Source organism: Amphibalanus amphitrite, unplaced genomic scaffold (assembly GCF_019059575.1).
Source record: "Amphibalanus amphitrite isolate SeventyFive unplaced genomic scaffold, NRLGWU_Aamphi_draft 000274F_arrow, whole genome shotgun sequence".
Taxonomy (NCBI): Eukaryota; Metazoa; Arthropoda; class Thecostraca; order Balanomorpha; family Balanidae; genus Amphibalanus; species Amphibalanus amphitrite.
The window spans coordinates 356,940-643,942 of record NW_024881769.1 but is presented as its reverse complement, the minus strand read 5'-3'; the positions used below and the strand labels follow the sequence as shown (position 1 = coordinate 643,942).

Genomic DNA, 287,003 nt, shown 5'->3' with positions numbered 1-287,003 from the left:
CGTCATAAATGACGTCACGCAAGGTGAACAATGCAAAAGTGAAGCATTAGACCTTGCCAAGAATGTATTAAGTCACGATTTGAAGTGCTTGAGAGTTGAGGTATAATTTTAGATCATTTCCGACGCCAAGATTAAGTGACCTGACCTGAAAACGTGGTTGATGTCAAATGATCCGGCTTGAATCAAATGCATGGCATATGAAATGTCAGCCTTCTATCATCAGTGTGCTTTGAGCTACCGCAAAAAAAAAATACATGGTGGCGGCATTCACCCCTTCTTCTCGGCCGGCGAGGGTTAAACCTCGCTTCGAATTATTGCAGATAATGATGCGACCGAAAACAAAGCATTTATCTGTGTCTAGAACGGCCGCTGACTTGTTGGACAAGATCCCCAGTCTTCATTTGCTAGATGGGAATAAAATACTCGGTATGTGATACATATATAGTATATACCCCTCGATTTGCCCTCGCGCTAAGTCTATTTTAAACATCACTGTCGCTTTTTTTATCCGATATGATGTCGCCATTAAACGGGTTGTTTTGTGTGCTTGTTTGCGTTGAATGGTCATTACGAAGGATTATTGAAGGATCGTGATAAAATAGGAATGGGGCGAGGGAGGATATGCACTGTGTCTGCAGGTGTTTAATTTAGATCACAAAGGCATCATTTCCGGCATAGTGCAGAGTCACTATCTTCCCCCTCCTCTGCACTGCGGCATCTCTGCGCCCCACACACGGCGTCCTCACTCCACGGCCGGCCGCCGCCAACTGACCCACTCGCCGGGCGCCGCGACCTGACCCGTGTCGCTGCCGCGGCCTGCGCAATAGAGTCGGGGCTGGCATCCGGGGGTTCGGCCGGCCGGCCGCCTCTGGAGCGGGGGACTTTTTTAGTAGACCTACTGTACACATATACGCTGCTATATGCTTCGCCCAATTCTGGGGCGATGGGAGGGCGAGCGCAGGTGTTCACTTGGAACCAGCTGCGCGGAAAAGAAAGTAATGAAACTTTGTGCCTGATAATGAGTGGGATTCATATAATGTACTTACTTACATATATCTATTCAAGCAGTTGAAACGTACCGACACTAATGAAAAAAGAGTGAAGTGTAGGAGAGGTAAGTAAATAATGTAAGATACAGTGTGTATGCAGTATGCACATAGTGTATGCCTATTGCCTAGCCATGTTGCTAGTTCGTGATTAGTTTACTACTCAAGGAGTTACATAACATCACTATTTTCAGCACGGCTTGGTGCTCATTTTCAGCGCTCCGAATAATTGCTAACCGTAATAAGGTAAGCCTAGCCTAATTTGTAAACTATATTACACACAGATATAAAGGTCACGTATATTGTATATGACCGGTCTATTGCCTTAGAAATTGCATTGCAGGCAGCTCAATGCTGTTATTCCAAGCTCAGGAATGAGTAACATTTACTACACACATCACATGTGTCGTTTATGTTCCGTGCGTAAAGACATGACTGCAGCAAGCATGGATCGATTTCCGTCAGGCACTAGCGACATTTGCTGAATGCTGCTCGACGGTGAACGAAGATGTAAGTGAACGGTGTACGAATATCCAATGGGTGCCATTTGTCGTGGTTTGCACCATTAGCTGTGACAGGTTTAGACAGTGCTAGGTGTCGCGTGTGACGTTACGCTGTACGGGCTCTGTGACGCTCGCGTGTGACGAACGATCCGTGACGGGTGTGTCTGGTCTCGGTCTGTCGTTGTGCGCGACACAGCCGCCTTTATACGACTGTGTTGTGTTGGGGAGGACTAGCCAAACGGTGGTGGTGGGGGGATAGGGATGAACCAAGTCAAACCGAGGTGTTTTGGGACAGGGGACCTCACAGGTGACGGTGGGCGGTGAGCAATCATGGAACGGTGTCGCCGTCGGTCTCAAGGGATGTGTCGTGATGGTGAGGAGACACGGGGACAGGCCGTGGTTGGTTTCACGGGGACGGTGTCGTGGTCAGTGTCACGGTGACCGGACGGTGTCGGCCTACCCGAACTGACACGCCGACTCGATGAAATCGTCACTGACGGTGGAGAGCTCGGTGTCACACTCCTCGGAGACCTCCCACTCACCGAGACTGCTCTCACTGAAACGCCCAGGGCACCGCCGCGCGGCCCACACGTCAACACGACACGGGGGTCCGGGGTCGTCTGATAAATGGTCGGGAATGGGATGTTGCCGGACATAAGACAGCAGCTCAGGGCTGCCATGAGTGACATGGGACCAGATGTGCCTTTTGGATAGTGAATGATGAATAGCAGAGCTGTGAGACTATGGTATTACTTTAAACAAGTGTGCAGCATGTCACTGACCAAGGTTCCATGTTTTGAACGACTGCATCGTGATTTTTTTTGTTAAACAGCTTCAGTCTTACCGCTTAGCGAGTCAGACAACGTTCCATGATATTTAGGAAATCGTCAACTCGTTGGGTGCTGGTTCGATGAAAATGGCAATGTATTGGCACTGCAATCTAAATAAAATATCACAAGCTCCTCTTTATTATTAAATCAAATGAGTGCGTTGAAGAAGTTGATTGAGTAAGATGGGATAAGACAAGCATTATCATGCAGTAAAGGAGCGAAATAAATTCGTTTTTACAGAACAACACTTTCACACTAATTGTGATGCTTGCAATGTTCCCTTCCTTTCCGCAGTACACAGCAATACTGTCTTAATGTCACCTTAGTTGAACAGTTGCTCGCACACAAAGAATGGCAATTAACCCGCGCCCCACTGGGGGGGGGGGCTATTTATAGCCCCCCCCTCCCGTTTTTCTGCAATAACTTCCAAACCGCTTGACGAATCGACGCCAAACTTTCAGTACCTTCGGCTGTATCAATTTGACACCTTGTGTCAAAATTTGAACTTCGTAGCTACCATAGGTCGGCCGGAAATGACGTCAGAGTGACGTCATGTTCGTCCGATTTCGACGCAAAACATTGAACCACGGCAATCGCTCCCAAGAGCTCACTTTTTAAGCTAGATCCAATTTCTTTGCATGAAAGGACTCAGAATTGACCGCGCTATCAAACTGCTATCTCGGATTTTCAAAATTTTGAAAATTTTGAAAATTTTATATAATAATATTCAAAATTTATATTTTTATATTTTTTTCAAAAAGTTTTTGATTTTTCGAAAAAACCGGAATATATGTGACAGAACGCATGATTATGACTAACTCTAGCAAGTTTTAGCTGAATATCTTCAAAAATGGCCAAGTTATACGCATTATTGCAAAAAAATTCACAATTATTAATTTTTCAAATCAATTTTTCAGTACGTATTTGGCATCGGACACCAATATAAATGGCACCATCGTGTTCCTGAGCTCAAACTGCATCCAATAGACACCTTTTTTGTTGAAAAATTTCAACTTCAAAATTTGACCTTTTTTGACCTGAAAGTGACCTGACCTAAGCTAATTTCGACTCAAAATGACCTTGAATGGCACAGACGACATCAAATTCGAAATCTATGGCCTAAATGGACCATAAAACATGTGTCACGTGACCGACGCATGATATAATATTTTCGTGACCTGTGATGACCTGACCCTGACCTGAAAATCAAAGTACAAGTTTGGTACCCTCAAGGTATCTAGAGCATCTGTTCACGAGTGTGGAAACAAAAAATGAGCCTGATCTGACTTGTAAGACGGCGGCCAGAGCCCAAAATGTGAACAAGCCAAAGTGCTAATAATTTTTACTTTGACCTGACCTGTGACGTCATCGGTGACCTCGAGGTCAATGAAATTAGGTTTCGCTCGACAGTTTTTCCGGGGCTATCAGACGCCGTTTGAATTTTGACGATCGGCCCAGTAGTTTCGGAGTTAGGAGGGGGGGCTATGAATAGCCCCCCCCCCCCCCCCAGTAGGGCGTGTTATACACAGACCCCAGTGGGGCGCGGGTTAATCACAAGAGATGACATAAATCGACATGAATGATGAAATATGCGTAGTGCGTATGTTGCCGCAGATGAATTTATTGGTAGTGCGAACACCTCCTCGAACGTGACAACAGTGACAATGACGCAGCCTCTTGGTGACCAGCCCGGCTGAGTTTATTTCGGGAAAATATAGTCCGTATTACTAAGCCCCCAGCTTTTCTATGACGCTCGGCACGTGCTATACTTCAGGCCACTTTATGCGGGGTCACGAGTGCCCTGCATGAGACCGGGCTAGTGTAGATATTGGATGCAGAGGATGTTTCGATTACAAACTTTGACCTATAGTTGATTATAAAGTTGGTCGCCTTTAATACCATTTCATGGAGAATGTCCCCATGATCTGGAACTGTGCTATGCACCATAATACAGTATTATCGCCATCGTCATGACATTTCAACCAACAACCACCACCAGGGGTCATAGAATGAATCTGAAATTTAAAATTGATCTGAGATCTGTCTTAAATTTACCAGCGCCGTTCGTCTTATACATGCACTCATGCATTGCACACATCACCTCAATGACAGTTTTTTCCCTAACATATGGAACAAGTAAACAAGTGGAACACAGTAGCGTTTTAATCACAAAACAGCTTATTGTTGGTGTTCTGTCTAATATAAAACCGGAAGTGTCAGGGTCGGATCCGATGCATCCGGCCTGTAGCGTCTTTATCTCATCCTTGTGCTGTGCCAAGGGACATACATTTTCTCCACTGGGAACACATAGGTGCACCCAATATGCACAAGTTCATGTATAACAAGGGCGGACCTGTACCAGCATGACACGAAAGGATACAGCTGATATGTACGCTTGTAGTGTTGGCAAGGATTATATCCCGGGGCGTTGTGCGCTCCGACAGAGCTGTGACATGAATGCATACTTAAGACAAAATAGCATGCAATGCAGTAACAGTCTGAGGCGTTCTTGAGTATCGTGTGCAGAATGTTGCAAAGAATGATCCACGCAATAAAATAGCACGTTGAAATGCAGCTGTTGCACCCTAAAAAATGGAAACAATGGTACTTACTTTGTTCTTTGCATTATGGCATGTTTTCGCCTTACAGCGTCCTTATCTGGAAATAAAGGACATGTATGTCAACCTTCTTTGCTTTGATGTATAAAAGTACATTATCAAGGTCAGCGTCCATGTAGCTTGCATAGAAATACAGAATTCAGAGTTCAGAGTAAAACGACAAAATTGAAATGTTAATAAGACATTGAAGCGTTTCATCATGTGCACGTTAATAGCATCTCAGGCAGCTTATCACGTATCACAAAGACGGAAGGAGAGAGATTACTGGATTAGAGGGGAGGGAAAGGTAGAGGGAGGGAGAGTGAGCTGAAACTACAGAGTGACATATCGGTGAGTGCAGACAGGGTGGGCAGATGTTGACGGGGTAGAGCAGGGAGAGCGGAGAGAGTAGAGAGAGGAATCAAAGGAGATCATACCGCCGGATTACCTGGGGATATCACAGACGCCATAATGCTATGATATGAGGACACCGATATAATAAAGAACTTTCACTATCTATTCTGGGCGACGGCGGTGCTGCAGCCTGCTGCGTGTGCTTTGCAATGAGTTGGGATGTTCCTGAGCAATGTATATAAAAGATGTGTCTAATATGTAGATGGCAGCCGACTATAGCCCGAATGATAGCGATACCGAACTGGTAATGAACCGAGTCTTAGCTAACCGGTCGGTACCTATATATATTCGGCTAGATCTTTTGGGTCATAGAACGCTGAAGGTCGCTTTTATTATCCATTATTGGCTGGTAATTCCCTAAATATGGCCATAGGTGTAATTTATATCTCGCTGGCCAATATGCACGTGTGCCTTCATATATGAAAAACACGTGTTCCTTCAACGCATTCCAAACCCCGATCTTCGCCGCAAGACTAGAGACTGTATATAGTTAGTACCTCTCTGCGCTACCTTCAATTGTATCAGCTCGATATGTGAAGCAGGCTTGGGTCGAAAGTGCACGACCTGGCTAGTCGGCCCCGCCCGGACTCGCACTGTCTCCCGGCCCCAGGCCATGCGGTGCAGCGTGCTTCCAGGCGTAACCACTGGCGCCATCTATGATCAGCAAGCGAAGTCACTCATTGACAGGGCTGGAGGGACGAGATCCATTTACGTTATAAAGCTTTCAGTGAAAATATTGTGTCACAATAAACACATTTTTTTTGTGAACGAGGGAATGTTTACGAGTGTATGTTTCGTATATGTAAGTTTACGTGTCCAAAAGCGAAGAAGTAGCAATGGCCACGTCTACACTATACACATACCTACCTACCTACCGTTTATACCGTTACCAGAATTCGAGAAAATAGCTTCGTTAAAAGCCATATCTGTCAAGAAGTCAAGCACCAACCGAACTATTACCCTCACTCGTCAGACTGAAACGAAAACGTCTTATAGGATTAGGTACGAGCACTGGCGGTCGCAGCCGCTAGCAAAAGGGGGGGCCAAACTCACACTCGCGGGGCATAACATTTATCCGTCACCGGAGGGTGATCGGCTCATTTTTTACGTCCACGAGGCGCCGCGCAGTTGGCCATACTTATGCTTCATCCATCTCGTTCTTGCGTGGAATCTTTAAGCTCAATCTAAGGCAAAATCACCAGTTCCATTTCTCGTCCCACGGTGTTTCCACCGGTCGGGCCACTGCACCATGGCGACGGATCGGTGTAGCATATACTGGAAGGTCGGGCACGCGGATTCATGACCTTACCACTATAAAACAATTCGGAAAAGTACGTACAGATACTTACCTCTTGCTTTGAACAAGCATGTGAAACCCAGAGAGCATTTTCAGACTATGACATTTACCCATATACGAGTAGTTGTGTGGCGGCGGGGGAGAGTGGGTACACCGACCTCTAGAGACCAAAGGTTCCTGGCTTTCAAAATTGGCATCTGAGGGCCGCGCGCGACTCCTGCGGGCTTCGCAACGGCTCTATTGGGGCTCACTCAAATGCCTAGTCCTCATGCTAAAAAGACTAGCCCTGAGCCCTGAGGACTTCGTCAGTCTCTGCCAGCCCCAGGACCCACAACGGATCATGGGGTCCCGACGTCGAAATATGAGGGAATCTACGCGGGACCATCAGGACGTAAAGTGATCTCGATCAGGACCAACGTAAGGCTGTGCAGGAGTCTGCGTAAGCCCTCTGAGCTTCAGAAGCCCACCCATGTATGTTTTCACTTAGAGGCCAGTTTAAGGCCCTCAGAGACCAGTACAGGGCCTGCAAACTGCAAAGGCCAGTAGTTTGAGACCATCAGAGACCGAGTTGGGCTCTCAGAGGCTAATGTGGGTCCTTACTCATTACAGGCCAACATGGGGCCCTCAGAGGTCAGCGTGGGGCTCTAAAAGACCGGCATGAGCCGTCGTTGGACCCCAGAGGCCAGCAGAGGGCCCTCAAAGGCCAAGATGGGCCTTCCTCAGAGGCCAATGCAGGCCCTTAGAGGCCGGCATCAGGTCTTTAGCAGCCAGTGCGGGGCCCTCATTGGCACCTAAAGGTTCGTCTTGGGACACCAGAGACAGAAATAAGGCCACGAGAGACCGGTGTGGAGACGCTCAGACGCCGGTTGGGGCCCCTGAGGCCGGTTAGGGGCCCTCATAGGCCAGATGTGGGGCTTCAGAGGTCGATGTGGGCTCTTGGCGGCCAACATGGGCGCTTGACCGCCACTGAAGTTCCCTCAGAGGTCAGTGTAGGACACTCAAAGACCGGTGTGGGAGCTATATTAATAGCCGGGAGTGGTTTTTTTAGGCCTCGTGGCGATCGAATAAGGGCCAGGGCCCCATACACCTATGGGGGCCCATCGGTTGTTTGAGGGGGGGGCAATAATATGATAGCCCTCTTTATTGGCCTTTGGGGGGCATGACCCTGATGTCCCCCCCCCCCGCGACCGCCACTGTGTACACATTACACACAGGCCTCTGAGATTGCATACCTAATAGCTCATGCAAACTCTATGCAGGCCCCGGAGGTCCCACGCTAATCTTTAAGAAACCAAGCCAGCATACGGCGTCACCACCGGGCTTCTGAGGTGCGCAGCATTAACCCATGAGGTCTTACTTTAGCATGTCGAAGAGCCACGCTCATTTGGCAGGGCCCACCCGGCACTGCCGAAGAGGGTTTCATGCCAGCCATTGCTGGGCATACGAGAGCCTCAAGTAAATCCACGCTGATATTCCATATAAGATCCGGCCATACTCGTGAATCGGTGCCAGGACGCTGACCGCAAAATTGACAGAATGCGAAACTGAGCCCACTCCATGAGTGAAATTTACGTCCTTTGATGGCGCAAGAAAGAAAATGAAACATACAAAAAGCTTTCTAGGACCTTTGTTCGATCTGAAAGGTGGGGCCAAAAGATAGTATGGCCCCACCTTTCAGCACCAAAGGGGGGGCCATGGCCCCCGTGGCCCCCCCCCCCCCTGGGACCGCCAGTGGGTACGAGCACGGTCTTCCGACGTGCCGAGCTCGGAGATTGGCAGGATTTGGAGCATGAATGCCAGCCTGATACATTACAAATCCGACAGCAGAGTGGCCGCACCGTGATCTGGGAGCTTCGCTAGGTTTGATTTAAAATGTTACGGCACCTGAAACGAGTAGAAAGGCCCGCGCCAAAATGTGGTCGATATCAATTACCGTAATGCAATTTCATCACATAGAAAGCATAACATTCCGTTAAAGTGCGGTATGAAGTAGCTACTATGGACGTCAAACCGCTTGAGACCCCACTTTTTTGCGATTATTTTAAAATGCGTCAACTCTCGTTGACAATATTCTGGCAATGTGTGTTTCAGACCCTGCCGAAACTTTTATTACTAAGGTATTTTGACGCCAAACGATTATGAAAGGTACTTCTCATTCACTCGTAATGTTAAATTTCACGGAACGAATCTGCTGTTTGGGTAGAGGCTACGCGCTCATGGGGCGGAGCCACGTAATGACGTCAGCCCTAAGCTCCGCCCTACCCCTCCGGCGCTCCTTGCCCGGCGACCGGTCACTCGCGTCCCTCGCTCCATTCAGGCTTGATGGTGGTCGGTAGCTGGTAGCGGCAGCGGGCGCTGGTAGATGGCATTTAGAGCAGATGGCGCTGGTGGCGGGGCTCGAGTGTGGCCGAGCGCAAGCCTCTGCCCGGGCCTGAATTGACCTTAGCATTACGAGTGAATGAGAGGTACCTTCCATAATCGTTTGGCGTCAAAATACCTTAGTAATAAAAGTTTCGGCAGGTTCTGAAACATACATTGCCAGAATATTGTCAACGAAAGTTGACGCATTTAAAAATTATCGCAAAAAAGTGGGGTCTCAAGCGGTTTGACGTTCATAGTAGTAGTGTTTCAAATTGTATCTAAATGCTTGTAGATGGTAGTGCCGCTGCACTTTGTAGCTTCCATGACCAGGTGGTGTCAGTTTTTGCTGACCGGAAACGTCATGATTATGTAGAAACAGATTGCCTGTAAGGCTGTAAGTATTTTCCGCAGCTCACCAAGGATAGAAACAAAATAAACGGGCTTGGGCACCATGTTTACCTTGAGCTACATTCATAAAATAGAGATTTGAAAATATTTATAATTCTATTAATCTATCTGCAAGCCCTTTAACATCAAAATTACGCCGCAGTACGGTATGTTGACATTCCTGTTGTTATGCCTGTTCTGCTAAGATATTACAAAAACACGACATCGAGGTGTCCTAATGAGTATATTCGACTGCGACTTATCTTCTAGCGTCGTAACTGCGTCATGTGCCTGAAATAGTGTGGCGGCTCGGGCCGCGGTCTCCTTCACACATATGGATGACGTCATCTGATGGTATTATCTCAGCATTATGTGGCGATGTAAGCTTGTACTAAGTCAAGAGGAGACAGAGTTGGTAAGGCCTCAATAGCGAGCTCTGCTAGATCCTGAACATATATGAACATAGACAGGGATGCGGAGCCGTGGAAATTTCAAACGGCTCCGGCTCCGGCTCCGGCTCCGGAGAAAAAAATCGGCTCCGGCTCCGGCTCCGGCTCCGGGTGAAATGTTATGGCGGCTCCGGCTCCGGCTCCGGCTCCGAGTAAAATGGTCCGGCTCCGGCGGCTCCGGCTCCGACTTAGTACATCCCCTATGCAATCAATTAAATACGGGTGGAAGAAAAATTGGATTGGTTATACGCGTTACCTACTCTTGCCATGACCGGCTCACCGCACTCCCCGCGCAAACGCACCTCGGAGAGCACTGGCAGAACAAAGGACTAGGAAGCGATGGCATTGGAAACGCAGTCGCCGCGAATCGGAGTTCACTGAACCATCGTAAGCTGACACCCATCTCGGCTGCATTGGGGGGGGGGTGGGGGTGAGGGGTGGGGGTGGGGGTGGGGGTGGGGGGTGGGTGGGAAGAGACGGCGCTGGGAGTCGCAGTCCACTGCACTGGCTTCAAAACAATGGCCGTCACCTGATGACCGGTCCTCATGTTCTGGGGATGCAGTAGACGTGAGGGGGGAGGAGCAGACAGGAAGCTGAATGCGTACTGTGGGATACTGGGGATATTCGGCTTTTCATTCAATTGATGGCCCATGACGTACTATTGGTCTCAAGATAAGGGCCCAGGCGACCTGTAGTTTTGATGCGGTGAATACCCTTACCCTCGCCACAACTCGGGCCGAGTGCACCCCTCCTCCCAGCCAGCGCCACCCCCACTCGCATTGTGGCGAGGGTGAGGGTATTCACCGCATCAAAACTACAGGTCGCCTGGGCACTTATATTGAGACCAATAGTACGATATGTTTTACTGCCTTGTACTGTCAAACCGAACTAGGTCAATTATTTTTTCCTCTTCAAAAAATAAAAAGGAGCCGGAGTCGCCCCCTTTTTTGGCGGCTCCGGCTCCGGCTCCGGCTCCGGGCTATATTGTTTCACGGCTCCGGCTCCGGCTCCGGCTCCGGGCAAAATATGACGGCTCCGGCGGCTCCGGCTCCGACTCCGGCTCCGGCTCCGCATCCCTGAACATAGACCTATGTATCTAATATGCATACTTATAGAGGCTTGTGATCTGAAATATGTGTAGGGGAGAATGGGGTAAGATGCCCAGGGTGGGAAAGACGCCCCACCCCCTCTAGCGGCGAAACAAAGAATCGGACCTGGAAATTAATGTTCTTAGCGTTTAGCGGAAGCCTGCCTTGTTAACTGCACAAAAAATTGCGAAGCTTAGTTGGGCAACGGCTGGCTGATGATTGCATGTTTTTTATTTGCTGCTTTCAAAAAATATTTTGGTGTCAGAACATTGTAAATATCAAAGAAGGTAAATAATATTTGCGTCCCTTGCTATAGTCGCGATATATTAGCATGCGTGTACTGTGTCCCAAACAGTTTGTTTCAGGGTGTAGTTTTATGGCTAACAAATTGTACTGATTTAATGTTACTTCGGTACCTTGGGGTAAGATGCCCCCTGTCCTGATGGGGAAAGACGCCCCCCTAAATCCGTAGGCTGTCCTTCAAACAGTCCGTCAAATCATTTATTACATACTTGTGATGTAGACGAAAGCCGATCTGGGACTATTGAGAGTCCAGTACGGTCGGGTGCTCCCCATGCCGGTCTCTCGGCCCACATAGCGACTTTTTGGGCGGCATCTGACTCTGAAAGCCCTCACGACGGCCTCTGTGGGTCCCATTATTGGCTCCAGGGCCCCTCACAACATCCTTTGAGGGCTCCCACGTTGGCCCCACGGGCCGCGCTGACATCGGAGGTCCCCACGATGGGCTCGAGGGCCCTCAAGCATCATGATGACCTATAAGAGCCCCACAGTGGTCTCCGAACGCCACCACGGAGGCTTGTTTGGCCGCGCTGGACTATGATGGCCCTAACGATGACCTCTGAAGCCCCTTACGACTACTTCTGAGGGCCCTTATGATGACGTTTGGTGTCTACTGCAGGCTCGAAGGGACTACTCATTCGTTCAGGCGGTTCACGTGCCCATTTATGTCACTTATAGTGCAGGGGGCATCTTTCCCAACGTCAGGGGGCGTCTTTCCCACCCTGTGGGGTAAGATGCCCCCTTTAACTTCTTCAGGAAAATGCTTAATAGCAAAAAAAGTTATAATATTTCAGGCACGAAAGTGTGATATTTTTGGAGAAAAATGATGTCGGCTTCCGTTGAAACTCCAAGTTTTTGCTTTCCCATCGTCATTTTCGAATAATATATGACATAGCAAAACCCTGGGCATCTTTCCCCACTCTCCCCTATCATTTCATTCTATTTCATTCTATGTATGTGTATCAATTTCTATTCATTACATTTTAATACAATTTCATCAATTTAATACAATTACATTACATCAATTACATCAATTTAATACAATTACATTACATCAATTACATCAATTTAAACAATTACATAATACAATTTCATTTCATGCTCTTAGCGCACTGCCCGTCAGGAAATAGAAATATAGCCATGCGCACGCATGATTATATTCGTCACGATAGGAACTGAGACTTCCCGTGACTCTCGTAACATTCAATAATTGTTTTGCCAACGCAACAATCATGTGTCTCCGGTGGCGGTCACGTGTCTCCGCCGGAAAATTATTGCAGGCGGACTATGCTCGCACCCCAAACATTGCCCGACTTTGGTGCAATCTCCTATTTCAGATGAAGGTAGGTAAAAAACTGTCAAGCTACCTGAGAGGAATCGTAGTAGTAGCGGCAATACTACTTTTCACTGTTCCGAGCACAGTATGTCTAATGTATACCTATTCACTTCATACGTAGAAGGAATGATACATTTTTCAGCAATTATACAATTTCTAATACAGCTTTGAATGTTAGTAGGTATTGCTTCTGGTTCATGTTTCATGTTGGGTCAACTACGTTTTTCATGTCACAATAGGAGAGAGTCACGGGTCTATTATTTAATAGCCCCTGTTACCTATACAGTTACACCTGTAAATCACCCTCGCACGACCAGGCCATTTCTCATAACACGAACGACCAGGGGGGGGGGGGGTTGTTACGACCCCCCCCCTGGCGTTTCGAAACGGAAGGTCGTAGAGCTTAGCGGAAAAAACCAACGGATTGCTCTCAACGAGATCTCGCGATTGGTGGTATATTTTTTGGTCCTAGATCAACATTTGACCTACTTATGACCGGTCAAAGGTCAAACTTTCCGAAAAAATCAAACCTTTTCAACTTTCCGCGGCGATTGCGGCAAAATGGTGGGAGATATCGACTTGAAACCTTCACTATCGTGTTCCTTCATCAATTCTCTATCGTTTGGTATGTATTTCGTTTCCCTAGCTCTAAAAATGGCGCGTTGGGAGCGCCGGAAGTCGGCAAGGTCACAGTCGGCGGCAGAAATTCGAAAAATCAAAATTTAAAGTTTTGAAATCTGATTGTATTTTTGGATTTGGGAGGTCCATTTCCTCCCTATAGAAGCTAATATTGCTGCATATTCCCATTGAGGTGACAAGAATTAGCAAAATAGTGGTTCGGGCGCTTTTCAAAAATAGTACCGGACGCTGTTCCTCTTGTGACGTCATAGCTCCGTGACCTGACCTGACCCGGTCAATTTTCTTGCACCACACGATAGCCAATGCTTGCCCCAACATGCATGGGAAGTTTCATCATGATCCATCAAACAATGTGGGTATCACCGGCAGAAAACCTAGGGATTCGGCGCACACGTTTGGTAACTGTCGGCCGGAGGCTGTACCTCATATGACGTCATAACTCCGTGACCTGACATGACCCGATCAATTTTTTTCGGCAAAAGATGCGCAAAGGTTGCCCCAGAGGGTATTGAAAATTTCAGCCCGCTACGACAAGCCGTTTAGCGTGCACTTCGAAAAAACCTCAGGGGGGGGGGGTTGATACAACCCCCCCCCCCAGGCGTTCTAAGGTTAAAGGAAAATCAAATGAACTGCTAAGTCATCTTCTAAAACGAAAATTATACCTACATGCACATCAGCTGTGTACTCAGCGTGACGTGTGCACCGTGCAGGCTCGTATGGGCGCGAAGAGAGCTCAATCCATGGTCACGCCAATATCGCGATTTGGGATAGTGAAATTAAAAGCCATGCGACTTGCAAATTAACTTTCCTGCAGCTGTACCTAACTGGGAAAAGCATTATAAACGTTATCAGACAGTCTGAATGCACCATACCCATGCAGGGGGAGCTGGTAAAGCCGTTATTAAATGCTCCATGAGAGGAGGCACTTTGCATGAATTTGAGATTGCAATCACCAAGTCTCATAATTGCCAGCGGAGCCTCTCAGTGCCACTGAGACGAGGGCAGAGGGGCTGTAAGCTCCGGTGACCGCGGTGATAAAGCGTCCGTCGGTCATCAGCCCTCTGCTGTCATCAGTTTTACGGGCCGGTGGGCAAACACACGGCCGATATATTCGGTAATTTGCCAAAGGCAAGGCCCTATATGCCAAAGGTGAGGATTGCATCTAATCGAGCACGGGCATCGTTCCAACACCACTGAACACTGAATTGCTCGGAATTGGGAACAGATATATCTATACTTACAGTGTGCCTTTCCGTCTCAAGTTTGGCAGTTGGAAGTTCAGCGGCACGCGCATTGGGTCACACATTTCGTTCCAAATGTTCCCTTTTGTAACTAAGGGGTACAGAAGTTACAGTAGTTGTCGCTACAGGCCCCAACATCTTGCTGGCCTTCAATTCGAGCCAGTGCCGCACTGATTCACAATCACCGCCACTAGTCGTCAAGATGTGTTCAGTGTTCACGCACCCTCGCCTCAGAGCTTCCCCTGTCACTGACCCGACTCCTCAAAGAGCCAACTTCCCGATATGTCGCTCTGGCCTCACGCCCGGGTCCAGCCCAACCGCGTCGGTCCGTCTCCCGACCGGTCCTCGCCGCCAGCCACCCGGCACCCCCGTGTCCGTCCCTGTCGACGGCGACGGCTCGAGTGCCTTGTCGGGAGCGACGCGGGCCGGCGCGCTCGCGTGGCGCGCGCTGCGTCGGCCGTCGAGACCGTCGGTGGCGGTTCCACAGGGTACCGACGGAAGGGTGACCCAGGAAAGCAACAGGTTGTGGACAGCCGGCGTCGTGGCGCACTGATGGGGACACGCTGGTCTAGGACGGACAGGTCGGGACCTAGAAGGATTCTCTAAAGCACGAGTGACGATGAGCTGCAAGTGCGCGTTTGAAATAAGCAGCCGGCTATAACATATTCTTCATAAAGTTCAAAGGAAATTTACCATACCAACACAACACCCACACATCATGCGTAAAATATCCACTCTCGCACGCAGTCAAAATTATAGGTATGGTGAAAGCTGCACACATCAGAAATATTTTTGTTTGCAGTTTGAACGTGAGTCACTGTCTCATAATGACAAGTAGAGAAGTTGGAAATTAATAAATTTTTGATTAATAAATTTTCGTTTTGAATTAACCCTCGCCCTGGCAGGGCATTTTTCATAACACGGCCTGGCAGGGGGGGGGTCGATGCGACCCCCCCCCCTCGCGATTGGCTCCTATGGCACCTAGAAACACCAAATTTGGTAGGTAGGTGGGCCCCCCGGAGTTCTCGCCCCTGTGCAAATTTGGTTGCTCTAGGTCAATATTTAGGGGGGTTTTGGGGGGTATAAATGTAAAAATTTCGCTAAAAACAGGTCAAAAGTTTTTCGCTTATAACTTTTGATCTAATTAAGATAGAGCAAAAAGAAAAGCACCAGTGAACTCAGCACGTCAAGGCGCGTCGAATGATATACTTTTTAGCTTGCTTAAGTGTACTTAAAGTTTTTCTTAATTTTTAAGTAAACTTTAATTAATCAATTAAGTTCAAGTTAACCAAATTGCATCATATCGCATATCATTCGATTCGGCTGATCACCAGGAACACAATGACACCATTTTTTAACCCTCGCCCATGTAGGGGGGGGGTTGGTGCAACCCCCCCCCCCTGAGGTTTTTCGGAAATAGTGCAAAAACGGCGGCGCGCAGCGCCGCCAAATTTTGGGTACCTTATGGGGCAAACCTTGCGCATCTTTTGATAAAAAAAATTTGACCGGGTCATGTCAGGTCACGGAGTTATGACGTCACAAAGGGAACAGCCTCCGGCCGGATTTTCACAAACTGAGTGCCAACGCCCGAGGTTTCCTGCCGGTGGTACGGACATCGGTTGATGGATCGTGATGAAACTTCCCATGCATGTTGGGGCAAGTATTGGCTATCATATGGTATAAGAAACTTGACCGGGTCAGGTCAGGTCACGGAGCTATGACGTCACAAGAGGAACAGCGTCCGGTACTATTTTTGAAAAGCGCCCGAACCACTATTTTGCTAATTCTTGTCACCTCAATGGGAATATGCAGCAATATTAGCTTCTATAGGGAGCAAATGGACCTTCCAAATCCAAAAATACAACCAGATTTCAAAAATTTAAATTTTGATTTTTCGAATTTCTGCCGCCGACTGTGACCTTGCCGACTTCCGGCGCTCCCAACGCGCCATTTTTAGAGCTAGGGAAACGAAATACATACCAAACGATAGAGAATTGATCAAGGAACACGATAGTGAAGGTTTCAAGTCGATATCTCCCACCGTTTTGCCGCAATCGCCGCGGAAAGTTGAAAAAAGTCTATTTTTCCGAAAATTTGACCTTTGACCGGTCAAAAGTAGGTCAAATGTTGACCTAGGACCAAAAAATATACCACCAATCGCGAGATCTCGGCGAGAGCAATCCGTTGGTCTTTTCCGCTAAGCTCTACGACGCTCCGTTTTCAAACGCCAAGGGGGGGGGGTCGCACCAACCCCCCCCCTGCATGGGCGAAGGTGGCAGATCGCCGTTTACGGGCGAGGGTTAAGCTCTAGCGTCATTATGTGCCAAGTTATTGGCAAAAACGTCATTTGACCTCAGTTGACCTCATTTGACCTGACCCATGGATAAGTACACCAAACAAAGAAGCACCAAGTGACCTGCTGTTAAGTACTGTGGTTTTAAAGCACAAAAGTGATAGAACGAAGCGGATATCTCCAGTATTTTCCGAATTTAGTATTTTCCCATAGGCTTAACATTACGACGTAATGACCTCTAACTGACCTCAGGTCAGTGACCTCAAAAAAACCCGAACTATATGTTATACAACTCGGTGAACTTAGCACACCCTGAAAGTTTGAAGGAAATCAGTCCAAAACTGTGAGCTGGACAGGTGCAAAAAGAAAATTGAAATTTGACCATGACCTTGTACCGGTTTTTCTGACCTGGTGACCTGACCCAAGGTCACCCGGACCTGAACTTTTCAGGTCATATGTAAAAAGGTTGCCCCATAGGCTGTGCCAAATTTGGCGGCGCTGCGCGCCGCCGTTTTTACGCTATCTTCGAAAAACCTTAGGGGGGGTCGCATCGACCCCCCCCCCCCTGCCAGGGCGAGGGTTAATAAACGTTTGTTCCGTGGTTCGGTCAGGCTGAAAAGCTCAACATTACAACGTCGACAAGCCAAGAAAGAAATCAACATACTGCATACCCAAGGCTGATTATTTTTACCGCCGGATTGTGGGCAAGATTATTTGTCGCTAAGTCTGGTGAAAACTAAAATATTTTTTGTTAGCGTAACGCTGATACGCTTCCATTATATTCGGGCAGATACTCTCAGAACAGTGAGAACGGAAATAACTAAAAATCAAACATACTATACATCTGTAATATTGTCAGTTTCTGTAATATCCAAGGAAGAAGTTATAAGCTGACAGGTTCCCATGCGAATTCTTCTTATAACATCTCTGAAAATAATCGGTTTGCGCCGGTTTACGTCACGCTGAGATCCTGCTGAGCGAGCGCCTGTTCGTGTCCGAGCCAGGTGTCCATAGTTCGCCGAACGAACACCTTCTCAATGTCAGTCCTGGCAGCTTTGCATCACACTCGGCCGCTTATCCTGGCTTTGAAGCACACGCTATTGTTTGAAACATTTATCCTTGAAAGTGTGTAAACAATGCAGAGTGCTGCACTGCTGCAACAACATCTAGCTGAAGGAAATAAGTCTAAAATTAACATTTAACGGTCTTTCCGGTATCCACCGGGCACCCAACATGACAACTGACATGCTTATTGTTCCCTATTTAAAAAACACTGAATGACGCACGACAGGATGACTCAACCCCATGGACCCATATCGTTGGAGAAACATGCTTGTTTAATGTTTACCCACTTGAAATTCAATGCCAGCGCTCGCTAACTCCAACTCGTGCTTGTTCTGTAACATATACCTACCTAACCGTTGCGCTCTCGAAAACATGTGAGCTATTTAGAGAATATCTTGTTCATCGGGTAAGAAGCTGGAATAAGCTAGCCTCAACGCCAAGTGTGTTATGGAACACCGTGCTTCTACGAGAATTAAAAGACGAGGTTTCCAGATAAAGCAGTGTTGAGTTCAATTTCAAATCAGACACCACAGATTGAGTCGGCCATTTCGTCTCTCAGTTTTCTGGTTAGCTCGATAATGGCCCGTTAATTCCACTCGTCAATCCTGTTGGATCCGTCTCATCTCCCGGCAGTTTGGGACGCGGAGAACCCGTTTTGCAGCGCGCCCTCGGCACCGCCCCCGGTCTCGTCGGGCGGCGAGATTGTCGGCCCGTCTCTCCCGCCTTCCTTCAGCGGCGTCAACAGCTCGGCGCCGTGCCGCCCATCTCGGCGACAAACAGGGACGCCGAGCCAGCGGCTCCCTGCGACCGGCAAATGAAATTGGCTCAATGGCGACAACACGGCTGGTGAATGGGACGGCTTTGAGAAGACGTCAACCGTGCTACTCGCACCTCGGAAGAATGAAAGGAAGCGCGCTGCTCTGTTTTTCCCAATTCAGCTGGATGGATATGTAGGCTACATCTAAAACGTATTATCATAGTGTAATAAATAGCACTATGGTATTATGGTTATTTAACACTATGGTTATTTATTACACTATGGTATTATCTTATCTTATCTCTTGCTTCATATCGATAGCATCGACTTTAAAGTTATTTATGAAACTTAATGCATAATTTTAGAGTGAGCGTTGCTACGTAAAATAGGTATAAACGCAAAACACTCAACCGTTTTCAAGATAAAATACCCATATTCCTATATCAGAAACAAGAATTTGCAACTTACATTTCCGTCCTTACCTTGTAATCAAGTTTAATTTTAACTCAGTGCAAATGAAAGACGGCGGATCATAACCATGAGTCGGGTGGTCGATTAGTCAGGCGATCAATGATCATCCATCAAAGTACCGTGACTTGGGGGCTAAGGGGACGTTTGATGACGATTTGAGGTGTCATTAGTTGCAGTCACTCGCAATTCGCCGTGCAAAACTCAGTGACTGAATCGCCGTATTGATTGGTTTCACATGATTGATTGTGTTGCTAGTTTGCAAACACTGTTCTGAGGTTTAAGCGTTGTCATTCCCAGCCTATTCAGCGAACATAATTAGAAATTAAATTAAATGAGCGATCAAAGAGAGATTTTCTAATATGAGTGTCGTAACATTGTCACGCAGGAAGAAGCACATACGAATGTGGCGAGAATTAAATCGGCGAACAGCTTGAAAGGCAGGTGCAATTTATTACCTTACATAATAGGATCACATAAGGCATTATATTTTACAAAACATAAAGCAAATGAGGAAATTAGGGCAAGTTTTGTGCTAAAAGGTGTCGATCTGAGCCGCGACCCTCTGGCGAACCCAGACCTGGCTTCATACCTCAGGCGCGGCGTTACCGGCTAAGCATTTAGCTCATCGCTTGTCAAGATTACCTTGCTACTATAATAGTGTTCACCCGGGCTTCTCTTCCGCGTCGTGCGTCTAAATTCTACTTATAATGACCTCCGGGAGGTCGCGTGCGTCCATTTAGTTGAATATGAAGTAATTGTGGGCGTTCCCTTTCGGTGACATGTTACGCATAAGATCCGTGTGAATTTAACACCTTATTTGCGGTACGATGACATCCAGGCCGACGAATGCCTAACCTCTCCGAGGTAAGCAACTCCTGAACGAACTGAAAACACGGTAACCGTCCCAAAAAATAGCCCACCAGCCTCCAAAATCTTTAAATGGATGATACCATCAATGACCTCATGTCTAAGTCCGGCTCGATTTCAGCAATAAACATGCATTGTCTGATACAAATGCATGTTATAACCCTACTTCACTACCAATCAACTTCAACTTCAACCTCGTCTCATTAAATTGCATTCCTCAGTCCTCATCCCATCCTCCTACTGAGAACCACCGCAGTCCGCAGCCCCCTCCGCACCCGACCGGCCTCCCAACTACCCCGTTAGGCGCCGTGTTGGGATGTCGCCTGGCCGGAGCGCGACACCCTCGTCCTCGGCACGCGGTCAGCCGGGCTATAAGTGTCAGTGAGACACCCTGCGGTACCTGTCACACAGAATCAACATGCATGGGTGCATGCACTAACGGCGTGACGCCGCCGGTTCCAAGGGACCGGCCCGTCGTGCATTTCTCGTTGACAGACCATCCGAGTCTGAGCGTGAGTTCTGCTCATGGTGTCCCAGCCCGGCCCAGCCGGTCCAGGGCCAACCTGGTAAGGCTATCTCTACCAGCTCGGCTGACAACTAGTTGGGTGTGATTTGTGGTGTTATATGGCGGTTGTGCAAGTATTTATAGGGGTGGATCTAGAGGAAACGAAATTATAGCCCTCCTGACGGATTATCAGGAGTGTCGTGGAACAGCAGTGACATACCTATACCTACTGTTGTACATGATACATTGATGTCGTACAAACTTCGTGTCAAAGGTTATTGAATGGTTTGAAACGTTTTTTTTAGCATGATTACCTATGATTTTAATAGAAATCAGATGGAATAGTGACCTTTTGCTCATAACTAAAGTAAGCTAAAAACAAATCCAAAATACCTAGGTACAGGTATTTTCTGTGCTGGACCTTCTTCAGTAAAATAAAGTATTTTTTATTTGTTTTTAGGTTACTTTAGTTCGTGCAAAATGTTACTATTCCACCTGATTTCTATTATAATCAAAAGGTTCTGCATAAAAACGTTTTCCACGTAAGCGTCTTTTAGGATGGGTTTTGTTCTCTGGAGTTCATAATCATTAAGTTCAAATACGAGAACCCACTGGCAAATGAGCGTTAAAAGCACGCGAATTAATGCGAGATGGACGGTTGATTAGGTCGGTCAGTGAAACAGTGACCATGGAAATATTCAGCATTAACCCTATTAGTGGCAGGGGGGGGTTGTTTTTATCCACCCCTCAGGTTTTTCGGGAATATCTCCGAAACCGCTGAAGCTACGATGCTGAAATTTTCTGACTTTTCCTAAAACTAAATTGGGCACATTCCCTGAAAATTTCAAGTTCATAACTTTACCAGGGGCGACTCCAGAGCACTGGGAATCGGGGGTCCTATTCGTGAAGCGAGTCATTTGGGTGAAGATCACGATGCTGCACCAGTTTTACGAACAGTGAATGAAAGGTATCATGTGATAACAAATACAAGTTATTGTGCATCCTCTTTTGACACGTTTTTGCTATAATAGGCGGATCCAGGCGTCCAAAAAGGGGGGTTATGTTTTACCTCCCAACATAGGTGCCCTGACACCGCCTATGCATGACCAATACAATTGTAGTCGTTCTCTCATAAGAAAATTGTAACATAACAAGACCATTACCACCATTTTTAGAAACAGTACCAACAAAAACCTTATTTACTATACTTTTTGTGTACCCCCAATCTCAATGATCTGTATCCGCCTATGATTTTTGAAAATGCATATTTTTGGGATCCATGTGAATTCCTGGTTCATTCTCTATCGATCGGCAAAAGTTGCGTTAAGATTGGTTCAGAAACCTGGCCGTGATAAACAGTCTAAAATGTATCTGCAATTTGCCCGTTTTTACCCCCCTCTACCCCCCCCCCCCCCTATTGACATTTTTTAATTTTCATTTTTTTAGAAATGTAGATCACGTTGAGCGAAATCGAATGCCGTTTGAATTTTGAAAATCGGCCCGTTAGATCTCGAGATATCAAGGGGGGTCGTAAACAGCCCCCCCCCCCTGCCACTAATAGGGGGTAGCCAGGAGCCTGCCACTAATAGGGTTAAATGGGCCATTGAATGCCTTTCTTGCTATTCTTAAGCTCTGTTAGTTCAAGAGTTAGGGAAGAGCGGGGCAATGGCGGACGGTGGGTAATGCCGGCCACCCATCTCTAGTGAGTACTTTGTCCATCACTTATCAGCTGATGTTGTTTACATTTCAGTTGAGCGCCATTCTAGCACGTGGTGCAAGTTTGTCACGGTAGCTCCATTATTTTCATTTTTATAGCGTTAAATGTGTTTTTCGTATCTGATTTTTAATTTTTGTTGAATCTTTTTGCTGACTGTGAAATGTGTTAACGCATTTTCAGAAGTGCTGCTTTGCAATGACCTTCAATTAAGCCTTCCTTAGGCGACTGCTGGATGTGAGGCGTTTGCGACGCAATGCCTTTGACTGCTGCCTGCTTTCTTAAAATAAAGCTGACCTCGGGGTTATACCGGACACGTGTCCGGAATGACTCCACGCGGTTTCGTTTTCGACTTCTGTCGTTAAAGCTCAACGTTTCGGGTTGCTGTGTTTACGGCTGTGTTAGTTTGCTTGCTGTTTACGGTTGTGTTAGTTTGCTGCTCTGTTGGCGCCGCGCTGTTGTGTTGCAGCGAGTGCAGTGTTGTGTTGCAGTGCAGTGCACTGTTAACTGCTGAATACAGTTGTCGTTTCTTAATTCTCACTTAAATTTCCATCGAAAGAACGGTTTAAGGATGAATACCAGTGACGATATTTCGACTTTTTGTGCTATTGCACTTAGTGGCCGGCATTACCCCTCACTTTTTTGCACCTCCATTTTTCACCACATTTTTGCGTAGGCTCTGAATCTGTCATCAGTGATCTGAGATACCAGGGCCTCCTCTAAGGATTTTTCACTGGGTGGGCAAAATTTTTCGCCGCTCCCCTGCCCAAGGGCAGATCCAGTCACTTGTTTTGGGGTGCAACCATTTTCACCTGCGACTGGGGGGGGGGGGCGGGTTAAGGCCTATGTCACTTTCACAGTCAACCAACTGTGCCATTTATAGTTTAACGTTTGTCGTGTGTGATATGGTATTTCGTGTGTATTTCACCTTATAGGTATGCCTATTGTTTACATTAGTGATATCAATAACGGAAAATCAGGATACCGATAGAGCTTCACGGAAAAAACGAGCGTGTTGCCCGTTACGAGAGGAAGCCGATGATACCCAATTTTAAGGTCCTAGGTCATCGGGTGACCTTCCAGGTCAGGTCAATGATCCGAAAACCGGGAAAATCGGGACCTGTTAGAAAGTCGTAAAGTGTGGCTGCTATGTGGTTTTCCGGGGTGCTGATCACGAATATCGTGTTAGTTTTGATCAGAGATGATGTTTTAAGCATGCCATTTAGACCGGGTCGGGTCAGGTCAGGTCAGGTCAACCGGTAGGGGTTGTGACGGGTATTCGTATTACGTGTCAACCGCCTCTGACAGCTTCGTAACATGTTACGAAGGCACCAAAACTACTTCGTAAATGTTCAAATGGTTGCTAAATTCGAATTCAGCTAAAAAACTAGCCTAGAATATGAAAAAAACTCGAAAAAGTGAACCAAGGTCACCAAAGGTCAATGACGTGACCTGACCTTCAGGTGACCTTGACACCCACCCTTATGTATGGGAGCAACATCAAATCACATGTTTGAACGTTTGAAATCACGAAAAGCTTGCAAACGCGCGGCTAATGCGAGCCGACATACGCCGAATCGCGATTTCGGCCAAACATGGTCACGGAAAAGAGGTCACAGGTCGCGAGTTATTCGCAAAAAATCGAGGGGGGTCCGTTCGACTCCCCCCTATACGGGCGAGGGTTACCCCCCTGTTGCTGGGGGGGGGCGTTAAACGCCCCCACTTTTTTCGCTGGGCCATAGCAAAAAAAACGGCTCGCCGCAGGCACGCCAAATTTTGGGTGCCTCTAGGGAATTGTTTGACGTTTATTGTGACAATATTTCAAAAAAATCGGCCGGAAATTTTTTGAGATATCGACTATCGAGGTTTCAGTGACGTCATGATTTCTTGGTTTTCGACCAAAAACGTTATATGTTCAAAAAATCATATAAAATCACAGAATAGACATACAGACATGCCGTAAACGGCATTACACTGCCAATACCATGAACAATCAAATGGCAATCTTCGATTATTGATTATCGTTCCGCATTTTCCAAAATCTTGAACTGAATCTTTGCAATTTCTCATGACTACTTCACGACCATGATACATGTATTTCTTAATTTGAACTTTTTGACCCAAACACGTACACATATGATAAAATGAATGTCACCATCGTGTTCTATGCCCCAAATTACCCATAAAACATGTGTCACAGGCTGCGAATATCAGTTTTGATTTTCGGGGATATGTGTCTACCCGGTTGACCTGACCTTGACCCTGACCTATGCTTGACTGACCCCTACATGGAGCTGACACTCTTGTAGGCCTTATATGATGGATTGTGCAAATCTACTACAGAGTTTATGACGGGAGGCGCCCATTGTGAAGTCCTGAATTCCATGCTACTGAAAGTCCGATTTCAGGTGTTTGACCTGACCTTGACCCAACCTGTGACCTCAAAATTCAACTTTAAAGTACTCATCTGAAGCGTCTCGTCGCGTTCTTTCGTTTGCCGCCTCGTGCGTTTCGCTGCGCCTATTGGTTCTCAAGTTATCGGCTGGGGGCGTTTAACGCCCCCCCCCCCCCCCCAGCAAACGGTGGGTGGCGAAATACCCCAGCAACTGCCGGGTTAAGGACCTGCATCGGCTCTGAGGGCTCAACTTGGCCTTTTCTGGACTCTGGGGTCCAACACCAGCCCAAGCCTGTCTTTTAGGGTGCCACACTGACCCCTGAGGGTCCCATTCTTGCCTCAAGGACCCGCATTAGCCTTTGAGAGCCTAAGTCGGCCTCTGATGGCCTCAAACTGCCATTTTCAGGCCCTGTACCGGTCTCTGAGGGCCTTAAACTGGCCTCTGAGGGCACAAACCGACCTCTAAAGGTCCCACACCGGTTGCTGATGGCCCATTTTCTGCCTCTGAGATCCAAGACTGACCCTTTTGTGCCTCTGAGGGCCCCGTACTGGCTTCTGAAGGATCGATGCCGGTCTCTGAGGACCAATGTCAGTCTTATAAGGGCCTCACACTGATATCTGAGGCCCACATTTGCCTCTGATGGCTCCAACTTGAGGCCCTATTTAGTCCCCAATCAGCCTATAAGGTCTCTGATGGCCCTATTTTGTTGTCTGGCTGAGGACCCATGGCTTACACCTTTAGGCGTCACGCACTGGCCTCTGAGAGCCCATATCGGCCTCTGGGGTTCCATACGGGCCTTTGAGGCCGCTATGGCCATGGGCCCCTGTAAGCTAGCACCGCCCCCCCCCCCCCCCCCTCCGAGGGTTGGCAAAGTTGCCAAGTTGCCCCCACCCCCAAACGCCAAGTCTGCTACCGCCCCTGCATTCAGATGCATCCATTGTAAAAAAAAAATATAAAAATCAAGTATTTCTTTATTGTCATGACCTTTCCTCCTTTTCAAAAATATGCTGAGCCAAAATTATATTGTTTTAGCGTTTTCAAATATATCGGCCACAGGCCTTCATCAGTGAAATATCCAAAAGAACACTTTTGCATCTTTTTCTGATTGCCGCATTTTAAAATATCTTTTTAAAGGTCGTTCGTGCTACGTTGCCTGATCATACCACTATGGCCAGACACAGTTCACAAATGTAACATTGGCGATAAATCGCAGCGGTTCCTATATACGCACATTGCACATCACAATCTGTAAATGTATCACTGTCTATCAATAACATTGAGCGTGTGGTACCTGGCAAATATCGTTCGAGATAGTGGACATTATCCATACAAAATACAAGAAACCTATATACTATCGAGCGGATTTTGAAACGGCTCTGAAATTGTTTCCAATCGTAAACTTAAACATATCATAGTATAAATGCAGATAAGAACTTTTTCAGCATAGAATACGTTTCAATGTCTAAGTTCCCTGCCTCGGCTCTATCTCCCTCTTTTTCGCTTTTATCTCTCTCTCTCTCCCTCTCTCTCTCTCTCTTTCTCTCTCTCTCTCTCTCTCTCTCTCTCTCTCTCTCTCTCTCTCTCTCTCTCTCTCTCTCTCTCTCTCTCTCTCTCTCTCTTTCTCTCACCCCCTCCATAACTCTCACTTTCTCTCACTACCTCGCTTTTCTCCTCTCTCTGGATATCATACAAATGCTCCCACATGCACTCACACCACCAGACATATATACCCCCCCCCCCCGGCGCCATACCCCCACACCCACATCCACACATCCCTACCGTACATGCACCTTCCCTCACACACCTATCAATAGTCCAATACGTAGGCTCATAAGATTGGCCAGGAAGTGCTGTTGCTATTCAGCTGCGGACGTCTCTTCTTGATAAACACTGATTCGGCTATTTTACGGTCGGGGTGATCCTTGGCTCTATACAAGACTTGGATGTTTAGGGGAATGCTAGAATTTTGAGAGTGTGACGTATGGTGCTCTAAAAAATGGTCGCCCATGGGGGTTTCTGGCGTACGGTTGGCTGCGTCCCTGATATGCTCGTTGAACCTAAGTCGTAAGGGGCGTTTTGTCTCTCCAATGTAGATGTTTTCCTCTCCTTTCTCCTGGCAAAGTTTGCACGAAATTTTGTACACAACGTTCTTTTGTGAGCAGTCGCCTTTGAATCCAGAGTTGCAAGTATGACATCTTTGTCCGCCCGGGCATTTGGGCTTCGAGAATGAAGAGTGCACTAACATATTCTTAAGTTTGCTTTTGTTTTGCCATGCTACATTGATATTCAAACCTGACTTGGCTACTTTTCCCTTGACTTTGCATAACAAGTGATCATCGATGAAAGGGAGACAGAGGAAACCATCTACATCTTTCTGTTTTGGGTGCTTTTTGGTGTTCTTTGGCGCCTTGGCCTCTCTTAAAACTCGAGATAGGACATGTTTTGGGTAACCATTTTGTAAGAGAAGTTTCCGAACTTTTTCGATGCTCTTTTTCTCTTTGTTTGAGGTAGAAGAGTTTCTAATAGCTCTCTTGAACTGTTCCCTAGCTACGTTGTGCTTGGTCATTTTCGGGTGTGCTGAATCGTAGTGCAGGATGATGCCGGAATTCGTAGGTTTAATGTACAGCTCTGTTTCTATGCTCTTCCTACCATTGCTTTCTTCGATTGTGACTAGAGTGTCTAAAAATGGAACCCCTGATCCCTCTTTGGAAACCTCAAGGGTGAACTTGACTGTCTCGTGTACCGTGTTCATATGAGCCACAAAATCTAGTAAAGCTTGCTCACCATGGGTCCAGATACCCGCGTAGTCATCGACATATCTGACTAAGAAGTCTGGCTTTTTCGAGACTTTTTCTAGATGTTGTCTTTCGAACCGGTCTAAGAATAGAATGGCCACTGGTGGTGCACAGGGATTGCCCATCGCTATTCCCAATTTTTGTCGATAGTATTTGGAGTCAAACCTGAACACGTTGTTGTTCAGGCACTGTTCCAGTAAGACTTTGACATCATCTGGTGACAAACCGAACGTATCTACGTCTTTTAGATGAGTTTGAAGTTTATCTGATACGGCCGAGATGGCCTCGTCTAAGGGTATGCTACCATATAAGTTCACGACGTCTATGCTGAAAAAAGATTGCGTGTTCTGGCACTCCATTACTGCTTTCATACGCACGTATCCTATTTAAGAAGTCCTGCGTGTTCCACAGATGAGTTGGAACGAATTTCAGAAGCTGTTTCAAAATCCGCTCTAACAAACATGAGGTCTTCTGTGTGGGCCCGTCACATCCAGATATCACTGGTCGAAGAGGGACTGACGGTTTATGGTCTTTTGGGAGACCGTAGAAAACTGGTGTCCTACTGTGGTTGGGTGTGAGCTCTTTTACTAGCGATTCTGTCATTTTGTCTTTGGATACAGATTTGAAGATTCGTTTCGTTTGAGCCTCGACCTTTGCTACAGGATTTTTATCCATAGTTTCATAACTGTCTGTGTCTCCTAGGATACTGTGAGCCTTTTCTACATACGCAGTGCGATCCATCACAACAAAGCCTTTACACTTATCACTTTGCTTTACGATGACATCATCATTTTTCTGTAGTTCTTTTAAGAACTGTCGTTCTTGTGACGTTACGTTACATTCACTTGTCCTATGATTCTTGTATGTTCTAACAATGTCCTCTTTCAGTTTTTTTAACTTTAGCTCTACCTCAACATTACTGGGAGGAGGGTACCTTTTGTCAGTGTCTGCAAACCTGAACGACAGTCCAGGGTTGTTTGTCTTCCCCCGGGTCGCCTCTGTCGGTATCGGCGCCGTCCCTCCACTGGTCGACCTGGCAGATGTAGCCGCGACGTTGGCCTGTGTAGTCTCCGCCGCCGCCCGTTGCCGTGTTGTTGCCTCGCTTGCATCGTTGTCCGCAGTGTTGTTCGCTGCTGGTGTGACACCGTCATCTGCGTTGCTGGTGTCGCCGGTCGTTTTCTTCGTGTTCTTCGTGTTCGGAGCCAGCGTCTGTTCGTTGCTTGCTTGTATGACCCCTCCCATCACAGCAGTGGGAGGGGCTGGCTGATCGAAGTCTTCGGTACTGTCGTCCCTCGTTGGTGTATTTGTCGTCAAAGGTGCGGGTTGGAATCTTCTGATCGCGTCTTTCCATCTTTTGGCGTATGCGAACCTTTCAACACCCTTTTCCACTTCGAGTAGAACTGTCTCTGAAATCTCTTGATTCATTGCATAGTTTGGTCCTCTTGAGAGTAGCTTTAATTTCTGACCATCTATGTCGAGAGACGACAAGTTGTTGACTCTTCTTCCTAGAGAAGGATCAACCTCGTTTGCTTCAGGAGAAACCCGCTCATCTTTTTTCATAAGCGAGTGGTATTTCTTTACTAATCGCGGACGGTTTGTGCATATCGTTTCGTTGAAGATGCGATCGCACATAAAGTGGATGTGGCGCCGTCGATCATCATCCAGAAAGTCACTGGTTATGGAAGCCAGTTGATCACGCTGCCTCAGCAGGAATGCTTTTGTTTTGAAAGACTCAGATATAGCATCATTTAGAATCGAGCTCGATAAGTTAGAGCATCTTGACTGGATAGAAGCATTGCTTTGAAAAACTTTCCTTAGCGGATTAAGAGCGTCTTCTATGAAACGTGGGCTCACCTTGTTTCTACGGCAGACAGTCAGAAATTCAATGCGTAGAAGTGTTTTTGCAAGTTTTTCAGGATTCTTAAACGTTTTGACAAGCACTTGTTGACGGTCAATATTCTTCTCCGTGAGTTGTATCTGTTTTAGTGCTTGTTGGAGGATCATTATTAATGTAAAAATCAAGTATTTCTTTATTGTCATGACCTTTCCTCCTTTTCAAAAATATGCTGAGCCAAAATTATATTGTTTTAGCGTTTTCAAATATATCGGCCACAGGCCTTCATCAGTGAAATATCCAAAAGAACACTTTTGCATCTTTTTCTGATTGCCATTTTTTAGAGCACCATACGTCACACTCTCAAAATTCTAGCATTCCCCTAAACATCCAAGTCTTGTATAGAGCCAAGGATCACCCCGACCGTAAAATAGCCGAATCAGTGTTTATCAAGAAGAGACGTCCGCAGCTAACAGCACTTCCTGGCCAATCTTATGAGCCTACGTATTGGACTATTGATAGGTGTGTGAGGGAAGGTGCATGTACGGTAGGGATGTGTGGATGTGGGTGTGGGGGTATGGCGCCGGGGGGGGGGGGGTATATATGTCTGGTGGTGTGAGTGCATGTGGGAGCATTTGTATGATATCCAGAGAGAGGAGAAAAGCGAGGTAGTGAGAGAAAGTGAGAGTTATGGAGGGGGTGAGAGAAAGAGAGAGAGAGAGAGAGAGAGAGAGAGAGAGAGAGAGAGAGAGAGAGAGAGAGAGAGAGAGAGAGAGAGAGAGGGAGAGAGAGAGAGAGATAAAAGCGAAAAAGAGGGAGATAGAGCCGAGGCAGGGAACTTAGACATTGAAACGTATTCTATGCTGAAAAAGTTCTTATCTGCATTTATACTATGATATGTTTAAGTTTACGATTGGAAACAATTTCAGAGCCGTTTCAAAATCCGCTCGATAGTATATAGGTTTCTTGTATTTTGTATGGATAATGTCCACTATCTCGAACGATATTTGCCAGGTACCACACGCTCAATGTTATTGATAGACAGTGATACATTTACAGATTGTGATGTGCAATGTGCGTATATAGGAACCGCTGCGATTTATCGCCAATGTTACATTTGTGAACTGTGTCTGGCCATAGTGGTATGATCAGGCAACGTAGCACGAACGACCTTTAAAAAGATATTTTAAAATGCGGCAATCAGAAAAAGATGCAAAAGTGTTCTTTTGGATATTTCACTGATGAAGGCCTGTGGCCGATATATTTGAAAACGCTAAAACAATATAATTTTGGCTCAGCATATTTTTGAAAAGGAGGAAAGGTCATGACAATAAAGAAATACTTGATTTTTACATTAATAATGATCCTCCAACAAGCACTAAAACAGATACAACTCACGGAGAAGAATATTGACCGTCAACAAGTGCTTGTCAAAACGTTTAAGAATCCTGAAAAACTTGCAAAAACACTTCTACGCATTGAATTTCTGACTGTCTGCCGTAGAAACAAGGTGAGCCCACGTTTCATAGAAGACGCTCTTAATCCGCTAAGGAAAGTTTTTCAAAGCAATGCTTCTATCCAGTCAAGATGCTCTAACTTATCGAGCTCGATTCTAAATGATGCTATATCTGAGTCTTTCAAAACAAAAGCATTCCTGCTGAGGCAGCGTGATCAACTGGCTTCCATAACCAGTGACTTTCTGGATGATGATCGACGGCGCCACATCCACTTTATGTGCGATCGCATCTTCAACGAAACGATATGCACAAACCGTCCGCGATTAGTAAAGAAATACCACTCGCTTATGAAAAAAGATGAGCGGGTTTCTCCTGAAGCAAACGAGGTTGATCCTTCTCTAGGAAGAAGAGTCAACAACTTGTCGTCTCTCGACATAGATGGTCAGAAATTAAAGCTACTCTCAAGAGGACCAAACTATGCAATGAATCAAGAGATTTCAGAGACAGTTCTACTCGAAGTGGAAAAGGGTGTTGAAAGGTTCGCATACGCCAAAAGATGGAAAGACGCGATCAGAAGATTCCAACCCGCACCTTTGACGACAAATACACCAACGAGGGACGACAGTACCGAAGACTTCGATCAGCCAGCCCCTCCCACTGCTGTGATGGGAGGGGTCATACAAGCAAGCAACGAACAGACGCTGGCTCCGAACACGAAGAACACGAAGAAAACGACCGGCGACACCAGCAACGCAGATGACGGTGTCACACCAGCAGCGAACAACACTGCGGACAACGATGCAAGCGAGGCAACAACACGGCAACGGGCGGCGGCGGAGACTACACAGGCCAACGTCGCGGCTACATCTGCCAGGTCGACCAGTGGAGGGACGGCGCCGATACCGACAGAGGCGACCCGGGGGAAGACAAACAACCCTGGACTGTCGTTCAGGTTTGCAGACACTGACAAAAGGTACCCTCCTCCCAGTAATGTTGAGGTAGAGCTAAAGTTAAAAAAACTGAAAGAGGACATTGTTAGAACATACAAGAATCATAGGACAAGTGAATGTAACGTAACGTCACAAGAACGACAGTTCTTAAAAGAACTACAGAAAAATGATGATGTCATCGTAAAGCAAAGTGATAAGTGTAAAGGCTTTGTTGTGATGGATCGCACTGCGTATGTAGAAAAGGCTCACACAGGGGCGGCGCCACGGGTTTTCGATAGGGGGGGACGGGGACTGTAGCTGTCCGAAAATCCCAAAAGTAGATACTGATCGTGTATGCAAAAAAAAAAAAAAACGAGGCACGTAACGCCGCGAAACTTGGCAAAGCCCAAAACACATCGAATGGTGCATCCCGTTTCCAAACTTATCCTAGGACACCTAAGATCGATCACCTTTTCAAGCATCCTTGCCTCTAAATCAAAATTTGCAGTCTTGCCAACTCAAAGCTGGTTTCCTACAAGCTGCGAATTGCTTAGGGATACTGGCCGCGTGGCCGAGTGAACTGGGTGTCCGGCTGGAAATCCGGAGGCGGGAAGTTCGCGACCGGTCGGTCAGTGTCGAGTAGCAGTGCCAACTATTCTTACGTTTCGTACTTTCAAATTTTCGATCTTACGTCTGGTCAGCTTCATGGCTTCACCCCCATATAGTCATGGAGGAAAAGTGGGAATGTCTTCTGCTCTGACAAGTGCGCCAAAACTGCAATATACTTTCAGAATCATGACATCACCACCTGATCCATATGCAACGGGCAGGGTGCAGCTAATGGCTAGCCGTCAGTGGTCATGTCATTGGTGGTCACTCAAAAGGTCATGCTAGGTCATGGAAGGTCACCAGCCGTTATTTGATCACACTTTCTTATGGATTTTACTTACCAAGAGCTTCGCGGGAAAAACGAGCGCATGCCGCATGCACCGTTGAAAAAAAATTGAGTGAAAGGGTCTCAGGTCCGGCGGCCTCTGCAGGTGAAATGCCCCAGGGTAGGATTCCGGTCCTTGTTGATTAACTTCGTCAAAAATGGCAGTAGAGCTGTGATGTCGGCACCATTGTGTTCGTCATGATCGAGCTGGCACGACCTGCATCGTTCTCATATTCACCCTCCAATCGTAACAACACAGCATGGGGATTGGCAAATGGCGGGGCACCCCCTTTGGGAGGTAATGAAGGTCTCTGGAAACCTCATCCCTCATCTCTTTAGACTTTAGCATTAGTGGCTCTCCTTATGGAACAGGTTTCTTGACTGGTCTGTTTCACCCCAGAATTCAAAGACTAGTCAAGGTAAAACCGAGCGTACCACAGTGAGCACAATTTGATAAGCTGGTGTATCTCAGTTTCCATGTAGAACCTTTCACGTATCACGTACCTAAAACACTTTCGTGCACTCATGCAAAAGCAACTGCCATGTTTCAACAGCTGGTAATGGCATTTTCACAGCCGCTGACGTAAGAAGGGGAGGGGGCTCGATTAGACCCCCAGCCGTTCGGCCGCCGACCGAACTTAGTTTTGCAGAAAAAAAAAACGAGTGCTATCGAACCCCTTGACGAGAGGGAGCCGATGCTACCCAATTATAAGGTCTTGGGCTACTGCGTGCTTTTTTGGTCCTGCCTATGATCTATCCGAACACTTCTCCCCACAAGTGCTGGGGTTAAATGGCATAGATTTGAAATGGTTCCTGTGGTAGAACTGCCATGCTTGAATTTGACTAATTAGGAATGGAAAATATCCATATAGTAACGGAAATCTATGGAATTTCAGTTAACTTGGTTTTGTCGGCAATGGGGTCTGGCAGTGGGGTGGGGAGGTAATAACCCTGCCTGGCGCCCCAAAAAAGGGGGGCACGATCCCCGAGGCCCTGCCGATCACCTTATAGGCATCACAGCTCCACACCTTTTGCAGATGGCCAGGACCCCCTGCGATACATCCCAACAGCAATCTTTATTCAGAACCTGCCTTGATTAACCAACGATGCATTAAATGCGACGGATAACTTTACAATGCATTATTATCAACTATTGAACGGGCCTCGCCGATAGGGGGGTACTGTACCCCCCTAACTTTCGATAGCGGGGGACCTGTCCCCCCCGTCCCCCCCGGTGGCGCCGCCCATGGGCTCACAGTATCCTAGGAGACACAGACAGTTATGAAACTATGGATAAAAATCCTGTAGCAAAGGTCGAGGCTCAAACGAAACGAATCTTCAAATCTGTATCCAAAGACAAAATGACAGAATCGCTAGTAAAAGAGCTCACACCCAACCACAGTAGGACACCAGTTTTCTACGGTCTCCCAAAAGACCATAAACCGTCAGTCCCTCTTCGACCAGTGATATCTGGATGTGACGGGCCCACACAGAAGACCTCATGTTTGTTAGAGCGGATTTTGAAACAGCTTCTGAAATTCGTTCCAACTCATCTGTGGAACACGCAGGACTTCTTAAATAGGATACGTGCGTATGAAAGCAGTAATGGAGTGCCAGAACACGCAATCTTTTTTCAGCATAGACGTCGTGAACTTATATGGTAGCATACCCTTAGACGAGGCCATCTCGGCCGTATCAGATAAACTTCAAACTCATCTAAAAGACGTAGATACGTTCGGTTTGTCACCAGATGATGTCAAAGTCTTACTGGAACAGTGCCTGAACAACAACGTGTTCAGGTTTGACTCCAAATACTATCGACAAAAATTGGGAATAGCGATGGGCAATCCCTGTGCACCACCAGTGGCCATTCTATTCTTAGACCGGTTCGAAAGACAACATCTAGAAAAAGTCTCGAAAAAGCCAGACTTCTTAGTCAGATATGTCGATGACTACGCGGGTATCTGGACCCATGGTGAGCAAGCTTTACTAGATTTTGTGGCTCATATGAACACGGTACACGAGACAGTCAAGTTCACCCTTGAGGTTTCCAAAGAGGGATCAGGGGTTCCATTTTTAGACACTCTAGTCACAATCGAAGAAAGCAATGGTAGGAAGAGCATAGAAACAGAGCTGTACATTAAACCTACGAATTCCGGCATCATCCTGCACTACGATTCAGCACACCCGAAAATGACCAAGCACAACGTAGCTAGGGAACAGTTCAAGAGAGCTATTAGAAACTCTTCTACCTCAAACAAAGAGAAAAAGAGCATCGAAAAAGTTCGGAAACTTCTCTTACAAAATGGTTACCCAAAACATGTCCTATCTCGAGTTTTAAGAGAGGCCAAGGCGCCAAAGAACACCAAAAAGCACCCAAAACAGAAAGATGTAGATGGTTTCCTCTGTCTCCCTTTCATCGATGATCACTTGTTATGCAAAGTCAAGGGAAAAGTAGCCAAGTCAGGTTTGAATATCAATGTAGCATGGCAAAACAAAAGCAAACTTAAGAATATGTTAGTGCACTCTTCATTCTCGAAGCCCAAATGCCCGGGCGGACAAAGATGTCATACTTGCAACTCTGGATTCAAAGGCGACTGCTCACAAAAGAACGTTGTGTACAAAATTTCGTGCAAACTTTGCCAGGAGAAAGGAGAGGAAAACATCTACATTGGAGAGACAAAACGCCCCTTACGACTTAGGTTCAACGAGCATATCAGGGACGCAGCCAACCGTACGCCAGAAACCCCCATGGGCGACCATTTTTTAGAGCACCATACGTCACACTCTCAAAATTCTAGCATTCCCCTAAACATCCAAGTCTTGTATAGAGCCAAGGATCACCCCGACCGTAAAATAGCCGAATCAGTGTTTATCAAGAAGAGACGTCCGCAGCTGAATAGCAACAGCACTTCCTGGCCAATCTTATGAGCCTACGTATTGGACTATTGATAGGTGTGTGAGGGAAGGTGCATGTACGGTAGGGATGTGTGGATGTGGGTGTGGGGGTATGGCGCCGGGGGGGGGGGGGGTATATATGTCTGGTGGTGTGAGTGCATGTGGGAGCATTTGTATGATATCCAGAGAGAGGAGAAAAGCGAGGTAGTGAGAGAAAGTGAGAGTTATGGAGGGGGTGAGAGAAAGAGAGAGAGAGAGAGAGAGAGAGAGAGAGGGAGAGAGAGAGAGAGAGATAAAAGCGAAAAAGAGGGAGATAGAGCCGAGGCAGGGAACTTAGACATTGAAACGTATTCTATGCTGAAAAAGTTCTTATCTGCATTTATACTATGATATGTTTAAGTTTACGATTGGAAACAATTTCAGAGCCGTTTCAAAATCCGCTCGATAGTATATAGGTTTCTTGTATTTTGTATGGATAATGTCCACTATCTCGAACGATATTTGCCAGGTACCACACGCTCAATGTTATTGATAGACAGTGATACATTTACAGATTGTGATGTGCAATGTGCGTATATAGGAACCGCTGCGATTTATCGCCAATGTTACATTTGTGAACTGTGTCTGGCCATAGTGGTATGATCAGGCAACGTAGCACGAACGACCTTTAAAAAGATATTTTAAAATGCGGCAATCAGAAAAAGATGCAAAAGTGTTCTTTTGGATATTTCACTGATGAAGGCCTGTGGCCGATATATTTGAAAACGCTAAAACAATATAATTTTGGCTCAGCATATTTTTGAAAAGGAGGAAAGGTCATGACAATAAAGAAATACTTGATTTTTACATTAATAATGATCCTCCAACAAGCACTAAAACAGATATAAAAAAAAATAACTTGCACTGCAGTGATTGCTCGGGGTTACATGAGCAGAGTTAATACGCATTACAAACGGACTACAATGGTGAGCGAATAGGAAAATCCGTTCCTGATACGCATTTACTTGCTCATGTAACCCCGGTAATTGGGGGCTGGGGCACTGGCTGCTAGCAAGTTTTTTTTCCCGGGAAACCGAAGTGGTAGTTCCTACCGGACGTCTGGCAGGACCTTTATTTTTGCATTTGCTTCTGGGTGGGCAAATCGACGCCACTGGGTGGGCAATTGTGGTGACTGGGTAGGCATTTGCCCACCCAGTGGGTATGTTAGAGGAGGCCCTGTGAGATACTAAAACTGGGTGTTATCTGAAAGCCTATTCCTTTGGCTATAACCACAGTCAAAATCACCATAAAATAGCTTCAAATAGCTAAGCTATTGAGCAAAATGCTTATGGTGTCGCCATTGCCCCACTCTCCCCTATTTGACCAGTTTGTCTAATCTCTTACAAATCGAGAACATTTGACCTTTGCTGAATCCTTGTGACCTGCCTTTGGACCTGTCACAACAAATAAAAATAGTTATTTTTATGAGCTTACACACGTCGTTTAACCGGTTGTCTTACATAGCCTAGGAGACATGTTTACGGCAAGGTAGCTATAAGCCGAGTTGAAATTATAAATAGTTTCTATCAAAGCTCTGGTCTGTATATGCCGATTTAGGTACACACAAAACAGGTTAACAATGATTGATTTTCTGGGTCAACCTGTTACGCTGCAGTCTCTTTACGCAACGCTTGGGACTTTGGATTTATCACTACGTGAGTACAGGTAACATTTCCATGACCGGTGACCTCGGAAGGGCAATAATGGCCCGTCTCTGAGCTCTGAGCGCCACAACTCACCTGGTTCCGGCGCCGGCGCCGTTGGCAGGGGAGATGGTGGCCCTCGAGACGACTCTTCCGTCTCTGTGGCTGTCGTACCTTCGATTGCAGCATCCTTCCGCTGCACCAGGTCACGGCAGGAACTATCCGAGCAGTCCTTGAACTGGGTCATTTCGGTGACAGTTTCGCTGTACGGTACTGTTCACCGTTTTCCCTGTCTCGTGACAGTGATCCTGGAACCGGGTGAACTCAGCCCACCGCGAGGCGAGCACGCCACCCCTGTTTGACACAGCACGGGGCGCTCTCTTACACTGAAAAACGCCGCCACAGCATCGCGTCACGTCTTTCGAATGTCACGTCACTTCGCGTCACGTATCCAGGGTCACGTACTCGTCACGTCGGCAGTGTATGGACCACGGTTCGTTTGCAGCGTAACGTCTAAGTCCTTGCCACGTCTTCAATGAGCAGCGTAACGTCGCCGTCCACGGCCCGTCCTCACTCCTCAGTGAGCCGAGTCCAGCTCTCCGGCGCCGAATGGACGGAAGCTCTGCAGCTCTGTCCCCGCTGAGCTGCCGAGCCGAGCTGACGAGCCCCGGTGCCGAGCCGCGCCGGTCGTCGGTCCGGTCCGACGACGACTAACTCGGCGTCAGACGGCGATCAGCGCCCACCGACCGCGGCCGGCGCTAATCCGCGCGCCGGCCGCACACCTGCGCTCGGGACGGAGGAGCGCCCGCCGTGCGCCACCGGAGGAGCTGGCCGGCCATGGGGTGGGACGCCTGCACGGGAATCCTGGGTGCGCTGGACACCACGGGGTGAGCTTGACAGGACGGGATGGGCTGTGCGGGACGGACGGGCCAGGGATGGGGCGGGAGGGACGCTGGGGGATTAGGAGGGACGCTTGCAGGTCGCGGGGGATTAGCGATGGGGCTTGATCCGGCTAACCGCAACACGCAGAAATTAAAGCTTCCAAACAAGATAAGAATGTCCAGTTTGTTCTGACTGATCCCAGCTTGTTTTTAGTGTAAGTTTGTACATGTGCGTGTCCGTTTGACGGTAAGACAAGCTGTCCTTGCCAGCGACCCCGCTGCTATTGTACGGTATTTTCCAGTTTCGGACTTATCCCGACAAGTATTTAGGTATTCGCGTGGACTCTCAGCTTGACACTTCTAACCTAGGCATGCAATGAGTTATAGCACACGGCACATTTGGTTACGTTATTTCGCGGATATAATACAGCATAGTAAGAGCGGGATAGAGAATGATTCTCCTCATTCCCCTGGTAATCAACCTAATGATCTCGTATGGTCTCGTTACTCGATACCCGTCCAGACCATGGGCCTCAGCTGTGGGACTGGACAGGAAATGGAGCTAATGGGTCCAGCGGAAACCATCTGTGGCCAGCAGCAGCGGAGGCAGCCGGGCCATGCAGCGGCCACTCGACCTGTGTGGACGGCTTCCTTATGGATCAGCACCTTCCGCCTAGCAGCGAGTCCAGACTCACTAACGACCTGATTTCTGTGGCCCAGTGCCCCGCGAGACACAGACGTTCACTCCACAGCGCGTCACTCATTTGTCTTTAGTTCCAGCGCCAACACGACCTACACTTACGACCACCACTGCTGCATATCCTGGAAAGTGAGAGCGTCCCAAGTCCGTGATTCCGTCACCGTGGCCCACAGAGTTCCCCGGCACCGGTCACGGCACACACTGCCACCCGTTCGGTAGGTCGGCGCCGACTGCGCCGGCCTGTGCTAAGCTCTGCTCGGCTCGGCTCGAATCTAGCGGGAATCTAATGTGTTTCTCATTGCTCGATAAGCGCTTATCGAGCCAGGTGGTTACGGTTGTTCAGGACTGAGTCGACTGGGACTGACGGAGATGACTGAGAGCGGTCTGATCAGAGGACTGAGACGACCGGGGACTGACTGAAGCGACTGAGTGCGGTCAACGCACCAGTCCACTGCAGACTGAGACGCCGGTAGTCGGTTACTGATTGTGTCCATCCGTGAGGGCCCCGGGAGCGATCTCTGCACGCACCAGTCCTTCTCCGCGGCCCTCCAACACAGTATGCCTCTCACTGGCCACCACAGCCACCACTGCCACCTCCGACCTGAGCCGGTCACAGCACTCGCACGGCGCCTGGCGCCGGCTCTGCGCCTGTCCCCAGGTCCTTTACCCAGTGCCCGCCGCTCCGTCCGTGCCCAAACCCGACCAGTACGACCACCGAGCTGCCAGGTAGTCTCCCGATCGGAGAATTAGCGGTCACGGACTCACGTCATGCGAGGCCCGACAGGCGGCTCCCTCCTTTACAGCAGGCGGTTCTTGGTTGATGACGCATGGGACCGGTCCGATAGGCGCCTGCACTAGCTGATTGCATCAGACGATTCAACCGCTATATGCTAAAATGATTCATGGGAACAGCCGACAACTGTGTTCAGCGCCGTAAGACGACACAAAGCGATAAATCGTGCCCAGTACATTCATGAATTTTGCAGCGGTCAAATGCAACGATACGAGTATCGAGTTAATTAGGGAAAATGGACGATCATATGCATCCATCAGCCAGGCTTTGCTGTCCATAAAAGTGAATTTTAGAGCACTGCCTAACTGGCCTCATTTGTCCGTGCCCGGTAAAGGCAGAAGTTGTTGAGCAACTCATGGCCATCTGCCATTAGGCCGGGAACTCCCAGTCCGCTGATGGCAGCATGCAGGAACATAAGTTTTACATTGCCCTCTGCATTCTGGCGTGAACTGCGATATCCATCCTTATTGCTGGGAATTTGAGAAAGCTGAAAGATGATCTTGTACTACTTTTGAGTACTTGAACAAATAAGTCTCGTTTGACGGTGTAACGCAAGATTGTAGTATTATCATTTTTCATCCAATATGAGATCAGAGGAAAGCACAGACATTGACACTGGCTATTCGATTCTCTCCTCTCCTTTTTCCATAGGACTTCAGGTTTGAACAGCCTCACCACTTTTCCAACTATACCTGCCGTGATTTTCATAATAAGTAGTACGCTAATAAAACGCGTAGCGAATCACCGTACATTTTCCCGGATGCGCAGTAACTAAGCTCGGAGGATAGCGGACCTTTGATATTCGGTTACAGGCAGCCCGAGCCCGCATACTATTGTTTGCCGTGCTATTATTGAGCCAGTTCCGCCACCGATGCGATATGCCATTACTGAAATAGATACTGCAATAGTCGCCGGCCGTGTGGGCGCCCGAGGCATCATGCGGGCCGTGTGTATTCTGAGAGATGGGTTCCAACGCTGCGCGCTGACGAAATCCGCTACAAACGGGTGAGAGGAGGGGTCTGTGGAGTATCCAGCCGTACTACAAAGGCTAGTATGGATCAGAGTTCACAAATCATAATGAAACTTCATCGCATTCTATAAACCACACGTATACCAGTTTCGGATTAGTCAAGTCGGGTAATAAAAATCGTCATCTGTCCGTGTCTGCTCGGTCTGGTCGATCAGCCTCCCGTGCCGTCTATTTTCGGCCGCCGCCCACCGGTCACCGGGAGTCCGCGACACGGCACCAGACGCGTCACCTGGCGAATTACGTGGTTTATTGGGCGGAACATTAATAATGAGTGGCAATTACAATCAAAGGCGCGAACGGTGTACACGCAGCCGTCGCTGCAGTCCAGAGACCATTAGTGCTGCGCGCGGCGGGGGGCGGGGCGTGAGCGGTGACGTCAGCGGAGAGCGAGTTAGTGACGTCACTGCTCGGGCACGCCGGCGGGCGCGCCGCCGGCCCCGCCGGCGCCGTCTCCCTTCTTCTTCAGGCCGGAGACGATGTCGTCGATGCGGAGAAGCAGGATGGCCGTCTGCAAAAGACAAAATACAATGGATTGGTAAAAAGTACCTACCTAAACAGCACTGCGTTGGTCAAATGATTAGATTCACTGTCAGCTCCTCGGTACTGCACTATCCAATAGGACTGATTGATTCTTCTACCTTACCTTCATGATTATAATAACCAAGTAACCATGTCTTACGGAATCAATGGGACAGATATCGCCTGCCTCCTCTCGGTGGTATTACTCTTTTTCACATTGCTCCTAAGGCGTTGCAAGGACAAAATCGACTTAAATTGGCGTTATATCAAAGCCGCCAAGGCGAGCCGGAGCTTCTCCTCGTGACTGTCATCATATAGGATAACTTTACTGCGTTAGACTCTCAGAGTTACGAGTCCGACCCCGGAGCTACAAACCTCAATCCACCGAATGCTGAGTAGGACTGACGAAGGGTTGGAAACTACACAGACGTATGATAAAGCCGTAACACTTACCACCGAGACCACGATTACAGCACGCGATAGAGCCCGCTAATCCGATGACAAACATCTCCGCCACAGAGTACGTAATGCGACAGAAATCTCGGAGGAATTTACTATACCCCGATACTTCCCCGAACCAGAGTGCCGCGAACGATCCGAAGAGCTAACGGGGTGACGGCAGTTCCCCGAACAGATAACGAGTCAGTGATGGGGCGACTGACAACCATGGGTACGTGGCCCGCACAATGACGCTCCCAGTCAGACCCGCGCCGCATGCATTATGGACTGATGCTATTGCATGACGGGTGATCTGTCTCTGCGGTGCTCGCAGCGTCGGTCTTCACTGCCGCCAAGATAGCACGGCCCGGCGGCCCAGTGTGTAGTGGGAGTGCACATGTTTCAGCACCTTGCTGCTCCCTGACGTTCACCAGACTTTTAACCTTCTCTCGCCCCTTCCAGGCCCTCCACGAGATGTCCCCACTCGCCATTGACCCGACCCTCTCTGATCCCATTCTTACTCATCCCTATCACTCACTCCCATCCGACAGCCCGCGTCCAGACATCCCTCCCCTGAGCAGCCCTCTGCTTACCTCCACGGCCGTTTTGACTGTCTGCAGTTTGACGGCCAGCGGCTCCCACACCTTGAGCTCCTTCATGTCGACCAGCTCGCCCGTCTCGCCGTTCACGCCCCACGTGGCGTTACCCTCTGCCGGAGAACGGAGACACTCAGCGGCGGGGGAGGTAAGGCGAGTCTGGGAGGAGGCGGACTCACCGCATCTGTAGTCATGATCCATACGACAGAACATTATAACTGAGAGTAGGTAGATCATTGGATTTGGGCAATATTCATACATGAGCTCAACTAGCTCAGGCAGCAGTTATTCCGAAAACGACACGGATTCATCAACCAACAAAACAAACGTAGTGGACATACCAGCTGTCACCACAACCAAACTCCACTCCCACTACCCTCTGCCTCCCCCCCCCCCCCCCGCCGCGTCACTGACCGGTCGAGTGTTTGGCGCGCAGGGCGGTCAGCGTGCGGATCGTGCTGGCGCCGCAGTTCTGCGCCAGGGTGCGCGGGATCACCTCCAGCGCCTGCGCCAGCGCCCGGTACGGCCACTGCTGCACGCCCTTGATACCGGTGGCCTGGCGGGTGAGCAGCGTGGCGGCGGCCATCTCCGCCGCGCCGCCGCCCGGCACCAGGCGCGGCTTGGAGAGCACGTTGCGCGCCACGTGCATGGCGTCCTGCAGGTTACGCTCCACCTCGTTGAGGATGTCTTTGCTGGCGCCGCGCAGCATGATGGTACACGCCTTGGGGTCCTTGCACTCGGTGATGAACGTGTAGTACTCGTCGCCGATCTGGGGAGAAGGGGTGGGTTAGCGGCGGCCACGGCCGTGAGAGGGACGCAGATTATATCGCAAATATGCTGTATAATTAGCTGGCATCATGTCAGAAGAATTCGCCCTTTTTACACCAATGACCAAACCTGTGGGACAAATGGAAATTGGAAGCACACACAAAATGGACACTTAACTGATGAAAAGAGAGCTTTGTGCGCACGACTTTTGCCTCAACGTACTCAGCGACAGTTGGAAAGGTCGTCTCCCATTTAGCGTCCGTTCAATGTAACGTTAATTATTTCACTATGCCGTGAAGCCGGCACAATTTAAGGCACGACGACCCACTCTGTCCACAATTCCGCTCCAACTCCAACTTATTATAGAACCGGAAACACAATCTCAGCCTTCGCTGAGTCAATCACGCTCCCAATACTGGGACGCAGATGGTCCGCGTTTTCCAGTCTATTTACAGGGAATCGCTGGTTGATTCGCCGCTCCATTTCGGGCTCTAACTTCTCCTCCCCCGCAGATATGTTGCAAGAGGATTCACACGATATCCCCTTCTGACGTTAATAGTTCTAAACCACAAGTTATCATGCCAGATAACTTACCGTTCCCTGTTTATCAGGTAAGATACGTAAAAAAGAATGGTTCAGGGAAAAGGAGAAAAAGATCCCTGTCCAGTGTCAAAGTACTTAACGCTGTTGCAATTGATTACGTGAAGTAAATCTGCCAATCACATAAGTACTTCGCTGCAACATTTTTGCTCAGAACAGGAAGTATTTGAACATTCATTTCTTCGTCCAAGAGTCAAACGCCTACGCCGACACTTCTGAATAATAAATAATCAGAAATAACATGGATGAGATAGGGTCAAGCCTGTGGGATAGGCCCACACTTACACTCACACCTTCACCAGCCATTCATCCCTCCCACTCCCACCGCCTCCCCTCCCCATCCCCCTGCGTTACCTTTTTGATCTCGAACAGTCCGGCGCCAGTGCCGATGTCGTCCTCTCGCAGCTCGTCGGTCCGGTTCACCACGGTGGCGCCGCACGCCCGGCCGATCCGGTTGTTGTCCGACTTCCGCACGCGACGGATGGCCGTGATGCCCGCCTGACGGTTTGAAGGGGGAGGGGTAGTTGGAAATTCGCGGGCCACGGAATGAGAAATATATACACTGGAGATATTGCACGAATGCCACAATTTCGAAATAACAGTATGTTCCTGTGCGATGCATATTATGTAGTTGTGGAAAGAATTAAGAAACGACATACTGCGTGGTCAGGAAAAGCTGTTACGAGGTAGTTATTCATATTTCTTATAGATTAACATAGCCGCATCGTGAAAGCAAATAATTAACAATAAATATAGAAAGATAAATTTCAACATGTAACTTCCACCAACAGTTCGCCGATAGTACTGAGTAACGATGAAATACATTGAGATGGTAACACATAATCCATGTCAGCCCATATACCACCACTGCACACCGATGGCAAGTGATACCCACCTTGACTAGGTAGTGCTGGGCGAGGTCGGAGATGCCCTTCTCGGTGAAAATCACATCCGGCTTCAGTTTGATGATTTCGTTGCACAGCTTCTGAATGTACTGCTCCTCCAGCTCGAGGATCTTTGTGAAGTCCTCCTCCTTCATCATTTCGATGTTAGTCTGAGAAAATGAAAACAACATTCGAGATCCTCATTCCCAGCCGCTGTGAATTAATTAGCCTGCGGTCGTCGGCTGGCCGGCTGGTTAATTGCATTGTCGCTGGCCAGGTTTTCGTGGCTTTGATCAGTAACTAAGTGCATCGCCTTTGATCTTTAAAACGGAGGTTACGTGTATCCTGGTTCCACAAAATGATGGATGCCTTGTGGATACGAGCACCCGTCCCAAGCAGGCTGATTTAATACCCGTCAGGTGGCTGGAAGAAAATTGCCTAAGCATCAATAACAGCAACCACAAAGCCGTTAATCTGATGAACATGACGGCCACTAAAACATTACATAACACATACCTACCCAATAATTAATCAATATTCTCAACAGACTAATTTCCAACATAATTTTGCTTCTGGAAAATGGACGACAAATTTCGTCAATGTGACATCTTCTTTATCATCTCAGTCTTTCACTGTTTCGTGTTCTTCGATGAATCACATGCGATATTGTCCAAAAAGGTGAATGAAACACAAAAGCAAATTCATCGTGACAGCAGCGACACGATGTTTTCATCACACATTAGACGCTCGAAACATAAAATGGTCTAATCTGACCCTACAGCGCCGCTAAAGTCCTTACAATGGGACACAAAATGCATCGTTCCTCGTTCAATCTCCCAACCATTCACTCGCTGCCTTAACGATAGCCATTTAAGTTGGCCACTGTCGGTCTCACTAAACCATCCGTGACGCTGCAGGAAAAGTGGTAAACATCTTTCGATAATTAAGCGCCGATCCTTATCTGCGCCTCTCTGCGTTAGCGCACCCACCTGGCTCTCGCCCTTTTTGTACTCGAGCGTGCAGTCGAGCAGCATGATGCGCGGGTTCTCGATGCGCCGCCGCATCTTGGGGTGGGTGACGTCCTTGTTGACCTAGCACGCCGCGCAGCACCTGCGACTCCTCGATGGTGCCGCCCGGGATCTGCGCGAGCCGAACGGGGGCGCGGTGTTAGAGACAGCGCACAGGGGCGTCATATCAGCACATAGTGACGCGGTAATTGAAACACCCCGCCTCAAAGCATCCTGAAAACATATGAATGGACATTTACCTTCTCTAACGACGCTTGTCACATTATTGACTTAGCACTTCACTGCTTTAATCAGTAATCACTTCAGCATGCTAATATCAGTCAACTCCGCAGCACCGTCGCGCCCACACCATTCCACTCAGACCCCTCTAGGCTCTACCGTTCCGCACCTTTTCGACCTTGGCGTAGCGCTTGATGTCGATCTCACTGCGGCCGTCCTCGTCCAGCTTGACCGTCTGCACGGCGTCGAGAGCCATGTTGCAGGCCATGTCTGCCCACTTGCCGAGGAACTTTGTTCCCAGACACGAGTTGATGATGGCCAGCACTGCGCTCCGGTCCGTGGTGTCCACCTCCACACTGGCGGAGCCGGGAGGGGAGGGCAGGTGGTTAGAAAAGCCTGGCGATGACGGCCAGACTCAGAAAGTAGAAGAAACATCAGCTGAAAACCATTCAGTGCCAGTCCAATACAGCGAGACTCTAAACGGAGTAAAGTGTATATGAAGAGCATTCATTGAGAGAACAACATGATTAGGTACTGATTGTGCAGTACACATTGCAAATACAAAAAAGTCAAATCGTGGGCACCGATTTCCGCTGTGACTTGTGAACGCTGGACGGAGCATTGACTTCATCATGATCACCCAGCAGCGGCCGCGTGCTCACCTAATTTTGTCCTCGAGTATGTGAACGAGGTCCTCTAGGGCGCGCCGGTAGGCCTTAATGATGACGGTGGGGTGCATCTGCTGCGCCAGGAACGGCTCGGCCACGGCCAGCATCTCGCCGGTCAGCACGATCACCGACGTCGTGCCGTCGCCGACCTGCCGGCGGGAGGAAGGGCAGGTCAGAGCGGGGTCAGAGGGTCGGTCAGTCGGCCGCCGGTCCGGTCAGACGCGTCCACGCCACGGTCCGATGGCAGTCTGACGCAGTTAGTAGTTACGACAGCGGCAGAGTACAACTTCACGGTCACACAACCAGTCAGAGGGAGGGCCGTGGGTCCGGGTAAGACATACCGATGGTTCGACGGCAGACAGTCGCAAACAATACAGCGGCGGAGTACAACTAAACGGTCACACGACCGCCGATTACACGGTCAGACACTGAAAAACGCGACACTGCTGCATGAAACATGTCAGCCATCTCACCTCCAATCTCACATAAATCAGAAAGGAGCAGAGAAGAAACAAACACAGGAGACAGTGTCAGGAGGGAGACGACTGGTGACCGGACCGACCTCCTCGTCCTGTGTGCGCGCGATCTCGATGAGCGACTTGGCCGCCGGGTGCTGCACCGTAATCTCGCGCAGAATGGCGTTGCCGTCGTTGGTCATGACGATGCCGCCCATCGGGTCCATCAGCATCTTGAGCATGGCCCGCGGGCCCAGGCACGTGCGGATCACATCGGCGATGGTCTGCCAAAGAGTACGCGACAGCGTCAGAGACGGCGCCATCACGCAGGGCAAGACAGTAGACACCATTGCAAACAAAGGCAAAGGCTCCAAAGATGATTACAGCCATTGGTAATTAATGTAAAACAGAATGGGTAATAAAGCATTTTTTAAATTCACTTTACATATTTTGAGCAAATGAGTTCCATATTTGACCTGGATAACTAACATCATTTACAGAGACATTGGTCTGAAAGATGGAAGAGCAAAAACTCAGATAATAAACTAAATTCAATATCCAACTGACAACAACACAAGCAGCTGCAATGCATAACAAACTTGGCAGGACCACTGTTAATTGGTGTTATCCTATATGGCCTTTAAAATAGCTGAAATGGGGAGTGCTAAATCAGGCTTACCTTTGCTGCAGATATGTTTTCTAGCTGAACCTTCTTCCCACTTTCCCTCTTTGTGTTCTGACCTGAAGCAGATGACATCACAGTTATATAAATGTCACTTTGGCACAAGCTGACCTTATACACTATTTGGCAAAGCAATATGCTGGAGGAATTTAGGAATATACAGCAATGTGCTCCTATTTTAGCAGGATATTAATAGCTATTCAGTTCCTTGGCCTATTGTATTTCCTCAGATATCGACACACTTTTCAAAGATAGCTTTTACACATTCTTCCATTTATAGACATCCTAAATCAAGATATGATACCTACATGTCACCAAAAATATAAAGTCTCACAATAGCTAGACAAAACGCAGCCATCTCACTACACGTTGCGTAATATACACTAGAGATATTGCACAAATGTGACAATTACGAAATAAACAATGTCTTTGAGCCGTTGCCATTTAAGAAAAAATGTGTGCATGTTCAATTTGATGAAAATGACATCATAATACCAAACACCTACCTACCTGAGCCTACCTGAGGATAAGGAAAAAGTGACTTGCATGAATAGATTGCAAGCAATGGTACCTAAATTAGCCTTAAGCCTGATGCACAACCGCCTAACCTAAAAATATTTGAATTACCATGGCCTGTAATCTCTCCTGCCTGTGATTTAGAGCCGCCAGTGCAATGTGCACCGAGTGAGTGTAGGCCTTGTGTGGTTGAAAAACATTCTAATGTGTTATTTTTTTCATTTGAATGCTAGGATGCATGGAATAGATGAAGTTTTCTGATTTTATGACCATATATGGTCATTGCCCCGCCCACTCCGGCCGTTGATTGGCTGATAAATTTTTATCTTCGCCTCGTAATTTCCCCAACTGATATGCTTTTGACCATCACTTGGGCTTTGCAACAAAAGAAAGGCTCAGGCTGTGGGTCCTAAGGTAAATAAACATGTACCAAAACTCTTAGATCTTGATACGGAGAGACTGATGTGGAAACCTGAGCACTGTTCGGCGGCCGGCTAGCGCGCTAGCCCGCGCACACATATGTGCACGTTGCCCCGGCAACGGGCTATTGACCAATGAGAAGCGCGCTACGGGGGGCACAGGTATATGAGAAATCGCAGTGACGTTGCACTTTCCTGGCTTCTCATTGGTCAATAGCCCGTTGCCGGGGCAACCAGCACGTATGTGAGCGCCAGCAAAAAGTACTAGCCGGCCGCCGATCAGGGCCCTGGTCTGATTGCAGTTCATGGAGGCTGGTGCGGATTTAGTTATTTGCCCTAACCCAAACCAGTGATGCTCACTGACTTTGCTGTCTGTCTTGCTGCCATTGTAGCATTTAATTGTTCCCGAACCAATCATTCGAAACTACCCAGTACTTACTCAGCACAAGAATGGGCTGTTGTCTTGAAGCTCCAAACATGTTTGCGAAAAATGTGAATTGCTTTGCGACGAAGATTAATATCAATTAATATATATCCTAGCCCCACCCAGCAAACCACGAGGTCAAAACTCACAAAGCCCCCAGCAAGGCAGAGAGCAGCAGACCGGTGACAAGAGATTTGATAGCATGAAATATTTTGAGCATCGCCCTATCCAGAACTATCACAAAGGCCTGAAATTACTCATGCTATAAAAAAAGACTGGGCGCCACTAAACATAGCAGATGCGTAGCTTTTGGAATTATTAAAAGCTTCCATATTCTCGAAACGTCCAAAAAGCTACCAAATCTCTTCACGTGATCACCCCTGAGCAAAAATCCAGATTTCTTGCTTTTTTACTAATGTCAAGTTCAATTCGGTTTGTACGACTAAAAATAAAAAATGTATTCGAATTAGTTTATTTACTTAAGTTTTTGGCACTCAAGAAAGCTGTCCAATTTATTTTGATAGAATTATCACTTTAAATTTTCCGGATTCCTTTATTTTCCTTCAAAAACTTCAAAACTTTTTGTAGGGTCAAAGCTCAGCTAGATCAAGATCCATGATCAAGACGAGAACGACAAGAACCGATCTTGAACCGATCTCTATGTAGGGCCTTGGAACCGATCTTGGACTTGTCACTTGATACTTGACTTCAGAGGGGCCTTGCTTCAGAGTATATAGATCACCTTGACCTGATCTGATCCCTTGACTTGACTTGATCCCTTGATCCGTTGATCACAGAGCCTGGGTTCAAGGCAAGGCCGATTCAAAACAAGATTCATAAGGGATTGTAGCTTTACATTTATGGCCTTTGCCTTGGCTTGCGAATTGTGTGCTTGTTGGACTTGGAGTGCTTGGATCAAGACGTTATAGGTACCTATTTATAGGGCGTTGCAATTGATTCATACCGTAAACCGGGGTGACAATGATACCCGGGGTGACTTTGATCATAGACCAATTTTGGGCCTCAAATGAGCAATTAGCTGCTGTGAACTGTATTTTCTATGCCAATAGTTAAATAAAGCAATGAAGCATTATATTGGACACTTTGGGTCCCAGTTAGAATAATCATGTTCATGTCACAGCTTGTTTTTTTGTTGTCATTGGGCCCACGATGCCCTTGTGAACTACAAATGTTTGTCATGGCTTTGCGATGCATGCAAAAAGCAGGGGCCTGGAACGGGGAACAGGACCGATCCCACTCAGTCACCAATCGGTAAGGCAGACGCACTGCAAAAACTAGAAACAAAAGTCCAACAGATGGCTGACTCAGTGCGCGAGCACATGAAGGTCATCGTTCAGTCCATCAAAGAACAGGAGAAAACTACCATGGATCACTCACACCTTCTTGAAAGAGTCTGTAAAGAGCAAAATGCCCAGAGGGAGTCTTACGCTGACATCGTTCGTGGAACATGCGAGAAGGTGGTGAAGGATGTGGGTGCAAAAATTGACATCCTTCCAACCCAGCCCAAGACTGACCACAATGGTCTATCTGAAACCACCAATGCTATGTCACGAGTGTTTGACAGCTTCATGGACAAAGAGAGAAGAAAACTAAATGTAGTGGTACATAACCTGCCAGAACAGGAAGGGGAGACGCTGTCTGAGAGAATGGAAAAGGACCTTCACCTCTTCAAAGAAGTAATCAAAGAAGGCATGAGCCTAGTCATCAGGCCAACTAAGGCATTCAGAGCTGGCAAAAGGAGCGACGAAAGGCCCCGGCTTCTCATTGTTTCTCTAGACAGCATTGATGCAAAAGCAGAGGTACTGAGGATGGCTCCACAACTCAGACACCTCTCAACATGGAAGAGGATCTATGTCACCCCTGATCTCTCAAAGAAAGACAGGGAAGAAGGAAAACGGCTCAGGGAGGAGTTGGCTGCTCGAAAGCTGGCAGGGGAGGAGCACCTGACTATCAGGAAGGGGAAGATAGTGAGGATGAACAACAATGAGGCTACTCATTCTCACCCAAACTCTTCGACTCACCCAGCACCCAACCCCAACCCCAGCTCAAGCACTTTGAAACAGGCTGACAGACCTGCGAACGCCCAGCCTAACCGAACAGAGTCAGCACGGCCACATGCTGACAGCAACCAAAATTGACTATATGGGTCGGGTATTAGTGATCAAGCAAAGCAAATCAAAGTCATTTATACTAATGCCGATCAGTTAATCAACAAGAGGGACGACCTGTCTATGGTAATTGCACAGAATGAGCCTGATGTCATTCTCATCACAGAAGTTGTTCCTAAGGCCCAGATTCTTCCTATTCACCCTGCTCTACTGGCCCTCCCCAAGTACAACATTTATGTAAATGTGGACCTGTCAAGACCCAATCTCGGGGCGAGTGGACAACGAGGTGTGTGCATATATGTAAAGGAGCACCTGCCATCTCATGAAGTAACTCTTCAAACGAACCCACCCACATCCATGGAGCAGATATGGATTATGATTGACCTTCGCAATGGGGACAAACTCTTGATTGGGTGTATTTACCTGAGTCCGTCCGGAGACAGACATCTGGGCATAACTGAGCTGGATAGAAGTCTGTCACTGGCTGGAAATTTGAGTCCTTCTCACATTCTGGTAGTCGGAGACTTCAACGTTCCACAGATTGACTGGGCGTCCTATTTCTCAGACGAGCCCCCTGGACATCATTCTCATGCACTGCTCTCATGTGTGCAAGACCATTTTCTTACCCAGCATGTCACTGCACCAACAAGGTATCGTTTAGGTCAAATCCCAAGTATGCTTGACCTCATCTTCACCAACGAGGAAGGGATGGTACAGGACTTGCAGCACTCACCAGGTCTTGGCCTCAGTGACCATGTCATTCTGGAGTTCAGTCTGAAATGTTACACTACGAAAGGGATCCCAATCGGTCCCCATCTGAACTACAACAGAGCCAACTACAATCTACTGAGGAGTGTGCTCCAAGATGTGGACTGGACTGTGATGCATGATAGCAACGTGCATCGCGCCTACCACTATTTTGTGAGCTCCCTCAGAGAGGCAGTTGCTCGCACAGTGCCGGTGACGCACCACAGACCTAACAAGAACCTGTACATTGATAACCGAGCGCAGAGGCTCAGGCGTGAGAAAAGCCTGCTTTGGAATATGTATGCTCACACCAGGGACCCTGTTGACTACGCCAGGTACTGCCGATGCAGGAACAGACTGAGAAAGCTTACCAGAGAGCTGAGACGTACCTTTGAGTTCAGACTGTCAAAAGAGCTAAAGGACAACCCAAAGGCCTTCTGGAAATACTCCAACTCGAGACTCAAAACCAAGGTTGGCATTGACGCCTTGAGAGATGAGAACGGATTGGTAATCAGAGATGACGTCACAAAGGCTAGCATCCTGAACAAGTACTTTTCTTCGGTATTCACCAACGAGGATGCCTCTGTTATACCATCTCTTGCTCCACCTGGCCAGTCACTGAACCTTCGCGACCTGACGGTCACGGCCGACATGGTTAAACACAAGTTGATGCGACTCAAGAGCTCTAGCTCCCCAGGGCCAGACAGAATCCACCCTAGGGTCTTGATCGAGGCGGCTGCTCAGCTGGCGGTCCCACTATCCATCATCTACAACAAGTCCATTCAGTCTGGCTGTCTTCCAGACGACTGGAAGCTTGGCACCGTAGTACCCATTCTGAAGAAGGGGACAGGCTGGACCCAGGCAATTATCGCCCAGTGAGCTTGACTGCAATTCCTTGCAAGGTACTTGAATCCCTGATCCGAGATCATCTCATGACTCACCTGGAAGAAGCCAACCTCCTATCGAACCACCAGCACGGCTTCAGACCACAGCGATCCTGCATGACCCAGCTTCTTGAAGTGCTGGATGAGTGGATCAAGTGCATAGAGAATGGCGAACCAGTTGATGCGGTGTATCTCGACTTCAGAAAGGCTTTTGACTCTGTGCCACACCTGAGACTCCTGAATAAACTCGAGGGATACGGTATCACAGGAAGGTTAAAGGGCTGGATTGCCTCCTTCCTATCGGACCGGCGTCAACAGGTGGTGATCAGAGGACACTGCTCGCCTTGGGTGCCTGTGACCAGTGGGGTTCCTCAAGGGTCAGTCCTCGGGCCAATGCTGTTCATCATATTTATCAATGACTTACCCGAATCCGTGCAGAGCTCCATCAAGGTCTTTGCAGATGATACCAAAATCTTCGGAACACCATCGTCCACTGGAACAAGCTCAATCCAGCGAGACATTGAAGAAGTGGCCAAGTGGTCGGAGAAGTGGCAACTGCCGTTCAATGAATCAAAGTGCAAGGTCCTTCATCTCGGCCCTAGGAATCCTGGGCACTCATACACCATGAATGGTCTCCAGCTGAATACGGTTGAAGTAGAGAAGGACCTGGGGGTTCAGCTGGATTCTGACCTGAAGTTTCGTAAGCAGGCCGCGTCTGCAGCTGCAAAGGGCAACCAAATGCTCGCACTGATAAAAAGATCGTTCATTTGCATTGATGCGACTACCCTGCCGATTCTCTTCAAAACGCTGGTACGACCCCATCTAGAATATGGGAACCTCATCTGGGGGCCCTTCAACCGAGCTGATCAGAGGCTGATTGAACGAGTGCAGCGGAGAGCAACCAAACTGGTCCGTGAGCTAAGACACTTGCCCTACCAGGAACGCCTCCGGCGACTCAAGCTGCCATCACTATATCACCGAAGACGGAGAGGAGACGTAATCGCCATCTTCCAGATTTTGACGGGAGGAGTCAACGTTCGGCCGGACCAGTTTTTCGAGCAGGCAGTCTCATCTGTCACCAGAGGACATGCTCTGAAGCTGCTGAAGCCTCAAGCTGCTTCAAGACCCAGGAGACACACTCTGTCGGTCCGCGCCATCAACGACTGGAATGCGCTTCCTGCCTCTGTGGTCCTCTCTACGTCTGTCAATATCTTCAAAGCCCGTCTCGACTCTCACTGGGGTGATGCATCCTTTGACATCCCAGCCCAAGATTCATGACTGTCTCTAGTAAGGAGCTCGATGAGATCAGATCCCTACAGGCCTTATAGGCCTCAAAATTCTGTATTGGTAAGGTAAGGTAAGGTATGAAGTATAAATTCGCTAGCATCTCCAGCAAAAATAATGGTAAAGATGAGAAAGACCCAGATAAAGAAAGAGAAAGGAAAGGCTTAGATACTGATGATGGAGGATGAGCATTGAGCTGCTCTATCTCAGTGGTAATTGGAGCGTCAATGGGAAGTGAAAAAGACAATCAGCTGGGAGGGGCATGAACAGTGTGGCAAGTGGTCCCACAGCCACCAGCAGACAAAGTGTGATGTAGAACAGGTAGCCTGTGGCTTAGGACATCTGTGACTGTTACTTAATCTTGAAGTCAGAGGTTAAAGTAGCTAATTTTGCTGCTTATAGCTCTGTAATGTCAGTTTAGACCCAGAGCATGCAACTTTATTTTAATACCTCAATGATTCATAGTTTTACTGTAAAATGTGCGAGTTTTTGTCAAGCAAAGCCTTTGATTTTATTCAAAACATGTAATTTTATCACACAAGCCCCTTCTGAGGGCTCCTATGGCACACATAAGGTGATTTTAATGTAGTGATCATAGTCACCCCGACGTCTGGGTGAGAATGATCAATTTTTTGGTAAAAAAATAAAATATTTTTGATAAATTTCAAGGCATTTATTGTACTCAGTTAGATAGAGAATTGTCCAATTGGTATGATGAAACAGTTTCCAGAGTGAAATCTCAAGTGATATACAAGATATTGTACCAAACTGGTCAAAAGTGATACAAAGTCACCCCGGTTTACGGTATTCGGTACGTACCTGCCTATCTCATCTAGGAAGGTAGGTAATGTGGATACAATCAAGGCAGTATAGGTATCGATAACCCTGGCGTCACCGGTAGCGTTTTCGTTCAAGGTTAAGGTTTCCTGTATTAGGCTGCCGTGCCAAGCCAAAGTATGCTGTAACGTCACTGGGTAAGAGAAGATAACGTAGCAGGCTATCGGTATCGACTGAGGCTATAGACTCAGACCGACTCAGGCAGACTCAAACTGACTTGACCGACTCAGGCAGACTCAGACCGATTCAGATCGACTCAGACTGACTCAGAACGACTCAAACTGACTCAGACCGACTCAACAGACTCAAATCGAGTACGATCAACTCAGACAGACTCAGAACGACACAAACTGACTCAGGCAAACCCAGAATGACTCGATGGACTCAAAACGATTAAGATCGACTCAGACCAACTCAGATAGACTCAGAACGACTCAAACTGACTCAGACCGACTCAAATCGATTCTGATCGACTCAACAGACTCAGCATGACTCAAACCGACTCAGGCAGACTCTAACTGACTCGACCGACTCAAACTGATTCAGATCAACTCAGACCGACTCAGATGGACTCAGACCGACTCTACCAACTCAAATCGATTCCGGTCAACTCAGACAGACTTAGAACAACTCAGACATACTCAGGCAGACTCAAACCGACTCAACCGACTCAAAACCGATTTAGTCCGACTCAGACAGACCCATCGGTTTGACCTGAATCATCAGACCTGAATCGGTTTGAGTCAGTTGAGTCAGTTTGAGTCTGCCTGAGTCGGTTTGAGTCTACCGGAGTCTGTCTGAGTCGATCGGAATCGATTTGAGTCGGTTGGGTCGGCCTGAGTCATTTTGAGTCGTTCTGAATCTATCTGAGTCGGCCTGAGTCGATCTTAATCGTTCTGAGTCTGCCTGAGTTGGTTTGAGTCTGCCTGAGTCTGTCGTCTGAGTCATTCTGAGTGTCTGAGTCGATCAGAATCGATTTGAGTCGGTTGAGTCGGTCTGAGTCAATTTGAGTCGTTCTGAGTCTATCTGAGTCGGTCTGAGTCGATCTGAATTGGTCTGAGTCTGCCCTAGTCGGTTTGAGTCTGCCTGGTCGGTTTGAGTCTGCCTGAGTTGTTTTGAGTCTGCCTGAGTCTGTGTGAGTCGTTCTGAGTCTGTCTGAGTCCATCGGAACGATTTGAGTCGGCTGAGTCGTTCTGAGACTTATCTGAGTCGGTCTGAGTCGATCTGAATCTGCCTGAATCTATCCGCCTGAGTCTGTCTGAGTCATTCTGAGTCTGTCTGAGTCGATTGGAATCAATTTGAGTCGATCGGAATCGATTTGAGTCGGTTGAGTCGGTCTGAGTTAGTTTGAGTAGGTCTGAGTCGATCTGAATCGATTTGAGTCGGTCGAGTCAGTTTGAGTCTACCTGAGTCGGTTTGAGTCTGCCTGAGTCTTTCTGAGTCTGTCCGAGTCGATCAGAAACGATTTGAGTCGGTTGAGTTTGTCTGAGTCAGTTTGAGCCGGTCGAGTCAGTTTGAGTCTGCCTGAGTCGGTCTGAGTCTATAGTCTCAGTCGATACTGATAGTGTGGTACGTTATCTTCTCTTACCCAGTGACGTCACAGCATGCTTCGGCTTGGCACGGCGGCGTACTACAGTAAACGCTACCGTTGTACGAAAACGCTACCGGTGACGCCAGGGTTACCGATACCGGCAGTATATACCATGCGATTTTAACTCGAGCTAATTCATCATGATTGGGTTGATGATAATTGATAGGTTTGGTTATTGCAAGGGCGCACTCAAAGGAGTCAGGGACAAGGAGGAGCCGTGGCGCGGGACCTGCAGCTGCAGCACGACCCTGTCACAGTAAGGAGAAAGCTGGGTCAGCACATGTCCAACGGCCTGGGAGTCCATAGCCTTTGGTCTTTGTTTGGGGTGATGATCCCCTCCAAGCCAAATAATTAGGCTCAAGCCCTGCTGGCAGCTGGGGCACCTCCTGTCCCACACTTTGAAGTGGTCCACATAAATTCCCATACAGTTAGTTAGGTTGGGTAGCTGGTGTCCTGACTTCAGGGAAGGTCTGAGCAGCAGCAATACATAGAGTCTCAAACAAGGTGGAGAATGTCCTCCCCCCCAGGAAGGTTGGACTTGTCTGCCGGGTCGGGCGTCCACAGGCATCCATTCGGTGGCGTTTGGGAGTGGATTGGAACGCTGACTTCCCCGGGGGCGTCTGTTCATTGCTGTAGCAGCCAGCAGCTCCTCTAGGACGTCCGCAGCTCGGTCGAGGGGCGACTCTGCTGCGTCCCCAGCTGGGTTTGACTGTGGGGACAATAGCACAGAACATGTCGTGATCAGCTCCCTGATGCAGGCGCCATGTGATGGAACCCCCCCCCCCCCCATTCAAATCCTTAGAATTCCTGGTATTTTAGGTCAGCACAACTTGTAAACGCTCCATTCTGTGAGTTCCTAGGCCCACACTACTTGGGTATGGCGACGTCGACCCCATCGAAACATCCAGTGGCTGGTTTCCCCATGTTTTCAAAGCAGATCAAACTCCCCACGCCCTGTCAGCTAATATGTAATCAATTGGAGAGTCGGCACCCCGCCATCGACATATCAACTGGTTTTGGAGCATTATGAGGGCTGTCGCGAGCCTTCAGTACCTATTGCGACAAGCGAAATGTCCGTATCTTTGCTATGTACTATGGTTGAATATATTTGACAGTGTGTGTTTTATCTCTACTCGACCGGTTCCGAAACCGAGTCCCCGTACCCTGCCCCTCCGGTCACCGCTGGCTGAGCTCTGTGTGCCTCCCCCAGGCCATGTCGCTGTTCACCAATCTGGTGACGGACTTTCTGCGGGACGTGCTGGGCGCCAACAACGACCCCAACTCCGTGTACGAGGTGAAGGCGGACGCGCACCACCGATGGCCTGTTAGCCGGCGCGAGGAGTGCCTCTGCCTCTACGGGCCCGAGAAGCTCTCCGATGGCCACTCGGTGTACGACCTGGTGCTGCAGCGGCCGCTGGCCGACACCGTCCACAAGGAGTTTGTCCTGTGGCGCACCGGCTCGCACCAGCAGGCCGTGGCGCTCCTGGAGCGGCTGGCGCGCTTTGTGCCGCTGCTGGTGCGCCTCTGGCCGCGCGAGACGCTGGCGCGCGACACGCTACAGCGCGTGTGTGACGCGGCGCGTCAGCACGCCGGCTGGCACGGCGCGCACGTGTGCGCCTGGCTGCAGTGGGCCGAGCCGCTGGCGCACGCCGAGCTGTCGGCGCTGGTGTCGGAGCCGGATCCGGAGACGGGCGTCACGGTGCTGCACCTGGCCGCCGCCGGCGGGCAGCTCAAGTTCGTGCAGCGGCTGATGGCGCGCGAGCCGCCGCCGGCTGTGGACGTCACAGACGCCGACGGCAACTCGCCGCTGCACATGGCCGCGCGCGGGCCGCGAGACGTGCTCGCCCTCCTGCTGGAGTCGGCGACGCCAGAGGCGGTCAACGCGCGCAACAAGAAGAACCTGACGCCGCTGCACATCGCCTGCATGGAGGACAAGCCAGATAACGTGAAGACGCTGCTGAAGGCTGGGGCAGACGTCAATGTGGCCGGGAGGTGAGCGCATGATAGGGTCTGGCCGGATTGTGTATAGAATATTTATCTGGCATGGTCAGCTAAGTTACATGAATTTTCGTCCTCTAATCCGACAATTGTTTTTTTCCACATCCTTTTGCATGTCGTGTGCATGAACTGCATGAACATTAGAAGGCTTTATGCGCGTCTAATAATTTTACGCTTTTTCTTCTCCAGTGCGATGGACCTTATCATTTCGCATGCATGCAATTTTATTATTATTTTGCCACTGTTTTTTTATGTAAAGGCGAGAGTTTAGATACTTTAGAAGTCCCACTGATTTAGCTTCATATTATCTGTTACAGCAGCTCATTGACGATTTTGTGGATGGTGCAGGGAGGATTTCTCGACGCAGCTAGCGCTGCGATGAGTCGTTTGGTGCGACGTTTACTGCATGAAAGGGGCTTGGAAACTGACGACCTCTTATCTTGGTAGGTTCGACGAATATAAAAAATATGAGCTTTTTAGCACAATGAGCGGTTTCAAAAGGCGTTTCAGCTGTTCAATGCCCTGCGTTTGAATGTATTATTACTGGCTTACTTGCGTATATATCTTTCCTCTAATCATGTTGTACATGTTTTTCATCCTCATCGGCCAAGGCATTTTTGTTTTTATGTCAAAAATGTGACTGATATATCTTGCGGCGGCACCCTGAATATAAACGGCATCTGTCTTTGCACCGTCGATTGTGCATTCCACAAGTTACCTTGGTAGTTCTCCGCACGTCATCATCCTGTGAGCCGGCCTGAGCAGCGTCTGACAACTGCAGGGCGGATCAGAGTCGCTCGCGGTACTGTCACCCGTCCCCCGTCTGACGACTGCCGGGCGGATGAGAGCATTGTTCTAAAATTGGATTTTGGTTGGGTGTGGCGATGAAGAAAGAAAATTCCTAGGATGAGAAAAAAGAAGTAAATACCAATAGTATGTATTCTCGCAGAAGGGCGTAACGCCCTTTTACGCCATTTGATGAAGCAGGATTTCATGTCAGGGTTTTGACAGGATCTAAAAGAAAAGTATGTGGGTGCATCGACTGCCAAGTGATATGTAACCTGGCTGTTTGAATGCATGAAACATTTTCCAAAGATGTCATAGTGTCACTTTATCTGATTTTTGGGATGAAAATATTGTCTCCATTAGGTGTGATTTTCCACCCAAAATTCTGAAAAACTGAACACTGGATCAGAGTCGCTCCCGGTGCTGTCACCCGTCCCCCGTCTGACGAGCACCGGGCGGAGGGTCGCTCGCTGTGCTGACGCCCGTCCCCCGTCTGCCGCAGTGCCGAGGAGCTACCCATCCACACGGCCATGTCTCTGTCGAGCTCTCTGTGCGCCAAGGAGATCATCGAGACGTACCCTAACCAGCTGAACGCCAAGGACATGAAACAGGGCGGCACGCCGCTGCACTGGGCCAAGGGCGCCGACGTCATGGTCGCCCTGCTCGAGCTCGGCTGCAACGTGAACGCGCAAAACTTCCACGGCGACACGGCGCTGCACGTGATGACGCGGAACAAGCTGCTGGACAACGTGGTGCTGCTGCTGTCTCACGGCGCCGAGGTGGACCCGGTGGACCGGGACGGCAACACGCCGCTCCACCTGGCCGTGGCGCAAGCTGACGTCCACCTGACGCGCGCGCTCATCGTGTTCGGCGCCGACCTGAGCGCCACCAACACTGCCGGCGAGACGCCGCGACACCGCGCCGCCACGCTGCGCAAAAACGCCGACCTGCTGGTGTACACGCTGCACGCGGTGGGCGCGCCGCGCTGCGTCAGCGCCATGCGTGGCTGCCGCGAGGGCTGCATCTCGGGCGGCGAGGGTATCGGCGTGCCGCCGTTCGGGCCGGCCAAGCAGCGCGCCCGCCACCACCTGGACGAGGTGCTGGCGGCCAACACACTGAGCCGCTCGGCGGCCGAGCTGCGCCGCCAGCCTCCCGAGAGGCCGTGCCGCGTGCTCTGTCTGGACGGCGGCGGCATCCGCGGCATCCTGCTCGTGCAGGCGCTGCACGAGATCCAGCGGCTGGCCGGCAAACCAGTCATCGAGTGTTTCGACTGGATCGGCGGCACCAGCGTCGGCGGCATCCTGGCGATGGCGCTGGCCATCGGCAAGTCGCTGCAGGAGTGTCACCAGCTCTTCTTCCGGCTCAAAGACAAAGTGTTTGTCGGCTCCCGGCCGTACAGCAATGAGAAGCTGGAGAGCTTCCTGAAGGCCGAGTTCGGCGAGAGCACCACCATGGGCGACATCAAGAAGCCGCGGGTGATCGTGACGGGCGTGCTGGGCGACCGGCACCCGGCCGACCTGCACCTCTTCAGAAACTACGACGACACCGCGTCCATGATGAACGTCGTCGAGGCGAGCACGTTCACGGTGAGACGGCTGGGGAATGATGGTTAAAGTATCGTGAGGTGAGGCTGTGCGCGGTTATTAGGTACTTGTGTGGAGTGACGGTGTGCCGTGACGATTACTCCTAAAACTGCCAGATGCTACCCTGTTAATGATTTTTCGTGTAATATCGTCAAAGCTGCCTTTGCTTTGTTTCATTTACCAGGCAGAGACAGTTCATTACCTCTCGCAATCGCTCACGCACTAACAACTTACCTAGCCCCTTGAATATGACAGGGGAAGTCACACCTGTGAATATATCTTATTTAAATTTGCAGTGCATATCCCTTATAAATCGCCTGTGAATCATCCGAGGCTCGTGTCTAACCCTGCTGCTGGCGTGTGCTGCTTGCGCAGCCGCCGCCGCCGCCCTCCGAGCAGCTGCTCTGGAGGGCCGCCCGCTCCTCAGGCGCAGCACCCACCTTCTTCCGCGCGTCGGGCCGCTTCGTGGACGGCGGTCTGATCGCCAACAACCCGACCCTGGACGTGCTGACGGAGATCTTCGAGCACAACCTGGCGCTGAGCACGGTGGGCCGCGCCGCCGAGGTCGCCGCGCCCACCGCCGTGCTCTCCGTGGGCTGTGGACGGCCGCCCGTTGTCGAGGTGAGACCGTCACTGCCGCCCGTTGTCGGGGTGAGGCTGGAACTGCGGCCGGCCGCCCGTTGTAGAGGTGAGAATGGAACTGCCGACTGTCGGTAGATAGAGGTGAGACTGGAACTGCCTACTGTCGGTAGAGATGAGACGAACTGCCGACTGTCGGTAGAGGTGAGGCTGTTACGACCGACTGTCGGTAGAGGTGAGACTGGAACTGCCTACTGTCGGTAGAGATGAGACGAACTGCAGACTGTCGGTAGAGGTGAGGGTGCTACGACCGACTGTCGGTAGAGGTGAGGCTGGAACTGCTGACTGTCGGTAGAGATGAGACGAACTGCAGACTGTCGGTAGAGGTGAGGGTGCTACGACCGACTGTCGGTAGAGGTGAGACTGGAACTGCCTACTGTCGGTAGAGATGAGACGAACTGCAGACTGTCGGTAGAGGTGAGGGTGCTACGACCGACTGTCGGTAGAGGTGAGGCTGGAACTGCTGACTGTCGGTAGAGATGAGACGAACTGCAGACTGTCGGTAGAGGTGAGGGTGCTACGACCGACTGTCGGTAGAGGTGAGGGTGCTACGACCGACTGTCGGTAGAGGTGAGGGTGCTACGACCGACTGTCGGTAGAGGTGAGACTTCGGCGGACCGACTGTCTGTAGAGATGAGACGAACTGCAGACTGTCGGTAGAGGTGAGGGTGCTACGACCGACTGTCGGTAGAGGTGAGGCTGGAACTGCTGACTGTCGATAGAGATGAGACGCACACCGGGGGCTGTGAACGTGAGCTGTGGAGAATCGGAGGGTCGTTTGTATGCTGTATTATACCTAATTCGTGCCTGCAGGTAATATCAACTGTGGTGCACGTGATGTGCGTCATTGTGGTTGTTTTGTTCTGCTTTGTTTTCCCATGTGGAGGAGGTCTTTGTGTGTCAGCATATGTCATATGCAACGTCATTATTTAGGATATGGGAATAGAGTATCCCCATGGTGTGTAATTATTCTCGTTTCTATTGTATACCTTTGTATGACATTGTTCTTTCCATTACCTGAAACCTGAGTCGATGACACCTCAGACCTCAATAAACACCCCCGAGCTTGCATAACACCTGACACCCCCGATCTGACACCTCTGACACCTGACACACCCCGGCGCGTTTCAGGTGAGCAGCGTGGACTGCTACACGCCGGACAGCATCTGGGACCTGACCAAGGTGTCCTCGGGCGTGCAGGCGCTCTTCCAGATGGTGGTGGAACAGGTGAGCCGACGGCGCGCCGTAAAAAGGGCGGGAATGTTCCAGACAGGAGACTTGTTGGCGATGAGGAGCATCGGTTTAACTTAATGTTCACAACTGAACACCTGAGCGTTGACCGATTCTTTTATTTTCTGTCGCAACATGTTCTGTCGAAAGTCAAGTCGAACGACACCATGTGTGTCGAAATGAGGGTGACACCTCACACCAGACTAGGTAATAGGCACCTGTCACTCTATTTCGTGAACCCTGTCCAAATTCATACTGAGCACACCCAGTCGTGACATGTCGTGTCATACCATGGGCGTCCACCGTGACCGGATCTAACGGAGCTCCGTGTGTCTCCCCTGTTACAGGCGACCTCTGTGGAGAACCGGGTGGTGGACCGGGCGCGCGCCTGGTGCGGCTCCCTCTCGATCCCGTACCTGCGCTGCAGCCCGCAGCTGACGCTCGACCTGCCGCTCGACGAGACGCGCAACGAGCAGCTGCTGCAGATCCTCTGGGAGAGCCGCGTCTACCTGGAGACCAAGCGCGACACGCTGCGAGAGTTCGTCAAACTGCTCCAGTAGGCCGGCCGGCCGGTCGCACTGCCGCCTGGCGGTCGGGACACGTGCTGCCGCCTGGCGGCCGGGGCGCGCACTGCCGCCTGGCGGTCGGGACACGCACTACCGCCTGGCGGTCGGGGCACGCACTGCTGCCTGTCGGTCGGGACACGTGCTGACTCGGCAGGTGGTGAGCGCCCTGTTCCGAGACTATAGAATTACTGTCCGGAGGTAATGGCCAAATCAAGTGGGATCCTTTCAATGGCTGTGCGAGCTGCAGCTTTTCAATGCACTGCTTCCCGATGCACAGTTAAAGGAAACAGTTCACTTTCCTGAAATTAGTATTTTGCTATTGATTTATGATTTTTTATGCTCAAAATGATCATGAAATAAAATAAAACCTCTTTGTAAAAACAATAATTTTCTGTATTTTAATATAGGACGAACTATATTCTATGTAAAATAATGTTTGACGCGGAAGCTTATTACGCGTTGACCAATCATATCGCGTAGTTCAAACCTACGCATACTGCATTGGCTGTAAGCAGCATGCTGATTGGCTGACGATGACGTGGCTGCATTCCTGTGCAAGGCACACATTCCTCTGCAAGGCACTCTTTTCGGAACGAGAAATGGAATATCTTCGTCTAGGGTGATCATTGAGCCGTAAAAGCTCCTGATTTGTGCTAGTGTCAGCTCAAGCTACGAAACTGCTATTCCAGTTCAAAACCCCATGTTAAAAGTGAACTATTTCCTTTAATGTCAGCGCACCGTAATTGATGAGTTCATCGAAATGTGGAAACATTTCTGAACCATCGTATTGCTACAAGAGAGCCTGTACCAAAATATCGGTGCTGTTGCGGTGTACGCACCGAAATGCGATACCAACTTGATCCAAAGTTTGAGGCGATATTGGGATGTATGTGTGTGTGTGTACAAGTCATTTATGTGCATGGGGTAGGATGCTCAAAGCACGCCTAGCATCTAAGTTGCATGTTGCGGGGGTAGAAGCTTCTCCGCTAATGTGCTTTATGTTATCTTGATTTATGGGGGTATTGTTAACGTGGCATTAGGTTGGGTGGTCAATTGGGCTTTATTATCGAGAGGCAAGGTTATTGATTATAGTCATATATAATTAACATTAGCCAGTATGTCTTCAAATGGGCAGTGGGTTAAATGATGCCTTTGAACATGTTCGAAGAATACTTTTCTTTAATCGCAACAATAGTTAAATCTGACGTAGAAGAGCAGTTATTGGCCCGGCTTGTCTTCAAATGAATTTTGTTTGGATTTTGCCCCTTCTGTTTAAACAACTTCTAGTCTTTTATTGGCCCCAGATAGGCAAGTTTCTAAAACTTCTCTGTTCTTCAGGTAGACGAGTTAACACTTGTTTACCAGGTTACGATACTTGCGTAACGATACGATAGTCTGCGAGATTAACGATATGTTATTGTTGCGTGGCCTCTTTTTACTGGGGATACTCTAACAGCATGTTTACATAGTACCTAAGGGCTGCAAACTTGCTTCTAAAGCAATGTTTGTAACATAAATGAAACATTCAGGCCATTCAGAAGCATTGCCCAGAAAACTATTGGTCGTTTTACCCGTACATATGATTTGATGAAACCACTTAGTGGTGTCTGAAAGCACAGCATATGTCGCCCAGTCCTGCAGTGAGGCTTATAATTGTCCGGCGTTTTGTAAAAGCATTCGCTTTAACCGTATTCGTGTCACTTGTCCTAACCTTATCATACCCGCTTTCTGTTCATTCAAGTGAAATGCCTAAGACTTGTTGCTGTTCAAGCTTTACTGACATCTTATGTGTTTCTTAGTCTCAGTTTTTACCCTTGTCACCCTGTTTGTGTTACCGTAGTCAGCACCTCCGCCTGCACCTGCCACCTACTCGTGCCAGTTTTCTCTATATTTACTGCCGGGTGCGACGACACCCACGGGTCCAGCTAGTCGAACCGGCTTGTCCCCAGGACGGCCCCACCACAGACGCACTGCACCGGTTTAGTCCCATGGCCGATTGTAGGTTAGTCCCGCCGCGCTGATCGCGTCTCGCCGGGGTTAGGGTATAGACAGTGGAGTTCTCGCATCACGTGTTCACCCGTCGGCGCTATATCAGCAGCCCGCGTCTGCCGCCGGTGGCAGTGATGTGTCGACGATGGCTCACCGGTTACGGTTTTACAGCAATTCCGAATATGTGCAGGGAATACTCGTAGTGTTGGCGGTAGTCACCATGGATAATAGACGGGATACCACCAGAACATGCTGAGACGATTTGGTAAAAATGATTAGGTAATTGGTCGATTGTTGTACTTATGCTCGTATATCAACAATAAACCGAAAAACGTGGTTCTGTTTCGACTCCAAGTTTGGTTTACCGCCGGGCTGGACCGATTCATAGGCTTCTCTAAACCTCTCAACATGAGCTAATAGAGTGAGTCAGGGTATGGCACTCTGTTCCCCACCAGAGGATGCTGTCAGGTCCCTGTGTGCGCCTCTGCGCCGCTCCGCTGTCCGGTCCCTGTGTGCGCCTCTGCGCCACTGTGCCGGCCGGCGCAGAGGGTCAGGTCACGGAAATACAGTTCGGTACTGGCGACCGCGGTGTTTGGATCGCCGTGCCGTGGCGGAGTGGTATCGGGCCAAATCGAGTCACATTGTGACAGATGCCCAGTTCGCGCTGCAATGACGTAACAGTCAACATTATATTCAAGGAACGCAACGGAACATGATTTAATCGCCTAATGGCCCAGTCCAATCAATATGACGGCCAACAGGAGGGGAACACGATGACCTCAGTAAACAAATACACCACAACATGGCTCTGGCAATAGAGATGGGTGAGCTCATGTCAGCTGACTGGACGAATGGCTCTCTAGTCTCATTCAATAGATTACCGCTGGCGATGAAAGCCCGCACGACCGGTAACATGAGATGACATTGTACGGTTAGCGACTTGGAAAACAATACGTCACTACCTGCTTCGATAACACACATGTTGAGCTACGAGACATACACGAGAAACGTTTAAAATGCCACGATTCCCACCAGTCGGTCGTGCCTCGCACTTGAATTACACCATGCACATCAACTCATCATAATCGGCGCACGGAGGCCCGCGCGTGAGCCGCGCCTAGACGTCCATCTCCTCGCCCTCCGACCCGCTCGAGTCCGACGCCACCATTATGATGCAGTCCTGGTGCCGCCTGGGCGACGCCGCGGCCGCCACGCTCGGCGTCGGCGCCTTTCGCACTGTGCGCCCCTTCTTTGTCCGGTAGGCCAGCGTCTTCTCGGCGACCAACTGCTCGTACAGCTGGCGGGTCTCCTCGCTCGTCTTGAGTGCCTTGTTGCGCAGCTTCAGGGAGGGCAGCGGCACGTGCAGCACGTCCGTGATGTAGCGGTACTGGCGGCGCGAGAGCACCCGGCGCGCGGCGATGGCGCGCCGCACGTCCTCGGCCGCCCAGACGCCGCGTATCTTGCCGCCCGTCAGCCGGTCCACCTGGGCGCTGGTGAACTTTCTGCGCAGCTGCGCACGCTCCTTGTTGAGCTGCGCCGCCACCTCGTTCTTCTCGTAGGCTGTCCGCAGCGAGCAGGCGCGCAGCTCCAGCACCTCGCAGCGCAGCCGGTGGATGAGCGCCAGCGCGTCGGGCAGGTCGGGCGGCGTGAGGCACATGTCGGCCGGGCCGCAGCAGCCGTGCTCGCGCAGCACCAGCAGCGTGTCGGCGGCGGTGGTGGGCGGCAGCGGCGCCGGCGGCTCCACCGACCGGTCGTACTGGCCGCGCCGCTGGGCGTCGGCGGCCGCCTCCTGGCGCCGCGCCTCCTCGCACATCTCGTAGGTCTGCTGGCGCAGCTGGCGCTGCAGCTGGTCGACGGCGGCCTGCCGCTGCAGCAGCTCGCCGAACCGGTCCGTGATGCTGCGCCCCGAGCCGCCGCGGCGCACCCGCAGCCGGTAGTCCTCAATGTCGTCGGGGAAAATGGACCGGCCGCCGGGGTCGCCCAGCGGGGACGGTGACCGGGAGCGGTGCACGAGCGGCGACGGCGGCGAGCACGGCTGGGTGGCCGCCTCGCTCAGGCAGATGGTGACCGGCTCCTTGGGCGCCGGCTGGCTCGCGCCGTCGGCGCCCGAGCTTATCTGTGCCAGCATGTCGGCCCGAATGAGCTCAAGCGCCTCCGCCACCGGGTCGACGTCGGGCGGCGCGCAGCGGGCCGCCTTGGCCCGCAGGATGGTGGACGGCGCGACCGTGTTGCGCCGCTGATCAGTCATGATAACCATCTCCGTGGTGGGCGACTGTGACGGCACTGCATTGTGGGGAGAGTGTTGTTCCTTTACAGGCTTAACAACCTTGCTCTTCTGTGGCGTCTCCCAACTCTTCCAACGCGCTGCTTGACTCTCCAGATGTGTCTCCTGACTCTCCAGAGGTGTCACCCAGCTTTTGCGAGATGTCTCCCGACTATTCAGAGATGTCTTACGACTCTTCAGAGATGTTTTTCGGCTCCTCATAGGTGTCGCCTGGCTCTTCATAGGTGTCGCCTGGCTCTTCATAGGTGTCGCCTGGCTCTTCATGGGTGTCGCCTGGCTCTTCAGAGGTGTCCCAAGGACCTTCACACGGCCCTTCATCTCCAGAATCTTCACAGGTGCCGCCCCACTCTCCGAAGGAGATGTTGGGAATGGGGATCTGGTAACAACATATGTTCTGACAGACTTCATGGCTAAATGAAAGTTTAAGATCTTCACATCACCTCTGGCTGTCCCACTGTAAAAAGATAGCATTGTTAGCTCACAAGGACTCTTTGGAATGCACCTAGTTTGTTTATTAGGGCTATGGGCATGCCAATCGCTTTAATGACTGAATTCATTTTGCATTTAATATCCAGTTTGAATAGCATCAATGTCATACTTCCAAGCAATTATCAAGTCATTTGCACATTTACATCACCATTGTGCACCCTACCCCAACTTCACCTTGATGCACTGAAATATGGCTCAAAGGATTTGTTTAAAATATTTCAAATTCACAATCAAATCAAATAAGTTGAACATCTGCATTGCCATCTTTGTACACAAGTATAAGGATTGTCATTCAATGCTAAATATCATGTAAGCATACATATAATTTCATTGACCATGCCCATTTTGATTTTCTAATTGCAACTCACATTCGATCAACCCTGATGCTGATCGCCCCTACTGATACTGGCATAAGTAGGTAGTAGCAAGGGTAGTAATTGGTGCTATCACACTTCGCGAGCTGACATCACAGATTGTGGCAGTGTTGGAGATAGGAATTTGTTGATGTCTCCATGGAAACCCAACGTGATGCATGAGCTGGCAGCTATCTAGCAGGGACTGTGAAACAGGGCCAATAAATTAATATTTTGATGAGATGCAATCACTGAACTGTTTCTCGACCGCTGCTAGCATGCTGCCAGAACATGTGTCCAATTGGGATTCCATGGAGACATCAACAAACTTGTATCTCCCACTCCAACACCACCTCAATCTATCTATCAGCTCGCAAAACGCTACTAGCGGCCGTGAAACAGGGCCATGGCCTGATAGGTAGATACCTCCTATAAGTGGTATCGGTAAAGCTGGCATCACCGTCTGAGGTAGGTAGGTACTTGGGTAGGTAGGTAAGGTTGTAGGTTGGTAGGCTGCAAGTTAGTAGGTAAGGTTAGGTCTGGTTAGATTGTTTTTAACTCTAACAGTAACTTCATCTACAGACTACACATATACTGGTTAGCGGAGACAGTGACGTCACTAGCTTTGCCGATACCTACCTCAGAAAAGGTCGCTTAAACAAAATAAAACCGGGAGCACTACGTTGCATCCAAACACCCACGACGCCGGCGCGAAATGGCGGGAACCGGAAATCGTGGCTAGATACAAAGAAAAAGAATATTTCTTATAAATGAATTATACAACTAAATAACGCATTTTTTATTTTCTTTTAGACCAAATTATGAAAAAATTACAAAGGTTCGTCGTTAATGATAAACAGAGCAAGTTTTAACAGCACGTTTTAGTTGAATTATGGCGGCGAAATCTTTATGCCATCCGTAAAGGTACGCGCGACAAACGGCTGATAGCCATGCAGCGAAAAATTGAAGCGGGGAAGTTTTTTGAATTGACTTGTCGAAAAATCTCGCCGTCATGGGGGTTATTTCCGCCGTAACGGGTCGTCTGAAGGTGGGAACGTCCCAAATTGAATCAAAATATTGATTCTATGCCCATATATGGTCAAAGCTCCGCCCACTAGAATCAATATTTTGATGCCTCCATATTTTGATTCACGCCGCCTAGTTTGCCCAACTGACCTAGTACTTAGTAGGGTTAGGTCAGGTTAGATTATTTTTACTCTAACTTTATCTTCACATTTACCGGCTAGCAGCGACAGTGATGCCAATTTTACCGATAACCTATAAGTAACATATCCCCCCCTACTTTAATCCCAGGGAATAGATGGCAGAGATTAATCATTAAATTGAACTGGCATTAATTAAAAATGAACTTACATAAATAGATGCCCTCTACCTTGTTTGGTTCAATGGTGAATGGTCTGTGCCAAATTTGAATTTGTGCCAAGTTTACTTTACCTAATTTATATACACCCTCCCTTACTTACTTGGATATTTATATACAAATGACACTTTCCTAAAGCGCGTGTTTGTGGAACGCTTTGTGTCAAGTTTGTGCGGTTTGTGTGCAGGGTTTGTGTTTTTTTTTTGGTGGCCCTAACTTACGTTACCGGCCTTGCGAGGAGGGCGGCGACCTAACTACGCCGCGCAAAACAAACCGGCCGTCCTAACTAAGACCGGTGGCCACTTTTACAGCAAAACAACATGGGAAAACCCATATCCATGTACTATGCCATGAATATAGGAAAAAACCATGAATTTACGTTAAGACACATAAATGACAGTGAAACTTACCGGTAAATTGATGTTTGTGAAGGGAGGGAAGGAGGGAGTTTGTGAATGGTAAGGTTACAACGAGAGTTGGATGACAGGAATGGTTTGAAGAGTGGGGGATATGTCGCTGGGAGGGATGGGGTCTTGTCACGAATACGATGAAAGGAATGGTTTGGAGGATGGGGAATCTGTCGCTGCTGCAGTTGGCGGCCGACGGTTGTCTGTGGTACGGAACGGTTTCGAGTCTCTGACGCCGTCTTTCTGCTAGTGTTCTGGGCAGTCACTCGCTGGCTATTCTCGACCTCTAATTGGTGCACAAAACACAACCGACGTGAATTCCACCAATGAGAAGCCGTAACACGCCTGCGGGTCGGCAGCAGTTGAGATTTCCGAATAGGTGAGCTTATTTGACGCATCTGCTGCAAAATATGCGCAATTAAAATGCTGACATTTTTATGTTTTACATTATTTTCAAGTTGTTTTTAGACCTTCGTATAATTGTAAATATTGTTACTTACCTTCGTACTATTTAGATTGAAGTCAAAATTATATTGAATATTAACTCAGTCCAATGTTTGTTTTACAAGATTGGGACTCCACAGTCATTCCAGAGTCCAGGGTCTCGAGTCACTTTCTTCATCTTGAGTTTTTTATTTAATTTCTTCGAATGAGCACCGCAAGTGACTTGCCTCATTTGAGTATCTTTTGGCTCATTTCCTCTTTACGTCCATGTGACTTTCCTCAGAAGCGATCAATACCACGAATACTGTTACTGCCCTTAGGATGTAAATAAATGCTTATGCATCGAACTAACACCATGACCAGTCTCACGTCAGAAAAATGAGGATGGAGATTCGTACGTTTATGCTTGTGGCTGTCGGTCGTTCTATTTAAAATGCTTTAGTAAATGGAGGAACGTATCTAAATTATCTATAGGAACCTTGGGAACGACGACGGCCATAGTTTGAATCAAGTTTGAATAAATTGTGATGTCAGTTATGTGGTTAGCAGAAATTACTTGAATGATACTGTATTTGCAATTTTGAACAGATATTCAGTCATATTAGATGCTTTTCTGTTAAGTCCTAATTTATTGAGCAGACAATAGCGTCATGAAAGGAAAACTATTAACCTTCTTTATGTTTATTCTATCAATTTTTTTTTTCTCAAACGAATATGACTTACAATTAATTTTCTTTGGTAACATAAGTGCACTGAACTCTATAAGTGGAATTATTTTAAACATCCTTCACAAATATTGATCCCGGCAGCGACGCCAAAAGGGTCGGTGTCAGGCCGCCGCCATCTTTGTTTTCCGGGCTGCAAATTACTTGGCATAAGTCTTGAGCCGAAATTTCTGTAAGTATTGCTTATCTTCACTGTGTTTTGGATCTCTTTGCTTTTTGTAATATTGCTTCTTTCATCGGTCATCTTTGCCTCTCAATGCTTAGCCGATTTTGTTCTTAATTCGTGTTTTTGGGTAGGTAGGTGCCCACGTGGCCCGGCGGCATTTCAAGTCCCACGTTGCATCGCAATGGGCCAGGGCTGTAATGCGCGGCGTCAGTGATACGAATTTCATTTTGGCAACGGATGACAATTATGATTGTCATACTGATGTTATTGGTCTTAGAGTGACCATCCCACCTTTGCTAGTATTGAGTATAAATCAAGGCTATATAAACCAGGTAGAACGCTCCGGGAAAAAAGTTGGAAACAATAAATTAGTTGCGGCATTCCCTGATGACGCGAATGTGGGTCAGCGGCCGGCGGCCGGCGGCCGCTAACACTGTATGAGGATGAATGCACGGAACTTTTGCTTGTTGTAGATTGCGCTAGGCAGTTAAATGTTAATGTTAGGATATGTTTCGAAAGTAAATTGAACGACGCTTCGAACGCCGTCAATGAATTTGCGATACGACGACTATTTGTTTAGTTAGAGCCGGCGAACTTTTACCTTCCGACCGCGCGGGAAGGCGATATGGTGCCACACTGACGGTTTTTACGATAGCTCAAAATTCTTTTGAGCTAAAGAGCTGAAATTTGACATGTCCAATCTTTTGATCAAGCTGGATCTTCTGGTACAAGTCGCATATTTAAGGTACATCAGGTTGTTGACCTATACTGTCGCTCGTGAGCCTCTACACAGTCCAAAAACAACGCAATTTCTGAACACTCAGTGTCAAGAAATCCTTCACAGAAAGATGACACTTGGCAGAAAGAAGAGCTGTTGGTTTCTTACCGTTCGTATGTGTTGTGTTTTCACAAGAGTTAAGTAAGGTCAGGCCCCTCACGTGATCTCCCCTCATAACTCAATAGGACTAGGTTTACTATCATAGAAGCGTTTATCAATCGCCGGAAATCTTAGCCGATCCCACTGGACACTGGATCCATACCCACATGCATGTGGGTATGGAGGGCCAGGAGGGCCCCATGGGGCCCTCCTGACTGGCCACTCCCTCTGAAATCCACAATAACAGCGGGCTGCGGCCACGGTTATGTATTTATGCTTTTCACTAACAGAAATACAACAACTTCAACCAGCACAGTGCACGCCGCCACAACAGTCCGACCCACGTCCCTGATATCGACTAGCACCCGGCCGGATGCACATACGCGGAGCCAATCAGTCCGAATGTGACCTGCATCTTACAATCGCTGTGTCGCATAGCGCATGGCACAGGACGATTCCTAGCAGCTGTCGGCTGGAGTGGAGAAACAGCACGTTGCGACACACCGCGCCGGCGACAGAGCTCAGCACTCAGCAGGGCTGGTTGGAGGCTGGAGCCGGAGGTAAGGGCGGACACAGGCACAGACATTGCAGGACAAATAACAGGATGTCAGTTAGGGATATAATTCAAGACCAATGATTCAAGACGGACTGAAATAATGCAAATTTTGCTCGCTTGGATACCAACTTCAAACTTGACGTTTATAACACTACGGAAAGAATGGGCGCACAGGAAAGAAACAAAAGATCAGGTGTTTCTAACAACTCAAGAAAGTAAATAGAAGTTGCATATGATGGAACAGCCCGAAGTGCAGACAAGCACATATTTTTGGTAATAGCTATCAGCTGTCCTACTCCTCTCCTTCCTTCATCAACTACTGGACACATCTGAAGCATCATATATAGGTAGCACCAATGTCCATAACAAAAGCTTGCAAGTAGTTTTATGAAGCCAGGGGAACCATGCCTACATCATGCGTGTAAACTCAAAATTACACATGCATGACAAAGGAAGCGTATGTAAAGAGAAGAGTTGGCAAAAGCATTTCATAGTTAAAATTATTCAAAACTGCACACAGGGCAAACATAAAAAGCAGCAAGTGTGCTGTTCTGTTATGCTAAGAAATAGTCCAAAACAAAATACATCTTTTCATGTTTGAACTGGTTGTTCTTCCATTCCACTTCATCCATATCTTGATTACAGGTGGGCTGTTGCTGTAGACTGATGAAGTGACACTTGATTGCCTTTGTGAGAGTTTCAGTTGCAGCCTCCTAGGTACTGCACTGGAAAGCAGATTGAATTGAATGCCTCTGAAAGATAGGAATATAGGCAAAGTTAGCTGTAGTAGTGTCAATGATAATAGACATGACATTTTTGTCCTTTCACATACATTTGTTGAAGTACAAAAAGGTACAAAATAAATTGGTTTGTTTCAAGACACGCACACTGCACAAAGCTGCACAGACATTACACAGGCATATGAAATTGGTACCAATAAAACTTGATGATTAAAAAGGTCAAAACTAGCAATAATAATTAAAGTAAAAGTTACAATCACAATCATTAAATGACTTGACATAAGTCACAAGACGCAACGTTCCTATTCACTTAAGAAAAGTTTTTCTGCTTTCATTATCCTCCACATATCAATCAGCTTGATACCAGGCTGTGCAATAGTGGGTACATAACCCCATGTTGCCATTTTATTAGAGCAAGTGGGGTTACAACAACAATGCTAATGTCAAACCCACATCTGCAACCCGTACTGCAGTTTCAATCACCTTACAAGCACACCTTCTGGCAGTTTGAGAGGCAGAATGGTCATTACTACTTTCTCCTCATATTCAACACATATTCCCTTTATACACATAGTTTAGACCTGGTTATGGCAAGCATTTTCGAGAAAAGATATGATAAAAGTCCAAGACAAAGGTCAAGAGAAACAACACCAACATAAAACACCGACTATGTAGCACTAATACTGTCAAATTCATAAAAAATATATACATGAGTCGATCAGAAATTCACTGTAGATTTCGAAAATGGTGTCAAATACCACTCAAATACCCCCATTCGCATGTACGAAGCAATAAAACACTGACCTTCAATTCCGCGTGCCATTCTCCATAGGCCACTGTGTATTAAATAACGCGTTCACTGATCGCAAAAAATGAGACCCACATATGACGCGTTTGCTACCAGCCAATCAGCGCTCGAGGTGCCGAACGCTGATTGGTGGAGAGGGCCGTCGTCAGCAGTCCATTACACGTTGTTTTCCTTGAACATGTGCGTGAGCGCTGATGCTGCTCACGGGTTGTTTCCATTTTTCGTAATGCTGAAGGCACGGGAGCGAACCCCCCTGGTATAAATATAGGGTTTGCTCCCGTCGCTCCTCTAACCTCCTTCAAGCTCCTCTAACCTCCTCTCGTTTCAAAAAATTGTTCCCGTCGCTCCTCCAAGCTCCTCCAAGCTCATCTTGATTTCACATCTCACCATCACTATTTGCCTCCTCCCTCATCCCAAACGAAAGTTGGTTTTTTGGAGGAGGCTCTTGCGTAGACATATTTGGCGCACCTAATACAAATGTGAATTGTTTATAAATGAGATTTGAGGGAAGTGGAAATGATTTTAGTGATTGATGACGATTGGATATCTTTAGATAGTAATGCTTAATATTAATCTTAGGTTATTTTATTAGAAAGCGATTGTTATCTCTTGATTTATGTTTGCGCGCCATAAATCACCTACTGTTACAGCCCTCAAACAGCTGATTTCCTCGCGAAAATGTTCCCATGGCTCCTCTGAAACGGCTCTCCTCCAAGCTCATCCAACCTCATCCAAGATTTTTTGGGAGGAGCGACGGGAACAGACCCATAGCCAAGTTGGGATCCCTGGTTCCTGGTTCACAATCACTGGTTTCGGGCAGTTAGGGTACTAACAATGACAACATCGAGAGACACTTAAATTGGAAGTATAAGATCTCAAGGTTTGTTACTCTGGGGTTCATAGGGGCTAGTGTATTTCAATGCCCCTGACTGATGTGACACAGATCAACAAATTTGTAAATCTTATCCAAAGCAGGTATATGAGGGCTGTTCACTGGTCCTGTGTGCGGTAGGACCATACTCAGGCTCCAAGCTCTGCCCACTGCAGCCTTACTTCACCCTTCCATTACCTCACACAGCCGGTCAGTCGGGACTGGCCACAGCGATGGCTGTTTTGTGTGCTGTCCACCACACCCAGTCTTGTGATGTCATATTGTACGGTGCCCGTGAACAGCCCTCAGTATGCAGATGTAGCAACAGGGGGTACCTATATGTTTTGGTCTGGATAGTCGCTAGAGGCTTGAGACCTTTTCTAGAAACATTCTGAAGCCTGGGGAGGTCTCCAGAGGTAAACCAGGCACCATGCTAGGTCTGCCCTACTATTACCCTAAAATCTTGGTAATAAGAATTGTCACTGTGATGTGGTGGTATATATTGCCTTGCATGAAACGTCTGTCGCAATTATAAGATAACAAAATGATTGCCCTCAAATACACCACAGGAGTGGCAGAGTCCCCCAAAATTAAATGGTGGTATCAGTAGCTTTGGCTTACACCTTCTCAATTGGGACCGAGGTTTAAGGTTATATCTCAATCTTAACCTACTACCTACATTCTACTACCTACAGAATTTCCCTGACATTTGCCTTCCAATGCTGCCATATTAAGTCCCAACAATAAATTTAACCCTTGATAAACCTTAACCCTGGTATCAATGGGGGCCTTACTAGCAACTGGAAAAAGTCAGCTGGCTGACCAGCTGGTGAGTGGTGATGTACGATAGCTATGTTATTTGTTGATATAAACATGGTAAAAGATGGACATGAGCATGTAAATTGGCACTCATAGAAAAGTTAAAAGATAGATATTAAGTTATTTGTATCTGGCATTGATTATAACAAGCTTTGCTAGTGCCACCATTCAGCTCCAGCTGGCAAATTGTCCAGAAAATAGTATTGCCCCCAATGGGGAATGTGTAAGCTAGTGCTACCATTGCCAAGTAAACAAAAATAAGAGATATCTCAAAACCAGTGAATATCTATTTATGTAATTTTGTTGATATTCATGTTAACCCTTTCTGAACCATAGATCATCACTTCTACACTGAGAAAAAAATTATTTCCCTGGAACACCTTTAAGGGTGTGTACCAAACTGCACCTCGCTGGGGTGTCAGACGGGTGTCACTTTTGACACCAATACAGGTGTCATTGGGAATGAAACACTGGGTGTCTGACACCCTTTTAGGTGTCTGACACCCTTTTAGGTGTCTGACACCCTTTTAGGTGTCTGACACCCTTTTGGTGCATACCCAACAGTGTTCTAAAATTGGATTTTGGTTGGATGTGCCAATGAAGAATAAAATCCTAGGATGAGAAAAAGGAAATAAATAACCGAAGTATATTTGCAAAATGGTGTAATGCCAATTTGTATGCCAACTGATAAACCAGGATTTCATGTCAGAATCTTGACAGGGTGTGAAACAAAAGGATATGGATGCATCAACTGTCAAGTGACATGTAAACTGGCTGTTGGGAATACATGAAACTTTTTTTCAGAGATGAAGTAAAGTTGGTCATTCATGTTTTAGGGATGAAAGTATTTTCCCCATTAGGTGTGATTTGCCACCAAAAAGTCTGAAAAATGGAACACTGATACCCAAAAGGGTGTCAGACACCCGGTGTTTGATTCCCAATGACACCTGTATTGGTGTCAAAAGTGACACCCGTCTGACACCCCAGCGAGGTGCAGTTTGGTACACACCCTTAAAGGTGTTACGAGAGTGTCCATTGGATGCCAAAAAAGGTGTCGACACATTCTTACATGTATTGCAAAACAGGCATATCGCATACATACATGGCATTCCTATCTTGTATACAGCAACAAACTATAAAGTACAAAAAATATGGGCTCTATATTTATGGAGAAATCCAATGAAAACTCATCGAAACACATCGAGTCCATTCACAGTGAGAAGTTGCTCGCATTTCAACAATGATAATTAACCGTCGATTATCTCCAACCAGATGTTATTCCGCAGTTCACTTGCTTTCGTTTCCATGGTGCAATGCTGTGTTGTCATCCTCACTCCAGACTTCAAATTTCACCGAGTACCGCCCGCCTTGTCATTTGAATAAACACGGAGCAAGCTACAAATAAAAGCTAAACATTATCATTAACGCACAATCACTTGAAGAAGTACACTGCGAACAACGTTCGGCGCCACTATATCCACATAAATTCAAAAAAGCCCTGCCATCACTCACACCGCACATGCACCACGTGGCCACGCCGCCGCCAACTGAAATCTAACGGCTTTCCTGCAAAGTGGCGCTTTTTATCTTCGCATGGTTGACGCCGTGACCAGCACACAAATGACGTCACACAATGCAGCTTGCTGATTGGGTAATGATTCAAACCACTGGACCTGCTGTGGTTTCTAGCAGTGCTACGGAGTCAGAGTCGGAGTCTGATAAAGTTGGCAGTTCTGGCCGGAATAGGAGTCCATTTTGGAAGACAGAGCGGGAGTCCGAGTCACTGAAAATCCGTTAGACACTGCATCCTTGGTTCCTAACACAAGTGACGTCAGAACAATTTATGTAATGATTTGGGTTTGAATACTTGACAGCTTTCGAACATTTCATGACTCTGGAATGTTCCTCAACAAATGACAACACACGTGAAGGTATCACAGGGGTATCAGATCCCTTTTAAGGAACATTTTTTACACCTTTTGAAGTGTTGATGGTTTAGGGTGTTTGACACCCGAATGGATGTCGGTGTAGGACATCCATTAATGTGTCTTTCTGAATCCCATCATGGTGTGTTTAAAAGCGCGTTGCACTTGAAGGTTATCATCGTGGTGTTGTACACTTCCATGATTCCCAAAACAACATTTTTGACACCAATCAGGGCGTTATAACCAGTAAAATGCCTTTTGGGCGAAGAACGAGCGAGCGAGATAGTGAGCCCTGCACGTGCGGAAGGGCGAGAGGGTGCTTCCAACGGGCTTGCGCAAAGCACCCTTCTAACTGGTCGCTAGTGGTGTGCCAGATTTGAACGCAATCGGCCCAGCCGTTCCTGCGATCTGGAAGCGGCATTCTGCACGTGCGCACGTGCAATCAGGGTCCAAAATGACTTTTGCACTGCACCCTACTAACTGGTCCCCAACCGTGTACCAAATTTGAGCGCAATCGGCCCAGCCGTTCTCGAGATCTGGAAACGCCCCCTGCACGTGCGCACGTGCAGTAGCACCCTAACCGCAACACATGAGAATGCATTGCCTGGTGGGTGCCTACCTGTATGCCAAGTTTCAGAAAAATCGCCCCAGTAATTACCGAGTTACTGAAATGGGAACAAATTTGGCACCTCTTATTGTTGTATTTTGCACGTGCACTGGGGGTGACCCACATGCATCGAGAGTATCCTATTTTGGGTAGAAGGGATGCTGCTACCCTACAAAAATTACCGCAAGTTAATCATCCAAGCGGCTGCTGAGATATGAGCCTCTCAAAATCACTACTTTTGCAAAACAGCTTGAACACCCTTGACTTTTCACGTGGCACGTGCCACGACGGTCACTAAGATGTATCAAAAGTAGTCAATTACGGGGTAGAAGGGATGGGGCTACCCAACAAAAAGACCGCAGGCCAATCGGTCCAGCGGTTGCTGAGATATAAGCCTCTCAAAAGCGTTACAGGCCGGGCCGGGCCGCTCATACTGAGATTTTTCCGTTACATTGAAAAGACTCAAATCGCTCGCTGCGCTCGCTCGCTCGTAATGACACTGCAATGATGTCCGACACCCGTGAGACACCCCATGGGAATATTTTTCTTCATTTTTTCATGCTGTTTTTGGTGTCAGATCCTTTTGCAAGTGTCAATGTGACACCTCTAGCAGTGTCGGGACACTTTAAACATTCCATCTCAATAAATGGCAACACTTGTGAAGGCATCATAAGGGTGTCAGATGCTTTTAAAAGAACATTTTTGACACCTTTTAGGGTGTTTGATACCTTAGAGTGTTTGATACCCGGATGGGTGTGGGTGTCGGACACCTATTAAGGTGTCATGCTGAATCCCATTCAGGTATATCTAAACGCTCGCATGCGAACGAACACTTGAAAGGGTGTCATCGTGGTGTTGTACACCTGAATGATTCCCTAAACAGCATTTTTCAACACCAATCTGGGTGTTCGATGACACCTCCAATGGTGTCTGACACCCGTAAAACCCCCCTGGGCAATATTTTTTTTCTCAGTGTATGTGAATTCAAATTCTGACATCAGCTCACAAAAGGCTAACTTTCTAACTTAGGCTTTGGCATGTGGTATATACCAAGCTAGCCAACAACTATATCTTGGCATTTTGATATCATTGACCTAAGGTGAGGTTACTTCAGCAATCTTTCCATTATTATGTACTGGGAGAACATTAAGCTGGTGCTCAAACCATCTCAATTTTTGTTTTTGTTATGTGATATTTTCATGCTGTTAGGATGCACTGGATGCATCTGATTCTTTATTAAGCTAGGGACCCTGATTACTAGTGTGCTGATTCTTGCCAACATTGTGTTGATAATCATGATCGATTATATGCATTTCAGGACATAGTGCCATGGCAGAAGGAAATGGAGATGCTGTTGTCAAGAAAGAGGAGCCAGAGAGTACTGAGGGAAGATCTCCAGACTTCCAAAAATTAATTGACCTGGGTCTGAGTGAAAAAGTTGCAGTGAAGCTTGATGAGATCTACAAGACAGGTGAGCTCTTAGCACCTTGAGTTTGCAGTTCTAGATACCCTCCCCCCTAAAAAAAAACTTGTCTGAGCGAGCTGTGCAATCAGCAAAGTTGAACTACCTGGCTGCTTGTTTATGTACAAAGTATTAATTATGTTGGCATTTCTGCCTGTTGCATGTTTTGTCTATTTTCTACCCATTGGCTTACAGAGGTATTTGTATGCATTGCATGTGCCCATTTTTTTTTTCTTCTATAAATTTAGTCATTTTGAACATTTTGAACGGATACAGAGTCCCCGCTAAGCAAAGCTTCTTACGTTGATCCTGCCCTCTGCCCTCCGATCGCGTAATTCAGTTCTATGGCAGAATTTGGAGTCCAAAGTTTAACGTGCTCGCATAGCCACGCACGGCTGGTCCCCTCACTGACCTCGCCTGGCTACGGCCTGCCACCAACCGCCACCATACCTGTCAGGAGGCTTACAAACGTCAAGCGCCCTTTGCGGTCGCGCTTCGAACCCGGGTTGTCATTACCGGGAAGGCGTGCTCTCACCACGCGGAGTCCAACGCTCTACCGAGTCACCGACTGAGTTACGGGACCAGTTTTGAGCTGCGTTTGGACTGACCGTTTTTTTTTTCTCCGTCGGGAAATATTCCTCGGACCGTTCGGGTAGGCTTTCCGCGGAAAGTGCGTAAAAACTGGCGCCCCATATCATACTGCGCGTTTACATGTTCCAAATTAAATATTAATTTGTCAGTTACAATTTATTTTTTATGTACTTATGATTTAAAAAACAATTTATTTTGCGTCCACTTATATCATAGCAAAACGAAAACCATGTAAAATTACTCATCAGTTGTTAACAGCTTATAATAGAACCTAATAAAAGTTTGACAAGAAAAAACGCATATTGTTTATCATATACATAAATATAACATGTAACAACATACATAGATATAATTTCCATGACGGCCGCCATCTTGAAAAACGGGCGCGACATGCTCGCAGCTTTTCTCATCGTTTCGCGGGATTCCACGTGTTTCGCGCCACGCACCCGAACGCCGTTTCCGCGAGGAATTCCTGAGCGTGGAAAATTCACGCGGAAAACGGCCTGTCCGAACGCACACTTGGTTATAGCTTCCACCTTATTGTGTTTGCAAGTACCTACCTATTGTTTTTGAAAGTACCCACCTTTTGTGTGATGTTTCATTCAATAATTTGTTTTCAGAAAAGCTACTCCATGCTGATCTGGACGAGCGTGCGCTGGATGCTCTCAAGGAGTTCCCTGTGGATGGGGCGCTCACAGTTCTGAAGCAGTTCATGGAATCGAATCTAGAGCATGTTTCAAACAAGTCAGCCTACCTGTGTGGTGTCATGAAGACATATCGTCAAAAGAGCAAAGCGCAAGGTAAGCAACACTCGCCCTCGGGGTATCTTGACAGTAGCTATCGTATAGAGGTTATGGTGAGCTGGAGCTTCGTATTTCCCGTGACGAAGAGAAGTCAGATGGTATCCAATTGTAGGTATAGTCGCACTTCAGAGTATCGGTACATGCAGAAAGGAAGTACCGGTGAACCAATGACAAAAAAAAAACTATTCGGCACACTTATTTCTCACCTTGCAATCCTCATCCATCCCCAGTTTCATGAATCTCAGTGACTGAAGAGGGCTGTTCGGCTGCGCAGCCAAAATGAAATATGCTGCAGCACGCATGCGCAGTGGGAGCTACGGCTCCCGTTAGTCCCGCCCACACCACTGCGTCACCGCCTGTGTGACGTCACCTACTGAAGCATACTTCGTTTTCCTGCAGCAGTAAATTCGGAGCTGCAGGAGGCGAAAGTGGCGCGGATTAAAGTTTACCGTCCGATATTTCTTATTGTAAGCAGTTTGTATGCTGTTTTTTTTTTTGTATAATTATCACTTTTCTGTGGCACATTGCAGCTATTAACCACATTTGAACGCAATTTGAACGTTATTTGAGCGACAATCACCAGTCCACCCGCGCAACGGTTCGCCGCGTTTGAAATAGGCTGCAGCGACGCTCGGCCGCGGCGTGCCGGCGGAGAGTGGGCGGAGCCAGGCGGTTGACGTCACCCAAGTATGGCGCACGCAGCACAGATCTATGCTGCAGGGACCCGAACAGCCCTAAGCTTAGCAGCCCTCCCTCTGTCGGGTTCAATGACAACGTCGTACCGACCGTGTATCGGTGCGGTCGGCTGGCCTTTATCAGGCTTCTGAAAGGCTTATATCTCGGCATCACTGTGACTGACTGGACCATACATAGACATAGACCGATTGGGTTGCAGCCTTTTGTTGGGTGTACCTTATCCCTTCTACCAAATATATGACAGTTTAGTTTCCTATGTATGTGGGTGACTCCTGCTGCACCTACCACGTCGTGCAAAACGAAGAGGTCCGTTTCGTCGCAATTACAACTCTGCAACTACTCATGGGCCTGTTGCGCTAAAACTTGGCATGTATGTAAGCACCCACTGGGCAATGTAACCATTTTCATATGTTAGGGTTAGGGTGCTACTGCACATGCCCACAAGCAGGGGTCGTTTCCAGGTATCGACTGGGTCGATTGCGCTCAAATTCGGTATGCGGTTAGGGACCGGCGGGTAAAGTGTCGTGCAGTGCAGGTCAGTCAGGACCCAGTTTGCAGTTTTGCACGTGCGCACGTACCGCGTGTCGCTTCCACATCTGAAGAATGGCTAGGCCGATTACGCTTGAAATTTGGCACACCGCTAGAGACCCGTTGTTTGGGTGCCGTGCACAAGTCAATTGAAATTACCCCTATTAAAGTTCACACGTGCAGGGCTCACTATGGCCTCTTTAGGGACTGTGATTCAAACTCTCCTTCCAAGACCCTAACTTCCTTCCTAATTTATGAGAGTCAGGAAAGACATTTATGAACTCTGGTTGAGCTACCGAATCAAGTAGTGTGCTACATGACCTTTGCTAAGTTACATTAGATTAACAACTACCTAACCTGAGCTGCTTTGACCTGACCTTGACCTGATGCCATAGCGAAGTTAAGTACTCAGTGAGCAACAACCCCAACACCCCGCCCTGTAGCCGAGTCGTTTTCACGTCCGCAAGCTCCTGTGTTTTCTGTCGAATTCCCAAAACGTGCTATGCTATGGCTTTTTTTAGCTCACTTTGTAATGCTTCGCAGGTCGTAACGGGTCACTTCACGTCATGCTACATGCCGGCTCAAATGCTTATTTTGAGCAGGTTTTTTATCAATTCAGTCCGAACCTTTTGAATGGAATGATTCACAATGGCAGAGCCTCGCCAAGCAGAGCTTGTCGCGTTGGTGCTGCGCTCCACCCTCCGGTCGCGCAGTCGGGTCCACAGTTCATCATCATCATCATTTATTTCGTGTGATCTCCGCATGTCCACGGCTTTTCGGGTCAAGTGTCAAGTTTACAGTAAGAGCATAAAAACACGGCAGTTACACAAAAAATTTAAAGAAATGCTAAATGACACAGAATAAAAACAGTGGCGACCCCCTCTCCCCCCCCCCCCCCACCCGGTGGGGGGAGTTGAATTTAAGAGTCCGGAGTTAACCGTACGCACAAAGCTGCGCACCTCCGACGGTCTCATCACTGACTTTAGCTGGCTACGCATGAACACCGAACGCCCGTCGCGCCTCAAACCCCGGACTTTTTGCCCGGGACGCATGCTCTCACCACACGGAGTCCAATCAGCTCTACCGACTGAGTTACGGGATCCGCTAAATGACCGAGCACTGTGTATAAGGTCAAAAATTGGGATAGCTTTTAGACCCTATTCCTAGCCGCAGCCAACTCTGTCATATCTACTTTTAACGATGCATTCTCACTTGCCTCAAAACTGGGTCGAACTCATTTACGATTGTCACTCTTGTAACTGTGGGCGCGATATGACCTCTGCCGTCGACGCGAATTGTGGGAGACAATTAAAAATTCACTTTCATTTAACGGTAGACATTCCTCCCAAAAGTCCAGATCAAATGGAAACCATGATCGAACTCGCGTCTGTATCCTACTCGAACTGGGTTCAACACGGCGGCTATTTTGGTCTGCGTCCTGCGATCACTCATGCCGTGCTGTGTTGCAGGTCCGGCACACCAGTCGGGCCATGGGCCGAACGAAGAGAAGATCAAGGCGATTCTGGACCGGACCGGGTTCTCGCTGGACGTGACCACCGGCCAGAGGAAGTACGGCGGCCCGCCGCCCAACTGGGAGGGCAAACAGCCCGGCTCCGGCTGCGAGGCCTTCGTCGGCAAAATCCCCAAGGAGCTGTTCGAAGATGAGCTGATTCCTCTGTTTGAGAAATGCGGCGACATCTGGGACCTGCGCCTGATGATGGACCCCATGAGCGGCCAGAACAGGGGCTACGCCTTCGTCACCTTTACCAACGAGGAGGGTGCCAGAGAGGCAGTCAAACAGGTATTACACAAGTTATTACATATAAACCGGTTCAAGAGAACGAAAGATGAAATATTTCGTTGTCATGTAGATATTTGTCTAAATTTGATTGTTGAATTTCCGAGTTTGTCTAAATTTAATTGCTGATTTTCCGAGTTAATGGGTTTACACGTGATGCTGACAGCCCCATTCGAAAATGACCGGTTTTGCTGGGTTTGATTTTCCCGTGCCGGATCTTCTCTTTGCCGGCGTCGGCTGACATATTCTCCCTGCAGGTGACCGGTCGGAAGGAACGGGGCAAAATGGGCGGATCGTAAATACTCTGTGAACATTTCTGTGTGTTTCATTGATTCTTTGGCATGTCTCATTCCACAGCTCGACAATTACGAGATCAAAAAGGGGAAGACACTGAAAGTAAATATCAGTGTTCCCAATCTGCGCCTTTTTGTCGGAAACATTCCAAAATCTAAGGGCAAAGAGGAGATCCTGGAAGAGTTTGGCAAACATACAGGTAAATTTATCATTGTGGACAGTGCCACTAAAATTGGTATGTCAGTGACTGATGTCTGGTCATCAAAAAGCCTTGTGGTTTGGCTGTGGTGGCGGCAGCTGTCCCTTGCCCCTAATCAACTGCTCCTGTTTATTGTGCCGGCGGTGTTTTAAGGCCATGAACCGTCGGCTGCTTTTTGCTTGTGAGAGGCGCGCATAGTATAAATTTTTGTCAAAATACTTGTCAAATATTGTCATGATTGTCAGCAAATGTGGTCGACTGCCGAGTGTGATGTCAATCATACAGTGTATGCGGTTTGTTTTTGTACAATTTGAATTATATTACGGTCTTGCGGGATGCAAACTATATTAATTTCATGAAGGCCTAATTTGTGTGAAAGACGCGGGAGTCTCATCCGATGCTGGTTTGCCAATGTACCGCCGTTTGTCTGTATGTTTTTCTGGTTCGGACCCGTGCCGCCGAGCGGCAGCTCCTGGCTAACCTGCTGCGCTGCCGCAGAGGGTCTGGTGGATGTCATCATCTACAGCTCTCCCGATGACAAGAAGAAGAACCGCGGCTTCTGCTTCCTCGAGTACGAGACGCACAAGGCGGCCTCGCTGGCCAAGCGGCGCCTGGGCAGCGGCCGCGTCAAGGTCTGGAGCTGTGACGTCATCGTCGACTGGGCCGACCCGCAGGAGGAGCCCGACAAGGAGACCATGGCCAAGGTACGGTGTGCTGACTGAGCCGCGCGCCATCGTGACGTTGAAGGCCCGGATTTCCGATCAGATGTAGACTGCAGCTATCGCCGGCCTGAGCTCGTCCCTCAGCTGCATCGTGGCTGTGGCATGCTTACCTGTAAATTCATATTTTTAACTGTGCCAATACGAACAAACCTAGGATAGGGTGGTTTTATGTTACCGTTATTTACCATTTTTGTTCACTCCAGGTCAAGGTTCTCTACGCCCGCAACCTCACCTCGGACTGCACCGAGGAGAAACTCAAAGAGGCTTTCGAGGTCCACGGCAAAATCGAGAGGGTGAAGAAGATCAAGGACTACGCGTTCATCCACTTCGAGGAGAGGGAAAACGCCTTGAAGGTGGGTGTGGGCGGGAGACAGGCTGTGTCACCAAAGGCTACTAATTTTCCTCCATGCTTATTGTGCATTCTCCTCATTGTCGCTTTATCCACCGGCGGCAAAGACGTGGAACCTGTGCTAAGTTTCTGGTCTTTTAATACTGATATCACGTTTGGTATTTGTTTGGGGTATGGTGTCAGTTTTTCCCCCTGTGTGTTCGCGGCGGTCTGTTTTCCTTCCGTGTGTCGAGTGAACAGTGGCCCGATTTCGGCTGTTGACTGGCCGGTGTGTCTGCTCTCAGGCCATGGAGGCTCTCAATCAGACGGAGCTCTGCGGCTCCAAGATCGACGTGTCGCTGGCCAAGCCGCCCTCGGACAAGAAGAAGAAGGAGGAGATGCTCAGGAACCGGGAGAAGAGGATGATGGGCATGATGTCCCAGCGAGGGTGAGCCGATCGAGGGTGCACGCTCAGTCATTGTTAGGATGGAATCTTGGCTAAAGTGGAAATAAAGATCGAGCTGATCGTCCTGACACTGCTAAATTAGGCCACATTTACTATTTCTCATTAAAGGCGACTCACGAGACGTGTGATCTAGTGTTAAATTGCCCTACTGGTAATCGATGCCATGTTCTAAGTTAGCTCTTTTTTTCTTTTTTTTTCTTGCTTTCATCGATTCATTACGTGTGGCGGTTGTTGCAGGTTCCCGGCGTTCTCTCCGGGTTTCAGTGGCCAGCGCGGCTACGGCCGTGGCGGCGGTATGGGTGGCGGCCGGCCGCCGATGGGCCGTGGCGACTATGGTAAGTTCCCCGGGTACGAGTACTTCACTGACGGCCTCCTCTATTACTAGACGCCGCTGTGACCTGTGTGATATGTGTGTGTATGAGCCGACCCAATATGCCTCTATCGATCTCCCGTGAATCGACATTGTGATCACAATGTGTCGTCAGCTGTGCGCTCGTTGGACTGTTGTAATCTGATGGTTCGTCACGTAATTCTGCACTGAATGACAGGAAACAGGCGGTGCGGGCCGCTGTGAATAGCCGTCTGCCATTACTGCATGCGAACGTCTGTGCCTTGTTCAAAATGATTGACAACTGTTAAGCATTTGTGCCGATTCCAAGTTCAAGTGATGAAATACATGTAGCATCGTATCTGCCTGTTCCTCTCCTGCTCCTGAGATCCACCAGCGTCGGTCCTACCTGAACCTCGCGGACACTTTCTTCCAGATGCACCACCGCCGTCCGCGGCCGCCGCCAGCTACGGTGAGAGCCGCCCTCCTTCCAACTCCTGCTCCTCACTATCGAGCACACACTATGACTGGCTTTTCTGGCCCCTCTTTGTCCTTTTCCAAATCTCGGATAACATGCGCTCCTACTTTGTCAAACAAAATTGGTGTCCGTCTCGCCTCACAGACTTCTGGTGACGTTTGGTCTTGATCTTTCTAGATGTCGATTACGATTACGATTACGACATGTACGGATACGGAGATTATCGCGGTGGCTACAGCGACCCCTATTACGACGAGTACTCTAACGACGATTATTATTACGATTATCCGGCCAGCGCTCCAGCTCCCAGAGGAAGGGGCAAGCCTCCAATGGTGGGTGTCTCTACTTTTTGGCCTGCTACCAAATTAATCCTAAATTCTAGCGAGCTGTGTAGTTTTAGACAAATTGTGATGTTCTGTCCTAGTTCAGTTTCAACTTCTTGGTCGGCATCCTAATTACTTTTGCATCAATGAAAGCATGTTATTGTTCGTTTAATTATTGTTTTGTCACTCTGGATGGGTAATTGTGAGCCTGGCGCCGTTGGCATGTATCGAAATTGGCATCGCCAGTCATGGTGCCGCTGTCCGTTCCCCGGTCCTCGGCCCCACCAGCAGAGGCTCATGTGACGGGTGTGCGCGCGCGCGGCGCTCCCCGAGACACGGACCTGACCGAGGTGCTGGTGCCGCGCTGTTGCAGGCTGGCCGGTCGCGTGGGGCTACGGCCATGCGTGGCCGCGGCGGTGGCCCGCCGGCGGCGCGTGGGAGCCCTTCGGCGAGGGGTATGGCGGCTGGGCGTGGAGCGGCCAGGGGTATGCGCAGCCGTGGGGCGCCCAGAGGGGCCGCCAGGGGAGCCGGCTTACCAGGTGGGTGACGACGCCATACGGTCCCGTCTCTGCAGCCAGTGACCATTGTTTGAACTGCTATTCGTTTAGTTATAATTCAACGTACGACTTAATTGACACAGGCATTAAAAGTTAGCACTAAGTTCGTTTTGCATCAAAATGGTGACATTTTTTAGTGTTTTGTATTTTATAGCCATCCGCCAATAACAGCTGAATGGTTTTTTGTTGCCGCCGTTGCCGGAAGCTGACTGTCATGTATCTCCGTGTTTCAGGTAAGAGGAAGTTCGACGGCGGACATCAGAACCAGGGGGAATATAAGCGGCGCCAGCCAAACGGCAACTGGGGCACCAACCCCATACCGCAGCAGCCACTGCACAATAACGGCTACCGGGGCCGGGCGAGCCACGACTTCTACTCGGACTCGTACGGCGAGCAGTGGTAGCCGGGCGGCCGCGCCACCACCAGTGCGGAGCCGGCGGCCGCCAGCGACCAGCGACACCGGGCTCGCCAGTGGCGCCGCCAGCTGATCTCACCGCAGGAGCAGGGAGCGACGCCAGAGACGGGTCGACACGTCCACACCCAGCGACCCCGGACGCGGCAGTAAGACTGCCCCAGGGCGGGCCATTCCATCTGAGCCCAGATCATATTAGCTTTCACTTTTGGTATAAATCATACAACATTACCATCCTTCAAAAACGAGTATTAGAAAAAGTCCCTTGTATTGGGTTAATGGTTTGGAGCAGTGAAATCCCCCTAGTTCTGAATAGCGCAGTTGCAAAAACGAGGGGCTTTCTGTTCTCGTTGGTTCCCATTACGATTCAGCTGCGACAGTGTCTCATGTGTGTGTGTGTGTGCTGTGTTCGGTGCGCGCTGTCCGGTGGTCGGACGCGAATTGCTGTACATATTGGTGTATGAGTGCCGCCTGCCTCTCTGTAAGTCATCTCCGCGACGTTGTCCCGTTTTACGCCCGCCGACTTCATCGAGCCGGCAGTTTCTGTTCCGCTGTATTCCCACTCGCCGCTTCGTCTGTAGGAGTGGGTGGCAATTTTATCCCGCAACGCATCAGCTAGGCTGGTAACCGCATTCACTTCATGTCTGCGACAATACATCGGACACACGGACGCCAGCTGTTTCAGTTTTTGGCCAGGGCGACGGGTGGTGGGTTGATGTGGTGGAAATCGAACCATAACAATCGGGCCTCATCGGAGCTCGTCTTCTTCCTGACAGGAACACTACCACTGCCTGTGATCGGCACATCATTTTATCAGTAGGAAAGGGACCCCCGAAACAGCTCGAACCTTTCCCATGCTGCTGCACCGGTCGGCACAGGACACGAACACATAAAAAAAAAATAGATCTGATAGTTCCACTTTCTAAGTTCTGGCATTCGGACTGGTCACTCACCCGTTTCACACTCATCCGCCCTGCTGGGCCCCTGCGCTCGCGCGCGGTCGACTGATTGGAAAAGGGTAGGATCAGTTCGTTCGCCGGCTGTTTGACAACTTGCTGGTAGGAGCCGGCGGTCGACAGCCCCTTTCGCCCAAAACACACAGGCTCGAAGGTTTGTGGGCAAGTTTGGAGCACAATGCGTCCAGGGAACATTAATTGGGTAGGGGAGAGTGGGGTAATTTGGCCGGTAGTGTAAATTGGCCGCCCCCACCTGTACGAAAGCTGATAAAAGTAAATGAAATAACTTTAGTCTCTATTCATTTGTCATCGGCAGAACTAATTCGAGAACAAATGTCAAAACGTTGCACCTCGCAGTTTTATTCAAAATTAATAAAACGTTAATTTCATTAGAAAACGGTAACTTTTGCTTCTATTTACAAAGTTGTATAACATGTAGTATTTGGGCTAAAAACGAATTCAGACATTATAGCGCCATTCTTGAGCGTGTTCAGCGGTTCCAAGAGCAATTTCATCTAGTTCTGTACAGGCATGACGACTTTATAGACAAAAAAATTCAGAATGGCAATGTGGGGTTATTTGGCCGGGACTAGCGGGGCAACTTGGCCGGTGCGCTCAGAGTCACTATGCTGGGACGGCCGAGTTGTCATGGTCAATTTTACCATAAAGAACATAATTCATGGCCAACTTTGACTACCTTGATGCCATATTTCCTATTGAACAGCTGTAAGGGCATGTGACGTCATCAAAGGTTACCTAACGCTTTTTTGCTAATAACTACTTACAGAAAAAAGATACAGCCGCGCAAATGGTCTCATTGTGTTCAGCTCGTCAAGGCGCATCGAATGATATACATGATGACCTTGAACTCACGCAACCTTGAGGTCAAGCGACCTGAGGTAACGTGACCTGAAGCCAACCTTTGACCTTGACCTCTTGAGGTCAACACATACATGTTTCGATGCGGAATGACAAGAGAATTACGATGGTACTTTTAGTTTTGGCCTAGCTTGATTACTTCAAAAGCTATTCGTAGAAAACTGTCATCGCATCTAGAGCCGCTATTTTGACTATTTTCGACCTCTGTGACGGCTGAGTCAACCTCCAAAATGCTTCAAATGCGTCGTAGGACATGCGTCATTGCTGGATGTGAAGCTGACTCGCCTATAACAAAAATCATGGCCTCAAACTAACACCGGCCAAATTGCCCCACACCCCCGGCCAAATAACCCTGCTAGTGGGGCAATTTGGCCGCTTTGCAGACCTTTGTAATACGTCACAATTTCAATATAAGTAGTTACTCTATCATTTCAAGTTTACTGTCCAGGAAAGTAAAATGTATGCCACACCTGTCAGCGTTGAGAAAATGCAGAAATGTGTTGTCGATTTTTAGTTACATCGGTTTCTAAAAAAAGCGGCCAAATTACCCCACTCTCCCCTACGCTGCATGTATATTGACAACAAATTGTGTATCCGCTGAGGTATAAGTATAGCAGCGCACTGGAGTTTTATTGAATTGCATACAGCATTTATAGACCAACCTGGGGACTAGGACGTTATATAAATCAATATGAACGAAACAACACGCATTGGAAAACGGCACACTTCATGGCACAAACGCCCCAACCCCATCTCGCCATAACACTGGACCTAATATCAGCTAATCAGAGCTCATCTCGATATTGGCTATTCAGCAGCGGCATTCGCCAGTTCTCTCGGATATCCAGCTGTTTCCAGAACTGAACTCGCTTACTGAACAGGTTCTGGCCCACGCTGGGCGCGTCGTTTAGCCGCATGTGTTCCCGTTGGCTCTTGGTGTAGAGGGGCCACTTCGGCATCGGCAGCACGTCACTGGCCGGGTGCCCCTGGCGGGCGAAGCTGGTCCAGATGGACACCATGAAGCGGATCATCTTGTGCTCCTCCGAGTCGGGCGCCACGGGAGGTCCGAACGCCTGTCGGAAGAGGTAGAGCAGGTCCTCGGCGTGCGGCACGCCCAGGTCGCGGTAGGAGGACGGCTTGCCGCTGACGCGGGCCAGTACCTGGAGCACCCGCTGCCGGCCGGCGCCCGTGTAGTCCAGCAGGTACATGTAGACGGGGGTGTGCGCGGCGGCCAGGTCCGCCTCAGAGATGACGCTGCTGGTGAAGAACCGGTCGCCGAGCAGGTCGCCCAGCAGCGGCAGGTTCTCCTCGCCGCAGTCGGCGCCGTCAAAGTAGAACCGGTGCACCCGCTCGGCCATGGCGGCCGGCTCGGCGGTGACGCCGCCGACCTGGATGATGGAGGAGGCCCAGCGGTCCCAGTCGCGGCCCGTGTACACTTGGACGCCGTCCGGCTTGTTCCGCAGCGCGAACGAGTAGAAGGCGCCCTCGTCCTGGTTCAGACCCATCATCCACGGCACCGCGTTGAAGTCGCCGCTCTCCAGTGCCGAGTAGGGATCGTTGGGGAGGAACGGCAGTCGCGACTCGCGGTCCACCCGCGGCTTGTAGAGGATTGGCAACACTGCGACATTGTCCTCCTTCAGCAGCGTGCCCATGGTGTTGAAAATCTCCTTGGCGGACTTCTGACGAACGCAGCCGACCAGCTCTCGGCTGTCGCCCGTGGGACACTGGAGCAGCTCGGCGTGCTTCCTGGCGTTCTGCCCCTGAGGCTCGCCGCTGGCCGCGAACGCGCTGAACGCGGCGCCCGACTGGCTAATGGCGCGCGCGAACAGGCCGCGGGAGCGCGGGCTGAGCACGTGCAGGCCGACACTGGCCCCTCCGGCCGACTCGCCGAAGACGGTGACCTGGTCAGGGTCGCCGCCGAACGCGGCGATGTTGGCCTGTACCCACTCGAGCGCCAGCACCTGGTCGAGCAGGCCGTAGTTGCCCGGCGCCGCCGCGTCTCCGGTGGTGAGGAACCCGAGCGGTCCGAGCCGGTAGTTGAGCGTCACCAGTACCACCTCCTCATCCATGATGTAGTCGGGTCCGTGCACCTCAAAGTCGCCCGAGCCGGTGACGAAGCCGCCGCCGTGGATCCACACCATCACCGGCAGGGGCGTGTCGGGCCCGTCCCCGGGCAGGCGCGGCGTGTACACGTTCAGGAACAGACAGTCCTCGGCGCCCTCCAGCAGGCCCGGCGAGAACAGCGAGAACTGCAGGCACTTGTTGCCGTGCATCTTGGCCTTTCGCACGCCCGACCAGCCGCGGTGCGGCTGCGGCGCGCGGAACCGCATCTCGCCCAGAGGCGGCTCGGCGTACGGAATGCCTGTCAAGAAAGTAAACCAGAATTTATGTAAGTCGTCGAGAGTTTCCATCGTTTCATAATACTGATTAGTGATCATGAGCCATCGTTCATGAAAGGCATTGATCTGAGCTCGACGTAGAATGAACTCGGACGTATACATGAGTAGCAGCAGTGGCGATTGGCGAAGCATTTTAACCGTTGCCCTTACCTCTGAAGGACGAGAAGGGTTTGCCGAGGAACGACTTGAGCGTGGCTCCGCTGAGCTCGCCGGAGTGGGTGGTGACCTGAGGGTCGGTGCCCACCGCGCAGACCACGGCGCACAGCGCGGCCAGCCGTGCGGTGACGCGTCCCATGACGGTGCCCTGAAACAGGCGCGTACTCGCGTCAAGCAAGCCACCTCACTTGTTTTCTGTTGAAAGCTACGAAACTCAGCGGTACAAAGGCTGGCGACGTGAGACGCTCCTCCAGTCAACACGTCATCAGATACGCTACTGTCGTGCAGCGAAGGCGCGTGCCTGTGCAATGATCGCGCCTGCGTGATTGTGATTATGAGCGTTTCCCTGTGCGTGTTTTGAGTGCGACAGGTGTTGTTACATGCATGCGCGTGACATTTGGCTCGAGCGGTTCCGCCATGACGTTACAACTTATAAGTGCCTGAGGTAGCATTGTGGAATGCTGAGATTAGGCCCTTACGTGATCGTTGAACGTACTGTTGGACTGCTGGAGCAAATTAAGTGGGTCGTGTTAGGTCAACCGAGCTCATCCTGACCTCGGTATCAGCGCTACCGTAAACCAAAACAAACAGTACAGTCGCTCCCTCACGGGTCCACCAGTGTTGGCCGGGAATGGCTCGATTCGCTCAGTAGGTATACAATATCCAATCTAGCTCAGTCTCCTGTGTAATTAATGGTGAAGGGGATGCAGCTCAGCAAAAAGGCTGTGTTTGCGCCCTGCGACACCAAAGGTCAGCCTTTTTATTAGCTGATCTGTGCAATGTCCACAGACGACACTGGCCGGCCCGGGAACAGTCGCGGCTTCCTAACAGTATTTGCTGCTGCAGGAGCGCGGAGCTGTGCATTTCAGTGGCGGTGGAATCGTTCGAATGTTTAAACACGACTGCAGTCGAACACCATCCGCGGACACCGCCCTCAGCCAGCCAACCCGTCTACACTGCTTATGTTACGAATTACGATCCTAGCGGAGCTGCCAGAAGCCAACTTTTGGTAACGGCCCTAGCAACGAACTCGGGAACAAATTTAGACGGACTCGGACATAGCATACCGAACCGAAAGGTATAGGAATAAAAGGGGGAAACGCTGCACAGTGGGAACAAAACTGTCTGTGTATATCACCTGAATTAGCAATAATTAGGCTGAAGTGGGCACTAAAAGGATGACGTTGTCCCTCCCCGCCGTGTTGCTCTCACCTGTGTGCGGTCGCCGTCTGTCCAGTGACCGTCCCTGACCTGGCTGCTGCCCGGGCCGCGGTGTCGTCTCTCCCAGCTCGCGCCACGCAGACCCCCGGGCCCCGTCTGCGGCCCCCGTGCTTACACAGCCCGGCGGCGGACCGGCCGGGCGCGATACACTGGCGCAGAGGCGCGTCCAGCCCTCCTCACTTGGGAGGCGGGCAGACCTGCCGGAGAAGAGACGGTGGGGAGAGATAGAGCGTCAGAATAATCGCTGAGGAGCTGAGTCAGCATCTCTGTATGTGTTTGTACGGAGACAGATAAGGAAAAAGCACGCACGGTACTCACGCAGCGGGTCTGTGCGGGGCTGCGTTCCCTCGCCCTGTCGCTGCTCCGTAGAGCGCCGTGCCCCCCCCCCCCCGTCCGTTTATCCAGCTGGGAGCCCGGCTGGCCGACGTACCGCAATCCGGCGCTGCAGTTGGGCGGAAGTGGCCCTATATCGGCAGTACAGGGGCCAGACAGACGCACTGAACGGAAGCGCCGCGAGCCCGATCGGACGGGGGGGGGGGGGAGGGCGCGTCAGATGGTACTGTCGGAGAGCAGACGTGGCTGACGGCGTCTGCGCACGGCCCTGGCAAGCTCAAATGATAAACCTGTTCCGGGCGGCGTCTCCGCAAAATCCGGTTATCAAAAGTGCAGTGGATGCTGCTTTTCAGTGTGTGGCTTTAGTCTGAAAGCACGTTGGGTGGCTCACGGCTGTAATCTTGGCGTCACGAGAGGTGATTTGGGGCTAACGAGGGGAGGGTTTCCGGGAGGCACGCGACCATTGTTACAACCAAGAAATTGACCAGTTCACTGTTCATTGCGACTTGATTAGCTATTTCAGATAAAGTTTCAGGCTCGATTGGGATTGGTTCAAAAATGAATCGCTTTAGCCAAAGTCGTGGCGAGCAAAGCTTATTGCAAGCCTTCCAAGATATCTTGTACTCGTCTGATGATCGCGTTATATAAGAAAGGCAGTCGTCATTGTGTAATGGATAAAGTGGTCGTTTCATTTAGGTACCTGGCTCCTTTCCAGCTGCCTCGGCTGACGGCGTGAAGCCCGACCTGAGCTCATTAACGTCAAACATGAAGCCATACATACATCGCAAACTCTGCTCCTTTCTGCTGTCAATGTAACACTCACAGTTTGGCACGCTATGTTTGTGCACACTGGTCATGGGTCCAGTGTGTGGGGGGGGGGGGGGGTCCTTAGCCACGCCTCCCTCGACAGGTCCTGATGGCTTCCCCCTCTGAAAACCAGATTTGTCGAAAGCCACGTCCTACTCCTCGTCCGCTAATTCACACTAATGAATGACAAACTTTTGTCCGTTTAAGCTGGTTATGCTCTAGAAGTCTAAGTGTTCACTGAGTCAATCAATTTCAGGCCTGGGACTTTGGTTTTGCAGGCGCACCGGTGCAGTGTCCAGCTAGACAGTGCTGGCCGGGTAGTGCTGCCACCTGCGGCCTATGTGAGAACCTGTGCTTCGAGTTTTCCCCTCCTGGGTGCAGTAGTGTACTGAAAAGCGTGTCAGATGTCGTTTCTAGCAAGTTTTATTCCCGCCGAAGAGGCGAAGAGTGGCTGTTGATTACGCTGTTTTGACCCCTCGCAGCTGTCATGTTTTCAAAATCACATCATCGGGATCAGTGCTGCGTGGCATCGTGAAACCCTTTATCCATCCTGATGACCTCAGGCCTGCCGTCTTATTGTTTTATTTCTGCCGTTTTATCCGTCTCTTTATGCGTTTCATACGGACAATCATTAAACCGTCGGCGACGGATGAGCCGACCGTCGCGGTTGGGACGGTCGCTAGCCGTGCAGCAGCGGTGTCGGCAGGCCGTGTTGACTTGTGTACGGGGATGCCTGCCGAGCGGGAACGCTGTCCAAACAGCAGCATTAGTGCGGCCCGGCTGCGCAGGCTCTCCGTGAGGAGAGGAGAGAGAGAGAGAGAGAGAGAGAGAGAGAGAGAGAGAGAGAGAGAGAGAGAGAGAGAGAGAGAGAGAGAGAGAGAGAGAGAGAGAGAAGGGAGAGCTCGGTGCTCTCTGTGTCGGGAGGGGCCCTGTGCCGCCCTGTTACGTGTTATCCGCGACGCTAGGGCTGGCTTGGCGCTCTCTTAGAAGAAAGGATGGGTTGCTCGGTGCTCTCCGTGATGCGAGGATGGGCCTGCTCGGTGGTCTGGTGGTGACAGGATAGTGACTCAAGAGACCCACGAGCCCCGGTGTCCACTGTCTACCGCAGGTACCCTCGTACACCTCTTACCTACGATCCTCTTCCCATTACCCCTGACACGGCGCAACTGAATGAGCGTGGGCGGAGCCGCAGGGGCGAGTCCATACTGGCAGAACGGGAGGGAAATAGCTGCGGCGCTACAGATCGGCCGCGTATGTACAGCGTATACCTACCTATCCTACGGGTATGCCAGTCTCGGTCAGCTACATGTCACGTGGTTGTCTGCGTTATATAGGTACAACCAGGGGCGCACCCAGGATTTTCCAGGGGAGGGGGCCCGGGCTCAAAGGGGCCTCCGTGTTCCGCTTGCCAGGGGGCCTTTTCTCTATCGAGGGGGCCTCCAAATGGCTTACTTTTTGACGGCCTCTGTATGTTTGGTGACGTTCTTAGCGTTATTAGTAAAGCTTAACCCTCACCCTGGCAGGGGGGTCGATGCGACCCCCCCCCCCCCTAAGGTTTTTCAAAGATAGCGTAAAATTGGCGGCGCGCAACGCCGCTAAATTTGGCACAACCTATGGGGCAACCTTTTTTCATGTGATCTGCAAATTTCAGGTCCGGTCGACCTTGGGTCAGGCCACCATGTCAGAAAAACGGGTACAAGGTTATGGTCAAATTTAATTTTTTATGTACCTGTCCAACGCACAGTTTTGGACTGATTTCCTTCAAACTATCAGGATGTGCTAAGTTCACCGAGCTGTATAATATGTAGTTCGTTTTTTATGTCAATGACCTGAGGTCAGTTAGGGGTCATTACGTCGTAATGTTAAGCCTATGGGAAAATATTCAAATAACTCCTATTCGGAAAATATAGAGATGTCCGCTTCGTTGTATCCCTTTTGTTCTTTGATACCACAGTACTTAACATAATGTCACTCGGTGTTTCTTTGTTTGGTGTACTTATCTAAGGTTCAGGTCAAATGAGGTCAACTCAGGTCAAATGACGTTTGTGCCGATAACTTGTCACATAATAGAACAGGTTTCAAAATGGTATCATTCTGTTCCTCTTGAACAGCTGAGTCGAATGATATGCAACATTAAGCATTTCAACCATTCCTAAGACTTAAGTTTTACTTAAGTTGTGCACTTAAGTACACTTTAATACCTACACTTTTAAGTACACTTAAGCAAACAAAAAAAGTATATCATTCGACACGCCTTGACGTGCTGAGTTCACTGGTGCTTTTGTTTTGCTCTATCTTAACCCGCGCCGGGCCGGGGGGTGTTTGAACACCCCCCCCCCCCCCCGGCGGCTTTTCGCAGCTCCGCGCCGCCGTTTTTAACACACCTGTTCGTGCATCTTTTCCGCACATGCTGTGAAAATTTCAGACCCAGGTCTCTCAAGGTCAGGTCAGAAACAAATTAGAATGTTCGTCATGGCTACACCGACCGCACGATTGCCTTGAAACTTTCAGCGATTGATGAGAGTAACAGTGTATCTCGTGTATCCTATAAAAGCGTGTATAAAAACCTATTAAACGTGTATCTCGGAATTTCGATATCGGTGACCTAAGGTCAGGTCAATTTTGCGGCCTCTCTATTATAATTCAATGGGAGAAAATTGAAAGGCGTCTGTTTTGCACGAACGCCATTCTAGACACTCTCAAACATCGGGATGTAGGTAAAATGGACACACTGAACCCGAAAATTGCACCTGTGACCCGGAGTGTGACCCCTCGTTCTGAGATGTCCCCGAGGTCATCTCAGGTCACGAATAGTATCTAACAGTTTTTTGCTAATAACTTCTGATAGAGGCATGATAGAGCGATGAAAACGCCGTGTTCGGCTCGACGATGCGGATCGACTGATATGCAACATGACCTTTTCCGGTCAGGTCCTGAGGTCAAATTTTTAAGTTGACTTTTCAAGGTCAACTTATAGTTCATTCGACGCGTTTTGACAAGAGGAACACGATTCTGGCAAAAGTAATGTCGTGGCTTTTTTGAGTCAGAAGTTATTGCCGAAAAACACTGTTCGTAAAAAACGGCTATTTTTGGAGTTTTTGCCCTCTGGAGGCTAAACCGTTGACCTGAGGTCAAATCTGAGGACATATTGGCGAAAGAGCGTCAAAAGAGCTATCGAATGCGCTTTTCCGCGGCGCTGTAGCTCTATCGGTTCCCGAGTTAGCCGTTGGCAGTTTCCAAAATGTTGAAATAGCCAACATTTTACCTTTGGTGACCTCTGGTAACCTGACCTTTGACCTGACCCAAAAAATGACTGAAGTGTTTTCGTACTTATTTTGGACGCTCTTTTGAATGCCGCTTACCGCGTGTCGCTACGTGACCCAGGAGCCGAGTTAGAAGGGGGGTTTTCAGACACCCCCCCCGGCCCGGCGCGGAAGTCGCGGAGCACCTGCCCGGCGCGGGTTAATTAAATCAAAAGTTATCAGCGAAAACTTTTGACCTGTTTTAGCAAATTTTTTTACAATTATACCTCCCAAAAAACCCCTAAATATTGACCTAGAGCAACCAAATTTGCACAGGGACGAGGATTTAAAGAGGGCCACCTACCTACCAAATTTGGTATTTCTAGGTGCCATAGGATCCAATCGCGAGGGGGGTCGCATCGACCCCCCCCCCTCTGCCAGGCCGCGTTATGAAAAATGCCCTGCCAGGGCGAGGCGCTGCCCGGATAGGACCTCTTGTGAAGAGGGGCCTCCTATCCAGAGATGGCCTCTTTCCCAGAGACGGTCTCCTTCCAGAGGGGATCCAGAGAGAGTCCTGCCAGAAGGGGCCTCTTGTGCAGAGGGAGCCTTCCATCAGGAGAGGGCATAAAGGGTCTCGTTCAAGAGGCCAGAGGGGCCTCCTGACTCCTGCCCAGAAAGGGCCCCTGTGCAGAGGAAGCCTCGGGGTCTCCTGCCCATAAAGGAGCTCCTGCCAGATGGGGCCTCCTGGCTCCTGCCTAGATAGGGCCCTCTGTGCAGAAGGGAGCGTCCCATCCAGAAGGGGCCTCCTAAGCATAAAAGGTCCTCTGCCAGAGGGGACTCCTGCCCATAAAGGGTCTCCTGCCAGAGGGGGCCTCCTGGCTCCTGCCCACAAAGGGCCTCCTGTGCAGAGGGAGTCTCGGGGCCTCCTGCCCATATAGGATCTCCTGCCAGAGGGGGCCTCCTGGCTCCTACCCAGATAGGACATTTTGTGCAGAGGGGGCCTCCTGACTGCTGCCAAGATATGTCCTCTTATGCAGAGAGAGACTCCCATCCAGAGAGGGCCTCCTGCCCAGAAAGGGTCTCCTGCAAGAGGCCAGAGGGGCCCCCTGACTCCGGCCCAGAAAGGGCCCCTAAGTAGAGGAAACCTCGGGGCCTCCTGCCCAGTATAAGATTTCCTGCCAGAGGGGGCCTCCTGCCCAGTATAAGATTTCCTGCCAGAGGGGGCCTCCTGGCTCCCACCCAGATAGGGCCATCTGTGCAGAAGGGAGCCTCCCATGCAGAAGGGGCCTACTAAGCAGAAAAGGTGTCCTGCCAGAGGGGCCTCCTGCCTATAAAGGCTTTCCTGCCAGAGGGGGCCTCCTGCTCCTGTCCAGAAAGGGCCTCCTGTGAAGAGCGAGCCTCGGGAGCCTCCTGCTCATGAATGATCTCCTGCCAGAGGGGGCCTCTTGATTCCTGCCCAGATAGGGCCTCTTGTGAGAGGTGCCTCAAATCCAGAAGGGGCCTCCTGTGCATAAAAGGTCCCCTGCCAGACGGGGCCTCCTGCCCATCAAGGGTCGCTTACCAGAGGGGGCCTCCTGTGCAGAGGGAGCCTCGGGGGCCTCCTGCCCATGAAGGATCTCCTGCCAGAGGGGGCCTCTTGATTCCTGCCCAGATAGGGCCTCCTGTGAGAAGGTGCCTCACATCCAGAAGGGGCCTCCTGCCCATCAAGGGTCGCCTACCAGAGGGGGCCTCCTGGCCTCTGCCCAGATAGTGCATCTTGTGCAGAATTATAGTAGGTTAGGCAGGAAAGTCAAGTGTAAAAGTACCCTAAGCGGTGCTCAGGGGGCCTCCTAATTATGACCGAGCGGGGGGGGGGCCCGGGCCCCAAGGCCCCCCCCCTTGGGTGCGCCACTGGGTACAACCTGAACCGGAAAAGGATGGGGAAATCCCACGACTCGGGGCAGCCGTGAGTCGTTACCGAGCCTCACTCAATGAAGAGGGCAGTTGCTACGATGACATGCGCGTTCTGGTTGCGTGCCGGCCGGCGTCAAGTAGAGCACGCTGCAGCGTCATGTAGTCGGCGGGCGCTTCGTGCTGGAAATGGTGGGCTGGCCGAGCGGACCGGTGATGATTATGTCTCGGAGTCACTGTCACCGGTCACACTGTATTACATGCTCCTATTGGACGGCAGGTGCTTGGTAACAGTGACGGCGCCTCTCGCGCCGCTCCCAGCTGAAAGGGCTCTGCACTGCTCAAACGCTGCTGTGGAACCGATCACTCGTTATCGAACATAGCCCTTCAAGAATTCGGGAAGTGCAATATTCATGTCAGACTGCCGCTACTGGCCGTCCTCGGTCATGTGATGGCGCCCGCAGTCTCCCTGTACCTCACTTCCAACAATGGGATAGTGGATAGACCGTGCTGGCCGATGGCTGCCCTGGCCCCTGGGGGTCTCTCAGTGCCTTCCTCCGAACACTGGAGGGACGTGAGGCGGCCTTTCCCCAATGGTGCCCTCTCCGGCCACCGGGAGAGGGAGGGATGTTGGCCGTCCTGCAGTGGCGCCCACGGTCTCCCGGTACCCGCCTTTGATCTGCACGACGTATGGCTGGATCAAACAGCCTGACGGGACCCGTCCGTCGCCGTCGGCACGGGCAGTAACTGCGATGGAACGACTGCTTAATGAGGATGGAGAGCGGTTCCTTGTCGACGGCGGTGTAAAACCTTTGGCAACCTGTCCATATAAATGGGCCTTTATTCATGCCAGCACAACAGTCGAAAATTCGGCCAGTCGCTACCTTTCCTCACACTCAGTTACCTTCCTACCTTCCTATCTATGCGATCTATAGTTACATAGCACATAGTGCGCTATTCTAATAGCTGTCAAATTATCCTACCACAAAACTGTAGATAGTGACCTTACTTCCCGTCCCTATAAGGCCTAAACGGTTCCATCAGCCGCCCGGCCACTCGGTATACGTCGTGTCCCACGGTCTGCTCCGGGCCTCCCCGGAACTCGTTCGCCACTCTCACGCACACGCTGTCCACAGGAGCACAAAAACACACACTAATTGCTACGCACGCGCCCCGAGTTGGCCGACGAGTGTCAACCGGACGAAAAACGCCCGGAAAGTCGCATGGGCTGTGCCGACGTCATTCAGGACGTCAGGTGGGCAGCTGAATAATTATGCTGGAGAACTCTCGATGACAGTGTTGGTTATTCAAACGTGAATCGCTACTAAGCTGTGGAGGATGGATACGCTGTTTTCTTGCGTTTATTTATACGTGTGCCCATGCATTTTGTAAGCATATGGTATGTCTAGGTAAGCTGATGTATTTTGTTGGTTGAGTTTTCCACTTTGTGAACCTATTTGCGTTTTATCTCCAATACACTTGCTCAGAAGCCGAAACCAAAGGCTTATCGAAAGTTTCCGCTGCCGATCTGCAGGATCGCACACTACGAGGTGCCTGTAGGATACGCCGCCGCCGGCCCCTCTGCCCTCGCGCATATTTACGTCTGGACAACGAGTTGCGGGGAAAAGTGCTGATTGTGTTGCAGTTTTAGGAGCCGGTGATTAGGCTGGATTTTTTGGTTACTTTTTCGTACCGATTCATGTATTTCATAGTGTTTGGCTTTTGAATATTTTAGTTCTTTCAGATAAATATTACTTGCCTTACAACTTTTGTAAAAACGTTTCATTTTTTTATAAGCCGACGTTCAGAGTCCTAAAAATACATCAGCACTACAATCATTGTAAACAAACAAATGGAGCACCACTTGGCTCTGTTCCAAGGCCATTTTTTAGTTTATCTGGTGGTTTTCTTGCTCTTGTACGTCGTTTTGTTGGATAACGAGGCTTGAAATGATCTCACGCATGTCAAAGTGTTTTTATTTTAGGCAAAATAAATATCTAAAACAGTAAAACAAGCTTTCGGCTTGTTTTACTGTTTCATTTCAGTTCATGTTGTTTTCATCAGTACTGTTTCAGTTCATGTTGTAGCGTACGTAATGATACATTGTTCTACATTATTTACTTGCCATGTGCAATGTACCACACTATTTGCAACGTATTGCAATACGTTTAAAAAAGTGAGCTGCTATGAGGATGCCTGGAACAATATGATTGTGCTCTAGCTTTTGAAAATCAAAAACATGTTAATTTATTCAAACTTGATGATGGCGTAATGCCGAAAGCTTGTTTTACTGTTTTAGATATTTATTTTGCCTAAAATAAAAACACTTTGACATGCGTGAGATCATTTCAAGCCTCGTTATATTAATAATAATCATGTCATCCATCCTCGCCCACATAAAAAGTTTTGTTGGATGTTTTGAATCCCTTAAGATTGACTTATATCATAATTAAGAAGCATGTTGATTGAAAACAATCTGAAGTATCCAGGAGGCTGACAGAGGTCCTGACTACTGAGCAATATCAATATCAAGTTGAACAAGTTATGAAATTTTGGTTGATAAACGCAAGTTGATCGGGCTCATATATCAGCAAGAAAAGGTAAAATTAAAAGAGCTTATTGTCCAAAAACAAGCTATAATATTGCAGACCTTGGAGCCATACTGAAGAGCACACTGAGCAGGATCATGCCAGAAAATGTTGACTGATGAGCGCATATTGATGTATTGGTATGAATATTGAATAATAACTTACAACAGCAAGATAAATTAGTGCTAACTATCAAGTTAAAATCTAGAATGAATGGACTTGGGCAGTTTTACTATGCTTAGATGCTATGCAGATTGTAATGTGCATCAGGTACTCAGTGTCTGGCAAATGAAACATGTGATCATTCCATTGCTACTGGAGGAGAAAGCTTGGATCACTAAATCCACTTTATGTTGATTTTGATGTTAATCATCATCACTGTATTTCTTGAAAAAAGGATTGTAGTAAAATTGTCAATGTGACAATCCATGCAGCGATGTGATCATATTATGTGTTCATAGTCATTCGTGATAGCCATTATTGGTCCAATATACAATGGCAAAGCTCTCAGTCTCAGCGTTTCTTCCTGTGGATGGCCAGCAGTGACTCCGAGCTTAGAAGTATTAGTTTTCTTCACAGGGCTGGGATAAAAAGTACTGAGGGTAATCTTCCACCAAGGAACTCTACTTTGACATGGTATGAGATGTAGGCACAAGTAGGTAGGTGCTCAGTTCCTTTCCTATAGTCAGTAGTTATGTATGTTTAGTTGGGTTAGCTTAGATCAGATTGCTAGTTTTTTAATTTGCCAAATGTCCAGAAAAATGTGACCTGAGCAATGAGCATACCCGAACCTGACTAACCTGACAAGTGACAGCTGACCTAACCTCAATCATCACACATATTTGCAGCCTACCCAAGACCTGAGGGTAATCTTCCACCAAGGAACTCTACTCACCAAGATGTACTCACCAACAGGTGAGTTAAACCTGCATGGCAGTAGCACCCAGTTATAGGTAGGTACTCACCCTAACTCAATCTTACCTGCTAACCTTCAACTTGCCAAAAGTTAGCTCACATTGCCAAGCTGTGTCCAGGGAAACAGAATGAGGACAGAGGAACTGGCTCATTGGGTGGCTGGTGTGAGTCTGTGCATTTTAAGTGTTTCTTCTCTGAAGCTACTCTGCACTGCTGTATGTCATGTTAGATGCTCAGAAAATGTGGGAAATGATTACTAAGCTACTTAAGTGCTTTATTAATGCTCGAGACATGAACAAGTACAGATCCTGCAGGGTACAGCTATGAGTTAGGTGCTAGGTGAGTATGTTATGTGAATGTGCTGTTCCCTGTTTGACCGTAAGTATACAAACAAGCACAGGGTCACAGTTATATTCAATCTCCACATAAACATACAACAAAAACGGCCATATAGCCTAACTCCGAACACACCACAGATAACTTAAGCCTTTGAAGGCACAAAAATGTTTTGATTAACAGGACAGGTTTACAATATATCCTCTGTCCTTGGGGGATCTTGCTGCCAAGTTGAGGTATGATGACTGAACTTCAGGATTGATCAACCTTTTCTTAGCCACTGCTTATACATATACGAGAAAGACCAAATGCTTGTTTGTTTTGATTTACAGGACATGTATACAATATATCCTCTGTCCTTGGGGGATCTTGCTGCCAAGTTGAGGTACGATGACTGAACTTCAGGATTGATCCACCTTTTCTTAGCCACTGCTTATAAACGAGAAAGACCAAATGCTTGTTTGTAAACTGCGTTGAAAATTTAATGATCCACCTTCAATTCTGACATGAAGGCACAAATGAAATAGTTCCCTCTCCTTTTGGAATACACAAAGCAAAATATTTAATAAATTTTAGTGGATGGACAAGAGCAATTAGCACAGCTTTCCCTCAAGTTAACTTCTGGCACTGTTGATGAATTACACTGACGCTTATTCGCTTCATATTTTGTAACAAACGCGCTAAAACTGCAACATAACAGCACTATATGCTTCTTGACAAAATGCAATAGTATTAAAAATTTAGCCCTGATGGCATTCATTCTTGGTGGAAACGTAACTACAAAATATTTTGTAGTAACATTTAAATTCTGGCCGAAAACAGTGCACGGTTTAAAAAAGAATCATTCCAATGACGGTCCATTCTTGCGGTCCTGAAATCGCCACTATTTCCGGCCTCTCCAACGCAACTCGTTGTCCAGACGTAAATATGCTGCCCTCGCCGCCGTCGCGTCACTGCCGTCCAGTGCCGGCGGCGTGAGCCTCGGCTGCAGCCTCCGGCGCCGACTGGCCACCGGAAAGGAGCCGTTCCAGGGCCATAAATACCGGCCACTCTCCAATCGACTTGGGCCGCCGCTACGCAGCAGGGACACGGGTAGGGGATGTACCGGCCACATTCGGTCTCTTCGGCAGTGGAGCGGGCTGGAACGGACTAAGGGTGTCGTGGATGGTCGGCAGTGGCATGACTGGCCGAAACTGGGAGGACAGGATGTACTGATTAGTGATTACTGTTGGATAGTCACCGAGGTAAGGAAGGATGCACAGCACTCCGCCAAATGCGGCAGGCTCGCTCACTGGGGACTCCCCTTGCCCTCTGCGACCCTCTCCGTCGCAAGACTGACCCAGTCCGACCCCGGTGGGCGGTCTGTCCGCGGAACTGCGTCGGTACCGCTGGAGCGGCGCACGCTCCCGTCCTAACTGATTGGGTTTGTCTCCGGCTGCGGGCCGGGTAACGCTGTTAGCCGCCAGTGCGGGACGCCAACCTTGCCGCCCAGCCGTACTCGGCTCGTTCGGTGCGCTTTCGTCATTTGCCTGTCGGTCCAGTCGCTCCTTTTAGATATGCCTATTAAGTTATTTAATATTCTTTACTTCCGATGTTATTTCCTTCAGTGAATTGGGAGTTCAAGATTAGATCGAGTATTTTTGGCCTAGCTGACATCGTGCTGGTGCCTTTGTGCCAACTTACCAGCTGTTTAGAAGTGCTGAGGGAAATGACCAGCGTCCAGCAGCTCAGACCTCTCAGCCTCGCCGTCGCCTGTCCTCGTGCTGCACGGGATCCACAGCTCCAGAGCGGTCTCAGCCATCAGATTTGGGCGGCGGCGGCGGCACAGCGCGGTTTATTACAGAGCGGAGCCGTCAATGGGGTGCTAACGGCTACCGCTTCGTTAGCCCGGGCCCGCGAGGTGGCCGACAAACTGCCAGAGGTGTCGGTCCGTCCCAGAGCTGACCGTCCGGCCGGCCGGCCCACCCCGTCTGAGAGTGTCAACACTCAACAGCGTGGCTTGCAGAGGATATGGCCGGCTCTGCACTGGTGCAAAGACCGGTGATCCGTACTGAGACTAGGCCGGGACATGCTGTAACGTTGTCAGAAAGCCAGCGGAATTGGAGTCGGACGTTGTGTTGTAACAATCTTGCAGTGACGATTCTCGGAGCAGAGGAGCGTGCTGAAAGGAAATTCGAGTCGCGAATGTTACGCGAATTGTACAGAGTATCTTCGAGACTCGAGTACCTTCATCCATTTGCCTTCAAATTCCTTTATTTCCTCGCTTTCCAGGACGGTTTTAGGTATTTTTACATTGTCCTTATCAATCCTTTTGTTTCTGTTTTTTTTTCTTGCTGCTTTTAGTGAATGACGCCGGGTAACATTCCAACTCTCGGTGTCTCAGACGGCGAGACCGAGCCTCCCACACCGCCTTTTACCTCTCATTAGAACGGTCCTGGAAGTCGGTCCGTTCACCACTCCGGCAAAATCCATACATGTACTTAGAAATTTTAGGCTAGACATTGGACATTGGACAATCACCAGACGTATGTTCAAACTGAACATGAATTCTGTCTTAGCAGTTGCCTTTAGGGGTAATTAATGCATTTCGGGCTGAACTCACAGTCCGATGCCTATTTTTTGCTTTATTCCACAGTCTCAGACCCATGACCACGCATCAATGACTGATGTTGCGAAACACATCTTCCGAGTCACGTGTACCGGCCTGCTGTTTCCCTTTTTACCAGGACATCATAAAGTGGCTATCCGGAACAAGCTCGTCTTACGCTTATCTCGAGTCATCATGGGCCGGCCATTGGCTACTGAAACGAAAACGAAAACCACTCATCTCCGCTGCGGAATACCTATCTACGCACTGCGCCGCGACGGGCGAAAGGAACACCTCTAGTAAATGAAGCTTGTCGCACTGCGCGCCGGTGCCAGGAGGGCCGTATAACCAGCCATCTCCGGTCACGATAGTCCCATCAGACGGGCTGATTGCCGTCGTAAATGATGACTCGCATGGAGCTCCGACGCGTCCAGCTCTTTGTATGAGACCGCTGCCGTCAAGGCCATAGCTTCGTTAACAAACTTGCGGAAGAGGCTGTAATCAGTCTGGGCATCACGCACGGACGGTGTGAGCAGAGCACGGCTGCACGGCAGCTCGGTAGCTCGGCAGCACACCGGCCACGGCAGCACGGTATCTCGGTAGCACGGTAGCACGGCTGCACGGCAGCACGCCGGCCACGGTGGCACGGCAGCACACCGGCCACGGCAGCCCGGTAGCACGGCAGCACACCGGTCACGGCAGCTCGGTAGCACGGCAGCACGGTATCTCGGCAGCCCGGCAGCACACCGGCCACGGTATCTCGGCAGCCCGGCAGCACACCGGCCACGGCAGCTCGGCAGCACACCGGCCACGGCAGCCCGGTAGCACGGCAGCACACCGGTCACGGTGGCACGGCAGCTCGGCGGTCAGGGCAGGTCGGGTCGGGGGCTGACCTGCCCCAAGGGACCGCCGTCGGCTGTTAGGTTGATTATCGTCACATTCGGAACTACAAAGCGAACGGAGCCACTGAGAGTGTGCGCCGACTGCTGCCCTGGTGACTGAACGGCTGTTCGTCGCCATCGAGCTTCTCGCTCATCTGGGTGGCACTCGAAGTTCAGTCTTTAATTCATTCAGTGATTTTTCCCTCGGCGACCCAACCCGAGTCAGCATGTCAGCAGAATGCCCCCGACATAACCCCTGACACAGCGCCACAGACTCGGACAAGACCCACAGCCCTATCGGTGTCCAATCAGCGCTGTCGACGGCAGGGGGCGCGGTCGGGGCGAGCAAGGTCGTCAGGTCAACCGCCGTACCCCCCCCCCCCTCCAAACACCGCTGACAGACGCCGGCGAGCAGTGTGCACCACACCGCCCTAGTGCACAGTGCACGTGGCGACTCACCGTCTCGATAGGCCCCAATCGGCGCCGAGCCCACAAAGCACGCCTGTGATGTCATGTACGGTGTGATGTAAACACTGATGTAAGTCGCGATAGCAGTCCGGGGACTGGTCGCCACTGCAGTGATGACGCCCAAAACAAACGGTCACTTCTGTAAAGGAGTTGGGTGGCGCTGTGCTGTGTGATTGGTTTGCAGGTAGATGGATTGGCATAGAATGCAGCAGAGATGCGCGAGCCTGGTCATGTAGGTCGATGTATATAGCAGGTCGGGCACGGGAGTTAGTATGATGCGAGAATTATATAATGTAAATTGCTTAATTCTGATACAGGAAAGGGAGCGTCTTGCTGATTGCCGACGACAAGTTCAACAAGCTCAGCGAGTCTGAACCGCATGTCTGGTGACATCCGGTGGTTTTGTTCTGTGGCGGTGACGCCACAAACTGCATTGAAATGGCTGAGCCGTGGTGATTTAACATTATTTGCGCCTTGCAGGGTACTTTGGCTCAACTTTACGACACAATCACCTCGAATTTAGAAATTGTACGAGTTTCTATAGTTATGTACGAGTTGTATTCGGATTAGGTGATGCTTGTGTTTTTGTCTTGTCATCATGGCCTAACAGATTTTATGGTGACCTCTAACTGCGGCTTGCATTCGTAGTACGTCTCTACGTTAATACGTTTTAGTTGTATTATGGCCTTACGGCATGTCACATGACGTTTAAGGCCCGAAAACACGCTCAGGTGTTCGGCCATAACCCACGAGCCGCTCCATATTAGATATTCTATTTTGAGAGGATCACATGCTATTGTAAGTTATGAACATTGAACGTTGTCTGCCATACAATAATCCTAAAATGCCTAACCAAATTTCGTTTCGTGTGCCTAATAAACAAAATATGTAATCAAGGAAAAAAGTAGGTAGGTACATACCTATGTAAATTTGGATGCACGTATCATTTGCTTACACCCGTATATAAACTGCATTTGCATGTATCACTTGAAATTTCATATCATAGGTATTGATTAGATAGGTAGGTAGGTTGCTAGCCTAGCTATGTAATCAATCTTCTAGCCTAGCTATCTTGGTTGCTAGCCTCCCGTGTCCGAAAATTGAGGCCTGCCCTTTAGGTCATTCTGTTGTCGAGTAAATGCATCTCAAACATGTCCGATACCTACATGTCACGTTTTTATTCCGTATAGTTTATGTATAATTGAATATGCCTCACCCGTCTCGCCTTCCTGTAGAAAGTCTATATCAGATATAGGTATATGAAAAAAGGCAAAAGTGGGCGCATCGTACCTTTCGTTTGCACTGATCTTCTGTTCAACACCGTTTTACCTTTTGCAGTAGTTAGCCAAAATTTAACTATACCGCCTATCGAACGCAGCTTTAGCCACCGATTTATCCGGCCGTCTCGCGGTCCGGCCCGCGGCGCCGCCCTGCGCGGCGGGGCTAACTCCCCCGTCACGCGGCGCGGCGTCGGTCAGCCGCGCTGCCGTGTGTGCCGCCCCTAGCTGCGGATCCGCCCAGGCCGGGCACATGTTGCGGTCGGGGAGCCGGTCGCCGACCCCTCGCTCCGATGCCATCAGTAGCGGGGCTGGCCACCGCAAAAGGCCGCACGGGAGCTGCAGGCCCGCTGCAACTGGAACTCCATTGAGCTCGGTGGGGCGGTGGGTGCGCCGATCGCGACCGGCTCGTGAAACGTGTTTATAGGCTATCGGAAGCAGTAAAGATTGGTGCGAAACATACAAAAATACCTGTACGGTGTATTCAATAAAATGAAGAGATGGGAACGCGAGTCTTGGGTGCCTTTGGCGGCCAAAGGCATTTGGCCCCCTCAGCGAAATGTATTACAGGCCATGATGTGTCTAATTTTCATGCTGGCTCCTCACGCGATCGTGATGGTCACGAATTTGCTGGCGTTCTAGGCTCGACAGGAAGGGTACCCTCATGTCAGACCGTTCTGGAAACCGCCACAGCTCGTGGTGGCGCGGCCCTCCGCCTCCGCCGCCACCGTCTGGCCCTTACTCGGTATACCCAAGCTCCAGCGAACGTTGCACCACTGCCCTCAATCCTCATCATCCCAATCTATCCCACCGGTCCCCGCCCCCGCATCTCACCGTCGCAACCACCATCGTACCTCGGCCTCACACTCACAGCAGGCGGGACAAAATGACCCGAGGTAACAGTCAACCGCATCCAAAACTACGCGCAGTGATGCCGAAGTGTTAGAACTGGAATATGTGCCGAATATATTTCGCGACTTCAGTGAGCTATAATTTATACACCACAAGCAAAAGATATAATAACAAAAACGCACACCTACCTTTCACGGCTATAAAATTGCACCGTGCCTTTACATATGGGTGCCGTCTGTATACCTACATAGTTAGACAGGGATGAGTGCAACCTCAAAGCTTATCATATAATCGTAAAATATCCGGGCTAAGTCGACCGCATCCACACCGAAGTAAGTTATTTTCAACACAGCAACGTTGTATTAAAACGTTTCATAGTTTGGTAAATAAATACGCGTCTTGCGATATGAAGAATTTCTATATACTTCAACCACCGGCTCAATACATTCAGCGAGGCAAGGGTACATTGAAAGACCGGCGAGGGTATCTTGTTATGGGTGCACACGTCTTCGTTTTCAAATCAGTAACTCGGTTGTTTTTTCGCTGAATTCTGACTCGTCGCTTCTTTTCATTGCTTTTTTTTTATTTACATAATTCGCATAAAAACACCGGCATGAAACATTGTTGTGGTCACCATCGGCGACCCGCCTGGCCAGGCCGGGACGGTGCCGTCCACGGCCCTGGGGAGAGCTGGGGGATGCTTCCCCAGCCGGGGAGATCTGATGGCTACCTCCCCGGCGCTCCAGGCGGGCCGCCAGCCCCCGCCCGCACCGCCCGGCAAGCAACCCCGGGCGGTGCCCCCTAACCGCCGACCGGGCGAGCGAAACGTCGACCCGTCTAGGTCGGCGCTCCGCACGCCCGGCCGGCCGACCGGCCCCTCACAGTAGGGGCCAGTCCCGGGTTGGCCCGGATGGGTCATAGGGGCGGGGGCTTGTTTCGCGCACATCGTTTTCCACTGATACAGACACATCATTGAGCGCTTCTTCACGATCGCCCAGACAGCACTCCAATGGTTTTTGCCGTAGCACACCAGAGTGTGCTAAACTCTTCGGCTTTATCGTTTAGTCTATGTACCTACACCTACCTGCACATTAAAAAACGTCTGCAAATGAATCAAGAACAACCGCACCGTTACATCACTTCCTTTTTTACTTTGCTTCCATATAAAAGATTTGGCCAGTAATAGCAATAGGTTTAAACCATAATGTTTGTTTGAATCAACACCAAACAATATCTTACGAGGAGTTAGCTCCATATTGTTATATGACCGGTTTCCTCTTTTAAACGCTCTCCATACTTCATCCCAAAAAGCCTCAACTTTTGGGCAATGTACAAATAAATGTGATGCTGTTTCTACAGCTCGTTTACAAAACACGCACTGGTCATCTTCGACCATTCCGAACATCTTTAACATTTTTCTCGTTGGCAATATTCTGTGCAAGATGCGAAATTGCAGCCATCTTAGATCAATATTCTTTGTACTTTCGGTTAGATATTTCGTTATCTGTCTCCAGTCCGGAGCCAAACCAAGTTCTGCTACCCATTTACGTTCGCATGAACACGTTTCATTTAGTTTAGGTTTTACTAAAATTATATAAGCCCATTTCGTAGTACTTTCTACGTTGAATAACCTTTCCAATGTTATGTGAGCATCTGACGCAGGTTCAGAGCATCGTTGCACCGATCCAAGCACCGATCGCCATTCCGATGGTATCTTGCTGACCAGTGAGTTACACGTCATTATGTCCAAACCACTCCATTTCTGTTTTAGTTCTAGTGCAGTAAACCACTTCTTTGACGGAAAGTTATACAAATGTTTTACATGTGTGATCTGCAATGCCTTCATTACTCGCAATTGATAGTTCGTAAATGATGATTCAATGTTTAAGTTCCGATTTAAAAACAAAACCTGTGTCATACCCCGCGTTCGATGTCTCTCGGACGACGAAGATTCTACGTCGTCCGGCCAATCCCGTCCAAGGTCAGCGGGGGCTCGGCTACGGTTATGGAACGTGATTGGCCGGACGGCGTAGAATCTTCGCCGTCCGGGAGACATCGAACGCGGGGATAATCTCGTCTGTTTCACCACTGCTCTGTAGTATCTGGGCCCATGCTGACAGTGCCTGGTCCCAGAACATCGGGAGATGTCTCCGTCGGATTTGCAGGACGCCAATGTTACATTGAAAGATATTTAACCTGTCGCTGACCTGAAGGTACTCATTTACAAATAATTTCCAGCTCGATTCTTTCGGGTCCAACCAACGTTTGATCCATGCTACTTTAAGTGCGTTTGCGAACGATTCAACGTCTGGCGCCCCAATGCCACCTTCTAAGAACTGTCTCTTTGCTATTCCACGTTTTATCTTATCCTTCTTTCCCCATATGAATTTAAATAACAACGATTCCAACTTTCTTATGTAGGCCTTATCAGGATTCTCAATTACAGCGAAAACGTGGACAAATTTAGAGAGCAAGAGTGATTTCACCAGAATTACTCTGCCAAGTGGCGTTAGACTCCTTTGTACCCATGGGGACATGGCCTTGTCTATTTCTTCAAGCTTACAACTATAGTTTATATCTCTTGTACTTTGACTATCGGGAAGTATTTTGACACCGAGCAGTTCTAAAGGCTCTCCTATTTTTAACCATTTCAGATTTAACTCTTGACAAATCGGGGCACCCCGATGCCTTGTAACACCCATCCATGAACAGATCGTCTTTCCCATATTAAGCTGTAGACCTGAGACCACTCTGAATTCATTCAACACATTTACTGCATGCCTTAAGGAGCTTTCCGATCCATCCAAGATCAGAGTTAGATCGTCTGCATATGCCGACAATTTTATTTCTCTTCCGGGAGTTGTTATCCCTTTAATCCGCTCAGCTGCACGGATTTTTCTCAAAAGCGGTTCGATGCACAACAACCATATCAAGCAGCTCAAAGGGCATCCTTGTCTTATACCGCGCTCTATTTGAAAATTCGATGATAGAAAGTTGTTCACGTTTACTCTACTGTTACTATACGAAGTGGTTGGATAAATCATAGCTATCCATCTTTGAAAAGTTTCTCCAAATCCATACGCTCGAATTACTTCATTCAAATAGTCCCAGCTTATAGAATCATAGGCCTTCAAAAAATCACATTGCATTAGCAACGCTTTAATTTTCTTTCTTTTTGCATATTCCATTAAATCCATAATCAGTCTTATGTTTTCTCCGATATAGCGTCCTTTCATGAACCCAGTCTGGTCAGAGTGGATCAAGTCACCTATTACTTTCTTTAAGCGTAGCGCCATAGCTTTTGCAAGAATTTTGTACGGTACTGGCAGTAAGCTTATTGGCCTTAAGTTTTCCACACACCTTTTATCTTTGCCTTTCTTTGGGATTAGCGTTATTATACTTCCGGAAAAAGAGTCTGGTAATGTACCGCGTTCATAAATTTCAGCTATCAGCGCGAGCAGCAACGGACAGAAAATGTCCCAAATTTTTTTTAAAAAATTCAACTGTCCAACCGCAAGGACCAGGCGCTGTATTTAACTTCATAGAGGAGAGCGCAGCCGTCAACTCCGCCTCTGTAAACCGCATGTCACATTCCTCTCTTTGTGCTTCCGTAATTGCATCGATCGACTCTAAAAAAGAAACGGTTTCTCTTTCTGGCCTCGGCACACGTTTATAAAGCTTGCCATAAAAGGCGGTGCATTCGCTCAACATCTGATCTGCGCTGTCAGACAGTTCTCCAGTATCTCTTACATGATGTAAGAACAAGGATGGTATAGAGCGTGACCTCGCTTTACGTTGTTCTAGTGAAAAGAAATAAGCCGAGCTCTTTTCGGCATACGCTGCCCAATTGACTTTGCATCTGAACATGTTCGCTTTTGTTCTAAGCTCTATTATCTCGTTTCTCTCTTCTATAGCTCCTTGCAGTTGCTCATCATTTTCGTTTGCATCACTTTTAACAGAAATTATATTTTCTAGCCTTTTCAGCCGTTCCTCTCTTAGTCGTTTCTTCCGTGACGCGTACTGAATTACCTTACCACGTGTCATGCAAAGCACTGTATCAAAAAGAAGCGTACGGGATATTTCATTTGTATCGTTCTCTCTTAAGGCTTCTCGAATGAAAACGCTTGTCTCGTCGACAAAAGCTTCGTCTGTCAGTAACGAATTATTAAATTTCCAATACCCTGGACCTCTGGTTTGACTCATGGGGCAAACTGTCAGCTGCACAGCCCGATGATCAGCTAGGAAAGGTGGCAATATGCTGCATTTAACATGCGCTTCTGGCAAACATAAATTTTCTGATATAAAAAAGTAATCTAATCGAGATCTAGAAGACCCCCTTGAAAATGTAAATTGCGCGGCAGTAGGATGCAGTTTGCGCCATATATCAACAAGACTGAACTCATCTAAAGTCTCTCTCAGAGCTCTACTTCTTAGCCGACAGTAGTCTCGGACCGTTCTCTGATTTTGCCCATCTCGGTCCAGATTCGGATCTAACGTTACATTGAAATCTCCTGCAATAACTATATTATCCACCTGCATTTCAGTCAACCAGTTGTTCGCGAGCATGATTGATTCGATCTCGTCTGTGTTTGGACAATAAATATTTCCGATCAAAATCGATTTGCCTTCAAATATCCCTTTAATGAATAGGGCTCTGCCCTGATCATCTCTTCGAATTTCTTTTATCTCAAGATCAAGACCTCGCCGCATGAGTATGCAAACACCCCTACTGTTACTAGTACCGTTAGAGAAGTAACTATCTCCACCCCATTCATGCGACAGAATGTGCTGCATCGAATCAGAACAGTGCGTCTCCTGTAATAAAGCCACATCGCAACGCTGAGCCTTCAGCCAAGTGAATACTTTACGCCTTTTGGGCACCATTGCATCGTTACTGGCCAAACCGTTAACGTTAAATGTTATAACGTTTAGCATCTTAGTTTTTTCTTTCTTTTTTAGTTTTTTGTTACCACCGCTCCTCTCCTACCTATACATAAACTTTTTCTCTTGGTATAAACACTCCTACCCACGCCATACATGCCACCATACATTTGCACTTTTCTAATGTTCACTCGTATACACAATCTTGACACTACATCATAGCTAACGCGCGCACTTATGCACACGCAACACACGTTTACTGCGCTGAGTACCTTATATCTAAAGCGCGGCCCATCGTGGCATACAGTTGTTTGGTCAGTGACACTACATGCCATATCGCCACTGGTTCCCTCCTTAGTCGGTATGTACACCTGCATAACTGCGACTTTTGCACGTTTACCTCTACTCGCTCCCCCTCTAGTCTATTTTACTGTGTCCCCCTCGCACGAATTTGCGAATATCGCCACCGAAGCGGTGACGTGCCCCAGACGCCGACGCCATCACATCGCGGCTACCTCCCACCCGACCCGCCGAAGTCCCCCCGCCAGCGGCCGCTCGACCTCTACCTTTGCCCGGTGCAGAAGTTGCGCTGTCACCGGTACCGCAGCCGCCGTCACTCTCGGAAACACCAGGCTGAGGACCGGTCCCCGCCGCGGCGTCGGAGCCAGCTCCCGTGGCGGTGGAGCCGATCGCCGCCGGATCCGGGCCGGTCTCCGCGGCGGCGGAAACCGCCGGGAGAGTCGCCGCGGCCGGGAGACCACGGTCCAACGGAGCAGAAACGACTTGCGTCCAGGTCCGCTCTTCTCCGATTTCTCTGCTGCCACCGTCTGCGTACAGGTGCTGCCGCCGCTCTGTGTTGACATCCTGCGGGCTGCGGCTCAGCGTTCGCCGCCGTGCCGCTGATCGCGGGGCTGAGTCTCCGAGACGCGCCACTGCCGCTCCCCCCGGGTCAGCCGAGTTTCCACCTTCCACCGCAGGTGTCGCCTCAGCCGCTCCCGGTGAGACCCGCGGAGACTGACGTGGTGAATGTGATGCTTCGATCCTCTGGTTGGCAGACTGTTCGGCCAGGTGCCTCCACAGCCGCTCCAGCGCCGCCTCCGACCTCACCGGACGCGGCCGGTCGTGCTGGCTGGTGACCACGAACACGGTGCCCTCCCTGGTGAACACCGTGCTAATCAGGCTGTTCCGCTTCAGCTTCATCAGCTCGTTGAACAGCCACTGCCTGAATGGGGTGAGGCGCTCCCTGATGTAGAGGCCCGTGCCTCTCAGTCTCGTCTTGTTGCGCACTAGGAAGAATCTGTCCGAACCAGCTGCCACTGTGGTGAAGTGCACCCGGATCTGACGTTCATCGCGCTGCACCTCTCCGATCTGACTCATGTCCAGGTCATAGTTCATGAGGCTCTGGATCAAGTCTCGGAGTTGGCGGGCTGTGTCCTCGCCTCTGCTGGAGCGTGGTACTCGGGTGGTCGCCGGTCCGCTGAACACCAGCCAGCCGTGCATCTCCCTCTGCTGCAGCTGATCCAGCTGCTCCTCCATCACCGCCAGGCGCTCGGCTTGGTGGCGGTAGTTTTTATCTGCCTGCTGGGCTCGCTGCTCCACCTCTCCAAGTCTTTTCGCCAGAGTTTCGTTCGTGGTGAGCGCGAAGCTGAGAGAGGTTTCTAGGGCAGTCATCCGCTCATCGTTGTGGCGCCGTATCTCCTCCGCTAATGACTTGCTGTTGCGAGCGTTCTCCGAGCGGATGAACTCTTTCAGGTCCGTGATGACATCCACATCACCGTCTCCGTCCTGCCCCGCCTGGCTGCTGCCATCATCGTCCACATCGGCGGTGCGAGGGTTTTTTCCACCGTCCTTGTGGAGTGGGCTGACGGTTTTCCGCTTGTTTCTTCCCATGGTGGCGCGGTGAAGAAACTCAGCTTCTCGGACTGGCCGGAAGGTGTCACTACCGTCACCCCGGCTCTGCCAGGGCCTATTTTAACATGTTAACTGGGGGGGGCAAATGCCCCCGCACTCAACAGAATTGCCCCCCTAGTCGTCGAGATTTGCCCACTATAAAAATGGGCATAAAGGAACAGGGTGACAAACATACTACGTAACTACTGTGACTTGTTTTGCAATGGATGTCAAATGAGTCAGTCTGTAAGTAATGACCAGTGGTGTATCTAAGGGTGGGTCATATGGGTCATGACCCCCACCCTCTTGGGGCCCGGGGACACCACCGGCCTGTCAGGGGCACCACAGGCCTGTTGGGAGCACCATCAACCTAGCAAGAGCACCATAGGTCTGCCAGGGGCACCACAGACCTGCCAGGGGCCCCACCGGCCTCGCAGGGGCACCACCTTGGGCCTGTCAGGGGTACCACCACAGGCCCGCCAGGGGCACCATAGGCCTGCCAGAGGCACCATAGGCCTAGCAAGGGCGCCACGGACCTGTCAGGGGCACCAGAGGCCTAGTATGGACACCACATGCCTGGCAGGGACACCACCGGCCTCGCAGGGACTGGGACACCTTGGGCCTGTTAGTGGCACCACGTGCCTGTCGGGGACACTCCAGGCTTGTCAGGAGCACCACAGTCCTGTCAGGGCCCAGGGGCACCACCGGCCTCATGTGGACACCACCGGCCTCGCAAAGGCATCATGGGCCTGTCAGGGGCACCACGGGCCTGTCGTTGGAACTTCAGGCTTGTCAGGGGCACCACAGTTCTTTCAGATGCACCGGCGGCCTAGCACCATGGCACCATGTTTGGCCGAGGTCGCGATTCGGCGTATGTCGCCTCGCATTAGCCGCGCGTTTGCAGTCTTTTCGTGGTTTCAAACGTTCAAACATGGGATGTTGCTCCCATGCATTAGGGTGGGTGTCAAGATCACCGGAAGGTCAGGTCAGATCATTTACCTTTGATGACCTCGGTTCACATTTTCGAGTTTTATATGTTTCTAGGCTAGTTTTTGGAGCTGAATTCGAATTAAGCAACCATTTGACCATTTACGAAGTAGTTTTGGTGCCTTCGTAACATGTTACGAAGCTGTCAGAGGCGGTTGCCACCTACTACGAATACCCGGCAAAACCCTTACTGGTTGACCTGACCTGACCTGGCCTGGCCTAAATGCATGAAGACATCATCTATGATCATAACTAACATGATATTCGTGATCAGCACCCCGAAAAACCATAGCAGCCACTCTTTACGACGCTCTAACAGGTCTCGATTTTCCCGACTTTTGGGTCAATGACCTGACCTGGAAGGTCAACCGATGACCTAGGACCTTAAAATTGGGTATAATCGGCTTCCTTTCATCACGGGCAACACGGTCGTTTTTTTCCGCGAAGCTCTAGCTCGATCAGGGGCGAAACGGCAAGGGGGAGGGTCCAACGGACCCCCCCCCCCCCTATACGCTCGCTACTGGAAACACCAATACGGGCGAGGGTTAATGGATTATTAAAGACAATTTTCCAGGTTGCCCCCCCAGTCAAATTCCCTTAAAATAGGCTCTGGGCTCTGCTGACGTGACCGGGCGGCTTGATGGCGAGGTCCAGCTTGAGTGGGTGTTCGCTAGATGTCACCACCGTCGCCCTTGTCTGTCGTGACCTCCGGGCTGCCAGACGTGTCAGACGAGACAAAACCGGCGCACCCAGTGAGAATAATCACGGTGATTTTTAATCAATGCCTTTCAAATTCACAACTTGAAAATGATATCCACGCCGGTGTTAGGGCGTTAAGTACCTCTTGAAGATACTTTCGCTCCGGTACTCACGCTACTTCCGCTGGAATAGCTAAAAAACAGACGGAGCTCACACCACCAGCTGACCGTGAATATGGCAGCACTCTCTTTTCATTGCTTTTTGATTTATGCCTGTATGTCATCATCATCATCAGGGCATATACCTAGTCGATGGATTTTCGGTGACTCTTACTCCGGCTCCGACTCCGACACCGAGCAGAACTGTCGACTCCGACCGACTCCAACTCCGACTCCCCAGCACTGCCAGGTCTGCGGAGTCGATAGATTTTTGGTGACTCCAACTCCGACTCCGGCTCCGGTTTTCAGAATCGACTCCGATTCCGACTCCGGTCAGAAATGTTGACTCCAACCGACTCTGACTCTGACTCCTCAGCCCTGATTATCATCATCATTATCATCATCATCAAATCAGCAGCAGCATCAGCCGCTGAGCAGCCTCAGCCGGCGGATCGTCTGGCGGTGCACCGGGCACTGCAGTTACCCACACCCACCGCGTCATCAGAGGTCGAAGAGGGCTCGCTCTGTAAATCCCGCTCCAGCCGGGCCGGCCCAACAGGCGGCGAGGGCTGAAGAGCCGGCGACGAGCCCGCAGGTCATCAGTGCATGGCCTGACCGGTCAATGGGCGGCGTAGGGGGCCGAAATAGACGGGAGATGGGTGGCAGGCTCCGGAATTGCGCCGTAGATCACCAGTGAGAGGGTGAATGGAATCAGAGATGTTTGACGGCTGTAATGACGGTAACGGCTGGGGAACCTAATTGGGAAGCGAATATTACCTATATGAAATTAATGGATGGAACTAAGTTGAGTGGTTGCTAGTTGTATGCAGAAACCATTCAATCAACTAAGAGGCAAAAAGCTCCAAAAAAAGATCCCAGCAAACCCCAGCCTAGGCCGAAGAGCTCTTAAAATGAGTTTAAAGGGACCCTCCCACCTTCAAAAAAGTTAATGAATTGGCACGAAAGTGATGTCGCTCGGTTCAGAAAAAGCGAAAACGAATATCTACCAAATTTCATCGAAAAATATTCACCGGTTTCCAAGATATTAGACTTTTACTTTTGTTTACTTTTTGGGATCTCCGCTGTTCCTAGCGACTTTATTTGAAAGTGCGGCATTTGTTGCGCGCAAAGCAGCATATACCACCGCGTGCTACCAAACGTTTTAGTAAAAGATTTAAAAATCGTTAGATCTCCGCTGACGTCACAAATTCTAAGGGGGCATACCAATGCACTAGCCCCTTAGAATCCGAAAACTGCAAGTTTGAAATTCCATATCTCCGAATTAAAGCATTTGTCGATGTTGTGAGTGCCCAAACCGGTATTTGCAGGCCATGGCCACCAATTTGGCTATCTCAACTCAAAACTAATGTTAAGGTGGGAGTGTCCCTTTAATTAAGATAGGTGTCAGCTTCTCTGCAATAACCAACGATGATTTTGATTACTTTGCAAATAACTTTTTTACCACAACGTTTTTTAAGCATTTACGTTGCATGCATTGGATTCACTTGCACTTAATCTATTGTAAGTGTAATGCACTCTATGACTCTCCTCATTAGCTCGATATATAAAAGGTTCGCGGTAACGATAAAAAAAATTATTAACTTCTCACTCCGCTATTAAATGGGTAATACGTAGGTATAACGATCATAAAACAGTTGGGCTCTTATGTCCCTGATTCATTATAGTTATTCATCTACTCAAATTTGTGCTTATTTACATTTTACAGTTAAAATTCTCGAAAGAAAATTATTGTGATTTTAGCTTTCAAATGCTGACATCCAACTATTTCCCAACTAACTATATCGTCAGATGTCAACACCATTCCACTCTTACGGACGCCTTCTTTAGAATACTTCCTTACTGAGGCGAACGTCGGCGGGCCTGGTTCTGTAGGACTCTCGGACCGGGTGCCACAACAGGTGCGCGGTAAATGATGGCCTGGAGCTGGCTCGCGGGAATAACAGCGGGGGCGGCACGGCCGGAAGGTGGCGATTACTGGACCGGCAATCAGCGCCCGGCGCGGATCCCGCCCCCTCGCTCAGCGCCAGGCATGGATCCCGCCTCGTCGCCCAGCGCCAGGCGTGGATCCCGCCTTCTCGCTCAGTGTCCGGCGTGGATCCCGCCTCCTCGCTTAGTGCCCGGCACGGATCCCGCCCCTCACTCAGCGCCAGGCGTGGATCCCGCCTTCTCGCTCAGTGTCCAGCGTGGATCCCGCCTCCTCGCTCAGTGCCCGGCACGGATCCCACCCCCTCACTCAGCGCCAGGCGTGGATCCCCCCCCCCGCTCAGCTCCAGGCGTGGATCCCGCCTCCCCGCTCAGTGCCAGTCGGCTCACACGCGTGCCGTGTAGGCTGTAACTTACCGGGATCGTGGCACCGGCAATCACGGGAGCCCCATTATTGTGTGGTACCCATTGTTTCATTACATAAATTGTATAGCAGAATACATATGTAGATAACATGAATCATGTTATCTATGCAGAATACTATAACACGGCCCAATATGAGCAAAGTTGCCTGTGGAAATCAACTGACCCGTATACGACGTAAGAAGAAATGCAGCCATTGCTTTAAAATCATCGCATAAAACTAGGTATGCTTGTGGACACATTTTCTCATCATTTTCTCATCTCGTGCATGCATTTTCTCATCTTATAACTATGAAGTTTTGTGAGCCGTTTCACCCAGGTAGGCTCGTATATAGCACCGCTCCGCTTTGCGGTAGCAGCTCTGCTTTACTCATACGCTGCACACCGAACCCGGTCACTTGTTGACCTGAGGACATCGTGTTCGTTACCAAGCTGACCTCACCGCTGTCACACCGCGAGCAGCCTCCGGGTCCTGGTCAGCGCGCGCGGGTTGTTTGGGGCCACCCCCCGACTCGGCGCCGCGGCGGCCAACTCCGTGAGATGAGCGCCAGCAGCGTCTCAGAGGTCTCGATCAGGGTGAAGTACGAGCAGCCGGTGATGAGGCCGATGAACCCGCCAAGGTTGGCCAGCAGGGTGCTGTAGGTGAACAGCAGGGACTCCTGGAGCTCCTCAGAAGCCAAGTCGATCTTAAGCACTACTGCTGCCAAACAGCGGTCAGCATCATCCAGATCGTCGTTCTTGGTTATCTGCAGGTGATAATCCACCTGACGGCAGGCAGGCAGACAGGCGCAGTCTGTGACATTAGTCAGCAGATCCAGGGATACGCGCTCCTCAGCCGTGTCGAGGAGTGGACACATTGAGCCCACAACGCTGCCACGTCGCACTGGGGGCCATTCGCCATGCGTCAGCTCAGCCCCGCAGATCCAGGGCTGAATGAGTTTGCAGGATTTTTTCAAGCAACTCTGAGCGAATTCATCCTGGCGTTCACGAAATTTCATGAGGCAAATAGTTGATGATGGCAAGAATCCGATTCTTTGCACGGGTACCTTGCACATGGGCAGGTGGTCGACGGGTCCGCGGATCTCCGGCAGGTAGGCGTCTGCCGCCACCATGTGGGGCAGCCGGCAGCCGATGTGTGCCGCCAGCCGCCGCCACAGACACTCCTTGAGACACTGGGTGAGCGAGTAGCCCGGCTCCGAGCGGCACGGACGGCGGCGCAGGTTGGCCAGCTGCCGGAGACGCGCCGTGACACGGTACGTGGCCATACGGTCGCCGGGCTGCAGCTCGTGGAAGATCGTTGACGGTACCTCTACTCCGTGCTGCGTGGGATCCAAATCGAGGACGTTCGGAACCTCTGGCCCGTGCACGAACAGCCGGTGAGAGACTTTCTTTAGGCTGGTGAACAGAGAAGAGGCAATAAGAAGCATTTTCATTTCCAGCTCATTGCTGCTAAGTTCCTCCAAATAGGAACTGGCCTCAAAAGTCAGGCATCTTGTTGGACGAAGACCGTTCTCTTTCTCCAAGAACAGGTAAAAGCGTTGTTTCCAAACTCCAAGATTGCTTTCAAATGGCATGAATGCAATGTGATTAGCCAAAATCACGAGTCCGGCGTATGTTTCGACGATCTCCGGCGTGGTGAGGTTGTAGTAGTCGAGCAGCGAGATGGAGTCGTTGACCAGCTGCTGCTGCCGCTCCAGCAGCAGGCTGTAGTCGGTCAGGCTGGCCGCCGGACACACGGTCAGACGGGGAAACGGCGCCTTCTTGCGCACCACGGTCGAGCTGACCGGCTGGGCGCGGAACTCGAGCAGCTGCTGGCCGGCCAGCGTCAGCAGCACCAGCAGGCCGGCTGCACGGGCCGTCCAGCGCAGCAGCGAGCGGACCAGCGGCACGGCGCGTGCCCGCCGGTCTCCTGGTGTTCCGGCCATCGTGTCCGCTCCCGTCCGCCCGGTCTGCCGTCCAGTCGGGAGCTCGCATCTGATATACTCTGTGCGGACAATGGACAGTTTCCACCGGCTACTTCAGCCAGCGGGAGTGCTGCTGCGCTGTGACCGGCCATCGCTCATGTCCAGCCGCAGGTCTTTTCACGGAGGCTGTTTGGTGTTGACGCTTGCCGACCGAAGACGGCTCGGAAGGGGACAAAGTATAACCAGTTGATGGCCTGCCGCTGGAACAGAGAGTACCGTAATGTGCCAGCTGCAGAGCCGCAGAACAGCATTGTGATCATCGAACGCAGAATGTGGACAAGCACATCATGGCCAAACAGTATTGCAAGTTGAAAATATTGCAAGTTGACGTGCATTGTAAATTCAGGCCTCATTGCATACCTGGATGGGCCTGAGCAATGAGCATCGTACAAGAAATGAACGCATTAGGTAGGCCTACGCTGATGAAATGCATTATACCTACCTACCGTCAAATGTACAGACAACTATGAAAACACATTTTCCAGGACCTGGCGCTCCCAACATGTGCTGCGACCCCTGTGGTTCGTTAAAAGTCACCTCTCAAGGACTTGGTCGTCGGTTCTTGCAGGTTTTTTGTGAAGTATAGATCAATGTCTTTTCATGCAGCGGATGCATGAAAAGCCGTCCCTAACCCCCTACAGTCCTGAAAAATAGGCTTTTATGTCGTCTGTGCCGAGTTCGACCGTTTATCCGATGCTTGAAAGGGATCACAAGCCCTTCTTGAGCACCTACAATGCGGAAGCATTGCTTAGCTAAACTTTATTTCATATTATTTATCTATTCTTTTATTAATTCATTTTAAGTTTATTCATTTATCTATGTATTTATTTCTTTATTTATTTATTAACCCTCGCCGGCACAGGGGGGGTTGATGCAACCCCCCCCCCCCTAAGGTTTTTCGCGAATAACTCGCGTAAAAAGCGGCCGATCGCGACGAAACTTTCAGTACCCTCGCATTGATCAATTTTACACCTACCCTGAAAATTTCATGACCCTGACCCCAATGACTTTTGACCTGTGACCTCTTTTCTGTGACCATGTTTGGCCGAAATCGCGGTTCGGCGCATGTCGGCTCGCATTAGCCGCGCGTTTGCAAGCTTTTCGTGGTTTCAAACGTTCAAACATGTGATTTGATGTTGCTCCCATGCATTAGGGTGGGTGTCAAGGTCACCTGAAGGTCAGGTCAGGTCATTGACCTTTGGTGACCTCGGGTGACCTCGGTTCACTTTTTCGAGTTTTACATGTTTCTAGGCTAGTTTTTGGAGCTGAATTCGAATTTAGCAACCATTTGAACATTTACGAAGTAGTTTTGGTGCCTTCGTAACATGTTACGAAGCTATCCGAGGCGGTTGACACGTATTACGAATACCCGTCACAACCCCTACCGGTTGACCTGACCTGACCTGACCTGACCTGGTCTAAATGCTTAAAGACATCATCTCTGATCAAAACTAACACGATATTCGTGATCAGCACCCCGGAAAACCACATAGCAGCCACACTTTACGACTTTCTAACAGGTCCCGATTTTCCCGGTTTTCGGGTCATTGACCTGACCTGGAAGGTCACCCGATGACCTAGGACCTTAAAATTGGGTATCATCGGCTTCCTCTTGTGACGGGCAACACGCTCGTTTTTTCCGCGAAGCTCTAGCTCAATCAGGGGCCAAACGCGAGGGGGGGGGGGGGGTCGTACCAACCCCCCCCCCCCTTGTGCCGTCGAAGGACTCAAAATGGCCTGTGCCGGCGAGGGTTAAGGTGCATGAGATCGGCGGTGGTAGATCGTCAGGTACTCTCCATGGTTCCGGCGACCTGCATACTGCCAAGTGAAAATGCTCGCCGACTTGCACGAGAATCGAGCGCCCACAGCACTCTGCAGCACACCACGTAAGCCGCCCTAATTGTTTGAATCAGTAGCGGCGGAACACCCTCAATTAAGGGGGGGGGGCACTGCCGACTTTTGGTCCCATTGTTTCCATGCAACGCCCATTGAGCTTATGTTAAAATGCACAAATCAAAGGGGGGCACGGTGCCCCGGTGCCCTCCCCGTTCCGCCGCCTGTGGTTTGAATAAGCGAATTTGAAACTATGCCTCGGGAGAGGCGCCAAAAATGTCTTCTCACAAATGTTCACTGCAACATGTTCATCATCAGCCATCTATTTCACATAGATCAACCTTCCCGTTCCCTGCGCCCTGCGGGTGCGCCGACCTGCCTTATTAGTCGCCTCTCTGTCTTCCTGCCTACATAAACCTTCTCCTCAGTCAGCTGTATATAACCCTGAAGACGTAACGATCGTCACAGCGTCACGATAACAGGGAGCAGTTACGCCATTCTTGAGCCATTCCGATATATACCTACGGGCCGGGCCGATAGTGCGACCCCGCCCCCGAGTGTCCCCACCCCCCCCCCCCACACACACACACGCGCGGGTGGCCCGCGGGCCGGAGGCGAGGGCCGAAACAGCCGACAGAGAGGCAGATGGGACGGCAGAGCTGAGTCAGGGAGGCACCGGTTCTGACGTCACACGAAAATATCAGTCGGCTGGTTGTGGCACTGCCCCCTGCCGGCGCGACTGTGCTGCCACCTAGCTAAGCCTAGTCAGCCTAGGACGGGACGGTTTTACTTTTTCTCGTCGAGTGGGGCAGCCTGCGACGACACTCGGTCGACATAGCTGTGCTGCAACATACCCCAGGTTCGGAGTCTCTCGGACGGCCAATCCTGTTCCATAACTACAGCTAACTCCCCGCTGACCTTAACCAGGATTGGCCGGACGACGTTGAATCTTCGTAGTTCGAGAGACACCGAACCCGCGGATAGTCTGTCGAAGCCTTGGCGGCTGAAGAAAGGCTAGACATATCTCACTTGATTTTGGCGTGGCCAGCCTCACTTCTATAGTTTTGCTTCACAGCATTCCACGTCCTATTGAGTTTCCGGTTGCGTAGTACACGACCACGTTCAGAAACTTGATGTCTTTTAGATACATCACGCAATGACAAACTTTTGGCAGCATTTACATTTGTTGCCTGCATATTTTGGTGAGGAAAAATCACTATCGCAGTAGTACAATCAAGACATACCACAAAGGATCAGAGCTAAAGCAGCATTATTAACCAAAAGTGTATTGCATTGATCACCAGCATGTTCGTAAAATAAAATAGGTACATCACGAATAAAGATGACAACCAAGCCGGACCAGGACACTTATAACAAACATGAACGCTAAAGTGGCAACACAAATGAAAGAGAGAAGATGAATCTGCCCTTCGCAATCGTCAACCTAAAATAAAACTTCAAATATACAACAGACTTCTGTGCATTAAAAGAACATGAATATACTCGTTTTGTCGTCGACACATAATGGGAACATCCTGCCGGTCCAGCCAAACAGCGCGCCCGCCTTCGAGTAGGAAATAGCAGCGGCCGCAGAAGTGGCCAACAGATACATTGTTCGCACGCCACCTGCACTGGAACGTACCAGCTATTTAATCGTGAAATGTAGCTAGCCATCCAAAAATGTTGCACTACACCAGCACTACCGCACAGTTAGCAGATAGGTACGGACCGCAGGTCCTGGTCTCTGTCTCTTCAGAGTACGGTCTCCGGACCGGTGACCAGCGCCACCATCTCCGCGCGGTAGCTATAGCACAGCTCTCCGGCCGGGGCCCGCAGTTCCTCGATCTCTTCGTCCAGCCAGACCAGCACGGCTCCCGCCCAGCGCCTGAAGACTCCGCCCTCCACAGATCCGTCCGTCCAAAGCCGGACAGCACACAGGGGCAGGAACGCGAGGTGCAGCGTAGTCACGCTTTTCCTTTCCGCCGCCGTGGCCCCAGCCCGGATCGGGCACACGTCCAACCGGAAGATGACGCCAGCCGGCTGTTGCCACGGTGGGATTCTCGCTCTCGCCCAGGCCTGGCAGCCTCGCAATCTCCAGCCTCGGACCGAAGGCAGGCGCGCCGGTGCCGAGGCCTCGGCGGTCGCGCGCAGGGGGTCCCCTGATGGCAGACCCAGCGCCCTCCCCAGCAGCCTGGCAGCCAGCGTCCAGCTTCTCTCCTCCATCCGATTAAGTCGGGCTCCCGCCATTAGTGCGTGGCACGGTGTTGAGCGCGGACACAGGTGATGATGCGGCCGCCTCCCGCAGTCCTCGCTCCAGGAGATTCACGTGCGAGGGGGCGGCCGCCGGCAGCCACGCGACGGCAGCGTGTTCGAGCGCCCCTCGGAAGTAACCGATTGACCACCGTACTAAGGGCACCCTCGTCCAGGCCCCAGCTATTCAACCAGGTCGACGGCGCCGTAGCCGTCAGAACCTGGTGATCACTCGAGCCACGCCACAGAGCTCACGCCTCAAAGCGGTTGGCTCTCCGGTCCTCGGCATCCGGCATCCGCAGTGATTTGGCGTAGCCAGGACACGTGAGATGCTGGCCTCAGTCATAACCGGAAAGCCTGTAAAAAAAAACAATATGTGATTGACAAATGGAAATATATTGTATGCATAGAGTTGAGAAATCATGACACACACTGCATTGTGACAGTAGATAGTTTAGCGTGATTGGCAGAGGAGGGACTTATTGTAATAAAACAATAAACAATTGAGGCATTGATTTGATTTTGTAGGTAGCTACCTACCCTTCTCATATGAATCTGGATGATTTGTACCATTAAGAAAAAAAAACATAGGCCTAGGATCGGGCGGGGGATGTCCCCACTTTTCAGCTATGCTAATTTTTAAAGTAAAATATTTATTTTTCATTTAAATTCAAAACTAAGAGCAAGAAATTGTTCGGCAAGGTGAGATGAGCACGAAACTACAAAGAATTTGTTCATAGGGGTATTGGGGTTCCCACAAAGTGACATTGAAGTTCTCTGCCACCCCCCCCCCCCCCCCACACACACACTTTACGTGAGGTTCCTGCGCCCATGGAAAAAAACACATTGCATTATGTGCATCAACACTTAACCCTTGCACTTAGAGAGGGCCACAAAGCCCACTATAAAGCCCACAAGACACCACCTGAAATCAAAGCATGACAAATGATAGCATGTAGGCACCTGACCTACTATAACCTACTGAACCAAACATACCCCATATATCAATATGTATGTGTAGATAAAGTATGAATGGTAGGTTGATACCAAGGCTGTTTAGTAGGTTGTAGGCATGCTGAAAGGATGAATGATGGGTATTTGTTCAAAAAATATCTGATCTACAGTTCATATGAATATGCAACATGGGGTCCAGACTGGAAAAAATACACATATGCCGAATATGTCCGGCGTAGTGGCGGGATTGCGCCGAAAATTTAAGCGCACGTCCGGCGTAACTTCGCATGCGCCGAATTCAGCGCATGGCGGCGGACGAATTTTTCGGTGCAGGGCGGTCGCATAATTTTTTGGCGAAAGACAGTCACCGAATTTATGCGGTACGCTGGTCAATCTAGCAGCAGATTCGCCCCGTGGGCAGCTCTGGAGAGGTTGCAGGACGAAACGTCCCCGCCCCGGTCGTCGCGTGCTCGAACTGGCGAGCCGCCCTGAGTCTACTCAGCGGAGGAACGGCCGCCCAGGTGAGGCCTCAACCTTCGGCGTAGAGATTGGCATGGAAAACCTTGTTGAACGTCGCCAAGCGTCGTTAAGCAATAGCAGTGGGTTCCTGCCCACTGCAGTATCGAGGGGAATGATAGCGTGGACGATCTGGCAAAACTGGCGGCCGCCCTGCCCTCAAACGCCCGATCGCTGACCAGGGCGGTTCATTGTGCGGCCTCGCATCAGTGGCGCGACAACTGCTCAGAATCACTATTCAAGCCACTCCTCGGGAGCACGCCGCCGCTCCCTCTCCCCGGAGAGGACCGAGAGGATGCCGTTTCGGTGCACCAGATGAGGGCGGGCCACCGGGGCCGCTTGCTCCAATACGGCACCGAATCGGCTGTCTCCACTCCGCCGCGTGCCAGCAGTGCCCAGACAAGCGGTGCCCAGCGGCGCTCTGCACCGTGAGCCGAGAAGAGGCTGATGTGCCGGAGCACGTGCTGCTCCGCTGCCGGGCCCTCGCTGGCTCCCGCCGAGGTATTGGGTTTACGTGGAAATAAAAACTAATTCGGACGCTCAAACATGGGATAGCGTACAAAGCCCCGAAACACTCTGCCTGGTTGATATAGCCTTGATCAGTATATGTGCACATGTGCTTTATATGAAAAGGGCTTAATTTTTGCACAAATAGACACCTAATTCTTGGGCTTAATTTTTGCACAAATAGACACCTAATTCTTGGCGCAAATCACTCAGAAATTTCGGTGCAAAATCGCTTGCGCCGAATTTCGGCGCAAGATGGTCTCACGGGCATCCGGCGTAGTGTATGGATGTTTTCCAGTCTGGCATGGGGTTAGGTAAGGTTTGATTTTTGTTTTGTATTTGTATCACATGTAAAGATCATATCTGGATTCAGGATGTCAAATAGTGCAAGAATGTACAAAATGTATGCCTGAAAAATGAATCACTCTTTCTGAACATTTACCAAAAGTGGTAGTTTAGTACGCAAAGGTTAGGCTAGGGTAGATAATGTTTTTCATATTCGCCATAGTTTATCTACACAATAACCGAGAAACCCTCGTCCAGACATACCTACGTAGAGGCATGGCAAATCGTCAAAAAGTTAATATTTTTCTGCTCATCAGCATTTGACCAAAATAAGGGTTCTAGCATATCTGGTTATTTCAGGTTATGTTAGGTTATATGTAGGTGAGGTTAAAACTTTAACAAGCTCTAAGACATTAGACATATATACGGGCTTCATCTGAGATTAATATTGAGCTAGGGGTCTGGGTACCCACCTTCCTGTCAGGCTATGATACAATTGACACACCATCCTGCTATCTGAGGCGGCCCAGGAACCAGCTCAAGCAATTACAATGAAAGTCAACAGTCGTGCGGGCATTACACCACTCCCCATTAAAATATATCAAGTAATTAGTAATTACGATCATCCCGCCACCACAAATCTTATGAAACACATTTCCGAAAAGAAATATCCATAAAAGCGAACGTGTTCTTACGCAGCTGTGACATAAGCTGCGCATGCGAAAAACACCGGCTAGACCAATTGATGGCGAATAAACCTGTTGATGAAGAAATACTTGTCTCCCATTGGTCTGTGAACACAATCTGCAGGAAACGCAGCTTAAACTACAGTAAAATTTTGCAGGAAAATCTGCAGAAAGTAAGAAAAATGCAATTTAAACATATTTAGCCAATGAGTCTGGCCAATCTGTTGATATATTCCGATAGATATTGAGCACGATCAGTCATTTGGAAAGAATTACGGTCCGACTCTCCTTATTTTTAAAGCAATGACGCATAATATGATTATTGAAAAATTGACAAATATATTTTCTTGGAGGGAAAAGTGGGACTAGCGTTACATTAAAAATCAAAATTAATATACTGATCGAGACCTCGCTTCCAAAAGTATTTATCAGTGCATTTTCGCATCGAATCTCTCTCAATCATGAACAAACTTGGACAAAAACAGCAAGATTGCCTGTTTTGTCAATTCACACATTTTCATATTTGGGGGCAATTTTAAAGTTGATGGCCAATGTTTTCAAAGTCAACATTTCCACAGGAAAAAATACAGCTATTTTTCTTCCAAATTCATTCATTTGTAGAGTCCGACTCTCTCTTGTTTTCTCGCAGTTTCCGTTGTGCTCTGAGAGAAACGATCATGTGTATCATAAGCGTTTGGCTCACTTCAAGACGGCAGAATTTGCACTTGCATTTTCTGCCGTGTGGAAGACCAGAGGGAGTCAGCTAATTTATGACAGAATGTGCTTAAAAAATGACTAGTGAATAATATCTTTTGTCAGTGTCTGACAAATATTTATATTTTAAATCACGCTCTTCAGCTGTCAAGTGAGCTCCAAATGGCCTAAATTGTCAGCTGTTTATCATCCTAGGTCAGCTCAAGGTCACAGACGTCAGCTGAAGAAAGTGGTGATCATTGGCCCTGTGTTGAGCGGACAAACCGGTGTTACCTAGTATTCTATGTACCGTGAGCTGAGTGTGGAGCTGATACGTTGGAGGAAGACTGACTCGGTCCCCAGGACGCTGCTGAGATTAGAAAGAATTTACCGAATACCTAAGGCGATGCATTGTGATTACGAGAGAGAGAGAGAGAGAGAGAGAGAGAGAGAGAGAGAGAGAGAGAGAGAGAGAGAGAGGAGAGAGAGAGAGAGAGAGAGAGAGAGAGAGAGAGAGAGAGAGAGAGAGAGAGAGAGAGAGAGAGAGAGAGAGAGAGAGAAGGAGGAGGAGGAGGAGGAGGAGGAGGAGGAGGGCTGTTGCGTCGACATCGACAGTGAGCGAGACACGTGAGATGCTGCGCTCCCTTTTAGTTGCGTTTAATTAACGAGCATTTGAAACGAGCATCATCAGCTCTCCTATGACGCTCGCGGGCCGGCCGATGACCACCCATAGATGATAACCCCGGCGGCGACTCGACTGCAGTGGATATAGGCCTATCGGTCTGCGAAAAATGACCGGTCTCGCCAGAGATAATGAGGAGAACCAATGTCTGATCAGTGTCTGATCACCTATCCTCTTTCACCGCTCACGTGATATCGTTTACTGATGACTCGCACTTTGTGGAACTTAACGAAGAGAATGGGTGTTCGTGTGCGGAAATGACATGTAGTCTTACGTTACTGAAATGTGCATGGGTTTTTACGTAACAATTAATGGCTCTTGTCAGTGTTATGTTTCATCGAAGGCGACAAATGGTCGTGGGTAGGTAAAGTAATTGACAACGAACCGCCAGACGTTGCTGCGGCCTGCGAAGCTCGCAGAAAACCCTTCGGGGGCAGCATTGCCCGAGAAAAAGAGATTGACATACGTGCTCAGAAAAAAAAATACTATTGCATAAGAAATGTACGCGCATACTCAATACCAAACCTCCATGAGTCATTGGTTTTACCTATGGGCTATCATTTTGTCATCCTAACTCCGCAGTTGGCCCTGTGCAAGGCCCTGTGGATGTCCTGTTAGGAACTCTCGGCCCTCGGGCCAATCGCAACGGGAAACATTTGAATTGCAGTACACAATTTAATAAGCCGTGACCTCAGGTCAACTCAGTGACATCAGTGACTCAGTGAGGTCAGTTTGACGTTTCCACTTATGGCATGCATCCTATAGGTAGGTTTGTACCTAACTCGTAACTTCCTGGTTGACCGAGACAAAAATGCAACCATTAAAATCGCATGATGCGATTTCGTGGGCCGTTCCCAGTATGGTGACCTCGAAGTGACGTCGAATGTCATTGACCTTGGGATGTCAATAAACGAGTTGGCATATCGCAGCTTTTCTATAACTTAGCAACTAACGGGCCGAACCGAAAAGGCCACCCTTCGATTCGCCTAAATTAAAACAAGGGCTCCGCCACAGGGTGGTACGCGGGGGTTCGGACCTCCAATAATTTACCTGAGGGATACAGTAGCTGTACCCCCCCCCCCCAATATTCCGAATACCTATAAGCTTGTTTTCGCGTAAGAATGGCTAAAACATTGATCATTTACAAAATGTGTTGAATAATTTAGAATGTGTTGACAGTCGCAAAGCTAAGGAATTTCAGATATAAAAATGTAGGAAATCCTTAAAATGTTGTGAGTTGTGACACACGAAATGCTCAACACTCGCCGACCTAGGTACCTATATAGGGGAGACCCGGGAGGTATGGGCGGGTTTTGTGTAAAGGCAATTTTCTTCCAGAAAATTGTCAATTTTTGTCAATTTAATTGTTTAACAGTTCGAATCAAATTTGTAGTTAAATGTTCGACCTTGCGCGGCAAAAATAAAACTTATTGAAGAGGACATTCAATATGTGCATAACATCTCAGCTCATAATCTTGCAGCAAAGCTTCAAATTGTCTATCCAGGAGTCCTAAATTTGCATGCTTTAAACTTAATGTTAGAGTTGGTCTGACATATATGAGCCTGGTTCAAATTGAAATTTACCACGAATTTTTTGTATGTACATACCTACCGTATTCTACTCGAAGAGGGCAAAAACGCTTTATCACCGCCCATTGCCAAAGAAGACTGAGGAAGATTTCGGAAATCACGTGGGTTGTATAACGGAATTTCTGCTACCAGTTTACGCGGTCAAATGTGTACCTAAAAATACGCAACACTTCTTCAAAATTGAGATGGCTCATACCTCCGGGGGGGCCCATACCTCTCGGGTCTCCCCTATGTACGGTGCGGGAGTGTCATTATTCTACCATTTTATTATTACGAGAGGGTACTTCCAACGGGCTTGTGCAAAGCACCCTTCTAACCGGTCGCTAGCGGTGTACCAAATTTGAACGCAATCGGCCCAGCCGTTCCTGAGATCTGGAAGCGGGATTCTGCACGTGCGCACGTGCAAACGGGGTCCAAAATGACTTTTGCACGGCACCCTACTAACCGGTCCCCAACCGTGTACCAAATTTGAGCGCAATCGGCCCAGCCGTTCTCGAGATCTGGAAACGCCCCCTGCACGTGCGCACGTGCAGTAGCACCCTAACCGCAACACATGGGAATGCATTGCCTGGTGGGTGCCTACCTGTATGCCAAGTTTCAGCGAAATCGCCCCAGTAATTACCGAGTTACTGAAATGGGAACAAATTTGGCACCTCTTATTGTTGTATTTTGCACGTGCAGTGGGGGTCACTCACATAGATGAAGAGTATCCGACCTTTGGTAGAAGGGATGCAGCTACCCTATAAAAATGACCGCAAGACAATCGCTCAAGCCACTGCTGAGATATGGGCCTCTCAAAATCATTACTTTTGCAAAACTGCTTGAACACCCTTGACTTTTCACGTGGCACGTGCCACGGCGGTCACTGAGATGTATCAAAAGTAGTCAATTACGGGGTAGAAGGGATGGGGCTACCCAGCAAAAAAAGACCGCAGGCCATTCGGTCCAGCGGTTGCTGAGATATAAGCCTCTCAAAAGCGTTACAGGCCGGGCCGGGCCGGGCCGGGCCGGGCCGCTCATACTGAGATTTTTCCGTGATATTGAAAAGACTTCGCTTCGCTCGCTGCGCTCGCTCGCTCGTAATAACCTTATGCTCATACCTATTAGTAATTATATTCAAAAGAAAAATACCGATTAATTAATCTGTATTTTTCAATATACTACAATAACTAAATGCCTACTAATATGAGCATAAGGTTATTAATAACATACCTAATAATTACATTCATAATGCTCAAAAGTGCCATAGCAAGATTTTATTATTACTATGAATGCGTTTAACCCGCGCGGGGCTGGGGTCTCCAGCCGAACGCGCGGGGCTGGGGGGGGTAAATTTTACCCCCCTGTTATCTCCCGAACTAATGGTCCCATTTAGAAAATTCAAACGCCAATCGAAAGCTCTCATCACGAACTACTAAAAACATGTACTTAATGTAAAGTTTGAGGTCAAGGTCAAGGTCAGGTCAAGGGTACAAATTGCAAGTTTCTACAGTATCGGCCTTGCACCGTAGTTGCCGAAGAATGGAGTCATGGACTGAGACTGATCGCCCAAAACGTGTTCTTAGGCTACCAAGACAATATTCGTTGCATACAATATCATTCAGAGGTCAAGGTCAAGGTCAGGTCAGGTCAGGTCAGGTCACCAAAAAACAAAATATAGAAAAGGGCATGTGCGACACGTTTTATGGGTCATTTTACTCATAGAATTCAATAGGCACACTCAATAAGTGATATGGACCACCTCTGGATGAATTTCAGGTCGAGGTCAGGTCAAGGTCAGGTCAAGTGAGGTCAAATTTTGAAGTTGGTTGTTAAGGCCTAAAAAGGTGTCTATCTGATGCAGTTTTTCACGGCAAATCGAATGGTGCTATTTTTGTTTCCGTACGAGGTCTAGAACTTCCAAAAAAGTCATTTTTCAAAAAAAAATTGTGTCTCGTGACGTCATAAAATTTTGAATAACTCCCACATTTTTGAACTGATTCTTCTAAAATTTGGTATGTAGGTGCACATAGACCACTTCTCTGACATGTATTCTGTTTTTTTCGATAGACTCAAAATTTTGGATTTTATAATGATTTTCCCAAAAAAGTATGTTTTTTGAAAAAATTTAGGCCAAAATCCAAAATTTTCAAAAAACCGAGATAGCCATTTGATAGACAAAGTAAAATTACGTATAACCTTTTTTGTTACGTCTTGATTCCTTTAAAAATGAAGATGTTAGCGGCGTTTGAACTTTTGCCGTTTTTGAGGCGAAAATGGCGAACATGACGTCACTAAAACGTCAATTTCTCAAAAAATTTTCCGACGGATTTCGCTCAAATTTTCAGGGAACGTGTCAAATTGATGTAAGAAAAGGTACTGAAAGTTTGGCGGCGCTGCGCGCCGCCGTTTTTGAGATATCGCAAAAATTCGCGAGGGGGGGTAAAATTTACCCCCCCCCCCAGCCCCGCGGGACCCTCCCACCTTAACATTAGATTTGAGTTGAGATAGCCAAAATGGGGTCCCTGGCTCACAATTACCGGTTTCGGCACTCACAACACCGAGAAATGCCTTAAATCAGAAATATTGAATTTCAAAATTGCAGCATTTTGATTCAGAGGGGCTAATGCTTAGGAATACCCCTCTGAATGTGTGACGTCAGCGCAGATATCTAACGATTTTAAATGTTTGACTAAAACGTTTTGTAGCACGCGGTGGTATATGCTGCTTTGCGCGCAACAAGTGCCGCACTTTCAGCTGCCAAACTATTGCTTCCAAATAAAGTCGCTATAGGAACAGCGGAGATCCCAAAAAGTAAACAAAAGTAAAAGTCTAATATCTTGAAAACGGCGGTGAATATTTTTCGGTGAAATTTGGTAGATATTCGTTTTCGCTCTTTCTGGACCGAGCGACATCACTTTCATGCCAATTCATAAACTTTTTTGAAGGTGGAAGGGTCCCTTTAAGGTACTGATTAGCTCTGGACATCTTAAAGCTTATGTCACTACTGGTATTTTAGCTAGCGTCTACCACATATGTCATATACACTAGTACAGGTCGATGAAAATCGTAATGCAAAATTGACAAAAAATGTGTATTTCAAAATTCCTTGAATTTTTTCTTTTTATTAACCTAAATGCATCATATTGCATTTCATTCGACTCGGCTGATGGAGAAGAACACGACACCATTTTTGAAGCTCTAGCTTCATTGTCTGTCGTGTTATCTGCAAAAACGTAGTTTGACCCTAGTTGACCTCAAGTGACATGACTGTTCCTCTTGCATACAAACATAAACTTAGTCACTTTTGATATAAACTGATGGAGGGTAACTAAAAACCGTTAAAATGGAGCGAATATGTCCCATATTTTTCAGTAAAAACCAGGCAAGCAATCGCCCTTCATCCATACCTGATATTTATAGGCACTGGAATAGAGCGACAGGCCGAATAGGCTTTGTCTATGATAACATGTTTATTTTCGAAATTTATCTTTGATCTAGTTGTAAACCAAACCTATTCAGTACTTATTATCTCATGGAAAACAGTGGTTTATTGGCATTGCTCTCGGTTGGGGGTAAGCTTGGCCATTCGCCCGGGGTTACCCCAATATGCTAATTTTTTTATTTTAGAACAGCGATGTTCGAAAAAATTGTCATACTTAAGCCAGCCTGCCTCGTCACCCCTCACTACAAACCGACTTAAACGGTCCTTACATAACATTTGTATAAATATAAGAACTGTATGGTATGACAATAACAGTGCAACATATCTCACTTTTTAGCTAAAAACCCTTTAAATATCATTTTTGCTCTAGGTATAACTTAAACAATGCACAATTTTTGTTAGCCTTTACTTTTTTGCTGGCGTTACCTTAGCTGCCACGCTGAAAGGACAAACAGTTGAGAATTTTATTGTGAATAATTTAGCCGGAAACGGGATGGCCGTTTCCGCCCGGGCTTCCCCCGGCTTCCCCTAAGTGAAATTTCAATTGAAGTCTGAGTCATCTGAAAAATAAAATGAAAAGAGGGTTCATCCATCCCTCTTTCCTGTAAGCGCGAGAGTGAAAAAGGCTGTTTGGTTCTGACTGGTTCTGACATTGTTTTGGACGCCAATGACCATAGCTGTCCGAGATGGAAGTTACAGGACGCATACACGGTGTCCTCAAGAGGTCTCACAACTTGAATATCTGGGAATTTTGTAAGGTCACATGAGGTCAGGTCGGGCACGTGACATCATTGTTATAAGTCAATGGGGAAATATAAAAACTGTTATTTTGGCGCCGAGAATGATCTGAAACTATCTCACGTACATGTTATCGTGATTTCATGCACTCCTTGCAAAGTCCAATGCTTTACTTTAACCTTGCGTGACGTCATTTATGACGTCACTAGGGTCGTACGAGTTTTTCGTCAATAATTCCCGATCAAATTGAGCTAGTGAGTCGGGAAAGCCACCAATGGACTCGGGAAGACCTTCCGAATCGAATGACATGCCATATGATTAATGATACCCTTTGCCCAGCTTCCTGACCTGAGGGGCTCTGACCTGACCTTGACCCGAGGTCAACTACTTAAGTTGACCTCGCCCTAACAAAAAGTATACCATTCGACGCACCTGAGCTAGGCAAACACAATGATGCCAAAATCGCGGCTCTGCGGCCATTTCTTGCGAAGTTATTTACTAAAAACCGAGCCCGTAACTTCAGTCACTTGACCTGACCTCAGACGCTACCGGTTAACCTGAGACCTTAAAATTGGGTACCAATCGCTGCGACTTGTAACGGCACACACGCTCGTTTTTTCCGCAAGGCTCTAGCCTATTAGAAGCGAAACGGCGTGCTGGGGTTGTATCAACCCCTCCGAAACCCATTTTGTTTGCGGGAAAATGAGGGACTTATAAAAAGAAAACCTTTCTAATTTTTTGCATGTCAATTTGCAATGACATGAAGTTTATTTTGAAAAATAAAATGTGAAGTCCCAAAAGTCATTAGAGGCAAATGAAAAAAGGTTAAGGTTTTTGTTGAACAATAAAAATTTTTCTTTGAAATTTTTAAAAAGTAATATTAATTTTTGATTTATCGCAATCTTAGTGTTGTTTACGGTTTGATGGTTGCTTAACCCTCGCCGGCCGAGGGGGGGGGCGGGTGCCGCCCCCCCCCCATAGGGTTTTTTTCGCGATAGCTCCGAACACGCTGGCGATAGAGAGCTGAAACTTGGCATACCTGACCTTTGATCCAAGCTGGATCTTTTGACACCAACCGCATTTTTGGGTCAGGTCAGGTCACTGACCTATGACGTCATAAGTGAACCTCTGCACGGTCTTCAGATGTCGCAACTTCGCAACGCCCTCACTGCCAGAGGAGATGTCACAGGGAAATGAAACTTGCAGGATCTAGTATCCATTATGAGTCCCACAACTTGTATATCTCGGATTTTTCCTAAGGGTCATATGAGGTCAGGTCATTTTCGTGACCTCACCATTATAAGTCAATGGGGGAAAATTCAAACTGCTATTCTGGCGCCGGGAACGATCTCCAACTATCTCAAGCACACCGAATCGTGATTAGATGCACTCCTTGCAAGGTTAGATGCGTCACTTTTGCAATGTTGACCTTGCGTGACGTCATTTATGACGTCATCAAGGTCATATTAGTTTTTCGTCAATAACTCTTGATCAAATTGAGCTAGCGAGTCGGGAAAGCCACCAATGGACTCAGGAAGACCTGCCGAATCGAATGATATGCGACATGACCTCTTTCGACCAACTTCGTGACCTGGGGGTGCTGACCTGACCTTGACCTGAGGTCAACACCCCAAGTTGACCTGACCCGGACAAAAAGTATATCATTCGACGCGCCTGAGCGAGACGAACACGATGCTGCCAAAATCGGCGCTCTGCGGCCGTTTTTTTGCGAAGTTATTCACCAAAAACTGAACCGTACCTTGGGGCACTTGACCTGACCTCAGAGGTCACCGGTTGACCTAGGACCTTAAAATCGGGTACCAATCTCTGCGTCTCGTAACGGCGCACACGCTCGTTTTTTCCGCGACGCGCTAGCTCCACCAGGGGCGAAACGGCGAGGGGGGGGTCGTACCCGCCCCCCCCCCCCTCGGCCGGCGCGTATGTAGAAAACCAATAGGTCCGGCGAGGGTTAACCTGTTCTTGAGTTATAGGCCATCAAACTCAGCGTTACAAACCGAAGTTAAAAAATGTAATGCAATATAGGTACCTAAACTCAAAAAGTTTTGATCTGAGAAGTCTGCCAGGCGTCTTTGGGGCCTAGATTTTCATTAAAATCTGAGAGATGAGGGTGATGGGCCTGGTGCGATCTATCGTGGAATGCCCCAGCTGTTCCACGGAGGCGTTGACTTGGCTCCTGAAGACTTCTTTACTGCTGCCACGGACGGCCGAGCTCGAGGTCACTCGCAGAAGGTCCAGAAGCCCATGGAGGCGACACCAGACTAAGGAGGAAATCGTTCAGTGCTAGTGTCATCAATGATTGGAACGGCTTGCCTCAAACGGTCGTGGACGCTGCTTCTATTGAGCAGTTCAAATCAAGACTGGATGCCCACTGGGCAAACATCAGGTACAACTCATACAAGATAGGTACCTGATAGGGGAAAGTGGGGTAAGACGGGCGGGGTAGGAAAGACGGGCACCGGCCCTCTAGCCCAAACCGTTGGCGCTAGCAACCTCTTGTTGTGGTTGGTAATCGGCCGTGTGGTTCTTTGCTGTGAGGTGAAGGCAGAGGTACGCATCTTAAATAGTTTTTGAAAAATTGTGGAAAAGCTAAAAACGTGCCTTGCACTCTAAGCAGAACTATCGTGTTTCGTAGTGTTTTCTGACCTCGCTGTTTCATATTTTGTTTTGGAAATTTGATGAGAGTTTCGTCTTAGGGTGTCATCCAAATGTGTATGCTGGCGAATGAATCCTTTAATTTGGTGCCCGGAGGCGGTGTGATATCCTTATTGGCAGCCGAATGGGGTAAGACGGGCAACAATGATGAAAGGAATGCAAACCATCTGATATTGTTATTTTAAGCTAACTTACGCTGTTCTACATCATTTGCAACGCATTTCCATCGAAATTATTTAAATAGACAGCTTTGAATTTGTTTAATTTTTTCATTACATCGATCAATACCATTACGCCTATAAGTAGCCGTGCGATGCTACGAACCTTACAATATTGACTGTAAGATCAAAAGCCAGATGTGTAAGATGTATTAGCATAATTATTCGGCAGTAAATATGTAAAGAAGTTCAAACTAACGTTGTGCCCGTCTTGCCCCAACATCAGTGCCCGTCTTACCCTCCCCGGTGGGGTAAGACGGGTTTTTGCAGGGTCTTGCTAAAAACACTCTCAATTGAAAAGTATTGGATTTAGACCTTAGGTGTCAAAGGGGCACTGAAAGAAAAATGCCTGAAGATGGTTGTGCTAAATTGGTGAAGCAATCGAAGAAAAGACTTCAGAGGTACAGACCCGCAAAACTAACATGCCCGTCATACCCCACTTTCCCCTTTGACCTTTCAGGAGTTACTGAAAGGTCAAATATGTCAAGAGCTCGATGAGAACGGTTCCCTACAGGCCAAGTGGCCTCTAAATTCCGATCAAACGCCCAGCGCCAAATCACCAAATCACCATCTAAATTCTGATGAAACGCCCAGCGCGCGCTCCAGCCATACGCGCCCTGCTGGGGGGCAGATTCTGCCCCCCTGTCTAACTTCCGAACCGATGGTCGTAGAAAGACGGGGAAAACGGCAATCGAAAGCTCTCAACAAGGCAGATCTTAAGAGCCCAAATGTTTTTGCTTTAGTAGGTCAGAGGTCAGGTCAAGGTCAGGTCAAGGGTACAAAATGCAAGTTTCTACAGTAGGTATCGGCCTTGCACCGTAGTTGCCAAAGAATGGACTGAGACTGATTGCCCAAAACGTGTTCTTAGGCTACCAAGACAATATTCGTTGCATACAATATCATTCAAAGGTCAAGATCAAGGTCAGGTCAGGTCAGGTCAGGTCGCCAAAAACAAAATATAGAAAAGGGCATGTGCGACACATGTTTTATGGGTCATTTTATTCATAGAATTCAATAGGCTACTCGATAAGTGATATGGACCACCTCTGGATGAATTTCACGTCGAGGTCAGGTCGAGGTCAGTTCAAGTGAGGTCAAATTTTGAAGTTGGTTGCTAAGGCCTGAAAAGGTGTCTATCTGATGCCGTTTTTCACGGCGAACCGAATGCCGAATGGTGCTATTTTTGTTTCCGTACGAGGTCTAGAACTTCCAAAAAATTATTTTTCAAAAATGTTGTGTGGAAAAATGCATAAAATTTTGAACAACTCCCACATTTTTGAACCGATTCTTCTAAAACAGGGGTCGGCAAATGGTGGGGCATGCCCCCTTTGGGGGTAATGGAACCCTTTCGGTGGGGGTAATGAGGGATTCTGAGAAAGCCTATCTTTTTAGAGTTTGTAGCTCCAGTGATGGAGCCATCGTGACTGTTGCATCCCAGGGTTCAAAGATTAGCCCAGGCCAAAGGCACAGCAGTCAGCACACATTGATTAGATACCAATTTTCACGTACCTGCTCGCCTCACCATCTCACCCCTCCGTACAGTCGTACAAAAGCAGCTGCAACTTTTGACCGTCGCCCGTCTGTTGGCGATTCAACAGCCGCTAACGTAAGGGGGAGGAGTCGATCGGACCCCCGCGGCCTCTCGGACTATGATATGGAGCTGTGCATAAAAAAGACGAGCGTGCTACCCATGACAATAGGAAGCCGCTGCTGCCCATTTTTAAGGTCCTTGGTCATTCCGTCTCATTCAAGAGGGCAATGACAAGTGTCGAGAAAATCGGGACCCGCTATAACTCCTTGAAGTGAGAGTTTATGGCTCAAGATGATCTCCAGAAAAAGCTCATAAGCCAACGGTCATTATGGGTCCAGAGGCCAGTTTTACCAACAGAAAAATAGCCGCCTGCCGGAATTTTTGCCTAAAGATCGTTTCACATATGGAGCGTAAACGGTACAGCCCTATCCGCTTACGAGCCCATCGCGTTTACGCTCCGTATGTGAAGCGGTCTTGAGGCAAAAATTCCGGCAGGCGGTTATTTTTCTGTTAGTAAAACTGGTCTCAGGTCATGGTATTTTCCGGGCTGGTAAAAAAAAATATGATGGGCTCGAGGGTACAATTTGGTCGAGATCCAATGCCTTTTACGTGAGCTTTTAACGAAAAACCACCCGCCGCCCCTAAACGTACAAGGGTTAAATGGGATATAGCATAGGCGGCGGAACGGGGAGGGCGCCGGGGCACCGTGCACCCTTTGATTTTTGCATTTTAACATTAGCCCTATGGGCGTTGCATGGAAAGAATGGGACCAAAAGTCAGCAGTGCCCCCCCCCCTTCCCCTCCCCCTTAATTGAAGGTGTTCCCCCGCTACTGGGATATAGGCATTAAATGTTTTGTGGAGGAAGTGTCATGTTTTAAACTTGATGCATTGGAGATGCACAAATACCCAAAGAGTTCCAGGACGGTATGGAATTTCAGTAAACTTGGTTGTGTCAGCAATGGGGTCTGGTAGGTGGGAGTAATGGCCCTGCCTGGCGCCCAAAAAGGGGGCACGACCCCGAATGACCTGCCGACCACTGTTCTAAAAATTGGTAGGTAGGTGCACATAGACCACATTTCTGACATATATTCCGTTTTTTTCTCGATACACTCAAGATTTTGAATTTTGTAATTATTTTCCAAAAAAAAGTCAGCTTTTGAAGAAAAAATGGTCCAAAATCCAAAATTTTCAAAAACCGAGATAGCCATTTGATAGACAAAGTATAGAATCACGTATAACCTTATTGTTACGTCTTGATTCCTTTAAAAATGAAGATGTTAGCGGCGTTTGAAATTTTGCCGTTTTTGTGGCGAACATGGCGAACATGACGTCACTAAAACGTCATTTTCTCCAATATTTTTCAATTTATTTCGCTCAAATTTTCAGGGAACGTCTTACATTGATGTATGATAAGGTACTGAAAGTTTGACGTCCCTGGCGTAACGCGTTTAGATTAAGTTATTGGCGAAAAATGGGAGGGGGCAGATTCTATTTCTGCCTCCCCCCAGCGGGGCGCGGGCTAAGTTAAGGTGACTCTTTCGGTAAGGTAAGGTAAGGTAAAGAGTAGCTAGCCGTCTTTATGCTAGCCTAAAATAATTTGATAGCCTGTTTCGATTTTTTTCTTCAAATTTTCTTGCAAATTTTTTTTTTTAAAAATTATCTCTAGCATCATAGCATTATAAAGACATTTTATGATAAAGTCGCATTCTTTCGACGAAAGCTCTAAAACAAACGCATTTGGTAGCAATTCCAGGGCTACCCCATTTGGCGCACTTGGCAATGAACGACGAATGGAAGTCACTGTGTTAGTGGGCAAGGCCCTATATACCAGGTAGGGTCGTCCGGCGATTCTACCTTTTCGTGACGTCAGCTCGTGACGTCATTTGGAGTCAAGTCTCGAAGCCCCGTTCAATCCTCATGTAAATGAGCGATTTTCGAAGCACTGTAGAATGAAGTCTGCACAAGATATATCAAACTTAAGTATCTTATCTGAAAGAGCAGACAATTTTCTGCAAGTTATCTATTACGTGTTTTTCGCTAAATCTTTTGCTTTTTTCATAAAAGCGTAAAATGTCCCCCCATGTCTCCGCAGCCTCCCTGCCGCCGGCCGCCGCGCGGTCGCGGTAGTGTAGTGGTTAGCGTGCCCGCGCAGTATTCCAAAGGTCCCGAGTTCGAATCTATGCGGTGTGGAACTTTAATTGCAATTCCAAGCTGAACATACGCACATCCATAATAAATTATTATTCGTATAGCTAAACTGTCACCAAGCTATCCATATAAATTGACTTCACCCAAAATATCGGCAAGATTCTATTAAAATATAAATTCAAATATGGCGGCTTGGACTGCCGCGTGCGTTAGGCTCCGCCCATAGCTCCGCCCACATGCGTGACGTCATTCGTGTTAGTGGACACGCAGAGAGATAGGGGACGACATGGGCCTGTTAGTGGGTTATTTCGTTAGTTTATTTGTTATTTTGGGTTGTTTGGGTTATTTGTAAGCGAACTCTTATAAGAGTTATTGTAGAGTAATGTCGTACTCTTGATCAGATTGATTTGAGAAGAAGAGAAAAACGAGTCATCGTCAAAAGGTGAGCCTTATCATTTTGTGTGTTATGCGATCAACTTTTCATTTTGCTTGGCTGTTCATTATTTCCTTGATAATTTGATTGGGTTGTTTGTTAGGAAACACAAAGAAGTTGAAGTAGCTTATGTTTTACTCTGGTTTGAAAGCAGGAGACAAGGATAGGATAGTCATGTGCCATCACCATGTGAGCTTCATTATGCAATGCATATGCGATTGACATTTTAGTTTGCTGGCGTGATGATAAACATCAACATACTGAGGTATATTTCTCGAACTCCTTGCGGCTTGCACTGCCTTATTATTATTTTTGTGTGTAGAGAATGAGCTAGGTCACTCATAAATGTGTCTGATGTATGCTGACAGATGTTGCATGAGAATGTGGTGTTGATGCTAATTTCAAAATGAAACCCAAAGTAAAACAATGCTGTTGATATGTCTCAGAACTATGCTTATGCTGTATGACAGACCCATGAGTTAGGTGTGGGCCTGCCCTAACTAGGTATGGCATGAGTAGGCTGTGAGCGCCGCACGGATATGTGTGCACGTTAAACTTAGTACTCTAAATTCTGCTGTAGAACTGGAATTGCGTGATCGGAGGGTAGAGGGCAGAGTCGCCATAACAAGTTTGGCTTAGTGGTGGCTCTGTCCTTGTGGATCCTTCCTATCAAAAGGTTCGGACTAAATTTATTAAAAAGCGTATACAGAAATATGTACGCTTTCCAGTAACATTGAGAGCATTTCTCAGTTAATTTAAATATTGTGAAAAGTGAATACCTAAGGATGCAATTAGCACTTTGCAGCTGTGATAATTATATGTTAAGCAACTATTCAAAATTGGCAACCCTTTTGGGTCAGGTGCAAACACTCTGCTGCCAGAGCTATTAGTGTGAGGTATGGTAGGCAATTTAAACACTTGTCTAGTCATAGTCTTCCTTTGAATGCATGTTTACTACTTCATCTTGCTTCTGTTCATACGAGGTTAATGGTGGCAGCTATTTATGGTTATCAGCATGTGTGAACAATCTCTTTTTCCATGCTTTTGGCTTATTTATCAGTTTTCTAATTAATGGACTGGCCATTGGTGCCAATAGGTCCTTTGGCCTTCAAGTCAATACAAGGGTCTGGGAGGGTTAACTCAAAGCTAAATAAAAAGAGAACAGCCCACCACCTCAGAGTCAAGTTCTTTTGAGAAGCAGACCACCCTGTAAGTATGAGCTAACTCCATGTTGTATTTTCTTTCTGCCTCCTCAGTAATATCATTGAAGAAGAGACTTGACTGATAGGTAGTTACTGGGCTACAAACCTTTCTAATCTAGTCGACATTCATTGATCCTACCCTGAAGTTTTACCGTCTTAGTTGGTGTGTGGGTGAGGTGCCTACTAAAAGACATACCAGGTCTACCCTAGCTCATCAACCTTAACCTTACCTGAAAGTTGACAAAACTGGCCTGTTGTAATAAATGGGTATTTAAGAAACATGATCATCAGTCAAACTATTTCCTGCAAGACTTGGGTATTGAAAGTATCTCTGAAACCTTAGTTCTAATGGGGACAAGATATTAGATATATTATGTAGTCACTTATCTATTCTCATTTCTGAATCATATATAGCTGCCTTATTGGCATTTATTGAGTTGAACTTTTAACATTTTACAATAATTTAAATGTTTTACTTTTACAATGGCTGCAGTCAATCACTGTAGTGTCAGTGATTAACACCAATGGCTTCCATTATTGATGCTACCTTACTCTTCATGTGCTGGTGTCTGTACATCTATGCATAATTGTGGGTTAATCACTTGTCTATAAGTCCTGTCATTGATCAGTATCACTACCTGCTCATTGCGGCGCCACTAAATACGATCGTTAGACGTCATGGCTCGCAATTTACCATTCCTTACGGTAGAATGCTTTTTATCTTTCGTTCTTCTTAGCACAAGAACAACAGGCAGTAGGCAACCCCCTGTATTTGCATTTGTGTAGATTCTGCGCCGCATGGGACCGCTTACCATCTCAGTTGGGGGCGTATAGCGTACGCCGATGTGTCTGTAACTGGGATCTTACATCGGTCGACGCCCGCAGCCGCAGCAGGAGAACGCTGTAACTCATTATATCTGCTGTGTGCGAATCTAATTATGTCTGGGTGATAAATGCTTATCACGAAACAAGTGTTGAATTTTCTCCAACAAACAATACGGTGCATCCGAATGGTGATCCGAAGTACGATGCTGCACTAGTGCCTACTATTGAATCACGCTGACTCTAGTCTTATGTCTCAAAGCATAAGTTAAAACTACTCTGACACGCGATGTTCCGTGTCACGGTTGAGGCTATATTTATTGATGAAGGGTTCGCTGGTCGCTTACTTGCGGAATTGTTTTAGCTCTAGACTGGTTTGATATCGCATTTAGACATTTCGCCATGTTTGAGTCATATTCGTTAGTTTTGAGGACCCTCTCCAGTGAATGACTTTCTTCTCAGACTCGCCTCCCATCGTATTGCCGAGTGACCGGCTCCTTTTGAGGCATGAACCTATGAGCCGGATAATCACTTTCACTCGTATATCTTTAGGGGGCTCGGGGCATTGATCCAATTTTATTTCAGCAGTGACCGATTTATTTGATCGTCTCTGTTGAACCGATCCAATTTGATTGTTTGATAGTGACATGGGACGTTACGGGGAGTCGGCCGGCAGCTGCTGCAGAGAATCTGTCGGTCCGGCCGCGGCGGATACGGGGCTCTCAGAGCCTGCCGACAGTCTCTGCCCTTACAGAGGTTCTCCTCGGTATTACGGACCGGCGTGACTGAGAGATACAGACGGCTCGGGCCCACACGCTGCCCAAATTCAGACCCGGCCGGTGGCGCCGCGTCCGAGCCCGTCCAGCTCGGATCTGAGACGGCCAACCCGTACCTCAGGGGTCGCGTGGGCTGGGTGGAAGATTTCAGTGTAAGATGTGTGGTGCGGTGCATTGTGCTGTATGCTTAGGGCCTTTGGACATTTCACCTTTGATCATTTGTGGAGGCATCAGGCACTAAGCATGAGGCACAGTGAAGACAAGTTCTTTTCTTGACCTTCAGACGATCGGATCGGAACTTGGAAGAGAGTGCGAGGCATTACCGCGTAACGCGTACTGAGCTCAGGGATGAATATCATCGCTTTCATTTCTGAAGCAGAGTAAGCTCACCGTCTGTAGACGAGTGGTGATAAATGAACACATCTATTGGTTTTAATTCCGCGACTGTTGTCGGCTTCCTCGATTCAAGGGCGAGGCTGTTTGGCCCGGAGCTCGCCATGCAGTTTGGTGGGACGATTCTGCACGAGAAGTGGTGGCCTTGACAGTCGGGGAGTCGGAGAGTTCACACGTACCAGACGGGCTGCTGCTGCCATGGCGGGCTGGCGGAGATTGGCTGCGAAGCTCTGCCGAAGCCTGAAGACTATTCATTACGGCGGCGATTCAAGTAGTTTCTGGTAGTCTGTTCCCTAGAGGACGCAAGTCATTGCTTGATTGGTAATTCACGCCGCATCCGATAACTATTGTTTGGCTGGAATCGGCATTGCATTGATCATTGGCGCGTTGGCAACATGCACGCTGCCTGCCGCCTGCTGCTAGTCATATCCCCGCAATGTGCTGTTTTTTCGGAATTATTTAAGAGTCACATTAGTGTTCCTCCGTAAAAACACTCGGGAATGTCAAGCTCTCGGGGCGTCTTCACTACATGACACTGACTCCGCTGTTGTGCAGTGTGTACCGCGGTCGGTGTTGACGCCGTCGGGCGGTGTCCTGACGCCCCCAGAGTGGACTCCCTCGTCGGCACGGACCGGTCCCTTGGACCGCCTCTGGGACCGGCCGGCAGGGTGCGCCGCCGTCTGTCGCCGTCCCCGGCCGCGGACCCGCCCTGTGTGCCGCCGTGTCACCAGGTCGGCGGCTGGAGACGGGTCACCAGTGGCCCCGCCCGGCCTCACTGACGTCATGCCCTCAGAACCCGCGGGAAGTGCAGTGGACAGGTGAAAGCTGGTGAAGGCAATTTGCGCCCTTGTTTCAGCCATATACAATTGCACAGCGAAGCTTTAATCTTGCGGGAGCCATGTCATGAAACCGCTGCATACCTCCTGAACAGCGCCATCCGGCGCTTGCACATTGCACAAGCCTGAGAACTGGACGCGGCGCCGGCGGGGGCCCGCCGTGCCGTGCCGTGCCGCCTCCCTCGGCCGACCGCGCGGTGCTGCCCTCTGCCGGCAGCCGACCAGTGACGTCATATGACCGTCCCAGTGACGTCACTGGCCGTCCGCCGTCAGCTGACGCGGGCCGTGTTGCAGCTCTGTGACGTAACCGGCGGCCGCGGGACGCACCGTTAGCGGCTCGGCGGCCGCCAGCCAGCGGGGCTGCCAGCCCACTTTCGCCGCAGCCGAGGCGGACATGGCGCGCGCCCGGCGCGGCGGAAATGGCCGGCCAGCGCGCCGTAATCGTCCCCTGGGCGGCGACGCCATACTCGCGCCACGTTCGCCGCACGGTTCACATGAGGCATCGTCCAGCCCTTGGTCCAGCCTGACAGCGTGGCCCGACTAAAGCCAACTGGCTGGTCTGGAGCGGTGCTCCTATCCATGTTCAGCCGGCTGATATGTTCTCAACACATTCAGCCGCCCACGCTTGAGTCCATTTTCGTGAGCGGACCTCCTGGCTCCAGTAATCACCGGTGGGCGTTGGTGGATCCAATTATGACACATCTGTCACTGGCGGTGCGTCGCTTCGGCCAGCCAGACGTGGCGCAGGACTTTTCGCTCGGCGTCAGTGTAAGCTCCAGCTGAACGTTGAAACCTGATCATCGATCTCTCGGTGTTTGAGTCCGTTGTATTTCTTTTTCTTTGAAGACGAGTTAAAATGAAAGAAACGGAAGCGGTACTCGTAAGTCCATCGAAATTGAATCTAAATCTCGGCAAAGTGACAGCAATTAGCGAGCAGGGCGCTGGGCGCTCCCAGCTTGTCAGTTTGTGAGCCCGTTTGTGGTTCACCGAGGTGAACTTTTACCGCCGGGGTGTGCGCCTCGCGTCCTCGCGGGCCGTCAGAAAGAGCAGACGCTACTCAGAGCGGGGCGAAGCATACCGACAGGGGCGTGCCGAGTGAGGGTTCCAGTCGGGCACACAGCTAGGTGCTCCTGTCGGATACCTGCGACCAGCAGGCTGATGAAGGAGTTCGTATATGTAGGTGAACATGTTTTCTTCAGACATCGTCTTTGTACTGCGCTTGGCTATTGGAGAGAACGAAAGCATTGAAAACATTTGGGTATCTTCGAACATCATTGTGATTCCTCCATCATTTCGTGTTGCTCTGTCCGCTTCCAGGCTCGTGCCGATCTGGTTGGCTTGCGAAATAGACGACATCGAGCATGTTGTGTGCCACCAAATGCTGTGTTGTGACATATTCTGAGTTGACTCCGCAACACGCTGTCAAGGTGTGCTCTGACTCGACGACTAGCTGTGGAACACTGCAAGCCTGCATATTGTTTTGTTCCCCTGTAGATTCTACTGACTCAGTGACACGTCGACTCTAGCCGACTAGCTCGGCACTGTGCTATGACTCGTTGACCTGCCGGCCCGCCGCGTCTCCCACGGCACTGCGCCCTGACTCTGCGACCGTATGGAGCTTTGTACGCCGGCGTGCGGCCCGGTGTTTGTCCGTCGAGGGCGGCGGCCGATTCCGTAATCAGTCTGGACAGCCGGCGGCCGGACCTATGGCCGCTGGACGTGGACGTAGGCACGTCACGTCTGGGATGCTCACGGCGCTGACCTCGGTCCGCGACCCACGCTCCGCCCGCGGGCGAGGCCGGCGGCGACCGACGCCGCGCGCCTCACCGCTGCCGCTCGGGAGGACGAGAGTGATTATGCATGATGACACGATTATGTATTCATGCTGGAGAGATTGCTGCTGGTCACCCCCTCGGGTCTAGGTACAGTCTTGGAGTCGGTAGCGAGAAAGGTTCGTGGAGGACGCTGAGGGGCTCGAGAGTCACGAGCCCCTCAGGGCCGATACGTTTGGTCGCATGGGCTAAACCCCTGCTGAGCTTGCCCCCCGGTGTGCGTTTTGAAGACCGCAAGTTGGCGTCATTCCCAACCACATGACCACCGTCAGGTAATTTGTCGCCAAAGTCGCACGTTACTCATGTGCAGCCTGGCCGTGGGCTCTGATGAATGTGGTGGGCGGCCTAACGCACGAATTCTGAACCGCTCGACGCTCGACTTTGATTTACCGAGTAATGCAGTGAATCGGCGAGCTTAATTGTACTGGATCGCCGACCATCTGCGATATGCAGCGCTGCATTCTCTTCATTTCACCACAACTTTCTTTTAATCAGGTGAATGTTGCCGTTCTTTCAAGTTTCAACCAAGGCTAGAATGATAGCTGAACTTGAAATCAAACTTCGAACATTTTTAGGTGTATTTTTCTTTTTGGACTTGGATGGCATCAGATCCATTGTTCTTACGTGTTATGTTCCTGTGGCTCCATGTAGCTTGGAGTGACGAAACTTGTTCGGTATCTGAGTGGTGCGTTCCTGGCCGACGTGCCGCAGGAGAACAGCTTCTGAGAAACTCGTGTGTCCCTTTCTCTTTTGTCCTGTGTTCCGCACGTTTGACCACCTGCCCCGCTCCGGCCAGTGAGGCGGGGGTCCCTCCTGTCAGCTGTGTTCGAGCTGGGACAAGATAAGGTGTTGGGTTGCCATTCTGCCAGCTTAGATTGGTAGATGTGTCGCTGGACTTTTTTCGCACTAGGGAGTGGCTCATTGGAGACATGACCTGATGTGGGACTCTCACGTGCGATGCTTGTATAATAAGCTGGTAATCAGAAACCGTTATGCGTCACTGGCTGTCGAGCCTCTTGGTTGATGTGCGGAGCTCCCCTCCTGGATAAAACATTATTACGACTGACGGGGTTGCTTATTTTGCAATCCAGTGGGCCCCATCAGGATATGTATCAGAAGGTGACACCAGCAGATCGCGGTAGCAGACACAATGATGCGGGCAAGACCCGACTTTTAACGTCAATTAATGCATTACATAACGTATGATCACAAGATCAATCACGCTCTTTTTTTCTGTTATATGTTGCTTTTGATTCTCTTTTCGACGAATTTGCTGGAGTAATTCATAATACACCTTTCCCCGAACAATATACTCACCCAGTGCCAGTGGGGTAGATAATTGCGGCTCCGTAGGACCGCCGACCGCCCCCGCCGTCAGCGTGGCGCTCTTGTGGTGTCCTGTCATGATGGGGTCGTGGAGTCCTTTTCCTACGTCATCTGACCGCAGAGGATCTTGGCGATTGCCCATCGCCCAGGATGGCGCAGGTCGGGTCACCTGCTCATAACGGTGTTCAGGAAGTGAGCTGTGATTTGTAGCTGAAGGAGCATGTAATGCTCGGTGACCATATAGATTTCAGAGAATGAATGAAATTTGAATATGTGAAGTCTTTTGATGAAATCTGTCGCAACTTGTCTGTAAAATGGAGATTTCTCGCTATCGCGGCGCTGATTGCGGAAATGTAAACACCGAGCCGTTTGCTCTGTCGGAATCCGTGTTAATTGCCGCGCCGAGGGAGGATTATGAGCTGGAGCTCACGTCACCGCGTCTGTGCGTCTCATCCTAGGCCGCTCATTTGGCGAAGTTTCCTCGTGTGTGTCCTGGATCGGAGACCAGTTTCCCGGTCGGCGGACGGTGTCATCACCTGTCCGGGAAAGTAGTAACAAACGCGCGCCGCAATCTCACAGAGCCCACTGCAGGCGCAGATAGCCGCGCCAAAGGTGATCGCAGACGGCCGGCGCCGGGTCCACACATGGCTGGGCGCAGCGGCGCGCCACCAGCCAATTTCCCGTCGGGCTTCCTGAGCCAGTCGAGTAATGGGTCCCCGTAATTATTGCTCGGAAACTATTGGTCCGGAAATTATACCGCTGGAGCGGCGCGCTGGACCGGGCCGGGGCCGAACGCCGGACCGGGCTGTCGAACACGCCGTCGCAGCCGCGTGGGATGGCGCCGCGCCGGCCCGCGACGGCGGCGGCGGGGGAGGCGCTGTCGGCGGCCCCTTCCTGTATCGCCAATGTGGGACCGGCCGGCGGACGGCACCACGGAATGGCCCCGGCCGCCGTTTGTGGACCGATAAACTGTGGCACGGCCGCCCGGCGCGGTGGCCGCCGCCGCCCGACGCCGTGATTACGGCGCGGCGAGCCGGGAACGGCCGTGCCGCACCCTGGGCCGCCGCGGACCGTTCGGCGGCGCCCGCCGGGAGCGTCCGCCGCTCTATGTCCGGCGCGGCGCGTTCCTGGGAGCGAGGTGAGGAGGGGAACAGGACTGATTCACCGGCCTGCCTCGAGGAGCTGGGCTGTGTGGCCGCAATGGCGGTCTCCGTGGCTGTGATTGAAATCGGGCCTCGAAACTCTATTCAGAACTTTGGCAACTTCTCGGCTCTTCATTGGGCTGTTATCAAAGGTCGCTTCCACCAGCACCTCTGAACTTTTGCAAGTGGTTTGCGGGTCGTTGGGGCAGGTTACAATGACCAATGCACTATGCAGTGCCTGAAGCCTTGAATCCTAGATGTAATCCTGAAGTGTGGAAACAACACCGGAAAGGACTGGCATTGTGATATCACGATTGCCCGCTCTGAGAGCTCGACACTGTTGCCGTGCCTCCAAACTGCCGCTGTTTGTCTCGTAGCATGGAAGTCTCCGTCTCGGCTGGGCTGAAAGTGTGCTGGTCTGTTGCCTGGCGTGTCAGCTGACGATATGGCTGAAGGTGAAGTTCGTTCCTACCTCTCTTCGGCTCGCCGCCCAGCAGACACGGCGGAGACTGGGTGACCGCCGCTAATATTCCAGCGGCTCTGGAGGGAACGATCGACAGCAAATGGGTGGTCTGCCAAGGCTGATATTCCTGATTGATAGGTCTTCCCCGTGCCGTGTCGTGCTTTTTTATCTGGAGGCCGGAGGCGTTTCAAGAGACGGTTTGTTCACGGATGCCGATGTCAGGAATTTCTTGGGAGCTTGATCAGTTCCTAGCCGGCAACATGTTGCAGTCTTTGAAGCCAAGTGCTGGCAATTCGTATCGGTATGAACGTAATTTCAAACATTATGTTCCATATCTCAGTCGTCTGGAGCTTCATGGGACGTTGTATTCCTTATATTTGAAATGCTCCATCAATCACTGTTAAAGGGAGATAATGAGCTTTCTTTTTTCTTTAATAAAAATTACTCGACATCTATACTATTTCTACTGTAGTTTCTATAAAATATGAAAATTTCCTAGCACATTTTCGTATGTGAAAAAGGTTTTTATTTTTGCAAAAAAGAAGCAGTACTTGCAGTACTTGTAACACCCACCGAAATGCGTTGTCCTTCTTGTCCTTCTCTATAAAAAAGTCGCAGTATATGGCGCTTTTGTTTCAAACAGCGACGCTTGGGTTTTTGTTTATGTTATCGCCTTGTCGTTGCTTGGTTGTAAGGATTCTAATTTGAATTAGAGTTAATTCGGTTTAGAATTAATTAGATTCGTACATAGTGCCTACTCTTCTTTGTTTCCAAGTATTATTTTGCGCCACAAATGAACGGCATGCGCCAGAAACGCAGCCAAATCTTGCGATTGCGACTACGAAATTCATTATTTTGGCCTCAGAGCCTGAAGCGAAAAATACAAGCATATTTATTTCAAAAAGACTTCAGGTTTGTCGAATGGTGTTATGAGAATTTTGATAACAGTACTGCATAAGTTTTTCAGTGATGCCGCAAAAGTGTTGTATCTATCTTCTTTTATTGTGCAGTCGGCGGGACCGATTCAAAATTGAGTCGTTGCTACTAAAATAGCAGCATATGGCCTCAGATGATGAACAGGAAAAATAGTTGCGTAAATTTAGACATAAACCACCCCCAAACCATGAATATCTTTTGAAGGCACTATAGACGACCATTAACTAACTAGATGTGATGAAGATCAAATGTAAGGAATACGCTCATTTTATAAAATTACATGCAAGTACCAAAAAGTGATGTAAGTACTTATTCAACGGTCATTTTCAGCGCTCCCCGCTAACGTGACTTCAAGTTGAGATATTTGCGGCAAGGTACCGCATTGAGCAAAATTGTTTTAATTTACATTATAACTTGTTGTGTTTTGTCAGAAAATGATCCTAACTCAGATTTTGTGGAAAAAGGTCATTATCTCCCTTTAAGCAGAATCAATGCATGTTTGGTTTGTTTTTAACTAGCAGTAGGGGAAGTTGGGGGAACGCCGAAGACTTTTTTTCTGACGCCCGTAGCACGCAAGGTAGACAACATAAGCTATTCTTGTTGGCGTCATTCGAGAGGCCAGTCTTTTGCCTTTCAAACATACCAGGCGCATTTGATGAATTCGCATACCGTTAAGCGCACAAACTAAAAATATCAAAGAAGTGACTTTTTCGGCGTTGCCCCGGACTGCGGGGAAAGCCGAAAATGGGAGAAATGATCTACGGGGAATGCCGACATTGATGTTTTGCCATTTTATCTCATACTTTATCCAGAATTGATCAAAGCTGACACGCGTTTTAAGAGCTTGAGGACGCGGTGCACACTGGAAGTTATAATTGTGTGATATAATAAGAACATGCCAGGTAAGTCATTCCTTATAGGTAACAGGCCGTTGTGTCGGTTGAAAGTGTAATTTGTGTGACTAAAAATACGCGTTGCTATTCTACAGCAGTAAAGTCCACGTAGCGTGCTTTTAACACGTGCGTAATCGCACGTTTTTGGCATTACCCCAGCCTGCCATACTTTCATTTGCAGGCCCATAACTTTTCAACGTGCTGTATAAATTTCAAATAGGCAGCACACTTATGCAAAGACATGCTAAAGATTACTTGACCGAATTGGCCAGACAAACGGTAGCATAATGAGTAAGAAATGCAGCTTCAAAGGCGCATGTAGTACAAGGGAAACGTACCTTGAAAACGCTCTTGGCGCCCTCACAGTCGAAGTATTCCGAATGACGACTCGTAACAAACATGCGATAATTGTAGTCACTTAAGCTTCAGAGCATCACTGACAGGTGGCATCCATGTCTTACGGTTTTCGAAATATCTCGAATTTCGGCTTTGCCCCAACTCCGGCATTGCCCCAACTTCCCCTAATGAGTTTAGGACGTAAATGATGATTCAAATCATCCCATTTTCAAAAGACATGAGATATGAATAGCTTCCTTCGTAGACTTCGTGGCTGTAACGTCCTCAGCGAATTCTTCCCCAGCTATGGAGTTCCTGTTCCGATAATGGGTCACTGGATTCTTGCTTCCACCGCAGTATGGTGGTGCCGCATGATTCATCCGGTCACTGCATCCGCCGATCGCGGCGTTGCGTAATGTTGTCATGACTCAGGAGCAGCTGACGCTGTTGACGATGTGCTCGGAGCTGTTTGTTGGGGAGCTGTGGTCACCTGACGCACCCCGAGGGCTGGCAGACGGGCGAGCTGCGTGAGCTCAGCTGCGTAGGTCGGGCCGCCGCGGGAGCCGGGCGTTTTTACAGGGCGCGCTGCGGGCCGCGCCTGCGCCACGCCGCGGCTGCGTGAGCGGCGCCGAGCTGCGGCCGCGCCGGCGGCGGCGCACGACCTTGGCAGCCGAGGGTCGCCGCCGCCGGCCCCGTCACCCAGTGCGGCTGAGCGGCCGCCCGCCGCCCGCCGCCCGCCGCCCGGCGACGGCCCGGCCGGCCGAGACAAACAGCTTCAGAAGGCTTCTCACTTTGGAGCGAACAAGCTGTGGCGATCGATGCCGAAACCAATCATTCTGTCTTCTGAGGGTGAGGGATGCTTCGATTGTTTGGCTCCCGGTCCGTCGGTTTGCATCTCTTCCCAGCCTGGGCTCCAGTCTGCCTGTTTTTGCTCGGCTATTCGTTGGTCACGACACGACAGTGCGGGTTGTGTGGTGACGACACGGGGTGTACCGTGTAAGTCGCATCCATTGCATCACTTAAACTGCTTCTAAGGCATGGGGGTTCGAAATACGCAGGTTTTCGCCCACGATGAACGAGTTTGAGAACAAACCGAACGTCTGAGCAGCCCGGCTTGCCAGATAACTCGGTATTTTCGGCGCGTCCCGCACGCAGCTCCCAAAGCGGAATAACGGCGCCCTTTGCCCGACCGAGAGCGGACAAATTTGGAGATGGCTGTGCTGTGTGGCCGGCGCGGCGTTCCTCTGACCCTCGCGCGATGGCGGCGGTCGGGGCTGCGGCGGCGGCGGTGGTGTTGCGACACCGGCTCTTTGCCGACGGCGGGGTTGGTTTGGTTAGCTGGCGGCTGCCGCAGGCCCGCTGCGGTGTGGAGTGGGAGTGCGCCGTAAAAAGACCGGCGGTTCCGAGCCGCCACGATGAGCCCGTTTCCTACCATCACGTTAGGTGGAGCTTAATTTTGCTGGGTTTGCGGTGGAATGCAAATACATAACACTTCACAGAACCTCAAAGGCCCTTGTATATGTTACAGGCTGATGGAAATTGTTAAGCATCCATTTTAGGCGGTGACATGCGCTGGTTGTTTTTTTTTTCTATGGACATTTGAAATTCATTCGGCCATTGCCAGAGCAAGCACGTACTACCGCCGGGTTCGATGCTGCGCTTCAAAAATAGAAACATCCAAGACGTTTTCACAAGTATTTTGCCTGTGTCGCTTAAGTCAAGTATTGTATAATTGATCATCCTTATAAAATGTCGAGTCAGGCAAGGGCTGACAAGTTCGGATGGATACACGTCTGTCTGTCCTTCGCACGGTGTGTCTCTCTGCGCGGCAGCTCACTGTGCGACGATGCAGGGTGTCGTGGCCCTCCAGCGCTGTGTGGTTTACACGTTTTCTGCCATGGCTCCGTGTCGCTCGGCTGTGGATTTCGGTCCCACTGTCCGCTGTCAGCTCTGCTGGTACACAGGTGCAGTGTGCACGCAGAGCGGGCTGTTATATAATGTCGGGCGGCTGTGAGTTTTGGCCGGGAGCGTGTTGTGGTCTCGGCCACATTCCCGGTATTGGTGCGGGACACGCCATTTCTCTGACGGCTGACGGATGACCGGCGGCTGTGGAAACCCTGCTGCAGTCGGGCTTACGGCTGTTGACCTCTGGTCAGTACTGGGACCGTCTGACTGCACCGGTCAGATGAGTCTGACCAACGGTCTGTACTGGAGACGTCTGACCAGTGACTGACATCTGGTCATCGCACGCAAGGCGTTTGTGGCTCCGTAATGCGATGATCTGGAGGCAGAGCATACCTGGGACTGATCAAACTGAGCAAACTTCCTTATCACATCGAACCCCTTCCATCATATCGTCATGAACCCTCTCCCAGAGATGCCGAATGGTCAGCAGAGCCCCCCGTCTCCCTCCTCCACATCCCGTGTGCCCGTGGCGGCTGACCTCAGCCGGAGCTGACCTGGGCCAACCCGCTATCGGCGGCGGCACGGCAGGTGGTGGGTAGATGGGACCGGCGCACCTGTCCGCCCCACCGCACCGGGCGGGGCCGGCCGGCGGACCGTCTGTCTGTCCCAGAGGACCGGCCGGCGTGGCTGCCAGGTCTCAGACAGGCTAAGAGCAGACGAGAGCAGGCTGAGACAGGCTGCGATTCTTCAGTTTTGACGCATTCCATTTTAATGGTGAATACTTGGCGTGTATAGGAGATATTCTGAGTTTGGGGAAGATGTCATTCATCCCCATGTAGTTAGTTCCCAGGAGATGCTTTTCCCTCAATGTTTTCTGAATGCTAGACAGGTCTTACTTTTTGTCGTCTAGGGCGGGAATAGCCTGCCCTCTTTTCTACACGTGGTAACCAGACCCAGAGCTGGTTGGCGAATCTGGCCGACCTATTCGCCGCTCCGCTCCGTCCCCTCAGTACGACAAATCCTGTCCCATCTATCCCTCTGCACGGCATGCCTCGTCCCCTCTATTACTCTGCCTCGTCCCTTGCCTTGTCCCACCTGAGAGGCGACCCTTCCTCATCCGGCACCGTCATTTCAGCCTTATCCAGTGAGGTGCTCGTCGCTGCGACCCTGTCTTCTTTATGCACTCCTCTGAGCCGCGATCCTACCGTTCTATCTCCCCTGAGGGGCCGCCCTGTCCGTGCGGTATCCGTCGTTCCAGGCTTATCCCGTGCCTGTCAGTCCAGCTTCCCTCCCCACGACCGTCAGTCCGGCGGACGGCGACGTCTGGTCCCCCGCCTCCAGACCTCCGATCGGGCCCGTCTCATTTAGCCGAATATGTACCAGGCAAGAATCAGGGCTCAAGTCTGGTTCCGGAATACGTGTGCTAACGTTTGTTTGAATGCTGAGCAGTGGCAAACGTTTCTACAGCAACTTATCTGTAAAAAGTCGTTACGTTTTAGCTAGGCTGGACTTGGTGTGGGTTTTCAGTCGTAGATTTTCCGCTTCGTTGCTATGACGGTGGCCCGTCGGGCGGTGCTGTAACGCGTCGATGTGTGACGGGACCGGCGGCCAGGGGCTGCCCTTCGAGCTCGGACTGGATCGGGCGGATCGTGATGGCGTCACGGGTCCAGTCGTGCCCGGGTCGGGCCGAACCTGCGGGGCGGGACAGTGGCTTATTGCGGTCACCCTGCCACTGATCTCTGTTGGAACGGAGTGACCGGTCCTGATGACTGGTCGGCAATCTTCCTCTAATTCTGGTCTAAGGAAGCACGGCAGCGCTGCCCATGCCTCTAGTATATTAAATGTAATCCGGATTATGAAATTCGTTAGGTTTTCTCACGTCCATTTTTATTCTTTCTCAGATTTGGGCTTGTTAACTCTATGTCGTCTAACGCATTCCATTCATGCCAGAGAAGATTATGTGAAGGAGGCTAGCATCGTCTCCAAATGACGTTATTTTCAGCCTCATTAGTTCCGTGATGGACTGGAATGTCAGCATCATTTCCTGAACCTTTTGGAAAAAAAATATGGTCGCTGCTGTCCTTTGTCCGAGTGAAGCTCCTTTCTCCCATTGATCCACGGGATGGACGTCTCGTAACTCGGGAGTTGCATTCTATGGATCGCCGCAGTGAAGCTCCTGCACTAGCGGAGCTGCACCACGCGGGCCGATGTCTGCGCTGTACGTGCTGTGGTGTCTGCACGTGGCCCGGTGTTGCCGTCACTGTCCCAGTGCGTCACGGACCGACGGTACTCTGCGTCCCGCCGTGGGCCGACGGTCCAGGGTTACGTCCGATGGTCCGTGGGCCGACGGTACAGGGTTACGACCGACGGTCCATGAGCCGACGGTACAGTGTGTCCCGCCGTGGGCCGACGGTCCAGGTTACGACTGGTGGTTTCATGGTCAAGCTGCGCGTTATCGAATCTGACCAGTCGAGGATTTCACAGATATACCGGGTGGCCCAGAAAAAAACGTTCCCAACTTTAAATCAATATTTCTCAGAAAGCGATAACGATACAACATTACAACTTCCAATAGTCAATGCAATGCGGCATACATTTTCAGTAAATGGTATGATTTTTATGTTATTCGGTCAATTACTTTTTAAATGGTTCGTGTTTCTAGCATGCCATGTAAAAATTACTTTTTTGCTCAGATGTTTACTAAAAAATGTGAGTGAACGGGCCACTTCCATCTCGGCACCACGGCCTGCAGCCATGACTGCTACTGCCAACTAGTCTCATTGATGGTTCAGGCCTCAGGGTGACACATTCCCTCTAGCTTTTTTCCTTATTCGGTCGATTTACTGTTTGATCTTCTTGAAGGGAGGGCGATCAGCAGTAACCCATGCACCGTGCCACTCCTGCTCGAAACAGGACTTGTTAAAACAAATGGCATCCATTAACACTATTTTGGCTCAGTATTTGAATATTTGGCACATAAGTGGGACAAAAATATTTAAAATAACAACACACGTGCTGGTTTCATTCACGTGTTCTATTTTTCCATTCTTTTTTTTCTAACATGGTACGTCTAAGCCAATCATTACTGCCGTTCAACATCGGCAAAAAAAGCAAAAACGTCTTACTCAATTCAACATAAGGTTGCTGGCTTGAAAATGATGTTACAGTGTTATAATTTGGCACACCAATGCGCAAAGAAGTGACGCAACCTTGATGCAAATTTTGGCTCGTTATTTGCACTCGAGTCTGAGATATAGGCCTCCAAAGTTCGGAACGTTTTTTTTGGGCCACCCGATATATGCCAATCAATCAGTAATGATGCACGCAATTTTGGGTTTCAGTTAGTTTGGAACCGGTTTCGAGCCTATCTCTGGGACATGTGCGTGAAACTTTTCGAACGCTTAGAGTCTTGTGTGAATGCGTTAGGTTCGGAATGCGCTGTTGCCAGTAAGTCATTAAGAATTTGCTGTGCTGACTGGCATTATCGGCTCATCTGAGCAGTCTAACTGATGATTCCCACGAAACGATTGTCATAATTAGGAGTACCCTATAGCTCAACTGAATTTTTGTCCATTTCCTACCAGTGGGTATTATAAGTAACAGTTCCTGCTTTCTTATTATGCATATCTAACTTTCACCTAACAAAATGTCCAGCGGTAGAAACATAAATGGACCGCAAATTAGAATCATGTATAAGTATGATTTTCCTGTCTTTGCATGTCGGCCATTGTTGTTATCAGATTTAGCCTGACTGAATATTCCTGTGATTTTACATAATGAGTCAAGCTCGAAGTCGCCCCGCGGTGCTGCCTTTTAAACGTCGCGTTGACAGGGCCACGAAGTGAAACTGCGTTTATGCTGTACCTACTCGTAATATTCCGATCCTTTTTTATCAACAAAGTCCGAGTTTTTTGCACCATCCTTGATCTGTTTAACCCTCGCACGACCAGACCATTTCTCATAACACGAACGACCAGGGGGGGGGGGGTTGTTACGACCCCCCCCCTGGCGTTTCGAAACGGAAGGTCGTAGAGCTTAGCGGAAAAAAACCAACGGATTGCTCTCAACGAGATCTCGCGATTGGTGGTATATTTTTTGGTCCTAGGTCAACATTTGACCTACTTATGACCGGTCAAAGGTCAAATTTTCCGAAAAAATCAAACTTTTTCAACTTTACGCGGCGATTGCGGCAAAACGGTGGGAGATATCGACTTGAAACCTTCACTATCGTGTTCCTTGATCAATTCTCTATCGTTTGGTATGTATTTCGTTTCCCTAGCTCTAAAAATGGCGCGTTGGGAGCGCCGGAAGTCGGCAAGGTCACAGTCGGCGGCAGAAATTCGAAAAATCAAAATTTAAATTTTTGAAATCTGATTGTATTTTTGGATTTGGGAGGTCCATTTGCTCCCTATAGAAGCTAATATTGCTGCATATTCCCATTGAGGTGACAAGAATTAGCAAAATAGTGGTTCGGGCGCTTTTCAAAAATAGTACCGGACGCTGTTCCTCTTGTGACGTCATAGCTCCGTGACCTGACCTGACCCGGTCAATTTTCTTGCACCACACGATAGCCAATGCTTGCCCCAACATGCATGGGAAGTTTCATCATGATCCGTCAAACAATGTGGGTATCACCGGCAGAAAACCTAGGGATTCGGCGCACACGTTTGGTAACTATCGGCCGGAGGCTGTACCTCTTATGACGTCATAACTCCGTGACCTGACATGACCCGATCAATTTTTTTTTCGGCAAAAGATGCGCAAAGGTTGCCCCAGAGGGTATTGAAAATTTCAGCCCGCTACGACAAGCCGTTTAGCGTGCACTTCGAAAAAACCTAAGGGGGGGGGGGTTGATACAACCCCCCCCCCTAGGCGTTCTAGGGTTAAAGGTACTTTGGCGACTTAATAACATTGGACCCCGTCAACAGGCTGTGGACGCCTGCGACTTTCCTTCCTCGATCTCTTGGCGTCACATGATGCGCGTTGATCGACGTCAGGTGATCGCGTTTGGACGCTGACGTCACGTGATAATCACACATTCCGTGCCGTAGATCAGTGTCTGCCGGTGCGTGCCACTGGCAGCGGCGCCATCACAGATTTGAGGAAGCACTGCCAGCCTTTGAAGCTGCGCAGTCGTGCAGTAATGTTCACGTTTTGTGGGATGTTCTACTGGTAGTTAGGTCTAGTTTGCTATGTCCCGTGAGACTTCAAACCGCTGCATTCCAAAGGGTACAATGGCTTTCGAATGTATGAGCCTGTAAAATTGGCCGAAATGTGTTTGCGGCGCTGCTGACCTTTGCCCGTCCAAACCAGTGGAACAATTAGGGCTCGTTTGAGTTTACGGCTGACAACTTTCATGTGTCCTATTCTGGTCTAAGTCCGCGCAAATTTCTACTAAAGCTTTTTGAGTCCGTGGGGATCAGGCTGCTTTCGTTTCAGACTTCTAACTTTAGGAGGATGTAAGCTTTATCACCAGAATATACCTATTTCGTTCATTTTGCTGTCACGTTTACCACCACTGCACCTGTGTCGTGTCAAACGTCATATAGCTTAGACCAATGGACAAGCCCATTGCTCATTGTCCACATGACGTGTTGGCATCTGAAATGAGAAGCCGAATAGCTTCTTTACTTTTGGACAGGACTGCGGAGTCGGAGTCGAAGTCGGAGTCGGAGTCGGAGTCGGTCGGAGTCGACAGTTGTGACCGGAGTCGGAGTCGGAGTCGATTTTAGAAACCCGAGCCGGAGTCGGAGTCGGAGTCACCGAAAATCTGTCGACTCCGCAGCCCTGCTAGGTCTGCGGAGTCGGAGTCGGGAGTTGGAGTCGGTCGGAGTCGACAATTCTGCCCGGAGTCGGAGTCGGAGTCGGAGCTGGTTTTTGAAAGCCGGAGTCGGAGTCGCCGAAAATCCATCGACTCCGCAGCCCTGCTTTTGGATGACGTTGAGTGGGATATTTTGAATTGGCTACTAAGTGTGGTGCTGCCAATTAATATTTCGCAAATAAAAAAACTTGCTCTAGATGAGTGATACTTTTATTGGTAAATATCACTAGACTAGCACTGAATGTGGCTTCTCAAATAATGTTTTTGCTGCTCAATCAAAAGTGACGCCGGCAGCCCATCATCTATCACCCGAACAACGAATCCAGGCGCGTTAAAATCATACGGATGCTGTTTTTCTAGGGCTGCCACTGATGGTTCTCCCAGGCCACTGTTGGCCGAACGGGGCCGCTCTGAAAGCTCCATCGGGAGGGCTCTGCTCCTCAAACAGCCATACCAGCGCGCGAAGCGGAGGGGCCGAGTGGGTTCTGAATCTGGCAGCATCGGGACAAGGGGGAGTGAAGGGGGCTAGGTGGACGGGAAAGACAGAGGCGGTAGGCTTCGGATGATTAGGGGTCCACGGCACTCTTTTTTCTCAGTTGTAAAGGCTGGCTCAGGTGAGGTGACCTACGATTGACAGTGAGTATCAAAGCTCAATTCATTCCTAGTTTTCATCTGTGCGTATTTCAGTATTATTGTAAACCTATATGATTTGCGGCTAGGTCATTGTACATATATTGCAACTCGGACCCTATCGAGGAAGCCCAGGCTGTTGGAAGTTTAGTGCCGAATTCCACTGCCTGCTGTGTGCGATAGCCTCGGGCTGCCAGGGCGCGGTGCTAACTTACCTACCTCAGTTAATGACTTGCCGGCCCGGCTGGGAGCCTCCAACTTAACCTCGCAGAGAGGAAACGGCTTCAGTCATTGCAGCTGTTTGTGTGCAACTTAAAATCCTGTGGATGTGAGGATGGCTACGCAGCCATGTTTTTTTCAAGGACCCTGAAAATAATACAAGCTGCAATTTACATACAGTCTGAATCTCTTCACGATCATTCATAGTACTATTCGTATGAACGTTGGGACTGATGAACCTTGTAGGACTACCAGGGGCTGCAGCCAGATATCCAAGCCCAAACTTTGACTGCCTGTTTCTCCATTTCCATCAAACCTTTATCCCCGAGGGCTGTGAACCTCGATATCCTAAGTTTGTCGCTGCGCCCGGCCCTTGTGCCGCGGCGTTGGACCTTTGGCTGTGTAATGTGTATGTTCTGGGGGCGGTGTCAGCAGTGCCCGGCACACCGCTCCACAGTGGCCCTTTTTCAGAATTAGCACGCATAAATTCAAAATATTTTTTTTCTTCTTTTGAGTAACAAGCAGTCTAATCGTGTGCAAAACATTCCAAACTATCCGATGGTGCCATTTTTACCTCCTAAAAAATAATTATCTTTGGTAAAACTGACCGCAAAATCGAAGTTTGTCGAGAGGCGCGCGGACACCACCGGCGGACCCTAAAAAGTAGGGTGAGATGAACATCAATTTGTAAGGCTTTCGGTGAGAAAATATTAAAAATTAGTGGCATGGCTGTGAAGCTGAGTTTACGTAGAAGCCCTAGAAACCACAATTTTCATTGTATAAACTTAAATAGACCACTTTTGCCGAATATTGTGGACACAATAACAGGACAATTATTAACTGGAGATGGCGGCATACATATGAAGCTTTATGTTAAGTAACACACTCTGGGACATATCGTATTATACATCGTTCGAATCGCCGATCTCTTCTGACCATGTCCACCAAAGGGCATCGCGCCATTTTGCGCCATTTTGCTTCTACGGTGAATAACGTGAGCCAGTTCAGTCCGCGAGCGGCTGTGGCTCCTATTCGATACGACTAAGCTCATTGACCTGGCTCGAAGCTGGTGTCACCTGGTGGGCGCCTAAATGTGGCTTGACTTTTGCCATAAGATGTGCTTATTGAAATGTCATATAGGCATAACGCTGTGCTCAAGAAAAACTGTCCGATTTCTTGTCGCGTTTGATGTCCAAGCCGCACAAGTCCCGTGGTCGGCTTAAGATCTAACGTCAAAAGCGCCTATGTGTTTGTATTGTTCGCGTCGCGCTGACCTTAGTTGCTGCCCGGCCGGGGCCGATTAACGGTGGCTGGCAACAGCTGCAGATGCGGTCACGTGACGCCCTGAGGCGTCCTGGCGGTCAGTGCAGCGCGGTCGGCTGGCGGGCTCGCCACACTTGCGTTCGGAGCGGCCTGGGCCGGCGGGCGAGCCGTGCGAACGTGCGCCAAATCTTGGGCCGAGCGGCCTGTCGCTGTTGGGCCGAATCTCCTTGGGCAGTTCGTTTCTTTTCTTGTCTTTGCATTGGCAGGGAATACGTCCTTGATCACGTGGTGATGTCTTGCACCACTTTCAGGTAATGTGGGAATTAATGCGTGCTAATTCTGAAAAAGGGCCACTGTGCGCTCGGCGCGGTAGAAAGTGCCGCCCGTGTCGCTCCGTCAGCTGCGGCGCGACGGCCGCCCAAGGTCGGAGGGCGGACCCCCTCCCCGCGGGAAAATTGAGAAAAGCTAGCGATGTCCTTAGTTCTAGCCTGCCTATACTGTCTAATGTTTCTACTAAATGTAGGCTCCATCAGCCAAAGGCATTTTTTCCTTCTGTCGTTCAATCAAGTGATCACCTAGCGGTTTTGGAAGAGCCGGGCAGCCATTTTGGACGTTTCGAGCTGCTCCTTTCTGTACCGATGGTGCAAGCGCGGGCTGTATTCGCCAGGCCTTCTCTCCACTTGGCTGGGGCTGCCGGTCGTTTGGGGGCGTGGCGGCGGTCGGGGCGGGGCGGGGGCGGGGGTTGCTGACGGCGGTCGGCTGTTTACGTGGCGGCCGGACTGCCAGCCGCACCACAGCCCCACCGCCCGGCCGCGGCGGGCAGGCGGCGCTGGCGACGCCCGATCCACCCTCTCCCGACACGACCGGGCCAGCCCAGGGTAGTTACTCGGTCTCAGCCGAAATGTGACGCCGCCTGCATCCCGTTTATGCAACATCCGGGCGCGGCTGGGTGTGATGTCTGTGGAACAACCATACGCGGCCGTTTTCAGGCGGCTCTGTGGCCGTGCCGGTTGTGTGCGCGGCTGCCACCTCGCTGTGGAAGGAGGGCCGGAGTTGCGGGCTCCGGCGGCGGCCCGTCTGGCGCCGGCAGTGCCGCGGGCACCACGGACCGGTGGGTTCCGGCAGGTGGGCGACGGGTGCAGACGGCGGCGGCCACGTGCTCCCGGGAGCGCGGCGGGTGCGGCTCCGGCGGCCCGCCCGGCCGGCCCGCTCCTCGATCCGTCCACCGGGGGCTGACACTACCCCCGTCCCCCACCCACCCACCGCGCGCCGTCCGAGGTGGGCGCGGTGCCCAGCCGGCCGCGCGGTGACACCTCCGGCCGGCCACCGCCGCTGGCTCGGTCCGCCCGCCTTCCACCGCCGCGGCGGCGCCGCGCCGGCCGCGACGGGTGCCGTGTGCCCCCGCACGCCAGGTTCAACGCGCCAAGACGCCGCCACCTGAGCCTGACTAAGCCGTAAAATTCGCGCCGGCTTAAGCAAAGGGCAACGGCCTGAGCTGGGTGCCGGCTTTGCGGAAACTGGAGGCCCATGAAGCGTTTTTGGAGAGGCCACTTCGCCGGTACCGTGCAGCGCCGATGCCGTCTAGCGGTAGAAGTGTCGTGGTGTTCGGTGCATTTTTGTCCAGTTTGAGGCCGCACACTGAGTGTATCAACGGCATTGGGCTATCTGATTTTGCCTGGGTATGCGCTAATCTCGTCGGCTAGCATGCATGGGAATTCGGAATTTCTGTGGGTCGCAAGTTACTCTGTCTGTGAGTTTTAATGACGCAGTTGTCTTGAGAATATTTAACTTGAGATGATGGCTATAGTTTCTAATGGTTTGCTTTACACCGGATAAACAAGATAAGTTCTCTAGTATTCACGTAGTACTATGCTTTGTTTTGAAGAGCCTGTAGAAATCCTCAAATAACTATGTACAAAATTGTACACACATGTTTACAATTTGTTTGGACGATAAAGCAAATTGCAGCTAGAAAGTTCATAAGAGATGTTTGTTTTTGCTGCAATTGTTGCTTTACAACGAACATAAACGTTCAACTGGTTTTCAACGAGAACAAGTAGAAAGTAATGTGGAGAACATGAATATGGAAAACATTAAACATAAATGAAGAAAACATAAACATTATCCAATTTGTTTTGAACCACAATATACCGAGTTGTTTTTCATTCTGTCTTTACCCCTGTAACGCGACATGTATGTCGTCTCCCTTACACACTAGAGGTGGCAAAACTGGAAAATTTTGGGACCCGGACCCGGACCCGGTCTGACTGGCACATTTCTGGAACCGGTCAGACCCGGTCTAAGTCAGCGTTGGAACCAGATGGACCCGTTCCCGAAATTCATTATGAAAATTGTGTACAGTTGTAGGTATAGCAAGAAGAAAATAGTTTCTTTCCAAATGGGCATACTTGTGTTGCAAAGTAAAAAACCCATGCCATGGTCATTTCACTTCGCTTCACAGTTTGTATTTTAGAACCAGATTCAGGTCATATTTAAGAATATAAGAAGTAACTAGACCAATGATTTTCATGCTAACTTAAGCCACTTTTACTACAGCTGCTAAAAATGATGTGAACTGGGGATCCATGGAGCAGTGCCTTCACCAGAGTCAGAACCTAACATCAACATGGAACAAGATAACATACTGATACATACCTTTTCTAATATTCTTGGTAAAAGATATTCGTTTTTAGAATTAATTCATTAGTCCTTACAAATATTATCAACTATCCAAGGCCCCAAACGAGAAAACAATCAAAATCAAAATAGAAACATCAAAACTTTGTGAGGTCCGCCAGAAATGTCGACACGATAGCAATGCAGGACAAAACAGGCATTAAATCACTGCAAAATTTTGTTGGGGTTAAAGTACTGCAAAATCGTAATGGCAAATGGCAATAAACTTTTAAGTGCTGCAAGTTTGCGATCATGACTTAAGTGCCAATTTATTAACGTAGAAAACAAACTGCATTTTGTTGTTAGTACCTAGATATAGAATAAATACCAAGGGTTCTGAGACTTACCTGATTTCTTCCCAAACGTGTTCCAAAATTGTAACCTTTATGCAGTAGATTAGCGTGCGTAAGGTATAGCATATATGACGCTCAAATGCGCCATTTTCACATCAACACGGAATCATTGGCCTTGGAGAAGGGCATTGGTATTGACTCAGTTTTTTGCCAGCTGCTGCCGTATGATGGCGCTAGTAGAGCGCTATATGTATAATACGCTCTGCTAGCGCCACCATGCGGCGCCAGTTGGCTAAAAATCTGATTAATACTACGGTTTCTGGAGAATGCCTTGGATTCATTTTTAGCTTTATGGATTTATGAAAGGGCATGTTGGTTTTATGAGTTGTCTTCTGGCCGTGATAGAAATAATTTCAAAGCTATTTGAGTTATGAAATGCATTTGAATATCAGACATGAACTTTGATTTCCGGTGGGCATAGTGACTTTGGTATGTCAATGTCTTTGAAAAGGCAGGTGAGAATGCCACTGGTCAGCCTTGCTTCAATTGGATGTGTCCATTTATAAATGGATTTCAGTCATACATACTTACCTAGGTACATATGTTATTGGTATTTGATTTCTACAGCTCAAAATATTGCTAGGTTTTGTACAGCAAACTGAATGGAAGTGATCCGTACAAACATTTGGTGAAATGTTTTTGTATGCTAGCACTTAGAACTTGTTTATTCTGTTGTAGGTGACATGATAAGAAATTGAAGCAAGACTGACCAGTATGCTATAGAATAGGTAGCCCAATCTGCTGGAATATTGAAATTCAAAAGTGGAATTGGGACTTATGAACTGGAAACTGCATCAACTATGACTATGTTTGCCAAAGCATAAAATATATTAATTTAATATTTACCATAAAGCACAGGGAAATGATAGGACCCGGTTGGACCCGGCCAAATATTTTGGGGGACCCGGTCTGGACCCATCCGGGTCCAGACCGGTTCCATAGACCGGGTCCCCGGGTCCACATTTTGCCACCTCTATTACACACCCATTTCTGAGACCATCTGCGAGTTCATACAAAAAGGCCGAAGTGCCTTTTTGTTTTGCCTACCTTTTCCTATTTTGAGCGCTCTTATGTGCTGACTGATGGGGTGGGAGTGGTATGGTCGGTTTACCAGTGGGTATACTGCTTGAAGAGCCACCTGTCCAAGGCTCCAATTATTAAACTGCCACTGCATTTTCCACAAAGCCGTGCCGTTCTAATAGAATGTTTTTGGAAGCCACTGTGCAATGCTAATGAACACGAAGATTTAACAATTTTCCTCGTGCGAATGTTCAGGAAATGTTCGGGACCCGTGAACAGTCGTGGCTACAAGTAGATTCTAAGACAAGATAATAACGTCATATAATGTAGGTTTCTAATGGTTTGTGGAACCATTCAGCGTCCTGTAGAGCGCCACACAAAAACACTTCCTGCAACACAGGTCAGGTCCGGTTCAAACTCCAGGTCCGGATAAAGACCTACAGACATTTAGGTGTTTCTCATTTTTTTTCTGGTCCTCTTGATTTGATGGGATTTCACACATCTGTTATTGAACTGAGCCGGAGCCAGCAGTATCGGCCCCGGAACTCGGTTTCCTAACGCACCCGCGTACAGGACACTTTGGCCTCGCGAGACCATCATGCCTGTGAGCTCAGCCGCTCCTTGCACCATTCTCTGCAGTCAATCCCCATGGCTGTGTTGACCAGCTGTTCCCATACCTCTGCCTCGATCTTTTTTCCCCGTTCGACCCCTCCGCTGACCCTGATTACCGTTTTGCCCCTCCACTGTGACCCGGCCTCGTGTAACCTCCCGAGGTGCGGAACCTGGGTGTCATATTTGATTCATGCATGACGTTCTCTGCCCACATTGATGATGTTGTCCGTCGATGTACTGGCATTTTAACGGGTCTGAGTCACAGCAAACATAGTTTACCTCATTCGACACTCATCACTCTAGTCCAGGGTCTAGTCATTTCACTCATTCGTTACTGTATTAGTGTTTACGGAACGTGCAATGTCACCCAAACCTCACGGCTACAGAAAGTGTTGAATTTTGCTGCACGTGTTATATCGGGGCGACGGAAGTTTGACCATGTGAGTGACGTGTTGCGTGACTTAGAGTGGCTATCGGCGCACAACATGTATACGTACCATGTGCTGACGCTCTTAAAACGCACGCTGGTTACGGCTCAGCCCGAGTTGCTCTCGGAGAATCTTGTGCGAAGACGGCATGTACACCAAAGAGCTACGAGGCAGGACGACATGTTACATGTTCCCATGATAAAGTCTGAGTCCGGGAGGAGACGATTCCTTTTCGCTGCAGCAACGGCTTTTAAAGGGACTGTCCCACCTTAACATTAGAATTGAGTTGAGATAGCCATCTTGATGGGCGTTCTTTGAAAATCAGAGTCGTGAAAACCGTTTCTCCAGCAATTACTTCATCGCAAATAAATTCGTGTTTGATTTTGACATCTGTGCAAATAAGTGCCACAATGTATTGGTATTGGCACTTAAAACCTGTGACGTTTCCGCCTTTTCCGAAGTTTCTGTATCTGTCGACTTGTTTTTTATTGAAACCTTGAAAAATAACAACGCCTCTTGGAACAGCGCCCGGCGCCACGAGGTGGATAATTAAATTGATATGCCAAACTAATTCTAATAGTCTTCTAATTCTAGCAGTATTTTTATTTTTGTATTTAAATATTTAAGAGGCCGTCCTACATGTGATTGAAGAATGCAAGAGCCATGAACTTATCAATGGCAGGTGTCAAGTTCAAGTGTGCAACTCACTGAAATTAATCATAGTATCAAAATCATAAATGATTTGCTCACTGCTGTTTCAACTCCATAATCAAGACATGCTCTGAGGAGTCCACAATCTATTGATGGTGACAAATAAGGAAGAGACAATGAATGTTCACCTTTTTATTTCTGAACATCCAAGACGACTAACCTTGAGCCGTTAAACATTGATAATACCCTGTTTGCTGAAGTGTGGGTGGCCTGAGGTCGACCATGTCTAGTAAAGAACTGTTGTTTGTGTAAACACCATGCAGAGGTATTTTGAAATAAATTTTAGTGATGTAATGCATCATTCTTTGAACTGAGTTGCTGATGGCGGATGAAAGCGGAAGTGCTGCACGTTGAATCAGAAATGCTCTGTTGCGCTTTTAAGCTTATGTTAGATTTTATAGATGGCTTAGTTTTCCTGCAGATTTCATCTTAAAGCTGTCAATAGTGTTTTACCTTTGTTTCCTGGGAGCAGATCCAGCTACTAGCATGAGCATGGGACCAGGACCGGGCCTTTGTACCACAGTCGCTGCGCTGCTTGTCAAAACCTAGGTAGTGTGCTTTGTTAGGCCATGCTGTGCATTTTTTAAACCTTTAGAGTACTTTGTGATCATTGACACACATATTGAACCTGACAAACAGCAGCAAAATCACACCCCATCCTTACCTCTGTGCAGTGTCACCCAACAGACAACAGGGCTTCAAAACAGGCAGGTTCCGCATTCAAGTCGCTTCTTGCAACTATGTGACTAATGTTAGGACAATAGACGTGCTGCACAGGGGAAGGTGTGTTCTTTGTAGCTCTTGAAAAATGAAGTCATGCCTAAAATTCAGTTTAGAATATTACAATTACAAATAACTTGGATAAAAGTTGCAAAACATGAACTCTGACTGGTCAGTTGAAATATCTTGAGTCAGTGAACCACGCCTGGGCTGGAGGTGGTCAGTTCCCTGACTTGCGCAACCTCGGGCACCTCGGGCAGGAGCTGTGGGTCCAAGACGTGTTCACCAGTTGCCGTTGCTGCCGCTGCCTGCTGCTGCCCTGCGTGCCGGCTGGCAGCTCACTGCTAGACTGTTTGCGCGCCAGGCATCCTACTGGACGAGTGGGGTAGGTCGCAGATCTTTGAGAGTGAAATGTTTGGTCTAAATATAGCTTGAAACTTACAAATAATTTAATTAAAAGGCAAAATTTCAGAGGACTCCATTGGTGTCTCAGTGGTGACAATCAGAACTTGATCAGAACTGTTATCATGCTGAATGCTGAAACTGAGGATAGGGCTGAGCTGGTAGGCTAGAATTTAATATGCAGGCTTACAAGGTCCCCAGTTAATCCACAAATTTGTCAGACTTGCCTGTAGATAAATTCATGCAGATGAAATGTTTCTGGCAGATAGCCCTGAGGCAAAATGCTATTCAAGCTTGTTCGGCAGCTCGTTGCGTTCCACATGAGCCACTACATCAGAGTCACACAACTCTGCCAAATGTGCTGAAAGGCCACGATTTTTCCAATAAGTAGGTATATTTATTATTTTTCACAGACACAACAAAAATACAAATGCAGGTCACTACAATTCATTCTGCTTCAATTACAATTGCTGTAATGTGTTTTGCAGACTAATTATATTGAATCTTGAACAGACTATATTATATTACTTTGCTCATGGGCCCAGGCCAGTACTGCAGAGTATGGCTCGCAGGTCGCCAAGGAGCACTGGCCTAAGTTCAAAATTTACACAAGCCCTGCAAACTGAGCCAGAAAATTCACACCAAAGGGGGCTGAGAGAACACTTCGCACCCCGCTACACTAAATCTGCACCACACCAAACCAAATCCACACCGCACCACACTTAAATCCGCACCAGACGAAGGAGTCTGCACTGACAACATCTGGACAAAATTGCCATACTTTGCAGTCTGGCTCATGGCTATATCCATTGTGATTCTTAGGTCTGATCAAAAGTTGAGCTCACTTCCACCATCCATGTGCCCAAGACATTGTGGGCAGCATCAATAATCAAACATCAATATCTTGCTTTTGCTTATTAGGGAGCATTCTATAATCTTTTAAAAATGATAAATAAGGCCTTGTTGATATTCTTTGCAGTTTGCGACCTTCTTCTTGACAAAGTTCAAGCTTCAATTTTCCAATTTTCATTTCAATCCTTTCCATGAACATTGAACATGTTTGTGTTACTTTGCATGTTACTAAAATACCAATTTCTTGAGTTTTGATTTCATGCGCAATGTTTGTACTATTCGCGGCAGAAGCGTAACAAAACTTTGTGCCACCGATTTGGCAGCTAGGAAAAAAACTTTGCCCGATAAAAAAACAATCATATGACGTAATCGATCCAAAAGCTTTAAATTGGAATTTTTAAACAATTAGCCAACTATGGGCCGAATGTTTGCCAATTTCGTGTACAGGGGCCCCTAATCTATGTCTTGCAACACAAGAACAGTATATCAAAGCAATTTTTTGAAGGTGGGACAGTCCCTTTAATCGACTGCCTCCAAGCATGCGTGATCTGGACATGAGAGCTTTTAAAAGAGAACTTCGTCGGCATTTGCTGCAGCAACAAAGGAACGATCGTTAGCGGCGCCTAGTGACGACACTTATGTGATAGTGTGGTTGTGAGATTGGTGGGGGAACGAGGGCGTATGTATGTATGTATGTATGTATGAATGTTATGTATGTGTGTCATCCCGACAACCACTATTTTATTATTTGACTCTGGCACTAGAATAGCCACACAAGTGTGGAGTGAGCCAATGACGTGAAATAAATAAATAAATAAATAAATAACCCTTCCACTGTGACCCGGCTCCGCCTGCAGCGCCTTTACAGTCTACAGTGACCTCACTCCTCGTGTAACCCCCTCACTGTGACCTTGTGTCCCGTTCCACCCCTCCGCTGTGACCCTTTTCCCCGTTGTACCCTCGCGCCGCGACCCCTGTGGCGGCCTGCGGCGGCGGCCGGTTGGGCCGGGTCGTGTCAGCATTGATTGGCCGCCGCCGCCGCCGCCGCCGGCGGACAGAGGAGTGCCGTGCCCCCGAGCGGCGACCATCGATCGGCCGCGCCGCCCGGCCGGCACGTGGCGCGCCGCCGACCCGTGCCGACCCGCGACTACATCCACAGCACGCGCAGAGGTCACCCGAGCGCCGCCAATGGCCGGGATTACACCTCCGCCGCTGTTCTGGAGATGGAACTGCCCTGCGCAGCCCGTTTGGGTGCGAGAACCACCGGCACAGCGCACTGTAATGCGTCCAGGCGGCCCGGAGATCCTGAACGCAGGCCCGCTGACACTGAAAGCCAGAGCCTGCCCCACGGAAGGGCGCAGTTCCAGCGGCGCGTGGATTGCCTGGGGGAGGGGGAGGGGCAGGAGAGGTGATAATTGGACCGGCAGCGGATTAGAGGAGCGGCACCGACCGATTCTGTATGCATGGCCACGCCAGACGACGACAGTTGCCAGATTCGGCGGGAATTAACGCCCAGAACTAACTTCACGGCATTGGTGTTGGTTGACTGGAACGAAAGTTTAACGGTGAAGATCACCTGAAGGTGAGGCTCGTTTTTGCCGTAATTTTCGGCTAAATGCATTTTTATTTGGATTTGTTTCTGGTCAGTCAGACAGCTTTTTTTGCTTTAGATGATAATTTCCTTCTTCAGGAAGTTCGTTACGTGTCTTAAACTTATTTAAATTCGGGTAGGTACGACCTCCTCAGTCCTCAGGCTTTGGCGTAACTATTGGATGTCACTTTATTCTCCTTTTTTAACCTTCTCAGCGAAAGCAAAGCTCGTTTTACTTCCATTTCTGTGGAAAATTGTGCTGATGAGCTGCTAGTACAGTGTAGCTGTGGACGCCATTCAGGAGCTGTCTCGACTGCTGGGAAAAAACGACTTGCACAAAGAAGAAACAGATGTGGTTAATAATCGAGACCGAGGTGTAATTGCTGTCTTTTTTGCCGGGGGTTCGTTTTCACAGCTAAGTGCCCGGTTTGTTTCCTCGCGTTGTCGCTGGCAGCAGTAATGATCGCCGGTCCAATGTTAGAAAATGAGCCGGCACGTCCGTGTCTTTCCAGTCGGCCTCGTTTTCCTGGTTTCTACCGAAAGCACAAGGGTTCACTGAGGTTCATGTTGTATTTTTTCTACCCAATGTCGCTGCGTGGCCTTTCAGATTTGGACAAGCTGCGATTGGGCTGTTTCCGCATTGTCGAACGTCCACGGCTGACTGTTTAGGTCGGCTTTCTTCCACAGGTGTACCGTGTATTGGACCCTGGTCGGAAGATGTGGTTATTACTTATTCATGCACTTGATGTGAATGCATATTCATTTTCATTGACTAAACACAAAATATTTTTTGTCCAGAGATAAGTATTTAGTTAATTGATTATGTTTGCTGCATTATCAGGATTGCTAGTTATTTCCTAGTGGCTCTATCATCGAACATATGCCACAGTGCATGCGAGAAGGCGCTCTACTCAAGGGAGTAGGTATTGCTTTACGACTGGTTTAAAAATGAAAAATTGATACTATTTCCAGCCCTCCGAATTTCAAGTTTTGATGTTCTGGACTTCACAAATTAGCTGTGAGAAAACTATATGGTTAAAAATTGTGTCGGTGTTTGTGACTTGTGATTTGTGTACCTGTTAGGCAGTGTCTTTCACACTGTCTTTACAACTGCGCTTGCTATTGGGTGGCTGTCTATTGTGGCTGAAAACAGTAAATATTCGCTTCAAATCGAAGTGCAGCTTACCTTTAACTTTGTGTAACGCGCACAACGCGCGCGGCTTGGTTAACATGTATAAAAGCAAATACATGTTAACCAAGCCGTATTTGCTTTATTACATGTTAACCAAGCCGTCCCCCATTCGAAGGTTTTTTCACTTTCCTTCTTCCCTTATCAAAGTCTTTTCGTGTACCTACCTAACTGAATGTCAATGGTTAAACGCCTGAGACTGCTTTTAGTCGAAACTGGAAAGCGAAACCGGCGTATTACATTGTCAGAACACGGTGAAGTGCTGGTTTAGATGTAAATTTGGTCGGGTGCGCGCGATTTCGGTGGTGCTGTGAGCCGCCGACCGCGGCCAGGTCAGGTGGCCATCGCCTGACGCAACTGTGCGCCGCGTTAGCCCGTGTGGACCCACAGCGGCGACGACAGAAACTGCGAACTATACGATCTGATTCAGCAGGCGAAAGTGAGCCGACTGGTGGACTGCTGCAGCTCGCTGTAATCGCTCCCCGGTCCCCGACACTCGCCCGCGCACCGAGCGGCCTTTTAGCACCTCTGGCCGCCTGCCGCCCGTCTCTGTGCCCTCTCAGCGTTCCGCTCGGAGCTGCGACCGGGCGCGGGCGGCCTGTGCCGGGCCGGGCCGTTTTTAGGGCGGCACCCGGCTCCCGACCACCGACCGCAGCCACCACGCCGCCAGAATTGCCATTGACCTTGCCATCGGCAAGGAAATCGCATTATTGGCCGTCTGTAATTGTCGGCTCTGGCCCGACTGCGCGGCAGCAGCTCAGACTGGGCGGGAAGGGGACTCTGGACGGGATAGTTGTGATGCGCAGCGCGTTGGAATGCTGTGGGGCGTGGGCAGAGCTGGGCGCCCCGCGCGGCAGGCACTGGAGGAGTGGGACGATACGACGGCGGGGGAAGGGGAGGGGAGGGACCGGGTCGGGCTGGCGGAGGGCAGGGGCGGCGCGGTGAGGTCCGACAGGCCCTGAGGACGCCGCGGCGCCGTCCCGACGGAGCCCCGGGCCCCACAGCGTCCCTCTGTCGCTGCGGTCCGGGCCCCGCTCATTACGGCGCCGGACCGTGCATCGTCGCCGCCACTAACAATGGCTGCAATTCCAGATTATCTCGGCGACCGATCGCCGGCCACGGACGACGGACGACCACCGACCGGCCTGCCACCTAGCGGCGACGCCGGCACCGCGCACCTGTGACGTCATCGGTCCGCGGCGGCGGCGGCTGCGGCGGCCGACGGCGGCGGCGGCGGGGAGGCGGCCAGTGCAGTGCCTGTGCTGGGCGGGAGACGGCCGAGGGCCGCGCGCCTGTGTGGTGGTTTTGGGGAACGCGCGAGATCGCGCAGTGCGCAGTGCTGAGCGACACGGAGCGCCGCGGCGGCGGCAGTGCTGACGCAGCGCGACGGACCACCAGGAGGACGCCCAGCAGCTGAGGTGAGTGCCGGACCGGGCTGGCTGGCGCGCGGCGCCCGCCGCCCGGTTCAAGGCTAGCCTGCGGCCAAGGACGCCGCCGGATTGTGTTGCCCGAGTCGGCGGCGCGTCGCTTCCTGTGGCGCTGCTGAGACGGCGCCGACTCGACCCGAGACGCGCCGCGCTGGGCTGGGCTGGGACCAGCGGCGTCTCGGGTCGGCCCAGCGCCTCCCCCGCCCGCTCCGGACCGGCCCGTCGTGACGTAACCGACCGTGTGGTGCGGGACGCCAGCTGCCAGCGCCCTTCAGCGCCACACCGCCTCCCGGCGCCCACCGCCTGTCGCACCCGGTGCTCTGTTTCATTTTTTCCTTGTCTCTTCGTCTGCTGTCGTCTCCCATCACCGCCGTTCCCCACATTGTGCGTCCGCCCCAGTTGGCCGGTGGTTGCACCCCTCGCCGCGGCGGCGGCTGCCGCCTCTGCCGGCCAAACACACGTCTCTCGAGTGTGTTTGGGGCGTCGGCCGGACTCTGGGCTGGCTATCTGTGGCACGCGCGGCGGCCGGAGCCAACCGCTCGCCTGTTTTGGTCGGAGCGGGCCCGTCAGCTAGGCTGTGCGCGGCGCCGCAGAACAGTGGTGACACCACTGATAGCGTTGCGACACGCATGTCGTCAGAGAGCGCTCACGGATGGCCGATTGTGACGGTCCGCTGTCGAGGCCGACAGCTGGTCTCGGCACCACACGCCGGTCTTGTGATGGACGGGGAGCGCTGAGCGCCAGGCGTCCGGCCGGGTGGTGGTACAGTTATCCGGGCAGACGGAGGCGCCGGCCGCCGCCCGCTGATGGATGACGCCGGCGCGACGGCAGCTGTTGCCGCATCGCCGCCGCCGCCGCGGCGTCTCGTCTCGTCCCCGCCGCGCCGCCGCCCATCTACCTGTTGCTCGGGCGGCTGCTGCGGCGGCGGCCGGCGGCGGCGGCGGCTCGGCGGTCCGGTGCCTGTGGTTCCGGCCGAGCGGACGCGGCGGCAGCGGCGCGTCCAGGCGGCCGCCGGTGGGACCGCGAGGGCCGCGCGGCGCCCCGCCCGTTCCGGACCGGCGCCGGCTGCACCGCGCATCGAGCGCGCAGCGCCCGGCGCGGGAAGCCGTACATGTACCGGTGCATGGCCAGAGGCCAGGAAAGTCGGCGGGCGCCGCGCGCTGCCGTCCCTCCCCGTCCGGTCCTCTGGCCGCGGCGTCCCGGCCGTCCGGCGCGTCGGACCGCCCGCCGCCCTAGTTTCGCCGGTCTCCGCGGCCTGCAGGGAGGGAGACTGACATTGGCGGGCTGTCCGAGCCACCAGCATTTCCCACCTGCTGGTGGAGTGGCCAACATCGGCTGCGCTGTACGATGGACAGTGGACGTCCACCGTCAGCCGTCCACCATCAGCCGTCCACCATCAGCCGTCCACCGTCCTGGGGTTGGTACAGGGACCCGCAGTTGCTACTGTACACATATATTACCAATTTAGAATTGCGCTATTATTTGCGAAGTGCTGGCCATTGGAGAGAGGAAATGTAGCGCAAAGTATGGAGGAATAACACATGTTTGCTCCTAGGACGTATGTTTTGTATAATTCCTCTTGCCGCAACAGATATTCTTCCAAAACTACAATCGTGCTATTTTTCCGCGCCGGTTGCCTCCCCAGAGCCCGTCCTTGGTATCGCCTATAGCTTCCGTTCCCGCTACGTGAATGAAAGTCACGTGACTACTACACGTTTGCGCTCAGTACTAACACACCTTAGCCCGAGGGCCGGTCCGTAGCGGGGAGGGGTAGAACGCCAGAGCTCCAGCGCAGTGGAGGTGGTGGTGGCCCGTATCATAAAGAGGCAACCGTAAGCAGAACTACAATTGCCGCAGTATAAGATTATGATCAAGTTTTCTTTAAATGTATTGATTGACAAGAAAGTGCAATGTTTATCCGATATAATAAAACGGTGTCCAAGGCCTTGGAAGAACTATAAAACATATTCAGCAACGTATAAATTTCTGATACAGGCCATGACCTTTCACCTTGCCTCCGGGGAGGACCGCTCAGGAAGCCACATACCGAACGAATCGAGGTCTCGCAGCGCGGCGGCAGACGGGGTGGATAAACCATCGCCAGATCTTTCGGTTACTTATGTTTCCAGAAGAAGGAGGGGGGGGGGGTGGAGGATGAGGGCTGTTTTCAACCCACTCACCAATCCTTTCCTTATTAACTTATAGCTTACCGAAAAAAAAAAATGCAACACAATGGTGGCCGTCACGAGATGTAGCGAAGAGTGCCTCAGTCACACCGGTTTTGAGTAAACTTTTACGGGTTGGACGGACAGAGTGATCATTTGCGCATGTAATGGTGGCCAGAAATGTTTCATACCGCTTATTTTTGTACTGAAAGGCTACGTCAAAAATCATCTTGCACGTTGCTCATCCTTCCCCATGGGCGGGGTAAGTTGAGACACGTCGTGGGGAAAGTTGAGCATGGATAGAAAAAGCGAAGCTCTTCTTTTCCCGGGCGCGGCGAAGAGTGGGCTCTTTTATTTACTCCATGGCATACATACTTATGGCAAAGTTTTTTTCCTCCATCAAAAAGTGACTGTTTTAAGCCTTCCAATAGCTCGTCAAGTTTTCTATCACGGAAGAAATCATTTTATCCCTCAGATGATCTGCAAATTACTTACAACTTGTGTAATAAAAAAACCTCCTCCCATTTTTATTCAGCAGAAACAAGCGCAGCTCAGTTTGGTTTTCGACAGTGGAGACAACAATGGCTTATCCGGCTCATCTTCCCCCAGGTGAAAATGGCTCATCTTGCCCCACCCGTGGCCATTTTCGATTAATGACACCCGCTAAGGAAAATAACCATGCACCGCAGATAACAAACCATCTCATTTTAAAGGCAAAACATGTCTTAGTTATCAGGGGCGATACCACATGTTACCGGGTGCTGAGCGTGAGAACGTTGCCGTCTCACGTGAAAGACTGCAGCATCGTAAGCGAACGGCACATGGAAGCTCAAGTCAATTAGCGCCATAGGAGCTGAGAAACATGGGGTGGCTAAACTTGCCCCTTGGCTCATCTTACCTCACTCTCCCCTATTTGGGGCTCTCAACCTTGATTTGTTAAAGTTATTTGTCTGTTCATTATAAAAGCTGTCAAATTTGCCGTATCATTAAACTTTTATTGAGTTTGTATTTCACACATCTAAAATGAACAATTTTATCACTGGCTTCTTTTATGAGTGGAATTGGATGGTCGCATGAATGAACGAATGAATAGCTCCATTAGAGCATCAGCTGAAATCAATCCTAAAATTTAATCTACCAGTCTGCAACGAAAAGGTTTAAAAACCAGTGCAAGTTAGGTGCAGTTTCTAACCTATGCCGTTTTTATTAAGTGTCTCATAGCTCCTTAATCTTGAGCCGCTTCTCTCACGATTCATTTTATGTGGTGCTTACATTGTTCAAGAAGTTATAGTATTCGAGCTCGTTGGTCTTAAAAACTGCTATCGAAGAAAATTAAAGTGCTTCGGGCTTCGGCACTTAAAAACCAATTGATATTTAACCCTCACCCATTTAGGCATTTCTTTTCAGCGTCTTACATGTAGCAGAGGGACGTAGAAACCCTCAGCCATTCGGCCCTTGATAAAAAGAGCCAGAGCTTTGCTGAAAAATAAAAAGAGAGCGAGCTGCTCGTGGCGAGGGAAATCCGATGATTTGAGGGTCCTGGTCATCGCTGACGAGAAAAAGCCAATTATTTTTATGTCCTGGTCAATGCTGAGATCCTAGGTCACTGGTTGACCTCCCAGATCAGGTTAATAACCCAAAAGCACGGGAAATTGGGTCCTGCTAGAATTTCTACAAGTGAAGTCTGCTGGGACTTGGCTTGCTTCTGACTCCGACTTTGCACTTGCTTTGATCAAAGACATGTATCAAAGCATTTGGGGTAGGACGGGTCACGCCAGATCACCCATTAGGCGTTCTGCCGGCTATCCATAGAATGTTAACCAGCACTTACAGCCTTGCAACATATTGCATAGGCACTATAACTGATACCTAAGTATATGCCTAGTTTTCAAATGCTAAAATGGGTGCTAAATTTCAAACCAACACTTCCTAAAAACGACAGTAAAAGGGTGTAAATTTAAGGAAGTTAACCGAGATCATTTCAAGTAAATGACCTTAACCTGAGTTTCACGTGACCTTGGCACCCACAACAATCAATGAGACGAACATTAGATAGTATATTTCACATGTTGTCACGTTGCTAATCACGAAACGACTATGGAAACACACAGAAGATGTGCGATGACTTTCAATTGCTAATCTGGCCTGACATGATCTTGAGAAAAATAATCACAGGTCAAAGGTAATTTGGTTCAGGGATTTAAAATTATCAGACAAGATGCAAAAATGATAGGGGCTATTTAATTTTCCGGGAAGCTGTAAAATTGATTAACTCCAGGGCACCAAAGAACCGTCGCAATCCTTCGCTTTGCCGCGATTTATTGGTGAAAAACAGGGGGCGCGGTCTACTTACCTCTACTTATATGTGTGGTGAAGGCTAATATTCATTTTATCTGTGTTGATGAATGTGCAACAATTTCTACATGAACTGAGACCAGTCCATATGAGTATGTTTTTCTCACGGACAATGACAATATAAAAACAATGCGAATAAAACCAAACGTTTCGGACAACAACGTGCCTTCGTCAGTGGAAAAAAGTGTATAGGTTTAACATCGATGAGAACTAAATGCGGCACCGTCTCGGTCTGGCCAGCCGGGTTGCCGATGAAATACACAAATGTTTATAAGCTTCCATGATGTGCTTAAAAAACTGCTGAAAATATATATTAAAAAATAAAGATAACTACTTCATCGATTTTATCGAAAGAAAACATGCATGCCTAATTACTTATTTCTTGCCACTGACGGAGGCACTTTTTTGTGCGAAACGTTTGGTTTTATTCGTATTGTTATTGTATTGTCATTCCCTATGAGAAAAAGGATAACTCTTCAGTTAGTAACCAATCATAACAGCGAAACGGCTTATTGTAACACGATTCACTGTGTATACGAAACCTTTAAGTCCCTAAAAATAATCCTATTTACAACTTTTAAAAAGATACAGCTTATACAGCTTGGGCATACAATCTTTTATCTTCATTAACCCTCGCCCGCACATGCCATTTTGCCATCCTAGAACGCACATGGGGGGGGGGGGTGGTTGCCACCCCCCGCGCCATTTCGTTCCTGTTGGAGATAGAGCTTAGCGGTAAAGACCAAAAAGATTCTTTGGGAAGAGACGAATCCAATGATACCCAGTTTTACCTTCTCAGGTCAGTCATTGACCTTCCAGGTCAGGTCAAACTAAAAAATGTTGCTGTTTTGGGTCACCGTTGGATATCAAGTGCGCTGCTTATCAAATACCGATGACGATGCTGTTTTCTGGTGCCAGGGCCAGCTAGAACCTCTTTGTCACACTACCCGGCCAGAATTTTGCGGCTGAGGTCATTTCAGGTCAAGTTAGGTCAAGGTCAATTATATGTGTTTGTATGTCTGTGTGTGTCTGTGAGTATACTGATGTGTGCACCGATTGTTTTTGGGTCCATATTACATGAAATCATGCTCTGAGAAGCTTTTACCAAAAATGCAGTCAAAAAAATTCAAAAAAGTAAATTCAGCTTGCCTAAAACGTAATTATCTTAGATGACCTAGGTTGACCTTGACCCTGACCTTGACCCCTGTACATCGTCGAACAACATGTTCCATGATAGGTGGGAGGTAATACTGGCAAAAAAAGGCCGAAATCAGGGTGTCAAAAGCTCGCAAGACCCATGGCAAACGCAAGATGTTGAGAATTGGCCATTTGGGTCATGACATGACCTGAAAAACAAGGTCATATCTCCGAAACCAAAAATCACAGAAACTTGAAATTTTCAGTGGACATCCAGAAAGGATAGAGGAGCAGCTATACGAAAAATCAGCGTTCTAGCGCTAAAAATGTTGAGTGCAGAGCAGAAAGACTACCTGGGGGGGTGGCAACCCCCCCCCCCCATGTGCGGGCGAGGGTTAAGATAATACTCATTTATCTCCACAGAATATGGTAAATTAGTGCTGCTGAAGTTCGCTTTCGAAGCGTCTCCTCCAGGCATTCCACAGCTCTCGTGCCATTTTGGATCACGGAACATGGCTGGGCGCAGGACAGGTCGTCTGCGAGCTTGGACGGACCACGTGACCACCTCCTCCACTCCCCCTCACTCCCGACCCCTTCCCCAGCAGGGCGTCCGATCTAACCGCGCCCCAGGCAGTCGGCTCGGTCCGACCCTCCCCATGGTCGAGCCACGGCCCGGTGCCGCCTGAGTTTGTGCCGGGTGCAAAACTGGAGCAGTAACTAGCGCCGGAACTAGTAGTCAGCACGACCATCGTCAGATGGCAGGAGTAAATGGAATAGGCGGTTCCAGGTTTCAGAAGGAATGGGGCAGGAAAAAGCGCTGAAAACAATGTTTTGCTGATATAGCCATAAAAAGTTCACTGAATTAGGAGAGCAGCACATCAGTTTAAAGCCCTTCAGATGGTGGTTTTAATAAGCACACAATCATTTCCCAATGCGCCTCCAACGGTGTCACAGGCAAAGAATACGCTGAAATACTAGTGTGTACAGAAGCAACTGCGGGTCCCTGTACAGGGACCCGCAGTTGCTTCTGTACACACTAGTATTTCAGCGTATTCTTGGCCTGTGACACCGTTGCAGGCGAATTGGGAAATGATTGTGCGTTTATTAAAACCACCATCTGAAGGGCTTTAAACTGATGTGCTGCTCTCCTAATTCAGTTAACTTTTTATGGCTATATCAGCAAAACATTGTTTTCAGCGCTTTTTCCTGCCCCATTCCTTCTGAAACCTGGAACCGCTTATTCCATTCACTCCTGCCATCTGACGATGGTCGTGCTGATTACTAGTTCCGGCGCTAGTTACTGCTCCAGTTTTGCACCCGGCACAAACTCAGGCGGCACCGGGCCGTGGCTCGACCACTGAGGGTTGGACCGAGCCGACTGCCTGGGGCGCGGTTAGATCGGACGCCCTGCTGGGGAAGGGGATGGGAGTGAGGGGGAGGGGAGGAGGTGGTCACGTGGTCCGTCCAAGCTCTCAGACGGACCTGTCCCGCGTCCAGCCATGTTCCGTGATCCAAAATGGCAATATGAGAACTGTGGAATGCCTGGAGGAGACGCTTCGAAAGCGAACTTCAGCAGCACTAATTTACCATAGTCTGTGGAGATAAATGAATATTATCTTAATGCAGAAAAAATTGTATGCCTAAGCTGTATAAGCTGTATTTTTTTAAAAGCTGTAAATAGGATTATTTTTAGGGACTTATAGGTTTCGTATACGCAGTGAATTGTTTTACATTAAGCCGTTTCGCTCTTATGGTTGCTAACTGAAGAGTTATCCTTTTTTCTCACAGGGAATGACAATACAATTACAATACGAATAAAACAAGACGTTTCGCACAAAAAAGTCTCCGTCAGTGGCAAGAAATAAGTAACTGGCATACATGTTTTCTTTCGATTAAATCGATGAAGTAGTTACCTTTATTTTTTAAAGATATATTTTCAGCAGTTTTTAAGCACATCATGGAAGCTTATCAACATTTGTGTATTTTATCGGCAACCCGGCTGGCCAGACTGAGACGGTGCCGCATATAGTTCTCATCGATGTTAACCCTACACTTATTTTTCTCCACTGCACTGACGAAGGCACGTTTTTGTCCGAAACGTTTGGTTTTATTCGCATTGTTTTATATTGGCATTGTCCGTGAGAAAAACATACTCATATGGACTGGTCTCAGTTCATGTAGAAATTGTTGCACATTCATCAACACAGATAAAATGAATATTAACCCTCACCGGGCCTCACCACACATATAAGTAGAGGTAAATAGACCGCGCCCCCTGTTTTTCACCAATAAATCGTGGCAAAGCGAAGGATTGCGACGATTCTTTGGTGCCCTGGAGTTAATCAATTTTACAACTTCCCGGAAAATTAAATAGCCCTTATCATTTTTGCATCTTCTCCGAGAATTTTAAATCCCTGAACCAAATTACCTTTAACCTGTGATTATTTTTCTCAAGATCATGTCAGGCCAGAATAGCAATTGAAAGTCAGCGCACATCTTCTGTGTTTCCATAGTCCTTTCGTAATTAGGGACGTGACAACATGTGAAATATACTATCTAATGTTTGCCTCATTGATTGTTGTGGGTGCCAAGGTCACGTGAAACTCAGGCTAAGGTCATTTACTTGAAATGATCTCGGTTAACTTTCTTAAATTTACACCTTTTTACTGTGGTTTTTAGGAAGTGTTGGTTTGAAATTTAGCACCCATTTTAGCATTTGAAAACTAGGCATACTTAGGTATCAGTTATAGTGCCTATGCAATATGTTGCAACTGCAAGGCTGTACGTGCTGGTTAACATTCTATGGATAGCCGGCAGAACGCCAGATGAGTGATCTGGCGTGACCCGTCCTACCCTAAATGCTTTAATACATCATCTTTGATCAAAGCAAGTGCAAATTCGGAGTCAGAAGCAAGCCAACTCCCAGCAAACTTCACTTGTAGAAATTCTAGCAGGACCCAATTCTCCGTGCCTTTGGGTTATTAACCTGATCTGGGAGGTCAACCAATGACCTAGGATCTCAACATTGACCAGGACATAAAAATAATCGGCTTTCTCTGGTCAGCGATGACCAGGACCCTCAAATCATCGGATTTCTCTCGTCACGAGCAGCTCGCTCTTTTTTCTTTTTCTTTTTGCTTTTTCAGCGAAGCACTGGCTTTTTTATCAAGGGCCGAATGGCTGAGGGTTTCTACGCCTCTCTGCTACATGTAAGACGCTGAAAAGAAATGCCTAAATGGGTGAGGGTTAAATATCGATTGGTTTTTAAGTGCCGAAGCCCGAAGCACTTTAATTTACTTCGACAGCAGTTTTTAAGACCAACGATCTCGAATACTATAACTTCTTGAACAATGTAAGCAACACATAAAATGAATCGTGAGAGAAGCGGCTCAAGAATAAGGAGCTATGAGACACTAAATAAAAAACGGCATAGACTAGTAACTGCACCAAACTTGCACCGGTTTTTAAACCTTTTCGTTGCAGACTGGTAGATTAAATTTTAGGATTGATTTCAGCTGATGCTCAAATGATGTAGGGCTCTTCATTCGTTCATTCATGCGACCATCCATTCATAAAAGAGGCCAGTGATAAAATTGTTCATTTTAGACAAGTGTGAAATACAAACTCAATAGAAGTTTAATGATACGGCAAATTTGACAGCTTTTATAATGAATAGACACATAACTTTAACAAATCGAAGTTGAGAGCCCCAAATACGTAACACAATTGAGGGCATTTTAGGCCATCACAATATTTGTCAACAATTGTTGGGGGACTGGGGAGGGTGGCTGCTGGCTCATAAACTGTCCCCCCCCCCCCCCCACCTAAAAAACGAAACCGATCATCCGCGAAAAGAACTATTGAGCTCGAACGGAGGTGACGAATCGATTTATAGGTATGCAGGATGACGAACGATGCCACTTTTTGACTTTTTGTGTCAAATAAATTCCATCATCTGGATAGCAAGTCAACATTCTATTTGACATTTTGCAACAAACGTATACCTACTATTTGGCGCGACTTGCCTCAGAAATGTTCTGAAACTAAAGCCGTTTCTTCGCAATTAACTTAGTCCACGTCACCCCAGCTTATGCACGACAAAAATAAAATAATGCTTCAGGATCACTGGCCTGAATTCCAATGCTTAAAGTTTATTCTGGCTGAGGCACTATTCGCTACATCTCGTGACGGCCACCATTGGGTTGCATTTTTTTCGGTAAGCTATAAGTTAATAACTAATAAGGAAAGGATTGGTGAGTGGGTTGAAAACAGCCCTCCTCCCCTCCTTCTTCTGGAAACATAAGTAACCGAAATATCTGGCGATGGTTTATCCACCTCGTCTGCCGCCGCGCTGCGAGGCCTCGATTCGTTCGGTATGTGGATTCCTGAGCGGTCCTCCCCGGAGGCAAGGTGAAAGGTCATGGCCTGTATCATAAATTTATACGTTGCTGAATATGTTTTATAGTTCTTCCAAGGCCTTGGACACCGTTTTATTACATCTGATAAGCATTGCACTTTCTTGTCAATCAATAAATTCAAAGAAAACTTTATCATACTATCATACTGCGGCAATTGTAATTCTGCTTACGGCTGCCTCTGTATGATACGGGCCACCACCACCTCCACTGCGCTGGAGCTCTGGCGTTCTACCCCTCCCCGCTACGGACCGGCCCTCGGGCTAGGTGTGTTAGTACTGAGCGCAAACGTGTAGTAGTCACGTGACTTTCATTCACGTAGCGGGAGCGGGAGCTAGTGGCGATACTAAGGACGGGCTCTGGGGAGGCAACCGGCACGGAAAAATAGCACGATTGTAGTTTTGGAAGAATATCTGTTGCGGTAAGAGGAATTATACAAAACATACGTCCTAGGAGCAAACATGTGTTATTCCTCCATGCTTTGCGCTACATTTCCTTTCTCCAATGGCCAGCACTTAGCAAATAATAGCACAATTATAAATTGGTAATACCTATATGTGTACAGTAGCAACTGCGGGTCCCTGTACGCTAGACGTTGGGCGGTGGACGGCCGGGCGGTGGGCGGTGGGTGGCCACTGGCCAGCGGCGGACGGACGGCGGACGCGCCCGCCGAATAGGACGGATGTGCCGCCGATATTACGCGGAGTGGTCATCGATCACCACTGGGGACGACGGGCGGCTATAGCCGTGTATCGGTGGCCGGCGCTCGGTAACAGGAGATCGGCCGCTGACGGTCCCATGTCAGCGGGATCGGCCGCGGCCGCAGCGCGCCGCCGACGGCCCGTGTCCGGTTCCAGGGGCTGTCAGAGGTCCCGGGAGAGCGCCGGCTGGGCCGGCCGCGTCCAGAGGTGACCAGAAGCTGCCCTGCGGCGCCCAGGGGTCGCCGGCAGCTGGCCGCGGTGGCTGTAGCCGGTGGCCAGCGCTGATTGCCGCTCGGGTCGGCCGTTTTTACCGGCCGGGCGGCACTGGGCGGCGGCCGGCTCTTCCACGAGATGAGCCGCTGTCGCCGCCGCCCCGGGCCGCGCCAATGGATCAGACCGAGACGCCCCGGGCGCCGGCCGTGATGAATGCGATTTTTTCCTCAGTCCTACCGGCGCTGGTGAATCTCACGGCCAATGGCACACGTCACAGCACACGTGTGTGAAATTGAATCGACTCAATGTGTGTGGTCGACCGTGAATTTTATGGCGATCGTATTGCGCGCCGCTGTTGTTGGGCGCCGATGATCGGCTTCGGTGCTCAGTTCATTCGGCGGCCGGTGCCGACCGGCCGTGCAGAGCGCGTCAGGCACATTTCGTGGTCGATGAAGCTCCATTAAAGCTCCATTTGTCAGCCGAGACGGCCGGGAGACGGTCGGCGGCCATGATTGCCGCACCATTCGTCTCGGGCGGCCGTCCGAGCGGCCGTCCGAGCGGCCGGCGCTGACCGGTCGCGGCCGCTCCATCAGCCGCCAGCGCTGGTTAGGGCGCCGATTTTATTTTCGGGCCCGGCCGGCCGCCAGCTACGCACAAAAAGCCGCCAGCCGAACTGCTGGGACCATGCCAGCAGCTCCGAGCTGCGCGCGCCGCTCGCTAGATGGCACTGGGAGCGCCGGCCCGCGTAAGGTCGATCATGGTCGAACACAACCAAACTTGGGGAAAAGATGAATAATTCAGCTTTGCTCGTCGTCTTTGTTAACAGGGAATGAATTTAATAACTTTGCTGATAAACGCGGCATGTACTATGGATAATTGCGAAGGGATATGCCTACCTAAATGGCTTCTCACCTATCGGCTTCGATTGCAAGCTCCTTGCTTTTTTGCACCTCGTATGACTTTAGAAACTGTTATTTCACTGAGATATAGGTATGCGTCATGAAAAATCTTGATCATTTCTGTAAGTGTGGACAGTGGTAATTAGTAATATTATGCCAAAGCCAATAATAACATTAACCCTATGGCGATCCACGGTAAGAATGGCTTTGGTATCCCAAAATTAACCATTTTGGGGTCCTACCAAGGAATTTCAGAAAGTGACGCCCGTGGGCCCTACTGTATGCGTTACGGTCTCCTCGCTTCGTGGTGTGTTGGTTGATTGTGCTCACGACGGCAAACATTTTTTTTCTACCTGTACACCGTTGCTGAAATGCGTTCTTGGGTGATAGGATGGGCCTGGCCCAGCCGACCCCGGCGCTGGAAGTAATGTAGAATGAGTAACGTTCTGTATGTATGTAGGAGTACCTCATGTTCTCCTCTGAGGCGATTACCAAGCTAGCTTCCAAACTATCCAGCCAAACTCAAACTTCCTCTGTTTTCGGAATCTTTCCGAGCCTGGTTGCGCACGTTCATCGTTTCGGTAATATCGTTTCCAGCTGCGTCCAGCTTCCTCGCCACACTCTAGGTCCTTCCACATATTCTACCGCTTGTCGCTGTTCCTGCGCTCTGACTGGCCCTAGCCTGACCGCGGCTGTTGACCGTTACTCCCAGAACCCCATCGCTCCGCCGACAGACCCGGAGCTATACGTGGCCGTCCTGCTGAGGTGTTTCCCTCGTGTGAGCACCTGCCGCATGTTCTGTGGCCGTGCCGCCGGACATTGCTGTGGTGGTAGTTGCGGCGCGGGCGGGGGCGGGGGCGGGGGCGGCCTCAGACACGCCGGCCGCCAATCAATACCGACCCGTGTGGTGACGGCGCCCGCGTCCACCGCCGAGCGGGCCGGCTGGGCTGCCGGCCATACCCGTATACAGAGCACAGAGCTGGCCGTACCTACCCGTATACACAGCAGAGTCGTCCGTACCTACCCGTATACACAGAAGAGAGCCGTCCGTACCTACCCGTATACACAGAAGAGAGCCGTCCGTACCTACCCGTATACACAGCAGAGCCGGCCATACCCGTATACAGAGCACAGAGCTGGCCGTACCTACCCGTATACACAGCGGAGTCGTCCGTACCCGTATACACAGCACGGAGCTGGCCGTACCTACCCGTATACACAGCAGAGTCGTCTGTACCCGTATACACAGCAGAGTCGTCCGTACCCGTATATACAGCACGGAGCCGTCCATACCCGTACGTGTGATGCCTATTGTGTATACCTATGAGAACATATGGAGCTTAGTCGAACAGGTGCTCAGCCCGATCAGAACAGGCGGTCCTGGCAGCCGCCAGGCTGTCTGTTCCAACACAGACCACCTGTCTAGGCTTAGTCTGCTGTCTGGAGTGTCTGATGAGACGTGCGGCTGCGAGACTGTCTTCTCGGCTGTCTTGACGTTTGTCTGCTCGACTGTATGGGTAACTATCTTCTCGGCTGTCTGGCTGCTAGACACTGTTGTTATCGGTACGGACACTGTGTAACCACGCGGTCATTGGTCCGTCGGTAACGCGAATATCTTACTATATTTGGCCGTCTGGCCGTCTGTTTGGCTGTCTCGTCTGGCCGGGTGTCTAGCCGTCTGGCCGGGTGTCTAGCCGGGTGTCTAGGCGTCTGGCCGGGTGTTAGCCGTCGGACTGCGTGTCTAGCTGCTGTATGGCTCAGCATAGGCAGCTTTGTAAGCCTAGCGTTGTTCTCGTTTACCGTGTGTCGCCAGCTGGCGAAATTCGTGCTCTACCCAGTGGCGGCGGAACACCTTCAATTAAAGGGGGGGGGGGGGGCACCGCCGACTTTTGGTCCCATTCTTTCCATGCAACGCCCATAGGGAATGCCAAAATCAAAGGGGGGCACGGTGCCCCGGTGCCCTCCCCGTTCCGCCGCCTATGGCTCTACCTATCGTAGCAACCACCAATGTATCCGGTATCCACGGCTTTGCTCATGGCTATGTGTTGACGCTGATGCTCTTGCTTGATATATCGAGGCGAAATGATGTGATACAATTGTCATGAGTAAATGTATTGCGCCACATATGATGGCGAAATGTGTGTGTGTCGTATTACAAGTAGTTGCATGGTAGACAATGAGAAAGTATAATGCGTATTTAATGCCAAGGTGGCCCCAGCTATATGACGGCTGTTTTGACGGGAACAGCCCGGATTGTCAGTCGACGAGCGACTTATGATGAACAGTTTTCCTGAACTTGGAGCATAATGACGTGTTCCGTGACGTATTTCAGCATATCGCTGATTTAATACGCAATTCAGGTTTGCTCCTTGTAGGGATGCATGGATGTATTATTCATATTCGCCGGTGCGTATCGTCCTTATCTTTGTTGCATGCTGGATTTACATCTGGCCTGGACACGCTGTTTTCCGCCTCATTGATTTCTGTTCTACGCTTGTCGAAGCATTCGTTAAATCTTAATGTGGTTGTTAAATCATGTAATTCATTTCAGTTTTATTAATATTCATCTAAGGACTAAGAGTGTAATCATCCATCGGCATGCATCTTCGAACGTATGGCGCTTGTTTCAGACGGGATTCTATGTAGAGCACTTCCGCGTTTGCGTTACATTACCTGAATATACTTTTACAATTCTTCCCAGCCTGCGACTGGTACGTTCTTTGTTCAGTCGCGACTGAACGAATAATGTCTGTGTTAGGTGCAGATACAGTGTCTTCTTGTCGTATGTATTCTTGCACAATGCACACTTATCGCCTATTCGTCTTACACAGCGTGCACCTCTCGCGCCGCCTGTCCCCTCACGTCTGCTTCGACCTCGGCGCGCTGACCGCCGCCCGGTCGCCGCGCATGCGCCGTCCGCCGCGCAGACCTGAGCCGAGGGGACGCCGGCGGACACGGCGGACACCGCACGCACCGCCCGCCGTGCGGACTCGAGCCGAGGGGGGGGGGCGGGGTCATACCCGCCCCCACACACCTCCCCCCAACAAAAAAAGAAACACTTCCAAAATAAAATAAACACATACATGAAATAAACACTACACCGTGTGGCAGGCCGAAACCGGTCCTGTTGCCGCGATACATCACTGTGAAGGCGCCCGCGTCCGTGAACGGGCGATACGTCTCCAGGTCCGGGCATTGCGTCGGCCGAAGATGCTTGTCGTTTCCCGCAATCCTCAGCCAGCGACAGCGGTTTCAGCGCTCCATTGGCGTCTGGCTAGACGCCGCGGCTAGACGCTGTCGGCACAAAAACATTTGCGGCAGCACAGATGTCCAGAAGCGGCTAAACGACCGCTGTTTTATCCCTCGGTTTGGGTCCCTTTCAAAAGAATACGTCACTCAGTTTGCCCATCATGCGATCATATCCTGTATTGCTAAGGTGAACCCCGAGGCGGTCACTGAAATAACTCTCAAGGAGCGTCCCATCGACGACGTGGCGTTTGCTTCGACCGCTACGTCGGGTGACTGTCATGGCCCTGCCGATGTATGGGAGGAACCGGACCTCGGGGTATTGTTCGGCTACCTCTCCCAGGATCCGGTCCACCTCGAACGCCGGCGTGTCTTCCCAGAACACACCGTCGTCCATCCACAACCGGATGGTTGGGCCCGCCAGTGTTACCCTCCCCTCCTTCGTCAGGTGCTGGAGCACCTTGACCACGACCCTCTTGTTGAGTCCCCTGGGTCGTGTTCCTGGTCGCCCGTATACTTCGTTCCCGCCCATCCAGATAAATGTTGTCCCAAGAGTGGCCCCTCGTTTTTCGGTTTCTACCTTCCACTCCCTTAAGTGTTCCCTTAGGTTTCTGTCCTCCCTCTCCCACGTGTTACCTCCCTCCGCTAGGTTGAGGACGCTGTCCTCGGAGGCCACAGACGGGCTAAAGTACTTAGCGATGGAGTCGCCTAGGATCAGGTGGCAGCGACTCACCGGTGCCCGGGCTGGTTGGTCGGCGTCTCCCATGGGCTGGTCGGCGTCTCCCGCGGGCTGGTCAGCGTCCCCCGTGGGCTGGTCGGTGTCTCCCTCGAGCTGGTCGGCATCTCCCGTTGGTGTCGGTGTCGTAGATGATCCTGTGGTCAACGTCTCCAGCTGGAACAGATCCTCCAGATCTCCGTCGGCGGCCAGCTGCTGCGCCTCCCGCAGGAGAAGATCAACCGGATCCTGTTCGTCGAAAGTGTCACCCGCCGCTGCACCGGTCGGGTTGCCCGTGATGGTGATGCTGAGCTCCGGTCGTGCTTCTGGTTCTGGGCCCAGACGGCGCTCCAATTCCTCCACTCTTAGAGTTAGTGCCATGCAGCCGCTGCATGATCGCGAGGACACCGTTGAGAGTTCCGATAATTTCTCCTCCAGGTCTCTCAGACGTTTCTCCATACCTGCAACTGGGAAAAATGTCATTCCTAATCTACTGTTCTCGCCTTGTAACTTGCCGTTCTCTCACCACGTCATGATACATTGCGGTGTGAGTTAAGAGTTGCATATCCTTTCACGCATTGTTGAACTGTACAGGTTGGTTCGATCTACCTAAGGTTAAGTTAGATACTTGTTGCTATAACAAACTATCAGTCTATCAGGGACCTGATTTGGCATTTCACCCGTTCTTTAGGCTTGATACGGCTGGACAGGTTTGACCTTCCTGCCGTAACGTGTGATGTAGCATGGCTCCCTTTCTTCATTCTGATCTTCCTTGGGGGAGTTGGAGTTCAGTGTCTCCGGACGGGTTGGTATCTCTCTGGGTTCTGCTTCATCTGCGACAGCGGTGTCCTTCTCCGAGTGTGACACATACGGTTGCTGTTCAAGGTGGTGTTCTCTCACTGGTTTGAGGTGGTTGTGATGCACCTTCACTCGCTTCCCTCCTGGCATCTCGATCTGGTACACTACACCATTCTCGTCTGGCCCGTCTAGTCGTATAATCGTGCCAGGACCTTTGAAGTATAGTCCTAGCTTTCGTTTGCCGCCAGCATGTGCAGTATGGTCTGTCACCCAGACCTTCTGACCCGCGCAATACTTGGTCTCCCGACAGTCTCCTTGCTGTTGCCTGACCATTTCTTGTGCTGCTTTGTCCATGTTCTCCTTGACTTTGCCAAACGCCACTTTCAGCTTCCTCAGGATGTTCTCCACGTGGCTGTTGATTTCCACGGCGTTTTGCTTTGTCTGGAAGAGTTCGTCCACTGGTAGGCGAGCCTCTCGGCCATGAACGAGGAAAAAGGGTGAATACCCTGTGACTGAATGCTTCGAGGTATTGTATGCAAATGCCAGTGAAGTGACGTGTTCATCCCAATCCGACCCACAGGGTTTGATGTACTTCGCCACCATGTCTTTTAGAGTCCTGTTAAATCGTTCCACCATGCCATCGCTCTGAGGACGGTATGGTGACGTTCGTGTTTTTTCGATGCCAAGTCGTGTGCAGAGCTCCTGAAATACTGAAGATTCGAACTGGCGTCCTTGGTCGGAGTGCAGTCGTTCTGGCACTCCTTGCCGTAGTACTACATCCATCAAATGTTCTGAGACTGTTTGAGCGGTTTGGTCCTTCATGGAGTAAATATGTACGTATTTGGAGAAGTAGTCCATCACCACGAGGGCGTATCTGTTGCCTTTGGATGATATCGGCATCTCTGTAATATCCAGAGCCATCCTTTCGAATGGTCTGGAACTTGGCTCTGTACGTAGCGCTGCCTGTCTCGCCGGGGTTGGTTGGCTTCGCCGTTGGCACTGTGTACACGTCTCGCAGTGTTCCCGCACGTCTTTCTCCACCGTCGGCCAAAAGAATCTCTCCAAGATTCTTTCCTTCGTCCTGACTGTCCCTAGGTGCCCCGCCGTGCGGTCGTTGTGGAGCATCTTAAGTACCGTAGAGCGATACACTCGCGGTAACAGGATGACGAGGTTGTTACCCTGCTCTCGTTCCCGTCGGATCTTCAAAATACCTTCTTCGATCTCAACCTGGTCGAAAAACCGAGCCAGCTGGCGAAGATCGCGATGACACTTCTTCAGCTTCTTCTTCTGGGGGAGCTTACCCTTGATGACCCACTCCTTCAATGTGCCCAGGATGGGGTCGAGGTCCTGTTCCATCTTCAGGTTGCTGAGCCCAGGGTCTCTGATAGCTGTTTCGCTGTCATTTTTCATCACGTGGATCTCTGCTGTCTCCTGCGTCTCCTCCTTGGTGCGTCGTGACATAGCGTCCGCATTGCTGTTGTCTGAACCTTTTCGGTATGTCACCGAAAAATCGTACGTGCTCAGCTCCACAGCCCATCTGCCTCTCCTACCTGTTGCGTCTTTGTCTACTGCGATCGACTGTGGTACGTTCAGCAGGGGTTTGTGATCGCTGAACACTTCGAACGGGGCCCCTGCGAGATATTGACGGAAATGACGCACAGCCCAAACAATGGCCCACAGCTCCTTGTCGTAGGTCGGCCAGCGCCGCTCGGTCTTGCTGAGGACCTTGCTGGCGTAGGCAACGACCTTTTCATCGCCGTCGACTGTCTCGGTAAGGACTGCTCCAATTGCGGAGTTGGATGCGTCTGTGGCTAATTTAAAAATACCCTTGAATGTAGGCAGCGTCAGAATAGGTGGTGATACGAGTTTTTCTTTGAGGTTCTCAAAACTCTCGATCAGTTCGTCGGACCAGTCGATCTTGCCCTTCTTCTCGGCCTCTTCCCTGACTGGTCTCGCCAGGTCTGAGTAGCCTGGTACAAACCTCGAGTAGTACACCGTGAGACCCAGAAAGCTCTTCAGGTCCTCCGCCTTCTCTGGTCTCGGCCAGTCCCTCACTTTTGCGATATTCGCAGGGTCCGGCTGCACACCTGCTTTGCTGACTCTGTGGCCAAGGAAGACCACCTCATCTCTCGCCAAACAGCATTTCCTGGGTTTCAGCTTCATGCCGGCGTCTCTGATCCGCTGAAACACTTCCTCCAGGTTCTTCAGGTGTGCTTGCTCGGTCTCGCCGAAGACGATGACGTCGTCTATGTAAACCAGACAGTTCCTTGAGTCCATCCCTGCCAGAACAAGTTCCATGAGTCGCTGAAAGGTCGCTCCAGCGTTTTTCAGCCCGAACGGCATCGCCCGGAACTGATGAAGTCCTTTTCCAGTCGTGAAGGCCGTCTTCTCCTTGTCTTCATCGGCCAAGTCTACTTGCCAGTATCCAGAGGCCATATCTAAGGTGGAGAATAGTTTGGCACCTGCTAGACTATCCAGCGCATCATCTACTCGTGGAAGAGGATGTGGAAGGCTTTGTGTCACGTTATTCACAGACCTCAGGTCAACACAGAACCTGAAGCTGCCGTCTTTCTTCTTCGCAAGGACTATGGGGGAGCACCATGGACTGGAGCTCTCCTCAATTATCCCATCTCTCAACATCTTGTTCTTTTGCTCTTCAACTTCATCCCTCATCCTCAGCGGAATCCTTCGGGGTCGCTGTCTCACTGGCGCTGCGTCTCCTGTGTTGATGTGATGTTTCAGTATCTTCGTCTTCCCAATGTCTTCATCATTCTTGCTGAATATGTCGCTGTATTCAGTCACGAGTCTTTTCAAGATCCGCTTGCCGGTTTCTGACACAGCGGCCTCGTCGATGTGAAGTTCATGGATCACCTTTTCCACGTCCTTGCTGGGTGAGTGATCCTTGGTGTCGTTTTTGTCGAACAACTCGTACATGCCGCTCCCGTCCTCTTGAATGGTATGGAACGTTCCCACTTCTGTGTTAGGTGGGATAGTAACCGCAGCACCATGGATGTTTGTTATTTGTATGGGAATAGTGGTGTCGTCTCCAACTGTGGCCACCGTCCTTGGGACGCACCAATCCTGGCTCCCTTCAGTCAGGCGGGGCTCAAGAATCCCCTGCCACGGGTTCTTCTCTTCTCTCCCGGTGACCCCTTCCGTTGTCCGTATGCTGACGTTCACTGTAGTTCTTGACCTGGGTGGTATGGTCACGGCTGCACACGTCATGGCCTTAGCTCGTCTTGGCCTGAGTTCTTCATAGGTTGGTAACGGTATTTCGTGACACCCGATCCTGAATACGCCGGCCTCGTCATCGATCGTAGTTCTGTGACGACAACAGAAATCTCTGCCCAGAATTAACTGGTAAACGAGCCCGGGGATGACGGCCATCGTCTGAATGAATTGGGAATTCCGTATTTGGAAGGACACCTCAGCTCTTCCCGTGACTTCAATTGTACCTCCTCCCGCTTCAGTGACGCGCCCAAATGACCCAAACTGCATAGTTTCCTTCGGGATGGCTTTTCGTGCAAACTCTTGATTGATCATTGACACATCTGCTCCGGAGTCTATCAGCGCCCACGTGCTGAGGTTCTCGACCTCAACTCTTACGACAGCCGCTCGTTTCAGGGGCTCCTCTTTTCTGTCCTTCGCCTTGTCGACTGGCTCCTGCCCCACGGCGCCAGCCGTCACTCGTTTCCCGCGTTCTGGGATCCCCTTCGCGCTGCTCCCGTTCGATTCTGATCTGCATCATTAAATGTCCATTGGTTCTGCTCGAGGTCTCTCGCGCTAGCTGAAATGCGCCAGCACTCAGCCATCCAATGACCAGGCCTCCCACAGCCGAGGCATTTAGCGTTCGGCTCATTTCGAACCGCGCGCTGACGACCAGCGCCGCCGGCTGAAGAAGGCGTCCTCCAGCAGTCCGCTAGCCAGTGACCCCTTCTTCCACACCCGATACATTGTGACTGGTTGCCGCCGCGACCGACCGGCACCGTCTTTGGCGTATTTTGTTGCTGCTGCGGTGGTTTTAGTTGTGGACAGTCGCGTTTGAAATGGGATACTTCACCGCATTGAAAGCACCCTCGGTTCTGACTGCTTTGATGTGCTCCTGTCGCCGTCTCCTGGAGCTGCTTTTTCAGTCCGATTACCTCCCGCTTGAGTTCGTCGATGATACTGAGTATGTCCGTACCGCTGCCCTTCGGGGGTTCCGTCTCTGCCCTCACCGGAGCAGCAGTCGGATTGGTGGCTACCGCTGCCACATGCCCCTGTGTCGCCCGCATGGAAGCTAGGACAGCCTCCTTTTCCTGGTAGTGCTGTCTGGTCAGTGCTGTCTTGACCTTCGTATAATCCTTGCAGACTTTTGCTCCTAATTTAGTGCAAACATCTAACGCAGCTCCATCTAGAACGTCTCGTAAAATACCAGCTAGGTTGTCTTTCTCTTCATCGCCGAACCTTGTCTCGAAACGAGTGACCCAGCTCTCCCAGTCCTCTCCCTCACGACCCGTGAATTTGGGTGTTCCTGCTATCCTCATGGACAGCCGTGATTCAGACATGCTGCTATCCAATGTACCTTAACGAAGAGAAAAAAATATACCAGGTCTCTTATAATTATGAAGCCGGTATCGAACGTCGTAATTATTCAAGTTTCCTCGCGGGCCTAACGAAAAATTTATTCTAAATTAAATATGTATCAGGGGACGGTATCGTTCTCCCTTTCGCTCAGAATGTCGAATATTATCGAGCGCCTAATGGTGCCGAAATCGGTCACTATTACTCGCTCTCAATTATAATCATACCTAACCATCGATACCCATTCAATCTAATGTCTGGACAGACATTATTCCAACCAAACGGTAAGCACAATAATATCAAGACACTGTCTCACCTGTTGTAGATGTGGTCCTACCGACCGCGCCAAATGTTAGGTGCAGATACAGTGTCTTCTTGTCGTATGTATTCTTGCACAATGCACACTTATCGCCTATTCGTCTTACACAGCGTGCACCTCTCGCGCCGCCTGTCCCCTCACGTCTGCTTCGACCTCGGCGCGCTGACCGCCGCCCGGTCGCCGCGCATGCGCCGTCCGCCGCGCAGACCTGAGCCGAGGGGACGCCGGCGGACACGGCGGACACCGCACGCACCGCCCGCCGTGCGGACTCGAGCCGAGGGGGGGGGGGGGCGGGGTCATACCCGCCCCCACATCTGCATAAGGCTCATCTTGTTACTTGCTATTTAATGGTAAATCTGCGTGGTACCAGATATGCATATCTGGCCACACTGGTGCATGTGTTTGCTCTCGAAGTAGGAGCTCCACTTCCTGTGACGTGACGTAGCCGTGACCACTGCGGACGTCCTGTCTGTGCGGGTATGGACCGCGCGCCTCCCCGCCCCCAGTGCCGCCCCTCGGTGCTCTGCAGCCACTGCTGCACCGCGTCCCGCCCAGCCGTCGGTCACCATTGCCGCTGACACGCGGACCGACGTTTGGCATATTGTCGGCCGGCAGCCGGGCTGGCAGACGGGTGACGGACGGGGCGGGTAGCGGTCTGCAGCCGACACCGGCCGCCGCGGTGGACACCGAGAGCTGAGCGGGAGCCGCTGGTAAAGACGCGGTCCGTCAGTGTTGTTTCTCGATGGAGGTCCGCCTGGTCCGTGTGGTGTAACACCAACAGTGTGCTGGTGTTACGCCACACACCGGTCTGTCATGGCGTAAGGTCCGCCCGGCCGTGTCAGTCCACACCTCATCCGTCAGCTCTGCTGGGGGTGTCGGCAGTTCTGCAGTGGCTCTGCGGCTATCACTGCTCTGGGGTCCTTCGGTCCGCTCTGGTGCCGCCGTGACTGCTGCGGGTCGCCGAGACACTCCCGGCCGCCACCGTGGTGTCGGGCCGCGCCGGGCCGGCCGGGCCGGGCTGGTGGCGGAGCTGGCGGGCTGGCGGCGGCCGCAGCCGTTTGTTTATCCGCTGTGGTCTGGTCCCTATCGCAGCCGCTCGGCGCTGCCCGTCCCGTCCCGCCCCATCCCCGCCCCCGCCCGCCCCCTGTGCGCGGGGGTGCGTCGGTCGCCGCGCGGGCCGAGATGCAGCGAACGCGAGCTGCCCTGGCCGCCGTCCGTGCAGCTGCAGCTGCGGCAGCTCTGCTGTGACAGGTGCACTCAGTGCAGTGGCTGCGTTGGCACCCGCTCTGCCTCTCGTTCTGGTGGCGCTGTCTCGGTGTTCCTATACGGGAGATCCCGCCATGCCCAAGCTTCCACCTGTCTACCTGGGAAGTCGAGCTCGAGGATTTGAGAAACGTGATATTGCATCGGTCTGTGAGGGTTGTTGAAGTGCCAAAAATCGTCCTATTTTCGGCACGATGTGTCGATTGGGATCCTCTCAGAGCCGTCTTCCTTTCACACAGGCACATCACACAAGCGACCAGGGTCCCCCTAATACTTAAAACGCATTTGAGGTTGAAAACAATATAAATCCACGGTCATGTTGCTGTTATGAACAGACATGTGCATGGATCCGAGTGATGGATCTATGATCTCAGTGGATCTCGAAGCAAACCGCAGGCTTGGATCTATGATCCCACCGGATCCGGCGTGGAAAATCTAATATGGATCTATGATCTCATAGGATCTGACGATAAACCATGAACATGAATCTATGATCCGAGTGGATCCCACCATGCACAACATTTGAAATTAGATTTCCAAGTGTTTCAACGTCAATAAGCGCCACAAGACTATGGATAATGACGTGCAATCACATAAAATCACTAAAACAGAACATTTGTGAGTTGCAACGAGTGATTTTCTGGGATTTCTGAGTTGACAAAAAAGTAAATGGGGTCTATGATCCCACTGGATCTCAAGCATAAAATTAAACTCGGATCTATGATCCCTACGGATCTCGATAAATTTCAGAGCTGGATCTATGATCCCTACAAATCCGAGATCCGGATCCGTGGGATCAGATCCCGGATCCATTTTCTCGGATCCATGCACATGTCGGTTATGAATGAAGTGACAATGGACATGCTGGCAGACCCTTTGAGATGCCTAAACATTGTGTCAAAGTCAAGCATGCATAGCTTTTATGTGAAGATTTTATAGCATCCTTGTATTTGTGAGGGACCCTTACCTTTTACTGTTATCAACTCTATGTATCAACTCTATTGCGGGAGCTGAACACACTCAGACTCGATGCTTTACTGTATTATCGGCAGAGGCCCAAACAAGAACCACAGAGCCAACCGCTCGTAACCACGGTCTCCCTGCCTCTCTCGGGCCGCCGACCGCCCAGCCAGCGCCAGCCCTCGACCCCGCCCGAGGGCCACGCGGCAGGGGCGGCGCCGGGCGCGGCCAGCCGGGGAGGCGCCACGGGCGGCGCCAGGCATGCCACAACGGGCGGTCACAGCCGCCCGTAACACCCCTCCCCCCTCACGGAAACAATCATACATTGAACAATGCGACACTTACGACACGCTATTTACATTACAACTATATACACAATCGCAGCCTTCACCACCTCCACCACACTCATAGTCCCGCCTGGAACCTTTCAGGTGGTCGCGACACTCGGCCTGATCTGGTCACGTATGACATTGGCGGCAACATTCCCCTCTGAGCGACGCCCACATCACCAGATGGGCCAGCTCTCCCGAGTAAGTGCATTAGCGGCACCTCGAGCAGAACGCCATGCTCGTTACCACAGTCGCTCACGGGATCCACCCCCACGGCCTCACCACGTCCATTTGGACCACTCGGATCCTGAACTGGCCGCAAGTCGGTCCGACGAGGGATGAACTCCTTGAGGTCGTTGTGGTGCACGACGCGTGTCTTGCCGCGGACGTCCTGTATCCGGTAGGTAACTTCCTCCCCCGGTGTGCCTCTTCTCTCGACGATGGTCACCGGTCCTTTAAACGGCAGACCCAGCTTCGGTTTTCCTCCCACAGCGGCAGTGTGGTCTCGTACCCACACCTTCAAGCCCGTTGGGTACGCGGTAAAATTGAGTTTGCTGTCATGGCGAACCGCCATTCGAGCAGCTGATTGGGAGGAGGCTCTCCTCACCTGTGCGAAGACCCGCTTCATGTTCTTCAGCCGTTTGTTCAGGAAGGTTTCAGCTGGTATTGCGACTCCATCGGTTCCGTACATTACATCCAAAGGCAACCGAGGCTCAAAGCCATGGATCATGTAGAAAGGTGTGTGACCGGTGGTTTCGTGGAGGGAAGAATTGTAGGCCATGGCGTATGATCTGGTACTTTCGTCCCAGTCAAGGCCCTGGCTGTCGATGTATTTCGACACCATGTCTTTCAGGGTCCTCATGAAGCGCTCCACCATCCCGTCGCTCTCAGGATGATAAGGCGTTGTTCTAGTCTTGTGGATGCCGAGCCTCTGATACAGCTCACGCATCATCAGAGATTCGAATTGAGCGCCCTGATCTGTGTGAAGCCTCTCGGGAACACCAAGCTCCTGAACCCAGTGAAGGAGTGCCTCCATCACCGTTTCTGTCTTCTGATTCGGCATCGGGAAGATTCGTACGAACTTTGAGAAGTAATCCATGATCACGAGCACATATCGGTTGCCTCTTCTCGACACAGGCATCTCCGTGATGTCCATGGCTATTCTCTGGAAGGGTCGTGAGGTAACCTCGGTAACCATCGGTGCTCGTCTTTTGGGTGCCGGTCTGTACCGCCGCTGACACGGCGTGCACGAGGCACAGAAGCTCCGGATGTCCTCATTCATCCCCGGCCAGACGAATCGAGCCTTCACCCGGGCGATGGTCCGTCTGCGACCCATGTGCCCGCTCGATGGATCATCATGCGCCAGTCGGATGATCTCGGCCCGTTCAGTTTGAGGCACCGCCGCCTGGAACTGTCGACCCGAGGCAATGCCGATTACTCCATTCATGACGCGCACCTTGCTCCAGTGTTTTCGCAGCACTCCCCACCCAGCGAACGCTGCAGGCCTTGGCTTCTCCTTCCTCTCGTGTGCTCTTCGGAGAGCCGACAGCGTCGCGTCACTGGCTTGCGCCTGGGCGATTGGAGGGAGGGTCCGTTCTTGGACTGATTGTGACACAGCGACTGATACAGCAGCCGGTTCCTGCGTAAGCCTTGAGAATACAGCAGTTGGAGCTACAAGAGTCACAACCGACTCAGGCGAACCGCCTTCCGTCGGCGCGGGCGAGCCGCCCGCTACTGACCCCACCGTCTCCGTTCTATCTCCTCTCTCTGAGACAGAGCGACCGGGACACCACCCCTGGCCTTGGGCTTGACCAGATCGGACCGCAGACGCCATATCTGGTGGTCTGCGAGACAACGCATCAGCGTTCCCGTGGGCCAGACCGCTGCGGATCCGAACATTGAAGTCGAAAGAACTCAGCTCGATCGCCCATCGACCACGACGTCCTGTGCCGTCTCGCTCTGCTGCGATCGATGTCGGTATGTTTGCCAGCGGCTTGTGGTCGGTCACCACTTCAAATCTGGCACCAACAGTGTACTGACGGAAATGTCTGATGCCATGAACGATCGCCCAGAGTTCCTTATCGTAAGTCGGCCATCTCGTCTGCTGCTTTGTGAGTGCCTTACTCTCATAGGCGATCACCTTTTCCTCATCTCCAATGCGTTCAGCCAGCACCACACCCACAGCAGAGTTGCATGCGTCTGTATACAGGACGAACGTCCCTTCACCTGTTGGCAAAGCCAGTACGGGAGGCGAGGACAGAGTGGACTTCAACAGCTCGAATGCAATGCGCATCGGTTCGGACCACCTGATTCGTCCCTCCTCTACTGCGGCGTCCCTAAGTGGCTTTGTAATCGCGGCATACCCCTGAATAAACCGCGCGTAGTACCCGCACAGGCCTAAGAAGCTTTTCATCTCCTCCTCAGATGACGGCTGCGGCCAGGCCAGGACCTTGTCCACGTTATGCGGATCTGGACGTATCCCTTCCTCGGAGACGAGATGTCCAAGGAAAGTCACCTCCTTGCGTGCGAATCGACATTTCTGTGCCTTTAGCTTCAGCCCGGCTTGCTGAATCCTCAGGAGTACCTCCTGCAGGGTAGCCAGATGTTCTTCCTCGGTCCTGTTGAACAAGATGACGTCATCCAAGTACACCAAACAGCTTTTGGTGTCAAGGCCTGCGAGAATCAGTTCCATCATCTTCTGGAAAGTGCCGCTGGCGTTCTTGAGACCCATTGCCATGACTCTGAACTGATGGAGGCCTTTTCCAGTCGAAAATGCCGTCTTCTCTCGATCTTCAGCCGCCAGTTCAACCTGCCAATACCCTGTGGCCATGTCCAGCGTGGTAAACCACCTCGCCCTTGACAGGGTATCGAGCGAGTCGTCGATTCGTGGGAGCGGCATGGCGAAGCCCTTCGTCACTGCGTTCACAGCCCTCAGGTCGACGCAGAAGCGGAAGGATCCATCTTTCTTGCGCACCAACACGACCGGCGAACACCACGGACTTTCGCTTTCCTCAATGACACCATCCTGTAACATCTTTTCTTTTTGTTTCTCTACCTGGTCTCGGACTTTCATGGGTATCCGTCGTGGACGTTGTTTGACTGGGACTGCATCCCCCGTGTCAATCCTGTGTTTTGTCACACCTGTACGACCAATGTCTCCCGGTCTTTTACTGAAGACGTCACTGTAGGTCTCAAATAAACCCCGTAGTTTGTTACGACCTCTCTCACTCAAGTCTGTCAGTTCTGGTGACAGGGCTTGCTGCACCTCCGGTTCCACCTCTCCAGGATCATGAGATGGATTACCTCCATCTCCACAGCTCGCCACATTGCAATCGGCACAGTCTGCCCCGGGACACAAAACACACAGGGCGTCTTCACCGCCCCCAAACGCAAGGAACGTCCCGACATCAGAGCCCTTCAAGAGACGGACGCCCTCCGCTCCGACATTCGTCAACCGGATAGGTATGGTGCCATTGGAGGCGATCACCACCACAGCCCGTGGAATCAATAGATCCTCACGCTCCGCCGTGCGGCTTGGCTCCATCATCCCACTTACCGAGCCTGCTGACGTCACAAAAGGTCCCTGGCCATCAAGTCGCTGCACCACTGCTGCTACCGTTGTTACCGAACGACCTGGTAGTGTTACTGCATCGCCAAGAATGACTCTAGCCCGCGGGGGACGGATCTCAGGGTATGTTGGAAGTGGAATCGTCATCCCTTTCATACGGATCACCCCCTTCTCATCGTCAATGATAGTTCTGTTTTGGCAACAGAAGTCACGTCCAAGGATCACGTCATAGACCAGCCCCGACACCACAGCCAGTCGTGGACACACAATCGACTCCTCCTCCACCTGGATAGGGACATCACGGAGCACCTCAACGATGTTCAGGGGGCTACCACCAGCTCCCTTCGCGGACCGCGTCGGGGTGGTGGCCTGACAAGCCAGTTCCGTTTTCAACCGCTGCTGGAGCCCATCCCTGACCATGGAAAAGTCGGCACCCGAATCGACCAGCGCCCATACTTCGAGGCTGCCCAAGTGGACTCGAATGGCTGTTGCAGTTAATCGGGACTGGATACACGCAGCCGGCTCTTGTCCCACAGGGCCAGCTGCCCCTAGTTTTCCGCCGGCTTATCAGATGGAAGGGCTTCCCTCGACATCAGCCCCCGACGTCCACCCATTGCTGGAGGCCCCTGCTGCAGGCGAGAATGGCATGCCGCCATCCAGTGCCCAGCCTCGCCACAGAATAAACAAAACGGTTGGAGCGGGGTGGCAGCTTGTACAGCCGACTGACAGTTACTCCGAATGTGACCCTCCTGCCCGCACGAAAAACATTTCACCCTGGTGGCTCTCGGTCCAGTTCTCGGCTGACCACGGCGTACCACCGGGCAGTCACGCCGAAAATGGCCGGGGGCACCACACCCGTAACATTTGACAGCCTCAGGCAGGTGGTCCGTCTTGGCAACGGCGAACGCCTCCAACGAAGACCGCAGCTGGCCGATCTCCTGCTGCAGCTGAGCTATCCTTGCATCCTGCTGCGACCCACCTCCTACCTCTGCATGAACAGCTGACGCTACAGCACCCAGGGGAAGGGGCCCAGTACCTGTATGCGTCGATGGGTTAGCAGCGCGTACCGCCTGGACGACCTCCTGGCGTTTATGCAGCTCTCGGATCACCGCTACAGCCGCAGACAGTGACTCAGGATTACGGTGGCACAGTTTCGTCTGGAGCCACTCATCCCGAAGTCCACATATGAACCGACTCGTCAGGGTTTTCATCACGAACGCCCTCTCTGCATACGTTTCCTCAGGACCTTTTCCCTCCCCTGACGGACCGGTAGAATGAGGGAACGCAGCCCGCCCCAGTCTCTTAATACGGTCAGCGAAGCTCTCAGCTGATTCCCCCGGCGACTGGGAGGCGCGCCCCAGCTCGGCCTGCGCCTGTAAGGGCTCGATTAACCGACCAAACCGGACCCCAAGTCCTGACTTTATCTCAGAGTACGAACTGTCACCCTGATACAGCGAATGCGCATAATCGAGTGCGACGCCATCCAGCAGAGGCAACAGCCGCTTAACTCGCTCAACGTCTCCGAGTCCCACCGTTAACGACTCGAAACGAGATATCCACCGCTCCCAATCATCTGTCTCTATACCCGCAAAACGAGGGGTTCGCGATACCAAAATAGTGTCGTTGAAATCCATGGCCAGCGGAAACAATTCACCAAATTATTCAAAACTGCACCCAGGCGGACCGCCTTATTCCTAACGTTCCCCTCAGAACAGAAAATATCGGCGTTCTATTTTCGAGCAAACCGCCCGCTTTTTGTCGAGCACAGACTAGTTACGACAATCAACATTCATGAACTAAATTTCAATAAATATCATCAAATGAAATTAATGAACTCACCCTTTGTCGTCTTCTGCAGTCCTACCGACCGCGCCAAATATTGCGGGAGCTGAACACACTCAGACTCGATGCTTTACTGTATTATCGGCAGAGGCCCAAACAAGAACCACAGAGCCAACCGCTCGTAACCACGGTCTCCCTGCCTCTCTCGGGCCGCCGACCGCCCAGCCAGCGCCAGCCCTCGACCCCGCCCGAGGGCCACGCGGCAGGGGCGGCGCCGGGCGCGGCCAGCCGGGGAGGCGCCACGGGCGGCGCCAGGCATGCCACAACGGGCGGTCACAGCCGCCCGTAACACTTCAAATGTCTGCATTTTGAAGCTTTCTTTGACGCTAAGCCTTTTTAGATAAAACTGCGCTGAAAACACAAGTTTCTGACAATGTTGAGATCGTCAAAGATCGTCCTGACAGCCTTATCAACATTCTCAGCGGGAAGTGGCCCAGCTTCAAAAGCACCTCTGCTAAACATTGAAACAACGCTGCTCTTTGATATCCCGGACGAGCAATTTAAATGTAATTGCGAGCCTACTTAGCCCGGCGAGGGCCTACATAATTGACCGCTCCGCAGAGGGGCCCTCTGGCCCAGCGCTCCCTCGCGCCGTGGCGCAACGGCCGTTCGTTTATGTAAGGTCCGTAATATCACTCACAGGAAGCAGTTGAGCCGTGCTTTCAGCGGCGCTCAGCAGTGTCATACGCAATATCGGGCCCGCGGAGTTCGGCGAACGGGTCACCGCCGGCGGTCGGTGGTGGATATCCAGCGGGCAGCAGCTCGCCCGTGTTGACAGTGCGGCCCGGTGAGCTGAGCCGTTCGGCGGGTTATTGCCGCTCGGCCCGGCCGGTGACCGCCGGCACTCCGCAGCGCACGCCTGATTTGATGCCCGCTCTGGCTGCGGACCGCTGATTTAACTGAAAAGTTATGGGGCGTCGGGAAGCTACATCAAAGTTGGCCTGGCCGGGTCGGTCGCCGGCGGCGGCGTGACGCCCGGCCGGCTTCCTCGTCCCTCCGTCGGTTGGTCCCGGCGGGTCCCTGCTGGATCCCTGGTGGACGGCGCTCGGCGCGCGCCGCCGCTGACCCTGGCGCTGTCAGAGGCGCATTGTCCGGCTGAATAGCGCCCTAATGCCGCGAAGGTCTCCGTCCCGCCCGCCGATCCCCTGGCCGCTCGCTCTCCCCCGGCCCGCCGTGGCCGGCGACGACAGCGCTCCGGCGGCCGACTGGGCCGGTGGGCCGGCCTGCCGGCGATCAATGCGACACGGCCGTGACCGGCGCGCCGCACGCGCTGCCGCACCTGCCGCCCAGCCGAGCCGAGCCGCGCCGCGTCAGGTGGCGCCGCCGCAGTAGCGGCAGCCGGCGCCACAAGTCATTCATTGCTCCCCGCTGTGCGTCGGACGTACCGTCGCCGTCGGCGGCGGCGGCGCTGGCGGCGCGGCGGGCGGTGTGGTCGATGCCTGCCCCTGAGGCGGACAAAGAGAGGACGCGGCGCCCCCGGGCGACCCAGAGACAGAGAGACAGACGGACAGGGCGGCCCGTGTCTGGCCACCCGCCCCCGTAGCCGCCAGTGCCGCTGGACGCAACTTCCGGGTGCGGTCGGCGCTGCGCCGGCGCCGGGGCCTGCGCGCTCTGCGTAGTATTGACTGGTGCCGGTACGCGCCGGCCGGCCGGCCGAGTTGACTGGCCTTGCCCAAGTTTCAAGGCCCGCCGCTGGCCGAATCAATAGGGCGGCTGGGCGACGAGCACGTGGCCGGTCGGCGCGCGGGGCGCCCGGCCGGCCGCTCGGCTGCGCTGCCTCGCCTCCCCGCGTGGGACTCCGCTCGGCCGGTGACGACTGACGAGGGCGGCGAGGGTGTGGGTAGTATGAGCCAACCAGTCCCGTGCTGCTGCGCGGTGCACGAGCGACCCGCATCCGTGTCACTGACGCGATGCGACCTCCCGCGGGAGAGACGCGAGCAGCTCGAGCGGGCCGCCCTCGCTCCGGATTGTTTTGTTGCGTGCTGGGCGGGTGGGCGCTCGCCGCCGCGCGGAATGGAGCGGCGCTGCGCGGCGGCGCCCGCGGCACACGCGCGCCGCACACGAGCCGATCCGCCATCGGGTATTCATGTATTCACTCCTCCGTCCCGGCGTCGACAGCTCTGTTTCATTTCTTCACACCGGCTGAGATACGACGCCCTCCTTCAGTGATATTTTGTAACAGGTTCGACTGGCTCGGCCGTCAGTGAAAGTGCTCCTCCGGCCGCCGCGGCGGGTTGCAGCGGCCGCGGGTCCGCTCCGGGACTGTCCCCGCGCCGCGCCCATCCGCGTCGCCGGCGACAGCTGCCGTGATGAATCCGCCGCGGCCGACGCACAGAGCCGGCCGCCGGGCCGTGGTGAGCGATGCCCGCTCGTATTTTAGGCCGGTGGCAGCCGTTGTGTGCGGCACGGACCCGCTGCCGGCGTGGGTACGGCCGTGGGACGGTGGTGACGGCGGGCGGCGGCGGCGGCGGACTATCTGCTGTTGTCTGTTATCGCGAGCGTCGAGCATTGATACGGAATCTCATCGTTCTATTCCAACGACCTCCGGTGACTAGTGCTGAGTCTCGTAACAGTGCTTCTGCCACTAACAAGTTGCATAATTTGCCATTACACTGCTCAGTATTACATTACATTACGCCTACACTGTTGTGCGTTAGCCTCAAGCAATTTTATCTGGGCAGGTCAGTATTCAGCCTCTTTCCTTTAGCCGCGAACCGAGAGCGGCACCTATTGCGAGCGGCCTACAAATGGATCAGGGCCACGGGGAGGTTGTCTGAGCGGGCGCCGCCCGGTCGGACACAACTCGATTACGACGCGCCACGGCGGACAGCCTACCCGAAATGCCTCTCCTGCGCTGAACCCTCCACCGTACTGATAGCGTACCAGCCGTCTCGGCTCCGTCGCGCGGCCGACCTGCCGGACTGCTGTCGTGGCCCGCCGGGCGCCGCCGTCTGTTGTCTTCTCATTAGTGCGTGCACTGAGGCGGGAGGTCGATTGTCACGGATCCGTGCTGTCTGCCGGCCGGCCGTTTGGGCGTTCCGTGCCGGCCCTTTGGGCGCTCCGTGCCGGCCGCGGCCCTGTGCGTGCAGTGCGTGCCGCCCGGACCACGCTGACAGGTCGGCTCTGACGGCCGGCCGGCCGGCGTGGGCTGTGACGGAGAGCGTTTGTTTGGCTGTGTTCTCCGCCTGTTCCGGCCGCCGTGGGTGGTCGCTGGTCGGACATTTGTGTCCGGAACACACGGCAGCGCACCCTGCTGCAGGAACCACCTGCTATAGCGGACAGACTGGCAGCTGTTGCCAAGCGCGGGTGGATGACAGTCTGTCCCAGTACCAGTGCCGCGCGGCCGAGTCTCACCCCCGCAGTGCAGTTCGCTCTACTCCGCGGAACGCCGCGCCGTCGCGCCCGGAGCCCCGCCGAGCGGCCCGCAGCGCTGGCGGCCGCCTCCGGGCCGCCAGATGTTCTGTGGAGCGGAGCGGGGCGGCAGGGCGGCGCGGCGCTCCGGCCGGCCCGCGCCGCAGCAGATGGTGGCCCAGGGCGGCGGCGGACGGCGCTGAATGGAGGCGCCCTCAGGTGGACGCCCGGCCCGGTCACGTGGGCGGACAGGGGCGGCTAATGTGGGGGTCACGTGGTCCAGCTGTATCGGAGCCGGGCCCGCCCAAAGGCGCTCCGAGGGGCTCGCCTGTTGTCACGCCCCGTGTTGACCGGCCGGGCGTCACTTCTGCTGTCAGACGGCGGGGCGGGCGCCGCCGGACCGCGGGACTGTTTGTGAGCGATGTTTGGCCTGGTGCGGACCCGCCCAGAGCTGACCGGACCCGCCCGTGGACGCCTGTGGTCGCGTCTGGGCGACAATGTTGGACTAGAACATGCCGCCGTCGTCCTATCCACCGATACCGGTCAGATTTTACCTCCGGTCCTTGCCTCTTCCCGTGTCGGCAGTGGCTGTTCCCGATCAGTCTGTTTCCGTGACCGTGCAAGTTCCTACGGGAGAATCGCCTGTCTGCAGCTGCCGCCGCACTAGCAGCCACTGATCGGTCCACCGTGCGTCTCACCGTCTGCAGGTGTTCGCATTGCTGCTGCATTGCTGTGGAGGAGATTTTAGCTGAGCTCGGCCGAACTCCAGTGGGGGCGGGGCGGGGGCGGCCGGATCAGGTGCAGCGCGCGGGCGGTGGTGGTGGCGGCGGGGGCGGCGGTGGTGCTGAGACCGCTGGATCTTTGGGCTCGGTCAGCCGCACGTCCCAGAACGACCAGAGGCGCTCACAGGTGCACGTGCGTGAGGGACCGCTGCCTTTGAGCTGCTCAACATTCACGTCACCGCCCCATCCCGTGCTTCTATCGCTCCCTGCTCCACCGTCACCGCCCATCGGCCTGCCTCCTCCCCCGGACGCCGCTGGGGCTGAGAGCTGTGTGCTCCGACTGAGAGAGCTCTGTGCGTGTCTGCTCGGCTCACGTTACCGGTGATGGACAGACTCTCCCCGAACCGATCGGCGCTCTCAGGGCAGAGCGGCCCGCGGGAAGCGGCGCCGCTGGAAACAAATTGCACCCCGCTATCGACTGCAGCCGTTGACGGGGCCCGATGAGGCGGGCTAATGCGAGGCGTTGGCTTACGGACGTGCTTCCAGGCCTGCTCACTTTCTGGGAAGTGCGTCAGATGCGCCCTTCCCACGCACATTCCGGCCGTGGAAGGCTGTTGCGGGAAGGGGAAATCTCTGAGGCATGCGGGCCGAGACGTGCTGACGGGGATGTGCGACCAGCCTCGGCAGGTGTTACTCGGACAGTAATTATTCGTAATTACGGCAATATTTAATGTGACATGACGCTGGCGAACCATGTCTGCATACCGTCCCGTTATATCCCACATTCCCGGGGGCTGAGGCTCCATGGAGGTAGAGGGGGAGGGCTGCGGGCGGCGGTGGAGGGGAGGGGGTGTCCGCCTCTCGGTCCGCCGTCCGACCCACTCTCCGAACCTGTTACGGCATCGGGCGCCGCGGCCCAGTGCGTGGCCGTCCGTCCGGCGGCCCGGCGGCCTGGCGCGGTAGCTGGCAGGCATGGTTTGGCCATTTCAATCTCGTGGCGGCGCGGCGCGGCAGGTACCGTGCTGGGGCTCGGGAGCGCGCCGCGGCGGGCGGCCGACGGCGCGCGGACGCCGCCGCCGCCGCCGCCACGGAAGTGCCGCGACAGCCGCGGCGGCGACGGCGGCCGTCCGGTCCTCGAGCTGGTCCGGCGGACCGCCGCGCCGCCCGCCGGCTGCGGCCGCCGGAGGGGCGACTTTTGGGAGCCCGCCTCAGGGTTGGAGTTAAAATAATTGGAAGCAGCAGGAGATTACGTAATAAATCGGCTTGGCGTCACTACAAGCCCAGCGAAAGTGGCCAACGGGCACACTGCCAGACCCGGGTGCGAGAGTCGAGACAAATGACCGTCGAAGTAGGATGGGGATTGGAAATATGAGAAGACAAACGATTCAAAACTTGTGGAGCGCGCTTTATGGCGGTACAGTTTGTAGTCCTGGATAAATTTAATGCCAACAGCAGTTGCGCCAAACAAGCTCAACTGTTTTTTATTGCACTTGGTAGCGTTTCTGCGAATTCCCTCTGTCGGAGTCTCTGATGACCTGCGCGCGGTCGGCGGCGCGGAGCCCTCTCATCTCGGGCCGTGCCGTCGGCGACTGGAATACCGCCGTCGGTCCGCCGGTGTCGGGATCGGGCCGGTTTTTGCTCGCCGGCCGCACCACAACACGGCGCTAAAGCACGCCGATCGGGCGGCAGTGGCGGCTGGTGGATGTCTTACTGGACACTCGGAGAGCCGCTGGCGCCGGGACAACCACGACATAGCACCGGTCCGGGCCCGGCTCCGAGCGGCAGCGGCGGTCCGGCGGCCGCTCCGGAGAGCTCCGGGCCGAGCTCCCGCTCCGGCCGACCGGGGAGCTGCGGCGCTCCGGGCCTCGGGCGGCGCGGCGCTCCGGGCCTCGGGCGGCCCGTGGTGACCCTGGACGCCTGTTTGTGGCGGCGCCGTCAGGGCCGAGCCGCTGCGACCCGCCGCACTGAGCCGCTGCGACCCGCCGAACCGAGAGCTCCAGCCTCAGCCGCCGAGCCACCCCAATCTCTGCCTGAGCCGCGCTGTGAGCTCCGACCGGCCGGCGAGCCGCTCTGAGTCTGACCGCCACTGAGAGCTCAGCGGCAGGCTGGATGCGGCAGGTCCTCCGCTTCTCGGCTGGTGCCTCCGGGCTCCCTATCCCTGGACTCCATGCTCTGCGCTCGGGGCTCAGCTCTGCGCCCGGTGCTCCGTACACGCGGTCGCTCGGACGTCCAGTCCGCGCGCGGACCGTTCCCAGCGCCTGCCGCGCCGGCTAGCCGCCGGTTTTTGAGCCGCCGTGGCGCGCGCGGCGGTGTAACGGGCTCCTGTCGTAGGATCGGCGGATTGTGCCGCGCGGTGCGGTGTTACCGACCGACACCTGCTGCCGGCTCGGTCTCCGCAGCGCTGGTGAAAAACTCACCAACCAGTGACCAGCGCACCATGACAGCTGGGCGGCTCTGACGGAGAATCCGACCGGACCCGTCGCGGAAACTATCGGGGAAACATGGGGAGTATCCCGCACGAGTGCGCGGGAGGCGGTGTTTTCCTGACAGGGGCCGGGCCCGCGCCGCGCTACCTCCAGCGGTCTATGGTCGGTAACGTGTTCGATACGGCAGCACGGCACACTTGCAGCAACCTGTGCTGTTTCTGCCTGTTTGGCTGCATCTTTATCACACAGGCCATGTCGGCCAGGGAGGAAAAATCGATCCTGCACAGAGTTCTCGTTGTGTTTTACTGTTCGGACGGCGGTTTGGTCACGATTACCCTGTCGGCCTGACATTGCCATGACGGGTAACTGGTAAGGTATCACATGCATGCAAATGGCTTGTGTCCGGCGCGGCGGCCACTCCGCTAATGCCATTTGCAGACATTCTGTGCTGGTGTTGTGTTGTGGCTTGCATGCAAGGTCCTGGGAGGCAGTGCACTGTAGGCCGGCAGCCTGAAAAAGCGCTAGAAATTCCCCCAAACTGACTGTCCGCAATATGAACAAAATAGGTATCATTTAATCCCAAATTGATCGAAGAATACGATTCCGATGCTAGTTTTGCCCTAAGGTCAAAATTAAGGTCGTCAGTTGTCACCAAACACAAGACAATTTAGACTCTCTATAGGCCACCACATTTACCGATTTTAATGAGGAACTTTAGTCGTAATTTATTAGTTGACCAATCGTCGTTTTGAACGAAATTTCCTGTCAGACTAGTTCAGGGCACTGTTGTTCACTGTGCCAACATTATTCTGACATATTGCATCGCTTTTCTGCAAGGATAAGCTAGCTGTTTGCAAGCAGCTGCAAGACGTAATTTAAAATCATATCCAATTTTTTAAATAGACTTTTATAAAAACGTTATTTCGAGCGGCTAAAAATGTACATTTCATACTAGCCTCTGATTACTCATCTTTTGTTCCATATAGGTGCTTTGCTGCTTTTCCCTGCTACTTTTCGAGATATGCGCCAGTAAACCACATGATGTAGGGGCAATTATCACCTCGCCGCTCTACTGAAGGCCCGGCGCTCTTTAAAACGCTGGAAGTTGTGAAAAACAAACGCTTATAATCTAAATGAAATATATGTTCCTGAGCTCAGAATTGATCAACGCACACAATGCTGCAGTGGCGCAGCCAGGATTTCGTTTCGGGGGGGTCATCGCCTCCAAAGCGGGCCCCCTAGTGTGCGGGCCCCCCACCCATTTTTCAGAATCTTTCCATATTACATACGCATTCTGCTGAGCGGGCCCCCTTTACCTGTACGATAACCCTGAGCGAGTTTGAATCGGAAAATTTTGATAGAACAATAGCTCGGTAATCACCCAGTGTTCAATTTCTACACGAATTGACCATGACAGAAATATGTTACTATGACGTATGAATTCGTATCTTTCGAGGGCGAAATGTGCCCCTTCCGCAATATGCATAGCATATATGCAAACAGAACTGTTGCCTGCTTCTGTCGGACAAGATTTAAGCAGTCCCATGTGCCTGTCCTAACTCCTAAGTCATCTATTGGCTGCTGTAGTAGATTGTGATTTATTCTTCTTCATTACGTGAATTCGCTCACAAGAAGTTTTAACCCTCGCCGGCACAGGGGAGGGGATGATGCAACCCCCTAAGGGTTTTCGCAAATAACTCGCGTAAGAAGCAGCCGATCACGACCAAACTTTCAGTACCCTCGCGTTGATCAGTTCTACCCTACCCTAGAAATTTCATGACCCTGACCCAAATGACCTTTGACCTGTGACCTACCTTCCGAGACCATGTTTGGCCAGAATCGCGATTCGGCGTATGCCGGCTCGCATTAGCCGCGCGTTTGCAGTCTTTCGTGGTTTCAAGCATTCAAACAACAGTGAGTTGATGCTGCTCCCATGCATTAGGGTGGATGTCAAGGTCACCTGAAGGTCAGGTCAGGTCATTCATTACCTATGATGACCTCGGTACTTTCTTCGAATTATACATGTTTCCAGGCTAGTTTTTGGAGCTGAATCCGAATTTAACAACCATTTGAACATTTACGAAGTAGTTTTGGTGCCTTCGTAACATGTTACGAAGCTGCCAGAGGCGGCTGACACGTAGGTACTACGAATACCCGGCAGGACTCCTATTGGTTGACCTGACCTGACCTGACCCGACCTGGCCTAAATGCATACTCTTGCCTTGGGCCGGGTTTGTTGTGGCGTGGTGATGTGGTGACGTAGATTCTGTCTGCTATCGTGGTCCCGGCATGGTGTTACTTAGCGCGGGGTACGGGCCCGACCGTTGCGCCAAGTGCGCTGAAATTTGCGCAACTTATAGATCAAGGATGGGCAACGTGCCTTTGAGGGTCTCAGCTCGATCGGATCGATAGCGAGCACATGGCGCGTGCTCAAAAAGTGCAAATTCGCGTCATGGACTTTACATGTATAAATCGGCTTGCAAAATCGGGCGAAAATGGCTAAATATGCCAGACACTGGTCCGATACCCATGCAGTATCTCGGTAACCGTGGGCCCAATCGGCACGAGGAACACAGTATCGTGTAGAGAATCGAAAGGACTATCGAATGGTGTGCGGTGCAGGGATGGCACGCGCCACGTGCACCCGTGAGGGCACTTATGCTGGAAAATTTACGTTTCGGACAGATTTGGGACTTAATGCTATTTTCGGGTGACTGTTTGACGGAGCGGGTTCAAACAACGCCTGTTGGCAAAAGAAAGGTACCGCCTCTCATGGAAAAATTGTGAACAGCTAATTGATCAAAAACAAGGTGCAGAACAAATCGCTGGAGAGAATGGTATTTGTTAATGACTTACTTAATTACATGGGTTTTACTGCATAACCTGGTACGTTTGACAGTTGAAAATGGCATAGTTGGAAAGAACATTTAATTTTGTCCAAAATCCAATCATCGCTTTTGCATGACGAACAACAGTATTCTTAAAAATATAAATGTTGCAAACCTCTACAAAGTAATTCATCGATCGCTATCATTTTTCAATAACCTACGTCAACCTTTGTTATAAACTACACATGACATGTTCTATAGTAGAACGCATGCTTATCAGACACGAGCACCTCGATGCAATGGATATTTTTTCCCAAACCAAAATGCTTAGCCGTCAAAAAGCAATCAACCGAATTGGATACATAACCCACGGACACAAGACCAGCCAAACGCCCACCGATCGAAAATACCCCTTATTCGCTTTGGGGAGCAAGCGAGTCACCCTAGCGGGCCCCATTCAACCAGGGGCCCGGGCCCTATCCACACGGGGGCCCGAGCCACGTCCACCTGGGGCTCCGGGCACCGTCCACCAGGGAGGCCGGGCCCCGTCCACTAGGGGGCCCGGGCCCCATTCATCCGGGGGCCGGGCCCCATTCACCCGGGGTCCGGCGTCCACCTGGGGCCCGGGGCCCGTTCTCCCGGGGGCCCGGGCCACATCCACCCGGGGGCCCGGACCCATCCACGGGGTCCCGGGCCCCATCCACCCAGGGGGCTCGGGCCCATTCTCCCAGGGGCCCGGGCCCGTTCTCCAATCTCCCGGGGGCCCGGGCCCCATCCAACCGGGGGTCCGGGCCCCGTCCACCCGGGGCCCGGGGCCCGTTCTCCCGGGGGCCCGGACCCATCCACGGGGGCCCGGACCCTATCCACCAAGGAGGCCCGGGCCCGTTCTCCCAGGGGCCCGGGCCCGTTCTCCCGGGGGCCCGGGCCCCGTCCACCTGGGGCCCAGGCCGACCCCTCACCCGTGGTGTCCCAGTAGGCATTTCTCGAAGCGGGCTCGTCCGATTAGATTAGGGTCTCTCTCTCTCCTCCCTCCCTCTCTCTCTCTCTCTCTCTCTCTCTCTCTCTCTCTCTCTCTCTCTCTCTCTCTCTCTCTCTCTCTCTCTCTCTCTCTCTCTCTCTCTCTCTCTCTCTCTCTCCTTCTCTCGAGCGGGCCCCTGACAGAAATTTCGGGGGGGTCAGCTGACCCTCTGACCCCCCCCTGGCTGCGCCACTGCAATGCTGTCAACATTTCTGGGCCAAACTAAAAAATTCAGTCATTATTAACCCCTAAACACAAGTCAGTGATAATCAACAACAACTTGCTCTTTAGTCAGACTTTTTGAGAAATGTTATTTCGAGCCGTTAAAAATGGCCATGCCATACAAACCACCAATCATCTTTCTGTCATGCCCTACTCGCAATTTTTGCTAATGCCTGCTACTTTTCGAGGTCACGTGACCTCACCATTAAAAGTGAATGGGGAAATAAGGAAACTGTTGTTTTTGCGCATGGAATGATTTCAAACTATCTCAAGCACACGGAATCGCGATTTCGTGCACTCCTTGCAAGATGCGATGCTTTACTTTTGCATTTCTGACCTTCCGTGACGTCATTTATGACGTCACACCGGTCATAGGAGTTTCTCGTCTATAACTCATGATCAAATTGAGCCAGCGACTCGGGAAAGCCACCAATGGACTCGGGAAGACCTCCCGAATCGAATGATATGCGATACGACCTCCTTCGATTAAGTTCGTGGCCTGATGGGCTCTGAACTGACCTTGACTCGAGGTCAATACCTTAACCCTCGCCCCGTTGGGGGGGGCCATTTTGGCCCCCCCCCCTGTGGTTTTTCCTGAATAGCAAGAAAACGGCGGCGCGCAGCGCCGCCAAATTTTCAGTACCTTCCCGGGCATCAATTTGACACCTTCACACCAAATTTCAAGTCTTAGGTCACCTTAGGTCAGGAGTTATTGAGGTCAAACTGAGGTCATGTTCGAGCAAAAATGAGCAAAAAACATGCAATCTTGAAACGCTCACCAAATCTACAGTTATCAAGCAATTTCAAAGTTCTTTATATGGTCTAGTAGACAAAAGGCGGCGCTACAAAACTGCTATCTCGGATTTTCAAAATTTTTGGTTTTTGACCAAAAAAAATCAAAAAATTGATTTTTTTAGAAAAACTTTGAAAAAATCCAAAAAATTTCCGAATTTCGAAAAAACCGGAATATATGTGATAGTCCCAGCGCTCTTCTATATACATACCAAATTTCAGATCGATATCTTGTTTTTTGGCCAAGTTATAGCGAAAAAACTGTTCAAAAATGATGACGTCAAATTTTTGAACTCAATTTTTAGCAATTCTAGACCTCGTACGGCAAAACAAAGACCACCATTGAACTCCCCGTGACGAGCTGCATCGATTCGATACCCATTTTATGCAAAAATATTAACTTTGAAATTTGACCTAATTTGACCTGACCTTGACCTGACCTTGACCTGAACTTGACCAAAACGTGATCTAAGCTGGCCCCAAAGGCTGCCTGACCTATATAATCGCATTTGTCATGTAAAATGGACCATAAAACATGTATCACACGACACTTTCATATTGTGACCTCCCCGTGACCTGACCTCTGTGACCTGACCTGGTATTAGTGACCTCAAATAGCAAAATATGTGTTTGAAGAACATTTCCCCATCGATGATTTTCAATGAAATGCATTTTACTCGATTTTACAACGCATTTCTTGAAGTGCCTGTAAACGGTGAAAATTGGACCTTTGACCTGATCTGTGACGTCATCGGTTTGACCTAGGTCAATAAAATTGGGTCACAAGGTAGTTCCCCGTTGGGGCTATCCAACGCCGTTTACCGCTTGTCGCTATGTTGCGTGGTTCTCGAGATCTTAGGGGGGGCCAAAATGGCCCCCCCCCCAACCGGGCGCGTTGCTCGGCAGAGCCCAACGGGGCGCGGGTTAAGTTGACCTCACCCGAACAAAAAGTATACCATTCGACGCGCCTGAGCCAGGCGAACACGATGGTGCCAAAATCGCTGCTCTGCGGCCAATTTTTGCGATTTTTTTTTGCCAAAAACCAAACCCTAACTTGGGCTTTTTGACTTCACCTCAGAGGTTACCGGTTGACCTGGGACCTTAAAATCGGGTATCAATCGTTCCGCCTTGAAACGGCGCACACGCTTGTTTTTTCCTCGAGGCTCTAGCTCCATTAGGGGCGAAACGGCAAAAAGGGGTCGTACCAACCCTCCCCCCTCGGCCGGCCGAGGGGGTGGGGGGTCCGACAATAGGTCCGGCGAGGGTTAAGCAGCCCCACTTCGTTTTTAGCATGTTTGCTTGTCACTGAGATCAACAACTCAATCACAAATAATTTCTAGCGCTTTTCCGGACCCCTGGCCCAGTGTGCAGTGGTTGGGTCGGATTGTTTTGCTGGCTTTGGTCTATGCTGTACCATTTTGCAGTTTTCTTCTCGTGAAGAGTTTGCTTTCGACGCCATTTGTATTATATTGTTGGGCAAATAATTGCCTTTTGTTGAAAATATGTGGCATGTGTGGTAGGGCCACCGCTCTCGCTTACAAGCGACTTGTAGCAGCGGTATTAATTTATATCATAACGCTTTTTCCTATCGGCGGACTTATTGCTAGCGACCTGCCATCGTCCGCCGTCCACCGCTGTTTCCCTGGGGCCCCGCCGCGAAGGGTACCCCACACTTGCCCTACACCACCGTCCGCCCTCCCCCCGTCGGCCGTGCCGCGTCGACCCTGCCACCTGGCGGCGGGCCGTGAAACTGCGCCGTGCCGACCGCGCGGCGCCGGATGGGAGGAGGTGTAGCCGTGTGTGACGTCACAGGGGTCAGGCCGCGACACAGCGCCGCCGGCGGGGCGGTGACGTCACCGGGCTGCCGCCGGTAACGCAGGCTACCTGTCGCCGTGCTATGGGCTGGCCGCCCTGCAGCCTGCAGTGACTGGGTACAGCCCCGCCCCCTCGCCGCCCTCGGCACGGTTCCTCCCCGTCCCATCTCCCAGCTCACCCCAGCCTTCCCGTCCCGTCCAGCCGTCTCTGGGTGCCCGTCAGCCAGCAGCCGTTCCCTCGCGGCCCGGCGGCGGCGGCGGCGGCGTCTGAGGAGCGGCCCGACTATCGAGTTTCCAGCCGGGTTCTGAGAAGGCGCCGGACCGCCGCCACGTCACCGGTGCCGTCACCGCGTCACCGCCGACACGTCACCGTCCGCGACGACACGGCGCGACGACAGGCGACCTTGCGCGCGTGCAGCCTGCACCCCGGCCCGGCGGGGCTGACCGCCGCCGCACCGATCTTCGGTAAAGGTCGGGCCCGAGCGGTCCCGGGGTGCGGGGCCGGGAGCAGCTCTGCGCCAAACCGCCGACCGGCGGCTCCGTCCCTAGCTCCCAGGGCTGGCAAAAAAAAAACGCCGCCGAGCCCGGGGGACGGAGAGAGGGAGAAAGAGTGTAGAGGATGAGAGCGGAGGAACCCTGAGTCAGCCGCCGTCGAGCGGGCCGAGCCTCCGGGCCTGCCGGCCGACGGGCCTTGAAGCCCCACCGACGCGTCCGCCGGCCGCCGCGCCTCCCTGCCATTGGTGGGCCGATGACGTCACACGCCCATCGGTGACGTCACTGACTATCGCCGGCAACTTCCTCATAACCTATTTCCGCTGGCTCGGGGCGCATGCTCGGCTCTGCCGTCAATACTGAGCGGCGGTGGCGGCGCAGCGCCGGCCGACGGCGCAGCCTGCGCGGCTCGACATTAACCTATTTCGGCCGGGTGATGTGGGCCAGTGACAGCGAAACCGGCCGGCGGCGCCGATGACGGTCGGCGCGACGCTCCCGCTCCGCCATGGACGCCGCGCTCGCCGTGGGGTAAGTGAGAGAGACGGGACGAGTCACGGCGTGTCGACTCCGACGCCTGGTGCTGGGAGACGGCCCTAGCGCGGCTGTAGCGCCGGCGGCGTGGTGCCGGTGGGAGGGGACGGACGCGCCGGGGACAATGCGGGCTGGCGGCGAGGGACGCGGGCGGGCGCGCCTCGCGGCCACGTGCCGGCACCGGCGAGTGGCAGTGAAAGTCGGCGCCGACAGCGAACGCGTTCGATTGACCCGCACTCAGCGGCGGCGGCTGCGGCTCGGCCTTGTCGGTGCCGCTCGGTGACACGCTGTGGTCCTGTTGAGGGCGTCCTGTCGTGTCGGCTCCCGGGCCCGGACCGCTGACCTGACCCACCTTTTGTCCTGTACGCCGGCCGGCGGACCTTATTGATCGCCGGCCGCGGCCGTCTGGATGGCTGCCCGAGCGTCCGTCGGCCCTGCTGACTGTTCGTCTGTGGGACTGGCGGTCTCGGCGGCCCGATATCGCCCCCACCAGCTGACCTAGGCACTTGTTTCCCCTTTGCTGATCAGCCTTCTTGACCTAGACCCTGACACTTGGGCTGCTCTTCGATCGGGGAAAATCGCACGAGCCTGCAACTGCTTTTCCTCGCCTCGCACTAATTCTGCTTCGCTTCACCACGTGAGACTGCGCTCATACCTTTTTATTTGTTGCCTTTCTGATTTTAACCCTCGCCCGCACATGGGGGGGGGGTTGCCACCCCCCCCCCCCAGGTAGTCTTTCTGCTCTGCACTCGACATTTTTAGAGCTAGAAGGCTGATTTTTCGTATAGCTGCTCCTCTATCCTTTCTTGATGTCCACTGAAAATTTCAAGTTTCTGTGATTTTTGGTTTCGGAGATATGACCTTGTTTTTCAGGTCATGTCATGACCCAAATGGCCAATTCTCAACATCTTGCGTTTGCCATGGGCCTTGTGGGCTTTTGACACCCTGATTTCGGCCTTTTTTGCCAGTTTTACCTCCCACCTATCATGGAACATGTTGTTCGACGATGTACAGGGGTCAAGGTCAGGGTCAAGGTCAACCTAGGTCATCTAAGATAATTGCGTTTTAGGCAAGCTGAATTTACTTTTTGTGAATTTTTTTGACTGCATTTTTGGTAAAAGCTTCTCAGATCATGATTTCATGTAATATGGACCCAAAAACAATCGGTGCACACACCAGTATACACACAGACACACACAGACATACAAACACATATAATTGACCTTGACCTAACTTGACCTGAAATGACCTCAGCAGCAAAATTCTGGTCGGGTAGTGTGACAAAGAGGTTCTAGCTGGCTTGGCACCAGAAAACAGCATCGTCATCGATATTTGATAAGCAGCGCACTTGATATCCAACGGTGACCCAAAACAGCAACATTTTTTAGTTTGACCTGACCTGGAAGGTCAATGACTGACCTGAGGAGGTAAAACTGGGTATCATTGGATTCGTCTCTTCCCAAAGAATCTTTTTGGTCTTTACCGCTAAGCTCTATCTCCAACAGGAACGAAATGGCGCGGGGGGGGGTGTGGCAACCCCCCCCCCCCCATGTGCGTTCTAGGATGGGAAAATGGCATGTGCGGGCGAGGGTTAAAGAAAGAAGTTTGATTGGAAAGAAGGAAAACATGCGAGAAGGTTTGTCTTAGACCCCGCTTCAGTCTGTGTGTGCGCGAGTTATCCTTGTGTTTACGTGCCTCGTGATTATGCGACAGGAACGCGACGTGACCGGCATTAAATGCCTGCGTGTTTTTCGTTGATTTCCCTCTCACCTGACCACCGGCCTGACGTCCCGGCTCGTCGGTATTCCGTGTGGTCCGTCCCGCTAACCTGCTGAGGCTGAGCCAGTGTTGTCGGACCGTGCACTGTCCCACGGACAGTGAACGCCTCGCCAGCTTCAGAAATATGCCACTTTATCATAGGCACTTGCTCGCAGTGGCTGTGATTATTCGTTATAACATTGGGAATGGCGGCGGCAGATTTGAGCCGGCCCGCGGCAGTCAGTGGGACTGCCGCCGGCCCACTTACGGCGTTATGAAACCGAGAGTGGCTCCTTACTGTCGCGTCCAGTGGGCCGCGTAATCGGAGTGGGCCGAAATGATTGTCTCCAAATTGGCGCTGTCTGTAATGGTGGTCCCAATTGGCGGCGGCTTCCAGACGGAGCTGATTGCAATGTCTGGCGCCGGCCGCGCAGACCGGGCGGTGTCTGATGTCCGCTGACGGCTGCCGCTGGGGATACCGTCAGCAGCTGCAGGGGCTGCTGTGATCCCAGCGGCTGCTGGCAGCTGTGACAGCTGTGATCTCAGCAGCTGCCGCGGGGGCTGCTGCTGCTGATGGCCCGGTCGTTGCGGACCGCTGACACGTCTAATGAAGACGGACGGCGGCCGCGGCGGCGCGGTGTCCACTCGGCTCCCACGGCCCTGTAGCAGCGCGCCTGGACGGGGTGGCAGTGAGAGCCCGCCGGCGGCCGGACCAGACCCTCCTTGCCGGGTCACACCTCTGGGGTCTCCCACAGACCGCTGGCCTCGATTGGAGTGGCAGGTGGTCAGCTCGACTCTGAGAAGTCGAAAGAAATTGAAAGTACCCTCGGTGCCGGGGTTATCCGGCATCCGCCTTATATTACCTACATCAATTACTCGTGCAATTATAGCCTCCTGCAGTATTCTGCCTTATCAATTACATAACGTTCCCTTTTAAAGCAAGCACATCAGGCGAGTGAATTGGCGTTGCTCGTAATAGCCGGCTCTCGTGTTTCATTTATGCAGCAAAAAATATCGGCTCGTCGGGGCTGTTTTCTAGCGCCGGTTCGTTTGCCATCGGAGATTGGAGCTCATTAGGGCTGGAGGAGACGCCAGCAGTGCTGATGGATGGGATTGCAAATCGGGACGCTGCAGCGCGCCGCGGTTTTTGTTGAACACGAAATGACGGATGCATCACGAACAAAGCCTACGACGCCCAATGACTTCCTCATTTTCCTCTGGACTCCCAAAAGAATTATGCATTTGTTTTTGTAAAGTTTGTTGGAGGCTGGAAATTTAAGCTGCTGCTGGTGGCGGTGTTGCTCCTATGCTCCCGTCTTTTCGATGTCTCTGCACAGCTCTATCTCGAAGCTGTTCATCACCGTGGGTGTAGGGCTTACAGCGGCTAACAATGACGTCTCAATTTACATTCAATTAGCCGGTGAGCCGCGCCCGGCCGGACCAGCGCCGCGGGCAGTGACCAGTGGCCAGCACACTCCTCCGACTCTGCACGGCAGGCAGTCTGTGGCCGGCGCTGCGCGGCCCGCTGCAGTGGTGAACCGATACCCAGCGGCCCAGTCCGACCCGCCGCCCGGCGGTGCACCAGCCGACCTCCGCAGTACACTGCCATTTCGGTCAGCACTGAATGACAGACGGAATGAATGGACGCCCTGCGCCAAACGGCGCTAGATTCCACGTACCAATGTCAATGGTGCTTGATGGTCAGACCGGGCTGCGAGCCGTGACCAAATAGCCCAGACGGATTTAATGTTATGCTATCATTTGGGCGTATTTGGACAGGGGCCCGCCGACGCCTCCTTCCGAAGGCGCTATTTGAAGAGCACTATCGGGAACACATTGGAGGCATTTGTTTAGCCGTGCGCCTGCTCGGTGAAGCGCCTTATGGAGGCTACTCGGCCTGCCTGCGCTATAATTGCTGTCTTGTTTGGTCATTTTTAGAACAAATATGACGACTATTCGTCCGATAATTATGCATCGGCACATAAAGTTGAAAAGCATGGCGCGTCTGCAGACATTTTTTTCTCATTAATCGAGTTGTTTACAAATAGCTCCAAGGATATTTAATAAGTGAGTTGCTCCACTTTTTATGCGCCGACTAGCATGGAAGCGAATGCCACCGATGTGCACATCGTGTCGGTCATTTTTTTTTATTCACGTTCATCCGGACACCTGTACTGTCGGACAGGCACTTGCCGAGACGCAGGTTTTCTGCGAGTACACTGCCGCCCTGTCCCTCCCGGCCTGTGGCCCTGGCCGCCTGGAGGGTCGCCTGGAGGGTCGCTCGCCGCCGCCTTTCAGCTCGGTCCTGTCCGCGTCTCCGCCGCGCGGTGCCGCGGGGCGTCTTTGTCGGCGGGCCTGCGGTCGGCCGCCCGCCGACGCTCTCAGAACGGCCATAATTGGGCGTGGTCCGCGGCTGGGGAGGCGGCCGGCCCGCGGTGGCCGGCTCACAGGCCACTCCCTGGCGACAGAGCGCGTGGCGACCACCTCCGTCCCCGGTCAGTTTTCCTTCTGCTGCGCCGCCTCCCGTTACTGCAGGCCGATGTTGCTCGGGTCATCGCGGCTTTTTGCCGCCGCTCTGCGTGTTGGAGCGGTCACGGGTCGGGAAAACACGGCCAATGGCGCCGGTCCTGTCTACGGACGGGGAAGACGCGTCGCGTCGGCGCCACACCGACAGGCGACGACGCCGGGGGCGCCGGGCCGGCCCGCCCCCGCTTAGTGCAAGTGGGGGTCGAGATTGAAATGCATAGCGCTTTTACGAAACGCCTATGTTTTAAGAAACCGTTTGAGTAGGTACCCGTTTTTAACTCTTTCTCCTCTTTCCCTCTCTCAGTCCTCTTTCCTCCTCTCTCCTCTCGGCGGGCCCGACCGGCGTCTGTCGGCTCTCTGGCCGTCGTTGCCGGCGGGCCGCCGGTGCGTCGCGTGTCGCGCCGCGCCGCGCCGCTGCCTCTGGTGACAGAGCGCGCCGCTAATCGCCACCTGGTGCGTGGCGAACACGGCGCGGACGCCGCGCCAGAGAGCACCGCTGCTTGATGGACCGGGTCCGCTGCGGCGGCCGACCCACAACGGGGTGACTTTGAAGGCTGCATTCTCCGCTCTCTGGTGTAACCGCTGTTAAAAATTTCGCAGACACGCATGAGTTATCTGTAGATCTTACATATCCAGCGCACGCTACTTTAATGTTCGTTGCGTAATGATGAACATTTCAGTCTTTTTTCTATCATTGGTCCTCATTAGATATGATGGCATGAAGGGATAATGGGTGTTCATATAATGACATACACGTAACTTTATGGCGCGGTACGGATTCAAGACGCGATGGCATATGCAACGTTCGTAACTGATGCATGTCTCTGTCCTTTGCAGATTGTTGCCACAGGTTGAAGAATGGGTTAAAATGAACACAGCGCCAGGCATACCGAATCGGAAACGTAAGAAATCGGACGCCACCAACGAGCAAGCGAATGCGCAGTAAGTACCGTCTGTGTGTCTTGCATTGAGGCCTGACTGGTGGAATTGGCATTGCGTTTGTTGGCATAATCTCTTGCCATCCTAAAGAGCCTTGGGTTGTGTAAGGGTAAATGAAATCTCTGGATCTGATGCAATCAGTGATAACGCGGTGTATGCTGGGCTGGCTTTAAACGACAATCCTCTGAACGTTATGACGCTTTAATCAAAGTGTCGCTCAGCCCTGATAAACTATTACTTTCTTGTAGCCATCGGCTTGGAGGGACGGGGTAGATTAGGTTCCTTTTCTGACTCCATCCCCAGGATATAGGTAAACGATCATCTTTGTTTATTTAAAAGATATCATGGAATGTCGCGGGCGACTCACCCTCGAAAGTCATATGACGGTGCATGCAACGAATCATTTCGGCGAATGCCGTCCATCCGGAATGCAGTATTTAGTGACCACTCAAGAGCTTCGGGACAACTTTGGCATTTGAAAACCCTGTGGACTTCCACATTGCTATCATGGGAACCATCCTAAACGACTGCCGATTCAGTACTGTCGCCGAGAAAAATGCCCAGCGCTTCTGCTCATGATAATTATCCTTGCGGTTTTTGCGGATTAGACTGCTGATGCATCAGTGAGGGTTGGTGGGGTGCATCGTTAGTGGCAGGAAGCCGAGGAGGCCTCCAGCGGTCGCCGTGTCACATTTTCATGGCCACATGTTGGGCGCGCGGGACTTTGCCGGCCTTCAGCTGTGGTGTGTTTCTCAGGGCTCCGCCGGGTGACCCTTCAGTTACAAGGTGAGCGCCATTTGGTGTGGTGGGCGGAGGAGCTGCCACCCGTTAGTCAAAGAGCCTCCTGTCGACTTCCAAATGATGTGAAATGTTTACGGCTGCTGGAAGAAGATATACTGGTCTTTCTTTCATCTTTGTTGGCTTGTTGTACAGTTTTGTTGTTGTATTTACACTTAGCACAAGCTTCATTGTGCAGAGTTAACCCGGCAACTTGTCTGCGATTGTTTACAAAGCAAGGTTGAATAATCACTCAACCTCACTTTAACGTTTCTGCCATTTTCCCGCTATTAAAAAACACATGCACAGTAACTTTTCTCTCAATTCTTCAAAAGTGGTTTAGGCCGAATGTTGAAGTCCGTGTGATATGTCCCACTCTGTTCTCGAGCCGTGTCGTTCGGCCTCCCCAGCAGGTCAGCTCCTGGGGGTTCCCCTCAGAGGTAACAGGCCCCACCGCAGCTGATTCATGGGGGCAGTCACGCACGCCGATTGACTTATTGCAGGTTGCTAGTCACTTTCACTAGCTTGCAACCTTGCGCGTCGGCTCGTTCATTTTCAATGTCATTTTACGGTTTTTTATAGAAAGCCCTACCATTTTTTTTTTTTTTTTACTTTGATGTCGGTTTGCGAGATTACATCATTTTATTCGTGGTTATTGCTTGAATTTACCATTTAACTATGTTTTTATCAGTATTTTTATGAGCTTTTGCTTTATCCCTTGTCTCGCCTTCCGATTTCTGGATTTTCGCCTTCTGGAAGTTCCTTCCACACGCACCCTTGCCTTCCGTTTCTAAATGTTTCACTCTGTGCCGACTGCTCGCCACCGTAGCGCTATGGAGGCCAGCGGCACGGGTAGGGGGGCGGAGGGGGGTACCCATTACTGCGCACCTGTGCACCGTGGCGGGGCGACCTCACCGTGACCCCGGCCAGCGGCGTACAGACGAGGCACCAGACGGCTCCCCGCAGCTAGACGGCAGATAGTAGATAGAGCCACTGACAGGCGGCAGTAGACAGTAGACAATTGTAGGTTTAGACGGCAGTCGTCGGATGGCTGTAGAATGTAGATACACAACATACTGCTAAACAGCAGGTGGTTCGCAACATGCAGCAGACTGTAGACAGCGCTCGAGTCTGTTTTGCCCTCGGCTGGTGTGTGCTCGGAGTACTGCTCCTCGGAGGCTCGGTGTGCTCCGTCACGGCTCAGACCCGGCCCGGAAGTCGTGACACCGTCACGGTGCAGTAACGCCTTCGTGACGTCACTCTGCAATAGGTTAGGTCGTTTTTACCGCAGAACATTCAACGGCAGGATGTTCGTCCAGTGTATTGCTCTCAGAGACGGTAGTTCCTTTTAGCCTTACGTGTTCAACATAGTTCTGAAGTCATCACGCTCATGTCGAACTTTGTGTGACGTCACCGAGCCCCGGTGGACGCCGGTGTGACGTCATCTCACCTGCCGCCACATCCAGCGGTGAAGTTGGGTTATGACGTCACTGGTAGTTGCTCACCGGCTGCACGCTGGCGGTGGGTGTGACGTCACTTCTGCCATGCTGTCACGGTCCAACTATGCCGGAAATGCGGCCGCCCGGTGAAACAGGTGTTGGGGCCACGACCAGCGGCTCTCGATGCGGGCCGCGGAGTCGTGATAGTGCGAGCTGCCGGCGCCACTCGACCCCCGTCCAGCTGGAGGTGTGGGTGTTTGTCTCGTGCGCGGACGGCGGACGGACGGCGACCGCCCGGTGTACGGTCCACTGTGTGTGCTCACTGTGTGTGCCTGTACCGTGTGTCTGTACACTGTGCTCTGTGCTACGTGTCCCGGTGCGCGCTGTGCCGGCGTGTGCGTGCCTGTGCGTGTGTGGGTGTGTGTGTCGCACGCTAAGTGCCCCTTCCGGCTGTGGTCGGCCGGGCCGCCCCTCCCCAGCTCTGACCTGACCCCTCTGTGCCGCAGGGTGAAATGTCAGAATGAGAAGCGCCGCCGCGAGCTGGAGAATGCGTTCATCAGTGAGCTTGCCAACTTGATATCCACCAAGGATATGACCCAGAATGGCAAGAAGGACAAGTGTGTAATTCTTCAGGAGACCGTCAATCAGGTGGGTTAGACTGACTCGGGGAAGCAGCTCTATGTAGATTGTCATGGCAATTTCTCGTGCAATTATTGCATGTGCTTGCGCGTATTGCTTTGAATTTTGGAGATAGGCTGGTTGGTTGAATGCCACCAGGAAAACATGGAACATGTTTAAGTGGGGATGAGGTACTGCAGTTAGGGTGATGAAAGCCCACCGGTTTTATTCTAACGCTGCAAGTTGCGTCAGGCGGCAGACGGCTGTGCAGAGCTGTCCGGTGGTCAGTGTAAGCACAGAGCACAGCTCGTGCCGGCCTGCCGGGCCGACCCGTGACTGGGAGCAGGGACCCGCGCTAGTGCGCAGTGATCGGCCGGCTGCTGAGATGGATCGATCATGTGAGGAGCGACCTCGGCACCTGACACCCCTGCCCCGCCGGCCGGCCGGAGTGAGCCAGCCGGCCAGCCGGCCGTCTCGGCCGGGCGGTCCTCCCATGCGGTGTTGATGCTGCATTTTTGCCGGACGCCTAATGGACTTTCGATGCTGATCGCACCAAACCTGTTGGTCGGCGGCGGTTTTCCGTGCTGGCCGACGGCCGCGGGGCGGCGCTAGTGGCCGCCCCGGCCTCCCCGCCCCCCGCCCCTGCCCCTGCCGCCGCCGCCGCTGCCAGCGTGGCCGAGCCGCGGACCGCTTGCCGGCAGCCCGCCGCCCGCCGCCCGCGTGGCTCGGCGCCGCCAAGATGGTGTTTATTTTGATGGAGTTCTGTGGTATCGGGTGCGTGCATTGCTGGATTGAACCGCCCCGGTGGAGCGCCCCCCGGGATAGGCCGCGGTGCGCGTGAACAGACCCGCCCGAGCATTTCCGCTGATTGCCTGGCGGCAGACTTGTGATCAGCTCAGTTGAGCCGGCTCAAAAATCAGCTCAGCTCATGAGCCGGCTCAACATTTTGCCAAATTGTTGAGCTGTGAGCTGAGCCGGCTCAGTAATGCATTGAGCTGAGCTGCTGTCTGAGCTGAGCTGAATGAGCTTGAGCTGAGCTGAGCTGAATGAGCTTGAGCTGAGCTGAGCTGAGCTGAGCTGAGCTGAGCGAGCTGAGCTGAGCTGAGCTGAGCTGAGCTGAGCTGAGCTGAGCTGAGCTGATTGAACTGAGCTGAGCTGATTGAGCTGAGCTGAGCTGATTGAGCTGAGCTGAGCTGATTGAGCTGAGCTGAGCTGAGCTGAGCTGAGCTGATTGAGCTGAGCTGATTTAGCTGAGCTGAGCTGATCCAGTTCTAATTCTTTTCAGTTCATGCTTGGAAATTAACTCAGGATTTGATGCTTCAGCTATGAGCTAGCTATGGAGTGAGCAATTACACTGCCTTCGTGATCGCACTTAAAAATATCAAAACTCTAAAGAAATCAATATTAATCACTAATCAAGCTTAATTTATTTCATCCATATTGCATGGAAATTGGAAGACCAGGGTCTTGGCCAATTTACAGGCTAATACAGCCAGTCTCAAGTTTCAAGTCTGACTGCAAGATGAATACCTACTGTCAGGCTTTAATGCTTCGCCTTGACACTCTGCTCCGCAATGTACAATTCAGCATTCTTCACTTTGTTATTTAAGCAGTTATTTAAATTAATTTTATCGATAAGGGTTCTTACCTCTGCATAAAATATTTGCAATTAGGAATTAGCAAATAATGTTCCTCTTCGTTGGTTGAATGTGGGCTAAGCAACCATATCCTATTGAAAGTGGGGTGGGGCAGAGGCGCTAACTGGAACTCTCACCTTCTGATGTCCATAATATGGGAAAAACTCCCTTATTCACACGCCGACTATGAATTCTAATTGTGTTGACATTGCCTTGGTTGAGATCAGGGTGGTGTTTGGTTTCACTCAAGGTTTCACTGATAACAGCACGCTGCTATCACACGTGTCAAATGGGGTTTCCATGGAGATATAAACAAACTCTTATCTCCAAGTTCCAACACTACCCCAAAATGTAACGTCAGCTCCTGGCAGGGTGCCAAGAGCGGATGGCGGCGTGGGCGTGCTGCTCTCGGCCGTGAAACACCGCCTAGTTGAGATGATTCCATGGCGTTTTTTTTCGTCTAGCAGATTTTCGTCCGACTTTTCTTCGTCTGGCATTTTTTCGTCTGTACATTTTTTTTCGTCTGTAAACTTTTTCGTCCAGACTTTTTTCGTTCGTATATTTTGAACTTATATGTTATGTTAACATCGCGGGTGCACACTCTGATAACATGTGATAACACTGCCAAGAACAGTCCATTTCATGTACCTAACTATAGTCTGAGTCCAAGTAGACGCACGACTCGCAAAGTCTCAAGGTCTTAATGAGCTTATCTCTTTTGCCCATTGTGTAAGTTGCCTCGCTCCTTGTTAGAGGAGACTTACTTATGCGCCAAGAGTTGGTCTGTTTTTTTAACCCTCGCCCGTATTGGTGTTTTTCCAGCCGCGAACGTATAAGGGGGCGGGGGTCCGTTGGACCCCCCCTTGCCGTTTCGTCCCTGATCGAGCTAGAGCTTCGCGGAAAAAAACGAGCGTGCTGCCCGCGACGAGAGGAAGCCGATGATACCTAATTTTAAGGTCCTAGGTTATCGGTTGACCTTCCAGGTCAGGTCAATGACCCAAAAGTCGGGAAAATCGGGACCTGTTAGAACGTCGTAAAACGTGGCTGCTATGAGGTTTTTCGGGGTGCTGATCACGAATATCATGTTAGTTATGATCACTGATGATGTCTTTATGCATTGAGGCCAGGTCGGGTCAGGGTAGGTCAACCAGTAAGGATTTTGCCGGGTATTCGTAGTAGCCTCTGACAGCTTCGTAACATGTTACGAAGGCACCAAAACTGCTTCGTAAATGTTCAAATGGTTGCTAAATTCGAATTCAGCTCCAAAAACTAGCCTAGAAACATGTAAAACTCGAAAAAGTGAACCGAGGTCATCAAAGGTCAGTGACCTGACCTGACCTTCCGGTGACCTTGACACCCACCCTAATGCATGGGAGCAACATCATATCCCATGTTTGAACACTTGAAACCACAAAAAGACTGCTAACGCGCGGCTAATGCGAGCCGACATACGCCGAATCGCGATTCCGGCCAAACATGGTCTCGAAAAGTAGGTCACAGGTCAAAGGTCATTAGGGTCAGGGTCATGAAATTTACAGGATAGGTGTAAAATTGATTATCGCGAGGGTACTGAAAGTTTCGTCGCGATCGGCCGCTTTTTACGCGAGTTATTCGCGAAAAACAGAGGGGGGGGGGTCCGTTCGACCCCCCCTATACGGGCGAGGGTTAAGCATGTCCGATTTAAAAAGAACGACTGAACGATCTAAGCGTGAATTTAACTGAGCGGAAACTGAGCTAAGCTGAATTGAGCGGAAACTGAGCTGAGCTGAGGTGAGCGGAAACTGAGCTGAGCTGAGCGGAAACTGAGCTGAGCTGAGCGGAAACTGAGCTGAGCTGAGCGGAAACTGAGCTGAGCTGAGCGGAAACTGAGCTGAGCTGAGCGGAAACTGAGCTGAGCTGAGGTGAGCGGAAACTGAGCTGAGCTGAGCTGAGCGGAAGCTGAGCTGAGCTGAGCTGAGCGGAAACTGAGCTGAGCTGAGCTGAGCGGAAACTGAGCTGAGCTGAGCTGAGCGTGAGCGGAGCACAGCCGGTTTGAGCGGAGCGTGAGCTGAGCTGAGCCGTGTTAAACTGAGCGGGAGCTGAGCGGGAGCGGATAAAACGGAGTTGAGCTGAGCGAGCTCACTTTTTTCTTGAGCTGTCACAAGTCTGCCTGGCGGGGTAGCGCCGGGAATATTGGGCCCGTTTTTACCGCCGGGGTTTTGCCGCTGCGGAGTAATGCGCCGGGTCATATACTGTGGATTTCCCGTGTCTGACACTAATTCCAATGGACGTCGGCCCGTTCGTTAGCCGAGATCTATTTCTGTTTGTCCAGCGGATTGATTTGCGACCCAGGCGCTGGAGCGGCGGCGGTTGAGCGTCGAACCATTCACCCGTCCCGCTTCTGCGCCATACGGTCCAGTCGGCCCTTTCCAACTCGCCGACGCACAGTGGCCCTTTTTCAGAATTAGCACGCATAAATTCAAAATATTTTTTCTCTTCTTTTGAGTAAAAAGTAGTCTAATCGTGTGCAAAACATTCCAAACTATCCGATGGTGCCATTTTTACCTCCTAAAAAATAATCATCTTTGGTAAAACTGACCGCAAAATCGAAGTTTGTCGAGAGGCGCGCGGACACCACCGGCGGACCCTAAAAAGTAGGGTGAGATGAACAACAATTTGTAAGGCTTTCGGTGAGAAAATATTAAAAATAAGTGGCATGGCTGTGAAGCTGAGTTTACGTAGAAGCCCTAGAAACCACAATTTTCATTGTATAAACTTAAATAGGCCACTTTTGCCGAATATTGTGGACACAATAACAGGACGATTATTAACTGGAGATGGCGGCATACATATGAAGCTTTATGTTAAGTAGCACACTCTGGAACATGTCGTATTATACATCGTTCGAATCGCCGATCTCTTCTGACCATGTTCACCAAATGGCATCGCGCCATTTTGCGCCATTTTGCTTCTACGGTGGATAACGTGAACCAGTTCAGTCCGCGAACGGCTGTGGCTCCTGTTCGATACGACTAAGCTCATTGACCTGGCTCGAAGCTGGTGTCACCTGGTGGGCGCCTAAATGTGGCTTGACTTTTGCCATAAGATGTGCTTATTGAAATGTCATGTAGGCATAACGCTGTGCTCAAGAAAAACTGTCCGATTTCTTGTCGCGTTTGATGTCCAAGCCGCACAAGTCCCGTGGGATCGGCTTAAGATCTAACGTCAAAAGCGCCTATGTGTTTGTATTGTTCGCGTCGCGCTGACCTTAGTTGCTGCTCGGCCGGGGCCGACTAACGGTGGCTGGCAACAGCTGTAGATGCGGTCACGTGACGCCCTGAGGCGTCCTGGCGGTCAGTGCAGCGCGGTCGGCTGGCGGGCTTTCCACACTTGCGTTCGGAGCGGCCTGGGCCGGCGGGCGAGCCGTGCGAACGTGCGCCAAATCTTGGGCCGAGCGGTTGGGCCGAGCGGCCTGTCGCTGTTGGGCCGAATCTCCTTGGGCAGTTCGTTTCTTTTCTTCTCTTTGCATTGGCAAGGAATACGTCCTTGATCACGTGGTGATGTCTTGCACCACTTTCAGGTAATGTGGGAATTAATGCGTGCTAATTCTGAAAAAGGGCCACTGTGCGACGGTTAGTTAGTGGTGCTATCTGGAGTGGGCCGCCGGACAGCCGCCTGGGAAAAGCCGTCGCCAAAGTGGTGCCTTTTATAGCTCGATAGAAAAAGGGCTGTGCGATGACGTGTCCTGTTGTGGCTCCGCACCGCTGAACACGCGTCGGTAAGTGGCCTGTCGGAACTCGCTTCAAACTCATTTATTTCTCAACCGACGGCGTTCTGCGTTGGGCCGAATCATGTCTCAGTGTGGCCGAGTCTTGTCTCCTCCGTGTGACGGTCAGTGTCGCCGTGCCGTGCCACAGGGCGGGGTGGACGGCGCGGCGGCTGCGTTTGCGGCGCCTGCGTGCGTTTGCCGACCGCAGCCGGCCGGCCGTTCAATGCCAGGCGCGAACTGGCCACATGCAATATTCAGTCGGCGCGGCGCAGCGTCACCGTGCTATCACCACGTTATGCCGTGTTATCGCCGCTCTGTTTCGGACGGGCCACTCGCTGTCGGGCGGCCGGTGCACGCCAATTTCCGACCGGCCGCCGGCCTGATCCAGGTTTGATGGCGGTCAGCGCCGGTAATACGATAGGTTGGTGATTGACGCCGGGGTCCGGCACTGCCGCTGTGTTGACACAGTGTCACAGTGGTTACAGGCTGGTCAGGACAGACGTCTCATTTTGTGCCACCGGTGGACACTGTGGTCAGCCAGGGGTCGTATTTTCGATGCTGGTACTGTATCTGCTGCGAGACAACCGCTGCCGCAGACAGAGTGGCTCCACGTGGGAGGGAGAAGGCGGTGCGCCACGGAAGGAGGGACCACGGGCCCGCCGCTGTGTGCGGTGTGGGCGATACGCCGGCTGGTTTCGCACAGCGGCAGCTCGCCGTTACTTTGCGTTCCGGGAGCTGCTGATCGTGGCCTGACCTGACCCAGCCAGGGCTTCTCACGTTCGACTAGTGATCGTCTCGACCTTCCTGGAACGTCCCACACGCGATATTGCCCCCTCATCTGGCGGAGTCGGAGGCAGGCGATGGGTATTGGCCCATGCATACATATGGTGCGCTCACAGAGCCGACGTGGGAGATTTGTTCAGGCCAAATCAAACTTCCGTGGCCGCGAGAGGAAGTTTGGTTTTCCCTCAGCGCTGCTTCAGCTGGTGTGAATTCGGCTGAGACTTCTGCTGGCTGAGCAATGAGAATTGCCCTGGGGCGGGCTCTGCCTGGCAGCCAATGAGCTGATGCATTCTAATCTGACTGGGTCCCGAGGCGATTTGCCCTTACCAAGTCTGACGTGGAATGCTATTACATATAAGGTTGCATAACTTTTTGCACGTTGCTAAATCGATCTGATCATTGGTATTCAATCATGGTGGCATATGCAATATCTTATCTGCCAGCTTGTGTTACTCAGATTGGTTGCAACATTTTGCATGGAAACACGTTTTAAATCGGTGGGACTGAGCCAGGCGTGCTTAGTGTCAGTGCTGAGCATACATGTCCATTAATGCCTGAAGGGCGGTCTCTAGTTTGATGGCAGTTACCACCTTAAGTAGCCGCCTCTGTGAAGTGCGCTGCGATGTCCATCCGCTGGGCGCTGGCTGTCCGTATGCCGCGCCACTTAGGTAATCCAATTACAGCCGTCACAATGTTGTGTTTTTGTCGACACGCCGCGTCCGTCTCATGTGCGCGCCTCAGGCCGCGCTGGGAACTCGGAGGCGCTAATTGACGCTCTCATTAGCGCCAGGTAGCGCGCACAATGGCCTCCTTCCTCTGGGGGTGCCGCGTCGGTCCGCCGCCGGCCGCCGCCTGTTGACATGTCCGGTCTACGGCGAGTGTCGGTCGTTTGTCGGACAGCTCCAAAATGGCGCACCCGCCGCACTGCCGGGGACGGCCGAGTGAATTGGCTCGGCGCCGCGACGCCCCTTTTTTGCAGCATGTGACATGTTTTTGCTCTTTGGTGCAACGGTAATCGATTGATGATAAAGGCCTTGGCGTCGTTACTGAGTTTTGGCTTGGGGACGCGTGTGTGCTGAACAGGCTGAATCATTGCGTGTTCCGTGCAGATGTGCTTGGATTTTAGTATTTGGAATGTTATCAGCGTATTTATCGAAACGTTCCTTTTAACTATTGGCTTGTTATTTTTTTATGAATTGTTTGATGTGTTGTACTGCACCTAGTTGGCATAAGATGGTGCAGGCAATGTTGGCAATAACATTAGACTTTTAACATGTTATGTGTACCGTTTGCCGAATGCCGATCATTGGGTCACTTGATGTATTTGGAGCAACACTATCGGCCTTGATCCAATTCCCTTGAAAAAGTCAGCTGACCTCCTGACCAGCAGCGCAGTGGGCGGTGCCAAGTCAACACGGAAACTGTGCCAACCCGAACCCATTTGAATGGTCCTTCACGGAAGCCGGAAACACTGGACTGCATGTGGGCGGTTTGTGTAGCCTATATCGGCGTGTGTTGTGCGTTGGCGGGCGGTTCGGTGAAGGATCGACTGCTAACCGGTGGAGTGTAGGCTCTGTGCCGCTGTTCATCGGCGTCCTCTGCAGTCTCGCGTTCGAGCCGGGCGTCTGTGGACACTTCGTGAAGGGCTGCCGGGTCGAGCTGAGAGGACGCCGGGGTGTTCTACTAGTGCCTGACATTTTTCATTATATCCCACTTCCTGGTGCGCTCATTGTCGGTCAGCCTGAAGTGGAAAATTGCCGCTACTGGGTTTGGTTTGAAGTTTTGTCTTTGCAGCAGGTGACCCTGAGAATCGTTGCCCTGTAGGTACTTCAGTAAGACGGGATCTGAACGTGAACTTCACTCGTCTGTCTCAGTGAGACATCCCTACGGTCTCTGTAACTCGCTACGTTTCTCCAGTCCACCGTCCCAGCTCGTCTGCATTCCATCCGTCTCCAGATTCCACGCCGTTCTCATCCTCGCCCTATATCCCTGTCGGTCGATATCCACCGCCCCAGTGCCGGCTCCCCGGTCCAGTCCACATCTGGCCGCCCGCTGGCCGGTATCGGCGCTCGCTCCCCAGTGTGCCGCAGCTCCCCTTCCTCCCCTGTCGCTCAGGGCCGGGGCGGCGTGGGCGCCGCGTGGCGCGGGGCGCGGGCGCGGACCTTGGGCGCCGCTCAGCGGCCACACGTGGGGCGCGCACGGACCGAGGGGAGCGCCGCGCGCCGCCGACCCCAGGGCAGGGGACCGACCCGGGTCCCGGGGGCGGGCCGCACGCCGCCGACGGCCGACGGACGGCCAGTAGGCCGGTGGGACGCGCCGGTCGGCCGACCGGCCGAGGAGCGCCACAGGTCGTCCGCCGCGCCCGAGACGGTGGCGAACCGGCCGACCGGCCGGGCGCGGGCCATCGGGAGTTGGTGACCTTGGTAAAGTGGCCAGACCGAGAGAGACCTGCCTACTGGGCTGGGATGGCGCTAGGAATCTGTCAGAGCACTGCCTGACGTTAGCGGTGGATCTAACGGTATAAGGACAGGTGCGTGCGTACAGACGTCTGAACCAGTGATTTTGTGCACGTTTTCCATTATTTCTGCCTTGTTGTCATAATTTCACGAATGATGATGAAGAAGGAAATTATGTACCTATCCGTTTTTATTTCCCTGTAAGTGCGTTCATAAAAAGTTAATGTCGGTATAAGAGTGGGCGCCGCGCCACTGAGCGGAGGATGTGGTTTTGGCCGGCGCTCTGCGTCACCGGTCCCGTCACCGTATCGGCGTCACTCGCCCGTAATCCGGGCGAAAGTGGTCGGCTGGTGGTCGGAGGGCGGCCGGCCGTGCGTTCCGCTGGGCTTTGCGTGAGCCGGTCGGGGCGGCGGGAGCGGCCCGCTCCGCGGCGGCGGCGCTCAGGCGCGTAACCACGAGTCTGAAGTTACTGGGGACCACAAGGAGGGCCGCGAAGACCAAATATGATATTTTAGGATCAGCCTTCGCCGGAGTGTGTGTGGGGGGGGTAAAAGGGGGGGGGGGCGTTTTTGGCCACACCTTCCAGCTTTTTTTGCGCGTGTAAGGAAAACCGCGGCGGCGCACCGCCGTGAATCATGGTACCTATAGCTTACGATACCTCCATTTCGCATCGTGTGTGAAAATTTTGACCCCAGGTCATCTAAGGTCAAGTCACCAGGGCAAGCAAAGTAATCATGCCTCTAAAAACTTTGTGACTGTCATTCCTATAGTTTACATCCCGGAAGTTTGAAACTCGAGCTTTTACTTAAGGAAATCAGATCAGTGTGAAAAATTCGTATAGGTACCTATCTCAAAGTTTTCACATCGGTGACCTAATGTCAGGTCAATTTTACGACCTCTCCATTATAGGTTATTGGGAGAAAATTGAAATGCTCTTCTTTTGGCCGAAAACACATTCAAACACCGTGACACAGGTAAACATGACACACTGAACCGGAAAATTGCACCTGTGACCCTTCTATGCCCTTCCGCTCATCTCAGGTCATGAAACACCTCCAACAGTTTTTTACCACAACTTTAGGTAGAAACATGCTAGAGCGCTGAAAACATGAATGTGTTCGGCTCAACAATACCAATCAAATGACATGCAGCATGCATAGGCGGCGGAACGGGGAGGGCACCGGGGCATCGTGCCCCCTTTTGATTTTGGCATTTTAACATTATCCCTATGGGTGTTGCATGGAGAGAATGGGACCAAAAGTCGGCAGTGCACCCCCCTTAATTGAAGGTGTTCCGCCGCTACTTGCAACATGACCTTCTCCGTGACCTGGACCAGGGGTCAAATTTTAAAGTTGATCTTTTCAGGTCAACTTCATTCGACGCGTCTCGACGAGACAAACGCGATGCCGGTAAAATCAGTGTCATACAAGTACAAAGCTATGTTGCAAAAACCTTTTCCGCAAAAACGCCAGCCTGGAAGCTAAAGCGTTGACCTTAGGTCAAATCTGAGAGCATTACTCAGAAAGGTCTTTGAAAGCGCTATCGAATGCGCTTTCTCGCAGCATTGCATCTCTATTGGTTCCTGACTTATGCGGCGATTTGTAAAAAGTTGTCAAAATTGGGAACAAAATTTCGTGAGCATTTTACATTTGGTGACCTGCAGTGACCTCAGCGATGACCTGATCAAAAAATGATGTAGGTAATTCTGAAAGATATTGTAGCGAGCTATCTGCTGCTTATGTCCATAAAGTTAGCGTCGTATTCGTATTCGGATTCAAATTCGAGTAATGATTTCTCTCAAAATTGGCATACAGATAGCCCATGATACGACGCTAACTTTATGGATATCTGCTGCTTTTTACATCGTCTTTCTAGCTTGCTTACTTTCCGAGATAACCTGGTGTGGCCAAAAAGCCCCCCCCCCCCTTACCATGGCGAAGTTGGCTGAGAGGAGGCCCACCCGGACGCTGGTTAAACAAAACATCCTAGTTTTGTCTTACCTTGCCTATATCTTCACGTCGATTTAGATACAATATTTCGCTACTTAAGCAAATTGAGGTCGTCAGTTTTACTGGGGACGGTCCCCAGTAACCCAAAAGTTGCTGGGGACCGGTCCCCAGTGTCCCCAGTGGTGGTTAAGGGGTACCCATTTTTGGGTCAATTTTTCAAATTTTAGGTGGGGGTGGATTTTCCCATTATTTGGTCTATTCTGATTCCATCTGTGCCAAAAATACCGAAATCAAACCATTTCTAGGGGTCGCGAATTCAAATTGAAAATGCCAATTTTAGCGAAAAATCGGCCAAATTAATACTATTTAATTTTGGAACAAGGTTACCATGCCAACAAGTTGGGGTCAATTTTCCCATTATTTGGTCTATTCTGATTCCATCTGTGCCAAAAATAACGAAGGCAAACGATTTTGGGGGGTCACGAATTCAAAATGAACATGTCAATTTTAGCAGAAAATCGACCAAATTACCATTATTTTATGTTGGGACAAGGTTACCATGCCAACAGGTCGGGGTCGATTCTATCATTATTTGCTCTGTTCTGGATCTATAGCAGTGACAGAAGTAACGATATTAGATCACTTTTATGGGTCGCAAGCTTGCATTGGAGTTTTAATTTTAGTGGAAAAATGACTTCATTTGAACGACTATAAATATGCAAAGCCAACGTGTTCCAGTGGTATTAATGGCTGTTAGACACCGTGCAACATTGCTTTAGTTGTAGCCTGTAGGTATATTCGACGTGCAGCGGTAAAAGAGAGCACCAAAAATATCATTTTGGTCAATGAACAGCATATGCTCATTTACACTCACTCTGGCTTAGACCGTCATTAGCACCTACACAAGACCGCAACTCTTAGAACGAATGGCTATGTAGTCAGGGGGCTAAAATCAGCGATCGAGGCTTTCTCATTGGAACCACCTAATTTTCAATGAGTCGTCTCATTCAGCAAAGGAAATGAGCAATCCTCAGGACATGAACATTGACCTATCGATACAATTTGGGTGGAAGGGGCATTAAAAACCGTTACGGTATAACCATATAACTCGCATGCCGTATTTTAACGGAAATATGGCATGAAGTAGATAAAGAAGTTATCAATTGCTTCTGTATATCTATACCGAGATAAAAACAGCACTAAGCTATGCCGGTATGCATGAATGATAACCTTTGCCAATTCGCTAGCCGACCTCCCCGAGTCCCGGAGTTGCAGAGACGGATGAGGGAGGGGCGCAAGCTTTACACCACCGTCGGGTGGCTGCTGTATGAGTTTAGCTTTGCCCCTCCCCCACAAACACCCAAACCCGCACACAGCATGTGCGTTTGAGCATATGGAAAGGAAGCTGGCCAAGAACATCACAGGACAGTAACACCGAAACTCCATCCTCGCCCCATTATGAAAGAAATATGTTTGCAATTTTGCTTATGACGGACAGCACTGGCCTGGCCGAACGCGTGCACGACTGCTCGTGACTCCAATTCTGGGCATGTGTCACTTCTATACCAGCTGATGACTTGAGACGGGTGCAGATAGCATGTCATGGAACCAGTGCCTGGTGACGGCCGCTGCCAGCAGTATCCTTTCACGATAACGGACCTTACACTGCACTCTATAGGCTCAGTCCAAACCCTCAGCTGATGTTGAACTGAAGTCGACGAATGCCATCCGTCTCCCTCATCCGTCAACCGTCTCTGCAACTCCGGGACTCGGGGAGGTCGGCTAGCAAATTGGCAAAGGTCATCATTCATGCATACCGGCATAGCTTAGTGCTGTTTTTATCTCGGTATAGATATACAGAAGCAAAACGAAGATGAAGATGAAGATGAAGATGTCATTGCCTAAAGCTGGAAATTAGGAAGGTGCCAAAGTCTAAACGGCTCAGCCAACTCCGAGGTAGAACCGTTTACTGACTCCTGGCATTGCCTGGAGGCCGACACAGTGGGTGGGCCATGGACCTTAGGTGGCGGACCTGGTTCTCCTCGTCTTCAGTCTCTGCACGCACACTCCCTCATATGATGCGTCCTGGTACCACCATACGGCCCATGCAGGATGAAAATCTCCTGCTACATTAGTTTCTTCAAACTCAGACGCCAACTAGGTACCTGAGATCACAAGTGATCTGTGCAAGAAGCTGTGAAAGGTCTTCGTCACATATCAACCTTGCACGTATCAGCGCATGGCTAGTCGCCTGTGGTCGAATATGAACTCGTAAATGATCTGCAGTTGTATCGGAAACTCTTACACAAGAACGGTGTGTATCTGTCCCCACTGAAGAAATGGAATAGTATATGATTGGTGGGCATGGAAAGAATCGCCGCTTTCGAGTTTGTTTTCGGATAAGAAGTTGATATTTTTGGGTAGAACACCCAGATTTATCCTACCCTGTCTCATAGGTGTATTACATCGTAGCCGTGAGCGATCAGGACGGAGTTTCTTGTGGAAGCATACGGTCAAAATGGTTCGATCGTTTTTTAATTACATGATTTGAAATCCATTCGAAGCCATGATCTGTGAGATGTATCCTGAGCTCATTTGCACAAACTTTAATTGTATGGACACAAAGAGCCTGTCATGAACAGAGACGTGGCAACTGAAAGGTCACATCTTAATTTGACCTCACAGGTCATCAAAGGTCACCATTACAACTCATGACCTTCAAGAGGCAGAAAATTTCAAAAATGATTACACGCTGACCAGCCAGAATGATACCAAGAACAGGGGCAAAACATCCCGGGCCGGGATGTTTTGCTCCTGTTGTTGGTCGCCGGGATTCCCGGCGCTTTTCACCAAATGTTACAATATCGACATCGTAATGATCGCTAGTAAAGCATTTAACCGGAACCACGTGATGGAGCACATCGATCTGGATGAGGAAATGAGCGCTCAATGACCCCTCTACCCGACTTTCAAAACAAAAACTTTGCCTTTAGTGCGATTTATTATCAGCGTCAAATAGGCATATTTCTAGGTAAATACGCAAATTTCAATCTCAATTCGCGACCCCTAAACCACCTTTGATTTTAATATTTTTGGCATCATTGAAATCACAAGCCGCGAAATAATGGGAAAAACCACCCCCACCCACAAATTTCCGAAATCGGGAAAAATGGGTACCCCTAGGGTTACGCGCCTGGCGGCGCTCGGCGTCGCGCTGGCGGCCGGCCGCGCCGTCCCAGAGCCGCTGCCGCCATCTGGTCGGCCGGCCAGCGACGCGCCATTCGCTAGCGAGCGGACCGCAACCTTCGGCCGGCGGGCGGCGCGGCGCCGGCCGGCAGTGACGAGTCTAGGCCGGCGGGAGCAGCAGTGGTGCGGCGACGCTCGGCGATTCATGGCGTTGAGCGCGGGCCGGTGCCATGTGCCCGCCGCCGCTGCGCTCTGAGACCCACTATGGCGGAGGCGTCGCAGGACGTGGTGGTGAGTGCCCTGTGTGACGTGCTGTGCTCTTGGTGTGCCTCTGTGAGCTGTGTCATTCCGGTGAGGTGAGGCGGCCGCTGCCACGCGGGGCCCGCGCGGACGGCAGTCATGGCGGCCGGCCGGCCGGGTTCAATGTTTTGGTCTTCGTTCAAGGTCGGCAGCGCTGCCCGGCCAGATCAGGGTGAAAGTTGGGGCGGCGGACGGCCGCGCTGCGGCGACGTGTCGGCAGCGGCGGTAGGGTGCTCTCCTGCCGAGCTGTGTCGGACCGGAGCTGCGCCGCTGGCTGGCTTCCTGGTGGCGGCGGCGACACGCCTGCCTCGACCTTGGCCGGAGAGGCACGCGAGCCGCGCTCTCGGCGCTCTCTCCGCTCGGCTCTCGGTGGCGCGGTGCTCTCTCTCTCCGCGGCAGTGCCGTCTCGTCAGGCTGCTGTACAGAGGGGGCCGGCCGGTGCCATGACGGGGCACTGCTGCAGCCTCTCCGGAGCTCGCTGTTCATGGCCGCCGTGGCCCGGTAGGCATTGTCCGACGGCCGGTCAAGTTCGCCTCGCCGAGCGCCGGCTTTCAGAGCTGAGGCGGGGCGACAGGGCGCGTCTTTGCAACGGTGTGGAAGCGCTGGCCGAATTAGGTGCAGCTCCGGCCGCAAGAATGCCCGTTGCACTTTATAATGATGACGCGGTTTTCCATCCTGGTGGGACAGAGCTAAGCCTAAAATAAGCGCTGATGCGGGTACTCCCGCTTACATTAGGCGGGGTGGCGCTTACTGTTCAGTGTAACTTGATCGAAGCATCGGTCCCCGCGGCTTTTCGGTACGGGTGTAGCTCAAGAGTCAGAGTGAAACAGCAGGACTGTTAATGCGCCGGGGCAGCGAAGCGCGAACATTGCCGCCCATGCATCTGGGTGGTGCAATTAAGGCACTAAGGAGTTTTAATTGCAGCTAAACAAACACTTCTGCTGGCCTCTTTGTGGCTTTCGCTCCGGTGGTTGGTCGCGGAACCGCTCGAAAGGAGTACCCGATCAACCGTGAACTGGCCGCCCGAGCATCGTCATGTCCAAGGCCAAGAGCTTTGTGTGGCCGCGCGGAACCCTTTCGGCGTTTTCAGCCCCGGGAGAAGGCCAGTCTGAGGTGGAGTTTCAACCCGCCCCAGCCGGCGGAGTTTCAACCCGCCTCAGCCGGTGGAGTTTCAACCCGCCCCAGCCGGCGGAGATTCGACCCGCCCCAGCCGGCGGAGATTCAACCTGCCCCAGCCGGTGGAGGTTCGACCCGCCCCAGCCGGCGGAGGACGCTCTGGGGACGCGGAGACCGACGCCCTCCTCGCCGAGAGCGCCGCCTGTTTGCCCGCCTTTGATGGATTGGTCCACTGTGACGTCGGTTTGATTAATTCTGGACCGTTCCCCGAGAGCGGTTTGGGTTTGGAAGAAAAGAACCCAGCGCCGGTGCATTGTTCGAGGACCGGGCTTTCAGAGGGGTGTTTATTATTGAATGTCTGTTGACCTATTAATATTTAATGTTCTGCGAAGGGCTGCGCAGCCAGAGACAGCCGTGGCGGCAGCGCTGGCCGGGGACGGTGAGGAGAGGCGAGTACCAGCGCGCTGTAGGGGCGCTCACTGGAGCTCAGCCATGGCCCGCCGCAGGCGTATGACAGGTGTTACGCACGCAGGCGCCGGCTACGCTGCGCAGATGACGCCCTGCCCTGCGGCCTGCGGGGAACGTCTGTAGATATGTAAAACATCCCGTTCTTTAGTGAATGCTGAAGCGAAACTGAAGCTCGGCAGTCCCTGAATGGTCACCGTGTATCAAAGTGACGTTCCAACCCGTGGCTGCCAATAGGTGGTTCATTTGAATAACCGCATTATAACTGCACAGAGCAGGGTCCATCCATCTACCGTGTCACTCCAGGCCTCCGCGCCGGTATATGGGGTCTCCATCCCAGTACATATATGGGGCGGAAGTCGGGGACCACAGTCCACAATGCCAGCCCTGGCTCGGTCCCCGCAGGCTTCGGGCCGCCGCCCGCTCCGGAGGAGTGCCCCACAACCGCCGGTGAGTCATGCGCAGCTCACGGCGCTGTTTTAGCTGGCGCAGTCTTCTTTGTGGCGCACAGACCTTGCCGGCGGCAATAGTGGCGCTTTGTTGGCGGCTGTGTCGTCTGTGACTGCGCCGTCGGCGCCGCACTGTCCGCCAGTTTCGTCGGTCGGCACAGCATTGCCAGGCGGCTACATGTGGCGCCTGTCTAAGGGGCTGATGGTGGTAAACTGGGGGCTCAGCTGCCCTGTGAGCTCAGATACATCGGTCGTACACTGCGCTCAGACATGGGCCTGTGAGCTGTGAGCTGTCGGAGCTGGAAAAACTCACTGGCATCCTGTTAGGAGTGGGCTCAGAAAGCGCCGCTGTTTGTGGGGCGAGACTCGGAAAGCCGCGCTGTCCACTGGCGGGGCTCAGAGAGATCTCGGAGATGCCGAGGATTAGCTGGGCTGCCGGAGAAGGGTCGACGACCGTCTGTGAAGGGATTTCTCCGCCAATGGGATTACGAGGAGCCGAGTTTGTGTTTGCTGGAAATACTGCCAGACCGAAGGTTCTGGGTACGTCGGGCTTAAAGGGACCCTCCCACCTTAACATTAGATTTGAGTTGAGATAGCCAAAATGGGGTCCCTGGCTCACAATTACCGGTTTCGGCACTCACAACATCGAGAAATGTCTTAAATCGGAAATATTGAATTTCAAAATTGCAGCATTATGATTCAGAAGGGCTAATGCATAGGTATACCCCTCTGAATGTGTGACGTCAGCGCAGATATCTAACGATTTTTAAATGTTTGACTAAAACGTTTTGTAGCACGCGGTGGTATATGCTGCTTTGCGCGCAACAAGTGCCGCACTTTCAGCTGCCAAACTATTGCTTCCAAATAAAGTCGCTAGGAACAGCGGAGATCCCAAAAGTAAACAAAAGTAAAAGTCTAATATCTTGAAAACCGGTGAATATTTTTCGGTGAAATTTGGTAGTTATTCGTTTTCGCTCTTTCTGAACCGAGCGACATCACTTTCATGCCAATTCATAAACTTTTTTGAAGGTGGGAGGGTCCCTTTAAGTGAAAGGTGTGGTTGAAAATTTTAACTTTGAATATGCACATTTTGATAGTTCAATTTACACATTGGCTCAATCCTTTAATGTCATCCGGCGTCCGTGTTGGGTGCAACTGCGGTATCACGAGGGCATGGGACTTCTGAGAAAGTTTGCAGCGAACGTCGGTATATTGCTGACGTGCGACTTTTGAGTCGTTGCTCGATGCTGCGATAAGCCTGTTATATGGCTCCCCATTGCAGGCATGACTTCATAGAATATTTATCGCATTTGGTGCCTTTCCAGGCACGATTTTCTGCCTTGGCTGATAAAACTCCAGTGAAACCGTTATGCGAGCGGACCTTCCAGTTACCCCAATCTCAGCTCCCGGGAGTATTTCTGCCCCGTCTCCTCTGTTCCGCCGTACGGCCCACGGGCTCGTCCAGGAGGCAGACGGTGGCTGGGGCCGCTGCCAACTCGGGCCCACGGGCGGGCCGTCGCCCCCGTAAAGCCGCGGTGCTCTTTGTCGCCCTGTCCGTCGGTGACCGCTGCTCTCGGCTTCTGGGAGGCGCAGCTGGTGACCGCAGACCGGCCTCGGCTCACCTCCGTCCCGGCTCGCCTCCGCTCCTGTCTCGGGTCGTCTCCGTTTCTCCGGTCCGGGGTCGTTTCGTCTCAGACGGGTGGACACCTGACCGCAGTGTTTGGGTAGCTACCTAACCTGAGGTCGGGGATGCAGCACGGGAGACTGAGGAGACGGGGTGGGAGACAGAGACTGGGGTAGGAAACAGTGCTTGGGTGGCGGAGCTGCCAGCGACTCTGTCGAGTTAGTTGGGTGGAAAGAGTCTAGGTTCACCCGCCCACCTTGTGAGTTATACGTGGTTTGGCCGCGGCTCGGCTCACCTCTGACGTCACCTGCAGCCATGACCTTGGACCGGACCCTGTTCCCCTCTCCCTCTCTCCCCCACACCTACGTCACGTCGCCCGGCGCTCTCCCCACGCCGGCAGCGCCGCAGTCGAGTCGGCACCAGCTGGACGATCGATGCAGCAGAGTCGTCCGTAGTGGTCTGCGGCGGCGACGCAGGCCGGCGTAGTAGTGACCTTTGCCCTCCCCGGCCTGATAACGCCCCCGCCCCCGCCCCAGCGCCGTCCCAGCTGATCACGACTCCCTCCTCTGTCCGCCCGCCCGGCGCTCTGCCGCTCGGCCGCTCACTCTCGCTGAGGTTCTGAAGGCTGCGAACTGGCTCAACTGCGCCGTATAAGGAAGTTAGTCGGTCTGTGATTCTGCTGGCGGCTGGTGGCTGGTCTGTAGGCGGGTGGAGGGACTGAGAAGTGGCCGCTCAGCGGCGGAGGCGGCTGTGATGAGAGTTTGGCGGGCTGGCGGCCTGCCAGCCAGGTGGCCGGTTCCCATGGATCGGCCGGCCAGCTGGTTTGGGAGCCGGGCCAACGTGTCGGCCCGACTGCAGTTGTACGAGAGCGACGGCTCCCGCCCGCCGACGGGCCGGGCCGAGCCGAGCACCTCCACCGTCCGAGACAGAGCGACCGGCGCTCGATCAGTCGATGGCTGATTTGCATTCTTTAGTAGTCGGCCGCTGGCGTGGGGCACGAAACGCGGGCGGCTTCGATCTCCGAGCCGCCCCCGCCGCCCCCGCTGCTGTCCGGTGCAGACCTGGGCCACCGGTACGCAGCGCGGGGTCGCTGGGTTATTCACGCTGTCGGACCGGTTCATTCATGCCAGTCGGCGGGCTGGGGAGTACGGAGTCCGCCACCTGGCCGGTGATATCCCCGGACCGTCGACCGATGGGGACTGCAATCGCCACTGCGAACATTGCCATCGCCGCCACCGGTGCCACCGCCGCCGTCATCGCATTTCCGGCTGGCAGTGCCGTTATGGCGCCATTATATTCTAGTGCAAACATTTGCAGGGGATCGTCATGGATGTGAATGAATGGGCTTGATTAGCTATGCACACAGTGAGCGGTCGGACGGGGCGCTTTCGATCCGCACTCGATTCATGCACCTGTGCCTTGTCCGCGCATTGTTTGAGGGCAATCGGAGTGTGTGTTTGGGGGGCAGGGATAGATACTGGACCTCTTGGTTGACACACTTGTGTATTTTCTAAACGTCTTCCACGAGTTATAGCTACACTGCTGACATGGAGTGACATGGGGAAGACGTAGCACCGTCCGTCCGCCGTCAGTCAGACATATTTGCAGAGCGCACCCGTGTTTCGTTTGTTGACACAATAGGTATAAATAAGTACAGGATTTATATCACACAAATGATATACTTAAAATGACATGCTAGTCAGACAAGTAGATGAGACCAGGATGAGACACATGAGACAGCCAAAATCCATGCGTAACACAAATTCTTAGTATTTGTCTCGAGACATTATTCTCGAGACATTATTAAAGAGCACTCCCGGAACACCTTCCCTGCAAGCTCGAGAGCACGAGCTTAAGTCCACTTAACCGAACACCCTTCCGCTTCGAGTGACACGTGGGCTGCTGTGGGCTTGTTCCGGTGGCTGCCTCGCCTGCTGTTGTGCTACGTGGGCTGGATAGGTGACAAGATAGTCAAAGTCATCTTGCTGTGGGTTGTTGCAGTTTGACTTGGTATGGACACTGGCTTTTGGAGCGCGAGACACGAGCTTCAGGTGACGCCTGTTTCGACGATAGGTCGTTCCTCGGTGACTGATCAGGTAGCTTCGAGGGCCTAGTCTCTTTGTTACCAATGCCTTCGTTTCCGACCACTGCTTTTCCGCTTCTGTTCTAACTCTGACATGATCACCCCGCTCCAGGACAGGCAGCGATTTGGCCCCGTGACGCTTCCGGTAGCGCTGCTCCGTCCTCTTCTTTTGCTGCATGTCTCTCGAACGGGCCTCTTTTAGTCCGTCCTCTTCAGAAGTGAGCTTGGGTAGTCGCGTCCGCAGCTCACGCCCCATCAGCATGTGAGCAGGTGAATGGCCAGTCGCCTCAATGGGTGTGGCTCGGTAGTTCAAGAGCGCTAGGTGTGGATCCTTTTGTTTGAGTACCCACTTCGCGGTGCGCACTGCACGCTCTGCAGCTCCATTTGCAGACGGCGTGTGCGGATCTGTGATGCGGTGACTGAAACCGTAGGTAGAGGAGAAGTCCCGAAATGTCTGAGAGGTAAACTGCGTGCCACCGTCTGAAGTCACACAGTCAGGGATACCGTAACGGCTGAAGAGCGACTTCAAGCGCTCTATCACTGCTGCAGCTGTGGTGCTCGGAAGCTTCTGTATCTCTATAAAGCGGCTCAATAAATCGACTGTGACAAGGTAGTCAGCGTTGGCATGATGACAGATGTCAGTTGCTATGTGCGACCATGCTTTCGTCGGCACTGCTGTCGATAGAAGAGGCTCCTTCTTCTGGATAGGCGAGTTGACTTGACAGAAGTTGCAAGCTGACACATATTGCTTCAAGTCTGCACCAATACCTGGCCACCACACCGACGCATGGGCTCGTTCTCGGCACTTCCCTATTCCGAAGTGGCCGTCGTCGTGGATTTTGCTGATGATGTCTGCTTTCATGCGAGTTGGTATCACCAAACGCTTACCATTCATGATCAGGGGCCCGAACGTCATGTGTAGCACGCTCAACTGACCTCTTTCCTTGAAAAACTCGCTGAGGGGGCCCGTCTTCGCACTCTCTCTCCATCCATTCTGAATTTGCTCTGACACTGCTCTCATCAGGTCATCCTCTTGCTGACATTTGCTGATCTCTTCCAGCTTCTTCACACTGGCAGGGAGGTCGCTGAACACTCCCGTACAGTGTTCGAATACTTCTTGTTGGATGACCTCGCCTACGTGGTCTGCAGTCATTTTCAGAGGATTCCTCGACAGATAGTCTGGAATACAATGTTCCTTTCCTGGCACGAAGACGGCTGTACCGTTGTAGTGCATGAGCCGCATCAACATCCTCTGGCATCTGAGAGGCGCGTCTTCCAGGTTCTTTGAATTGATGAGAGGGATGAGTGGTTTGTGGTCCAATTCCAGTCGGAACTCTGGAAGACCTGAGAGAAACATGTGGAACTTTCCACACGTCCATGTCGCTGCTAGCAGCTCTTTCTCGATCTGGGCGTATCTCTTCTCCGTATCGGTCAGTGTTCTGCTGCAGAATCCCACGGGCTTCATGCCTTTTCCGTGGCGCTGGAGGATACAACCTCCTATTCCAAAACTACTCGCGTCGGCGCTGACGACCGTCTCTTTTGATGGATCGAAGAATGCCAGCACGGGTGCCTGTGTCAGCAGATTCTTTACCTCTGCAAGTGCTTTTTCTTGCGGATACGACCAGTTCCATGCTGTATTTGTTCTGAGGAGCTCATTCAGTGGCTTCAGTGTTTCCTGCACGCGCGGAACGAACCTGCTAAGATGATTGATCATCCCCAGGAGTGATCGCAGTTGCTTTGTGTTTGCCGGTGCTTCTAGAGCTCGGATTGCTTCCAGCTTCTCTGGGTCGACTTGCAGTCCCTCCTGAGAAATCTTCATTCCTAGGAAGAGGACGCTAGACTGACGGATCACGCATTTCGACTGGTTTAGCTTGAGACCAGAGGCTTCAATGCGCTCCATCACGGCTTTCAACCGCGCGTCATGGCTCTCCTCGTCACCGAAGCACATGATGTCATCCATGTAGCAGATAACTCCTGGTAAATCTTTGAGAGTCTCTTCCATTTTTCGTTGGAAGCATTCCGGAGCCATGTTGAGCCCCATCGGCAGGCGGAGAAAGGCCTTTCTTCCAAACGGGGTAATGAATGTAGTCAGCAGAGAGCTCTCCTCGTCTAATGGGAGCTGATAGAATCCGGAGACCGCGTCTAGCTTTGAGAACAGCGTTGCTCCGCTGAGCTTTGATGTGAGCTGTTCCAGAGTCGGTATGGGAAATATTTCCCGTTTTACTGCTTTATTCAAGTGCTTGTAGTCGACTGTGATCCTGACCTTCCCTCCAGCTTTCCTGACAGGCACCATCGGGGAGCACCACTCTGTTGGGCACGTGACGGGTCTGATGATGCCCGCTTCCTCCATTCTGAGCAGCTCATCTTCAACAGGCTTCATGAGAGGGATCGGAACCTTCCGCGCCGACGTGACAGCACATGGCTTTGCCTCTGCAGACACCTCCAGCTTGACTGGTTGAGTTTTCATCAGGCCGATTTCTCCGTAGACGCTCTGCTGAATGCCGTCTACGAATCTCAGAATTCCCAGCTTGGAACAGGTCTCTCGTGATAGCAGGTTCTCACATGTGTCAACGACATAGAAGGCCTCCTGCGTCAGTAGCATCCCTTTGTATGAGATGTCAGCGCTGAACATGCCGACGATATCCAGTGCGTGTCCCACACTCTGCAGCTTTCTATCGGCTGGTTTCAGCTGAACTGGATCCTTGAAAGCCAGGAACTGACGTCGGGTAAGCACGTTTACGTCGGCACCGCTGTCAGCTTTAAAGGAGCACTGCTCTCCGTGGACAGCCAGCTGCACCCGCCAATCTGATACGCCGCCACTTTCTGTTTCTCTTAAAAATGTCATCTTCTCGCTTTGCTCTGTCTGCGGTGATGCACTTGTCTCAGTGACATGACCGGGAGCTTTTGAGAGACACACTGCGGCAAAGTGGTCTCGCCTCCCACACTTGGCACACGTTCTTCCACGGGCCGGACACTCACTGGGACTGTCGTGTCTTGCGCGCCCGCAGTATTTGCAGGTCGTGCTTGTACTTATGCTTGCTCTGTTTTGGTTTGGCTTGTATCTTGGCTGGAATTTCTTCTGTTGCTCATGCCCTTTGTGTGCTTTTTGTCTCTTTTGATAATGAGTTTGGTACACTCTTTGAACACTCCCGATTGGTTCCTTTGATCTGGTGTCACCCTCAATGATGTCCGTGTTTCTTAGCATCTGTATAACTGTATCGAGAGTAACAGCCTCTTCCAGCGCCTTAAGCTGAACCTTCTTTGAAAGTTCCTTGTCTTTCATCCCAGCCAATAACCGGTCCCTTAGACGCTCCTGCTTATCGGCGAAGTCACATTTATCAGCTTGCGTGAACAGGGCACGGATGTATTGCTCATTGGACTCCCATTCCGCTTGGTTGCGCTGTTCAAAGCACTGTCTTTCGGCGATGTGGTTTCGCTTCGGAATGAAGTATCCATCCAGCTTATCTATCACTGCTGCAAAAGTGTTTGCTTCACCTACGAAAGATTGCACTACGCCCTCGGCTTCGGGTCCCATGCTGTAGATGAGTGCTGATACTTGAATTTCTTCATCTTCTTTGTGCAGAGCTGACGCTAGTCTGTATCGCTTGAAGCGTTCTCTCCAGGCAGGCCACTGATCTGGCGATGTAAAATCGAAGTTATCTGGTGGCTTAAACGAACCAGGCATGATTGGCTCTTGGATGCCAGGTGCTCTCTGTTTGCTTTTCTTGCTTCTCTTGATTTCTTGCTTTTTACTGTTTCTCTTGCTTGCTTGACTTTTTATTTTTACTTGTACTGGATATGCTTGTTTCTTTTCTTTTGTTGAAATATTCGCTTCATACCTATACACTTGGTTGCTTGCTGCTTTGCTTGCTTGCTTGCTTTGTTGTGAATATTTCTCGTACCTAATCGTGTCTTTTGCTTTCTTTTTTTACTATCTTACGTTACATTTTACTAATGGAAATCCTGCCGGCTGCGCCATGTTTCGTTTGTTGACACAATAGGTATAAATAAGTACAGGATTTATATCACACAAATGATATACTTAAAATGACATGCTAGTCAGACAAGTAGATGAGACCAGGATGAGACACATGAGACAGCCAAAATCCATGCGTAACACAAATTCTTAGTATTTGTCTCGAGACATTATTCTCGAGACATTATTAAAGAGCACTCCCGGAACAACCCGTATGCCTTGTTTCCCGCCACCCCACCCACCCACCCACCGTGGCGTGCGCCGTGCCCAGTGTGCGGTGCCCTCCCCGTGCTGTGTGTACTGACGCCGTGCATGTCTCCGGCAGATTAAGAATATTAAGAAGGAGAGCTCGGCGGATGCCGTTCAGCAGGGTGAAGTGAGCTCATCGCTACCCGCACTGCCGGACTTTCAGCCGCTGCTTCTGAACGTGAGCATACCGGGACGGAGGAGAGGGACGGACCAGGGTAGGACAGGGCAGGCTTAGTGGGATAGGGCGGACTGAATGGGTGGTCCCTGCAATGTAATGTCTGCGGGATGACGTATAATGGGATGGATGTATGCCAAGAACAGAGGTGACCGGCCGGGTAACCACTGTACAGGTTAATGTAGTCGGTAATGGACGGCTGGACGGTACAGTACCAGTCGGGACGGCAGACGGCACCGGATAGACCGGCCGGTGAGGGTGGGGTGCACCGCTGGCGGAGGTGCCAGTCAGTGTGCACCGGGCGTCAACAGGTGCTCGCAGTTCGGGCCATAAATCGTGCGCGGGCCGTCATTAGCGCCAGATAAGTGGCGCTGTGAGGCGCGCTGACTCGGTACGAACGGCAGGTGAGCGGGTGGCTGATGGTAGGAGCGGCGCCCGCCACCCTTATGGCGCCGGCCGAGACGGTGACTGGGAATAGACGGTTGCTGAAACTGACCGTGATTGTGGGAGCCATAGTGGTCGTGCTAGATTCGCAACACTGAAGACGAAGTGTAGGACTAGGTTTTGGCCAAGGTTAGGTATTGGTCATCTAATTCCCTTCATCCCCTGATGTCATTATTGACCTCCTTTGGAGTCCTTCGCGATTGGGTCCTTTTCCTCGACCCGCTCCCTACCCTGGGACTCCGGCGTCGGCGTCGTCTCGCTGCTGACCACTTTCCGACGTCACGGGTGCGCCGGTGACGCGTCACGCGTCACGCGCCGGCCGCGTTCGTTATCAGCGCTCGGCTCCGGTCGGCGCTGACCACCCGATAACGGCCACGCGCGCTGCTGATAACGAGCATACCGCGCGCCCTGACGGGGGCAGCGGTTTCTCGGGTCTATACGGGGATGTTAGGGTCCGTTTCGAGAGATGGGGAGGATGTTGGGACAAGCTGGAACAGGCAGACTGTGGGAGTATGGACAGAGTAGGGAGAGAGGGAGGTGACTGCGCCTGCGCCGTCCGCCGTGTGTGTGCTGTGGGCTCTGTGTTTGTGTGCTCTCTGCTCTGCTCACTGTGTGTGTTTGAGGTCGTATGTCCGGCCGGCCGGCCGCCGTTTCCGGTCATGGCCCGCCCTCCCGTGACTCCGCCCTCACCGCCCCCGCCCCCGCCCCGCCCCGCCCCGCCCCCGTCATCTCAGGCGCTGGAAGCATTCGCGTTCTTCGTCAACTCCGAGTACCGCATCGAGTACGTGTCTGAGAACGTGACCGAGTATCTCAAGTACCGCCGCGAGGAGCTGCAGGGCAAGCTGCTGTTCAACTACATCCACCTGGGGGACCACAGCAACATCTCCAGCATCCTGGTCCCGATGATCCGCGGGCCGTATGGTGAGTGTAGAAGGAAATGGACAATTTAGACAAATTATACTGGCGTATCCGGTGTTCAGGAGGCGGAAGTCAGGTATTTCGTTTGGCAGTATCGGTGTGGCGGTATATAAAACGGATTTGTATTAGGAGTGCCTTGTCTACCGTTAGTTACAAAAAAACTTCCATTGGCTTTGAATCCGTGCAAGCTCGCTATCCAGCGGGGGTGTTACGCTGTGGCTGTTGTGGTTTACGGTGTTTGTTGGCTGGGCGTTTTTACGTCTGCAGTATGGGCTCCGGAGATATCTGCGGAGATTGTGATGGTGTGACAGTGATTTATGAGACGTGCTGTTTTAATCCGGGAGGGTGTCGCTGGGGTCGGCTGTGACTGCGGTGTTTGAGGTGAAGGGGTTTGTGCTGGATTGGTGTGAGAACGGTGTCGTTTTTCTTTAAGATAACCACGAAAATGGCTCTTTTTTATGACAGCATTTGAAATTGGTTTGTTATGAACGTAACAGTTCGGGGAAGCCCATTTGCGTTGTTTTAAACAGCAAAGAGGATTTGCAATTTAATTGAGCCTATGACGCGGCGGCGTTGTGCAGTCACATACAAACCATGCGCTCAATGTGGGGTTAAAGGGACTGATAAGGCCGTCTGTTAGTTGACACCAGGATGGTCCTAAGCTCAGTGTCTGCTGTGTGGGCCGCCGAGGACCCGTCAGTCGGTGGCCGCTCTCTCTCCCCACCTCGCCTCTCCAGCTGCACCTATTCCCCGCCGTCCCCGGTCCGCGGTCCGCGGTCCGCGGTCCGGCGCGGCGGCCGGTCCGGAACCGGTCCTGGCGGTCCGGCCTCGGGCGGCGGCGGCGGCGGCGCGCTGTCAGAGACTGTACCCGGGACGGCTCCGCCCGGCTCGGGCGGCACGGCAGAGCCCGCTTCCTGCCGTCCAGCCCGGCCCGGTCCGGCCCGGCCCGGCCCGCTCCACCGCCGCCCCGTGCTGACGGAGAGCAGAGCAGTCGGCAGACACCACCGGACGAAATTGGATGATGGTGGATGCGCCGCCCGGGAGCGATTCTGGCTCCGCGCCGTCGGCCGCTCCGCTATCTCCGGGCCACGCCGGTGGTAAATCAGACGGCGACTGAGGCAGTCCTGTTGAGTCCCCTCTCCCCGTCCTCCTGCCTCCGTGGTGCGTCTGTGTGGGGGTGGGTGTGCGCCTCAGGAGTGTGCTGCGGAGCGTGGCGCGCTGAGACGGTGCGATGGACCTGTGTGTTGCAGCCTACCAGAGCGATCCACAGAAGCCGCGCAGCGTAGTGTGTCGAATGCTCGTGAAGAACCCCTTCGAGAACACGGAGACGATGGAAGAGAAGCAGCAGCGTGTCAGCGAGTACGAGAACATGCAGGTGAGCCCGCCGCCCGTCTCCACACTGGCCGCCTGAAACGGGAGGCGTGCCCTGGGATGTCCCACTGTAGATTTTTGTCCAGTCCTGATTCGAGAGTGATGTCACGCCTGTGACACGGGTTTCCCATTAGTGGCGGGTGTGTGTGCGCCCGTCGGAGTAGGTGTTCCGATGTCGGGCGCGTTTCTCCACCTGTGCCCCTACATGCGGGTGGTTTGATTGGTGCGCCTCGTGGCTGATATTGATCCAACTAGAAATAGGCCCTGATTCCAACTAAAAGTGCTCCTGAGCCATCCTATAAACCCACCTGGGATTTCCGAACATAAGTCTGCGTTGTGTAATACGTACAACTATTGTGGCCTGGGAGTTATGTTAGCACATGCTTTAGCAACTTTGTTACCGTTACGTCAGCCAAAGAACAACGGAGCGAAAGTGTTTTCATCCCTTTCATCGGAATTTATCATGTTAAATTCATGCTGTATGCCTCATAGCGTCTTGGGCTTATGATGAGTTAGCTTCAGAGCTAGTCGTTTCCCCATGCAGGTAGAACGTTTTGACTGTATTGATTGGTTAGTGCAAAGGGGTACAAATTGCGGCTTATCTGCGTTCGTTCACACACAATCCATTCAATGGATTGTTCAAGAAAGTGACTGGAGTGTTCATGCCACTGAAGCATTTCGTTCCCAGATTCGACCACTGATATTCTAAGCGACCAGCCACAAGGTAAAGCGAAGAAAGGGTTATGCCTGTACTTGCGACGTGACCAGTGAAGTCCATCGCTATGTCCCTGACGCCTTTGCCTCTCCGCAGCTGTCCATTCTGAAGAGGATCAAGTCTCAGGAGTCGACCAGCTCTGAGCCGGGCCAGGACGGCGACGGCCACATGCTGCTCTGTCTGGCCAGGAAGACGGCAGAGGCCAAGGGAGGCGGCGTCGGCGCCGGCATCGGCGTCGGTCCCGCCGAGACGCTCATCACCCGACTCGACCAGACGGGACGCATCGTCGGCGTCGAGACGCAGAACCTGACGCCGGCGCACGCGCAGCACTTCACCCAGGTGCGGACGCCGACCGGACCGCACGGGTGGGATGACGAATGGGATGATATGAGTACTGGGGAACGCTACTGGTCGCTGTAAGTGAGGTTTTTCTTAGGGATGACATATCGTTGAGCTAAATTCTGCAGTCCTGCAGCCTAGTACATGAATCACGTCCTCCATAAATTATGGCGAGGTAGTGACTACCTATGCCTCACTGGGGTTGACCTTTGGCGCTGATCCGAGCTTGGCCGGGTTGTGATTTGCAGCGCCATTGCCGCTGCCCAGTTGATTAATTTTGGCCGTAAATGGTCTCTGGGAGGGCGTCGATCGGTCGCGGCCGGATCTGGACGGCCGATATGACATCGACGAGCCTGGGGCAACGTCGAGCCGAGTGGCGTCGGCCCGTTAGTCGTCGGCGCCGACCGTGGCCTGTTCCGGCGACTGACCTAGATTCGGCCGGGCGCTTCCGCCTATGGTTTGTCGTGGGAACCATCGCCAGAACAGACGGCGGAGCCGGCCAGCCGCTGTCACATACCAACACTGTTTATGTGTCAGGACCAGGCCTTTAAAGTTCAGTAAAAAACTGGGCCTCTGATGAACTATTAGGTAATATATATTTTGTCGCCGCCCATTTGAATTGTTGTACGAATCTTGGCGTCCTCTTTAATGTTGGTAGGTACTTGGATTTGTCTAAAATTTAGCGTTTCCTTCTACCACTCTTATACAGTCTACACTCTTGTATGTAAGTTTTTGTCATAACTTTAAACAGTTGAAGCAAATTTGTCATAAAAAACGTACGGGTCGCCACGCAAGATAGCGCAACAAACCCTTGATCTATCCGTCTAGATATCATCCCGTATCGTATCAGCCTGCCGGGTGTCCCCTCTCTCGGTACGGACGGGTTATCTCGTCCGCCCGGCCCCGCCGCCCCCGGCCGGTCCGCCGGCCACCTTCCGGCCGGCCGGAGGTGCCCCGCTGTCGCCGCCGGCTATATTTATCGGGGCCGGCCGCGAAATTGATCCGCACCGGCTCCGTGTGCCGCCCAGCGGCGATAGAGGTGCGCTGAGGCGCCGCCGCGCGCGATACGCCCCGCTGACCGGTGTGGCCGGGCCCGCGCTGACGCTGACGGTGCGCCTCTGTCGGCAGGACCTGGCCGGCCAGTCGCTGTTTGAGCTCGTCTGGCCGGCCGACCAGTCCAAGGTGGTGGCGCACATCGACAGAGTGGTCAACAGCAGCGACCCGGGGCCGCACCCGCTCGAAGACGTCCGGCTGCGAGGTCTGGTGGCCGGCACCTACTTCCGCGTACAGACGCGCACCAAGTGCTTCAAGAACGCCGACCACGGCATGTTCATCAACTGCATCCACACCATCTGCGGGTGAGTACGGCACGGCGGCGGGTGAGGTGGGGCGGTGGGGGTGTTCGACTGTCGGGGGTGGACAGAGGGTCGGGGTCGGGGGGCGGGCTGCTGTGGAGGCTGCCAACGCCGGCGGCTCGGGTGTGATAGTTTCGGCAGCGGCAGCGGCGGCGGCGCGTGGCTTTCCCCCGCGGAGGGAGGGGGAGGGAGAGCGGCCGGCCGCCGGCGTCTATCGATTGGTGACCTTGCTCGAGTCGACGGCCGTCGGTGGCCCTCTTTGTTGGCCGTCGGCGGCCGGGAGCGGCGCGTGGCGGCAGAGATGGGCCACGGGCCGGCCACGCGTCATCCCGTTGCTAGGCAGGAAGCGGAATTGGACGGAGGCGCGCCGTCGGTTCTTTGTGAACCGGGTAGGGCTTTCGAGTAGCTTCCACCGACAAGCGCCTTTATGTGTATGGGCGACTTGTGTGTTTAAAGGAACGACTTTTCGTATGACTCGCCCAGCTTCATAACTGCCGAACGTTTTCATGAAAGCTCGGTAAGGCGCTTCGGCGCGCGGTGAGCCGCTTATGAGACGTGGTAAGCCGCGGCGGCGGGTTCGTTGTGTAACAGGGGCCGGCCCGCCCAACGATTGCGGCGAGCAGCGCTCTGCAGAGGCGACCGACAGTTCCGCGCCGGGTGTGCCGCCGCGCCGACCGCGCTGTCCTCGGGCGGGGCCGACTGCGCCGATGGATTACCCTCCCCCGCCCCCGCCCTCGCCCCCGCCCGGCCCCGCCCTTTGTGCGCCTTTTTACGGGTGGCGGCGGTGGCGCCGCAGTCTCGGCCCACAGCGCGCGCGCGCGGTACAGCGTCATTAGGTGCGTTTTTGCCGACCACGACGGGCTCCGCCGATAGGACCGGCCTGCTCACTCAGTGTATGTGCACGGTGTCGCGCGCCGATATCGGCCGCTGCGCGCCGCGATCGTGCAGCGCTGCGCCGCCGCTGACGGGCCGGGCGCGTTTAGTCGGTCACCGGGCGGCCGGCGCGTGCACAGGCAGCGCTGACGGGGGCCGAGCGGCGCTGAATCTGCAGTGCGTGTGCGGCCGCGCGGCGGACGGGAGCCGGGGGTACGCGGCTGGTGTGTGCTCAGTGAGCCGGCCGCCGCTGGACGGGTGTGATTGCGGTGTGGAGTGGACCGTCCACCGGAGGCCCACCGCCGGGCCGAGGAGTCCGCAGTGAGTTCATGTTTAGCGCGTGGCACCGGCCGGCCGCGCTGGCGTCCGGCTGGGGCTGCGCGCTGGCCGCCCGGCCGCCCGTGCGGTGAGTTGCGGGTCGTGTACCCTGCCGGGTGGTGGACTTGTCAGAGTGTGTGCCACCTGCCGCGGCCGCTGCAGTGAGTGTTTGCCATGTGCTGATCCCGATTGTAGTCAATGTCCACAGTGCTATCAGTGCCATGTGCTAGTGTCTGTTTATCATCACATTGTGGCCTTCAAATTGATTATGCTCGAGTCTTGAAGTGACTACCCGATAAGCGTGCATCACGTGTAGCGCCGATTTGCCGTATCCCGGACCCACATAGGTATCCAAAGCTGGTTACTCATAAGCGCGTATCGTTTTGTGTTTGACTCTGAGTGGTCTCGTCTCTGTCTGTGTGGTCTCTGTGACTCTGACTCTGACTCTGACTCTGTTCCCTCAGGGAGGAGATGAAGCCGGAGCCGGCCTCCCCGCGCAGCGGCCTGCTGTCGCCCGGAGCCCAGATGGCCGGCCCGCGGCCCGCCCAGCGTCCACTCAGCGCCGGCCTCAGCCCCGGCGGGCCCGGCCCCGGCGGCGGCGGCGGCGGACCGGCGCCCGTGCACAGCGTCGGGAACAACGGCGGCCCGGCGTACTCGTTCAGCGGCCCGGTCAGCTCGCTCACCTCCATGGGCAACACGATCACGCTGAACGCCGGCGCCGGCGTGTCGACTCTGACCGTGCCCTCGTCGGACGCGTACGACAGTGATATCTTTAGTGAACTGTTCTCGGGCGGGCCGCTGGACGATTTCGGCGGCGGCGGCGGCGGCGTCAGCGGTGTCGGCTACTCGAGCGGCAGCACCACGCCGAGCACAGTGAGCGCGGCGGCCATGTCACGCGCGCCGCCCGCCGGCGGACACATGTACGTCAACACGAGCGCCGCCTCGATGGGCGGCAGCCGGCCCAGCTCGCGGCAGAGCCACAACTCGACGCCGACACCGCACCCGGCCAGCCTGCCGTCGTTCAGCCCGGCCGGCGGCTTCCAGATCAGCCCGCCGGCCAGCACAGAGTACGGCCGGCCGTCGCCCGCCGCAGACGCAGACGACGGCGGCCTCAAGGGCCTGCTCGGGCCGCGCTCCGTCTCCAGCGACGCGCTCGGAGAGAACAAGGAGAGCCTGCTCCAGGTGGGTACACGTGCCGGGGCGGCGGCGGGGGAGGGAGAGGGTGATCTGGGTGGGCCGGGCTGGGGAGGGAGGGCGGGGCCGGTCTGTGATCTGGTGGGCAGTGAGCACTGTTCGGGTTGCAGCTCCGATGTTCGGTTTGCAGTGACCGGAAAGTGGCTTCGTTTTCCTGTCGGGTAGTTGAACGGCCGCAGTGAGGGCACATCGGATTGATTTCTTTCTTTCGTGATGGCGTCATCCTCTCTGCAGCAGTAGCTTGTGTTCCATGACCCCCTGAGCGAACGGAGTCTTCTGGATTTAACTCAGGTCACGTTTTCCCTGAGTGCTCATTTTTTGCCGGCCCCGTCTTTGTCTTCGAGTGGATTGTTTTTGCGTCATTTTCCGCTGCATCACCGGTCTTTGGAAATCTTCTGTCTACAATTACTAATCGGGCGACGTGCTAGAGGGCATATCTAGCGCGCGGGCTCCTCCCTTCTCGCGCCGTATCTCTGTGATCGACTCGGTGGTATCTCGCGTGTCGCCGCAGCCTTGACTTTGTCACTGTGCCACTGCCGGCTGCGGCCCCGTTCGGGAATAGACGTGACCCACAATCGCGCCGCGGGCACGGCCCCCGCACCCTGGGCGCCGCGCCGCCGGCCGCCGAGCCACAAACCTGGCGCCCGAACAGCCAGCGGGCGCGCGCTTTTTCGGCGCGGGAGCTAAATGTGGCGCGGCGGACGGGAATAGCGCCGCTGGAGGTGCCGAGCTGGCCGGCCGGCCGGCCGGCCCTGCGCCGCTTCCTGCCGCAGCTCGGGGCCAGCCGCGGAGCTGAGAGTCGGGCTCTGCGGCGGGCGGCGCCAATGTTGCGGCGGCTCGTCTGCCGGCTGGCTGGTTCTGCTGCTCGCCAATTGTGAGAGCCGGCCGTCTCGGAATCCAGCCGGCCGATCCGGTGTCAGCGGCGCGGCGCGCGCGTTGCGTCATGTTGCGCCACCGCGCGGCGGTGACGCAGCCCGGTGCGGCGCTCACACGCGCGCGGCGCGGCGCTCCTTCCGCGATGGGCCGGATGGAGCGCCGGCCGCGTCACTCGGCCCTGACCTAGATCGGCAGTGGGCCAGGCAAATACTCGGGGCGGCCGGCGGGCGGGCGGCCGCCGGTGACCCAGATGGTGCCCGCGGCGCTGACAGCGGCGGGTCAGCTGACGGGCTGGCCCTGTTCCGGGTGCCCCGCCCGGTCAGCGGGTCACTCAGCGGCGCACGCAGCGCCCCGCCGATACCGATAGGATAGCGGCAGAGATAGCTGCGGCGGATAGTGCGTGTTGGCTGATCTTGTGGAGTAGTGAAACAAGAAGATAGGCAGGTTTGACAAACAAACCTGAAGCAAGAACCCGCTTTTTCACTAGGAATCTAGCTTTCGTTTTCTGGTCATTCGTGGCTCTCTTCTTTCCGGAGTTTGTTCCGCTGCTACCAGTGACAAGGTCAGTGACGTTCGGTTCCGCCAGTTTCACCAGTTCCGCCGGTCTCTGGAGGACGGAGAAGGGCCCTGTGTCGACTGCATAGAGTCACGGCGGAGTCGGGCCGACCGACCGACCGACGGCCATCGTCCGGCGGTCACTGGGCAGACTGGGTCGTTCCAGCGGGCAAGGTCGACTCGCATCGATGGACGGCGGTTGGGGAAGGTCCGTTCGAGAACGGCGCCGTTCTGGAGGTCAGGGAGTCCCATAGAACGACTGTGTCGGGCGTAGTGTGGCGCTGGACGGCTGTGGAAGACACGCTGGTTGGTTTTTTCACGGAGACTACGAGAGGGGTTGGTCTGAGCTTTGGTTTGCAGGCTTTGAGGGTCCGGCTGGTCCGTTCAAGTGATAGTTATTGAAGGTTTATGGTCTGGAGTGTGCTTGCCCACGGAATCGCGTATTGCACAACACAGCAGAATCAGTTTAAATGCACGGCGCTTAGTCTCGCCAGCGTCCCTGTGTGTCCCACCCCGTGGCTGTTGCTGGGGGCCGCGCCGTGCTGCGCCATTGACCCCCGTCTGTACAGCGGCGGGCAGGGCCGGTCGGCCGCTGATGCAACGGCTGCGGGTGGCCCGTGTGCCGCCCGTATGTGCGAGCCGGCCGGCGCGGCGCTGAGTGTGTGCTCAGTGCTCGGAACACGGTGACACGGCCAGGACAGCCCGGTCCGCCGGCGGCCGGCCGGTTCTGTGAACCCCTCCCCCCGAGCCGCGCCGCGCCGAGCCGCGCTGACTCAGCAGGCCGCGCCGCGCACTTTCTCCCGCGGTCCGGCCGGCACCGAGCTCGCTAAGCTGACGGCGCCGGCTGACGAGCCCGGTCCGCCCGCTCGCCGAGCCGCCCTGCAATGGTGGCGAGAGGTGGAGTAACACCGGCTGCCGAGAACCGCCCGTAGGCGATCGACGTAACTCGCCCGCTGTCACGGTCACCGGGGACCGGGTGCGCTCCGCGCCGGCGCCGAGCGGTGACGCGGCCGGCGGAGGCGCAGGGGGAAATCCGGCCCGGCCCGGCCGCTCGGTCGGTCGGTCAGTCTGGTCAGAGCGCGCCGCCGAGGAGGATGTGCACGGCGGACTGCAGCGAAGTCACGGCACAGAGGAGAGAGAGTCCGTGGGCTGACTGGAAGGAAAGCGTGACGCGGAGTGGATAGCAAGGTGTTGAGACATCAGTGATGAATGCAGTGATCAGTGCGGCGGAAAACTGCGAGTGGAACGTGATGAAGAATGACGTGTGGAATACTGAAGGTTATACGGCCGACGACGTCTGGGATGTCTTGGACAATATCATTGGGAACAGCTCGTTGAAAACGGTAAGTATTTCTGCGGTGGGCGCGGCGAGCATTCGATGAGCGCTGCCAGCTGTGTAAATGTGACGGCTCGTGACGGAATGTGTCATCACCTGACGGGCGTCACGACACCGCGTGACGGTGCACCGGCTGCACACGTTCACGGCGCAGCTGTGGGCAATGTGGCGCGGCGCATACCTGAGCGGGGTGCGGTGTAGGACGTGGGCATGACTGAGGGTAATGCTAGAAGGTTCGAGTTTGTCTGACTTGTGGATGATCACATTTTCCGCGATGATCTTGGACGGCCAGGCTTGTGGGACATAGGTTGAGTGATTTGATTGGTTGGATGCTGAGATCGGTCGGATGATTTACTTGATTGAGAGTAATTGCCAGTCCATATTGTTCAATCGTTTCTCTGAGTAACGGGGTTTGATGGAGGCAGCCGTTGGTTACCTACCAATTTTTCGATCTCCGCCGACTCCTCACATCTCGGCCCGTCCTCGGACCATCTGATGACGGACTGATGGCGCTTCATCTGATGACGGCCTGATGGCGCCTCATCTGATGACGGTCTGTCGGAGCCGATCACGTCGGCCCCGGGCGGCTCTGGGCCGGTAATTAGCGCCCGATCGAGGCGGCGCCGCGCTATGTTGGTGATGCGGCGGCCGAGCCGACCCCTGATTGGTCGGCGGCCCATCGGTCGACTGATGGCCCGACCAGCACTGACAGCCGACGGATGGGGGCTGTAAAAATACCGCCATCTTGCCCGGCTGAGACTCCGGCTTTTTACTGTCGGCAGACACACTCTGTCGGGCGTGTGATCGCTCCGACAAGGTGTGACGTGGCAGCAGGCAGAGACCTGCTGGCTGTTGTTGGGGAATACCGATAGGAGCATGACTGCGCTGCACCCCACCTTTCCCGGCTGATAGATAGGCGAGTAGACATTACGGTGTTATTTTAGGATCACACGTTTCAGCTCTGATAACGATCATCTGAGGTTGATTTCTGTGTAATTGACCGGAAGAGGCTAAATCACTTTGCTGTCCAGAGCCTTATTCACTGTAAATAATCGTGCAGGAATAATAATGTCCATACGCTCGCGTGCGTGCTGCACCTATTATCTAAGTGTGATTTATGTCGCAAATTACTAGTGATAGTATGCCATGCAGATTGCAGACGGCTACAAGCGTTGGTTGGAAGGCTTGTCCGTTCGCCATACCCATCTTGAATAAACTTCCCGACGCAATAGCTAACCAGTTTCGCTCCGATTCCATGGTCTCCACCGATCGTGATTTGTCCTTGAACTACCTCGGCCACTCGCTGTTCCTCTGCGGGCCGCCCCGGGCGCCTTCCGACCGTGGGCTGAGAGCGATTCATCGGGCCGGCTGTCAACACTTTCTGTTTCTACGTGTCCGATGACGAATAGCTCGCCCTGATTGGTTGGCCTGTTTCTCGTTAGAGGCTCCTCGCTTGGTCGGGGATACTCGGCTACCACACCTGGTAGGTATGCTCTGAGATGGGTGGAGAGTGATTCGAACCGTTTGACTCGTAGACTCCGTACTGCGAACTCTCCGGTTCGACTCTTAGTTTGAGCTTCCGCCTTATTGAATCGGATAGCGCCTCAATGTGATACCCACCTCGTCACTCCGCTGTAGGTGCGCGCTGAGCCACACCGTTGTCGTCTGCGCCTCTGTGACGATGTTACGTCGCAATCGCCCGCGGCACGCGCCCGTTTCAGAAGTGTGTGACGGCCATGGTCACGCATGCACCAGGGCCACTATCGCGCGCACGATGCGGGCAAAAACACCCCCGTGTGGAACAGCGCCGGCGCCGCTGTGCCGCTCTGGGGCTCTCCGGCGCGGTGGATGTTTTTCTGGCCGCTGAATCACGCCGACACCGGGCCGCCTCGCCGGCTTTGTTGTGATTCGGCAGCACCGTTACGTCTGCGACATGTTTCCGGAGCGGTGTCTCGGCGCCGGACCAAATTACCATCCGTAATTGAAGGTTATTAAAGCGGTAATTGTGACGTAATGCTTCCGGTCGCGCTGCGCCCTGGTGGGAAGATGAGGATTGAGGAAGTGTTTTATTAGACGTCACTCGGTGTTGCGTCACGGTTCGGGTAGGCTGTCCTTGCGCTCCGCTCCTGCCCTCCCATGGGGTTCGCTTGTTGCCAAGCCGGGGCACTGCGCCGTTCTCTGTTCTCCGTAGCTCGCTCGCCGCCCCCGCCCCCGCCCCCGCGCGCGCTGCCGCCCGCGCCTTGCCTCTGCGTTGTCGGCCGTGACAACAGGGCGCGAGCGGAGCTGGAAGTGAGCCAGCGTTAGTCACAGAGGTCGGTTTGAGCCGGCCGGCGGCTCTAGCCCTGATGGCGGTACCCCATGGGCCGTCAGTCAGGCAGCGGGGGTCGGCAGCGCCGTCATCCTGAACTTGTTCACATTGAACTAGAAGTTCCCGTAACAGGTGGACGAAGTGACGCGCACACTGCTCAGTCATCTGATACATATCTGTGTCAGCTGTACTTGTGGTTTCATTGTCAGTGGGTCATTAGGGCTGCGATATGTTCAAGTGGTGCGTTCATGGCCTGATTCAGACGTCCCCTCCAATGTGTCATCAGTTGTGATATATCGAGACTGCCGTCTCCATAAGAGACAACTCTGTCGCCGGCGTCATCCGAGTGCCATTAATATCGCCGCTGGCTGTGGGACGACAGTGTGTCATCAATCTCAGCGCGGTGACGCCGTCATCGTCACCGGGCTCCATCAGCGTCACCCGCGCCGTGTGATGTGACCGTCAGTGCCGCTGATGTGCGGACCTCGTTAACCGTTACTCTGTTCTCCCTCAGGGCGGCCTGCATGGCCACGATGATGACGGCGGTCAGAAACTGCTGCTGGGAGGCGGCGCAGGAGGCGGGGGAGCAGGAGGAGCCTCCAAACCCTCCTCGGGCGGCAGCGACAAGATGCTCCGCCAGCTGCTGGACGAGCGCAACGACCACCGCACCAAGACCAAGAACAACGAGGAGCTCATCATGTTGCTGAAGACGGGCGGCGGCGCTCAGTCGAGTCAGCAGCAGTCTCAGCAGCAGCAGCCGCAGCAGCACATGCTGGACCCACTGCGGCGGCCCAGCGGAGGGTGAGCACCGGACGACTGGCTGCCAGAGGGACCCAGAGGGCGGGGCGGGAGCGGAGTGACGAGCTCAGTAACGTTTTTGTCCTAGAGTCGGCGATATTTGTCGTAGGGTCATCCAGCTGGCTAAATCTTGTGGTTAATGAATTTGAGTATCCTGCTGTCCTATCTATTGTTCTCTGGTGACTGTATGTGGCCGGCTCAGTCATCTGTAGCCTCTGGTGACGTCTGTGGCCCATCCACAGCGCGTCGCCGCGCGTCAGCGAGCCTTTCAGCGACTTCACTGCCCGAGACCTGCTGCGAGGTCACAAACGGACCAGCCAGGACGGCGACTCGGACCCGCTCAGAGGGGTGAGTGGACCGGACGGGGGGACTAGCGACAGAGGATTCTGATGACCTGCTCCGTTGTGAGTCTGCTGAAAGCGATGACAAGCTTTTGAAAGAATGTTATATCTAAACCCTGAACTTTTCCGGACGTCAGAGCTTCTTTGTCAGTTTGATTGACTGTATCCCTGTTCGGCCCGCAGGCCAAGAAGCCGGTGCGGTACCCCAGCGGCGGCGGTGGAATGATGGACCTGGTGCACGCCGGCGGCGGCCAGGACGCCAGTCCTCACGGCCTGCCGGCCAACAACAAGATGCTGGCCACCCTGCTGGCCAACACGTCCAGTCCGAGCCCCACGGTGCCCACCACCATCGCCAGGGTGAGTCGCCGGCGCGGCGCGGCGCGGCCCGTGGACAGGGGGTGTGCCCGGGTGGGACAGGGATACCCAGAAACCTAGCTGACCACTGGAAGCCAGCGTCTGGGCGCGGTGTCCATCCCGGCCTTGAAAGTAAACATGTACTTCATCGTGCAGCTTTATGCGTCCAACGGGTGGTTTGTTTGTTATTTAATGGTGATTTAGTTGGCTATGGTCGGAATGGTTATCATTATGGTGGCCGTAATTATATACCTCGTGTAATTCTGCCCGTCTGCGCAGGATGACATTATGTGCTCGTTATGTGACCTGCGCTCCTCGTCATGTGATCTGGCGTGGTGCCTGTCCCGTGACCTGATCTGACCAGACGTGTCGGTGTGTCGCTCGCAGGTCCGGCCGTCCGACCTGCCTCAGGACAAGCTGCCGCGGCCCGACGAGCTGCGCAGTAAGCTCAAGGACCAGGGCGCCCGGTCGCGCGGCCCGAGCGGTCCCGGTCCGGGCCCCAGCCCCGGGCCGGGGCCGGGGCCCAGCCCGGTCGGCGGCGGCCCGCTCACGCCGCTGTCGGAGGGGGCCGACCCGATGCTGCTGCTGGGCCCGGGCCGGCCGCAGCAGCAGCAGCAGCAGCCACCGCTCTCCCAGCAGCAGCAGCAGCAGCAGCCCCAGCAGCCGGTGTCCATGGCCACCGCCGTCGGTGAGTGGGTGGTGAAGGACTCCATGTTATCCTGTGGCACCCAGAGCTGCCCCTACGACGCCATACATTGCTATTTTTTCAGATACACTTTCGTTTCCCCATCCGTTCTGGGACCCGAATTATTGATAGTGATAAATCTTTGCAACAGTGAAGTGGTTATGCGACACATAAGTCTTGAAGCTGAACGACGCATCTCCGATGAAACCAATGGCATTTGGCGTTGGTTGTCTTATGGTATTCACACTCACGTACTGATAGAGAGCCGGTGAGAGGACTGCTCTCAGCTCACTCCTGGATAAAATATGGACCGGCCTGCAGTGCTGTCGTGTGGCGGTGTGTCCGGCCGGCCGGGCCACTGCCAGTCCGCGGCACAGCGTTTATCCGCCGCACCACGGCCGGACGTAAACACAGAGCGGCTGCGCGGACGGTGACAGCGCCCTTGTGACAGTGGCAGTGGCAGTGGCGGAGCCAGCCAGAGCTGCAGTGGTGGCAGTATCAGCGCGGTGACAGTGGCAGGGGCGGTGCCAGCGACAGAAGCGGTGGTGTTCGTACTAGTGATGTCAATTTCAGAAATTTTGGAAACCAATACCAAACCGATACCGACCAAAACCATTGAGAGTATACCAAAACCGAACCGATTTTCAGAAATAGGGTGAAATACCGACTAGGTACCGAATTGAGGGAACCATCAAACAAATGCTTCAAACTTTCTCAAAGCAAATGATAAGCATTAAAAGGTAATACTCTAAAATAAGGCAACAAAAACAAGTCAGGAAATCTCTAAATTATTTTCACTGCAAAAACATATAATTGTATTGTGTAACTATTAACAAATATTCAGGTCAGTTACTTAACTGGGATGTGGATTCAAGTCATCTGCATGAGGTGATAGGACAAGAACTTGAACCCTGAATCTCATCCATGCCTGAACCCAAGTCAATTCAATTCGAGTCCAGTCAAGACAGGGTTACGTATGTTATCATGATCCAAAAATGGAAACCAAATGACAATGATGGGCTGGGCTATACCATTAATGTAAACAAAATCCATGATACCTACCTACAGTTCAACTCTCAAGAAGCGATGGTGACGATAGTGACGCAGCCAATTTTTCATCATAAATAAATGTTTAACACAACAAATCTTAATAAACAATTACTTACGAGGCACACTGATAGATAGCAGACACCACTGTAATGATATCGCGATGAAAGCTAAGTAAAATGTCCATAATTTTAAGGAATCATTGACACGTGTCACGTGGCATCACTTCCACAATGGCAGCCTTGCAGGCGGCGGCCATTTGCATTTAGGCACGAAACGCACGGAACTGCATAAAATAAAGTTTTTTTCTTTTTTGCTTATGTAAACTTAATTAAGAAATATGATGTTCATATTTTGGTATCTTTAAATTAATTCAAGAAAGATTGTACGCCGCTAGCGCTAAAAAATGAACCAGAAAACAATGTTGCTCAATTATTTTAAATTAGTTTTGAGCTACATCGAAATTTGGCGCAGATGCGACATTTAAAAGTTCTTAGATGTGTTCAGTTTTAAACTGCTAATTGCGAATCAAGCCAAGACCCAATTATATTTTAGGAATGCTTTTGATTACATTGCTAGCGATTTCTATCTGTTGAGGAGATCAGGAAAGAGAACACTAAGTAAAGAAAATAGATTATCCACAGGATCTTTTTGAAGTTGAACGCAGAACGAAGTTGAGAATTTGTGGGGTGATGATGAAGTGATGAATGCTGCCTTCAATATTAGATGATATTGGTGAAGCTAGTGCTATAAAAAACAGGGTTTTGACTTTTGGATAATGTAACCGCATTGCAGTGAAATGGAGAGCAAGACAAGGTCAAGATCAATCACAGACTTCTCAAAACAAAGTCAAATTTGTTACCAATGAATGCTTTGGAAATTTTGAGTAAGGTAGTTAGAGTATGTTTTCCAGTATACAGTGAGTTAAACATTGATACATGTTTAATGTAATGTATGTAATATTTAATGTATACATGTCTTGCACATTATCTTTTTTGTAAGATAATTATCCTCATGGTATTGGAATTTGCTGGCACTGATAAGTTGCCCTTTAACATTGGTAGACTGATGTGTTTGATGTTGCAGTTAACGTGTTTGCCCATTTGTTATGACATCATGCATTTGGGAGAAATGTGTCATGATTGTCCTTTTTCTTCATCCAATGTCATTTAGCAAATCAAATTTGAGTTCAGAAGGTTTGTAAAAAATGTTTAAATTTTTTATGACAGTATAGTTGACTTTCATAATACCGACAAAATACTAAATGCTTTTGGTATAAAATACCGAATACCGAATCGGTATCGGTTCGGTATTGGTATACCGAAATTTTGGTAACCGATTGACACCACTAGTTCGTACCTGTGACAGTGGCTGGAGGGACAGTGACAGTGCGAGTGTTTGTGACGGTGCCTCGCCGGTGTGACTGGTGGCGGCCACAGCCGCGGCCCCGTCCGTCGCCGGTAATAATTGGATCGGATCGGACGTGACGAATCGCCGCCATCTCCGTCTCCGCCGCCGCCGCTGCCGCCAAGTCGCCCCGTGACGTCACCGGGAGAGAGTGCATACCGGCCGATCGACGAAACTACCCGCCGCCGAGATGCCTCACGACAAGCGCATGCCAGTTACGTCGGGTTGATTTATGAACGTGACCCGTGTGACGTCACAGGGCAGCGGCGGCTTCTCGGGCTACCTTCTGTGCGGGCTGAGCCGGCGTGGGTCGGCGGTGTCGCGTAGTTTGGCGAATTGCGCACCGGTGGGGGACAATGCCCGGTCGGCGGGAGGCGCGGCTGATTCACGATCGGCGGCCGTTTTCCCTGCCGTGACCGGCCGGTGGTACCGCTCGCGCCCGGTCCGGACGCTAAAAGTACGGCCGACCGGAGTCGGTGGCTTTACGGGGAAGGTCGTTGCCCCGGCGAGCTGTGCGGTGGGCGGTGCGGTTAGTCGGTGGACGGCTTCATGAGCGGGGTGTTACCGCGGCCGCACTGTTGGGTGTTTGGCTGGGAGCGGCAGCCAGCAGTGGTCCGTGCGGAATCCATTGCCGCAGCTGTATCAGCTGAGTCCCTTTAAAATTCTACGGTATGTCAGCGTGCGTTCGTCGCCCTAGAGTTCGGCCAGGGCTGTGGGATAAACTAGCCAACCAAACATTATCAACGACGCTAAGCATTCCCTGTATGTTTGTCAGTGCGAGACCGATACTGGAGGACGGCACTCATCTGGAGTCTCATCTACTGGAGTCTCATCAAGGGAGATCGATATCACTGTTCAGAATGCGCCGCTCGTGTGTCCGCCACTGACCGCATACGTCTACTGTCCCAGGGCTTGTTTCGCCTCACCCTGAGCCGACCCGCCAGTGACCAGTCCCCCGTCCGTCCGCAGGTCTGCAGTCGCAGCTGGGCCGACTCTGACCCGTCAGTGACCTCTGCTTCTGTCCGTCCGCAGGTTTGCAGTCGCTGGGCCGGCTATTATCCGTGAGTGACCTCTACCTCTCTCCGTCCGCAGGTCTGCAGTCGCAGCTGGGCCGGCCGATGTCGGCTCCCATCAACCACGACGGTCCGCCGTCGTTCTTCCAGAGCCAGAGTCTGCCGGCCGGGGACGACCAGCAGGAGCTGGACAACATCCTCGACGACATCATGAACTTCGAGAGCCAGCGAGACGGCGCGCAACGTGAGCAGCGCGGCGGGGAACAGAGGGCGGGGCGGGTAGAGTGGTAGACCTAATGGCGGATAGCGATAAGAGAGGTCAGCTTATATGAAATTAGTCAGCTTTTGAACATACCGTTGGGTTTTGGATCTCCAAAATCCAATAATCCAACGGTTATTGGGTTTTGAACAACCGTCCTCTGTGATAAAAATTAATTAAACATTTTTTTGTGATGATGTATTTTGGCTTACCATATAATTATTTGATTTTGGCGTGCGTATGCATTTTTATTGCCATGTGTTTTGAATATACCATTATTTTCTGTCGGTGCCGCCGGCGCCCCGCCCGTTGATAGCCTTCTGACTCTGACTGTCTCCCCTAGGACAACCGAACGGCGGGCCGCGACTCACCGAGCCGAGCACCAATAACCTGGTCAACGAGCGGATTGCCGAGATCCGCCGCTCGCTGATGCAGGCCGAGTCGACCATCGCGCGGCCGGCCTTCACCTCCATCGTGAGTCCGCCGCTGGTGCCGGGGGCGGCTCCTCGGCTGGTGGTCCGTGAGGGGTGGGAGAAGGAGGGCATATAGTCCTTCAGGGATGTGGTCTTATAAATCCTGGATCCTGGTGCAAAACAGTTTCTTGTCCTGAACGTTTTTTGGCTGATAAGTTGTAAGGTTTCTGCTGCCATTTCCGCCGTATCGATCCTTAGTTACTTTGATTACCTCCCTACATCAATGCATCAGTGATCTGCCTGTTTGCCGCCCGCCTGCTGACCTGTTCCTGTCCCTGTTTCATCCTCCCATGTCCCGCTGTCCTGTCCGGGTCGTCGTCACCAGCCGGACGTCTGCTCGGCCGGCGCGCCGCCGAGCTCCGAGCCCACCTTCTCCCAGGCGCCCCTGCCGACTCCTCTCGGCGGGCTCCAGCACGGCCTGTTGTCCTGCTCCATCGGCCCGACCGGACCGGGCTCCTCGCTACCCCAGCCGACCGGACCGGGCTCCTCTGCACCCCTCCCGACCGGCCCCGGCGGCCCCCCACAGTACCTCCGGGGCTCCGCGCACTACGACACCCGCCTGTCCGACTCCGGGTACTCAGCGGGGTGTCTGGCCGGCTCGGCTGGTGACACCGGCCCGCAGTTCTCTGGTCCCGGGTTCTCCTCTGTGTCGCACCTGCCTCCCATCCCTCCCAGCTCCAGCGCGGCTCCCGTCCCCCACCTATCGACCTACCTCAGTGCGGCGGGCCCCCAGCTGCCCTGCTCGGGTCCGGTGGCCGCCCACTCGGCTCCCTACCTGCCCGGCTCCTCGGGCCCCTACCCGACCTACATGCCGCCGCCGGGACCGGCCGCCACTCCCCCCGGCTCCCACCGGCCGGCCGGTCCGCCGCCGCCGCCATCCACCGACCGCCTGCCCAGCTTCGAGCGCGTGCTCCGTGAGCTCGAGTGGCTGGACCACTGCTCCTCCTGACGCCATCCGCCGCCGCCCGTCGGCCCGCCGCCGCCCGCCGTAAGACTCGGATCCTCACCTCTCTCTTCGGAGTCAGCTGCTTCAATCATTTGTTCCTGATATCATTTGCTCCTTCTGTCATTCGCTCTTGCTGATATCCTGACATGTTACTCCTTATTTCGGTACATAAGAATGTCAGATCTTCCCTGAACTGGTTTGAAGACGACCGCCGACTGTACCGCTCCGCCATCCGCCAATTAACACGCTGACCTCGTCTCCGTGTGTTTGTGTGAACAGCCCAGCGGTGTGCCGAGCTCGGCTGCCGGCTTCCCGCCGCCCTACCAGCAGCCCCGGCCGCGCGGCGGCTTCACCTCCCAGATCAACATGGTCCGGTCACAAATGTCACACTACCCAGGTGAGGCGGCGACGCTACAATGGTCTCGGGAGACCGTGGGTGAATTTTGGGAATCTGGCCGGCAGCTGCATTCGCAGGATCTGTATTCTCAGTTTTCTTCAGTAAAGCTAAGTAGTGCTGTGTAGCTACGACACCCGGTTAGAGCTGAGAGGCAGCAATATCTGCGATAACGGCCTAGTCTGTGTTGGAGGTAATGGCACGCCCGCGTGGGTGTCGCGTCAGCCGTCTGACTCTGCGCGCCTCTCTCCAGTCTCGAACCAGCCGCGGATGACAAACCACCAGATGGCGCAGCGGAACCGGCTGCTGGACCAGCAGCAGCAGCAGCGGGTGCTGGTCAACAACGCCAACCGCGGCGACATCAACGTTAGTTACCAGAACATCGACAACATCCTCAACGCCACGCCGCCCAACGTCTCCCTGCAAGTAGGTCTCCAGGTCGGTCTCAAACCTCTGGCTCTCTCCCCGAATACGTCTCAGTGGTCTCTATGTCCGCCATGGGTATAAGTCCGGTTTATCTCACCATCTGTCTGTCGCTGTGCCCCAGTTCCCGCCCCGCCCTCCGCTGTCCCCCAACTGACCCGTCCCCGCCCCTCCCCACAGCAACGTCTGACGGGCGGCAGTCAGGAGTCACAGGCGTCTCCCAACTACAGTTCGGCCGTGGGCATGTCGCCGCTGGGCCAGATGCCGTCGCCGGGCCAGCCGCCGTGTCCGTCGCCGCACAGTCCCAGTCTGGGCGGCCAGGGCGGCTTCCCCGGGTACGGCGCCGGCGGCCAGGTGTCGCCGCGCGCCGCGCCCGGCGCCGCCGCGCAGCCCGGCGGCGGCCCATCGCCCTTCTCCGCGCAGCTGTCGCCGGGCGGGCCGCCAGGCACCCCTGGCGGCGCTCAGGCGCGCGCCGCCGCCGTGGCCGCCGGCAAGCTGCAGCAACAGAACCCCGAGCTCAACGCCCAGCTCTCGGTAAGCGAGGCTGTGTGTCTGCGAGAGGGGACCCCATGCGCGGCCGTCTTTGTGTCTGTGTCTGTGTAAGGGAATCCCGAGCGCATCCTTCGGTGTGTCTGAGTGTGAGAGGGAAGGGAAATGGGTTATGGGGATGCTGATTAGAGCTGGCGAAGTATTGCAGTTATCAGCAATGGATTGGTGATTGTTACGCGAATGTTGACGGCTTTAATAGCGTCGTCATTCGGGGAACTGCTGCTCATAAGTTCTGGCGAAGTTTGTCCATTGTCAAGGTCTTGTTAGCCCAGCCAGAATATGGTGCTTCGTAGAACACAGCAACTTGTGTACTTTAACGGTCGATGGTGAAGTTTGTTGACAGACTTTTACAGTTCATCTCATAGGATGACGTTTTATGGAAATGGCTATTGCCGCGCAATACATTCTGCATGTGTTTGAAGATCAGCTCCTGAACAAAACCTCGGGTCAGCCGGTGAACTTATCGCTCGTAAACTGTCAAGTTAAGCCAGCTGTAAGAGTATACGTTAAAAGTGGAATGTTAAATAACAGTTTTATTTATAGCATTACCCTTTACCCCCGTCGTAACGCCCCCTTCCGACGGCCTTTCAGTGTCCGGCCGGGTCTGTCGTCTCGATTTAACCCGGGAAGGGGGCGCGATGGGATCCCTGACCTGACCTGTGATCCGCCTCCTCGGCAGGGCACGTTCGGAATCCGCGGCCAGAGCTACCAGCTGCCGCAGCGGAACACGCCCATGCAGCGGTCGCAGCAGCCGTTCCCGCCGTCTCCGCAGCAGCAGCTGTACCAGCAGCAGCAGGCGCAGGCGCAGGCGCAGCAGCACGCCCGGCTGCACCGGCAGAGCTCGGCGCCGCCGCCCGGCGCCGCCGGCATGCCAGGTGAGTGTCAGACGTAGACCGGCCGCGGCCGACCGACCCCGTATACCCTTACCAGTAGCTCGGAATGCCGATGCGAATTGACCTGGCCTTCTGTCCGACTCTCCCGCTGTTCTGTCTCAACAGAGCGGCCGCCGTGCCGCGCTCTTCTCTCTCCTCTCTTTCTCTGTCTGTCTCTGCCAGTGATGGCGGCGCGCCACGTCACTGAAGGCGACCTTTGCCTGCCTTCTGCCCCATGACTATCGATAGTGGCTCGTTGACCGCGAATGCGCCCGCCCGCCCGCCCGGCCTGTCTCACCCGGTGATGGACGTACCCTGCTGCCCCGCCCCGCGCCGCGCCGACCCGCCGCTCGCGTGACGCGCCGTGACCGCGGCCGCCTCTTCCTGCAGGGGTGCGGCACTACGGCGGCGACCAGCTGCCGCGCCTGCTGTCGCCGCCGGCCTCCCAGTCCTACCTCCCGCAGGGCTCCTACCCCCCGGCGCACCCGGGCCTGGCGGGCCACCCGCCGCCGCCGCCGCCGCCTCACCCGCACCCGCCGGCCCAGATGGACATGTACGCGGGTCCCGATGACCGGGTCCGACCCCCGCCCGGTAAGTGTCGGCCGCTCTCCGTCCGTCCGTCCGTCCGTCTGTTGCCGCTGTACACAGCACCAGCACCGAGCGCTGCGCACTGAGCACCGGCCAGCCGCGGCCGCCGAGCATGCAGCGGCTCCGACCGCCCGTCCGTCCGTCCTGCCTGCCTGCCTGTCTGTCTCTCTGTCTGCCTGTCTTCCACTGGTCCGTCGGTGTTTGTACTAACCGCTCGGGTGGCTGGCGACTGTGCATGGATTCCCTGCGATGGGCTCCACTAACCGGACCGAGTCTCGCCGGCCGGCCGCCGAGCGGCGCCATCGTCGGGCTGTGTGAAGCCGCTGCTGCGATGGAGGCTGCTGTCACTGCCGGGTGTCCACGTGCTGTGTTGGAGGGAGGTCCTCGGCCGGAGCACTTTCTCGGGTCTGCCGGAGGGACTGCCGGAGGACACTGGCACTGCTGTCAGCTGCACAGGCCATGGACGTTTGTGTGGATTGTTTGTCCTCGGCGGCCGAGAGGGATTTCAGGTGCTTCGCCGCGGCGGCAGTGCCTGGCTGTAGAATACGCACCGGCCGCGGGTGAGGCCGGCCCTGCACCGAATGGCTGGGACACTGTCTGTGCGCGTGTCTGTGGTGAGGTGTCTGTACCGCAGCACGCACTCGCTTCTGTGGGCAGGTCGGATCGTGGCATAGCTTTGTCCGCGATCGGCAGTGTCTCCCGTCATCACGTGGTTTGTGTCGAGCACTGTTTGCCAGTTGATAAGTTATTGTTTAAGTTATTGGCTAGGGACTGTCGATACACATAGGTTCAATTTGGAGATGTCTTGTCGTCAGGAACTTAGATTCTCGAGACTTGATTTCTGATGTAGTGTACGCCAGAACCGTATCACCTTTCGCACACGAATTATCACGCATTCTCGCCTTGCTCAGGACTTACCACCTTATTCAGCGGCACATTTGGACACATGGCGTCGGCCTTTCCTCATATCACCCTCGGCACTGTTCCGGACTCGCCTCCCTCACACACTACGTATAGAGTTAGGTAATTTAGTCTCGATGAGAAACACCATCCTCAAAGCAGCACATTGTCACAGCTCCTGTGGCGTATCATCCGTCCCGCCAAAATATCTGACGGCGCCTTCACACCTCACCGTATTCGTCACCCCCTGACCTGCCCCCCCCCCCCCCCCGTCCGCCCTGTTCGCCCTCCCTGCCCCCTCCCTCTGCGCTCGTCCGCCCTCCCGACTGACCTGTCTCGTCCCTCCCTGCAGGCTCTCAGGCGGGTCCGGGCGGCGCGGCCGGTCCGCCCTCGGGCACGGCCGGCGGCGGCTCGTCGGTGTACGTGCGCCAGGAGCTGCGGCGCAGCATCATCGGGCAGCGCCAGCAACCGGGCGGCCGGCAGCTGACCCAGGACGACCTGGAGGAGTTCGGCCTCGAGGTGCCACTGCCAGGTCAGTGGCCGGACGGCGCTGGTGCGGGGGAGAGGGACGGTGTCACTGGCGAGGGATTGAGGGAGCTGAGTGGGTAGGAGTGAGTGGAGTAGGACGCGGTGGAGCCGTGGATGTTTCTGCACGGGTATAGTTACTATGGAAGGGTGGCGATGTGGTAACGAATTTATTTTATGATAGTTTCATTCTTCAGTGTTGTAAGCACCAGTCCCCTGATCTATAGCTGCGTTGGCCGCCTGATCCGTCCCCGTGCTCAGCGACCCTGTACCCTCAGTGTGTAACTGACGGCCTCCCTCCCCCACGGCAGGTCACGACACGCGGTGGCCGGTGCAGCCGCCGTCCTCCCAGCCGCCCGAGAGTCCTGGTGGCGCGGCGGGCGGCGCCGGCGGCGGGCCGCCGTCCCTGCTGCGCGACCTTCTCATGTCGGACTGACTGCGCCGCGCCGCTGCCCGTCCCCCCTCGCCCGCTCAGCGCGCGCCCGGCCGCCGGCGCCGGCCTGTGATAGCGCCCGCCCCACGGCCGGACTCTGATATACGTAAGCGGCCTCGCGGGCCGTCCTGCTGCCAGGCAAAGTGATTTGGACAAGCGAACTGGCGCCTGTGCTTTATTTTGGGGTGAACTCAGATACTCTGTTTGGCGGTCGTTTTTAGGTTTCTAGCTGGTGCGCCTGCCACGCGAATCGTATCGTCCCTTGTGAGAAGATGTGCGCGCGGGCCGATAGCGAGGCGAGCTGACGTCCGGCCATCTTTCTGTTATCAAATCGACCACGGCCGCCAGACGGGCGGAGTGGCCGCCGGCCCTACCTCTGCCGCCTTCCGACTCTGTCCGTCTCCGGGCGCGCCGCCGCCCCGTACCGGCCGCTCCGGCCGCCCGCCCAGCTCCCGGATAGCGCACACAGCCCCCGTTGGCATTTCCAAGTACAAATCGCTCCTGGCCCTGTGCAATGAACTGTACATATGATTGTTTTGTTGCGTGTCGGTGCGGTTGGTTGTGATGACACCATGAGGTACACAGTGGAAGAGTTTATTTTAGATATTGTGCACCAAAGTCTGTTACTATGGTTTCGTGCGGAGGCCGTCGCTCGCTCTCTCTCGTGTCTTTGTCAGTCTTCTGTATCCGTCTGCCTCTCTGTACTCTGTCTTCTGTCCGTCTCTCCTCTCTTTATCTCTGCGTATTTTCCTCTGTCTCTCTCGGTCTGCGCTCGCCAGCCGGCGGACGGCGCGCGCGCGGGTCGTCCGGCCTGCCCTGAGAATCAAAACACGCCGCTTTTGTTGTGATTGGGCCGGCGGGCGGCAGGGGGCGCGCGTCTCTGCCGGCGCGGGCCAGCGCCGCGCCGTGCCGTGCCGCCGCCGCTCTATTTTAGTACGGGCAGCGTCCGTGCGCGGCGCCACCGGCGGCCGCCGCCTCGGCATGGTAGGAAATAGCCCTTAGTGTTTGTACTCGGCCGCGGTAAATTATTGTACACTATTGTAAACCAATGTAAATAAGACAATGAATAACGAATACATTGCATTTACGGAGGACATGGATGGGAGGTTTTTCACTTTGGTAGGGTGTGATTCAGGTGATATGGTAAAATACCGCATGGAAGCTTGACAAGCGACAAAGTCAGCAAGAAACACATTCAGGGCGAAGTGCCGATCTCTTGATGGCCACTGCCACCACATATCACTAAGCTCATAATTCCCAGCCGTTCCATGCATTGGCTTCTCGTGTGTGCTGTAAACTGCCACCGCTTTTGCCATTTCAATTATATAGCCGGTTTTATGGATTGTGACTTGGGACTCTCCCTTGCACCCCGCCGCTACGTTTGTTTTGGTATTGCTATCAAATCAGTGCCCCGTTCGAACCATTTGGCTCTATTTCGCACTCTTCTCGCGTACTGTACGCGGGGACGATGCTTCATCTTTCGGTGAAGGAGCGCTGTTTCCTCACTCTCGTACCTAGCCCATACGCCCGTCCTGCATCAGTTTCCGATGCAGCAAAACTTTTGAAGCTAGAATGATTTCCATTGTAAGTATCACGCCCGTATAATTTCTTTAGCAAGCTCTTCCGGCCTAAAAAGGCCATTGCTGAGCTATGGATGATAGGATAGGGTGCAGACACTGGGTCTTACAGGACACCGACAGTGAGCCGCGGAGGTGAGACCGTCCCGGTGGGACCGGATTGCCCCGTTGGGACAGTCCGTCCGCCTCCCGAACGGTCACCCTGGAGAAGATAAAGTAACGAGTCCCGAGCCCTGTTCAAGTGCTCTGCGGCCGCCGCGGCTCCCGCGGCCGGGAGGCGGAGCCTAATTTCGGTTAGGTTGAACGGGTTGAACACCCTCGCGGCTGCGGCCGCTGCGGCCGGCGACGAGAATGGCACGGCTGTTTTGAAACGGGATGCTGATCAAAATTTTGTGTGTAATGGCTTTATAATGGCTTTATTACTTCAATTACTACCCTTTTGAAGCAAGTACTCCTTAACAACATGATAAAATCAACCGAAACAAAGAGCGAAATCCGCAATGTTTTGTCTCACGCGCGCAGCTTATGTCGAAGTTTCCCTGCGGTCGCTCCCGAGCGACCGCGGGAGCCGCAGGAAGAGCTACGCATTACCCAGAATGCTGCTCTCGCCTGATTGGCCGCCAGCTAAGCTCCGCCTTTTTGGCCGCGGGAGCCGCGGCGGCCGCAGACACTTGAACAGGGCCCCGGTGAGGACTTGACCTTATCAACCGGTTGTCAGCTGGGGTGACCACCAGCCCGGAAAGGGAGCGTGAGGGGGATGCGGATGGGTTTGTACTGAGGGTGGCGAGAATAGATGCCTGTAAGAGTCGCACGAGCCACGAGGGCATCCTCATGCGACGTTTCTCTCCCATAAAAATAACGGCCCAGGTCTTGGCTACGGGACATCCACTCCTGTGCTGCCACCTTAGTAGGCGCCCTTTGTTCAAATGTTCAGTTGAGGACTAAGTATTCTGAACTATACCGGTAGATGGCGCGCACGGTTCTAAACGTCTCGATGATCTGCCGCCGAGTGGATATGTGGTTCTCTCCGCGTATCATCTTACAGCGTCCCTACTCCCTCCTTCCCAAAGCACCCTGCTCCCGGAGGCCGGATGGCTGACACGTTGGTGTCGGAAGGGGGATGCAGGGTGTGCCGTTGCACCCCACCGAAAAGCATAGTGGTTGGGGGTGCGAACTTTTGCACCATAGAGACACTAATGTGACCTTTACAGGCCTGTTCAATCTGTCAGTTCTAAAATCTTATGGCCGGTCCGCTAAGGCCGAATGGAGATCTCACAGGCCAGCACGGCCCTGGAGGTCCCGCGGCGAACCCGGTGACCACAGGGCGCGGGGACTTTGGGCCCTACGCCGCATTGTGAGATCTCCATACTGGCTTTCAGAGGCCTCGCTGGCTGTGGAGGCCATGCCTAGCTCTGAAGAGCCCTTACTCTCTGAAATCTCTAGAGACAGCATATGAGGGTCCTATACGGAAAGAATCCTGGTGCCCCCACGACGGGCTTTGTTCACGCAGGCTTATGGGACTCCCCAGGGCTCCAGGCAGACTCCTGATGGGTGGGTGGGGGGGGGGGGATGGCACCACGCAGGCTTCTGGATATCATACCGGCTCTTACGGATCCAAGCAGCTTCTGATGGCTCATTTAATGTCCGTTGGGGTCCGACACTGGCTGCTGAGGGCCCACACAGCTCCAGGCAGACTCCTGGAGCCCCAAGCCGGCTAAAAGGTCGATGCTGGCCTCGAAGAGCCCCATGCAGCATTGCAGGCCCGTGAGGTCCCACGCTGGCTCTTGGGCACCCACACGGGCCTCGTGGGCTCCACACAGACTTCTTGGGAAATTATACCAGCCTTTGCGGCCTCAGGTAGGCTCCTGGGGCTCTCACATTGGCCTCAGAGGGACTCCTCACAGGCTCCTGGAGGTCACATTTTGGTCTTCGAGAGCCCACACCGGCTTCTGGGATCCGTGCTGGCCCCTTGAGGCTGGAGGTCTGTTCCAGGGTCAAGAGACCCGCACGGCCTCAGAGGACCGAGTTGGGCTGCCAATGACGGTCTATGCGCACCAGTAGGTACAGAGTACGTAGTCGAAAGTTGAATACCTACAGGGTGTCCCATAAGTTCGTTCTCACCTAAATTTTACGCTTTTAGGCTCTCTTGCTTAAAGGCACGCTGAAATTGGATCGTTACTGAGCTTACGTGGTTGCCATGGTTGGTAGAAATATGCTCCACAGTAACTAATTTCTGTAGACAAAATATTTTTTGCTAGAGAGCCCGTTTCCTACACAGACGGCTAACGCCGCAACATAGAGGTCTCCAGGGGCGGCGCCACGGGTTTTCGATAGGGGGGGACGGGGACCGGGGCTTGCCTGACCGAAATTCCCAAAAATAGATACCTACTGATCGTGTATGCAAAAAAAAAACGAGGCACGTAACGCCGCGAAACTTGGCAAAGCCCAAAACACATCGAATGGTGCATCCCGTTCCCAAACTTATCCTAGGACACCTAAAATCGATCACCTTTTCAAGCATCCTTGCCTCTAAATCAAAATTTGCAGTCTTGCCAACTCGAAGCTGGTTTCCTACAAGCTGCGAATTGCTTAGGTATGAGTAGCAATGCCAACTATTCTTACGTTTCGTACTTTCAAATTCTCGATCTTACGTCTGCTCAGCTTCATGGCTTCACCATCATATAGTCATGGAGGAAAAGTGGGAATGTCTTCTGCTCTGACAAGTGCGCCAAAACTGCAATATAATTTCAGAATCATGACATCACCACCTGATCCATATGCAACGGGCAGGGTGCAGGTAATGGCTAGCCGTCAGTGGTCATGACATCGGTGGTCACTCAAAAGGTCATGCTAGGTCATGGAAGGTCACCAGTCGTTATTTGATCACACTTTCTGATGGATTTTACTTACCAAGAGCTTCGCGGGAAAAACGAGCGCATGCAACGTTGAAAAAAATTGAGTGAAAGGGTCTCAAGTCCGGCGACCTCTGCAGGTGAAATGCCCCAGGGTAGGATTCCGGTCCTTGTTGATTAACTTCGTCAAAAATGGCAGTAGAGCTGTGATGTCGGCACCATTGTATTCGTCATAATCGAGCTGGCACGACCTGCATCGTTCTCATATTCACCCTCCAATCGTAACAACTACAGCAGGGATTGGCAAATGGCGGGGCACCCCCTTTGGGAGGTAATGAAGTTCTCTGGAAACCTCATCACCTTATAACTACAGGCATCACAGCTCCACACCTTTTGCAGATGGCCAGGACCCCCTGCGATACATCCCAACAGCAATCTTTATTCAGAACCTGCCTTGATTAACCAACGATGCATTAAATGCGACGGATAACTCTACAATGCATTATTATCAACCATTGAACGGGCCTCACCGATAGGGGGGTACTGTACCCCCTAACTTTCGATAGCGGGGGACCTGTCCCCCCCGTCCCCCCCGGTGGCGCCGCCCATGGAGGTCTCCAATGCGGGTAGGGGAGAACGGGGTCAATTGTAACATTTTTTGCATTTTATCATCTGGTGCAAACACGTTTGCAGTTATAAAACTCTTTCTTTTATTTTCAGAAACTATGATGTTTTGTCTTTAAAATGCTGTTAAAACATTTCCGAAATACCTAACTTATTTTTTGGGTCAAAATTGTTGTCCGAAAAAGTCAACTCATCTGTTACAATTCACCCCAGATACGGGGTCAAAAGTAACACCACCCGGGGACAATTGTAACATGCTAATTTACAGGCTACAGCAACACAATTTTTCCCAAAACTTTGATTTAACAAAAGTATTGAACACTTGTTCATCTTCCCAGACTTGGTAGAGACGGTTCTTCTCAGGAAAAAAGGCTTAAAACCTCGCACTTATACAGGGGTTGGATGGACCTCCTCTCCCTCGGTTTTTTCGCAAATAAATCGCGTAAAAAGCTGCCGATTGCGACAAAACTTACAGCTCTCTTAATTCTAGCAATGTTTCATCTCCCTTGAAAATTTGACGACTGACATAATGGCCACTGACCTATAACCTGTTACATTTGACCCCTGCAAAAATGTTACAATTGTCCCCGTCGCGCCTTGACATATTTTAGACGAAACTGGCGCATAAAGATGTTGCATGTACAGCATTTAATGCTTTCAATTTATGCACAAAAAGCCTGCCAACGCTTACACAAGGTCTGAAGTCGATATCTTTTCAATGGCGGGAATGAGCTAATAAAATATAACGGTATAAAAATTTATAAAATGCACTCAAAAACACATAACTGTGCACAGCCATCGACATACCCGGCACTTTCGCTTCAAACTCCGTTGGGAAAGGCAGTATAGAATTACGCATTTTCGGTCTTAACATTAGCGCATTCTATTGGTAAGTTTATGAATTATTAACACTGTTACAATTGCCCCGTGTTACATTTGACCCCGCTCTCCCCTACGTCTCGGTATTTAGTCAGCACGTGACCATTCGCGACGATTGAGGGTGATTGAGGCCTACCAGTCTGTAGACAATGTCCATCGCTAACTGGACGCACAGTCAGCAAGTGACACCGATGATTTGTCGGGAGTCAATCATTGCAAGTTTATCCTCTTTTTTGTCAGCTCTCAGGAGTGAGCCGTGTAGCCAAAACTGTGTGGCGCCAAAGTGGCCATCAAAAAGGTCAAAGGGTTAGAAAGTTGGTAAACAGACTTTTCAGGATGGGTTACCAGCTGTCTAAGAGTGTTCTTTCGGGGTACATAACTCAAGGTGACTTAAGCTTTGCTTACCGGAGGGCTCAAAACAGTCAAAAACGTCTTAAAATGGCCAAACATGAGTTTCGTTATGCCTGAGGCTAAAAACACTAAAGGGCTGAGGACATCAACCAGGTCATCTGGACTAACTAGTCCACGTTCGACATGAAACACCCGTCCAAACCCGAAAACAACCCCATAAGAGCGAAGGAGGAGGCCTCCGTTTCGTCCCGTTATGTTCCTATGCGAAAGGCCAAGGTTACGGTATTGTGGGGTTATAGGCGACCAGACGCTGACCAGGTTGCGATTGGTGTCCCAGAAACAGCTTTGGGAAGCATAATGCTTTTCCAAGAACATCTAGGAGGAGTTTCAGCCCTCAACTGAACTCGAACCGCGAGTATGAACACATTTATAGAGGAGAAAATGGCATCCGAGAGGTCGTAGGCCCATCTTCAGGCAAGACAGTGCATCAGTGCACAGGTCAAGCAAAGCTTAAAAGCGGTGCAAAAAGACCGTGACAGGCGTTTGTGGCAAGACCACATGCCAGGCACCTCATCGGATCAAAATTTCATAAATATTTGATGGTTATGCTGAAAATTATGCTCGTCGAAGCGTAGCGCTGTTCAAGTCTCGAGGAGCTCACGGCGCATGTCAAGTCAGTCTGGGTTAACTTTAAGCCTGCTATGCAGCCAAACATGCCGGTTGGCATGCCGCAGCATGTGTTCATGTGTTTGCTTATTAAATGGGGAGCATATTGAGGGGTCAAAAATATATCAAAACGCAATGTACTCTGTTTCACATGCAAATATAATGTGAGAACGAACTTATGGGACACCCTGTACTGTTACCAGTATCTAATCGAATGTCGCACCCTTTCATTTCATGCTATGAATCTGACATGTTCTTATCAGATCGAAGGGGCAATAATTCCTAAGAACAATCAGACACTGTTTGAGCGGCCGTCTCACCCCGGATACTCCCGACTGGCTGGACTGGACTCGCCGGCCGCCGCTGCACCTTATAGTCACCGTGGCTGCACCCTGCTACGTTGAAGTCGGTAGTCGACTGGGCTCAATTATGCCTTGATCCTCTCCGGTCAAAATATTCTTATGTGATTTAATTAAAGTGAAAGACGAGTGAGACCGACCGAACAAAACACGGGACATCCCAACGTAAGACTAAACCAGGCCACACACAGCAAAGATGAAGCGTTTATCGAAAGCTGTTAATTACATTTCTAGATATAGCTCCGCTTTCCGGTGCGGCAGCGGCTGACTGGGTGGCTGTTTTTCACGGGTTTCTAAAACACCGCCAGCGTCGCACAGTAGCGGCGCGGAGGACCGCGCGCACACAGTAGCCGCACGCTGTGCCGCGCAGCACTGCTGCGCTGCGGCTCAGTCTACCCGTCAGTGACGAGTTCTGGCCGCGCTACTGTGCAGTAACCAGCCGCAGTATAAATGACAGGGTGGTCCGTCCGCGGCGGCCGAGCACAGTTTTGATGAACAAAAAAAAAAACTGTTTTATGTTCTAAAATACTCTGAAGTACATATTTATTCCCTTTCAAAAGAGGAGTGGTTGTGTTAAACGTGTCAAATGTTGTCATAATGTATCGGGCAGTATTATCCCTGAAAATGCTAACTTTTTAATTGTCCCCCCATTTAAACCGATTTAAAATTTTGCTTACTTTGTGCTCTAGTATTTGAGGAAACTGTCTGAAGGTAGTCTTAAGACAGCAAGGTTAGTGCTACATGTATTTGGTTTCTCCTGATATGCACGAGACCTTAGGGAGTCGCGGTTCCCCCACCTTCCTCTACAGCTGTTTCAGTTGCGTCTATAGGTACTGCTTAGAATTCCGTCTTCCAGAAGTTAGGTTTCGTTATGGGATGCTTCATCGCAGCAATACGTTATATTTGGGTTTCGACTTTAGTCGCCAATCTAAAATACACTTGGCAACGGGCATACAGTCTATATGTGGTAAAACCTGTGCAGTCGCTGTCAGTGGATCTGAACCCGACTGTAGGAGTGAGATGGACGGGCCGCGGCACCGGCGGCCTTTTTATCGGCCGCGCAGGGGGTCCGACCGTCACCGGTCAGCCCAAATACGCTCAGCACTAGACAAAAACGACCCCGTCAGTGGGACCGATGTGGTTCGGATCGCCGCCCACTGGCCACCCATGGGCCGCGCGTGACGGACAGCGCCGGGGAGCGAGGTGCATCGACCGGCACACATCGACAGCGACTGGTGACTGGTGATCAGACTGGTCACCAGTCACTAGCGAGCGCAGTGACCAGTCACCGCTAAATTTGTTCTGCTGACTGGTGAGCAGGTCAGGTGGTCGATTTTTTTGTTAAAAAATCAGTATAACGATTTTTATATAATGTGCCTCAGTGGCTGCCGGTGCGTCTGGTTGGCCGTCTCACGACAGACGGCGCTGCCGCCGGCGCACTGTGGGTTTTTGTCCGGCTCCGATCGACAGCCGGATGCCGGCGGCGCACTTCCCACGCACCCCGTGACGGGCACGTGAGGCGGGCCGATTTTCCGCCCGGCGGGGCCGCCGCTCGGCTGTCAGACCGCGCCGCGACCTGACAGCGCCTGAAAGGTCCGGCGAGAGACGGACGGCGCCTGACGGGGCCGGCGACAGGCCGACGGCGCCATGGACATCAGAGTGACGGGGTGACGCCGGGTCACCCCCTGTGTGTTAGAGAGCTCTCTGCGGCCTCTCCCGTACCCTATCGAATCGGATGGTGCCGCTTTGGGCACGATCTGCCTCGCTAAGCCAATTTTGAACGTCAGGCGCTCCATCCCGCAGTTTATATGAGTTCCGCAACATTCAGTTTCTTCCATCTCAAGATAACGAGACTCCAAATGAGAGGTTCATCTTCTGTAGCTTCCTGACCTTCATGGCTTAGCTCTCCGCCAAGTTTCAGCCTTTCAGCCTTCTCTCTGCTAATCACAGCGTAAACACCACATGCAGGCATACTGACATCACAGGCATGCAAACCAACATCATGACGCACATACCACATACCAGCCACCATTCCTGCTCCCACCTGATCCCACCTCCCCCGGCGGGGGGCGG

General features: G+C 51.7%; 6 protein-coding genes and 1 long non-coding RNA gene across 26 annotated transcripts; 3 read left to right on the top strand and 4 right to left on the bottom strand.

Moving 5' to 3' along the window:
• Positions 1-40,719: 40,719 nt before the first annotated feature.
• LOC122387139 (T-complex protein 1 subunit gamma-like) lies at positions 40,720-49,346 on the bottom strand. Its single transcript, XM_043377045.1, is given in 12 exon segments — positions 40,720-40,997; positions 42,040-42,155; positions 42,457-42,811; positions 43,765-43,908; positions 44,306-44,464; positions 45,284-45,385; positions 45,387-45,434; positions 45,711-45,897; positions 46,204-46,358; positions 46,772-46,948; positions 47,344-47,405; positions 48,721-49,346. Coding segments are annotated over 12 exon segments (1,653 nt in total). The 5' UTR covers positions 48,761-49,346; the 3' UTR covers positions 40,720-40,889.
• Positions 49,347-49,523: 177 nt separating this feature from the next.
• On the top strand, positions 49,524-63,254 carry LOC122387137 (85/88 kDa calcium-independent phospholipase A2-like). 5 transcript variants are annotated; one of them, XM_043377033.1, is made up of 7 exons: positions 49,584-49,667; positions 55,186-55,191; positions 57,388-58,169; positions 59,464-60,547; positions 60,920-61,165; positions 62,315-62,410; positions 62,761-63,254. In XM_043377033.1, exons 3-7 carry the CDS (start codon positions 57,391-57,393, stop codon positions 62,971-62,973), a joined length of 2,418 nt encoding a protein of 805 aa, XP_043232968.1. In that variant the 5' UTR covers positions 49,584-49,667; positions 55,186-55,191; positions 57,388-57,390; the 3' UTR covers positions 62,974-63,254. The 5 variants fall into 5 exon arrangements, with proteins under 5 accessions (XP_043232971.1, XP_043232968.1, XP_043232969.1 ...); XM_043377034.1 differs by lacking the exons at positions 49,584-49,667; positions 55,186-55,191 and adding exons at positions 54,023-54,070; positions 54,473-54,560; XM_043377035.1 differs by lacking the exons at positions 49,584-49,667; positions 55,186-55,191 and adding exons at positions 54,023-54,070; positions 54,473-54,589.
• Positions 63,255-65,643: 2,389 nt separating this feature from the next.
• LOC122387140 lies at positions 65,644-70,973 on the bottom strand. 7 transcript variants are annotated; one of them, XM_043377053.1, is made up of 2 exons: positions 70,383-70,973; positions 65,644-67,706 (listed from the first exon to the last, which is right to left on the bottom strand). In XM_043377053.1, exon 2 carries the CDS (start codon positions 67,658-67,660, stop codon positions 66,086-66,088), a length of 1,575 nt encoding a protein of 524 aa, XP_043232988.1. In that variant the 5' UTR covers positions 67,661-67,706; positions 70,383-70,973; the 3' UTR covers positions 65,644-66,085. The 7 variants fall into 7 exon arrangements, with proteins under 7 accessions (XP_043232988.1, XP_043232985.1, XP_043232984.1 ...); XM_043377050.1 differs by having other exon boundaries at positions 70,805-70,907; XM_043377049.1 differs by lacking the exon at positions 70,383-70,973 and adding an exon at positions 69,886-70,277.
• On the top strand, positions 70,936-89,076 carry LOC122387138 (heterogeneous nuclear ribonucleoprotein R-like). Of its 6 annotated transcripts, none has more exons than XM_043377039.1 (13): positions 70,936-71,223; positions 79,739-79,891; positions 81,094-81,273; positions 83,970-84,301; positions 84,656-84,791; positions 85,290-85,495; positions 85,717-85,866; positions 86,147-86,289; positions 86,545-86,642; positions 87,072-87,107; positions 87,291-87,445; positions 87,810-87,975; positions 88,227-89,076. In XM_043377039.1, exons 2-13 carry the CDS (start codon positions 79,750-79,752, stop codon positions 88,394-88,396), a joined length of 1,914 nt encoding a protein of 637 aa, XP_043232974.1. In that variant the 5' UTR covers positions 70,936-71,223; positions 79,739-79,749; the 3' UTR covers positions 88,397-89,076. The 6 variants fall into 6 exon arrangements, with proteins under 6 accessions (XP_043232974.1, XP_043232975.1, XP_043232978.1 ...); XM_043377038.1 differs by lacking the exon at positions 70,936-71,223 and adding an exon at positions 79,449-79,519; XM_043377040.1 differs by lacking the exon at positions 87,072-87,107 and having other exon boundaries at positions 70,969-71,223.
• Positions 89,077-90,853: 1,777 nt separating this feature from the next.
• On the bottom strand, positions 90,854-94,214 carry LOC122387131 (cocaine esterase-like). 2 transcript variants are annotated; one of them, XM_043377026.1, is made up of 3 exons: positions 94,008-94,214; positions 92,790-92,949; positions 90,854-92,602 (listed from the first exon to the last, which is right to left on the bottom strand). In XM_043377026.1, the coding sequence occupies exons 2-3, from the start codon at positions 92,932-92,934 to the stop codon at positions 91,026-91,028; spliced, it is 1,722 nt and encodes a 573-aa protein (XP_043232961.1). In that variant the 5' UTR covers positions 92,935-92,949; positions 94,008-94,214; the 3' UTR covers positions 90,854-91,025. The 2 variants fall into 2 exon arrangements, with proteins under 2 accessions (XP_043232961.1, XP_043232959.1); XM_043377024.1 differs by having other exon boundaries at positions 92,790-92,943.
• Positions 94,215-126,241: 32,027 nt separating this feature from the next.
• LOC122387116 lies at positions 126,242-130,127 on the bottom strand. The gene is made up of 2 exons (XR_006257501.1): positions 129,957-130,127; positions 126,242-127,578 (listed from the first exon to the last, which is right to left on the bottom strand). It is a non-coding gene; the product is annotated as an uncharacterized LOC122387116 (long non-coding RNA).
• Positions 130,128-144,166: 14,039 nt separating this feature from the next.
• Positions 144,167-278,722, top strand: LOC122387124 (nuclear receptor coactivator 2-like). Of its 4 annotated transcripts, XM_043377008.1 has the most exons (23): positions 144,167-144,309; positions 176,742-177,067; positions 225,882-225,986; positions 228,706-228,847; positions 252,915-253,016; positions 254,192-254,378; positions 255,626-255,750; positions 256,558-256,800; positions 257,929-258,158; positions 259,811-260,528; positions 266,130-266,416; positions 266,656-266,761; positions 266,938-267,111; positions 267,496-267,796; positions 271,340-271,504; positions 271,863-271,993; positions 273,218-273,335; positions 273,586-273,770; positions 273,936-274,289; positions 274,984-275,179; positions 275,567-275,767; positions 277,017-277,196; positions 277,501-278,722. In XM_043377008.1, exons 3-23 carry the CDS (start codon positions 225,913-225,915, stop codon positions 277,623-277,625), a joined length of 4,344 nt encoding a protein of 1,447 aa, XP_043232943.1. In that variant the 5' UTR covers positions 144,167-144,309; positions 176,742-177,067; positions 225,882-225,912; the 3' UTR covers positions 277,626-278,722. The 4 variants fall into 4 exon arrangements, with proteins under 4 accessions (XP_043232943.1, XP_043232942.1, XP_043232941.1 ...); XM_043377007.1 differs by lacking the exons at positions 144,167-144,309; positions 176,742-177,067 and adding an exon at positions 220,699-220,757 and having other exon boundaries at positions 273,586-273,758; XM_043377006.1 differs by lacking the exons at positions 144,167-144,309; positions 176,742-177,067 and adding an exon at positions 220,700-220,757.
• The last annotated feature ends 8,281 nt before the right edge of the window (positions 278,723-287,003 follow it).

What these genes read in the sequence shown, in the direction of transcription:
- LOC122387138 (XM_043377039.1), top strand. Translation starts at nt 79,750, where the DNA reads ATGGCAGAAGGAAATGGAGATGCTGTTGTCAAGAAAGAGGAGCCAGAG. An exon ending in CGCGGCCGCCGCCAGCTACG is followed by an intron (nt 87,108 to 87,290) that starts GTGAGAGCCGCC and finishes TGATCTTTCTAG; the next exon opens with ATGTCGATTACGATTACGAT. An exon ending in GAAGGGGCAAGCCTCCAATG is followed by an intron (nt 87,446 to 87,809) that starts GTGGGTGTCTCT and finishes GCGCTGTTGCAG; the next exon opens with GCTGGCCGGTCGCGTGGGGC.
- LOC122387140 (XM_043377051.1), bottom strand. Translation starts at nt 68,153, where the DNA reads ATGCCAGTATCAGTAGGGGCGATCAGCATCAGGGTTGATCGAAT. An exon ending in AGCATCAGGGTTGATCGAAT is followed by an intron (nt 67,707 to 68,109) that starts GTGAGTTGCAAT and finishes ATCTTTTTACAG; the next exon opens with TGGGACAGCCAGAGGTGATG.
- LOC122387131 (XM_043377026.1), bottom strand. Translation starts at nt 92,934, where the DNA reads ATGGGACGCGTCACCGCACGGCTGGCCGCGCTGTGCGCCGTGGTCTGC. An exon ending in ACCCTTCTCGTCCTTCAGAG is followed by an intron (nt 92,603 to 92,789) that starts GTAAGGGCAACG and finishes CTTTCTTGACAG; the next exon opens with GCATTCCGTACGCCGAGCCG.
- LOC122387137 (XM_043377036.1), top strand. Translation starts at nt 57,391, where the DNA reads ATGTCGCTGTTCACCAATCTGGTGACGGACTTTCTGCGGGACGTGCTG. An exon ending in GACGTCAATGTGGCCGGGAG is followed by an intron (nt 58,170 to 59,463) that starts GTGAGCGCATGA and finishes CGTCTGCCGCAG; the next exon opens with TGCCGAGGAGCTACCCATCC. An exon ending in TCGAGGCGAGCACGTTCACG is followed by an intron (nt 60,548 to 60,919) that starts GTGAGACGGCTG and finishes CTGCTTGCGCAG; the next exon opens with CCGCCGCCGCCGCCCTCCGA.
- LOC122387124 (XM_043377006.1), top strand. Translation starts at nt 220,735, where the DNA reads ATGGACGCCGCGCTCGCCGTGGG. An exon ending in GACGCCGCGCTCGCCGTGGG is followed by an intron (nt 220,758 to 225,881) that starts GTAAGTGAGAGA and finishes TGTCCTTTGCAG; the next exon opens with ATTGTTGCCACAGGTTGAAG. An exon ending in CCAGCGAGACGGCGCGCAAC is followed by an intron (nt 271,505 to 271,862) that starts GTGAGCAGCGCG and finishes TGTCTCCCCTAG; the next exon opens with GACAACCGAACGGCGGGCCG.